The sequence below is a fragment of the Ambystoma mexicanum genome, chromosome 11 (genome assembly GCF_040938575.1).
Source record: "Ambystoma mexicanum isolate Mex_15411 chromosome 11, UKY_AmexF1_1, whole genome shotgun sequence".
NCBI classification, from domain to species: Eukaryota; Metazoa; Chordata; class Amphibia; order Caudata; family Ambystomatidae; genus Ambystoma; species Ambystoma mexicanum.
In genome coordinates, this window is record NC_090934.1 from 1,186,514,513 (window position 1) to 1,186,802,870 (window position 288,358).

Sequence of the window (288,358 nt, forward strand, 5' to 3'; positions counted from 1 at the left end):
GCAGAGACGCATGAACTGTGGGATAAAACTGTAGCATTATTTTATCACACATTATTTCAGGGACTGCCAGAAAAGTACAGAGGCAGTTAAAGAAACAGCCGGGAATGGAAGCAAAACCATGAGCAGAGATACAATTGGCAATCGTTCATTATTGCAGAATGCTAAAAGAAAAAGATAAGAAAAAAGCTGAAGGTAAAAAACAAGAAGAGGCGAAGTTGGTGCAGAAAAAATGATCAAAGTTCACCATAGAGGGAGCAGTGTTGACAAGCAATGAGGGTAGCTCGGTGCAAATAGTACAGTTCCCACAGCAAAGAAATTTAGTCAATGCCTAAGATTAGAATGGGAATAATTATGTGCAGAGAGGTAGAGGAACGGGCTTCGAGGAGGAGGACGAGATAGATTTCAAAACCCTCAAGGAAGTGGAGGATTTAATGGTGTACAATCATTAATATGTTGGAATTGTGGGAAATTAGGACACATGGCTAGAGTATGTAGAAGTAGAGCAGCCACGCCACAGCAGAATTGGCAATCTTCAAGAGGGGGGATGGGATATGCTCCACAATATATGAAAGATTCTCAAGGATATTATGCCCAAGATCACACGCAAAATCAGGCACTTGCACAGCAACCACAGCAGTTACAGCAAGCGCCAATGCAGACACACGTGTCACAACCACAGCAATTTCAACAAGCACCAATGCAAACACAATCATTACAGGGCCAGCAATATCAAGTACCCATGCAAATGCAACAGGCACCCACTCCACAGATACAATATATCTCAATGCAACAGACAGGTGTCTCACAATGGCAGATGGGCACAGGGGCTACACAGGTAGTCAAACCCAAACTAGGGAGTGTGACTGTGGTTGGAGGAAATCCTTTCACAGGCAAGAATTTATACCCACAATAGGACACACCACAGGACGCCCTGATGTTTTCCGTACTATCTGTAATACGAGACCCCCAAGAGGAATCAAGGGTTAGGATGACAATAGGAGGCAAGACGTACTCATTTCTTATGGACACTGGAGCAACTTTTTCATGTGTCAGTGAGGGAAAATGTTCAATGTCAGGCATTGCCATGAATGCTCAGGGATTTACTGGGGTGATGACTTTAGTTCCATTTACATTTACAGATGAATTGCATACTTCTATAGGGGAACATGGCATGTCTATGTCATGTTCTAAATGGTATATATCAAAATAGTCGACTGCAAACATGTTAAAAAAATTAATGTAGAAAAAAAAATTAAAATGTTTTTTTAAAAAAAAAATTATATAATGGGGGGCTCCCCCCATCATCCCCCCATTTATTTGTACTACCTAAACCCAAAAAAAATACAAATAAAAAAAAATTCAGATTTTTTTTCGACATTTTTGCATTCGACTTTTTTTTCTCGATATTAATACTGGATACGGTTCTTAGCAGACACCAGTGAATATAGTAGGATGTGGTTAATATGATATCTTTTACTGACAAAGGTATGGTGTGTTCAACCCCAGGGATACATTATATAAATGTGGGGGAATTTATATTAGTTTGTGCAGGTAGGAAAGCTTTACGGGGAGTCTCTCTAGACAAAGAAGTATTCTTATATGGAGTGCACATTTTACTATCATGGTAACTTAAATTGACAGGTAAAATAATAAGGCTGACGGATACATTTTTGTTCAGACCAGCAATTCCCATGGATGATGAGGAAGGGCAAGTTATTCCTTTGGAAATAGAAGTAGCAGTGGTAAGAGAAGAAAGGGTGATGCTTCATGAGACAGACGATGAGGGAAGTGGATGGAGAACAGTGATAGCACTCAGTGGGCCTCATTACGACCCAGGCAGTAAGGGGCTTACGGCGCCGTAAACAGCGCCGACCCTTACCGCCTGAGTACGAGGTCCCTTAGCGCCATGGCGAATTTAACACCTGCTTTTAGCAGGTGTTAAAATCCATGGCGCTAAGGGACCATGGAGTTAATTACGCCACCGTAATTTACGGTGGCGTAATTAACGCCTTCCCCACTCCCATTATGCCCTATGGGGCAAAAATGGGAATGGGGAAGGGTAAATGGGGATTGGGGACTTACCGCCCCGCCAAGGTCCGAATGGGGCGGTAAGTCCGCCAACCACCATGGCGTAAACGTAAAGTCACGGCCCAGGCGGTAACTTACCGCCTGGGTCGTGATGAGGCCCAATGAAGGATATAGACTAACAGACTTGGAACCATTCTGGGATGATTATTCAGATGACAAATTAGTATTCTTCATAAATCCCTCTTATTGGATTAAATTTGAGAGCATAGAGGTACCACAGAGAAGGGCGTTGGTAAAAATGAAACTGCGATTTTTTCAGGAAGACATGGAAAAAGTGGCAAGTATCTTATGGACCACAAGTCCATATGACATGGGCCTATTGGAGGGAGTAGGAGCACTGAAAATTAAGCTTAAACAAGGAGCTATTTTGCCACGCGCAAAACAGTACCCGATGTCCAGAGAAGCAGATGAAGGGATATTTGAAACCATATCTGCACTAATGAAACAAGGCATTCTGGTACCCTATTAAGAAATTGAAAGGGGCGGGAGATTTATCCAGGACCTGTGGCCTTTAAACCATATAGTCGAAGCAGAGTTTCCTTTAGTTCCAAACCCTGTGACAATATAAAGCAATATTCCGTCAACAGCCATGTATTTTACAGTTGATTTGAAAAATGTATTTTTCTCAATTCCCTTACGCGAAGACTCACAGGATTGGACTTCCTTTTCATATAAAACAATTCACCTGAAACATACTAGATTACCCCGGGGCACTGTGAGTCCCCTTCCATCTTTAAGAGTCCGTCAGATGGATTTAGGACATTTTGAGGTAGAAAGTCCCATTATTCAATACGTAGATGACATTTTAGTGTGTAGTGAGACAGAAGAGATGCAGAGAAGACTCTGTGAAACTTATGACGATACTTGCAGCAATTTTTAGGTCTATGGAATTCTTGCAGGGCTTGGGTCTTTGACTACAGTACATATATTCAACCACTTTTAAAAGCGCTTAAAGAAGCACAGTGACTGTAACTAAATTGGTGTGGACAGAAAACATGACTGAAGGATTTAATGAATTAAAAATACGATCGGCACAGCTCCTGTATTAGGAATTACAAATTATAGTGAAGAATTTTACTTATTTTCCCATTCAAATGGAGAGGTCATGACAGCAGTACATGTACAGAAGACAACATTAGGACATGGTCATAAACCGTTAGCTTATTACAGTGGGATCTCAGATCCAGTTATGAAAGGACACTATCCTTGTTAGCAATCTTTAGCAGCTGCTGCTTTTGCCATAGAAAAGGCTTCAAGTATAACTATGGGATATTCTGTAACTCTATTTGCAGAGCATGCGTTATTTGCAATTTTAGAGAAACCCAAAAGCACGTTGACCACCCAAAGAGCATCAAGGTAGGAAGTAACTATCTGAAATCCTGCAATTAAAATTGTAAGGTGTAGTATAGTGAATCCAGCAATGTCCATAGCTAAATCAGTGGGAGGAGATGATGATGTGCATGACTGTCACTTACACTGAGTGTTATAATGATATTCCCCATGTTAGACAGAATGCTCTAGGAAGAGGGGCAGGGGTTTTCATTGATTGTTCATCCAAAATTGACCAAGAAACTGGGGTGAGACATTCAGGATCCGCAGTAGTAAGGGTGACCCGAGAGCAAACCTTTAAAGTACAAATAAGCAGACGATTACTGTTGAACTAGCGCAGGCTGCAGAATTAGCCATGATTATTGATGCACTGCGAATGTTTGAGGAAGTGACAGTGTGCTCTGACTTTGCCTATGTGGCATCAACAGTACATGCAGGCCTAGCACTTTGGAAGAGGAGGGGCTCCCTTGGCGCAGACGGCACTCAATGCAACATGCAGGGCTATTAGACAAACTCATTCAAGCCTTAAGCTTCCCAGCAACCATAGCCATCGGGAAATGTGCAGTGCATTCAAATAGAACAGACTTAGGGCCTCATTACACGGATGGCGGTAAGGATTTACCGGTACCGGTAAAATACCGGTACCGGTAAATCCTTACCGCCTTACTACGAGGTCCCTTTGCGGGTTGGGGGATTTAACGCCTGCTTTTTGTAGGCGTTAAAATCCAACCCGCTAAGGGACCTCGGAGCTAATTACGGCACCGCAAAATTGCGGTGCCGTAATTAGCGCCTTCCCCATTCCCATAGAGCCCTATGGGGCAGAAATGGGAATGGGGAAGGGCAATGGTGGAAGGGGGATTTACCGCCCCTCCAACCTTGGAATGGGGCGGTAAATCCCCTTTCCGCCAAGGCGGTGCCGGTATTTTACCGTGTAATGAGGCCCTTAATCTCTTGTGGGAATGAAGCCGCAGGCATAGAGGCCAAACATTCTGCATATCATTGAACTATGTGTGAAGATGAGTTAAAAGATTTGAAGAAAGTGAAAGGGCGATGCATGTTAGTAAAAGGATTTAATATTTTGTCCATTGTGCAGTTAATTGAGATACAAGGACAAGCCTCACAGGAAGAAAAAGGGCTATGGAAAAAGCAGGGATGTTCTTTATCCCCCACTGAGGCAATTTGGAGTCAGGATAGCACATACAAGCCAGTTATGCCTCTAGCTTTATTGATAGTACCATTGGAGCAGCTCCATTATCCTGCGCATGTGACTCAAGAGAGTCTAGCTGCTACTATAGCAGAAGACTGGTTTGTACCGAACATGAGTGAGCATGTGGCACAGTTCATTGTAAACTGTATTGTATGCCAAAAATGTACAGCAAGGCACACCCTGCAAACAGTGAGAAGAGTAATTCCCAGACCTAATGGCCCCTTCCAACATTTGCACATAGACTATGTGGATATGTTGCATACATGTAATGGCTATCGATGCATGATAGTTGTAGTTTGTCCCTTTTCCAGATGGATTAAGTCAAGTCCATGCACTCATCCTGATGCTGCATGTGTTGCAAGGTTTTTGGTCCACAATATCTTTCCAGGATGGGGGGTGGGGAGGGGGGTGAAAAGTTTTGCAATCCGACAATGGACTGCATTTTGTGAATGAACTCTTTGAAAATATAGTCTCACTATTTGGCATCAAGCATAAGTTTGCTTCCACCTATCACCCACAAGCCACGGGATATGCGAGCAATTAAATTGACTTTTGAAGGAAAGAATAGCAAAGCTAAAGTGAACACTAAAGAAAGGATGGCTCCATTGTCTACCTCTTGCATTATATGCACTGAGGAATCAACCTGGTTCAGATCACCATTTAATACCCCATGAGTTGGTGACTGGACACCCAATAAGGACTACTCTCCCTCCCCCCTGACAGGGGCAATACAGACACCTACAGTGTATCAAGGACACTAGGTCACGAAATGCAGGATTATTTTAAAATGATGACTCAAAGTATTTCTTTAATTTCTCAACAGATCAAGAGGCCGATTCATGGAATAATTAGCGCGGCGCAAGTGGGCAAAAACGTGCGAATCGCAGTGGAATAGCGAAAATCGCAGTGCAATTGCGAAAATCGCACGAAAAGCAGCGCACGTCGATTCATGGAAGGCCGTGCGCGAGAAAACCAGCGGATGTGCGATAAAAAGTGCGCGGCGCACGTTGGCGCACAGGCCATCTAACAGCGTGCGCCAGGTCACTGCGAAAATCGCACAGGCCACAGCGAAAATCGCACATAGCGCGGCGCACGCAACAAAAGTAGGCGGAACATGGGCGTAACACTCGGAATGGGGAACAACTTGCCAAAACGTGGGCGTCACGGGGGAAGTACAGGGCACAAGTGCGCGGAACGCCCACACGCTCGCCTACAACACGTATTCATGGAATAGAATAGGGGAAAAAAGCGCACGCTCAAACCAGCGCACAGGCACAAACACGACCGCCACAAGAAAGCAGGCGGTAGCGCCTCTGCGGCTGTAAGAAATGTGCGCCAAAAGGTGCGCCAACAAATCGCACCTATATACTGCCATGATGAATGTCCCATACTGTGGCCCTCCAGGAAAAAAGACGTGCAAAGGGGTACCCACAAACACGGACACCCGCTGACAAAAAATACGTGTGCGTGTATACCGGGGTGCGGGAAGCCTAACACGCGATTTCAGCAGGGTACGTGCATCACAGGGTTTCGCGTGAAGTTTCACACGCGATCGGGTCTGGGGGAGCGGGCTACGTGTATATCAGGGGTTCGCGTGAAGTTCCACACGCGAACAGCCTAGGCGCGTGTATTTCAGGGGTGCGCGGGAAGTTCCACACGCGAATAGCCTGGGCGCGTGTATTCCAGGGGTGCGCGGGAAGTTCCACACGCGAATAGCCTGGGCGCGTGTATTTCAGGGGTGCGCGGGAAGTTCCACACGCGAATAGCCTGGGCGCGTGTATTTCAGGGGTGCGCGGGAAGTTCCACACGCGAACAGCCTGGGCGCGTGTATTTCAGGGGTGCGCGGGAAGTTCCACACGCGAACAGCCTGGTCGCGTGTATTTCAGGGGTGCGGGGGAAGTTCCACACGCGAACAGCCTGGGCGCGTGTATTTCAGGGGTGCGCGGGAAGTTCCACACGCGAACAGCCTGGGCGCGTGTATTCCAGGGGTGCGCGGGAAGTTCCACACGCGAACAGCCTGGGCGCGTGTATTTCAGGGGTGCGCGGGAAGTTCCACACGCGAACAGCCTGGGCGCGTGTATTCCAGGGGTGCGCGGGAAGTTCCACACGCGAACAGCCTGGGCGCGTGTATTTCAGGGGTGCGCGGGAAGTTCCACACGCGAACAGCCTGGGCGCGTGTATTTCAGGGGTGCGCGGGAAGTTCCACACGCGAACAGCCTGGGCGCGTGTATTTCAGGGGTGCGCGGGAAGTTCCACACGCGAATAGCCTGGGCGCGTGTATTTCAGGGGTGCGGGGGAAGTTCCACACGCGAACAGCCTGGGCGCGTGTATTTCAGGGGTGCGCGGGAAGTTCCACACGCGAACAGCCTGGGCGCGTGTATTTCAGGGGTGCGGGGGAAGTTCCACACGCGAACAGCCTGGGCGCGTGTATTTCAGGGGTGCGCGGGAAGTTCCACACGCGAACAGCCTGGGCGCGTGTATTTCAGGGGTGCGGGGGAAGTTCCACACGCGAACAGCCTGGGCGCGTGTATTTCAGGGGTGCGCGGGAAGTTCCACACGCGAACAGCCTGGGCGCGTGTATTTCAGGGGTGCGGGGGAAGTTCCACACGCGAACAGCCTGGGCGCGTGTATTTCAGGGGTGCGCGGGAAGTTTCACACGCGAACAGCCTGGGCGCCTGTATTCCAGGGGTGCGCGGGAAGTTCCACACGCGAACAGCCTGGGCGCGTGTATTTCAGGGGTGCGCGGAAAGTTCCACACGCGAATAGCCTGGGCGCGTGTATTTCAGGGGTGCGCGGGAAGTTCCACACGCGAATAGCCTGGGCGCGTGTATTTCAGGGGTGCGCGGAAAGTTCCACACGCGAACAGCCTGGGCGCGTGTATTTCAGGGGTGCGCGTGAAGTTCCACATGTGATTTGACAGTGTGGGTCCTCCCAGGTGTACCCTGTACACCCTCCACGGCCCCTGCAGGCAGCCCACACCACAGGGGACTACCCTGCATCCCTGGTCATGTCCCGCAGGCAGCCCACCCACCATGGGCATGCCCCCCAGCAAAGGCACATGTCTCCTTGAACTAATGAACACCAACTCATGTCCCCTTGCACCCCCACCCCCCAGCACTGTGGGGCACCTGCCAGCAGGCCCCCACCCATGTCCAACTCATGTCCCCCCCTCCCCCACCCCCCAGCACTGTGGGGCACCTGCCAGCAGGCCCCCACCCATGTCCAACTCATGTCTCCCACCCCCCCCCCACACCCCAGCACTGTGGGGCACCTGCCAGCAGGCCCCCACCCATGTCCAACTCATGTCTCCCACCACCCCCACCCCCCAGCCACCAGGGTCACCCTCCACCAGGCCCCCACTCATGTCTACCACCACCCCCACCCCCCAGCCACCAGGGTCACCCTCCACCAGGCCCCCACTCATGTCTCCCACCACCCCCACCCCCCAGCACTGTGGGGCACCTGCCAGCAGGCCCCCACCCATGTCCAACTCATGTCTCCCACCACCCCCACACCCCAGCACTGTGGGGCACCTGCCAGCAGGCCCCCACCCATGTCCAACTCATGTCTCCCACCCCCCCCCCCACACCCCAGCACTGTGGGGCACCTGCCAGCAGGCCCCCACCCATGTCCAACTCATGTCTCCCACCCCCCCCCACACCCCAGCACTGTGGGGCACCTGCCAGCAGGCCCCCACCCATGTCCAACTCATGTCTCCCACCACCCCCACACCCCAGCACTGTGGGGCACCTGCCAGCAGGCCCCCACCCATGTCCAACTCATGTCTCCCACCACCCCCACCCCCCAGCCACCAGGGTCACCCTCCACCAGGCCCCCACTCATGTCTACCACCACCCCCACCCCCCAGCCACCAGGGTCACCCTCCACCAGGCCCCCACTCATGTCTCCCACCACCCCCACCCCCCAGCACTGTGGGGCACCTGCCAGCAGGCCCCCACCCATGTCCAACTCATGTCTCCCACCACCCCCACACCCCAGCACAGTGGGGCACCTGCCAGCAGGCCCCCACCCATGTCCAACTCATGTCTCCCACCACCCCCACCCCCCAGCCACCAGGGTCACCCTCCACCAGGCCCCCACTCATGTCTCCCACCACCCCCACCCCCCAGCACTGTGTGGGACCTGCCAGCAGGCCCCCACCCATGTCCAATCCATGCCCCCCTGCACCTGGGTCCCAACATTCCCCAATCATGTCCGTAATGCCCATCCTCCCCTGCCAAAAGGCCCAACCAACTATCACACCCACCCACATATCAAAGGCAATTACATGTTACACCCCCAATGTAAATAATGCAATTTAACACATGTCTGTCACACACAATGGCTGCAAGTGAATGACAAAACACCCAACATGACATGCCTGAAAGCAATGAGATGATACGACACATTGAAGATTAAAAAAATAATATGTATTGAACAGCAAATAAGAAAAAACACAAAGCAAATCAAACAAAACAAGATGAATGTCCAAGAAAAAAATCTGAAAAATTAAAATAAGCCAATTAAGAAGATCATCCTGGGTCCATGAGCCCTACCAAATTAAACCTAACTGACTACTAACTAAAAAGTGAACTATATACAAAAAAGTGGTGCATTGTCCAATCGCAACCAAAAAAAAATCAAAAAAACAAAGGAAACCTAACCCTAACTATACAACTATATACAAAGGCAGCGGGCTATTCGGACGGCTCACTGGTTGTTGTCATGGGCCAGGGCATCATCGAACTCCTGGTCAATGGCTTGGAGGCGGGCATGTTCCCTGGCCCCGAGGTCCCGCAGGGATAACGCAGTGTCCAGCTCAAACTCCCTGCGAAGACCCTCGAGGCACTCAGCCCGCCTCAGCACCCTCCGCATGGAGTCCTCCGCCCTGACCATCGTGAGCCGTTCCTCCTCTGCCCGCTGCCGCTCCGCACCTATCCGCTGGCACAACCTCTCCCACACGGAAGCCACTCCCATTCCAGGGTTCTCCTGCCCTCCGGCCGATGCCTGCACCCCTGATGTTGATGGCCCCGAGCCATGATGCCTCCCACGTTGAGCCTGCTGCTGCCTCCGACGCAACTGCCTGTGCCAGCACGACGGCATCCAGGCTGATGGAAACCAGTTGCTCTGGTGTCCACCCCTGCTGGATCTCTGACTCCTGACTGTGGCAGGGATGGGATCCCCACCGAGCTGGCTGCATTGGTCGGGGCAGGTCCACAGGGGGCCCTGGTGGCATCTGGGCTGGAAGACGGCAAGGAGAACGACTGGTGGATAGCCTGCACAGAGGAGGAGAGGGCCGCCACATTGGCCAACACATGCAGGAAACCCCCGAACATGGCCGATCCCAATTGGGCCACGTCGGCACGGTGCACTTCGTGATGACGTGCGTGCTCCTCCCGGGAAGCACGCACGGCATCACGAATCACAGCCGTGCGCATCGCGACCCCAATCAGGACCTTCTCCGCACGGCCAGGGGTTCCCACGTCCGCAGGTGGAGGGGAGTCAGGTGACATGGACATCCCCTCTACCTGCGGACAGGCCTGGGACGGGGCATCCCTGCTCGTGCATGGTGGTGCACTCACAGGGTCAGGGACAGCGACATGCACAGGCCCCTCCACGGTGACCTGTGCTGCCTCCTGCCCCTGGCCCTGGACTGCACCACTTGCACCAGCAGGGATGCCCCCACCAGGCCCCATGTGTGCCCCAGTGGCGGCCTCCTCCTCCTCTGTGCAAACCACCAACCTGGATGGCTCCTCACCGTCTCCCACCGTAGCAGGCCCCTGTGGGGGCTCACCCACCCCTTCCGCTGCAGCCGTGGGGGCATCCCCGCCGCCTTGCTCCACAGCGCCGTCTCCGCCCTCTTCTTCACTAGCCGCTGCGTAGAGGGAGACAAAGAACACAAGCATCAGGGCACTGTACAATGGTCCCCTAGACAGGAAGCAATAGCAGATGAGCACCACTGTCAAAGTACACTTCCATCATGTCCCTCCACAACACATGGGTCAGTCCAGGCAAAACACACACAGTAACAGGCATGGTGCATGCCATGGACATTTCCATGCATGTCCAATGGACTCTTGAAACATTCAATGATATGTAACTCACATGCATCATGCCTCATGCCCATCACATGCACACACTTCACCTCAGTCACATCCATCTGGCCCCAAACACACCAAACACAGCGGTTACAAGGGTAATTTGGCTGCTTTACTGAATCTCTGCATTGTCACACACATGTGTCATGCATCCATGGCATGCACAAGTCACAGACACGCAGGTCAGGCACACAGACATGGCTACCATATATGTACCTGGCATCAGCACCCATCCCTCACCCCCACCCATGTCCAGGTACAGAGACTGGCATGCTCTCATGTTCAAAATCTGAATAGGGCTCCCCATGCGGCATTTCAACACATGCAACAACCATGTGCATCACACATCACTGGTCGCACATGCATTACCATGATGTCCCTGCACACATACATGCATACATGGCCTATGGCACACATACAGGCAAGTATCATAGAACCAGCACACCGCAACATGCCCTGTCTCACACAGTAATGCATGGACACTTACCGCTCAACTCCAGACGGGCCTCCCTCTCAAGGATCTGGGCGTGGAGCGCTGGGCGTACGCGTTCCAGGACCCTCATCTGGATGGAACTCATGCGGCCCCGGCCCCCCTCCACGAGGCGCCGGGCCTTCACAAGGGTCCTGGACCTCAAGTCCTCCCAGCGCTTCTTGATCTTCAGGACGTCGCGGGTTGCCACCCCCTCCGCGTTGATGGCAACCACACAGTCGGCCCAGATCCTCTGCCGTCCTTCCTTGCTGGCGCGGGACGATCCAAAGAGGGCATCATACTGCCCCAGGACATGCTCCACCAGGACACCAACTTCGGTGACAGTGAAGCTGGTGCCCCTCTGCCCCTCTGGCCTGGGGTTGCCACTGGTGCCAGATGTGGAAGTGCCTGACATGGCAACCCCAGAGGCAGGTGTGGGTGGGCAACTGGGTCTTGGGGCTGGGCTGTGGAGCGATGTAATACCAGTCGGGAGTCTTCAGTTCCAGCAGGGGTGGACACAGCAACTGGACCCCTGCAGATGGCTGATGTGCAGGCACCAAATGGCAGGGCACGGTGGCAGCAGGCAGGCAGGCAGCAGCAGATGGCACGTGGGAGGCTGCTCGGGGCACTGGGGGGCAGTAACTCGGCCTTCTGGGCAGGAGCGTGGGCTTCCGTGTGTTTTCGCGTGGCCAGCTTGATACGGAGTGATTTGGCACGTGAAAATCCTGCACGTCAGCGTGAAATCCGAGGAAAGGCCCTTAGCGCGTAAGCGCGTCAGCACGCATACGCGATTCTATTGGACCAGAGTCCCTCAGCGCGTAAGCGCGTCTGTGACGTGACCCGCACGGGTGTTCCCCACTCAGCACGTGATGACGGGGCACACGTGGAGATACTGCACGTCAGAGTGTCATCGCGTGTAATTGGACAAAAGTGCGCGTACACGCGATTGGCCTATGTACGTGTATTTAATGGGTGCGCGGCCACTTACACACGCAAGTACGTCAGCGAACCTGTATCACGTGGTGCGTGTGAATTTCCGCACGCTATTGGACTGGGAACTGGATTCCAGGGGTGCGCGGGTCACACGCTGTATCCCATGGTGCGTGTGAATTTCCACACGCTATTGGACTGGGAACTGGATTCCAGGGGTGCGCGGGTCACACGCTGTATCCCGTGGTGCGTGTGAATTTCCACACGCTATTGGACTGGGAACTGGATTCCAGGGGTGCGCGGGTCACACGCTGTATCCCGTGGTGCGTGTGAATTTCCACACGCTATTGGACTGGGAACTGGATTCCAGGGGTGCGCGGGTCACACGCTGTATCCCGTGGTGCGTGTGAATTTCCACACGCTATTGGACTGGGAACTGGATTCCAGGGGTGCGCGGGTCACACGCTGTATCCCGTGGTGCGTGTGAATTTCCACACGCTATTGGACTGGGAACTGGATTCCAGGGGTGCGCGGGTCACACGCTGTATCCCGTGGTGCGTGTGAATTTCCACACGCTATTGGACTGGGAACTGGATTCCAGGGGTGCGCGGGTCACACGCTCGCCTAGAACACGCGCTAAGCATAAATTGCGGACTTTAACAATAACAAGCTCAGACGCCAGGATGAACATACCGTTCCTAGCAGCAGTGGCAGTGGGCTACCAAAGGAGGAGGAGGAGGATAGTCAGGGCCAGAATATTCACACCCAGAACCAGCCTTTTCGGGATGCCTGATGACCAGGTGTATGGGAGGTACAGGTTTCCACCACACATCATACTGGACCTGGTGAGTGAGTGGGAGGATGACCTCACATCACCCACCCTGTGCTCCCAAGCACTCAGCCCCCTGGAGAAGGTCCTCAATGTACTGCACTTCTTAGCCACTGGATCATTTCAGTGGACAAGTGCCATAGTGGGTGGGGTGTCACAGGCCACCCAGTCACGCTGCCTACACCAGGTCTTGAACATCATGACTGCACGCCCATCAGTCCGCAGGCACATATACCTGCCCAGAACACCTGCAGAAAGGCATGCTGCCGCCCTGGATTTTTACGGTGTGGCACGATTCCCCAAAGTGCTAGGTGCCATCGACTGCACCCATGTGGCTCTACGTCCCCCCAGGGCATCTGAGCACATCTATAGGAACCGCAAGCACTGGCATTCCATCAACGTGCAGGTAGCATGTAATGCCAAGGGAATCATCACCTCAGTATATGCCAACTATCCCGGCTCCACCCACGACAGCTTCATTTACCGAATGTCCACCCTAAGCCGGGACCTAGAAGCTGGGCGGCATGGCGATACATGGCTGCTTGGTGAGTATGTATGCCACTGCACATGCATGCATGTTGGATACTGAGCAAGGTCACAACCTCACCAATGATACCAATCCCCACCTCCACAGGGGACAGTGCCTACCCTCTCAGCCCCCACATGATGACGCCAATTCGGAACCCCACCACGCCACCCCAGGTAAGATTTAACACAGCCCACATTACAACCAGGGGCATAGTGGAGCGCACATTCGGAGTGCTGAAGTCACGCTTTCGCTCCCTTGACCGTTCTGGCGGGCAGCTGTTATACGCTCCCCCAGTAGTGTGCAGGATCATAGTGGCAGCATGTGTCCTGCACAACGTTGCAACACGCCGGGGCCTGGCCGTGGACATGGTGGTGGCCCCACATCCCCAACCACATGCACAGCCGCTGCGCATGGGAGGGGAAAGGGCACGGGGGGAGGCAGCCCGTACACAGCTAGTGGCTAATTACTTCACATAGAAATCACACCCCTGTGGAGTGCACACTGCCCTGGCACATTCCATCTGACAATCAATGATGACTCAACCTGACACTGATCCTGAATGTGTGGAGAATGAACCGGGAATTCCATGTCAGCCTGAGATTGTTCACCTGGAAGTGTCACAATGTGTGCATCCCTACCCACACAGACACCACCAATGCAGTTTTGTGAAGTTACACATTGAAGCAGCTAAAATGAATACCCACTTGCAAAATGCAACAAGAGGACAGTGCCATGTCAGCCAACCCAACCCCAGCACTGCCACACGACACACCGTGCCATGTCATGCTAATTGCAGGTAAACAAAGTAATCCCCACAACATGACATCACTCTGACTATGTACAGTGGCACTATTAGAAACCTGCAACACCTGAAATGCTCACAGCAATGCCGGACCAACAACATACTTGAGCACGTAGTACCATTAACATGACATCAAAAATGTTACATATTAGTAGTCTCACCACCTGGAAATGCCTGCACTCCCACCACTACCAACTGTGCAGTGTTGGCGCCATGTAGAGTTGTAGGTGCACTGCTGCCAACATGGTCCCCATCGCCAGACTAGAGGTCCTTGTGTGGACTTGAGGAAGGGACCTGCAAATTGGGAGGTAGACACAGAAGAAGAGTTACACATCAATGCAACATGCAGTGTACAACACAACAGCAATATGCACTATGAATGTATACACAGTATTGACTACAGACTGGCCACACAGCTCATGGGAGTCCAACGTCACTGTGTAATTCACTGTCACTTGGGCACACCCTTTGCAAGCCCATGGAAACGGGAAGCAGGAGGGGTGTGTGTGACTCAAACCCAAGCATCTGAACCAAATACATTACAAGCCTGCATGTGCCCAGCCACAATGCAGCGTATGCCCACAGGAACCACGGAAGCCAACACATCGAAGCCAACACATCGGAGCCAACACATCGAAGCCAACAGATCGGAGCCAACAGATCGGAGCCAACAGATCGGAGCCAACAGATCGGAGCCAACAGATCGGAGCCAACAGATCGGAGCCAACAGATCGTCCCAAAAAAATTGGGAATAAAAGAAATCAAAATAAAAATAAAAATAAGAAACAATCAAAAATGGCCATTGATGGGCCCGGGGGGGTTGGGGAGGCCACCCAGGAGGTCCGAGGACAGGATGCACACCAGAACCCACCTGCGTGGATCCTGGGAAGATAAAACACCTCCATGGGCTCATGGCCCACACGGCTACCCTATTGTGGGAGTATCACTGCTGTCGCTATTATCACCCTGTGCAGCTGCATCCGGAGGTGGTTGCACTATGGGAGGCAGCCCACGCAAGGCCCTAGTCTGCTCCTCCATGGCTGCAAGCATGCGGGTGTGGTAGGTCTGGTTCTGGAGGATGAGTGTGCGGAGGTCCCCATGCAACAACTCACGGGATGCCCGGACCTCCGCCCTCGTTGCCTGCATCTCAGCTGAGAGCGTACGGGTGAGATGCTCCAGCTGCTGTTCTGTCCTTTGGTGTGTTGAAGCCTCAAGCTCAACAAGAGTCGTCCTGAGGTGAAGGAGCTCCTGCCTCAGGGCTTCCCTGTGGCCCTGGGACTCAATGGAGATGGCCTCCTGCAGAGTCGCCAGTGCCGCCCGCCTGTCCCTGTTGGACCCCAACATGTCCTCCCTGTGTGACTGGCAGATGGAGTCGGTTGCCTGCTCTAGTCGCTCCATCAGCCTTTCTGGGGGGACAATGGAAGTGGCCACCCTATCCATGGCCTGAGCCATCATCTCGGATGATGCAGCCTGTTGGGTAGCCATACCGTAAATGGATTGCTCCCATGCGGTATTGCCGGGTGGCGTACGGCCACCACGTCGGCGGGCACCACACCTGTCTGGGGCAAGGCGAACTGCGCCTTGCTGTGCCGGCACTGCCTGAGGCTGCAGGACTGCATTCCCCCTCTGATCTGCTGGCCCAGGAACAGGATCAGATGTCGCGGAGTGTGACCCTGCATCCGTAACCACCGAAGGCGTAGCTGCCAACACTGACATCCCCATGGAGGGTACTGACCCTGGTGCAGGTGGGTGAGACAGAACAGAATCCCTCCCTGGAACACTCACCTGCGACGGCACGTAGGTCTCATCCGAATCAACACCTGAGTACAGCTCGGGGGAGGTGCAGCCAGAGACACCCCTTGAGAGCACGACCTGCAGCACTTGTGGGTTCTCCCCCACCACCACACCACGTCCCTCACTGGTGGTTGGTCGGCCCTGGGACACCTCCTGGGTCTGCACCATCTCCACAACCCCAGCAGTATCAGGTGCGTCTTCCCCTGCAAAGACATGAAAACAAAGAAATGGAAACAGGCATTAGCACCATGGCACACATTGAGGGCTGAGAAGCAAGAGAACCAGTACTTGATTGACACATGTCCCACATGACTAAAACCCTCCCATGCATGCACCCTCACTGCGTATGAAGTGCAGGCAAATGGCACACACTGATGACACCAAGATGGAAGATGAACAAATTTTCTGCATGCTGCCTGGCAGTGGCATCACACATTGGCCTGTGATTGGCAGGTGAAACACACATGCCATCACACAGATGGCATGTACCATTGCTATTGAGTGAAGATGGAGAGGAGGGCAGCACCTATTCATTCAGTCCAGTTCCCGCATGTAATAGCTTTTCTGATTCTAACAGGTCAGATTTTTCACCTGGAGCTGCCAGTCTGAAATGGTCAAATTGCACAGGGACATGTGTGTACAAATGATATCCAGGTAACAAAGTCACTCCACTTTACCATACCCATGTCAGACATGTGACTAGTGGACAGCGACATGCCTAGTGAAAGTGGTGGAATGCAAACAAACTGACTGAATGAACAGTGAAAAATAAGCAAATATGTTGTGTCAAGGTGACACTTCAAGGGCAACTGGCGTGCAGTTGTGCTAGATGTCTACTGTTGGCAGAAGGGATACTGCTATGGCCAAATGCAGCTGCGCAGGAAGTATTGCATGAAGCACATGGCTGACACATACGACTGAGGCGCACACACTCTCACCTGGCACCCAAACAGAAGCCCTCACACACACACCATGCACATGGATGACACACACATGCATGTGCACTCACCGGACAATGCCTCGTAATCAGCCAGATCTCCCACGCCTTGGATCTGTTCCTCCGTGACGTAGGTCCCAGCGACTGACTCATGTGGAGTGAGTTCCATGTCTACTACTGGAGACCCACCTCCAGTCACTAGAGTTGCGGCATGACTTGAGGCCAGCTTACTCTTTGCCCTGCGCTTTAGGTCATTCCAGCGCTTATAGCAATCATTGGCTGTGCGCCTCACGATTCCAAGGGCACTTACGATGTCCGCAACGGTCTGCCAGTGTGCCTGGCGTTGTGCAGGTGTGGTCTTGGATCCTGCAACAATGACCATCTCGTTGTCATGTCCGGACACATACTCGACAAGTGCATTCAGTTCGTCATCCGTGAAGCTGGGCTTCCTGGACGGGCCGGACTGTGTAGCCGTGTCTGGGGCATCAGCCTGTGCCGGACGAGCACTCTTCCTCTTCCGCTTGGAAGGTGGTGGTGATCCTGAGTGTCCTGCGCCGCTCTGGACACTAGGGGCAGGAGCCCTGGTGGACTCTGTATCAGGAGTGTGGGATTGCACACTCAGCATGGGAGTTGGTGCAGGCATTGGCTCTAGTGTGATGGTGTCAGGGGGAATGTCAGCAGCATGGACTAGGACCGACACTGTCCTGGCTGGGTGTGTGAGGGCTGGGGTGGATGGAGCCGCAGCTGCCCCTGCAGCCACTCCGCCCTGCCTCCTTGGTGCAGCAGATGACCTTGCTGCCCCAGATCCACGTGGCATGATGGCATCAACGTGCACCAGCGCACGTGTCGTAGCCCTGCTGACCTGGAAGTCAGCCATGGAGTCAGCCAGGTCTGGTGCCACAATGGGCTGGTCCAACAAGGGCTGAGCATGGATGGTGTCAGCCACTTCAGCCTCAACGGGAGGGGGGAGGGGGGGAGGGGGGGGGATGATGGGTGCCCTTGACTGGTCCTCCACACATGGGGGGACAGGCTCACCCTGCAAGTTACGACCACGTCCCCTACCGGATCCACCACGGCCACCACTTGTGGCTCTTCCACCTTTGCCACCCTTACGGAATCCTCGCCTCCCAGCCATGGCACTGATATTAATGTGCGTATGGGAGTGGCTGTAGACAATTGTCCTGGGCAATTGGGGGTCAAAGGGGTTGGGTACCAGATGGTAATTGTACCCTAGTGCTCTAGCACGGCTGATTGTAACCCCTGGGGAAAGATGACGGGTCACGCAACGCACAGGAGGCCCAAAAAAGGGAGATGACGTGCACGCAACCCCTCCTAGACCACGTGTGCAGAAAGAAAAACCTGCACTACGCTGTGGCACCCAGTAACACAAGAATGAACGTATGCGTGTCACACGCAGCCTAGAATGACCTCTGAAGGGGTAGGCTACACACGGGGCAAGCACAGAAGTTGGATACGTGCGTGACTCACCGTCTGCCAGGTAAAAGAGCGTGAAGAATGAGCGCGTTTGGCTGGCTAAACCCCCGCCAAAAGAAGATGTGTACGCTGTCTGAGAAGACAGGACAACAGTAGAAGGGGACACTGTTTGAGGGAACAGGCCCAGGTAAACCAGTAAAAGAGAAAAAAGAGAAAAAGCTGTCAGAGGTAACAGGGAATACGAACTGGAAACGCCGTGAAGTAAATCGCGTGTGAAACGACAAGAAGTACAGAATTCACCCACTCGCTCTCCACGAAAAGCACGTACAAGGAAATGGTGTTCTACATGTACCTTATATACAGGCCCACACGTACAGCGTCACTTACGTGGCGTGTACGTTCACCAATCACACGCTTTGTCACTTCTGCGTGTAGATCCATTTTCACCAATCACACGCTTTGTCACTTCTGCGTGTACATCCATTTTCACCAATCACACGCTTTGACACTGGGACGTGTCACGCAACAATTTCCTGCACGTGCAGGTGACTATAGGCGCGCATATGCTGTTGACGGGTTTACGCGCTAAGGGCCTTTGCTGACGTGTGGGATTTCACTCCCTATCAGGCTGTCCACGCGTTCACACACGAGAGACCACGCTCCTGGCCAGGAGGCCAAATTACTGCCCCCAGAGCCCTGAGCACGCTCCCACCTGCCATCTGCTGCTGCCTGACTGCCTGCTGGCCACGTGCCCCACAGTGCTGGTGGGTGGGGGTGTTGGGAGACATGGGTGGGGGCCTGGTGGAGGGTGCCCCTGCACTGGTGGGGGTGGTGGGAGACATGGGTGGGGGCTTGGTGGAGAGTGCCCCTGGTGGCGGGGGGGTGGGGGTTGTGGGAGACATGGGTGGGGGCCTGGTGGAGGCTGCCCCTGGTGGCGGGAGGGTGGGGGTGGTGGGAGACATGAGTGGGGGCCTGGTGGAGGCTGCCCCTGCACTGCTGGGGGGTGGGGGTGCAGGGGGACATGAGCAGGTGTGCAGGGTAGTCCCCTGTTTTGTAGGCTGCCTGCAGGGGCCGTGGAGGGTGTACAGGGAACACCTGTGAGGACCCACCCAGCCTAATCGCGTGTGATGATTCCCACGCACCCCTGTAATACACGTACCCTGGCCAATCGCGTGTTAAACTTCCCGCGTACCCCTGTAATACACGTACCCTGGCTAATCGCGTGTTAAACTTCCTGCGTACCCCTGTAATACACTTACCCTGGCTAATCGCGTGTTAAACTTCCCGCGTACCCCTGTAATACACGTACCCTGGCCAATCGCGTGTTAATCTTCCCGAATACCCCTGTAATACACGTACCCTGGCCAATCGCGTGTTAATCTTCCCGAGTACCCCTGTAATACACGTACCCTGGCCAATCGCGTGTTAAACTTCCCGCGTACCCCTGTAATACACGTACCCTGGCTAATCGCGTGTTAAACTTCCCGCGTACCCCTGTAATACACGTACCCTGGCCAATCGCGTGTTAAACTTCCCGCGTACCCCTGTAATACACGTACCCTGCCTAATCGCGTGTTAAACTTCCCGCGTACCCCTGTAATACACGTACCCTGCCCAATCGCGTGTTAAACTTCCCGCGTAACCCTGTAATACACGTACCCTGGCTAATCGCGTGTATAACTTCACGCGTACCCCTGTAATACACGTACCCTGGCCAATCGCATGTTAAACTTCCCGCGTACCCCTGTAATACACGTACCCTGGCCAATCGCGTGTTAAACTTCCCGCGTACCCCTGTAATACACGTACCCTGGCTAATCGCGTGTTAAACTTCCCGCGTACCCCTGTAATACACTTACCCTGGCTAATCGCGTGTTAAACTTCCCGCGTACCCCTGTAATACACGTACCCTGGCCAATCGCGTGTTAAACTTCCCGAATACCCCTGTAATACACGTACCCTGGCCAATCGCGTGTTAAACTTCCCGCGTACCCCTGTAATACACGTACCCTGGCCAATCGCGTGTTAAACTTCCCGCATACCCCTGTAATACACGTACCCTGGCTAATCGCGTGTATAACTTCACGCGTACCCCTGATATGCACGTTACCCGCTTTGCGTTCCTTGTTTGGCAGCCCTGTAAACTGGTCCAGGGTTAGCGCAGCCCTTTGCGATGATTTAGCGATTTTGATGGCTTTTCCTTGCGCGAGGGCGTTCTTGGGGGCGTTACTGGCGCTGCTGCAGGGTCGCTGCGATACTCTGCGCCACGGCTGGTTTGGGAGCATGAAATCCATGAATACGCTGTGCGCGGAAATCGGTTTTAGCGCACGTGCCTGGCGCAGTCAATCGCACGCGGACACTCTGCGCCAGCCGCTTGCGACACTTTTCAGCGAAATTCTATGAATTACCCTGCAAGCGTCAACAGGAGGGGTCAAATGTAAACAAAGATGACATTTTGCCTAACAATTTGGGAAACACATTTAAGGTATTTCCAGTATATATATATATATATATATTACATGGCCACGGTAGTGGCCATGTAGTTATGGTTAAGTTGCTGTTTCCATAGGAAGGACACTTTTTGGGCGGCTTATAACTTCGCTCTCCCTGGACGGATCCTCACCAAACTTTGCAAAAAAAGTAGTTAGGTCACTCTGAATTTTATTGCAAAGTTTGGTGAGGATTCGTCTAGGGGGGGAAAAGTTATAGGGGGGTCCCAAAACTTTTTTTTTTCCCATAGACTGAATGGGAAAAAACTTTGCGCACGGCTACAGCCAGAACCGCTGGACAGATTTACACCAAATTTGCGGCAGGAGCGGCAGCCTGGTCCCAAAAGCGTGCTTTTGTAAATTTGGTGTAAATCTGTCCAGTAGTTTTTTTAAAAATGACCAAAATGTAAGGCAAAAAAATTAGTGATATCTGCGTTCGCTTCGCGGACGGACTTCCCTGTTCGCTCCGCGGACAGCACCCCGATTGGCCCATGGGCTTGCGTCATGTCCGCGGACATGCAATGTGTTCGCTGATTGGACGGCGAGGGGCGTGGAGCGCGTGAGATTTTCTGTGGCGCCCGCCATCTTGTATTCGCAGTCGACCGCGTACAGCGCAGTGAAACGTGGATAAAAAATTGTATTTAGTGCCGTGTGTTGGTGTGTAAGAGTGTTTGGGGAGGGTGGGGGAGTACGAGATAGGTTCAATGTTTTGTTTTTTTATGTTCTAGACCTTTTTGTTGCGTTCGATTTGTCCGCGGAGAACACGGCTGTTCTGACATTTTGTAAATAAACTAAATGGTGGGGTGTTTAGAGGACGGAGTATGTGTCATTTTTGTTCGCAAGGAAGGTAAAAATGAGCTATGAACACTCGCGGTGTACTTAATTGTTCGTAAATACACAAACTGGGGGTGTCCTCAGGACGCTGTCCGTATTGTAATCTGTCTAGTTGAATGTGTTCTAAGAACACTCGCAGTGTCCCGAAATGGTTGCAATTACACAAAATGGGGGTGTTCTGAGAACGTTGTTTGTATTGTTCGTTGTCAGGGTGAAAGTGTTTTAAGAGCACTCCTTTTGTTCGCTAATAGTACATTTTCCTAGGGGCGTCAACCGACTTTTTGTCCACTAAAGAAACGATAAATCCGGCTGGTGTGCGCCGACATTATGTGATAATCCTATGACTGGCGCTATTGACCTGGCTGACTTGCTTTTGCGACACTAAATCATATCTCCCGCCCCTAAGCCTGATATTATCAAAGCATTCATATTCCCCGCCTTTCTCCGTGACGTTACAGGGTGCGTAATGAAACGCGCCCAGTCGTCTCCAGTACTACGCGACTTTACACAGAACCCGGAAGACAACACACATTATGTCACAACACAGCGCGCCACAATTCGGAATATGAAACTGTGATTTAAAAGCAAAGAGCAAGATTGTAAATGTTGTAAAGTACATTTATTTGACATCAAATGTTTAGAGAATATTCAGCAATTTGCATTTGTCTTTGTTGTCGATCCGCAAAAGTTCATGTTGAGACACGCGTTGTTCCTTTGCGGTACAGAGAGTGTTACATCAGCTTACAACTCAGTGCGCCACAATTCGGAATATGAAACTGTGGTTTAAAAGTAAACAGCAGGATTGTACATTTGGTAAAGTACATTTATTTCACATGAAATGTTTAGTGAATATTCAGCGATTTGCTATTGTCTCTGCTGTCGATCAGCAAAAGTTTATTTGGAGCCACGCGTTGTTCCTTTGCGGTAGATAGGCTGTTGGTTTATGATAAAAGCAGTAAATGGTCGCTCTGATAATCGGAAGGTTGCTCCAACAACGAGCCATTAGACCACCCTATTGGTTGGTATGTTGTTTTAGCCGCTAGTACTGCGTAAGGGCATATTGGTCCTTGGCGATTGTCCCATAAAATGGTGAGGGTCATGAAGTTGCATATTTGGACCTGCACCTGGCAGTTGAAGACCCCATCCGCTGGAGTCTGTAAATCGGGACATAGACAAAATGGGGCCACGTACCTGTTTTAAAAAACATAAATTAGTCTCACCAGCCGATCTTCATTAAAAATCATCATTTTATTTATTAGGGCGTGAAACTATTTGCTATCGAAGATAGTGCAACAGAGTATGTTAATAATAAAATAATAATATTTTCCCATTCATATAGCGCTAAGAACCATGAGGTATGTAAGCGGTGCTTATTATTAACCACGGTGTGTGGTGCTCATTTATCGACCACGGAAGGATGAAAGGCTGAGTTTGGCCTTGCCGGGATTCAAACTTGCGTTAGCAAGCTGTGCACAGATGTCAAAGCGAGTGCTGTACTCGCTGTGCCACTTGACAGGCTACAGTGAAGTGGCACAGCGAGTAGAGTGCTTGACCGCCTATAGACAGGTTAAATTATTTCTATTAACCCACCCTGTGTCGTCTGCCTTTTTCAGAGCCCTCTAAACGCCAGGGGATCAATTCGGCGGTGATAGTGCGCGGTAGAAAACATTATGCCACTTTCAACGAACAAGTTCAACTTGAGCGGTCTTTAATGCTACGCTATTGTAATTATATTTGGTATAAAGTAATCTAAAGGGTTACTTACAGTACAATTGCAATTTCCATTGTCTACGAGTGGTGCAGTCCCAAAATACGACTCCGCGTGTGCCAACAATCTTTCGCATAGTGATATAATATATAAAAGTGGTTTCGTTTCAGAAATTTCATCTTTATCTTCTCTTACATTTTAGCAACACTCCTTCAAGAGAAGTCTTTCATCACAATCTCTGTCTGTCAAGCTCAAAACACAATACAACCTTATTGTCCGCTTCGTGAGCCTCTCCGGGGTCCGAGAAAAAAATGGAAGCAGCTGACCTTCCCTGTGAACGAGCATAAATTCTTACTTTGCAACATTCTGTGTAAAACCATCTGTAGAAGTTGTGGAAGCAGCTGACCTTCACTGTGAACGAGCATAAATTCTTACTTTGCAACATTCTGTGTAAAGCCATCTGTAGAAGTTGGTTTTTGCACGCCATGTTTGTATATTGTTTACGTGATATTAAAAAAACTTTTTTAAAGGGACGTTATGGTTCTAAGTACAGCCGAAAGACCCCTGAAAATCGCAAGTTATGGTAAGCTTTGAAAAATAACCACAGTGCACTGCTAAGACTAACACCCAGGACATCAAAGATGACATCGCAAATGTAATTGATGAAATCACTGATGACATCACATGTGTATGTACTTTTCATGGAATTTGTGTACTAGGGATTTTTATTATAATGTTGTGAAAAAAGTGTCAAGGATATTGCAATAAATATCATACCGTTATTAGTGCTTTGAACGATGCATTGATATAAATAGCATTGTATTATGGGATTCTATCTAGTATACTGAGCTACTAATGGAGAAACATAGCATTGTGTGCAGAGTACAAGATGAAAGTATAATATTTGTAATGTTAATATGTTGAATAATGAAATAATAATTGTCCTGAAATGTTCGAAAATTCACAAACTGGGGTTGTTCTGAAGACGTTATTCGTATTGTGTGATTGCTTAGCTGTATGCAATGAGGGAATGGCACAGAGAGTAAAGTGGACGCCGTCCGCGGACACCACGGCTGTTCGTGGACAGGGCGCGCTACATCCGGGTTTTTCCAGGAAATCCAACATGGAAAGAAGACTGTACGGATCAGCCAATCAGATGTCGAGGTTGTGGATTTGTGTTGAAAGAGACTGTGTGTGGTGAAGATGGCAGAAGTGGAGAAAGTCAGGGTGTTGGTGCTCGGAGATATGTTTGTGCATGGTTTACAGCAGTACGCTGAATGCAGGCATGTTGCAAAGAACTTTGATGTGAAAGGAGTGGAGGTGGTGTGGAGCAGTGTGCCTGATTGCAATGTACAGGCAATTGTACAAGTTTGTGAGGATATGGCCACGGTGAACAGTCCGCATGTGGTAGTTTTGCACTATGGTGCTTTCCATTTGGGCAACGTCAGTGCCCCTACTTTGTTGGCTGATTTGGAATGCTTGGTTCAAGCAGTAATGAAGATCCTTCCAAATGCAAAAGTAATTTTTTCTGGATTACTACCTAGGGCAATATGGGACAATAGTTCAGTTTTTTGTCCTCAGCAAAATATTGCTAGGTGTGTCATCAACCGAGGCATGTGTGCCTTCATGCTTAGGATTGGTATGTTCTTTTGTAACAATGAGAATATTGATGCCAGTAATGCTGTTAATTTTAAAGAAGATGGCATTTCTTTATCTTTTACGGGAAATGCCTTTCTATTTTGGAATGTAAGGGTTGCTTTGGAGAAGGTTATGTGAAGATTTTAGGAGTAAAGTAAGAAAAAAAAACAAGAAAAAAAATACAAAATAACAGGTGTCTGTCCGCATCTGTAAAAAAAAAAAAAAAAAAACGGCTCTTTTCAGAGCCAACTTCAAAGGGGAAATGGGGCACACTATTTAAATTTACATTCACCACGCTCAGATTTTCGATGTGTCCGCGGACATGGCGGTAGTCCGCGGACATGTAAATCACTACGAGGGGGTTAGTATGTTCTATGTTACCTGTATATGAAGTCAGGGATATTATGGTTAAGTTGTGCTACTAAAAACCTATGAAATTCAGTGAAAAAACTTTGTTAAAGGGACGTTATGGTTAAGTTGCGCTACTAAAAACCTATGAAATTCAGTAAAAAAAACTTTGTTAAAGGGACGTTATGGTTAAGTTGCGCTACTAAAAACCTATAAAATTCAGTGAAAAAACTTTGTTAAAGGGACGTTATGGTTCCAAGTAAAACCGAAAAACCCTTGAAATTCGCCAGTTATGGTAAGCTAAGCAACCATAACTCGCGCCACCACCGTGCACTGCTAAGACTAACATCCAGGACATCAAATATGACATCACAAATGTCATTGATGACATCACTGATGACATCACATGTGTATGTACTTCTCATGAAATATGTGTAGAAGGGATTCTTATTATGTTGCGAAAAACATGTCAAGAATCATTGCAAGAAATATACCCTAATAAGTGCATTGAACGATGCATTGATATAAATAGCATCCTATTATGGGGTTCTATCTAGTATACTAAGCTACTCATACAGAAACATAACATTGTTTGCAGCGTACAAGATGAAGGTATGATATTCGTAATGTTAATATGTTGAATAATGAAATGATAATTGTTTTCTTAATACATTTTTGTGTACTGTGAAATATGTAATAAGTAGCTAATAAAACCCATGTATTACATAATTGCATTACTATAGACAAAACACAAAGACACAAGAACACATACCAATATGGGTATATACAGGGAGGGTGAAGTTAGCAAAAAAGCACAAGTAGTAGTAGAAACAATTCATAACTTAACTGATTAGTAGTGTGAGTACAATGTATACAAATATGACCATATACAGGGAAAGTACAGCCATAAAAAAAACAACAGAACTATCAGAAAGTGCTCATAAGTCTAGTGATTATCTTTATGCACAAAAAGGATTGCTGTCTTTCAAGCTTGTGTTTTCCCATATGTATATGTTTCATATGATGTGACTGTACTCTAAGGGAATTACTGTAAGAACCTACTAGAAGGATATGTCTACAAATAAAATAAAATTCTTAGTTTCTGATTGTTACTGAAGAAAACCATGTGGCCTAGATATGTCAGCAAAAGAAAAAATAGTGAGCCAGACATGTGATGTCATCAGTGATATCATCAATGACATTTGTGATGTTATCTTTGATGTCCTGGGTGTTAGTCTTAGCAGTGCACGGTGGTGGCGCGAGTTATGGTTGCTTAGCTTACCATAACTGGCGAATTTCAAGGGTTTTTCGGTTTTATTTGGAACCATAACGTCCCTTTAACAAAGTTTTTTGACTGAATTTCATAGGTTTTTAGTAGTGCAACTTAACCATAACGTCCCTTTAACAAAGTTTTTTTTACTGAATATATATATATATATATATATATATATATATATATATATATATAGACCAAGTGTTATCACGCACATTTGAACGCACCTGGAGTAACCCTCGATTTGTAGTGCCATGTGAGGTGGAGGACATAAGCCCTACCGCTGTTAAATTGGTAGGAAGAAGGGCTTGGATCCACCTGCTTGAACATTGACCTCTCCTGCACCCATTTCAAGTGAAGCAAGCATTTCCAGCGAAGTAAGTGTTCACAATGAAGCAAACATTTCCAATGAAGCAAGTCCCCAGAGCGAAGCAAGAGAAGAACAGAAAAGCATGACCACAAGATTAATGATCAAATACTTGGATAAAGAAAACAAAACACTTTTAGATTAGAATTGATTTATGGATTAATTCAGCTGCAGTTATTGTGAAATATCTTCCCTGGACTGGAACAGGGAAAACTATGAAATAATTAAAGAGGGAAAATAAATAATATTTAACCTTTTATGTTGCCGATCGTTCATACATTTTTACTTGCTGTTTTCCCTTAGATACTTCAGTCTTTATGCAGCTTTAATAAGAAGGAATATGAACACAGTGACATTTTCGGGGATTCAAAAAAATGGCTTCATCGTTTTAAGAATTGTTTTGGCAATCACTTTGCAGTTTCTTTTATACATGTATGACTTATAGTTAAAATTATAAAAACTGACATATATTAGAAGTAAAGTGGTGGCAATGAAAATGTTCCAAGAGATGAGAGATGTACCTCTGAGAAAAAGATATACCAAACGAAGAATAATGTGTGGATTTTGTGTGGCATTCTGATTTTGACTGTTCTCCTTATAACATTGGCATTCACAAATATTATAAGCAGTGAGAAATTAAGAGACCAAGAACCCTGTTATGTTCTGATGTTAGAAAAACCCTTTTCCCGAATGAAGAGAGATGCTGGAGAACATAATGAAAGTATTAACTCATATTTAGACAAACCGGCACATTTGGCAAATCATTTATGGTATCAGCACATGAAAGAGGTGGGAGAGAGAACGGCAGAAAAAAGTTGCTGTGTCTGTTCCTTAATACAGTATGCCATGAATGCGGCAAGAACATTTATTGCAAGAGAAATGTCTTCAAATGATACAAAATGTCTGTCATTAAGCAGCCTGCACTGCGAGAGGGCAATTCGAAGGGAAGTGGGCAACTTTAAGATGGCGATCAAGACAGACATTTCGATACGAAGATACATATCTAAAGACAAAAAGGATGGAGAGTGGATTTGGGTGGACAAACAAAAAACGTATGCATCCATCCCAATTTGGAGAGAAGATACAAGTTGTTGAGATGAAGCGAATGAAATGCACTGATATGACTGAAAAATCAGGAGAACCAGGATGCTGTGAAAGAGCACAACTGTTGGTGTATGGGCGCGTAGCAACGAGCACTGAATGGGAAGATGGCCTAATATCATGCCTTGCACACTTATTGAAGAAGGAAGGAATCCGTGAGGTGCAGAAGGTGAATTATGAATGCCTAGAATCATGGGCCAAGCATGCAAGACTACTAACCTTGGTTGAGAATGAAGCAGGACCAGTGCATATATTGCAAGTGAGGAATGCAACAACCTGCTTCAAAAATGATGGCAAGGTCTATGTTGGAAAAAACAAAGGATGTGAAGAAATAATTGAAGTACCAGGAATGAATGGAGGATCTGTAGTTCTGATTGATCGATATTGGGCTTGTGGATCCAGAGCCTACATGCAGTTGCCTAAGGATTGGAGAGGAGTGTGTTTCATAGAGAATGTACATATTCCAGCACTAGTGATTCCCCAAAGTGACCACCATATTGAAGAGTTCCCGAAAATGAATGAATATAATAGAAGGAGGAGATCACTTCATCTTCGTCAATTAAAGAGAGAGAATTACTTCTCATCAAAGTCCATAGAGGCTTATGACGACATTCTGGATGAGTACAAACTATTCAGCAAGACCGCCATGATAATGACATCTATATTCATACCAGTACTTCAAGTGGCTTCAGATTACAAGATGGGAGCTGTTGCTGACGATCAATGCAACAATAAAAGGATTCAGTGCAATAAAGGAAGAATTCAGAGCCATCAGGCTGATGACTGATAACTGATAACCACAATGGAAGGAGGCGTGTGCGCCAAGGTCAGATCGTCTTGTTGTAGATTTATACCTGCTCATGATGGAGAAAATGGGACATTGACAGAGGCAATAATGATGCTGACAACCTTGCATACACAGATGGAAGAGGACACTGATAAAACAGCAGGAGGTGATGTTTTTTCATCATTGCTTGGATGGAGTCCATCTTGGTTGGCAAATGCTTTTAAACTACTTGGAGCAATATTACCATTAGTAATGTTGGGATTCTGTCTCATAAGGATCATCTTGGGACAATGCCAGAAGACAGCCAAAAAAGCTATTGGAATGAAAATAATGATTGGCATTAATAAATATGCTGGAGAACAGATGCAAACAGAAGAAGAAACCCGAGAAAATATATAGAAGAGTTCTCTTGCACCCCCATTAACAAAGTTCTATTATCCCCAGGATCGGAAAAAATATGTGGGACGATGGATATTTTGTGCACCGCCAGGAGAATGTCATTTGGTGAACTGGAGTGTGGATGAACACAAAGAATGCTGGCCACCTGAGGGGGGGGGGAGGGTGACAAAAATATGTATACAGAAGAAAAGAAAATATGATGAGGTGATTGTTAATGTTAATGTTAAAGGACATTTGTACCACGCACTATCACCACCGGAGTGGTCCCCTGGTGCTCTGGCAGCTCTGAAAGAGGAAGGGAGGTTGAGTTAGTGCAAGGAAGCAGGAAAAGTGCAAGAGAGCAGTGATGTGCTGTTGGCGGCCTCAGCCCGGTGGGTCCGTTGGCTGGGCCTGGGGTGTTTGCAGCCGGTAGTCGTTGTGTTCTGTTGCGCGAGTGTCTTTTTGTTTGTTGTTGCAATGTAGTGAAGTCTGTGCCCTTTTTTGTGCTGTAGGTTTTGGTTGTGTTTGGTTTGGAGTTTGAGAGATGTATGCAGAGGGGAAATTGTTAGTGGAGTTGGTATCTCTATCCTGAATTGAGGTGCTGGGCTTGCGTAGTCTCCCCTGATTTGGCTCTGTCCTGATCTGGGTCCATCTGACATTCCAAGGTTCCTTACTTCTCTGGCCCCCACCTCTATCTGGCTCTCTCACAGCCCCCCCTGTCCTCGCTTCATACTCCTGTGGCCAGTGCACCTGTCGATGTCCAGAAGTCAGATAGTGTGGTGAATTGCCAATATCTTGACAATTGCACAACACTGTGGTATCTGGTGGTAACTAAGGGGCGGGTGGAAATGTTGGGTGGGATTAGCTGGGGTAGTTGACTTGGTCTCCGTGCGTGTCGCCTGTGTTCAAGTCTATCCGGTGTCACCCATCCAGGTGCCGTAGGAGCTTCCTTGTAATTTCTGGGGCTGTCCGTGTCCTTTTCAGTTTAGTCATCCTTTTTCTCTTTTTATGTTTTCAGTTGGAGTCTGTGGTGTTGAAGAGCCAGGTGTTTAGTTATTTCCTGAATTTTAGTTGATCTTCAGTGTTTCTTATTTCTTTTGGGATGTTGTTCCAGGTTTTTGCGGCTAGGTGGTAGAAGGAGGTGCCTCCAAGTTTTTTCTTGAGGTATGGTTTATGTTCCAGGTGGACTTTGTTGCTTGATCGGAGGGGTCTCGTTGGTTTGTAGATTGTTATTTTCTTTTGTAGGAATTCTGCTCCTTGTCCGCCGATTGCCCTGTGTGCGTTATGCACATTGTTTTGAAGGTGATGAAATGTTTTACTAGGAGCCAGTGTAGTGTTTTTAGGGCAGGAGTGATGTGGTCTCTTCTGGATAGTTTGAGGAGTAGTCTTGCTGCTGCATTTTGGATCTGTCGCAGTTTCTTCAGGAGGTATTCTGGTATTTCGAGGTAGAGGCTATTTGCATAGTCGATTCTTGACAGGATTAGGGTGACGATAGGGAGTGTTTTGTGCGTGAAGGAGAGGAAAGGTAGAATTCTTCTTGCCGTGTGGAGGAGGAAAAAACATTTCTTCACTGTTGCATTTATTTGTGGTTCTAAGGTTAGGGTGCTGTCCATTAGGACTCCCAGATTTTTTACTACCTTCGACGGTGTTGGTGCATGTCTCATTTCCGTAGGCCATGGGATGGTGGTTTTGTTCTCTTGGTCTTTGGATACGATCATGATTTCTGTCTTTCCTGGGTTGATTTTCAGGTTGTTGCCATTCATCCAGTTGAAGACTTCTTTTAGACAATCGATTAGGGTTGAATGATCAGCATCGGTGTCTTTGATTTTGTAGATGATTTGAGTATCATCTGCATAGTTGTAGCATGTTGCATTTATTGAAGATTCTGAAGACCAGAGTCTGGTAGATGTTGAAATATAGTGGAGATAGTGAGGATCCTTGTGGCACTCCACAGTCGTTAACTCGTGGAGTGGATTTGAATGGTTTAATCCGTACGGTTTCTGTTCTGTCTGCTAGGAATGATTTGGTCCAGAGTAGTGCTGTGTCTGTTATGCCTATGTCTTCTAGCCTTTTGGTCAGGGTATCGTGGCTAACTGTGTCAAAGGCTGCAGGGGGGGGTCGAGCAGAATAAGGGCTGAGGTAGTGTTTGAGTCTGCGTTAGTTTTGAGGTCGTCCCAGATGGATAGTATTGCTGTTTCCATTCCTCTTGCTGGTCTGAAACCGACTTGCCCTTGGTCTAGCAGGTGGTGTTTTCTACGTGTTCTTGGGTTAGTTTATATACGTAGGTTTCTAGAGGTTTTGCCGGTTAGGGGATGTTAGAGATCGGCCTGTAGTTGGAGCGGTCTTCTACGTCGCCACTTGTGTTTTTCAAGAGTGGCTTGATGTATGGTGATTTGAAGATCCTCGGTACAGTCCCTGTTGCTAGTGATAGATTTAGAAGGTTTCTGTAGTGTTCTGCTGGCGTTCCTTGCGCGAGGATTGACTTGTAGATGTCTGGGGGACATGGGTCCATGTGTGATCCAGCTTTCTTGCTTCATTTTACCAGCATTGCGAATGCCTCTGCTGATATTTCAGGAAAGCTTTGGAGGCTGTGCTATGGTTACGTGTTAGGTTCATTAGGTTGTATTTTGTGGTTGGTTGGTCTCTTTTGTATGGTTTGTTGGATGTCATTGATTTTTTTTTTTTGTGGTCTGCCAGGTCGTTGCATAGTTTTTCTGAGGGGGTTGGGGTGTTATCGCAGCCAGGTGGGTTTCTCATTTCTTTAATGATGTTAACATTTCTTTTTGTGTGTTGGTGGCAATGGTGGTTCTGTCATCGTAATGTCTTCTCTTCGCCTTTTGAATGTACTTCTTGTATGCACAGATTTGTTTCTGGAACAGTGTTTTTTTTTCTGGGTTGTATTCTTTCCTCTATTCCAGTTCCATCTTTTTGTTTTCATTTTTCATGGCATTATAGTGGTGTGAACCATTTTGCCATTGCTCTTTTTTTTGATGGGGTGAACGTTTTTTTGGGGCGATCTTGTCTATTGTATCTGCAATCCATTTGTGTAGCATCTCCGCTTTCCCGTCTAGGTCAGCTAGCTCTAGTTTTGTAGTTGAGGGTTTGGTGAATTCCAGTTGTTCGAATAGGTTGCTTTCTTAGACGTTTTTCCAGTTTCTTTTTGTGGTGGTTGTGAGTTTCGGGGGTTGGATGCAGACTTGAGCAGGCAGAGTGATCACGAATGGGATGATGAGATGGTCGCTCCACAATATTTGTATTGGTGGTGGCGTGGTGATGAGTTTTTCATTGGCGAAAATTGCGTCGAGGGTGTGTCCTGCTGAGTGTGTTGCCCCTTTGACTAGTTGTCGTAGTTTCATCGTGGTGAGATGTTCAATCAGTGAGCCCATAAAATCAGATGCAAGATGCCAGTCACTGTTTGGACAGCCCCCAGGAAATCCAGTGACACCTAAATATGCGAACAGATATTCTCTCAGATAACCATTCAAACGCTATCCTGCTAACGTCATCATGGATACAGGTGCCCCAACATTGATCATGGATCCAGACGCCTCATTGGACATGATCGACTAATGACAAATATCCTGTAGTGCTGACGTCATTAGAGACACCACGACATAGTAACGTTAGCCATGGGGCACACACACATCCATGCGCGAAGTTACACAGACACACATGTGCACACACGAAGAACATGCTTCCACAGTTCTGTAGATAGAGGACAGATACATATACATACTGTCGAAAGCCTTTATTATTTTCTCTCATTAGCCAAATGCAGAAACGCAGTAACGCAAGGCAACAAGAGATGCAGAGCAAGCTTGCAGCAGCTTATTGCAACTAACCGTATGGCACTACAGGACCATATAAGGGACCTGGATGAGCCAAGATATTACAAACCAATAAGAAGAATCGTACAATATAGACATATGTAAATCATAGTATAACCTATAGAAGAGTTACATGAGGCCACAGAACCCAGAACGAAAGATGAAGCAAAGTAGAATTAGGCTGCACGAAGCACCAGGCCAGGGCTCACAGCCAAGGTCAGAGACGAGCAGAACATTCCTAAGCCTCAGAACAATGAACCACCTGCAAAACAGCAGAATAAATCCTCACTAATTGCAGACCAGAAAGCTCAATTTTGCGATCTTCACTCACAAGGTGCAGACGAGCTGAACAATGCTGATTTACTAGTGGTGAGAAGAGTAGCAGTTCCCAGTGAAACAGACACAAAGCAATGCATGTGTTGTTTTACAACGTTGCAACCCTGAAGGCACTCTCAAAGGCAAAGTGGTAATACTGATGGCAACAATGGGGACACATAGGGCCTGATTTATGGAAGTGCTTTATAATGGCGCAATCCCATAGGAAAACGTTCTGCGAATCAGGGTGATAGTCTGATGGCAACAATGGGGACACAGTCTTTCTCATCACCTTGAGAAGGAGCATGGAGTGCTGAGAACAGAGCTGGGTCCCAGGCCTGGGGAGATCTGCTTCAGCCAGTCATGGAATACATACCCAGGGGTGGGTGGCAGAGGGCATGGGCCAACGGTAATCCTGCAACCCTGCACTAATGTAATAGATCATTTCTGGGGAAGGTTCAGGCAAGCCAAATGACATGCATGGGCCAGTAAAATAACCTCTATATGTGCCAGCTATAGGTGGTACCACCCCCAATCACCCAACCAGGCAGGCTCTTAGGGTTTTTGGGGAAGAGCCCTGATTTCTGATGTCAGACTGTATCAAAAGCCCCTGACCTGGGCTCAAGAGCTGTGATTGCTGGAGAATTCTGTTGCTCCTGTATGATCCCTGTGTGTTATGGAAAATAAAGGACAGTCCTAACTTGCCCTTAGCTGAGTCCTCCATCTGTATGCCAGGGGAGGGTTTGTTAGGCCTTGGGTGCTCTAAACGATGAATGCGTGGTGTGAACCCCAGTCCTCTCTGGCATACCTAAACAAAGGGGTAGCAGAGGGATGGTTTACTACATCTGTGCGGCATAGAGCCGCCTCTTGCACTACAGTGCCCGGAGGACTGTGAGGCGCCTTGTGGAGCGCAAGTGCACATGGGAAGTGCACCCTATGTAGACGCCGTCAGGAGCCGTCTTAGAAATATCCTGCCCGCGGTCCATGAGGAGCCCAACAGACCAGAATGGTGGTGTCACAACCTTGGTGAGAGCCAGTGGCCGAGCAGTGTGATGAGTATTGTGGAGTATCAATGTTGTATTGTTGAGTATTAGGAAAGTATTGTCTAGTATTATGAAGTATAGTAGGGAAAGGAGCGGATGTAGATGTCTTTTGTTCAATTTTAGGGAACATTCGGTCTTGAGGTAAAAGGGTTGGGCAAATAGCCTAGACTATTGACTTAAGGGTACAGATGGCAGAAGTTATGTAAATATTGGATTTCCTGTAGTATTGGCATTTTAGCTCGGGTCATGGATAGTGGCATCCACGTATATAGAGCTTAGCAAATGGAGCTAGCTTAAATTGCAGAAAGGTGTTCTTCTGGTTAAGTCTTGCAGAGGCGTTTTATCTACAAGGTGACTCTGTGGGTACAGATTGAGCACGTTTAGTACAGAGGTGATGTCTCCAGGGAGGTCTGTGCATAGGACTAGGAGAGCACGAGGTGGTGCAGAATTCGGTTTTAACAATCAAAAATTTGACAGAGTAAGCTGTTCTGTGGCAGTGCGCGGAAGGCACACACACAAGATTGGTGGGTGTGCCTGAGGAGGCAGAGAGTTGTAGAAGGGTGGTGCATGGAGCATGCCTGGAAAGTTGGTTGAGTGCCAGAGATGCTTGTGATAGCACAAAAACAAGTGTTATTTCGGAATTTGACATTTTGCATGATAAGGTATATTTTGTTTAAAACTGCAGAGTTGTCAAAAACCTTGACTCGAGGTAAAGTAAGTATTGAAAGCAATGCATTGTGAAGGTGCAGGGGATACACCCCTACAGCACCTATGAAAGGCCCTTCCATGATACAAGGACAAGATAGCATGGAATGGACGAAAAGCACAGAAGGTAAATTTACTAAGCCATGGCCGAAGGGCAGGAGCGTATGCAGCAACCACCATACACACACCTACAAGAGGTTTATAAGGGGAAAAATTGAGCCATCATATGGCAATATTTGACCTCTGGAAGAGGTTTCAGGATGACGAGGGGGATGTGGCGAGGCGTCAATGGATGCTAAACCAACAGGAGACCCCAGGCGAAACACTCTCGGTCCCCACTTCCCCACCTCCTCCTGCCATGAGAGTGAAAGGGTTGCAGCAGGAACACAGGGACTGTAACCTATACAGGAGTTAAAAGCAGTGTAGGGGTACTCAAATCCAATATTCGACCTCCACCCTATACCAAGCAGGAGGGGCAGAAAGGAACCGGACAAGCAGGAGGTGGAAAAGGGGCGGACAGCGAAACTTAGACAAGAACAAGGGATGGGCTGGAGAATATAGCATCTAACAAGTGGATAGGAAGACAAATACTCCTGAAACTAGAAGGGAAGACAGCAGGAGAAGCATGAGGGGTGAGTAAGGAAGTAGCTGGCTATAAAGAAAGCAGGAAGCATGAGAGTGGGCAGAGATAAAGGAAGATGTGGAGAGAAAAGAAACAGAGGAACAGACGAATGGGAGAAAGTGCTAAGGGAGATGCTAAAGGAAGAAGAGAAAGAGTGGGAGTAGTGAGAGATGAGGAGAAAAAGAGAGCTTGAAAAAGAGAGGAAAAGGGTGGAAGACGAGAAGGAAAGGCAAGTTCTAGTAAAGAGGGGACGGAGGAAATAGCAAATAGAGCGGCTTACAAGAGAGCGCAAATGCAAGGGGGGAGAAGTGCACAGTGAGAGACATAAGACTAAGGTTGGGATCGACCACTTGACGACAACGAAGGAAGGGATAGGCACGCTGAGCAAGAGCACAGCAAGAAGTGTGATAGGGCAGGTACGCTGCCAGACAAAACCAACACAGGGTCCTCTGTGAGGGGGGCTGCAGGAATTTGATTGACCTAGAAGGGGAACCACAGGGAGCAAAGGTACTGAGGAGACTGAGCTTCCATGATGATTTCGGCAGTGACTTGGGAGGCATTGAGTAAGAAGATGACTTGGTAGGGAGTGAGGACGAGGGAGTAGGGCAACTTGATAGTCAATCGACAGGGAAACACACCGATCAGAGCTCCAAGTGGGGAGCAGACAAAGATACAGGGGGAGTGCGGGGGGATACGGACAAAAGACTACAACAGTCCAGGCTACGTTGCACAGACTGGATGAATTAACCTCATATGTGCAAAGGCTTAGAGACCTTCCAGCATGAAAGAGGGGAGAACTGGCAAGGGCATTCACATCCACTAAAGAAACAGGGAGACTGGATGGGGGCCAGGGTTGTCATAGTTTCCTTTACTGGAAAAGGGAGGGGGGATCCTCAATACATACCCTGGTAATATATCGACAAGGAAAATTTGAGGTGTAGGCTACCTTTGTTGACCATGGGTGCGGGGAAATGGATATATGAAATGGAAAGGATCACAGCAAATCAAAAATTAGCAGTATGAGATGTAAAAGGTGTACTAGTGACGTATGGAAAAGGGTGGGGTACCCAGGAGTAACACAGAACACGGTGTACAATGGTTTGCTGTTTGCCAACTGCTGAGCAGCTGAATGGCAAGCTCTATGGATGCAATACCTAGACACATCAGTGTGATCATGGTGCGTAGGATGGGGGGAAGACGAAGACCCCCTACAATATATTTAGGCTATTCAAGAGTTATGGCGCCTTGACACGCGAGAACCGTGGGACAAGACAGTGGCATTATTCTATCATATACTATGCCAAGGGTTACCACAACAGGTGCAGAGGCACCTAAATAAGTTGTTCAGGATGGGAGCAAAACCATGGTCAGAAGAACAACTTATAATAGTGCATTACTGCAGGCTAATGTAAGAAAATGCGAGGAAAAAGTCTGAGAAAAGAAAGCAGGAGGAGGTGAAGTTAGTGCAGAAGAAACCATCCAAATATGCTATGGGAGGAACGCGTGGCAGGACAAGAGGCACCACAAACACAGTATGCACAGCCGCCCACAGGAGGAGGGTTCATGGGGCGGGGGATGCGCAGCATGGGTTTCAAATTAGAGGGAGAGAGAACCACCCCAGAGCTGGGTGTGCGGACAGATAGGACATATCTCTAGGATATGTAGAAGCAGAGGGGGTATGCCACAGAATTGGGGGATGCCACAGAAAGGGGGGATGCAATACCAGCTTTCATATCCAGGGTAACAGAATTAGTTATATGCCCAAGACCAGACAAAACAACAAGGACAGGCACCAAAAAGGCATAACCGCAGACACACTACCCCATGACACAGACACCACAAATGCAGACGCCAGCACAACAATATTTACAGACACCACAAATGCCGCAGATGCAGAATAACATGCAGCCATCATACACGGCACAGCCAAATGACGGGACACTGGCACACACAGACTGCATGACAATGACTCCCATTAGAAAACTAGAGGTGTCACTGAGCTGGGGGGCAGCCCATTCATAGGAACCGGAATGTCATTATACCCTCAATAGGACAGTCCACAGACAGACCTGAAGTCTTCCATTTTATCGATTACACCCAACCCTGCAGAGGAAACTTGCTTAGGGATGAGATAGTTGACAAAACATTCTTGTGGACACAGGGTGACTAGATCCTGCATACGGGAAGGGAAGTACAGAATATCAGGCGATGCCATGAATGCTCAAGGATTCTCTGGGGTGATGGAATCAATTCCATTTACAGACGCTATTACACTTTCTATGGGAGAACACACCCTTACTGTATTCCCGACAGACACCAGTAAACATAATGGGGAGGGATATCATGAGCAAAATCAACATGACCATCTCATTCACTGACAAGGGGATAGTGTGTTCCATACCAGGGATACACCTTCTAAACGTGAGGGAGATTATTCAAGCTTATTGTGGACGCAGGGTACAGATGGGGTGCCAGCAGATGAGGAGCTATTTTGATATGGGACTGAAATAATAATAGCATGGCTCCCAGGGACTGAGGGAAAAATGTGGTGCATTCCAAATGAGTACTTCTTCAGGCCAGAAATACCATTAGACGAGAAGGAAGGGGCAATAGTGCCACTAGAATTAGAGACAGTAATAGTGGGGATGACTGGATAGCAGTAAATGGGACTGACAACACAGGGCGACCATGGCGATCTGTGATCGTCGTAGCAGAGGGGTACACAGATGGACTACTGTTCCAGACAAAGAACTGTTCAAAGACAACCGACCAGATCATGAGACAGTATTTGAAATTAGCATCACATTTTGGGTGAAAATATATTAAGAGTTACCACAGAGAATGGCGATGATGCTACAAGCAACGCTGACATTTCTCGAGGAATATTTGGCAAAGGTCCCCAGCATTTTATGGACCACAAGTCCCTATGATGTGGGTCTTCTGAAAGGGATTGGAGCAGTCAAAATAAAGCTGGAGCCAGGAGCCATTTTACCAAGAGCTAGGCAATATCCCCTGTCGAGGAAGGCAGACAAGGGTATTTATGAGACAATAGCAGCACTAGTGAAGCAGAGCATCCTGGTACCATCAGACTCACTGTGCAACACTGCAGTGTACCCTGTCAAAAAGGCAACATGGGGGTCATGGCATTTTATACAGGACTTGCCCCCTTTGAACCATATTATAGAAGCAGAATTTCCTTTAATTCTGAATCCAGTGACAATTTTGTGTAGCATTCCCACGGAAGCCATCTACTTCACGGACATAGATCTGAAGAATGCATTCTTCTCTATACTACTGCACCCAGACTCACAAGACTTAACTTAATTTCTATATAGAAATAAGAAGTGGAAACATACAAGACCTCCTCAAGGTTACTGCAAATCACATTCTATATTCAACAGAGTACTTCAAATGGACTTAGGAAATGTAAAATTAGAGAGCACGGTTATACAGTACATAGACGACATATTGATTTGCAGCAAGACAGAGACACAGTGTAGAGATGACTTTGTGCACATGTTGAGAGTGCTAGCAGACAAAGGATACAAGGTAGACAAGGCCAAATTACAATATTACCAGAATGAAGTGTTGTACAATGGACAAATGATATCCCAAGATGGATGGAAAAGTGACACCAGAAAGAGCAGAAGCAATACACAGGACAGCCAAACCCAAAACCATAGGACAAATGGAGAGTTTATAGGACTATGTAACCATTGCAGGGCATGGTTATTTGACTACAGTACTTACAGTAGGCCCTTATTGAGTGCACTGATGTAAGCACAAAGAGGAGAGGGTGCATTACAATGGACAACAGAGATGACGGAGGCATTTAACAAGCTGAAAGAAGCAATATGCACAGCTCCAGCGTTAGGGATCCCAGACTATCAAAGTGAATTTGTCTTACTCTCGCACTCAAATGGAGTGGTTATGACTGCAGTACTGACACAAAAGACAAGCATGGGGCACAAACCTCTAGCATATTACAGTGGACAATTAGACCCACTAATGAGAGGACACTATGCATGCGAACAGGCTTTGGCTGCCGCCGCATTCGCAGCAGACAAATCAGTGAGTATTACCATGGGATGCAGCACCACTCTTTATGTGTAGCATGCTCTCTTTGCAATACCGGAGAGAACGGAAAGTACATTGACAATGCAGAGTGTTTCAGGGTACGAGGTGTTACTGTCAAACCCACCTCTCAAGATAGTGAGATGCAGTCTTGTCAACCCGGCAACATTAATCACCAACCCCGTAAAGGAGGGCAACTATGTACACAACTGCACAGCCAACATAGAAGAATTCAATGAAACTAGCAAAGTACAGGAGAACGCACTTGAGGGGGGAGACATGCTTTACATTGACGGGTCGTCAACTATTGACCAAACAACTGGGGAAAGACATACTGGGACAGCAGTAGTGAGATTGAGAGAGGACACGATGAGAAAGGTGGTGACAAGCACACGTCTACCATCACATTTATCAGGCCAAGCAGCTGAATTAGTGGCTTTAATATTGGCATTGGAGCACAGCACAGGAAAGGAAGTGACAGTGTATTCTGATTCAGTTTACGTGACATCCACAGTGCATTCTGGGCTGTCACGCTGGCTGAGGAGGGGCTTCAGACGTGCTGATTGGTCACCGGTGCAGCATGCACTCCTATTGGGCAGACTGATGGAGGCACTCCAGTACGCACAGCGCCTCGCAGCAGCGAAGTGCCAAGCACACAGGAGAGGGGAGGATCCTGTCTCTAGGGGTAATGAGGCAGCTGACGCGGAAGCAAAACACGCTGCCTATTCTGGGAACATTTTAGAAATAGAGGCTTCATCCCCAGCATGCAATAATGCGTGAACAATGATACTAAAGGAAGGATAACACACATTACCAGTGACATAGATTATGGAATTGCAGTGAGTGAGCTGAACCCAGGGAAGAACAAGAGCTACGGATTAAGAGGGGATGTACAGTGTCTCCGACAGATGCCTTAGGGCTGCAAAATAACACAGGAAAAGTGGTAAAGCTATATTCATGATTGCACACTTCACTGACAGAGTTATACCATCTGACCCATATAGGGAAGGAGGTGCTTGCTGCTCATATTGGAGAGGACTGGTTCTGTCCTAACTTGGTGAAACACGTCGCTGAATTCATGACTAATTGTCTAGTGTGCAAACAATATACTGCAGGTCATACATTAAGGGTAGTGAGATGAGCCATACCTCGCCCAATGGGTCCATTTCAGCATCTGGACATTGACTATGTCTACATGAACCAAGTATACCAAGGGTACCGCTACATGATAGTGGTTGTATGCCCATTTTCCTGATGGATCAAAGCCAGTCCTTGTTCCCATCCTGATGCCCTTAGAGATGTGAAATTTCTGGTTCGGTAGATATTCCCATGATGGGGCGTGTGTGAGGTCCTGCAGTCTTACAATGGCCCTCACTGCGCCAATGAGATGTTCCAACACATCACCACCTTGTTAATAATACAACACAAATACTCTTTTGCAAGCAGACTGGGTGTGTGAGTGCCTCAACGGGCTGCTCAAAGACGGCATAGCCAAAATTAAAAAGACCTTCAATAAGTGTTGGCTTCACTGTCTTCCATTAGCATTATTCACATTGCGCAATAAACCAGGGTCCGACCACCATTTAACCCCAAGCTAGAAGGGAAATCACCTAAGGGACATCAAGCCCTACAAAGCGATGGCCTCTCTTAGCACCAGCAATGAAAGGACCGACGATTCACAAGCAGAAGCAGCAAACAATTGTCTTGAACAATCACAATCCAGCAGAGGACACCCTATGATTACTCGTTCTAGAGCAACAGAGATAGGGAAAGGATTTCCTACAAATCCAGATGGAGGGAACACTGTTTATTATTTTTCTTTTCACACACTGACAGCATTCATCGTGAAAGTGCGACTGTTATTATTGCATAGTTAGTATTGCATTGTTTCATGATTCCCCGTGATCGTCATCCCAAAACCGTCCATGGCCAATTTGTCCAAACATCCAATAGCACAAGAAGACACCATCCAAATGTATATTTCTGTGTCTTAATAGCTTATTTGTCCCAAGTATATCCACACCTGGAAATAGGAAATCCATCAGTACTCCATGACCCCAGATGTGGGAACATCTATTTCTTCTTGCTATGGCTGATTATTTCGTTTGCAGAGCTTGAATTTATCAAATACTAACACAGTAACGCTAGTTTTTTGCGCATTTGAGGCGGGCAACTGATATCTTTGAACTACACAAGGATCCAAGAGGTGTGAGTGATGGAGGGCACTATTAAAAGAATAATTGTGTTGTGTGCCTTATTCTCATGTATTTTCGCCCTCATCTTCTGGCAAGTTTCCTATATTGCTAGTAATACTGCTTCATCCTCTACTAACACACCCCCAACTCCAGCAGGTGGAACAATCATGTCAGGCAGACAGGCAAGCACTGTATGTACAATAAAGAGAGGTAGACTCGTGCAGATGCAGACATGGGGGGGGTGGAACTCTATTTTACTGATACTGCTCGAGTATCTAATACCATGTGGTAGAAGAGTATCTAATACCATGTGGTAGAAGCACATGACTAAAGTAGGTAAACAAACCACTGGGGAGAGCTGCTATGTCTGCTCACTAAACCCTATGCCATGAGTGCCTCCACAACGTTTGTAGCAACTGAAATACCAGCAGCAAGAGCACACTACCTTCTATACCTGTCCATGTTTACAACCTGAGGGAGATTCCAAGGGAGAACAGCAACATTGAGATGGACGTCCCAGGCAACATTTCCCTATGAAGATAGTTTAGTTTAGTTAGTTTATTTATAGAGCGCGACCGAACCCTCGGGTAACTGGGCGCATAATCATATGGACAACATAGTTACATATCGTTGCGCACAGCAGGAAAAGTACATACATTCAATGGTGCAGACAAATGGTGAAGTAAAAAATAAGCAAAGAATACAATGGAAAATAGCGGATCGGGTTACATGGTGATCCGTTTCACGGTATAGTTAAGACCTAGGGTGCGTGAGTAAGTAGCACCGTGTTTAAGCAGAGAGCCAAGATTTCACCATGGCTCTGAATGGCCAAAAGGAGGCTTCCGATCTGATTGCAAGAGGGAGGGTGTTCCAACATTGAGCTGCAAGAACCGGGAAACTGGAACCTCCTGCTGTTTTTAGGTTGAATTTAGGGACCCTGAGTTGGTGCAAGTAGGGAGTTCTGGTGGGTCTAGAAGTGCTGTGTCTAGCGAATTTGTCGGATAGGTATCGCGGGGCAGTCAGGGAGAGGCACTTGTGTGTAATGACAAGAGTTCGTAGCTTGATTCTGTCTCGTATTGGGAGCCAGTGGACATCTTTGCTAGCCGTGGAGATGTGTGCCTTGCGCGTGAGGTTAAGAGCACATCTTAAGGCATTGTTTTGGAGGATCTGGAGTTTGTCTAGATTTTTGGAGGTAGTACCTAGGAAGAGTGTGTTACAATAGTCTAATTTAGACAAAATCAATGCTCTGGATAGGGTGAGGCAGCTGGAGGATGATAGAGAAGGTCTACAGGCATTGATAAGTTTGTTGGTATATGTGGTAGATGAGATGGTGGCATTTATTTGTTTTTTCAACGATAGGGTGGAGTCAAGGTACACGCCTAGTGTTTTCACCTCTTTGGATACTTTTATGATGTTGCCATCAATGGTGAAGGATTTGCACCTAGAATCTAATTTGTTGAGGCGGGCCTGGGAGCCTACGATAAGCAGTTCCGTCTTATCGTCGTTAAGGCAGAGACTGTGTGTGGCCATCCAGGCTTGGATTTCTAGGTAGATTTCGTTAAGCTTTGCAACATCTTTTTCGTAGCAGCCATTGAGTGTGATGAGGACCTGGGTGTCGTCTGCATAGTTAGTGTAGCCGACACCCAGTTCGTCAAGACGGTCGAAGAGAAGCTTCGTGAAGATGTTGTAAAGTGTGGGGGAGATGCAGGAGCCTTGGGGAACTCCGCATTGGATTGGGATAGGATCAGCAGCCGCTGAAGGGGCGAAGACCCTAGTCGATCTGTCAGACAGAAATGACTGAATCCAATTGGTGGCATTCTGTGAGAATGCGGCAGCCGAGGAAAGGTGTTGTGTAAGGATCTGGTGGTCAACCAGGTCGAAGGCCGCAGAGAGATATAACAGGAGCAGAATGGCCAAGTTGCCCTAGTCTTTGGCTTCATCCATTTGGATTTCTAGATCCAGGAGGGCAGTTTCGGTCCCGTGCCTGGGTCTAAAGCCGGATTGTCGCAGGCCTAAGAGGTTATTGTCTTTCAAATGTTGTTGTATTTGGAGGTAGGCGACTCTGTCTAGTATTTTGAGGAGGAAAGGGACCGTGGTGATGGGTCTGTAATTCGTAGGGGTGTTAGGGTCTAGGTTGGGCTTTTTGAGGAGGGGGAGGACCCACGCTTCTTTGAGGTTTTTAGGGACTACTGAGTTCTTGAAGGAAGAGGTGATCAGTGAGGTGATGAGGGGAGCTAGATCTTTAGCTCCATCTTTGATGACAGAGGCGGGACATAAGTCACCTTTACAATTGGATGGTTTAAGGCTAGCGATTATCTTAACAACTACTTCTTCAGTGACTGAAGAGAAATGGAAAGGAGGGCAGTTGGGAGTGGTGTGGTCATTTTTGCTATTGAGGATATCTTTGGCGACCAAGTTGGCTTTTTTGGCTTCTATCTTTGCTTGAAGCAAGGCAATTTTGTTAGAGAGAGCAAGTTGGATATTATTGCACCATGCCTTGTCCTTAGTGCAATCCTCTGAGGGTGGCAGGGGCGATTCAAGTTCTCTTAGTATGGAGAATAATTCTTTCGTGCCAGATTTGGCGTTATAGTTATATAAAGACACTTGACATGATGAACAATTATTGCCAACTAAATCAGGCTATACAATAAATAACTGACGGCCCACCGAAAGGAGTGACAAGAACGATAACACTGAAAGAATTGCCATTTCCTAAGAAGGGAGCCAAGGAAATAGGAGGAGAACCAGGATGTTTGGACCAACCCCAAATGCTTGTGTATGGCCAGGTATACACAGCTGAAGGATGGAAGGAGGGAGTAGTAGGTGGCAAAGCATACACACTTTTACAAGCTCCAGTAAACACAATACAGAGAGAAAAAGATAAGTGCCTGAAAGAATGGGATGCAAGCACGAAGTTACTGACCTGGGTGGATAACTAAGATGGACCAATGCCCATAATACCACTGAAGAAACCAGCATTATGTTTCCAGAATGATGATGCAGTAAAAGTTGGAGAAAACAAAGAGTGCTAGTACACAGAAAAGCATCCAGCAATGAAGGTTGGCACAACAGTATAAATGGATCATTATTGGGCGTGCAAACCCAAGGTGTATGAGAAGTTGCCACCCAACTGGGGAGGAGTATGTCCATTGGTACACATCAATACACCAGCACTAGTAGTACCACAAAAGGACATCTAACCAGAAGACTTCCCTAAGATGGACAATACAAAGAGAAAGAAGGTGAGTATGAGTAAGTAGAGTAAAAAGGGAAAACTACTTCTCATCAGCATCACTGGACGATGTTCCACCTGAACATCGATTGTTCAGTAGGACAGAGATGTTCTTCGTCAGTAGTTCCAGCTGTACAGACATACACAAATGCAAAATGGCTCCAGATTACAAGATGGGAGCTGATGCAGACAAACTCAACTGTAAATGGCTTCACCACGATAAAAGAACAGCTCCTAACATTAAGGTTGTTGGCACTCCAGAACAGATATGTTCTAAACCTCCTCACAGCAATGGAAGGAGCAGTTTTCGCCAAGATCGGGAGTTCCTGTTGTACATTTGTGCCTGCAAATGATGAAGCAAATGGCACACTGATTGCAGCAGTGATAAGATTGTCGAAAAAAATGCCAAAATGGAGGAGGAAGCCAAGGGCACAGGAAAAGATGAAAGCAGTCTGTCATATATATTTTCATGGATGCCAACATTGATCGAAGACCGACTAAAGTTATTACTAGCAGCACTAATACTGGTACTATTAGCACTATGTCTGATAAAGATCTGCATCACACAATGCCGCAAGACGACAGAGAAAACAATAGGGTTTGACAAATACAAATGGTTCAGAAGATAAGATAATAGACGAAATAAATAAAATAAGGACACAGATAAAGGAGTGCCCATTGTTCCCAACCAAGATGATACCATTCGATTATCCTGTGGACAAGAAGAGGTAGTGGTTAAAGTGGGTATGTGTCAGAAGTCTAGCCGGTGAGCACAGAGTAAAGGCTATATCTCATAGTATGCACTGTAGATTAGGGGAGCTTCCTGAGGCAATGCTAGCATATAACAGAAACAGGGTATATACCAACCTGATATGGGTTGAAACAGGTATTCACAGGAACTTCTTGGGCAGAAGCTAGCTGTAAACAAAAAGACAGAGAGAAAGCAAAGGCAAGCAAATACACAGGGAAACACGGATTGATCAGAATAAAGGGTTTATTGGAATATGATAAGGTGTCTCCAGGGATCAAGGAAAGCCCTTGGGATCGGTACCAGCAGATTACTCTTAACAATGGTCATACAGCAGCGTCATGAGTTAGGCGTGCTGAAGAAACTGTTGCACGGGGAAAACTAGAGACCATATACTGAAACAAAAGTTGAGCAAACACTTCCTCTTTTTTTGTCATGGGGCTAGGGTGTTTGAGGAAGTAAACAAGTATAATCAAACAACACTTTCACCATCAGCTACCCACCTTCTCCACATAAAGGTTGTGAAGTGGCAACTTCCCTGGTGCTAAAAACTCTCACCAGACCATATGTTTTCACATAAGCAGGGTGTCAGAAAAAGGCATATTTTAATAGATATATCAGATAGCATATAATGAAATGAAGCAAAAATAAAAACACTTTTTTATTAACCAGCGTATTTTTTGGAAGAAAAACAAAAACTATTTACGTACGAGACAAACATATGTTGTGACAAGACAACCAATGACCTTTTCACAATCAAAATGATGTAACCGTATACTGAGGCAGGTAACACTTCAAGAGACTAGGCAAAGGCAACAGAAGTCTTTCCCTTATCTGATCTGAAGGGAGACCAACCCAGGGGTCACACTGTAAACGGATTCAAAGCGGAGGCACAACAGTGGACCAAGATGTAATACAGGTAGAAAGCAGCGTTGAAAGAAATAACCACGTACAGGACAGGATAGAGAAACAAAGTACAAAGCATAGACTGGAATATCAGTATACACAAGGCAAAGGACTAAGGCAAGATAGGTTGCTGCCACTGGAACTATGGACAGAAGTTGGGAAATATCGCAGGCAAAGAACAAACAGGAAAACTTCAAAAGGCTGGGTTTGCAGAAAGAAAGAGAAAAGCAAGGATGAAACAGGCCAAGTCTGTGAAGCAGAAATGCTTACAGGAAACTTGGTGTTTACAGAAAGCCAGAAAAGATATCAGTAAAGAACTGAATATCTTAAAAAGGTATCAGAAGTCAAAAGCTGGAAATCAAGGAAAGGTTGAATAACAGGCAGGCTGCAATGCACGGAGCCCAGAGGAGCAGGGAACAAGGAAGTAGCAGGGCTGCCAGGCAGGGAGCCCAGAGGAGCAGGGCAGAAGGCAGTGGCAGACTGGAGAGGGTGCTGCAAGCAGCAACAGGATTCAAAAGCCGAAATGAGGATTTTCAGCAAAGGTCAAAAACTGGCAACAGGAGCACAAACTCCCAGTGGAAGCATTTGACTCACAACTGCTTCTGTTCAAAGTGAGTTTATAAAAGCCCTCCCAGCCAGCAGGCCAAAAGGGTGGTGCTGACTGCAGACTCTGGCAGCTGTGTTCAATTAAGCCCAGCTCTTGCTTCTGTAGCCTGCAGCAGTGGTTTCTAATTATGGGCTCTCCAGCTCTTTGCAGCGTAGCTTGCAGTAGCTTGTAACAGGTGAATGCAATCAGGTCCTCTGCAGCTCTTAGTAGCTTGCTGCAAACAAATGTATTTAGTATGCCTCCTCCAGCCCTCTGCTTTTTGGACAACATACATGTATCAGAATGCATCTGCTGGTTTAACCCAAAAGTCGGAATGGAACATGTAATTAGGAAAAAAACTGCAGTGGTAAAACAAGTAAATAAATGCAGAGGCAGTTTGCAGGTTTTAACTTTGCAAGTATAACAAACAGTCTCTGAATGTGCGCATGTAGCGTTGCTGGGTGGCAGGCGAGTAGGAGTGAGACAGTATGGTGTAACCCAGAAGGAGTTTGCAGTTACATGACATGGAGTTTTGATGCCCATGCAAATTACTGTGCAAATCTTGGAGGAATAACGAAGATATGGCTACCAAAGTCGATGGTGACTAGGTTTGGTCAAAGTCGACCAGAGTGGGTACTGGAGAGAGGGTCCCTGTAATGCCCCTCTTGACCCCTAAAACATGACAGCCCGAAGAGTCAGAGATGCAAGATGCCAGTCGGTGTTGGGACAGCCCCCAGGAGTGCCAGTGACAACTACATATGTGTGAACAGATATTCTCTCAGACAACCATTTAAACCCTATCCTGCTAATGTCAACATGGATACAGGTTCCCCAACACTGATCATGGATCCAGATGCCTAAATGAACATGATCGACTAATGACAAATCTAGTGCAGTGCTGGCATCATTAGACACACAACATAGTAGCATTAGCAAAAAAGCACACTCTCATCCATGCACAAAGTTACACGGACGCACACGTTCACACATGAAGAACCTGCTTACACAGTTCTGTAGATAGAGGACAGATACATAAATATACTGTGAAAAGCCTTTATTTTCTCTCATTAGCCAAACACAGAAATGCAATAACGCAAGGCAACAAGAGATGCAGAGCAAGCTTGCAGAAGCTTATTGCAACTAACCATATGGAACTACAGGATCGTATAAGGGACCTGGAAGATCCAAGATATTACAAACCTATAAGAAGAATAACACGATATTGACACATAGAAAATCATAGTATAAACTATAGTAGAGTTACATGAGGCCACAGGCTTCAGAACAAAACACAAAGCAAAGCAGAATTAGGTTGCACGAAGCACCAGGCCAGGGCTCACAGCCAAGGTGAGAGACGAGCAGAATGTTCCTAAGCCTCAAAGACAAGGAGCCACCTGCAAAATAGCAGAATAAATCCTCACTAATTGCAGACTAGAAAGCTCAATTTTGCAGTCTTCACCCACTTGGTGCAGCTGAACCAAACAATGGTCATTTACTAGTGGTGAGAAGAGGAGCAGTTCACAGCAAAACAGACACGAAGTGATACATGTATTGTTTTATTTTATTTTTTAATTATATTTATTGCCATTTTGCAAAGTTAACAAACGATACTCCACTCCCAACCCCTCCTAAGCCCTCCTCCTCCTGCTCCCCAAATCCCCGAGCTGTGACACTGTAGCATGCAAGATAGAACATAGAAGTCCGGGATTGTTATCAGTTATTGATAGCCTCAGGCAGTGTCCAAAATCCAAATGTTTGAAGGCCATAGTTGAATCTGATAGTTATCCTGCAGATAGTCCAGCAAAATATCCCACTCCATCCTGAATATTTGGCTATCCCCCTGCAAGTTATAGGTGACCCATTGCATGGGTATTCTATGCCACATTTTACTCAACCATTCAAGGTGTGTAGGCGAAGACGCCTTTCTCCAGTTCCAGGCAATCACAAGTAAAGTTGCCAATATCAAAACCATGCATGCCTTAAAATGTGCCCTTCACTGTGGTGCCGTATCCTTTGTTCAAAGACCTAGAAGACATTTCCCTTTCCCCACAGGTGATTAGCTCTACCACCACTTGCAATGTCGAGCCCACTTGGTCCCAGAATAGTTTCAGGGCCAGACAAGACCACCAAATGTGGAGCCAATCCCCCAACCCTGTACATCTTCGCCAACAAGTCAAGTAACCAAGGTCCACAACAAACTACCTGCTAATGTCGTATTTGGCTGGAGATTCTGTAGCCCAGAAAGGCAGGCAAAGCCAGCTATCATCTTACAAACAAATATAAAGATGATAAGGTCGGGTTTTGCAGAAAAATATAAATCAAATTTATTTAATTAACACAAAATAAAAGACTGGACATAAATAATGATGCCCATTCAGTAAAACCCTTGACAACAAATAACATCAAAATCACAACAGAAACATAAAAGCTGGTATTTTTTACCACACAAAAAGCTTGTCCTAGACCCAGAAAGTGGTGTTAGTAATTAATGAGTGACTTAGTAGACATTTCTTTATCCAAAAACAAAAGTCCCTATTCAAGATGTGTCGACAGTAACAAATCTGTCTCCAGCCATAATAGAGTTGCCTCTAACAGAACCAAATATCGGGGTCAATGACAGTTGTATAATTTTCCTATTACGGCTTTCATCAGGACACTTGCAATCAAAATTAAGCAATTGTTTGGATGTTGCTTTGATGGTCTTTAAGCACTTATAACCAGCATATCTACAAAAAACCAAGAATTGCACATTTTTACCGACCAGAGTATAAAAAAGAAGGTCATTTTTGCCATATCATACAGAAGGGGCATCAAACAGCCAAACAATCAAATATTTTTATACGCATCAGCATGCTTATTTATGTATAGACAAGCTCAAAAAACAGGGCCGTCAATTTTGCCCATGTATCATCATTGTTTCATCATCTTAATTTGTTTCATGTGTAAACAGTACATAATAATTGTAAAACATATTTTTGAAAAAATACCCATGCAGGGGAGGGGGAAAGGGAAAAACAAGGGAAGGAAGGGAAGGGAAGGAGGAAAGGGAAAAATGGGGATTTTGTGACTTAGACTTTTCCACACGTCTCTTTTGTTAAGAAGACAAAAACGGTTAGTATGTACCTCTAGGTACTTTCCATGGTCATTAGTCATGATTCTTCTATTTTAGGGACCACGTACAATGCTCAACGAGCAATATGTCTTCTATACATTCAACTGGGGAAATGGGAAAAGAAACCCACTTTTAATCAATTTACCCAGGTTTATTTAGCTTTAGTTCGCTTTGTTTATTTAGTAATTTGGGGAAGCCTACCTTAGCAGCAGCTAGGCGGAAGGAGGGCTGCATGCTGCTTTAGTGGCATAGCATTGCGGGCTTTAGATCCTTATAAATTGGAGGCGGGAGTACTCTGTTTCCCCCTTCACCGGTATTCACACCGCATCAACTTCAAGAAGACATACGGTCTTATAAGTGACCTGTGCGCACAAAACATAGTTGAATTAGTGACGGCCGCATTATAAGGCACGGAGGTCACTGACTTTGCGTGTGTCCACCCACGCGAGCGGAAGAGCTTATTTGAAGTATCGAGGACAGCGGACACAGCGGATCGTAGTCTGTTGTCGGCGTCTCCGATGCAAGAAAACACAGCGTTTCATCTCTGCGCTCACGTGATCTGGTATATAACATCCAGGTCACGTAACTACGTGCTGAATGACTGGAACGTAACAGGTCATTCGGATACTACTTAACTGCAGCTGGTAACTGGCATCTTAAATGAGGAGGCTGCAGTAAGGGTGCAGGAATACAAAGAGCGGGCTAGATACCCTACATGGAAACCAAGAGAAAACGGCCCAAGTATGAAAAAACAGCCCAAGTGTGAGAAAACACATAGGGCGCCGCCTGGTCAAATAAATGTAGTGGCTGGGGTGAAACCTGTATGTGGTTGGAAAAGGCCCCCTGCAGAAATATATATATATATATGGCAGGGGGTGTCACCATGAGTGGAACAATGGATTCCCACAAGGGAGTATATGTGTGTGTAATGAGTGGAACATTCATGCATAGCACGGAGGAAACAGGCATTTATTTTCGCAGGTATAGATTCCATTCGATATAGAGATTGAGACCCTGATTAACAGAGTCAAGATTATAAATCCATTTCTGTTCCAGTCTGCGGAGTTTCAAATCTCTGTCACCCCTGCAGGGGTGTGAACCTAAAGTTTGCAGAACGCACCAGAATAAATCGTCATGGGTAGGTTTCTTTTTTTATAATGTTCCACTAGAGGTTTATCTGCTGTGCCATTTTTAATACAGGATCAATGTTCTCCTATTCTAGTGTGAATCACTCTTGTGGTTTTCCCAATATACCAAAGGCCACATGGGCAGATGATGCAATAAATCACCCATTTGGTGGCACAATTTGTAAAGGATTTTAGCTGCCATGTCTTGTCTTTTAGATCAATTGATTTCAGTTTTTTTGTAAATTTACACAAGACACTTGCCACATTTATAGTGGCCTGTGACCGGTGGAAGATTCCATAATGTAGGTTGTGTAACCATAACATCCCGTTGGTGTGGGTATGTATGGACTAGTTTGTCTCCAAGGTTTTTTAATCTTTAAAAAGCAAAACGGGGTGGGAGAATGTTGAAAGATTCGGTATTAATCATCTTTCAATTTTTTAATATGGATTTTCTCAAATCATTACAGATTGGAGTAAAGGACGAAACACATGTGATTTTGTCTAATACAGTTTTGGTATGTTTTTCAAGACATTCTCTTCTCTGCACATTCTTTGCCTTTTTGTAGGATCTTCTTAAGATACATGATGGATAGCCTCTGTCCTTCAGATTCTGTTTTAGAGACTCACTATGTAGTTTGTAGTCTCAACATCAGTGCAGTTGCGTCTAATGCGCAAAAACTGCCCAAAAGGCAAGTTTTCTCTTAATGCTTGGGGGTGCCAGCTATTAAATTGTAAGAGGGTGTTTTTTTGCATTGGTTTATTGAAAAGACTTGTGCCGATAGATTTGTTCGGCATACAATAAATGAGAAGATCCAAAAAGGCAATTCGTTCTTTATGTGATTCACAAGTGAAGTTAATGGTTGACTCTTGATTGTTGAACCATATATTGAAAGATTTTAAATCTTCACTTGTGCCTCGCCAGATCATAAAAATGTCGTCAATATAACGATACCAAGCTCGGATGTTTGCCAAGAATGGATTGTTTGCAGCATATACATGGTTTTCCTCAAAAGACTCCACGTATAGGTTGGCTAGGTCTGGGGCGAAAGTCGTCCCCATACTTGTCCCATATAGTTGTTGGAAGTAGGTGTTGTTGTATATGAAAAAGTTTTTTGTGAGAGCTAGCTGAATGCCAACAATCCAGGGATACCTCCGGATACATAAATCCGAGCCTCTACAGGGTATAGTGCCATTGGGTGAGGACTTTATATCACATTTCACATAGTTGAATGGATTGGGTAAGCTTTGGAATATTGTCCCAGAAAGCATCCCAATCCTCCACCGATATTTGTTGGTCCAAAGTAGGCTCCCATTTTCACATATAAAACCACCTCTCTCGGGAACCCCCTTCAGATATTAATGTATAAACTGCAGAAATAAGATGTGCATCCCCTGAGTGAGACAATATATTTTTCAAATGAGGTGGATTGTTTACCCGCTATCAGTTTATTAGAGGGATGTACTGTCCAATGTCGCAGCTGGTAGTAGCAGAGCCTATCCCCTTCCGTAAGATTGTTTACATTGCTCAAAAAGTTTTAACTTCATGATCATGCATCAAATCTTTGAGCCTTAAACATCCCACCTCTTTCCACTTAACAAAAGCCCTCACATCCATCCCTGGTGTAAACTAGGGATTCCCAAATAGTGGTGTGAGTGGACCTGGAATTATCAAAATATGCAGTGGTTTTACCACTTCATCCCATACCTCACCCACGAGTGCAGTGATCCGCAGTGCCTTGATACTAGGAGTGTGGTCCTCCTTAGCCAACCATAAAACAGCATCTAATGGACCACACACCACTGCACTGTCCATAGAAACACAAAGTTTGTTATCCTCCCTGACAGCCATTGTTTCAGCACCCTCAATTGGTTCACCCAGTAATACAATCTAAAATCGGGAACAGACATTCCTCCCCTCGCCTCAGGGCCATTAGAGTGCACAGACACCCTCAGTCCTTTCTTATGGTAATAGCCATTGTATCCCAATGTTCTGGAGTCTGCTCGTCCCGTGCTGATGATTATGTAGATTGGGCCACACTAGAAGTTCATTGTACCTCTGTCTGCCAACACCTAGTGATCATAACCTCGGCCCCGAGCGTTCAACGTAGGCTGTGCGGGGTACCCTTGTTCCAAACTCGTCCTTTAGTTTTTGACATGTGCCTCGCTAATCATTTCCTACTTAGCGATCCCCCTTGCACCTTCCACTAAGGTCTGTGTACCTGGATGTACAATTCCTGCCTTCCAAAAAGCAAAACAGCAAAACCAAAGTGGAGCTGTCTATACCACCATGAACATATGGACTTGCGGCACCTAGCAGGTCCCAATTCGCCTCATGTCAGCATTAGTGATGCCTGTATCCGTATGCGGCCGTAGTGTCCACTGTCGGCACCAACACAGTCTGGAATGGGTTAGACCTAAATTCAGGCACTGTTTTAGTGCCTGCACAATACACCCAGTGTGGCTGAACACTCCTTCTAAATGCAATGCCCCTTTGAGTTGTCTCGGCAAGCTCCTCTGCGTCACCAAATGTCTAGTAAGTTTCAACCACAGTACCAACACCTCTGGAAGACTCAATGAGGGCCACCTCCTTCACCGTTGTAATAGAAGTCCCAATACAGTACTGGACTACCCCATAGATGTCAGTCTCACATCTTTCCTCTGTATCTGGGGCAGGCTCCCCCTCCACCACACCATAACTGTTAAGAGTGTCTTGATTGCACCAAAGAGTCCTGATTGCCAGGGGCCTCTGCACTCCTCTTCTTCTACATTAGGTCCCAATCTGTGGCACTGTTGTATCCCTTAATTGGTACCGGCCTCAACTACTCCTCCCCTGTGCTTCACTCCACAGTGAATATGGGTTTATTATGCTTCAACCATCCCCAATTGTCCTCCACAGTGTTGCTGGTCGTGTTCTGTGCTTGTGAGAAGATTGGCACCGCCCACTCCCCATGCTGCAGGCAATAATGCCAGCAAGAAGCACGTTGCCACCAGATTCTCTGGGAGGCCGCAACACCCTACCAAGCACCGGCAGGTATTCTGTAACTAATTCCATCCAGCCGCTCAGCAGCTGACTTGGTTCCTCAGCCACCCCTGTCTGCCTGCGTCTCGAGCAGAGACTCCTCCTCAATCAACCCGTCTCTCTCTCTACGGTACTGTGAAGCACGTGGCCCTCTCCTCAGGAATTTCAGAAATATCGAACGCCCGGTGCTCAGGTTCTTGCTCAAAATGTCAAGGGAAGGTGGGAGGCTGGCCTAAACAGGTCGGTGGATGATTCTCAGTGGCTCCGCAGGTGTCGCTTAACCAAGGGGGTATCGCTTAATGCTAGACACAGGCTGATACAATTCAAGATACTTAATAGGCTGCATTATACCCCCGGAAAAATAGATAGGTTTGCTCCCGCGGCTGATGGCGGTTGTGTCAAATGTGCCACTGAGGTGGACTATTCTTATCATATGTACTGGAGCTGGCCGCAGGTGGCCAAGTTCTGACAGCTGGTTGCAAATTGTTTGTATGAGATTACAGATGTCCCTCTGTCAAGAATCAAGCCCCCTCTTTCCATCGCACCCGGCACATGTACCTTCCACATCCTCCTTCCACACCACCTTCATGTCGGGGATTGACAAACAGACGCCTTCTTTCGGTAATCACCGGAGTAAAGGTACCGTGATCATATGAAGGAGACATTGCCAGCAGATGCGGCCGCGTCTGCATTGGCGGTTGCCATGGTGTCTGGGAGAGAGACGGGGAACATTCACGGCTGGTCATGTGCCATGCCAGAAGTCACGTGGTCGGTAACCATGACAACGAGCTTAAATGAACGCTTGCCGCAGAGTTCACTGCTTCTCAGCTGTGTTCCCGCTGGCGTTAAGCGTTTCTCGTTGCTGCAATTTCTACGTTGTTTTGATTATTGGGTTCCTGACCTTGGCTACGTTTTTGGATGGATCTTTGGATTTTCCCTGACTCTGCTTAGGTTGTTTTTGCCCATTTGGATTACTCGTGCATCTGACCTTGGATCTGGTTTTTGGACTCCCTTGGACTTCCTTCACTGTACCTTGCTATGGACTGCTTGTGGTTTTACTGGAACGCTTTGGACACATCACATCAGGTGCTGGACCCTACTTAAATACAACTCTCCACCACAGTAGTAGGAGATTTGCCTCCTGTTTTCGTCCCACGCCCTCTCCTGCTACAGAACCTGTCTCCAGCTTCTATTTGGTAGGCGAAGTCCCTATTAGTTGTTTACCTGTATCTGACCATTGAATTGCCCTTAACCTGTATTGTTTTCCTTTGCAGCTACCTGAGGACCCGGTGCTGTTGTTCCAGCCACCTGTGGCCTCAATAATCCATCAGCGAGTGTTATACTTACCTCCCTGACTGATGCTTGGGGACGTAGGTATTCTTAATCCACGTGGTAACTCGCGTCTTGACAGACAGAGAAGTCTTTTTTTAACTGCTTCGACTATGCAGACAGCCACAGGGGATCCGGTAGCTGCTCTAGTACAGGCTATCACAGTGTTACGGGCGGACATGTCTGCCGCCACCACTGCCATACACCAACACTTAGATGCCATCCAGAGTAAGTGCCATGCCCTACCTCCAGATCCTGATTTTGGGGATCTGCCTGGCCAACCTGCTCCACCAGTCAACGTTCCACCCCCAAAGACCCGTTTATGTCCCGATCCCTTTTCCCTTGGCCGCACAACAGAAATTCCATGGCGACCCCCTTAAATTCCTTAATCAGTGCAAATTTCACTTGTGCCGGCCGCAGGCATTCCCCAATTCCACCACTAAAGCTGCCTTCACCCTTTCACATTTAAGTGGAAAAGCACAAACCTCAGACCTTGAATTACTAGATCTGGTCCAAGGCAAGACCAGTCTGATTGAGTACATCACAAGGTTTAATCAATTGTCGGTTGAGACTGCCTGGCTGGAGCATAAAAAAGCAGTGTTTTTTCACAGAGGCCTCAGTGACACCGTGAATGATGCCTTACCCGTTCAATATCCCGAATTGGTGGATTTAGCCCTCCAAGTGGACGCCCGTACAGCAGAACGGAAGTCCGAAGCCGGTAAACCACCTTGCCTTTCTTTTTCAGTAGGTTCTCCCTCCAGTGATTCCTCAGGCAAGCCCATGCATATGGGAGGCGTGCGTAACCCTATTTCTCCTACCAAACTGGAACGGCGCTGCCTATCCAATGTCTGTTTCTACTGTGGGCAGACTGGTCATTTTGTAAAGGAATGTCCTAAGAGGCCCACAGGTTTTCAGAAGGCTCATCCCTAGAAAAGGGGGCACCAATGAGTCCTGTCTTGATGCCCTCAGCTCATGTGCGTACCACTGGTTCTACAGCTCCTATGGTATTCCAGGCCCTCCTCTTGTCCTCTAATGATACCAAGCACACAGTCCAATTAGGGATTGATTCCGGTGCCATAGGCAATTATATTGATATTGCCCTTGCCACTTCACTGAACCTACCCCTGCAAAACCAACCGTGTGCCTCATCCCTCACAGGTAGTGTGTGTATTGCTAAACACACCTGTGCACCTCGCCGCCGACATCAGAGAGCCCATCTACGTTCTACATCATCTCTGGTAAGCCCTCATCGAGGCTTTACCCACTACGGCCCTGCAGTGGTGCTGCCTGCACCTAAAATGGCCACCCGTTCTCCGTGAACGAATCGTTTCGTTGCCAAGCAACTTGGGAGATAAAGAACCCACACATCTGCCGGCACAGGTGGAAGCCGACCCACTGTCGAGAAGGCCTGCTCTGAAAAGGCACTGTTTTCCCCTGTTCGCTGCGGAGCGAAGGGGACTGCCAACCTCTCCGGGTAAGCCTCATCTCTTGACCTACGTGCACTAACTATACATGTGCGGGTGTTTTATACTCTTCTATAAGCTATATGTTATCTATGATCTTCATCAATCCATGCCCGGCAGATAGCCGCCTGACTCCCATAGACGTTATGAACTCCTTCGCTACCGAATACCAATATAACTCCATACACCTATGACAATTCACTGCCTCATCATTATGCTTCACACTGGGCAGGCAGAATGTCGCGACATTACATATATATAAGCATCGTACATGTCATTACTCTCCATTGTTGTAGGATTTAAAGGAGACTTAATCATTGTTTAGTGTGTACTGTTCCAAACTTTAAACTTAGTGCTCTCCATGCATATTTGCTCTGACCTAGACTGAACCAGCCCATAGCATGCGTTCCGAGCATGATCTATTGCACTGTGCTTGGATTTCCTTAGTGTATGCGCATTGTACTGCATTTGTCCACATTCACTCGCGTATCCACTGTATATGATGTACACCTACATGGGCTAACCCAATTCCTTGATACAGGCGACGTATGCAAGTTCATATGAACAAGTTGTGATCGTATGCATGTACTGAATGACCGGTATATACCGGAACGCAATTGTTTTAGCCCATTGAAACACTTGTGTATAGGCGCGTTTTAAATGCCATATAATGTCATAGCATTGCACTCTTTGCTCGTACACGGTATCTTTCTGACAAAGCCTAGTCCGATTTCCTGGATCAGCCATCCCTACTCCGGCATATACACCAAGCTTACCGGAACTAGCCTACCCCTTGTATGTGCTAGCCTATTGTAACCAGCCTACTGTCTTGCATGTAAACCAGCCTATTACATTCAAACCACTGTCCTAGTTGTACCTAGCCTATGAGTTCTAGCCCACTCCTTTCTGTTAATATCACAAATTCATGTGACTAAGCATATCTCGACCCAGCCCATTTGAAATAGCCTACTGTGCTGCCTCTACTCTAGCCTACTGTACCTAAGTGACTTTCCTATATGTGCATAAGCTCACTTCGACTCAGCCTACCACAACTAGCTTACTGTATTGCATTCATTCTAGCCTACTGTATTGTACTCATACTAGCCTACTATATTACATTCATTTTAGCCTAAGGTATTGCATTCATCATAGCCTACTGTATTAAGTGCATTATGTTTACCACTGCTCTCCAGTCAGTCCTACTCTGGGCTACCTGTCTCCAGCTTCTATTTGGTAGGTGAAGTCCCTATTAGTTATTTACCTGTACCTGGCCATTGAATTGCTCTTAACTTGTATTGTTTTCCTTTGCAGTTACCTGGGGAGCCGGTGCCGTTGTTCCAGCCACCTGTGGCCTCAATAATCGGTCAGCGAGTGCTATACTTACCTCCCTGACTGGTGCTTGGGGACGGAGGTATTCTTAGTCCACGCGGTAACTCACGTCTTGACACGCTCTCATGCTTATAACCCCCAAATACTTGTATGGAGACATAGGAAAGGTATCTGTTAAAATACATCGCCTTTTCAATCTTGGTTGTTTGATCGCAAAAAAATGTATACTGTGTCACTGGAAATCGAAGATTGCCCCAGATATCAAAATGTGGATTAAAGAAACGACCGACGCCAATGAGAGGGAGGAAGGGCTATGTTTACCTGTTGACACCAAGTTGCAGGCCTAAGGACCTTTGGGAGCCTTTCCGGGAATACTTTCGGAAGCAGCAATCAACCCAGTAAATGTGTCATGACTTGATGTTAAAAACAATATATGTTAAGCCTAATAATTTCTGATTATATTATAGGTCTACAACCATGCTCAAAGTTGATGGTAACATACTGTAGTGTGAATGTGTTTGAGGATGAATGTCTTGCACTGAACTAAATAAAGTATATTTAAAAAAAATAGCGAATACCCCTCGTCTCTCACTGATGGGGGTCTGCCGGCATAGCTGTTCACGGGCCGCCACGCCCTGCTAAATCTCCAGTCTCCCGGCTGCCACCTTCCACATCAGATCACACCTTCAATTCCAAATTCACAGACTTCACCGTCAGTCTGGTGCGGGTCGCCAAATTAACCCTTTCTCAAGGGTGGGTGAAAAACAATTTCTGCTTATAAAACACATTTCACGGGGGGACGGAGGGACGAGCTACAATCGGCATGTCCTCCCCCAATGAGCGGCCAATTTGGAATTCATGTTTTGATTTACAACTTTGCAACCCTGCAGGCACTTTCAAAGGCAAAGTGGTAATACTGATGGCAACAATGGGGACAGTCTTTCTCATCACCTTGAGAAGGTGAATGGAGCGCTGAGAACAGAGCTTGGTCCCAGGCCCAGGGATTCAGCTCCAGTCAATCAGGGAACACAAATCCAGTGGTGGGTAGCAGAGGGCATGGGCCAATGGTAATACTGCGACCCCGCAACAATGTAATAGATGGTTTCTGGGAAAGGTTCAGGCAAGCCACCTGACATGCAAGGGCCAGTAAAATAACCTCTATATTTGCCAGCTATAGGTAATACCACCCCAATCACCCAATCTGGCGGGCTCTTAGGTTTTTAGGTCTGATGTCAGACTAACAAAAGCCCCTGACACGGGGGGCATGGCTAGAAGAGCCATGGAGTAGGTTGCAGGACCCTTGAGCTCCTGTGATCCGACGGCGATCCTGGCATGAAACTGATGCAAAATAACTTTTCCCTGGAGCTGCGGGCGAGGGAAGGTGTACGGCGTGGAAGGAGCAGCGCATGAACAAACACGGGCACTCAGGCGAAAGTAAATCGAGTTCGGTGTCGGACAATCGACACGTCCGCGCACCGCAAATGGCGCTGCTGCAGCGATGGAGGCAACAATAGACGGTGATCGGCCCGTCGGCTGAGACAGCAACACGGGATTCCACACGCCTGAGAGCGTATGCCTGGGGCCATTCATACTGAAGCAGATTGCAACAGTGAGCCACTGCGAAAAGAAAGAAAAGGCATTAACAAGTGGCTACTGTAGCGGGCGGCCCGCGGATGGTAGCGGAGGAGCGTGTGAGCGGGAGCCCAAGCCTTAACACGAGCAGGGGCTCATGAGGCATAAAATATACCCGATGCAGCCACGAAGGAACAGATAGGCTGCTACGGCACCGTGTGGGGGGCAGAAGACGGCCGATAGAAGACGCACATCGGATGCAAGATGGCGCCAGTGACGTGCTGAGAACAAAGGATCCAGCACTATATCGTGTCACGCTGCAGAGTGGAACCTGGCAGGCACAAGAGCAGAGCCGGTTGTACAAGGACTGCAGTAAACTACTGAACAGATCAGTGCAGAGCAGATACATTGCACCGGCGTGTGTATCCAAAGTATTGAACAACGCTGCATGAGGAGGAGGGGTGCGGGGGCGCACACAAAGATCTGCGTAAATAAGCATAGGCATAGCATGCAAGGTTGGACCTGGCTGAAGATGACACGGAAGTGATTGCTGTGGGCATAAGAAGTGGAGGGAGGAACGCTAGGTGCACAAAAGCCGAGTGATTGTGACAAGGGACAAAGAGGTCTCTAGGGTGCAGCAAGATGTTTTGGGACGTGGGAGGATATAACCCACTCGGAGAAATGGCCCAATGATCATAAACTTTGCAAAGGTTCCTCGAAGATGATAGCCCTAGGCTTCGAGTAATACTCTGGTGCCACAGCAAGACAGAGGAACAGGACTCACACTAGAGACCAAGCAGTCGAGGCCGGTACAGTTTGTCTTGCCGTAATAAAGGCCCTGTGAATGGTCCCCCCTTTTTGCTGCAGATCTCCTGGCAGATCCAGACCACGGGTCAGTGAAGAGGCACTGCTGCTGAGAATCAGAGCTACGAGGAACACGGCGTAAAATGAATACATGAGAAGAGCTGCTGACCAGCTACTCACAAACGATTGCAGCATAGTGAGCTCCGGAGGAGGTTGGGACCTGCGCAAAAGACAAAGACTCCAAGGTGTAATGTTATCAGGAAGAAGGAATAAGTAGACCGTGAGCGCGGGCCTTGGTAGCACGCCACTAAAAACATTACTTCTGGGAGAGACGTGGGAGGACACAGCCCAGTTCAAGAACGACCTTGCGTGCCGCCTGGCGGAGTAGCCCACGGAGGTCATCCAAACACAGACCTGAAGGGGGGAAACTACAGTGACACTGGAGAGCTGATACAAGACATAGTGAGATTGTAGGATGTCGGTGAAAGGGCTGAAGGCCAGGGGAAAGCAGCCCACCATAGACACCTTTGCGAAGGCGCAGCGGACCCCCTCAACCCCAGCACAAAAGACCCGGGAGGCATCGGGAGTTGACCCCCCAGAAGGAGAGAACCAACAAGTCCTAGCGGCCATAACAGATTTAAGTGCTAAGTGGGGCACGGAGATGGCGGAACTACGGACAGGCCTAGAAAATAAAATAGATGCCGTGGGAATTGAAGTTACCTTGCTGCGGCAGGACGTCAGAGCGTTAGCGGAAAGAACTAGCGGATTGGAAAGCGCAGTAATGACTAACACGGACGTAAGCACGAATAATGCGAAGGAGGTCCATGTGCTCAAACAGCAGGTTGCCAACCTTGAAAACAGACTGGAGGAAGCAGAAGGACGGGCGTGACGGAACATCCGGTTTGTCAGCCTGCCAGAAGGAGAAGAAGGCCAAGACCCCACAGATTACGTGGAGAACATGATCCTGCAAGAAGTGGGAGCGGACAAACTTTCGCAGGGGTTCACGGTGGAGCGAGCACATCGAGCCCTTATGAGAAAACCAAGGCCTGAAGCTCCACCGCAGCCGATAATTGCGAAAATTTTGAATTACAAAGACAGGGAAAAGATTTGAGTATTTTCATAAGGGCGGAACGATAGAAAGAGCCTCCTCCAGGGCCACGGCATACCCAGACTATACTGTGTTGGTGCAAAGGCAGCGATATAGTTCTGTTGCGGTTAAGAGAAGATTGCGTGCAACGGATATCAGTTACATGTTGTTGTACCCAGCAAAGTTGAAAGTGCTGCACAAAGGCAGAGCGTTGTTCTTTGACACTCCAGAGGATGCAGCATCATGGTTGGATCTACAGGGCTGCCTGGCGCAGAACAAAGAACAAGATTCCCAGGAGCATGATAAGTGAAGACACTATGTCATGTACCCCGCGGGGATGGGAGAGAGGGGAGCCCTGGTATAGCGCCTTGAATTACTTGACATATTCGGGGTAGCCCTTGAACCCTATGACTCTGTGGGACTGGAATATAGTGTGTTAAAATGAAAACGAGGTATTGGCAAAGCAACTTTAAACAAATGGGAGCGACAGGACCGCATTTACTCACCCCCGAGATTTAGTAGAAAGGAAGCCAAAAGGGCTACCTCACCCTGCTGAGCCACGAGTACGGGTTTTACCAGAAAGGGCTAGATGTGGGGGTGCCCGAGATCCAGGGATGGAGCTGGGTGACAGTTGGGGAGGGTGAAGTTGGGGAAGGGAAGGGAGGAGGGTGGGAGAGGGTGTTTGGGGTGTTTGTAGTTAAGGGATGTAGGGATGTTTGAATTTGGAAACAAGCCTATAATAGACTAAGATGGAAGTGGGAACTGGACTGCACCGGTGGGAGGGGGAAGGGGATTCTAATGGGTCATGGGGACCTTCAAATAATTACGTGGAATGTCAGGGGACTTAATAGCTATCTAAAAAGGAACAAGGTTATGTTGTATTTGCGCAGACAAAAGATAGATTTGCGCTGTTGCAGGAGACACACCCGACACGGGAAAACATGGAGACGGTGGTGAAGAAATGGAAAGGGGTTGTGGTGGGCTCGACATACTCCGCTTATGCTAGAGGAGTACTCATCTGGGTGGCGCCGCATGGCCCGTTCCAACTGTTACAGGAAGTGGCAGAAGCGGATGGGAGGATGGTCATATTGAGGGGACTAGTGGAGAATAGAGATAAGCATTGTGAACACATACGCCCCCAATCGAAATACGGCAGCATATTTCAGGACTCTGTGCCATAACCTCAGCATATGCATGGGTGAGGCGGTGATCTGGGGCGGGGGGATTTCAACTGTGTGTTAGACCCCAGGGTGGACAGATCGGATGGGAAGCTTGATAGACCTGCCCCGGCGGCTAGAGCGCTGCAGACTCTGCTGGACGACTTCGGTCTAGCGGATGTGTGGAGAACAAGACACCCCCAAGATAGGCAATACTCGCACTATTCTCCCCCGCAGCACTTACGAGGCTAGACTATGTGCTACGTCGGACGTGGTGATGGAATGCACTCAAGCAGAATATAAGGTGAGGGTCCTCTCGCACCTTGCTATTGGGTGGCAATTCTGCCCCCCCTCCCCGAGGGCCCGAGGACAAGGATTCCGACATGGCGCCTTCGGGCAGAGGCACTTAAAGATCCCGTTTTCAGGGAAGATAAAGGGGAGGAGATTATAAACTACTTTGCGACAAATACGGGTAGCGTCGATTTAGCGAGCACATTATGGGAAGCCTTCAAGGTGGTGATGAGAGGGGTAGCTATAGCAAAATCAAAAGGTCTACAGGGTGGGATTTTGGCTGATATACACGAAACAGAAAAGGAACTGCAAAAGGCATTGAAGGAGGGAGGTGCAGATATGGAACGGATACTGAAATTACAGCAAAAATGTGCGGAGCAATGGGAAAGATTATGTAACCTCAATTATAAAAAATACATAGAGAGACAGCATGCGGGAGGGGATAAAACAGGAAGGCTTCTGGCATGGTTATACAAGAGTGAAACTCCCAGACCCACGATTAGAACGATTATGAGAGAAGATGGTAGTGTAGCTGACACCCAGGAAGGAGTTAATCAGGAGTTTGCAGAATATTATAGGTTACTATATGGAGATGAGGGGGATAGTAGTCTTGGGGAGATTGCAGAAACACTGGAGGATATAGGACTGCCGAGGAGAAGTGTGGAAGAAAGAGGAGCTGGATGCACAGATTACCTTGGAGGAGTTAGAGAAAGTGTTGAGGCAACTGCCTACAAGTAAGACCCCAGGGTCGGACGGGTTCCCGAGTGAATTTTACAAAGTATACAAGGAGGAAGTGCTCCCCCCAATGCTAGAAATGTTAAATGAGGCGTTTGAGGTGGGACGGCTGCCGGAGTCACTCAGAGAGGCGATCATAATACCGCTTCCCAAACCCAACAAGCCTGGGCATAGTTGTGGCTCTTATAGACCTTTGTCAATGTTGAACCAGGACAGCAAGATATAGACAGCTGTCCTGGTGAACAGACTGCGCAGAGTCATTGGTAAACTAATACACCCCGACCAGACGGGCTATGTCCCGAATAGAAATATAACTCATAATCCTAGACGACTCTTTCGGGTGGTTGAGTGGGGGAGCAGGAACAAGGGCGAAATGGCAATTGTGTCCTTAGACGCAGTTAATGCATTTGATTCAGTCAAATGGCCATGGCTGCTTGCCGCCTTAGCAAGATACGGAATGGGGCCTGGATACATAAGGTGGGCAAAGATGCTATACAGTGAGCCATTGGCTAGGGTCAGAACAGGATCGATGATGTCCGAAAGATGGCAATTAAGGAGGGGCACCAGACAAGGGTGCCCATGGTCCCCAATGCTCTATATACTAGCCTTAGAGCCCTTAGCAATATACCTTAGGCAACAATATGACACTATAGGCATCGAGGTGGGTGGAGAACGGCATCTGATGTCCTTGTATGCCAATGACTTGCTGTACTTGAGGTATCCGGAGGAAAATCTCCAGTACATATTAGAAGTGATGGATAAATGTGCGGAGCTGTCTGGCATAGCAGTGAATCCTCAAAATCTAGTATCTTCCCGCTGGGTAGTTATAAGGGAATCCCTGTGGGAAGATTGCCGGTGCTACAAACACCATGGGCGGTTGGCACATTTAGGTATCTTGGGATAGACGTGTACCACATGGTTGAAGGAGCATAGACACAATACCGAGATAGCCATCAAGAGGATCGAGAAATGTACGACATTCTGGGAGAAGTTGCCCCTAGCAATGATGGGACGAGGGGCAATGCTGAAGATGGTGGTCCTAGCCAGGCTCCTGCACTATTTTGGAAATATTCCATATCTGATAGCCAGGACATTTTTTTACCAAACTGAATAGCATGTGTAGGGATTTCCTTTGGCATGGTACCCGGAAAAGAGTGGCATTATGGAAGCTGCAGAACTTTTATGAAAAAGGGGGAATAAAACTGCCCAATTATGAGGTTTATTATGTAGCGAGCCAATAGCAATATGTAGCAAAATGGCTCTCAGATGAACTGACCCCTGAATCCAGGTTGTTTGGACATGATTGTGCCCCATTTTATCTGAAACAATTGATCTGGCTGCCCAAGACAGAAATGGAAGGGCGCCCCAAGATGATGAAGCTCGGGTGGGAGATGTGGCGCCGAGCGTGCCAGATGATGGGGAACCCATTCCCATGCTCCCCGCAGGTACCACTAGTCGCGCTGGCGGGTGGGGATGAGCAGCTGAGGATGACACTTAGGAATCAGTGGGAGGCAGTTGGGGGTGGGGACTATAGGGGATATTTGGCGGGAGGGGACCATCACAGACTTTGAAGTGCTGTGGGAGGAGACAGGGTTACACACGGGCCAGTATATTACATATCACAGGATGGTCCAGAGAATTAGGAGAACATGGCCCGAAACGGTACTGGAGGAAGAACCAGATGCTACAGTAGATATGATATATGATATGACAGAGGGGAGGGAGGGGGCATGAGATCTCCAGACTGTATGAGATGATGATGTCCAAGGTCGGGAAGGAGTTAACACAATTGAGACTAGACTGGGAAGCGGAAGTGGGAGCCCCGCTAGAGGATGGGATGTGGGAACGTGCTTTGGGATACCACAAGAGGGTGTCAAGGAATGCGAGACTGAAACAGATACAGCTGTATATTACGCATAGAGCATACATGACACCAGAAAGGATATCCAGGTTCAAGAATGCTGGGAGACAAGCATGTTACAAATGCGATGAAGAAAAGGCTGGCATGGTGCACATGTTCTGGGCATGCCCAGTAATTGAGCGCTTCTGGGGTGAAGTAGCACAAAAACTAGAGGAAAAGGGGGTCACGATGGTGGTAAATACAGCTTGGGCTTGCTTGCTGGGGGGGTGGGGTTCCCCAGATCGCAGAAACTTAAGCATGTTAGTAAATTGAAAGATTTAGCGTATGTGCTCGCAAAAAGAAGGATTGCCATGGGATGGAAGACCTGTCATAAGCCACGGGTGGAGGTGTGATGGAAGGATTTGCAGAAGTGGGCGGAGGCAGAAACCACGGTATGGCAAGAGGCGAGTAATGTAGGGGGAGAGGAGGAGGCGGGAAGCTTGATGGCATGGAGATCATTAATAGCGGAGTTGTTTGGAACGGTACAAGATCTAACAGGGTCCACAGGGTGTGAGAACCCACCTCGCGAGGCAGATACAGAGTGAGTGGAACAAATAGGCTCGTAAGGGGGGGTCAGAGGGGGGAAAGCAGTGACCAGAACAAATCGATGAACATCTGCATTGTTGACGCACGTACTGCATGTGTGGTTTGTATTGTTTTTTTGTTTGAATAAATCAATAAAATCTTTTTTTTAAAAAGGAAAAAAGCCCCTGACACGGCTCAGGAGCTGCGATTGCCGAAAAATTAGGTTCCTCCTGTAGAAAGGACAGTCCTAACTTGCCCTTGGTGGAGTCCTGCGTTTGTATGCTGGGGGAGGGTTTGATGGGCCCTGGGTGCTCTGAACAATGAATGCGTGGTGTGAACCCCGGTCTTCTCTGGCATACCTAAACAAGGACGTAAAGAGTCTGGTCGAGAATGCGTCCAGAGGGGAGAATGTAAGTGGACGTATTCTCCCTAGTTAATGCCCTCTCACCCCCACCCTATTGGAGTGGCAGATAAGGAGCTACAATTGGGAACCCATGCACAAGTTTATGCGACATGTGATACCAAGTTGACTGTATATAAAATGAAATGCACTCAGGCAGCCATCCAGGAGATATCCTCACAGTGAAACAGTGCTGGAAACCTACCAAGAAGGATGTCCCTTGCCGACTTGTCGAAGAGCAGCCATGATTAAAATGGTGTGCGACATGGATGTACGTTAAACAAATTCTTATAACAGCAAAAAAAAGTCCAAAAGAAGATATATGAGCCTATGCTGAAACGGTATGAAAATACTTAAAGGGATGGTCTAGTAAAAAATTTAAAAAAAAAAAGCAAAAGCCAGCACAGGAGGGCCTCCATTTCACAAAATGGCGGCGCCCCTGTGCTTGCTTTTTCGAATTTTGAGCTTGAATAGCTCAAAATTTTACATAGGAAGTTTTAAAACGGAGGATGCTAGTATATTTTTTTTTATGTGGCCTATCTATTTTTTAAATAACATTTTTTACTAGACCATCCCTTTAAGAATGACGATATAACTGAAGCAGTATTTACGAATACATAGAAGAATGAAGTGACCCCCTCATCAATAACGAAATACGCTGAAACGGAAGGTAGAAAGAATGCATAGAAGCTTGCTTATGAGAGGTATATATTCAGCGTTTAGGACTACCATCAGAACAAGATGTACGACGGTTTATGTCAATCAACCCAGTTACCTCAAAAATATGAGCCTAGGATCCTAAACGTGGAGAGACGATGCATAAGCGGTTTTCCTTGCGAAATAGGGGAGTAAATTGGGTTTGAACCAAGGATTTAGAGAGATGAAGAAAAAGCACAAAGGTCTACGAGCAGACCATGCACAAGGACATATTTTCCAAAGATTAGGAGGAACACAAATATGTACTGATGCCAAATTTTGGATGATTAAAAGGCATAAAGTCAATATGGGATAGAGTGAGCAAGTCTCTAAAGGCCAAAAGGCAAACTGCACCCAGCAAAAGCTGAATCAAAGAAGGTTAAAATCACTGTCGAAATGGACAAATTCATGGTCTTACAACACATTATGAAGAGCTAACAAACAAGAGCTATTCATTAGGCCTGGAGCTAAAATAGTGATGTACCTACACTGCCTCGAAACTGTGCAGACTGGCAAGGTCAACCGTCAAACAGAAGACACTGGCATGAGGCCTACCGATTAGAGAGGGTGGCATAATTGGGAATCAAAGGAAGAGCCCGGACGCATCTCCAACAACCAGGGTTTCATTTCTATGTACCTGCTTCTAACAAGCTGAATGTCCAAGGTTGGATTTGGGTTGCCAAGCAATTGGAATAGCCTGCCATGCACTTTTTCATACAATGTCTCAAAATATTTGTTTGCTGCCAAATTTTCTGCTGTGACGATTACCTTATGTCATGTGATTAGAAGTAGCCGCGGGTGTGTCTCACAGAAAAGAGACCACCAATGACGGATTAACATGCACATTTTCTATATGTAGAGATGATCCCCTAATTCAGCTACCAGTAAGTCTTCAGCTGAATTCTGGCTGAAAATAAGATATTCAGCTTCAGCTACTTTTCGGTACACTCTTATTCAAAGGAGACACCGATGACAATTCTAATAAAATATACACATTATTTACCCACAGTTACAAGTTAGGAAATGGGTGAAGCTATACTTGAACTGATGACCCCTTGCATGGTGCCTTTACTTATGTACTTACTGTCCCTACCCCCCAAACCATAAATACTTGGGGATTGTACTCTTAAATTAATAATATTTCTTATGCATGTGCAAGGAAACCAATCTGTTGAAAACAAATGATATGCATACCAACTGTTCTATAGCATATTGACCACGTTTCGTTTGATTCACAGATGCCATTTTATTGATAAGTATGTTATGATATTTATAAAGCGCTTGTACACAAGTAAAACATGTAAGCTAATATAGGCAGCAATTGAAGACTCCCGAGTGTGTGCTATGATGCAGGGTTAAGGGAGCGGGTGATGATCAAAATGTAAAAACTCAGGCAAGTGTGGAAGGTGTATGGTGCAGTCCGGCAGCCCGGCCAATCTCGCTTAAACCAACCAGTAATCGTGAACTGCAAGTATCATCCTCTCTACTGTCTGTAATTACACTTGGAGAATATACTGTTAAGATGAGTGTGGCGTCTGCCATTGTAAACACAATTTCAGGCAAGGTTGGATCCAAAAACAATGTTTACAGTTTATTATTTATTTATTAAAATTTCTTATATCATGGCGCCACACGCCCATGGGCCTCAGAGCGCGCACACATAAGACACAAGACAGACAACTAAAACAAATAGCATTAAAATGGTAGGAGGAGAGATACCAGGAGCAAAAACTGAGTCAGACAATAAAACTCTGGGAGGAACAGGCAGTAGTACCTAGTCAGGCGGAAGATTGAACAGGAGCGTCTTTAACTCCCTTTTAAATTTGATTTTTGTATCTGCAGCTCTAAGATCCGACGGTAGAAGATTCCACAAATCGGGACCTTGCGCACTAAAACTACATCCGCCTGCCTTTAAGAGTTTAAATCTGGGTTTGGCCAATCTCATACGGTATTGAGGCCCGAGTAGGCGGGGTGATACCTGAAGTTGTAGGCGGGCTCTCAGATACTGAGGTACCATGTTCATCGCACATTTGAGTGCGAGTCAAAACTTTGTGCCTTATTTTGAGTTTTACCGGCAGACAATGTAGGCCTTGCCTCGATGTGGTAACATGCGCTCGCCTGGCAAGACCTGAAACTACCCTTACTGCCCCATTCTGTGAGACCTGCAGGGCTGCTATGGAGGAATGTGCACAGCCACTAAGCAGGCTATTGCAATAGTCCAAGCATGTATTGATAAGGACAGAAACCAGAGTGGCTAGATTCTCGTGTGAGAGAAAGGGACGGATGTTCCAGAGAGGTTTCGTAATCAATCCACAAGACCAAATCTGTGCGACATGTAACATGGATAATTCAGCACCAAAACCACGCTGAGGGTTTTTACCCTTTCTGCCACTGGTATCAACGTACCCAGGAGTAAAAAATTATCATACTCAGCTGGCAAGAACCTCAGCCTTAAAGTAGTCGCTACAATTAGAAGTTCAGTTTTTTTGGCATTTAAAGTCAGAGAGTTTGCTGCCATCAGAGGTGGATGGCTTTGTAGATGTTCAATTTAGCTGCATCCTCATACGAGCCAGACAATTTGACGGTCACCGGTGTCTCATCAGCATAATTGGCCACATAAACACCGAGACTAATCAACAAAAGCAGGAAGGGGATCAGATAAACATTAAACAATGTGGGCTAGGTGCAGGATCCCTATGGCACTCCACACGTGATGTGGGAGGGGCCCAAACAGACTTCACCTATGTTCACCCGAGAATTTCTGGGGCCCAAAAAGGATGAAATCCATCCAGATGCCTTTGAGAAGCACCCGGCCAAGGACTGTAGTATTCCTTTGTGAAGGTCATGATCCACAAGATAGACCTATCGTCATCATTCAAACGACATAAGGATCGATAGTTGTCAGAGTTTAAGACACAAACCGCCCTATAGTAAAAATAGGGTGACTTAATGAAATTACAAAACCAGTGGTGGTGATCGAAGCAACAGACAACACGGTCAGACCATTTACTAGCTCACCAGCACAAACTGACAGTCAAGATGAACTGAAAGCCTGTGGGAAAATAACCTCCTTTTTCATTCCGGGAGGAGTGAACACCACGAGGGCGGTGGCAACCAATGAAGGACATCCTACTGATGAAAACACCAGAAACGAGAAAAAAAATTACCAACGCGGAGCTGGACAACATCTCCTTTAGCAGAATTGATAATTTGCTACTGGACTTACGTTATACCTTACAAAATAAAATGGACAATGGAAAAACTCCCACATTTCATACAGAGTTCTAATATCTCTCTGTCCACTTGGCCTTCTTTATCAGCACACGCTGCCTGCAGCTTACTTTCACACCATACTTTTCACACACCCCTGCAGATACTCCATGAAGTGATTTACAGCCTCTCCATGCAGTCTGCTTCCACACAGGAGGCTCTAAACATGGTAATCAGACTCACACACTGGAACGCCCACTCCCCATTACTGCCTAGGAGCAAACCCAATGCAAAGTGTCGTTTTTTTTAGAACTGAAGCTACCAGCAGAACAGCAAAATCACTCTTGTGCTCTCCTTCTCCTCTCACTAACTAACCCACCCCTCCCCCTCTTTCTTTTCAGATCCATAGCTCATAACTCACAGGCTTTTGGTGGGTATCACCCGCCTTGTAAAGGGCTGGCTCACCCGCCAAGCCTCCTGCACGCCCATTCATTCAAATGGACATCTCACGAGCCAAAAACAAAATCAGGTGATTTCACCTGCCTTTGCAACACAAATGGTTGAGAGCTATGCAGATCTGCCAGAGCACTTACAGACCATGAAAATGGCAGCAGGTGCGTGGTAAAAACCACATTGACATAACATAATGTACTGTGTAAAATTTGCCACCCTGTACACACCTAAGGCTGCGTAACTCCAAACAATATATCACCACCACCCTACCCACCACTGCAATGCTATGATGAATCTCTGCTGCCATCCTCAGCCACGCCCACTTTGATGCTCTGTGTTCCCAGAAAGTGTTTTCCCTCCAGCAGGGATGCATCATTTGCTCTTTACTGTCTGCCATGTTGATGTCTCTGCCTGGATTTTTAACCCCAGTGCTGCCCCTGCTTAATCTATTGCCTTCTGCTTGCTGTTCGCGCAACCCCCAACTGTCAAGAGGCCTCTAGTACGGAGTTGCCTGCTTTGTTAACACAGTCGCCTTCCTTGCTTGCCTGATCTTTCGCTGGGCGACTGTATATCCGATGCATGCTCTCACACGTTTGCCTGCTCGTCCAAGAGCAGATTCCTTGTTGCTGGTGCTAATGTGAGGCCTACTTACACTGTCGGGTAGTCTCCCGAGTCACCCGCTTTGCCTTCACAATACTTCAGTGCTGTCCAGACGTTTCCCATCAAGTTCAGAAACTAGTGCACGCTGGTTCAGTCTCTGTAGCCCGTGCTGCCAGACCCAATGTGAGTAATTGCATGCTCCTGGGACGTATCCACTTCAGCAGCTCTGCAAGCTAGCCTGTGCACTCTCCTTACATTGCACAGGGAAAACACGTGTACCCAAGGAAACCCCTTAGTTTGCTGCTTAGATGCCAATGCCGGGGGACGTCTGCAAGTACGTCCCATGTTCCCGCTGCATTTCCAACGTGATCACAACACTTTACTTCACCTATTGCCCCTCTTGTCAAGCCGCTTTACTCATCAGCACAGCCCATCTATCAAGCCCACCACACTACACCACTGATGTCCGTCTTTTGTGCTGTCCACTTCACCATCTTCCCACCACTCCCCCCCCCCCCCCCAAGCTTTTCCATTCATGGCCAGCACACAATGCTGCTATGGCTAAGGTAGAGGGCACCCCCTGTCTAACACTCCTGAAGGTTTTGAACTGTCTCAAAGGTCGAAGAAAGGGCAGACAACGCTGGTTTCGTCCTGTCTTGTCTCTCGAAAAACAAAATGTGTGTATAGATTGGAGACCGGGTACTGAGTAATACAGATCTAGAAAGCTGTTTAGAATAGAAGGCAAAGAGGATAGGGAAGCAGGGGAGTTGCTAGGTCTGGAAAAGACCCGGGGCTAAGCTGATGTTGGAACTGTTGGGACTGGGGGCTAGCTAGTCTTTTGGCTGTAGCTCCTGAGATTCTTTCAGGGGCTACAACCAAAAGATCAGGGGCTATAGCCCCCTTAGCCCCCCCCCCTAGCAACGCCCCTGTAGGGAAGGTTCTAGCTTTCCCTGCCTCACTCACTAAGAACCTATCCCTAATCGGGCTGTTAAACCGCCCATCTAAAAATGGACAGATTAAGGAAAAGGAAATATATTCTAATTTCGGTTCTCTCATTGTTGTACCAATTCCTACTTTAACTTCAGTACCAGTTTTTTCATGCGCAATAGTTTCCAAGACAGGAGTGCCAGCTTGGGGCCTTACTCGTATAGAATGTTAAAAATGCATAGGATGGTTATCAAACAGTATTGTGGCAATGGTTACTTTAAAATGCACAGAACTCATTCTAGCGCCTAAAGCTGTAATTTCACAGTTGACACAGAGACTAGACAATGCATTTTGGCCCACTGTCGAAAGGAAGCCAGAGGTGCATATAGAATCCTTGAACGAGTAGCCCAAATTAGTGCCCAGGAGGTTTGAAGAAAGAGATGGTTGAGTTAGAGATTGGAAAGACAACTGACCTTCAGAAAAGCCTACAGGTAATAGTGGCGGTGTATAATGAGCAGAACCATTCTTTTGAGATAGCTCATTGTGCTGCCACTTTGTGTACACTAGGGAACGTTATTTGTGCAGTTCACCAGGAAATATCTAATCAACCTTACATCACCACCACCGTGGTGTGTAAAACTATCGTTATTTTCATTTTGGCAGGCATACTCTCTGGTGCCTGCAAATGCTGCTGTGGGAATGGGCCAGTAATGATCATAACAGAACCCCGCCAGCCCAGCTCAATCAGTGACATGTATTCTTTGTTTGCTCGCCTGGAAGTTCATAGAGAGACTTGAGCACCAATTGAACAATTTCATAAACGCTGAAGGAGTCAATGTTCCTGAATGCCAGTCCTTGCAATGTTTGAAGAAAATAAACACAAGGCGACTCCCTGTACAACAAAATAAAAAAGGCGAATCAGGAGAAGTAGTCAGTAGAACTCCCTGTGCAAAAGAAAAAATGTATAATTACATCAAATTACTAGGGTTTACAAGTAATGTTAGTTGCACAGGAAGCACAAAAGGGTGGGTCTGTTAGCGTTGGCCCCCTCCTTTCTTGGTTCTGTGTACTGATCTGACATCATTGATAACTAATAGTTTAGCGAGTAGGACAGAAGAATACAGTAGGAGGGATTTTGAGTTGATCTACAACACTTCCTCTTTTAGATGCCTTTACCATGCAGATAAGCCCAAATGTTTATTATTTCCCTTTAAATCCTAGCAGAGGGTTGTCCTGTGGACTACTGGCACTTGATAATACTTGCATAAAACCCTTATCAGAGACTGCGACGTAAGGGGCGAAGGTCACACAGCCGTAATGTGTGGACTGCAGCCGTTTTATTCAGCCCCAACAATGGGACTTTCTTTTGAGGAGGACATGCGTAGGTTGCAGTGCACCCACACCCCTCGCCTTAGGGGAATGGGATCGGCAGATGAGGCAAAGGCTGATCTGAACTGGAAGTACCACACTGGGCGATGCCCAAAGAATGACAAACTAATGACGGACTTCATAACACAACTATGGTTTTAGGTTGGTGATAATTGATGGACCAGAAGGCCTGTAGAGATGAGGGTGTGGAGGGGGTCGAGCATCTGGGGTGGTATAAGAGCAGCTGACTGGAAGGCGTGGGGTGAGTAGGATGAGATGCTTTCCATTTTTTCAAGACAATGGATTAATAACACTTTACCCGTTCATCTCCTGAACTCTAACCTGGTTGGTTTTCTGTCACTCTGATAATAGCCAACATGGTATATGAAAATGGAGAAGTCCTGTGGAGAAAGGGCTATGACATTGTCAAACTAGTACAGCAAAAAGGGGCGGAAATCAGATATACATGCAAGAAAAAAAGCAGTATGGCCAACACTATGAAACATGTCTCTGTAAATGTTGTTCAACACGTCTTACATTGTAACTGGGAAAACAACCGAAGAAGGAAAGTTTAATTATGTTGTAACCCAGATACATAATACAGGAGTAAAGACAACTGGAATTTGTCATCATCAACACTGGTGGTAAACCAACATCAGTTTCCCTAGCTCACCTCTTGATAGTATAAAAATAGCTTCCTGGAACAGTAGCAGATTTAAGCATTTTTATTAAGAACAAGCATTAAGAATTGGGAATGAAAAAGTTGTGATAGTTTACTCTTGCAAGAAACCTGGCTAGAGGTAAATTCAATGCTAAAAGGCTACACTAATATAACTACAGCAGTAAAAAGAGGTTCCCAGGGGCATCTCCACTGTGGTTTACTAATCGGAGCAAAAAAGGAGTACACTATTAAATTGCTTACAACTGACTTGCTTTGTAATGGTTTTTTAGCAGTAGATGTGCAGCACATTCGTTCATCGGAAGAACTTGTCCTGATAACTATCTACATCTCACCTTCTGATGGGATCAACCACGAAATGGAAAAATATTTGTAAAGACAGTTAAAGGACTGCAAGAGTTAACATACGGAAAAGAAAAATGACAATGCCGCGTGGTGATCTGAACACCAAATGCCAACTGGACACAGTTTAAGAAATTGAATCTGGCCCTGGAGTAAACTTGCTGGAAGTTACTGAGATTAAAGGGTGTAACTGGGCAAAATGTTTGGAAGACCAGAACTTGGTAATGATAAAAATAAAGAAATGAAGTAATGATGAATGGGAAAGTGGAGGACGATGTTTCAGGTGACTACACTTGGGTTGCAAAGCACCAAAAATCCACTATAGACCATTTCTTCAAAAAGAGCAGATTCTCCGAAAGGATCCGGAAGTTACAAGTCATTCTTAACAATAACAGGGACCATGCGCCTCTGTCTCTTGAGATAAATGCTGTCAATTGGAGTAGACCCCTGGCCGAATATATAGGCGACTTAACATAAATCCAGCAGTAAACAGACCTGGATGGATTGCTAAAAATATAACCACATTAAACAATATATTACATGATAACATGCAAGCAGATGGTGCTCAACCTTTGCATATAAATCCAACAGCCTTTCCAAACTGGATTGCAAAATATGCAAGAAATGTACAAAAGCAAGTTATGGAATGCTTGGTAAAGGGGGACAATGAGTCCTATGATTATAATGTGTTAAAGAAAAGAGCTCTAAGTAGAGAGATAAGATGACTGTGTAAAGTACAGAGGAAAGACAATTCGGTTTGGCTAAAGAAGACCCTCACCCAGAAATACAAAAATTGGCAACAGTATAGATGAACAAAAACGACTAATAAAAAAACAATTACTTACCTCTCTGTAATGTTCTTTCTGATGGATGTTCCTCCCACGGATTCCTCATCTATGATATCACTATCCTAGCAAAGCTGTTCTCTGGAAACCTTTCTGCCACCAGTGGATGTAAATGACTCAGTCCAACACCTCTACGTACCAGATAGTAACGTTGGCAGGGTCATACTGGCCAGTCAGCCCATTGGCCCGTGGCCGAGCCGATCCGAGCCCTGGGGGCTGGTCTACTGTAAGTGGGCTGGTGTGCTCAGGGCTGGCTTGCCTGCCGGCTGCAACCCTCTCAGTAGCCAGCTGGCGCCTCACGACGCACAGCGGATACATTCATTAAAAAATGGTAACAAAAAAGTGTTACCTTTCTTTGATGAATGCATCACGTGGGCGTGCTGGCCTGGCAGTGCTCAGCCCCTGAGCCAACTGCCGGACACCAATGGCATGGCGGCTCCAGCAGTGTTTATTTAATTTTACAAAAGACTGGGAGCGGCCAGGCTGGGCAGGGTAGATGCCTCAGCCCAGCCTGCTCCCAGTGAATTCAAGTGGCCGCGGAGGTGCGCATTTGTGCAAATTGCTTCACTTCCTTTGGCGCCAGGAGGAGGGAGAGTGGGGGGCAGGGCGGGGGAATTTCCCGAGCACGCCACACAAGTTGCACAACCCCTGCGGGGAGGATCCGGCCGTGTGGCAGCCCGAGTTCACCAACACAACACCAGGCTCCGCGCAGACTGTGCGCAGGAGACAGATGCTGCGGGGTGAGAGGAGCTGCCTGGTACTGAAGGAGGCGACAGACGTCAGGGACCATGCCTGCCGCACAGCAGCAACATCAGGTATGCTTGCCCCTTAGCAACGCCGGTTGCACAAATTATGCATTTTAAAGAATATTTATTCGGTAACATGGTCAAAACTACTAGCTGTATGAAGTAATTAATCAAACTGATCAACAAAAAAAAAACAAGCCCACGCTCATATCCCTCTCTAAAAGGTAAAGCAAGCACGCCCCCCCCACTGGTAACAGCTCCACTCGCATGCCTGCCCACTGCCTGGCTTTCACTCGTTCCAGCGTTTTTAAAAAGACGTGTCTTATTTCATTTTGATCTACCTACTTTAACTGGCTCGTGCACTTCACGCACGATTACCTCCTTGCCTTTGTTGAGAGTCTTGTTTTGTGTTTTATGGCAAAATGTGAGTAATACAACAGAGCAGATGTGACAGAAACATATATTTAAAATGGAATTCCACAAAGCAGGAAAGGACCACCTTTCTATCCTGTCTGTATTGAGACAGTGTTACCGCACAGCAGTATTTTAGATTCCAACATATTGTTAAGGCTGGGATTTTGGAACAGATTTGACAGCCTTACTTTGTCCAAATATGTTAGAGACAGATTTAAAACAAAACCTTTTTCCGATTCTAGTCTAGAGAACTGCATCGGTGTGACAGCTTTCCGAGGTGGTGGGCATTCAGCAGGCCGCCCGTGCTGAGTACTATCGGTATATCTGCATCCTGCAGGCATGATTCAGAGCTACACATAGGTGGTTTCTGAAATAACCTTGCAAGGGAACGAACATCCAAAACATCATTTTATCAAAACAAAACATAATGGAAACTTTCACGAATTTAGATTGAAAACTATGGGCACAGCTTAAACCTTGTATGTAGCCTTGAACGCACACTAAATAATGACTCCGACTAAAGATATGATTCATGCGGAATCTCTCCAATCTCTGCAAATTAAGCTGATTGAGTGGGGAAATAATGCACTTTTCTTGTCATCTGTCGAACAATGGGTATTTCTCAAGCCATTAGGTTGTGGCCCACGGGGTGTTGCTTCTTTGAATTTTTAACGTTGTTTTATGCCATTGACAATCGCATTCATAAGGGTTTCAGTCAGTAAAGCAATAAGTCTTGGATTTGAGTGAAATTTTCAAAGGCCTTTTGAAGGATGGGAGTAGTCCAGGACCGCATTCTGCATGCAAGTGCAAGACATTGGCAATGCCAACCATTTGGCCTTTTGTGTAGGCATGGCCAAGGCACTTGCCAGGTGCGTTCATAGTGGTATTAACTGCCCATTCATGGTAGCAGGTGCAAAATGGTACGGGCGAATACCTGGGCATATAATAGCAGTGCCTGAGAAATGCCACTTGTGCAAAGGTCATGGCTGTTGGCTTTGCCAGTGTTTGTTTTTGACAGGACTTCAGAGCAGGTAACACAGAATGCCTGTGGGTCGAGTGGCTCTGGGATGACATGGTTAAAAGACATTTTTTATTGCAGCAGTACGTTTGCAACTCCAATTGAGCCATTGGCTCTCAGAGGACAGCTTTGAGGAACGCGCTGGCGGGGGCACTTCGGGTGCAAGGCTTGTTGATGGGGCCTGGTTGGGGTAAGTTTAGGGAGTTTCCATGAGTGGGGGCATTGCTGGGGGGCTGGGGAGGCTGTAGCCCCAGGTCTTCTTTTCATTATGGCCCTGGATGGAGGCTCAGCGAGCTGTGGGCCCTATCACAGAACTGTATGCAAAGTTATGTTATTTCATGAGTTGTGTTGTAATTTAACAGAACTTTCTGGGGAGCTCCCATTTGTGAGAGTCCGAAGTCAGTCTGCTCAAGGCATCAGCTGTGACATTCTCTCGTCCAGGCAGATGAGCTCAGAACCACAGTATAATTGCTTCTCTGCACAGAGGCAAGGACCACACCACCTTGTTTGTTGAGGTAGTGCATGGTCACTGTGTTGTCCGTCAGAATCAGTCTTCACAGAGGGGAGGAAAGCGACCAGGGCAGCCTGATCACCCTCAACTCCAGCAAGTTGATGTGTTGCCGAGACTCACCGGGAGACCAAAGTTTGCTCACGGTCAGGTCTGACAGGTGGGCGCCCCAGCCAGTCAGATCCATCCATGACCAAAATCTCCTGGGGCCAAGGTTGATGAAACACACCTCAGCAAGCTGTCTCACAGTGCCCACCACACGCGATTCTAGGCAACCTTGTTCCACACCTGTAGAAGGTCCAACATGTGGCCCTGGAACTGCAACCATTGGCAATGGAGAAGCCACTGAAGCGATCTCATGCGCAGCCTCGCCTCTGGCACCACAAGTATACAGGAGGTCATGGGGCCCAGAAAATGAAGGAAAGCCACAGCCCTCTGGGCCTTCAACCTAGGGTTCCAAGACACAAAGGACACTAAGGCTTTATCCCTTGCCAGCTCAATGACCGAACTAGGCTTCACACACCGTATCTCAGAACCCACTCACAATAAATGCAGGACTCTAGACTGGCTAGCTGACCTTAATTGCAGCATTACCATCTCATCCAACACACCCTGTGGCTAGACAGACCACCATCTGATATCATTCATGATAAAGGCTGAAGGCAATCAGAGTAATGCCCACAACCTTGCCCCCTCCACCCAAACCAGGAAAACACTAAACATAACTATGGAAAAGACGTTACCACTACTCCAACCAATCATCAATGCCGCCAACACCAAACATTCAGACCCTACCGTCCTAGTAGACCTATTTAACCAAACCATACTCAACGCCATGAACACCATTACCCCACTCAAACTGCACAAGGCCAAATCCTGCACGCATCTAAACTAGTGGTTTACTCCACACCTTAGATCACTGCGCCAATCTAAAAGAAACACAGAAACACTTTGGAAACGTCATCCAACAGCCTCCAACAAACGGAACTTCCCAACAACCTCCCTTAATTACAAAGAAGCAATCCTTCAATCAAAAAAAAAAGAAACCTACAATACTCATTCACTCAAGTTAAATCCAATACGAAAGAATTCTTTAATTTACTCAGAGCTGGAATCCCCAGCACCTCCACCAGTCACCTGTATTAAAGACACCCCATGGCGCTCGAACATACAGTCAGCACTACTGAGCAAAATAACCATACTACAACATAAGAGACTTCAAAAATTAATCTTGGACACCGCCTCCAAACCTAAAACTTCTATGCCCCTCACCAAAACCCTGAAACTCTTCAACTTCTCCCCTCTCACTAACAAAAAGGTAGAGGACATTATCTCCAATCTAAAATCGGCAAGATGTCAGGGAGACATCTGCCCTGCACCTATCATCAAGGAGGCAGCTAAAGAACTGGCACCTTTCATCACCACCCTAATCAACACCTCATTAAAAACAGTCATTGTACCTAACAACCTTAAAGACGCATGGGTTCTCCCGCTACTCAAGAAGCCAACTCTCGATCCTAATTTCCAACTATAGACCTATCACCACGGTGCCATTTCCCCTGAAAATCATTGATAGAGCAGCTTATGTGCAGATTCAAGAGCACCAAGAAAAGGAAAATCTCCAGGGCCTCAGACAATCAGGCTTTAGGCCAAGGCACAGTACCGAAACAGTTCTAATTGACTTAAAGACTCAAATTGAGGAGTTAAACGACAAAGGCAAACTTGCACTCCACCTACTACTAGATCTGTCGGCGGCGTTCGACTTAGTAGACCATAAAGTCCTCTGCTTGCACAACTTCCGCAGCACTCTTCTCCGACAAAGCCACCACATGGATACAGTCATTTTTAGACAATAGATCAATGAGTTTTTTTCTCCATCAGCCGACCCCGCACCAGTCACATACTGTGTTCCCCAAGGCTCGTGTGTGTCTCCCACCCGTTACAATGTATTTACAAAGTCTCTGTTTGATGACTTGGACAATCTGGGTGTCACCTACACCAATTATGCAGAGGACACCCAGATACTCATCCCTGTCACCGGAGAGACTCCAAAGTTCTTAACATATACATCATCATTCAAGTCTGGATGGCTAAACATGGACTCTGCCTCAATGACGAGAAGAGAGCTTCTCCCTCTTAGGCTCCAAGCTTAAACTTAAAGAATTTGAAACATTTAATATTGATGGCAACTCCATCAAGGTCTCCAAAGACGTGAAAACCCTTGGCATCTATATAGACTCATCCCTAAACCTATCAAGACAGGTTAATGCCTCTGTCTCCTCTACAGCATACACATGCAAATTAATTATGGCCTACAGACCATTTCGCTCTACACCCAACTGCATTTCCATAGCTAGAGCTCTAGTACTCTCCAAGCTAGACTACTGTAACGCTCTCTACCTTGGAACCAGTCAACAGAACTTGAGAAAGATGCAAGTTCTGCAAAATAATGCCATCATGGCAGCACTGAACATTCCCAGATCTCAACATATTTCCGAGGTAAGACGCAACCTGAACTGACTATCAGTTAAGCAAAGGATCGCTTTTAAAACCCTCTCACTCACAAGTGTCTCGCTAACCGAGCACCCAGCTATCTGACCAAGAGCTTCACACGCAACACGTCAAAACACCCTTTGAGATCGGTGCAAGCACACTGCCTTAAAGTACCTGGCTTCAAGCTACAAAAAGGCAGGAGGAAGTAGCTTCCCTGTCCTTGCAGCCAAATTATGGAACACACTACTGTTACCACTAAGAACTGAACAGGCCTACCACCCTTTCAGAAGGAACACCAAAACCTGGCTCCTAGCTCAAGAAACTTGGATATCCTTGTGCGATACGATTTGCCTGCAATTATCTAAATGTCTAAAGCCCAGTCAAATGTTTTTTTTTCAACTTGTAAGTAATGTACCCTGTAATTATGTAAATTCTGTATATTCTCGCTCTTCTCTTAATGTAAAATGTACTCTGTTAATTGTGTCACTTTATTTGCCATTGTACCTTATGTAAGAAATAATCCCAGATGCACACTTGCTGGGAGCGCTATACAAATAAAACAGACATCGTTAATCCTTGGGCAGGAGAGCCCTGCCCTGCCCCAATGAATTAGAGAGACTGGGATGGCAGAACCTGAGACCTTTTGAAGTTTAGGGAAAAGCCCACACCGTGCAGTAGACTGCATACGTGGAGTAGAGGCTTGGACGAGCCAATTGTCCAGACAGGGAAAGACATGCATGCCTTACCTCCTGAGGCGAGCCGCTACCAAGGCCAGCAGCTTGGTGAAAACCCTGGGCACCGATTAAAGACTGAACAGCAGCTGTGGGCCCACTACAGACCTAAGGTACATCCTATGCTTTAGATGAATCTGCACATGGAAGTAGGCATCTTGAAGGTCCAGGAAAACCAAACAATCCTGCAGATCGAGGGATTGCAGGATCTGGGATAGAGTAACCATCTGCAACTTGGCCGGGTGCAAAAAGAAGTTCAGCAGCCGCAGATCCAGAACGGGTTGCAAGCAACCGCCCTTCAACGCCAGAAAATCGGTGAAGTACAACCCCTTTCCTCGTTCTGAGCATGGACCTAGTTCGATCGTAATCTTTGTCAGAAGCTGACTTACCTCCTGGAGGTTGGGGTGCAGAGACGGGTAGCCAAGGCACTGTGGTCTATGGGTCGCTGAAGACACGGAAGGCAATAACCCCCCCACCCCCATCAAATGACCTGCAAGGCATTGGAGGTGGTCTCGGACCATTCGGTGCTTAACAAGAAAAGGCCCATCCCCCACCAGAGACATGTAAACAGGTCACTGAGGGTTGGTGCCTTGCGGCGCAGCATGGGCACAGGCCACACCATCCCTCTGGGAACCTCTTCCCCTACTTCATGGGAATGGTCTGCCTCTTTTTGGGGGCAGATATACTACACCTTCTCTGGGCAAAGGCTGTGAAGTGGCAAAACCCCCAGCTCAGACAGTTGTGCGGAGGGCTGTTGCAACATACGTGATGGGCCCTTGCTGCGCCCTAGAAAAGCCAATGGCGCCTTTGCCTGTGCCACAGGCACCGAGACTGGAGCAGTCTGCGTCTGAGCGAAGAGGTCTAGCATCTTCAGGCGGTAGTTCTCCCATTACTCCGGAGTGGAAGATTGGGTTTGAAAAAGGTACCTTTTTTGGCTGCTCAGGCGAACCACTGGAGAAGTGGCTCTTCTCCGAAGACTATTACCAGCACAAGGAATCACTCGGAGCAGGACCTCTTCCGACCCTTCATCCTCTTTTCCTTGCGCAGAGCGCCCGTTTTTGGAGTGCAGATATGTGCCATGCAACCTCGACTGAGATCGCAGAGCCTCACCCTTCGCCTTGTGGATGAAGGTGAAAATCTTCAGTCCCTTCCGGAGGACCTTCGGGTGCATGGACTGGCATGACCTGCAGTCCTGGGTGGCATGGTCCTTGCCCAAGTATTCAAGACAGATCCAGTGTAGATCCGAGACCAACATCAGTCAGCTGCAATCCACACACGGCTTAAAACCCAAGGCCTTAGACCGAATAGGCATGGCGTTGTTGGAAAACAATTCTCCAAGCTAGACGAGCGCATTTCCAATTAGAGAACAGTGCACATAAGACACAGAACTGAGGTCATGGGGCACGGTGCCGCTATATATACTGGCCCAAACATCTGACGTGGCGTGTAGAGACGTCAGAGCAGAGGCAAAGCTGCACTCCCTTGCAGCGGCGGAAATGTTTCTGGAGAAGAGCTCTGCTGGGATACGGATATCAGATGTGGAATCCATGGAAGGAAACAATTAGAATGGCAAGATATGTTAAGGATTATGAACATATAAATTGAGGGGTTCTGGAGGCTAATCGGTGAGCAAACTGTGCAGCTAACCGCAAATCCAAATAATCCAATTGTTGAAAATACCTGGGCCAAATTCCTAAGCTTAACAACATAAAAAGGTCTTACTCTAGTCAGTAACTACAAAGTAAAGTAATGGTTAGATACATACAGTATGAATAGGATAGAGGATATAATAATGAGAATGAAGTGATCAAGAGCATCAGTGCCTGAAGGTCTGGTGAGGTTAACATTAAAGAAAGTGAGTTGGTCACAGATTGTGTAGTCTATTCCATAGAATAGTTAGATATGTGTCCCTTTCAACATCTTTGAGAGAATCCCTTGCGATACCCATTCACAAATAGGAGACAATCTAGAACTATAGTTTGATTGGACTACTGGATGGCAGCAGTACATTCTTTACATCAATTGTGTTGTCTGAATTAAACCAGTGAGCGACAAAAATGAAATCCTGCCGATGGAGCAGACAGGCTTTTGTAAAGGCCAGTCTACATATTCATCTCAATACTAATATTTCTAATGCAGAAGGCCACCAAAACAAGAGAAAGCCACTATATGTGGCCTTTATAGACTACAAAGCGGCCTCTGATATATTGAACAGAGATAGATTGTGGGCTAAGAAAAATAGGCATCGATAAAGATCTATTACATCTTAAAAAGAACTACATAATAATAAAAGGATAAGATGGGCAAAGTTTAGCTGGAATATGTAATGATCCCATAGAGAATCATGTGGGTGCAAAACAAGGTTACGTAATAGCTTCTGTACGTTTAATACACATCTTGGAGACCTTGGCAGAAGCTGGAGAGGTTCACAGATGTCTTACTTGGTTAGGTTACGCAGACAACCTGGTACTTATGGACCATACTCGTAGGTATTCAATGTCTGCTGAACCAAGTAGAAACCCTTATTCGGGAGAACTTGGAAATTAATATTATAAAACAGAAATAATGGAATTTAGTTAAAAAAAGAAAAACATATCGAACGTTTAAATGGGAAAGGAGATTGAGGTTGTAAATATTTTTAATATCTAGGCGTATACCTCTACACCAACACAACTTATTTATAAAGAGTCATGCATTAAATAAGATTAAACAGCAGCAATAAAAGGCGTTAATCTAAAATACGGTGGATAAAAATAGTGCCACTAGTAAGCTGCTCTTTAGCTGTGGAAGTTAACATTCCAATTTTGGAATGAAAAACAATGAATCTACATAACTTAAATCAGTTCTAAATTTGCCAGATAAGGGTCCATTGCCTACAATGTATCAAGTTAACCAATGAAAGTGGGAACTATAATGCTGTATATTCAAAGGCATGTATTTTAGATTTAACTTTATGCACACAAGAGAATAGTCCTAAGAAGAAAAAAGGGTGTGAGACGCTACAAATGTAGATTATACAAGAAGTACATCTAGTACATTTGTAACAACTAAACACTGGGTTGTAGAGCATTGGTGGAGAAAAGAGAATTAACCAAATATGTATAGTTCGGAATTCATCTCTATGGAGGTGTTTTAGGAATGATGTTGAGAGGTAATCGAATGTCACTGGTGTTGGCATTATACACCTTTTAGATTGCATTTTGAATGAATTAGGGAGCAAAGAAACAAGGATACGATTGTGTTTTCAATATATGTTAGTTAATGGATTTCAATTTGTACTGCTGTAAACCTAAGCTTATATTGTATGTAATGAAGTGTGGTTCACTTTTCTATATTTTTACTGGAGGTTAATTATTCATCAAATAGCAATAAATATCAGGTCTCAGAGTGTACAGTTTTGCAGTGTATGTTCAAGGAGGGGGATTGTCCATAATTTGCATTCCCACAATTTTTTTAAATTTTTTTATTTATTTACTTGTATATGATCATTTTAGATTTTTACAAGGACGTTTTCAGCAGTAAAGAGAGAGAAAAAGATCATAAAGTATAGCAGCTTCATCTGTTCAACACTAAAAAGAGGAAAGGAAAGCACTAGAAGTAAAAGTAAAGGGTCTTCTATTCGACTATGTTTTCAGGTGGGAGTTGTAGGGAGGTCAGAAGGTAGTTTGGTCTTCTCCATGGCGACGTTCAGGAGTTTTGCCGTCGCTATTGACCATCTAGTTTGGGCTCCTGTGATGAGACGGTTCCACCAAGTGTCTTCATCGTTGACAAAAGAGTTTAAGAGCAGAGGGCTGGAAAAAGCTTTCCTTTCTTGATTCAGTGCATGGCAGGTCATTAGAAGGTGCCTGATCGATTCTGTAAATTGTGGGTCTTTACAGAGTCTACACGCTTTCTCTTTACTAGCTGTCCTGATTGCTAAAATTTCCTGAGTGGGTAGGCGATTAAGACGTGCTTTCAGTAAGGTTTTCATTAAGGATATACTCGGGTATTTTGTACAGTACGTCATGGGTTCCTTCGATTTGTTGAAGGTCGATGGCAGATGACTTAGCAGTTTGTTTGCGACTACTTTCTCGTTTGTGTTTATCCAGTCAAAACATTCAATGTTTGCTTTGATTCCTAATGGGTTTTGCAGCAGTTCTTCTGAGCAGGCAATCTCCCATGTGTTTTTGTGCCTTAGCCCAGTCGTTTAAGACCTTGTTGCTTCCTGTGGCAATTTCTTCTGCGATCATTCAGTAGATTTGGAGGCTCTCTGGGTGTTGGACTTTTCTAAATAGTTGCATGGTGCTTTGGTCCACGACTGCGTTTAGTGAGAGTAGACCTAGTTCTCGTCTTATCGCAGCGGGAGATGTAGAATTAGGAAGCCCTAGTACTGATCTCCAGATGAAACCTTCCAGCTTTAGCAGCAGCGAAGGTGGGATTGTCGCTGTTGCGTCCATCCCGTAGGTCAGTGACAGGATCACTTTTGCCTTGTAAAACTGGATGGCAGGTAGTAGGGAATAATTTGCTGTATTTTCTGTCAACTGCTCATAATTGGGCAGTTAGGTTCTTGGCCTTTGCCCAGAGTGTTTGCTGCATGCTCAGTGCTTTCTTGGTGCTGTCGATTTGGACTCCCAAATACTTGAATGTTGAGACAATTTCTATTTTGGTCTGGTGTAGGTACCACTGTAGGTTCTCTTTCTTTTTGTTCCCCGGTTTTTGAAAAATCAAGATTTTAGTTTTTGTTTCATTGATCTTAAGGTTGTTCTCTTTAGTGTATTGCGCGAGGTTGTCGAGTTGGCGCTTGAGACCAATCCGAGTATGGTCCAGTAATATTAGGTCACCAGCGTATAGAAGTCTGGGGACCCTCACCTTTCCTACTTTAGGTGGAAAAGACCTGATCTTAACTTGACTGTCTTTGAAGTCGTCGCGGAAAGATATAAAAATAGCAGGTACTAGGGGGCAACCTTGCTTCACTCCGCGGTGAGAGGGTATTGGGTCAGAAAGTAGGCCTTGATTTAAACGAACGGTAACGTTGGTGTTCGAGTGGAGGGTGATTATGGGGTCCAGGATTGCTTAAGGACAGTTCCACGCCCTTATTTTCACCCATAGTTTTTGCCTGTCGACTCTTATCAAAGGCTTAAGATAGGTCGACAAACGCTAGAAAAACTTGCGGTGCTCCTGACAGAACTTTTTCTTTAATTATGTTCAAGAGCATTATCTTTGCTGGATTCTCTTCTGGAACCCCATTTGGAGTGGATCAGCGCTCGGGGATGCGTGTACCCATTTGTGGAAGTGGCTCAGAAGAATTGTTGCAAAGACCTTACCGTCGTCTGGATGCTGTTTTAAGTCTGAGTTTGCGAGTCCGTCAGGTCCCGGTACTCTCAACAGCTTCAGCATTAGGATAACTTTGTTTATCTCTTCTTTATCAAAGAGGTCTACCCAATTTGCGGCTACTGGTCGGTTGGATTGATGACCTTTGTGGGGGACTCGAAGAGTTGAGAAGTGCTTAATCCAGTTTGCTTCTTAGATGGAGTTGATCATTTGGCTATTGGGGTGTTTGTTTGATTTGTTGATGAGTGACCAGAATTCACGAGATTTTGTGTTGGTTAGTGCCTTGAGCAGGTCTTCTGCTATAGTGGTCTGGTATAGGGCAAATCTAGTGTTTGAGCCATTATTTGTATTTTCTAGTCTCTGATTGGAGAGTTTCCCACAGTGTTGTTGTGTTCAGGGTAAACACTTCTCTCTTTAGTTTCCTCAGAAGTCTTCGTTTGGTTACCAAGTTCGTGTTGTACGTAGGATTGTGGTTGGAAATAGGATTGTGGGGGTTTCTCCTAGGCTTTTTGAAGGGGAGGAGCAGGGGAATGTAACTAGCTCAAGATGCAACTTTCAGGGCTTCAGTATCAGACGTTAAGCTTTTGTATTTGTCCAAAAGCTTTCAGATGTCTGTGGTGGATATGCGCAGACGGGTTTGTTGGGAGTTGGCCTCAATGGATGCTTTGTAGATTTGGTGGAATCGGGCGCTAGTAGTGCAGGTAAGGTTCAGCAGATTATGATCACTGTCCCTGGTTCTGATTACTTCAAAGGAGTTTATGCGAAGATGCACGGATTCAGATACAAAAATGTAATCAAGCGTGGCTGATGATTTATCACGCTCCCACATAGGTATCAAGGTGTGGTCACTACTTACAGTTGCTGCGTTACAGTGGTTCATAGATTTCATTAGGTTTGGCCATGCCAGTCCCCTTACTTCCGTCAGGGTAAGGGGGAGTAGATTTGTCTTTGGCAGGTTGTAGTCTGTTCATTTCGCATTAAGGTCTCCACAGATGAGAATGTTTTAGGTCTGCTGTTTGATTGCGATTTCGTTGATGTTGGCTACTGTGTCCCAGATGTTCGCTGGTGATGATGCTGGTGATATTTTTTGGGGGTTCCAGTAAATGTTGATGATAGCTGAAGAGTCAGAAGTAGATGTTCTTTCAGTTGGGGTTTCATGAGTCCACGTAGTGAGGACAGCCGAGAGATCGTAGCATTCCGCTATTTTCTTTGTGACGGTTATACCTGATCCTAGGCGGGTAGCTATCAGTAGACCCGATGACAGCCGGCCCAGCGGCCCTTTAGATGCCAGTGAAATTTCGATAGTGTAGCCATCGAGCGCCGGTTCTTCCAGCAATCAGGCTTCCTGGAGGCATAAAACGTCGTAGGCTCCCAAGTTGTGACTGTCAGGTTTAGTTAAGTGGACGTGGCCTCTGATGTTCTATGAGGCTATACTCAGAGTGGTTTTTGGGTGGTCGTCGTGATTGGGTCGGGGTAGCTGTGATGAGACAACACCCCTTGGTGGTTGCTATCTTTTGAGGCCTGGTGTCAGGGAGTTGCGGATCCATGACCATCTGCCCTTCTTTAGTGCTTCTTCGGGGCGGGTAGTAGGGAGCTCTGGTTTTTTTTCCGGTCTCTTGCGTGTTGTGGTGAGGTTCTGTGGTCTTGGTACCGAACGCGTGGCGAGTTTAAGTTGGCTTGATGTCTACTAAAGTCGTAGTTTCTGACTTCTCTTCTTGATTGGTCAGTCGTGTTTGCCCATTCCAAAGTTGATCTGTTATATCTGTGGTCGATTTTTCTTGGTGGTAGTGGGCTTCTTCCCCTTCTGTTGGGTCTATATAGGTCCTCCGTTCGTGATTTGTATCTGTAGTTTGTGGTAGGAGTTTTTCTGTGGTTGTCTGCCTGCTTGTCGGTCGTGATTGCGGTTGGGATCTCGTGGAGGGTAAAGCCCAGGTGGGCTAATTCGGCATAGACGTCTTGGGGGATCTCACGAAGTGCCAGGTTTTTGATGTGAAGGTAAGCCTTTGCTTGTTTGTTCCTGTGATAAGGCTCGATCAGGGTGAAATCGTCTGATTTTAAGGTCTTTAGCATGTCCACTTGATTTAGTATTTTAAGAACTGTTTTTTTGTTTAGGATCATGTAGTGATTGACTGTTGCTTTTTGTTCCATTTTAAAGAGGCGAGTAAGTCTTGTTGTTGGGTCCTTTGGTCTTCGTTGGTCCTCTGTAAAGTGGACTAGCGAGGTTTTCCATTGTTTGGCTTGGTCGATAGCAGCTGGGATGGTCGGTGGGTTCGCCGTCCTTTTTTGGGAGATTTGGTCGCTTACCAAGTGGTCCGGTGTTGCTGTAATGTCTTCATGATCTGCTTGAGAGGTTGAGGATGTTGGATTAGTTTCGTGCGTTGAGTGGCAGCGCGACGGGCTTGGATCCTGAATCTTGGATTTGTTTAAGGTTTCGTTTTGGAGTTCCGGGCTGTCTGTTATGTCCCAGTGCTAAGTTAGGTCAATCAAAGAGCTTCAAGCCAGGAATTCCTACGCAGTCTTGGGGTGGTACGATGTGCATCTACATCGTTAATACTTCAATTTTGATGTGGAGTATTGCGTTTCTCACGCTTTTTTTTGGGAGTTTTTTTTGTGGACAGCAAAGGGTCAAAGGCGGTCACTATTTCCGAGTGAATGGAGTCTGGTTGGCCGCTTCTTGCAAGTTTCAGCAGTGGTTGCTTTTTGGTAGTAGAAGCAGCTTTTTGTTGGCTGTCACTTGGTGTCGTAGGTTTGGTGGCTGTGGTTGACGGTCAAAGGTGTTTATTGTTTGTTCTTGTAAACAGAGGAGCCAGTTCTACGGATGGAGGCTGTGGCGTTGTCGGAGTTTCTTTGTCAAGGGACCTGGCTTTGGCGGGACTGGTGGAATTGAGAAGCTTTAGTTTTTCTTCTAGAAGAGTCAGCTTTGGTTCCCAAGAGTCTCTGTGTTGCTTATTTCTTTGGTCTAGTGCTGTAATATAGCCTTCCACAAAGATCAGCTTTGTGTGCATCATCGCAGTTACTGCGACACTGTCTTTCAGAGCGTCATTGATGGCTTTGTACAGCTTCCGAAGCGAGCTAAGGCTATATTATGGTTGTAAGGTCTGTTTTTTTGCTGGCGATTCCTTGTTGTTTGGTGTGGCTATTTCGCTTAATCTCCTGTTTTTTGGGGGAGATCGACCTTGCGGTCTAGTCAGTATCGGTGGCGATATGGCAGAGGAGCTCTCGTCTGTTTGAGTAGGTCTGTCATAGTTTTTAGGTTGAGGTGAGGAGTGGTCAGGTTCAGGTTGGCTCTTCGGCATGGGATCTTGAGTATAGGGCTATCTGAGAGGCGCTAGAAATGCTGGTTTTTGTTGTGCGAGTGAGTTTTCTTTTGGTTTGTTTGTTCACATTGTCAAATAGTAGGAGGCTCCCCCTCGCCTTTAATTCGTTTTGTGGGGTTTGTCCACGTGCGTTTTCTTTTCGAAGCACTCCTCTTCTTGGGTCACCTTATCAGAGGAGTTGTTAGCGTTAGGTGCACAAGGTAGGTCTGTAGTAATCACGTCTTGTTCACCCACTGCTAGCAGAGAAGATGTTGTTGCAATGTTTTTTTTCCAGGTGTAGGTTTTTCAAGTGTTGATCGAGGAGTTGTCTTTTCTAAGGTTATAGTCGTGACTTTTCTTGCTTTGCTCGCTGGAGGTAAATCTTGGATAGCCTCCAAGATTTCGGCACCAGAAAGTTCTTGGTCCTGATCCAACTTCCTTTTGCATTGCTTCTTAAAGTAGTCCTTAAGAGCACTGGATAGAAGCGGGTAGGGAAGGGTTTTTTTCCCTGCATTTTATTTTTGTGTTGCATCAGTTGGGTTTTGCGAGGGTTTCTTAACTCCTTTGGTGATTTTTGTAGGGGTCTTTTAGATCCTTTTTCTGAATGTGTCAGCCTTTTAGTCTTTGATTTTTTTTGGTTTGACTATAGAGTTCATTCATTCGTTCTGAGGTAGGGGGTTCTGTAGCTGTAACTTCAGAAAAGTCTGATCCAGTGTGCCTTTGTTTTGGCAGCAGAGCATGTGCATTGTTTTAGGGGACTTGAAGGGGCTCTTTGAGGGTTGGGCGAGTTGCAGTGTCTGTTAGTGCGGTTTTCCATAATGTCTCCATTGTTTTTTTGAAGCAGTGACAAGAGGGAACCAGTATTGCACGGCAATTGAGGTTCCATTGCAGCGTGGATTTGAGCAAAGACCTGCGTGGGCGCTGGTCGAGTCGATCGCTGTACCCCCTTCGGAGCAACCCAACTCAGCCGCTGCCGAGTCTGTGTGCGGCTGATGGGAGGGGTTTGGGTCATGAGTGATGTGAGGGGGACATGCCACCTCAAGAGGCGGGTCCAGCCAGCGCCGATCCTCACCCATCTCCTGGTCTCCAGCGCCTGCCCGCTCAACTCTGTGAAGGTCTCCGTACCCCCTCCCAGCACTGCTAGCATAGGGGCCAAGGTCAGCCATCCTCCAACAGCCGAGGCCTGGGCACACCTCGCCAGTGCAAGAATCTGGCGGGGAGGCTGGGCGCATCGAGGGCCGCGCGGGGAGGAGGAGAGAATCGCCGATGTCGAAGCTACCCCCGGCGAGGACAGCACAGGGGGCGTAAGGTGCGGCTCCAGGTCGTTAACCCGCAGCACAGGTGCGACAGGCAGGGCGGGCAGCGAAACGGTCTGGGGTGTGGCGAGACTGTTTGTTAGGGTCATGGAGGGTGAATTATTTTGATGGAGCAGACATGTTGGAATCTGTGAAGTCGTATTGAAGATTGTCACTTCTGGTATCCGTAAATGGGTTCATTAGAGAACTGGAGGGTGACCGTTGATTAATATCAAAGGGGTTTTCAAAATCTAACAGTACGTTGATTGTTCTGGTAGCAGAGGTGTTGATGTTTAGTCTTACCTCCTTCGCTCTTTTGGGCGGCGGTATCTGTGGTTTCAGGTCGGATACTTTGCCGTTGCTCCTTAGTCTCCAGGCCTCTGTGGCTGGTTCAGGTGGAGTTTTGGAGAGGTGGGGTGGAACGGTTACGGCAGGCTCCATCCGGGTCCTGCCACAGACTGCTGTAGACAGCTCAACCTCTGCTCAAAGCTCCCACAATTTTGGACCCTTTTCCCATGGAATTCAAATGGTAGGTCAGGTTGGAGTTTTTGCAGGGTCTACCAGCGGAGTCTTTTGAAACAATAGGGAAACAGAAACGTATCAAGTAAGGGCCCTTTCACAAGCTGGGCTGTTGGCTTGAGGAAAAATAGAAGTTACACCATTGAGTTTGAAGCAGAGCTTTAATTTATTGCATTAACATTTTATGTTTCTAACTCCTTCCTAATAAACTGGTCTGCCATTAGTTTCTCTTAGGGGTCAGAAGAGTCTGGCCTGCATGCACAATGCCTCTTTCAATCATCGAAGAACGGGAGAAAGTTTGTGCCATCGCAGTAAAGATATAGTAGCAATGTTTTTGACTGGCAGGTGCGTGAAAGCAAGTGGCTGAACATTGTGACGGTGCAGTGGAGTGGCAAAGGCACAGGGATAAAGTTATCCATACAATAGCTGATGCACAGCAACAATTGGCCAAAAAGAGTTGGGTTTGAAAGAATTATACTGTAATTGTTAATGGTTGGCCAAGTGCTCAATAATTGATCAAAGGGACATACTGGCTACGGGTACATCATGGATTCTGCGATACCCAACAAAGGCTCAGTACAGGAGATGTGAACTGAGAACCAGAAATCTTTCTTGGGAGTACACAATTGTTACAGAAAAGCTAAAGAGTAAAAAAGAGAGGGTCCTGGGATGTGCAGCAGGCCCCTTTTTCTAAGGCCCCCATAAAAAAAATGTCATCTCCCTTTGGAGTTGTATCTAAAAAGGGGACTAACAAATACGGTTTGATTCACTTATCTGTTACACCTCAAACAGAACACAGCGAATTATGCATCTTTTAATGAGGCAGCGAGCCTTGTTGGTAGGGCCACGTAGAGGACACTTTTGGCTAGAGGATCTATTGAAGCAGCTTTCAGACTTTTTCCCATGCATTCATTCCGTTACTACTTACTGTATTTCCATCATATGAATTCTACTAAGTAGGCTACGTTTTTTATAGCGAGTGTGATTAATGCTGGTAGGGCATTTGCCAGCCTACCATCCTGTGCAACGACAGGGCTGTCGTGGCATTTAATCAGTTTATTGGTTTAAAGGAAGATTTGAGACTGTGATTAGGCATTCTGAAGGCGAACACAGTGTGTGGGGCAAACTTAGGTTTTGGGGCAATTTTAGGATGTACCTGATGCAGAGGGAAATGGCCCGATAGGAAAAAAAAGGATAGTGTAAAAACAGACATTTTAGTGATGTTCCCTGTTCTGGTCCCTCCCTGCACACTTGGCCAGAGGACTAGTCAAATGAGACCATATGATTTGCTAAAACAACTTGGTGGTGGTTCAGGCCATCTATAAATAGCCTTCACACTGCTCGAGAACTATACTACTAGCAAGGACAATAGTCATGAGACAAGTCAAATTTAACACTTAACTGGGGGCTAAATATATCCCCGGCATACACGATACTGCAGCGGACGCTCTTTCTTGTTCACAGATATTAAAGGTCCAGGCAGTCACGGGAATTGGGGTATAGACAAACAATTAGCACCACAAACATTGTGAATACAAGGGAAAACTACGGGGAAGGAATCTTTGGAAGGATGGATTAAAGGATTTGCACAATGGGCTGACGCAGCAAATTCTAAAGGCCTCATTACAAATTTGCCAGTCCAGAAACAAGGGTGCCAGACCAGCAAAATACGTGTTTGCCTGCCGTGCCCGCTTCACCAGACAGGTCTGACCCTGCCAGGCGCAGCAGCCACAGTAGGCAGACCCTTCACAGAAGCACTGGCACCGTTAACAGTGCCAGCACTTCAAGTCTCCACTCCCATAGAGTCCTATGGAACTCTATGGGAATGGGGACTTACACTTACCGGCACCTGACTTCCCGGGCCACTGGACTATTACAAGTCCAGCTGCAACCTGCCAGTAGCACTGGCAGGGTTACCACCAGACTCAATGAGGCCCTACATCTGGAGTTGAACATTTAGCAGCTATGGCATTTTACTTACAATTAGCCAGACAGGCCAACTCCAAAGGTTCCAGAGTAAGGGCAGCATTGTGGAATAGGGAAAAGTCCCCAGCCAAAGAAGACAGATTACCCACACAATTCTGGATACAAAGATTGTTAAAAAAGAAACTAGGCTTGGTATACACCTCCATGTATTAAAACATGCCTTTTAGGTTATGCCACATGCTACCCTTTTTTGCAGCAATGAGAATAAGTTAATTAGTACAAAGATCTAGACTGGAGAGCAGTGGCATGGTACGCATCAGGGATTACATCACAATGCAAGACCATCTCATATAATTTAGGATGTGGAGGACAAAGACTTCTGAAGGGGAGTGGGAAAATCGGGTAGGGTCTTAGGTTTTAGGCAATTCTGGTGATGAGGTTTATTGCCCAGTTTTGAAGACAGTGGCAGGTCATAGGTCCAATGTTACCCCTTATTGAACATTAACGTGTCTCCTTTGACTCCGTTCAGAACAGTCTTCAGGGGAAGAGCAACGGACCCAGAAGTGTTCAGCAAGTACAGGATGTTACAGCAGATCAAATGGAGGGATGGAAGGGGATCTTAAAAAAAAATAAATAAATAAATAAAAGAGGCAGAAAAAGTCCCTGTGAATATGTAGCTTTTAAATGGTATGGCTAGGAGATGTATAAGACAACCATTGATTACTCTTAGGACCCAACCGCCAAGTTATTTTGTAGCAGATAGAATTCATTTGGCCTATGTAGGACTTGCAATGATGCGGATGAGCCTCATAGATGCATTAGAAAATTACGATTGAAGGCTGGTTGGCAACACGAGGTGGGGTAAGCTGCCAGGCTAGAACATTCAAAAATACTATTTTCAAACACAGGACATGCTCCATCCAGATGGTAGAGGACTGGGGTAAGAGGACAGGCAAGGTTTATTCGGTGTGGGTTGGGGTGTGATGAGGAAGTAGGATTAATGCTCATACTTGAATTTTGTATTTAACTTTTGTCCATTTGTTTTAATAATTGCTTAATTTAAGTAGTAGGAAGTTGTGAAGTATGGGCAGAGGAGCCAGTGGTCAAGTGTGAGCTAGTGAACAAGATTTCCCCTATAGTTGATCACTCAAAGGAAATGTGGGAGAACTCTCTTGTGGTGTTTGCCACCAGAGTGCTGGAGGAGTCAATATGGTGCACCGATTGAAAAAAGTGATGTCAGGAACCACAAGGGTACTATTCAGAAACAAGTTTAGGACAACGGCACTCAGTGGTACAAAACATTGGAATAAAAGAGGAGGATCACCACTAAGTTCACTCCGGCCAAAAGAAAAGCAGCTGCAGCCTTCTTCCACACAAAGTAGTCAGAGGCTGTTATTGGGGCTGGGTGCGAATGTATATTTGAGTAGGTGGCTTTGGAAGTAGCTATAGTGTATGATGTTAAAGCAGACTCCAAAACTGGTACCCAAAGAGCTACATTAAGGTTGTAGCTGATATGACATTGAATCAAAATCCAAAACTGTATACAGGTGCAAGCTGAGCTTGGTAATGGCCACACATCCCTGAAGCTCTGACAAAGGCCATCTTATAGAGGCTACACCAGGCGATGGACGACTGAAGCACAGCAGAAACAGGTTGGCAATGATAAATGTATGGTGCAGTACCCTAACGGATGATAAGGTAGACTTCAGGGAATGCTCACTGCCGAATGGAGGCTATACTGTCCACAGGAGGCTCAACTCCACCCGATCTTGAAAGAAATAAGACAATGATCCTGTGTGCAGTGATCGGGGCAACAGTGAATGGAGGTGGAGAGCTGCAAGATAATGCAGTCGAGGGATGAGAAGCTGTGGCACAGAGCTGTATTGGGAAGCAAAGAAGTCACATTTTCGTACAGATTAATAAACACTAGATAGATTTGTGAAGATTAGCCATGAATCACATTTAGATGGGTTAAGATTAGCCATGCGTCACATTAGCATTTTAATCTTGCAGCACCCAGAAGCACACTTCGTGTCTGGTATTTCTTGCTGGGCAGAGGGGCTAGTAGGATTAACCAATGCTTTTGCATTTAGAGAAACTTGTGGGAGTGACTAGTAAGTTTAGCTTGGAGGGGTGGTGGGGGCGGCCAGTGTATTGCACTTGACAATTGGAGGGGGAACAAGACGTTGCAGCTAGAGGAGCTCTGTGGACACTCAGAAGAACTTTGGGTACTTTCAATGTACTAACCACCCTGCTCCTGCGCCCCTCAAACATACCTCCCAAGCACTATACACACCCTTTGGGCCAGCACAACTATACACAAACACACCAACATTTGCATACAACAATACCAAGCACTGGACCTTCAGTCTACGGATAAAAGCAAGTACACACAACCATAAATACCACCCAAACTACACATGAAACACATTCAACATAACAAACACCAACATACAACAACCCAGGTATTGAGCCTCACCCTTACAGATAAAACAAGCCAGTGCACGCAATCAATCCATCTGCAAGCCAAAACACACAGATGCCAGTTTCTCCTAGTTCTGGACCAATCTTATAATTCTACCCTCACTAACCCACCCCCGCCTTCCTCCTTGCAGAGCCACGTGAGCACCTGGAGACCACCCCAATGGTGGTAACGGTGCACAGTTTAAGTCAACATAACATAAGTAATTGCAGACTGCAGTGCTTCAGAGACTGGGACACAGTGGCGTCACCTGTCAGATATCCAATATCGGTAATCCTGGTGGGTTCTTAGGCGTTAGACCGGTGAGTACAAGCCTTCAATACAGATGCCTCCAAAGCCACAAAGATTGTAAACAGCACCCAGATGGAGAGGGTATGACGTACTGCTACTCAGTACGTCATTCGCAAAGTTATCTGGTGGCAAGCCACATTCTGGGCACCCTACCGTACATATCAAGAGAAAAGGTGATCTCTGTCCTTATCAAAGATATGCAGGAAAACAGGAATCAAAAACTCGATTACATAGGCGGAAGTCTTGCAATATCAAATCAGACATCCATCAAATATGGCAGGTGACAATAACCGCTCTGGAATCCTCTGACAGAAGTGGAGAAGTCTCAAAAGGTGTACTATGGCTTCAAACAACGTGTAGCAGCAAAATATTATCCTAATGCAAGAGAAATTTGAGATGCTGTGGAAAAACGTCGAAAGCGGCATATGTACATATTTCCATGGCAGACGTTCAAAATAACTTGTCCATGGGCACAAAAGGTTTGAACCAAAATGGATAAAACCATGTTCTCAAACTTTTTAGGCATTAGTGCACTTTCAGCATTAAGAATTTCGGTTTGGAGGGAAGAGTTGAGGGCGTGAATTCCTCTAGGTTTATCAGCGCTGCAGAGGGTTGCTGTGTGTCCCTCGCCCACTTTATTCTGAAACAGCTGGTGATACTTTGAAAGAGCTGCTGCTGAAGACAAGAGGATGACGTGCTGGGAAGAGTTACTGTAGGATCTCTTGGAAGGTCCGAGGTCCTTCAGCAGCAGTTCCGTAGATTTTAAGAGATTCCATGCAGGTCACCACTTGGTAAACATATGCAACCAAAAAAACATCTGAAGAGGGAAGGCTGTTCTTCTCCGAGACACCTTTTTAAATCAGTTAGCCTTTACTATGCTGAACCACTCCTAGCAGTTGGCAGCCACTGCGGTACCCTTTCTGGGACAAAGGGATTAAAAAACATAGTCTGTGTCAGAGTCAAAGTTGGAATTTTGCCTTTTTTTGGTTGGCCTTTTCTGAACTTCAGCTAACATCAGAAGGTAATCAGTCGGGAAGATAAATGTTATGTTAAATGATATTTATACTGTGCACTATCATCACCTCAATGGACCCCAGGCGTGCTGACAGATGTGAAAAGCAAGAGGGTATGGTAAATTAGTAGGGCCGAGTAGGAAAAAGCACAAGAGCTGTGATGTGCATTTAGCAGCTTCAGTTCGGTTTACACCATTCGCTGAGCATAAGTGCAATTTTTCATCTGTTGCTGTCATGTTGTGCAAGGCTATATGTGGCTTGTTTCGTTGTTGCAGATAAGGGTGTGCTGTGTGTTGTGCTGTATAGGTATGGTTAGGCTTTGTTTAGAGTTTGAGAGGTGTAGGCAGAGGCAGGAGTTTGTTAGTGGTGGTGCTCCATCGTACCCACTACGCTTTAGCCACCTGTGACACGTGTCCTTGCCAGTGTCATGCCTTGTGGTGTGCTAGGTATTCTGTGCCAAGTTGTGGGTCATCAGCAGGTGGGGTGTTTAGTGGCGATGATGCCACCTCCACCCCCGTGTTCAGACTAATGGGTGTCTACACCACTTTGTCCCCTGGCATATCCTGGTGTGCAGCCACCATTGCCTCCCTGGGCTCCTTGAGGGAGAGGGGACCTCTTCCCTGCACTCGAGCTCCCCGTGCCCCTTGGTTTATCGGTTTGATCGCCATGCTTTCCCCTTAAACTATAGTGGCCTCTGTGGTTCAACCTAGAACACTCCCATCTCTCCCTAGCCTCTGGTAGGGACCTCCATGGGAATGGGTGCACATGGGTCTCCCTCCCACTCAGAAGTCTCTCCACCTCCCTGCACTTTGTCACGGTTCTGTCCAGTCCTCCGTCTCGCCATTTGTGTGTTCAATCTGAGGGTTGTGGGTGTTGCTCATTCGTTTTCATCCAGTTCAGAGTTCAAGAGGTAGGTTTTTAGGAGATGGCCCTCGTTTCATATTTCTGTCAGGAGGGAGTTCCACATTGTCGAGGATAGGCAAGAGACTGCCGATTGAATTGTTTTCTTGTGCATCCTTTAGATGTTGCTAGATCCGAATGTTCTGGTCAGCTGGTAAATGGAGATTTTCTTTTGTAAGAATTCTGCTCCTTGGCCGTGGATTGCTCTGCATTATGCACATAGCCAATGTAGCATCTTTAGCGCTAGAGTGATGTGGAGTTTGAGAAGTCTGGCTGCTGCATTCTGTATGCTTTGTAGTTTCTTCAGTAGATAATCCAGCATTCCAAGGTATAGGCTGTTGGCGTAGTCTATCCTAGACATGACGAGGGAGCTGGCCAGTGTTTTGTGCATGAAAGAGAGGAATGGTGGAATCCTTTTGTTTGTGTTCAGGTAGAAGAAGCATGTCTTGATTATTGCATTTACTTGTGGTTCTAGGGTAAGCTTGTTGTCCATTAGGATTCCAAGTTTATTTTTATTATTTTGGATGGCATGGGTGCTGTTCTTAGTTCTGTGGGCCATGGAATGTGTTGGTTGCTTCCCTGGTTTTTGGATGTAATCATGATTTTGAGGCGGTTTGTGTTCATTCATGGAGTTCTTTGGTTTCGTTGTGGTGGACTGTGTTGAACGCTGTAGAGAGGTCAAGTGGTATCAGTGCAGAGTTGGAATCTGCATTGGTCTTTAGGTCATCCCAGATGGAGAGAAATGCCGTCTCCATCCTCATGGATCTGAAGCAGACTTGTGCATTGGGCCAAAGGCTGGGCGGTTTGTTACATGTTTCAGTGTTTGTTCATAGACATAGTTCTCTAGCAGTTTTGCCGGATAGCAGATATATTAATCTGTAATTAGAGAGGCCTTACACATCGCCCATAGTATCCTTGAAGAGTGGTTTGATGTTTGCAGATTAGAAAGCCCAGGATACACTCCCCATCGAGAGCGGTTGAAGAGGTTTCTGTGGCATTTCCAATGGCGTGCCCTGTATAAGGATTGATTTATAGATGTCTGGTGGGGAGCGTTCCATTGGGGAGCCTGTTTTTCAGCTTGCTCAGATTCCAGGGAAGGTAGGGCATGGTCTGGTTGATTGGTCCGCTTTGTACGATCGGACGTATGTTGGCGATTTTATTTTTAAAAGTGGTCTGCAAGGTAGTCACATTTTTTGTGAAGGTACCAGTATGTTGCTGCATGCAGGTATTTTTCTCATCACATTTACGATGTTGAATAGTCCCGAGTGTTGGTGGCTTTTGTGCTTTGGTTTAATGTCTTTTGGCTTTGAGTGTATGCTCAGATTTGTTTGATAGTTTATTCTTTTTGCCTGGTTGCAGTTTTTCCTCCATTCTAATTCAAGTTTCCAGTTTGTTTTTTTCCATTGTATTGCAGAGGGGTGTAAACCATCTTGCCACTTTTTGTGATGGGGTGAAGGTTTTTCCAGTGAGATGCTGTCAATTGGGTCAGCGATCCATTTCTGGGTTAGGTCTGCTTTTTCATATAGGACTTTTCCATCGAGGTTTGCGGTTGAGGATTCCAGTTCTTTTAAAGGATAGTTCCGGGACTTTTTTTTTATTGTCCCTACGGTTCGGCCATGTGTTTTTAAGCATAAATCGGTAGATCGTAGAAAACTTTCCTATGGACCATACCTGACTTTTCGTCCATTAACGCACTCGAAATCAGCCGCCATTTTCTGATAATCCTCTCACTTGCCGCATCGCCCTGGCTCACCTGCTTTTGCGGCACTAAATCAAATCCCCCGCCCCTGAGCCTGACATCAGCAGACGCGTACCGCCCATTTCCCAACGCCAAAGCACGTTTCGTGTCAACAATCGCTGCGCCTCAGCTAATGACGTGTCGCCATGGAAATGGCAGGACGCCTCTTTCCTCAATAAGTATAAACACACCGTTTCACAACACACAGCAGCAGATTTTCGATTCCATCATTCTCTCTGTGTTACTTTGAGTATTCTGTGACTCGTTTCTGTGCTCTGGTCAGCTACCTTCGCCACTTCTAGGCCTTGTGAACACCTGTACCATCTCTGTAAATTATTTTACTTTCTTTACCACACAATGGCTACAATAATGCTGTATATGTACGAGCCCGAGTACACCGAGGAAGAACTACTGGAAAGGCAAGCACGCGAAAACGATGGGGATTCGGACGGCAGTTGGGAGGACCAGTCAACGGATGAAGAGCCTGGACCATGTCGCATGGACGGCGTCTCCACCTGGTGCACGTGCAATCGGTGCGAGCTAATGCCAACTGAGGAGAACTGCTGCTGCCGTGAAAATTCCGGGTGCTTGGCCTACATTTCGGAAGGCGAGCCAAGTCCGCAATGCATCACCGAGCTGCCAGAGTTCAGGGAAGCCTGCCTCTCACGGACCGTGTTGAGGATGGTGCTTATGCACGAACTTCACGGCACTGTTCGTCCGCGTAATCCGAGTAACGAGTAAGTATACTCTGGTTTTGATGTCAGTGATGCCACTACTATGTCATGGTCGTCTCCCACATATAAAATTACATCTACATATCATTCGAATGCATGTAAATTGGGTCCATATTGTGCATTTTCTAGATAGAATTTTTTTCAAAGCAGAATGATAAGAAAGTTTTGTCATTTTAATACAGTTTGCATCTTTCATTTTCACAGGTGGTACAGGCTGGTGGCCTATCGTTGCTTCACTTGGTGGCTTCACGGGAGGCTCGGACACCGCGTTCGGAGAGTAATACCTGCCTGTGCGGTACTTGCCATTAGACAACATTTCCCAAGCGACAGTGGACAATACCGCAGATTTTCCCTGGATGTGCTGCAACCGGAACTTTACAATGTGTAATGTTTATTATTTATGTTCAATTGAAATTAAGATCTAAAATAAAACCCAACATATATTTTAACAATGGTTGTTTTCATTTTTTAAATGAATCTAGTGTGTCTCCATTGAATAGTCTTCCTGTGCCTTGTCTTGTCACACCACATGTCTCCGGCCAGCATCCTCCCTCACGCTGGCCGCCCACCTTCAATCCACATAACCTTTGCACCCATATATTCTCCTGGGAGGGTGAGGTATTTATAAAGTCACCACCCTGCCTTCCATGTACTAGATCCTGCAGCCTGCCTCTTACATGCAGTTAGATGGCCTCTCCTTGGTGAGGCCCTGCGGCAAACGAGTCTTGTCTGCACGACCACCGCCCCAATCCACCCCCCCGCCCTATCAAAGGCAGTTCGCACCGGGGTACTTGTGCTGCCAAGTGGAGCTGTCAGGGAGCGATAAAGGCCAAGAGGTGCCAAAGACCATGTACACTTCAAAGTGGTCTATAGAGCATGGGTTGTTGTTCCCATGTCTACCTCCAGACCCCGTGTCTCCTGCCAAGCATCCCCCCTCACGCTGGACGGCCCCCTGCAATCCACATAAGTGTGTCTCCATTCACGAGTCTTCCTGTGTCTTGTCTGCACGACCACCGCCCCAATCCACCCCCGCCCTATCAAAGGCAGTTCGCACCGGGGTACTTGTGCTGGCAAGTGGAGCTGTCAGGTAGCGATAAAGGCCAAGAGGTGCCAAAGACCATGTACACTTCAAAGTGGTCTATAGAGCATGGGTTGTTGTTCCCATGTCTACCTCCAGACCCCGTGTCTCCTGCCAAGCATCCCCCCTCACGCTGGACGGCCCCCTGCAATCCACACAAGTGTGTCTCCATACACGAGTCTTCCTGTGTCTTGTCTGCACGACCACCGCCCCAATCCACCCCCCGCCCTATCAAAGGCAGTTCGCACCGGGGTACTTGTGCTGGCAAGTGGAGCTGTCAGGGAGCGATAAAGGCCAAGAGGTGCCAAAGACCATGTACACTTCAAAGTGGTCTATAGAGCATGGGTTGTTGTTCCCATGTCTACCTCCAGACCCCGTGTCTCCTGCCAAGCATCCCCCTTCACGCTGGACGGCCCCCTGCAATCCGCATAATGCCACGACATATAGACGTCATTCATTCACAAACACACCCCTGTTTCGAATTCTTTATAACCCACTTCATATTTCTAATGAGCACTTCTTTGCGCTTTGCTAGTCAACCCGTGAAGGTGCTGGTTATCTGCTCTTCGTCTCTGTGAACTGCCGTGACCACTTCGAGGAAACTCGTCAGTTTGCAACCTGTGAACTGCTCCCTGTTCTACGACAAGAAACTACTCTGATCCCTGCATCTAACTGTTTGTTCGTCAAGGTAAGGCCATGTACCATAATCATTTTGCGTCCAATTTCTTTTCGTTCAAGACAGTACATGCAAGGAACTAGTCACATGTTCTGAGTTTACATTGGTATTCATAGAGAATTGTTGATCTTTACTTTTCAGAACTTTCCACAATGCCTGCCTGTTCCATTGGCGGTTGCCCTTCAAAGACCCATAATAAATCTGAAGGTACTATAATGCATGTTTTCCCTAAGACAATAGATCAGATAAGAGAATGGGTCCGATATTGCGGATATCCACCGTCTGAGCTTGAAAGTAGAGTCCTAGAAGTCTTTGCGGACAAGAGGGGTGATCGATACCGCATCTGCAGCAGGCACTTTAGCTCAGACATGTACTCCACATCATTGCTAATAAAGAAGAACACACCGCGAGCGAGGCGAAAATTGCTCTCAAACGCTATTCCCACTCTATTCGTCCACATCCCTCCACTGGTGAGTCAAGTTTACGTATTTATCTCTCGGCCTTGCGGTAGTGTGTAGCATTAGCTAACAATAATTTCCCCATTTATGTATCCACTCAATATGAAGGCGGAAGATTCTCCATCCGTGTCATTATTGCAGTCATCAGCCACTTCAAGCGCCTATCGGGTAATCTTACTTGGCTATTCTGCCACTTTTTTTAGGCATGTAAATCAATAGTTTTAATTTATCGTGTAATTATTTTACCTAATGGTACACCCTTGTACTCGTCCTCTAGTCTTTGTTTTCAGTTATAATTATTGTTATCCAAAATAATGCAAGTACTGTCTTTCAGGGAGATGCTGAGGAGTCCAACGTATTGACGACAACCGTTGATGTCACTCAGATGCTCGAGGTACGTTTCCGGACAGTTCCATCGATGGAGATCATCAGATCTTGCATTCTTGTAGCGTGATTGTTACACACAATGTTTCTTTCGTTTTTAGCCATTGATATGTCCTTCTGTCGTCGCCCTCCTATGTGTCTTCTTTTTTTAATATTGTGTTCATTACTAATGAAAGTCCTACGTTTCAGGGAGTCGATGGAGCATTAGTCCAAGAAGAAGGGGGAGCATGCAGTTACGGGTCGGCGCAACAGCTTGCAGAAGTGTGCACCGCAGTTACATCGTCCCTTGATGTTCTTATGCATTTCGAGGTATGGATACTGACAGTTCGATCAAGCGAAATCATATGACGTGATTACATCCGCTATACTTCCATCTTTATTAACGCAAGTACTATGTTTCAGGGAGATGACGGAGCTTCTTCTACAAGGACATCACCCCTAGTAGTTGATGCAGATCTCTGGGTGGTGACACTTCCAACGATCGAGCAAATCGAATCATATTTACATATCCATTATTTATTTTAGACAACTGATCATTTGTGCAGGTCTATTTAGATGAGCCGTTGACGCCTGCACAAAGTTTGTTCTTTTTAACAAAATAGAAAACCATACTAATGCAACTACTGTGTTTCAGGGAGTTACTGAAGCATCATCTTCAATAATATCATCAATGGAAGTCTATGAGGAGCCCGAGGTATGGATCTTGACAGTTCCATCTAACTAGATCAACAATGCGTGAATAATTGTCGTTTGAATGTTCTACACAAAGCGTTCATTCGTGTTTTGCTATTGAGATGTACGTGGGTATTGGTACCCAAGTACATTTTGTGTTTTCAATATTATTATACATACTAATGAAAGTTCTATGTTTCAGGGAGTCGATGGAGCGTCAGTGCGTGATGGATGTGCTTATCGTGAAAATAAAGTCGTTGCAGCGCAAGAGGAAGTGGAGACATGCACACACGAGTCGGAGCAACAGCGTCCTGATGTTGAAGTTCGAGGCAAGAAAGTTTCAAAGAAAAGAAAGCAAAAGAAGGTTAGTGTCCTGGTCACTATATTATGTTGTTTTTCACTGTTAATAGTTCAATACTGTAAGTTGTGTTTAAACTGAACATCCCTTTTCCAATCTGTCCTCTAGTTGCGAGTGGGTGTACGAACTAGATCTACACAGACAGTGAAGCGAACGAGAGATGTTGCTTGTCAAACCTTTTGGCAGGGACTTGAGACTGGAGATGCATCGTGCCAATGGGAAGAATATGAAGTGATTGACAACGGAGCTATACCACATCCAGCCATTGATAGTGAATGTCCTCCTGGTAGTTCGGATGCAGTCGGAGATCAGTTCACAGAATCCACACCCGCAAAAACTAAGACCGCGAGAAAGTTGAAGAAATTGTCTTATTCACCCATCGCCGGAGAAGGAACAGATGTTGCAATGGAAGAGAATGAAGTGGACGACAATGAAACACCATCAATATCACTGAACATAGAGGAAGACGATATCATAGATTCTACCTTTCATGTGAGTGACATGTCCTCAACGTTACAGGCCGAACCAGCTGGGATGCAGAGTGACAGTATAAGGAAAGAGGCCAAATTCATTGTATTCGATAGTTGTTTGATTGATATTATTATTCGGATGAAATGTGGGCATTCGGTTGGTGGGGAAGTATGTGGGGAGCCATTGATCAATGTGACTCGTGCAATTCGAGGCACTAACCTTAAAATACATGCCACCTGTACAAAATATCATCCTTTCTCATGGTCTGCACAACCCATGCTGGGGCAACTGCCAGCAGGCAATCTACTTTGTGCAGCGGCTGCACTTTTTAGTGGTTCAAGTTTTAAAAAGTTAGAGTCTTTCTTTCAGTTTGTGGGAATCCATTTCATTGCGAAAACTCAGTTCTACAAATACCAAACCGATTATCTATTTCCAGCCATTATCGAAGCTTGGAGAATGGAAAAAATGTCTATTGAAAGTACATTCGCGGGCAAACGGTTCAGGCTAGCCGGTGATGGACAGTGCGACAGCCCAGGATTTTCAGCCAAGTACTGCACCTACCACTTTCAGGACATGGAAAGTAAGAAAATTGTGAGTTCGGTGGTCGTGCAGGTGTCACAAAGTACATCCTCAGTGGCCATGGAGAAAGTTGGCTTTGTAGCATCATTGCAAGAACTACAATCGCGGGGAATGGTGATCGACCTGATAGCCACGGACAGACACGTTTCAATTGGCAAGACAATGAGAGAAGAGTACAAAAATATAAATCACCAATTTGACGTTTGGCATCTTGCAAAAACAATCAATAAAAAAATGTCTGCTGCAGGTAAAAAAAAAAGAAACGCAAGGTATTTCACAGTGGTCCAAGTCAATCAGCAACCATCTTTGGTGGAGCTCAAAAACATGTGGAGGGTCGTTGGAAATTCTACTGGAAAAATGGCGGTCAGTAATGCTACACTGCACAAACGTTCACCGTTGGAACACAAACCAACATTTCCACAATTGTTAACATGGCCATTTGTCCACAGAGGAGGCACGGAAGAAGTGGTTGATTCCTTCATCACCCACTCACAAAGCCATTGAAAAGATTGTATTTGATAAAACTATAACAAGAGATTTGAGGGGACTCACGGAATTCTGCCACACAGGAGATTTGGAGGTGTTCCACAATATGTGCCTAAAGTACAGGCCAAAACGATTGCATTTTGGCATGGAGGGCATGATAAATCGGACTCTTCGAGCGGTCTTGGCACATAACCATAATGTTGGACGTCAACAAAGTAGGACGACCGGAACTTTAGGGACGCTTCGCTACAATAAGGCCTTCACTAAAAGAAGTAAACAATGGGTGATCAAACCAGTGTTTGAGGATATGCAATATGAGTTTATTGAGAGACTTATTGTTGACGTCCTAGATAGGCACATAAATGGAGTTGTGAACGAACCTGTGCAGGGGACAACTGCATTGCCACCCAACATTGCCTCTGTTCCATGTCCACCTAAAGAAGAGCTCATTGAGAAATACACATCACGGTTTAAATGATTGTAATTCGATTGTCTGTTCTCTCGAGTCTCCTCATGTCGCAGGCCCATTGAATATGTGTACCTATGTAATGTGTAAATTAAAGTGATTGCTCAGTGTACATGCAATGTGTCTATCCAACCTTGTTCATCTGCGCATTAAATTAAACCAAACAGTATTATAAATCATTTTTCAAAAAATATAGAATGTCTCCGTATTTATGGTTCTCTGGGGCTGCAAAGCACGCAGACAAAATGCAAAAATGGAGTGTAAATTTCAAGTCCTGTGAGATGGCCTTACACTGAATGTTGCTAAATAAGAATGTGCGCTCGTTCGAAGTGAAGGTCAGCTGCTTTGATTTTTTGCTCGGGTGCCGGAATGGCCCACGACTCAGTATAAGGTTGTATTGTTATTTGACCTTGACAGGCCGGGACCATCCCGAAAGACTTCTTTTTGGGGGTGTGGGGCAATAACGTAAGAAACGATAATGAAGCCATTTCATGTTCGTTCATTAGAAGAAATAACGTCGGCATAGAAGGAGTGGTATTTCGGGGCTGCCCTACGCACAGACACAATGGAAAATGCAAATATAATGTAAGTAACTCTTTAGATGAGTTTATACCGCAATTTAATTACTATACAGTAGCTTTAAAGACGGGTTAAGTTGTACTTGTTCGTTCTATGTGGCATATTGTTTTGTACCGCCACTATCTTGAGGAGAACCATCTCCTTTTACGGAAGCACCTCAAAACCTTCCTCTTTGCTTCTGCTTTCTCTCTCCCTCTCCCCTGCTACAACTGGTCCACTGTCTGCGACCTCGGTCCTGGGCCCTTCCACTCTCCACCTGCACTGCCTCCCTGTCAACCCCTGCACTGGGGGACTGTCTCAGTATCCTACAGCCACCCCTTGATGTATAATACCCAATTGCACTGTCCTAGCTATGAAATAATTTCCCGACCTAATATATAAAATGAATAATTTTAATAAAGATCTGATGGTGAGACTAATTTCATTTTTTATGTTTTTCAAACAGGTACATCATGCATTACTGCATGTGTCACGAGTACCAGACACCGGCGGATGGGTTTTTTAACCGCCAGTTGCTTCTCCGCGTGAACAACGTTACCACCCTGACCATTTTATGGGACGATCGCCAAGTACAAGTATGCCCTTACGCGGTACTAACGGCTAGATGCAACATACAGACCGTTGTGGTGGCCTAGTGCCTCGTTGTTGGAACAGCCATGCGATTATCAGTGCGACCGAAGAGCTTATTTTATCGTAAACCAACACCCTGTGTACTGCACACGAACATCGCTTGCCTCAAGACGAACTATTTTGGATCGAGAGCAAAGAAAAATGCAAATCCCAGAATATTCTCTAAACATTTGATGTCGAATAAATGTACTTTGCCAAATGTACAATCTTGCCGTTTGCTTTTAAACCACAGTTTCATATTCCGAATTGTGGCGCTGTATTGTGAGATGATCTAAGACCCTGTGTACAGCAAAGGAACATCGCGTGCCTCAAAACGAACTTTTTGGAACGTGAGCAAATAAAAATGAAAATCGCTGAATATTCTCAAAACATTTGATGTCAAATAAATGTACTTTACCAAATTTACAATCTTGAAGTTTAATTTAAAAGTACAGTTTCATATTCCCGATTGTGGCGCGCTGTGTTGTGTGAGCTCATCTGTGTTGATTTCCGGGTTCTGTGTGGAGTCGCGTAGAAGACGCCTGGGCGCGTTTGCCTACGCAGCTCAGTCACGTCACGGATAGAGGCGGGGAATATGAATGTTTTGATAAACAGGGGCGGGGGATTTGATTTAGTGCCGCAAAAGCAGGTGAGCCAGGGCAATGCGGCAAGTGAGAGGATTATCAGAAAATGGCGGCTGATTTCGAGTGCGTTAATGGACGAAAAGTCGGGTATGGTCCATAGGAAAGTTTTCTACGATCTACCGATTTATGCTTAAAAACACATGGCCGAACCGTAGGGACAATAAAAAAAAAGTCCCGGAACTATCCTTTAAGTTACTACTTTAGATGGTACCCCAGTTTCTTTTGGTACGAGGAAGTGGTCGTTCCATAGATTTTGTATTGGTAGCACAGTTGAGATCAGTTTGTTGGCAAAGATTGCGTTGAGTGGGTCCTGCTGTGTGCATCACTCCTTTAACCATCTGGCACAGTTTCATCATCTCGAGTTGCTTTGTTAATGATTTTTGTGAGTTTGAATTCTCTTCTTCAAACAATATGGTGAAGTCCCCAAGGATTATCAGGTGATGTTTGATGCCCAGGTTTGTGATGGCTTTTATTAAGGTGTTTACAAAGGTTGCGTCGCAGGTCGGTAGTCTGCAGACTAGTATGAATGTGATGTTTGTTTTGTAATTCGCCTTCAGGTGAAGGACAAGGGATTCTCAGTTTGGGTCACGTTTTTATTTTCAGGTGTTCCTTGTAGGCTTTTGCAAGCCTTGCTCCTCTTTGTCCTTTTCGGTTTACCTGTGTGCATTTGTAGTCGTAAGGTGGACAGCAGTGTAGCGTGACTTTCTAGTGGTCATCAATAAGAGGTCTAGTCTACCATTTTAGATCAGATCTCTGTAGCATGTTGATTAGATTACAGTGAATTTTATAGTGTTTTGTGCTTGGTTTCATCTTTTGGTTGTTGGCTTTCCTGGTTGCTCTCAGAATGAGAGTTGTGTTCAGTAGGGTCTTTATCCTTCATGGATTAGATCTAGGTTTCATATTGGGCTCCTGACATGTTCTGGTTCCTCTTCTGTATCTCGTTGCAGTTGGTGCCCTAGAGTTTGTAATATATATGGAATGAGGGCATCGATTTCCATCTTGTTCCTTCCAGATGTTTATGGCCTTTTCCTGTGCAGTCCAGATATCTTGCAGAAGCGTCTAGCATTCTTGTTGGTTGTGAATTGTTCTGGTGGGTGTTCAGTTGTGAGGCAAGGTATGTCCATTCTCTTGAGTTTGTCCTATTTTCTTTAATGCTTATGGGTGTGTTCCATTGTCATGTCAGTTGGTGACATGATGTGGTTCCATTTGATTTGTTCTTTCTCCTAGTTCTCTCGTATCATCCCGTTCTGCATCATGGAATACTGTGGTCCTTTTGAGTTTACTAGTTTAATGCGTTTGCGTTCAGTCCAAGGGGCCCTTGCCCACCGGCAACACTTTTCTGAGTTTTGTTTGGGGGGTAGTGGTCCATTGTCTTCTTTGTGGTTTTTGGTGTCCTCTGGTTGTGGACAAGGGGGCGTGGTCAGGAGCAGTCTAATGGTTCAATAGCTAGCGGTTTGGGAATGGCAGGGGTTTGAGGTGGATGGTGCTTCATGTGTCTCCTTATTTGAGCCAACGAATGCTATATTCTGAGTATTGTGGGGTTGGTGGCGCACCCAAGGTTGAAGTCCCTTACTATGCTGACTTAGTTGTGCAGTTTCACTCAGAGCACAGCTGTAACACTAGAGTGCAGCTTGGGCTGGACCCAGAAGAGGCAGTGGATCACAGTGCTGGATTGAGGAGAGGATGCCATCTTTCGGGATAGAGGGAAGAACACCTCAACTTCCAATACAACAGCAAATGCAAAACACCCAGATGCAAGTTTCCTGGATAGAAGGAAAAAAGCCAAGTTTCAGACAAGAGCAAGAGCAAAAGCAAAAGAAAACACCTAGATTCAGGATTTTTGGACTAAAAGACAGATATGGCCAGCTAACATTTTGCCCTAATGCCAGATGTGGCCAACATACAACTGTGGGTGACTTGCACCAGACTACAAGCTTTTTGTTAATAGAAGTAATGCTTTACCTTGTCAGTCATTAGTGATGGACTGCTGCGCTGCAGGCTCCACAGGCAAACAGTGTGGAGCTGCTTCATCAGGAGCTGACCATTGGTTTGGGGACCTTCGCTGAGGGCTGCCTAGAGTATGTGTCTTATGAGGGCCTATTGGCCAATGGAAGCACAGGAGGGGGAAGGGCACAACCAGTAAGAGAAGACTGGAGAAGGGGAGCAGCACCAAAATGCCAATTTAAAGTGAAGCATGACTCAGGGACACAATGGCTCACATACCCCAGACACCAGAGTCCCACGATAGGGTGTGCAGGCCTTTTTTTACAGGGTGTTACACCGCACTTTATACAATTTGGGTCTGCGAGCCAAGGGGACCAGTGAATAGGAGGGGCACAGCCAGGAAGCAGGGACAGGAGAATGTAATTGGGTTTACAACGTACTACAGTGCAAAAAGGACAATTTCAAAAAAATGGATAGATAGGATCAGAAAATGAGTCTAAACCACCAGATGAGGTGTCAGTATCCAAGGGGTTGGAGCCTCTCCTAGTAGTCCTGCCATATTCATGGTCTTCCAGTGGGAGGTATTTTGTCAGACATTATGACGGTGTGCAAACGGACATTTTATATCATCCCAGTTATCAAGTGGGCAAAAAAGGCAAGTGCAGGCGCAATCAATCAGTGTGCTAAACAGATAGCTCAGCTGACTGATAATTACTCAGCATGGCTTTTGACAAATGGAATAATGGTGTGCTAGTAGGCACACTATCTATTGTGGTGTCCAAGACAACATTCTTGGAGCGATAAGGCTCACACCTTAAAGAGCATGGACCCATCAATGGACAAAACTGAACAAACCTTGTTCTTTTCAGCTGTGCCCTTAACCAGATTGCTTAGCTGTCTTTGACACCATAATATCCAAGAGTGCCCCATTCATCTACAAATATCCTGAGAGACTCAGGCAACCAATGTGAAATGAGCAGGTCCTCTTTTTGTGCATTTCTTACAAGCACCAAGTGCCACCCTCAGATGCAAACAGTGTCTTTGGCCAACAAAAGTTTATAAGAACCTTTCATCCACTTAAGACATAACAGCGGGATGATCTACATGAGGAACCAAAACAAATCAAATGAGGCAGAGAAAGAATACTTACAAGAAAAAGCTTTTTTGCAACCACCTCAATATTGGGCGAGAACTAGCTACAAATGTTTGTGCAATGCATGAAGGGAGACCGTTCCAGCTGCCAAAGTGATGTTTGTTATAGGTACTGCCTATGTCCTCATTTGACAATATAAAGAAAGCAAATACAAGCAACATATAGTATTAGACAAAGGGCACCGAATTCGCCACTCACATCACAGAATGGAAAAGCTAAAACTGCCATTGCAATGCATCACCACCCCTGAACGCATGCAGTAAAATAAAAACTAATCCCAATTCCATCAATGTTCTTTTCTCACCAACCTCCTTTCTCCCAGCCATTGCTTAAAATTCCAGGTACACATCGAAGCAGCATGGGGTGCAATGAGGGGGGAAAAAACATACTCATGTTGGCCAGGGTGGGATGGTGTCGGGGTAATCTCCCCACTTCTTTCTCTGGGGATATTAGGGTGGGTAAGCAGTTTGCATATAGCAGGTACAACTTTCACATGGTCCTAGCAGACTGAACACAAGTGAAAGTCGCCAAAAGAACAGTCTTGGCACCCTTCAAGGTTTTTAGAATGAAATATTTACCCCCCCAAGTGTTCAAACACACAGTGCACTGGCACCACACAGAAGCACCCCATCACCAACTCCACATCGAAAACCACTGCAATGACTTACACATGGTTCTTTAAGTCCCCCAGCCCAAGGTGGAACACAAAAAGCAAAAAGGTACATTTTCTTTTTTACGAAGAAGGTTGGGCGAATGGATAGGGAGGTATTACAGCGGGATATTTGCAGTCGCAGCGGTTCCTATGTGGGGCAAGTGGGCTGTTGCAAACAAGAGAATTTTTTTACTTTGTCAACTGGCATCTAGGCAGCTCCAGGACAGCCAACGGAAGGTGAAAGGTACAGGCCACCGGGCCCTTCCAATATCAAGAGCCAGTTGGCAGCAAGGCCAGCCAGTAGAGGAACCTGCTGCAACCAAAAATCAGACACCCTTAAATTATTAATCATGGCGAATATTTTGTCTGCACCAATAGCTTCAGCATTCGCCCATTTTCTGGTGCCATCTTTGCATGAAACATGCCATTCATTCAATCCTTTAATCATCTCAAAGACCCCCTGTACAGTCAATTCCAAAAACAGCATAAGGCCAGAGTATCTTTAGGCTCTATGGCATTCTATCAAACGCTGCAGTTCTCAAAAGCAGATCCAAGAACTACAAACTTTACAATAAATATAAACTTTAAAAACATGTGATCACCATGATGGGTTTATACTTTGGATTTGAATCTGTAAATGTATTCAAACTTATTTAATTTTTATATGAGGCGCAGGAATTGGGAAGATTCTTTTTCCAAAACATTTGTGACTGCCATTTTCTTTGTTTTTTTTACTTTTGTTTATTGGCAGAAGGTTACGACAGGTGAAGCAAAGAAATAGAGACAAACATCATAGTGGCATACGGAGACATTACATCATGACTATTTGAGACATTCCGGGGTGAGGGGTATTACCAGCATGGTAAAGCACAAATGTCACGTTCCTCATGGTGAGTCGGGCTGGGCGAGCTCCACTCGACCTCGTCTCTAAGTGCAGAACTCTGACGACACATTTTTGGGGCGCGATGGTAAGGGCAGGGATCCGATGTACTCTTCGCACCTTTGTACCTAGGTGAGGGCTTTCAGCCAAATATTTGAGGGTGAGGGGTGGCGGGGGGGCGGGGGCAGGGGAGTAGCAGCGCTTCCAGCATTTTAATATGCATCTTTTGGCAACAATAGTACTTACATTTAGAAATTGACATTTTCCTTTCATTTTCCCCAACCCAAATTCCGAACAATAGGGCTAATGGGTCCAGGTCTACTAGTGACCCAATTATTTGTGAGAGCGCTTTGGCCACTTCCTCCCAAAATGAATTGAGCACAGAGCAAGACCAAAACATGCGCATATGATCTGCCTCACCTGATCTACATTTCGGGCATGTGAGAGTCGGGGTGCGTGTGAATTTCGCAACTCTATGCAGTGTATAATAGAGCCTGTTGAAGAGTTTGTATTGTATACAGCGGAATCTGGCACTAATGGAAACTTTGCGTGTGTGCACGCACATTTTGCTCCACAGATCGTCAGCGATTTCCATTTCCAGCTCCCTGGCCCACGCTTCCTGTGGTTTGAGGGATACATTTACTACTTTTTCCAGCTGCATTTTATACAGAGTCTGGGTAAGAAGGCCACATTGCCCGTATCGCTTTGAGCCTGTAATACTGCAGCATCTTGAGCACAGAGTTGGAGTGTTCGGGCCGCCAAGTTTGAGGGGTGATAAAAGTACTGTCAGGGAATAGATTGGTCAGGGCTTGATAGCCCAGGTTTTCCCAGTATCGCGAGAGGTGGCGGTCATGGGGGTGGGGGGGGGGGCGGGCAATTGCCATATGGGGAGCCACTTATAGTATGGGTATTGTTCTTGCTTAGAGTGCAGAACACTCTTCCACGCTCTATCGTGGTGGCCACCAGGTCTGATGGAGCATCTGTCTGGAGTGTGCGGTGAAGTAGCAGGGTCATGAGGTTGGTCCCCTCCCCATTTCTCTAATTTTACGTGTGGTGACGGGTTTAGGTGCGTGTACCAGTGGGTAGCATGCTGGGCCTGCGACACGTTCCAGTACAATAATAAATCAGGGGCCGTGAAACCACCTTTTTCATATGGTAAGGTCATCTGTTGCCACTTCTTGCGGACCGCACCGGAGTGCCACAGAAATTGGGCGAAGTCAGAGTGGAGCAACCTGAAGTATTGCCTCCCCGGCCACACAGGCATGTTAACAAAGATGTAGAGGAGCTTGGGGACCACTATCATTTTTATTAGAGAGAGTCTGCCCGCAAGGGATAGTGGGAGATTGCGCCATTTGAGCATCTTAGACTCAATGAGCTGTGCTGTTGTCTCGTAGTTGTCCGCCAGCAAGGAAGCTTTGGTTAGCGACACATGCACCCCGAGGTATTGTGACTGCTATTTTCAATTACATTTACCCATTCTGTTTTGAAGGAGAGGATGGTGGCCACATTTGAATCGTTCCAAGATACAATAAATTTACAGGCAAGCAAGATCTTCACCGGCATCTGGTCTTTCCGACATTCACATGCTTGGAGTTGATTCCACAGCAGTAGATCAAACAGGAAGGTGGGCAAGCTAGTACTACTAAAAGGTCACTTATTGAAGGAGATGCTGCAGCACTGCTCGACCAAATGCCAATCCTGCTCTTGTACCCACGGCCAATTAATGTATGGTGAAGGTATGCATCATTTGCCACAGAGCTACTGGGAAAATGCTTCCGATCTGCCATCAACCCAATATCCAAAGTCACAAAAGGAATATCGCTGTGTATGTGCACATCCAATAAACTGAAGATCTCATCCACCATGGCCTGCTTGCAGCCCCACACCAATTAAGCCTTTGCTGGCTTGCACTAGATTCCCGAAATTGAAATTAATTTAAAAATGGCCACCACAGCCTCCTCGTTGCCTGGGGGACCTTTACTTTCGATATCCCACCCCTACAATCAGCAGATTGGCAAGGGACACCTACATCCTCCAGGGGTAACCAGCAGGCAAAGCCTGTCAGCTCATGGGGCCATCTTTAAGGTCATGGTCCTTTATTGTCTGGGCGCATTATCCCCATCTGCCTTAACATTTTAACTACAACTGTACTTCTCTACAACTTGCCGTCCAGTCATTCTTCAGCTGATGCTGCGCTCATCTCCACGCTACCCCCAATAACGGAAGGCAATATGACCAAAACATACATCCGACCTGACCGCATTACACATGGTCAGTATTCATCTATGCCTCTACCACCCCCTTTGCTGGCTTTCTATTTACACGTATAAGTCCCAGCCCTTCCTTGAAATTAGCCTTTGCCTCTTGATATACGGCAGATCTGAAAATGTTGCTTTTAACAGCCCCGCTAGCTGCAAAACGAGTCTGGCACTGCTGTCAATACGACCGATTGCTGCCTAATTATCACTTCCCATCTGCCGCCTCCAGTGGCCAGAACCCAGTGTACTACATACATGCCTCATTGGTCCACAAAACCCTTTTACCAACAGACACGGAACTACTGTTTAAACTGTCCATCGATAACCTAGTGTTTAACACAGGTCTGCCCTTAGGTTCTCATGTCAACTCAACTGCAACGAACATTGCTCCAGGAGGATTTCACCCCACGGACCCTTGCTCCCAACAGGTGCAACTGATGTAACCCCCTGCTTCAAAGGGCAAGGCTCCCCCAGTTCGCACTGAGCGATCTACTGCTATACTGTTCCCCCTCTGGCTTGTCCAATTTGGACCCTACAAGGGGGTGGCGATGTCACCAACCCATTACCTGCAGACAACCTAAAACTGTTTAATGCTCCGTATTACCTACCCGTTACCATCAGAACAGTAACTTCACATGTAACTGCCTTGTAAATAGCTCACAGTGCACGTTGTGTTTGCATTTAGCCTACCTGTAACCACTGGGATTGACATTTCTCCACCCTGTGCTCGCATGTAACCCACATGCAACTCATGCATCTGTATACCTGATGTAGCACCCCCTACACCATACGGTGTGGGGCTTTGCCAGTTTGTGCATTTACCCCGGTCTTGCGAATCTACATCGGATGTAGCCCCCACATCATGAGGCGTGGCTTTGCCAAATTACACTAAGAACCACCTGTAGGTTATCTTGCACTTTCAAAGAATACTTCTCCACACTTATGTACTCTAGCTCACAGATGCCTGAATTTCGTGCACTATATATGCAAAACTCTCCTTGAGTAAAGCTGTTTCCCTTACAGGAAAGGTATCCGCCTGGCTACATCCAACTGGTTTCCAAAGATAATCTGAGCTATCAAAATGCATGGTTCGCACATGGACTGGACCTTTGGCTTAAGCAATCAGCTTTAATCTAAAACTGCTGTTGGGCATGTACAGAACCTTGTTCCTACTATATCCAGGGCACAATCTGTTGCATGTTTTGAGGTGGTCTTTCCACCTACATGTTTTCAAGCAAGAAATTAGCCATTTCTCATTTTAGAACCAAATTTCGCAGGCATACTAGGCCGCTTCCTTACCCATTGTCTCCAGCTAGCAACATTCTCAGTCAGATGTTATGCTAGTGGAATTTATACTGCACATTGTACCTGGAGAACACACAAATGGCAGCAAACACATTTCAAAGAGTGGGCTGAATTAGGTTATTGAGAAGCTTAGAAACACATCAAGTAAAGCAGAGTTTCATACACCATCCTGTTGCCAGGTTGGCCTTGCTAAAAGTTGCTCTGCAAGAAAAGGGGATACGGACAGTAGACCAGTTTAAGAGGCAGATGTGAAACCAATCATGATTATGTGTACAGGTAATATGTACATGGGCCCTGTGTGCAGGTATGTTTCCATGTGTTTGGCAGAGATATTTGCCACTAGATTATCCAGATGGGAGGACACGACATAAGGTTTAAAGTGCATTGGGGTAAGTGGAGCGAGATCAAACTAGGATGGCTTATATCAATTGATTAGTGTTTAGGTATTGTTGGATAGGGATTAGTGCAAGGTGGTAGATTTTAGACGAGAGCAAGTTAGTCGAGGAGGTGATAACAGAATGGAAGGCAACTGCTTGTAGAGAAGAGATATCATCCAGCAGCGTGAGGTATCTTGATACATTTGCAGTAGTAAGTCGAGGTCTGGCATGTCTTGTTATTGGCAGTTTGCATTGTGTCCCTGGAAGCATCTAGGATCCCTTCCATAGAGACATGTATGTGTATAGTTAGAATCGTTAGGTGGGTGTTGGGATTAGATGAATGGCCAGTGTTTTAGCCTTTTCCTTAATGTTAGCTGATCTTCTGTACATGTTTGGGTAGAGCTACATCATTTGGTTGCTAGGAAAGATGCTCCTGCAGGTAGACACGGTTTAAAACGTTGTACGATTATTAATGAGCGGTTGCTGGATCACAGTTCAAGGATGTTCAATAAGAATTTTGGCGATAAATGGTTTTACTGTTTGCAGACTGGACATACCGAGAGCCCAGTGTGCAGGTAGCTCTTTAGATGCTTGTCAAGAGCATGGAGACGTTTGGAGCCCCTTAGCCCTGGTGCGTTTGAAGTCCATTGGAGGTGCATCATATAGTCATCGATCAGTGCCTTATTTGGTCTGTGTGGTGTGTTCAGAAGCTGAATTGTGTTAGTGGGTAAGGTTACCACAAATGATGCTCCAGGGAGCAACTTGGTAGCATAGCACATATTGGGGCTGCCATAGTGCAAATCTTAAAATACAGAACATCTGAGGTGATAGTCCTATGGGTTAAACGAAGCAACTGACATTCCCATTTGTTTTGTCACACGCCCACTTTTCGAGCACATATGGGTTCAGGTCCAAGTTGGTCTATAGGGTAGAATGCAGTAGGTCCGATTGCTAATGGTTGGAAGCTTAAGTGTTAAAAGACAGGTCTTGAAAGTTTTCCTCGACATAAAATGATCCTGGATTGTAAAGATCCTTGGAAGGCAGTTAGAGTTTGGCAGAAATGTGAACGTCAATCCTCCAGAGATTGCTGGCATCGTGTGGGTACAGAGTTCTTGATGGGTTCTGCAATGTCAGCACTTCATTTGGTTCAAAATTGTGGCAACCACAAATACCTTAAACTGTATCAGAGGTCATGCATTTTATATCATGGAGACATGCATGACAGATCCAACAGGGTTTTAAAGAGGTGATCTGCTTCTCAGTAGTCAACAAACCTTAGTATGGTGGGCACCACCTTGGTCATTGTGAACTGAAATGAAAAAGGACAGCTGATTGGCCCTGCAAGAGTGTGGATTCCCTGTAAATCCAGTAAACGGTTGATAAATGGTCCGAGGGTGAATCCAATCAGGGAGAACGTGTTATCGTTTGGTTCTGATGTACTCCTGCCATTGAGCCTCCCACAAACCCAAGCAGTAGCTGGTCTGGTTTTTGCCATGGGGGGGGGGGGGGGGGGGGGGTAGGTCAATCTCCGAGTAAGAGTACTCGCCCTAGTCATAGCACTGTTACAAATCAAATACCAATTCCTCAATACTGAGAGCAGGTCTTGCCTAGTTGGCGTTGTGATGCAAGATGCAAAGAGGGTTCGGCAATATGTTGCTGGTGAGGCTTGGTTTGTGGTGGCAAATGATATAGATCATTACATACACACGCAGTCCTAGATTCCGTTGGGAGTTTAGATGGGGCAGAGAAAAAAAAAGCATCATTAGCCCCACCAGTACCACAACCTTAAGTGAATGAACTGTAGTCTTCCTCATAGTTTGGTCTCCACGATCTCTGGATTAAAATTCAGAGTGTGCCTCTGCTCCAAGAGGGCTAGGAACTGCTTTGTAGACAGCATAACACAATGGTACATAAAGCATTCAAGTAGTCCTGATTGGGAAAGCGGGAGGGGGCATGAGGGGTTACCCATTCTTAACTGATGTGATTGCCATACCTATAGGACAACACAAGTGCAGCTTATGACCAACTAAGAAGCCAATGGCTGATCTGTCAGAAGCAACTTCCAGAACTGTTGCTTTGATTATGACTGGACTAATTGTTGGTCCTGTAAGATCGACTGGGGTTTGTGCTCCCATTGCCTTCTGCTTAGTTCGACCACCAGAGTTTACAAGGATATGGGCTTTGGGGAGAGCCGACGCGGGGGAAGGAGTGCAACTTTAACCATTTTTGCTGAGCATTCAGATGTGGCCATCTACTTGTGTGGTGCAGCTATACATGCACGGTCCCACTAAAGGGCTCTTGGGCAGTCACCATGGATTAACCCCATTATGAAGCCTTGACTAATTCGGTGAGGATGCCTTCTCCTGGCTTGTGTGCAGGGACAGCAATGATGGGGCAGGCATTACATGCAAGGTGTGAGAGTTGAACATTTTCTGAGCCACTTTTAAACAGTTATAAATCTTGGCAGAATCCACACCACGCTTATTCCCTAGACACCCAGCAATGGGCAGACTTAAATCTACAGAGAAAGGGCAAACGGACTGCTCAATAAAGGTCGCTGCAGAGCTTTCAATGTACAATGTGAAATATGAAACCCAAAAGATAAAACCATCGCAGTAAGAATCTGAAGGCAAGCTCACAGAAGAGTCCAGCTCTACTAACCTCATTGTTAAGGGAGTAATGACTCAAAACGAATTAGCCAAGGATCCAATGCAATGAGACCGGCAAACAAATACATCCCAAATAAACAAAGTTCCTTTCATAGTAAGCTCTGCAAAAAGGCTTCAAAGTCCAACCACCAGACTTAATGGCGCACACTAACAATTATATATTTTTTTTAAAATTACTGGCTAATTAGTGTTAAGTTGTAATCAAACAACAAAAGTCACCTACTGCCAGCCTAACTGTGTCAAGTAACCTATGGGACCCCATACCAACAGTGGGACAGCCATGGTGACTAAGTCACACTAACATTTAAAGTATCCCAGAAGATGGGAAAGCCCAGTCACTGGATGCGAGGACAAATTAACTGCACATGCACCTTTCCACACCATCCTAATACCATGTCATGGAAAGCTGCAAACCCCAACCCCCCTAAAGGAACAAATATACCAAAGCCTCCTCAAAAATCCACATTCAGTACCTTAACTGGGGAATACATTCCTTTGGGGTGGGGGTGGCGTCTACCTTGGGGGCCATCTTTATATCGCTTGCTCAGAGTCGCCCACAACAGGCGGCAATGCAAATGGCAAGTCTCACTTTACCAAAGTCATTGGACAAGTCAACCCTTTATTGCAAATAGTCAGCATTCAGCCCAGGGCCAATTGATGTGAAGATTATGAAATTCAAACTGCCACAAGCAAAGGTTCAAGCCCAGCACATGACATTCACAATACAACTGCTTTAGTGCAAAGCAATGTTTCTTCGAACCTACACAAGTCCTCCTCCATGAGAGCCAGCTGCTTATTCAAATGTCAGGACTTGAAAATAACTATTTTTCCAAATACACGCCACTGCCTTCAGAATGCTTTACTTTCCGGTAGGCTGGTTATGCTGCCCAAAACATAAGCAACTGGGAAAAGCAGGGCATTGGCAACGTGCTCCGTGGACTTGTGCCCCATGAATACAATTATTTGGTCACAAAACGCTTGCTGCTCAACTGAAGGCTAGAGTTGGATCTTTTAGCATTTTAGTTGCTATGGTAAGACAAAAATGACTTCGGTGCACTGTCAAAGGCTTGTGCGCAGGACCTGGATTTGGCATTCAGTCATGCAATTGACAGCAAAATTCAGTTAAGCCAAGTTAAGAAGTGAAACTGCTGCATTAAATGGACTACAGCAATCTGTTCCAACAACATCAAAAGCAGAAGTTCCCTACAGATAATGAAACGGTAGCCCTGACAATGTAATTCATGTGTGGCAAAAATGTCCTCCAAGGTAACCCAAACACAATCTTAAATCCAACGAGGCACAAAGATGGGCAAGTGGACGTTTTAAAATGCCACTGTGTAGGGGATAGACACGGTAAGGCAGAAAGCCCACCATCACATGCAGTAGCCCCAGTACGATTTGTTGAAATTTGCCGAGTGGTTTTCAAGCCAGACTTAATCTCACACCAAGCGTTACTGTCTGCTCTGCCTTTAAGTTACAAACCCCAATAGTAAGGGTAAGCCCATTGTCCCCCAAGCCAAAGTACCCTCCGTTATACGTGGCTAATTGGTGGCATTTGTCAAACAGTGGCACTGGATAAACTATTTTACATTACTTTTCAAAAAGGAAAGGCGTGTGAAGGAATGAATAAAAAAAAGTGGCTACACCAATATTGAAGTGGTTGTGGCAATTCAGTGGACGGAATTCATGGTATTGTTTTGAATTTACTGTCAAGCAGCAATGGATTAGGGATAGAATACCTGAAATTAGGCAGTCTGGTACTACCAGAAATACATTTACAAGATCATTGAACATAACTAAGCGCTGTTTTCCATGGAGCCACAGACGCCAGCTAAGACTTTCAAAGAAAAAAAAAAAATACATGATCAAGGTTTGCTTCACAAATAATTGCTACAAAATGACATTTCTTGGCACCAATTTATATTGGTGACTTATTTCAACTACACAATGCTCAAGGTGGTCTATAAACATGGCTGCTGCAGTGTTTCAACTCACAGGATTCTACTAAATTAAGAATACAGTCCAGTCGTATGCACTAGTACGCACATAATTGGGAAAGTCAAATTAATAATTTTATTTGAGTATTAACCGTTTTCTCCTACTGCAACAATTACTGTTTATGTGCAACCATAGTCCTCTACGAAAACCATAAATATTTAAGCAAAACCTTTGGAGATGAGCGATAGCATGGAGCACACCATATTTAAAATGAAGGATTTCCCTGCGCAGTCACTGTAGCTGCTTCACTCATGGCACATAACGGCAAGAGCTTCCACAGTCAGCAATCTTCAACGGAAAATAGAGGTACAACAATCGTCCCTTTATTAGGTCCAGTTTAATATTACATTGGTTCATCAGGACTCAATAAAAGAAACTTGTATTTCAAATAAAGTAATATCTTAACATATTTGCATCTTGAGGTGGCTGTGTACAATCAAGTAGCATCAACAATAAAATTCACAGGAGGCTCCATCTAGAAAAGAACAGATAATGGCGTTAGCTCTCAGAAGTCTGCCAAAAAACAAAAGTCAACATGGTCCAGGTTATAAAGACGAAAGAAGCAAATCTTGGGCACTGGGTTTGCAATCATACAATTCTTTAGACCGATTTATTTTACTCACAACAATGATCGGACAATATTTAACGTCAGTGCTCAAAGGACATTTTCTTTTCAAATGCTTCTTCAGCAATTAAGTAGATAAGACAGGTGACAGCAACAAATATTGAATGTTTTGTTTCTAAAAACGAATACAAACTGTTTTAATGTATTACCCTATACATTTTGTACATCAATGACAAGGAGCCAATCCTTACAATGCTCATGCTTTATCCAGGCCCAGCTCCTCCGGAGTGGAGACTCCTAGCTCATCTAAAGTTGGTCTAAGCTCTTGGATGACATATGGGTAAATTTCCTTGTGCGGTCCAGCTTTATCCTAGACAGAAATCAAACAGTCAATTCACCTTTTACTGGCAAACAGACAAATCTAATGCGTTGTGGCAAGAAGACTTCAGTTACCTTGCCAAATACATCCATTGCGCATCTAAAGGCATCACACCTTCATAGGTAAAGTGAGCGATTGTCTTGCCCTTCCGAGAGGCATGGCTTACAGGAAATTATCTTCATGCCCATGAAAGGACTTTCAAAACTAATAAATTACTAAATACAAACCATTTCACGCATGCATTTCAGCAGGAACATTGAAACCAGTACAGAGTTTACAAAATGAGACCGTGTAGAAGGAACAAGTTACTTACCTGTAACTGTTCTACAGCATGGGTCTGGCATGGATTCACATGCTCATGAATATTCTGTCAGGCTGGGAATCCTCTAAAGAAAAATCAGTTTCACTTCTGAACTGTCTTTTGCCTAACAACCAATCACTGGTCTCTGGGTCATACTGCGCCCAGCCAATGACTGGGCTCTACCTAAGCCCCTCCTCTGGCAGCCATCTTCACATTTGATAGCATCTACAGTGGCAGTAGAATGAAGATGCGAACCGCAGAGGGGTTAGGCAGGAGGGTTTGCATGCAAATCCATGCCAGACCCATGCTCGAGAACAGTTACAGGTAAGTAACTTGTTCCTTCTCCAGCATGGGGTCTGGCATGGATTCACATGCTCATAATACAGAATACATACCAGTACACAGGCAAAACTACAGGAGGTGGGAAAGCTCAACATTAAGCATCTCTTCTCACCAGGCTCACCTTCAAGCGAACAGGTGGCGCGTTAAATACCATATCATATCACTGCTTGGCCGACTCTGGACTCCTCGATGGAATTACTGTCGATGCAGTAGACTTTGTGCAGGATTGTCAACCTCTATGTAGCAGCCCTGCAGATGCCAAGCAGGGGCACACCAGACAGGAATGCCATAGTTGCAGCAATCGCTCTGGTCGAGTGGGCTCTCGGACTGCCAGGCAACGTCGGTTTGCCAACCGGTGACAATGGGTGATGCAGTCATAAAGCCACCTGGAAATTGAAGCCTTGGAGGGCCTTCCCATGGTTCACAGGGCAAAAGTTGTGACGTCTTCCAGAAACTCCTTTGTGCGGTCCACATAGAATTTCAGCGCTCTTGCCACATCCAGCGAGTACAAAGTCCTCTCAGCGGTGACAAAGGCATCAGGAAGAATACAGGTAACACCAAGGGCTCGTTTAGATGAGTCAGACGGCACGTTGGGCATGAAGGAGGGGTGCATCCGCAGCACAACCCTCATCTCGTGGAATGTCAAATAAGGAGATCTCTCCCACTCTGTGCGGAGGTGATGGCCACAAGAAAAGCTGTTTTCCACGACAAATGTCAGTGGCGCTGAATGCAGAGGCTCGAACGGGGAACCCATGAGCCTAGTAAGCACATTAAGCTCCCACGCCGGGGCCGGAGCCTTCACTGGCAGGAATGAGCAAAATAGTCCTTCAACGAACTCCTTGACCAAACGATGAGACCATTAGGATTGTCCAGGAGATCTGGGCGTAGTGGGAAATAGCCGCCAGATGCACTTTGATGGAAGCATGGGCCAGTCCTGCCTTGGCCAACTACAACAAACACGGAATCACCTGCTGAGCAGTGACTCAGTTGATCTTCTGGGTACAGCACCAAACGGTGAACCTCTTCCACTTGTGTCCGTAGCATTTGAGTAGATAAAGCTCTGCCTTGGCTAGCACCTCCTTACAATTCGCTGGGAGATCGTAGCCACCACACTAAAGCCGCAGGAGCCAGGCCTTCAGCGATCCTGGTTCGTGCTGCAGAATTGCACCTCCTTCCCCGCCGAGATAATCTGCGACCGCCAGAAGCTTGACTGAGGGGACGCCAACATGTCCAGACCAGAAGGTCCGGGTACCATATCTGTCAGCCACGCCGGTGCGACGAGGATCATCCTGCACTGGGACCGTCTGAGTTGATCGAAGAAGCAACAGAGAACACGTACAGAAACAGGCCGACCAAGAGGAAAGAATGTGTCCCCCGCCATGCTCCCCGGCTGGGGAAACCTGCTGGTGAACCTCCGGCACTGTCGCAGACAGATTGATCTGGGATTGCCCCGCAGGACAGGTGATCAACTTGGTCCTGCCCAAGTTCCCACTCGTGGCAAGAGCGTAGCTCTCTGCTGAGAGAGTTAGCAATGGTGTTCTTCACTCCTGCTAGATAAAAAGGGCTGAGGAACATCCCCATGGCTACCGTCCAGTGCCAAAAGGTCCTGCGTCTCTGGAGAGTGCCAGGAATCTCGTTACCCACCCCTGCTTCCAGATGTAGATCATCATGGTGGTGTTGTCCGTGAAGACCCGTACCACCTTGCCCTTGAGGGATGGAAGGAAAGACTTGAGGGCCCAGAACACTGCCCGCAGCGCCAACACATTGATGTTGGCGACACGACTTCCAGAGTGCCCTCCCCATCCTTCCAGGGAGGAGTGTCATGACAGTCTCCTGAGGTGGGCCTGGAAATCCGCACCTGCGGACAAGTGTGCGCGTGCACTCTCCACCACCGTATTGCTCAAACTCGTCGAGCGTGATCTTGTCCTCGAAGCTGCCTGCCACTTGTATCCAACAGGCGCCGAGGAACTTGCAGTGGATGCATCCGCAGCCTGCACAGACGAATGAGGTATATGCATGACATGCCGAGAAGGGACCACACCCTCGCAACCTTCAGGGCCAATAGCTGTTGTACTTTGCCAGGATGGCCACGATCCTTTCCTCTGATGGACGTCAGGCATGACACTATTGAGTCGGGCTCCCAGAAACAGTGCGTCCTGCGATGGAATCAAGAGAAAACCGCAGGCCCGTCAGGAGTTGGTGGTCTGGCCGACGGCGATGTTCTGAGCCAGTCGTCCAGGTATGGGTAAATGTGGATCCCTCGTAGATGCAGCTGCGCCGTTACTGGGGCCAGGCCCTTGGTGAATACTCATGGCGCTGACTTCAACCCAAAAGGAAGGGCCTTGAACTGGTAAGGCTGTCCTTGGGCATCTTCCAAGTCCAGCAACAATAGAAAATCCCCCTCTTCCAGCTGTCCTAGCACGTGCTGAAGAGTCACCATCCAAAACTTTTGGGACTTGATGTACTGAAACTGCGCAGGTCCAGAATGGGCCTCCAACTGCCGGTCTTCTTTCCGACAAGGAAATAGCAAGAGTACACTCGGGAGCCTCATGGGATGAGCTCGATCGCCCCTTTTAACGTGGCCCATATCTCCAGCAGCAGCTGAGGGACGTGGTTTTCCCGACGGGCCACTGGTGGTATCCATGGACACTTCTGTTGGAAGTCTAGGGTGTCCCTGTGGGCAGGAGCGTCCAGCATCCAAATGTCGGTGGAGATGGTTTTCCACACGCTGACGAAGTTCGGCAGCTGGCCTCCCACCAGGGTGCACGAGTGAGGGCCCGACTCCACGGCCGGTTCAATCTTGTTTCGCCAAAGCACCGACTTATGGGCCTTGGCGATATCCACCTCCAGACTTGGTGCGGCCCCTGTAGGTCTCCTGGCCAAGGAGCGGGAGAGCCGACGGTAGGACGAGGCAACTCCTCCGAATCCGTTAGAAGAATTTTGGGATTTCCCCTCCAGAAGTCCAAAAGGACGGCAGTCATTGAAGCATGCCAAAGGCACGAGCCGTCTGATTTGATGGCTTGGAGAGACTAGTCCACAGTGTTTCCAAACAAATTGTCCCCGAATGGCATGTCCAACACCTCCGACTGTACATCCTGGCGGAAATTAGTGGCCCTCAACCAGCCTCGCCTACGCAAACGATGTTGCCCATTTGACGGAATCGTGTCAGCAATGTCAGGGACCACTGTAATGGCATGGTCCGAAGCCACCTCGCCTTCCTGTAGAATCTCCAATTCCTCAGCCCTCTTGTCAGAAGTACAGGGAGGGCCCCCCCCCCATCTTGAACCAAAGTTCCCTGTCTTGATGCACCGCGAGGTAGTTAGCGACCTTGATGGTAGTCGCTGCCGACGTGATCACTCTTCGTCCCATGGCATCCAGCTTCTTCCCCTCACCGTCCGGGGCGGGCTTTGGAGGGGGCAGGCCACTGACGAGGATGAACACGAAGACTTCTTCGCCACTGCCGAAACCAGAGTCTGAGACGGCTGGTACCGTAAGCACCATTTCTTCTTGTAGCGATCCTTCTTTGCTGGAGCCGATGAAGGGTTCTTCATGAGGGACAATCCCTCATCCCAAATGAGATCCAATAATGGGACTGAAAGCACCCTCTTACTCCTCGCCTCCCGGCGCTGGTAAAGGAAACCCTCTTTCTTCTCCGGGATGAGCTGGAACAGTTGAGGCCCTGGAAATCATGGCATGGAACGAGCCAATCTCGACGGGCAGCGACGGTCTGGCCGGCAGAGACAGGAGATCTCCCCCCCCCCCCCCCCAAGGCTGCTGTTGTCTGTGTCCGGCTTCGTGTCATCCCTTTGGGGGGGGGGGCAAAGGATGACAGAGGCAGAAGGGGGGGGGTGAACTCTCCTCTTGGATGGTGGTTCCTCCGATGGGCCCGGCGCCGCAGGCAGGGCCGCCGGCGCAAGAGGCATCCTTGTCCAGATTTCCGAGCAGAGAGTATACAGAGCTGCAAGAATGTCCACCGAGATATCCCCAGAAGGCTGCTGGCGTGGGGGCGAAGGTGGCTGGGGCGTTTGCGGCTTAGGCTGGTAAGCTCTGTCGTCACCTTCGTTGTAGCGATCTCCCCCGTAGGGCCTGCTCTCTATACATCGCCCCTCCTGGAGGACCGAGGCTGGTGAGCTGTTCCTGAGGAAATGTCTGGAGGGCTACCGTGCCCTACCCCTTCTATGCGACTAAGGGAGACTGTTTTGGTGAAATTATGGGCATCAACTTCTCCGGATTCTTTAATTGGGGTTGAAAGAGGACTCCCTCCTGCCAGGCAGGGATACTCTTGCCTTCGGGGCCGTGCCCTGTCAATCAGCCTCGGGGGGCCTTTGCGAGGAACGCCGCTACTACCTCGATGGAAGAGGGGCCTTCGCGATCTTGGCAGAGTCAGCAGCCTTCACGAAGAAACTAGACAAAAATCTGCCCTTGAGGGGCACTGAAGAATCCGAAAAAGGTTCAAGGTTGATCGATGGAGCCTCGATTGACCGAAAAAAAGAAAAAACAATTGCAAAACGCAGTAAAAGCTTTAGCTATAGCACAGACTCCCAACACTTGGCAAAAAGCTGAAGATGGCTGCCAGAAGAGGGGCTTCGGTAGAGAGCAGTCATTGGCTGGGGGCAGTATGACAGACAGTGATTGGTTGTTAGGAGAAAGACAGTTCAGAAGTGAAACTGATTTTTTAATTAAGTATTCCCAGCTTGACGGGGAATATTCATGAGCATGTGAATCCATGCCAGACCCCATGCTGGAGAACACCTTATTAACTCACAAAACTAAAATAAAAATATTGAGCATCCCTAGAGTTTTCGTTAATACATGAGCCAACACGAGTCTACTGCACGAATATTCTATTAGTTGTTGAAGAAATGCCATTCAATAGGTGCTTTATTAGATGCTCCATTTGTGAATTCTCACTATGTAGCTTTGGACTGACAACTAGCAACAAATAACTTATGTTGGTCACATCAGTGTGGGTTTATAAGATATAGTTTGATCCCCCTCCCCCATGTTTACAAGCAACTCATTTCGCTGAAAACTCAAGGCCTGGTTCTACACTTCCCAGTGTGTAGCCCTCGATGCTGCAGTGCCTACAGTATATTTACTATACAATCTGCCTATGTAAATACTTCCACTACTTCATCAGTACACCACTTATGTGAATAAGATGGCACAAGTAAATATCATGGATTATTATACTTACGGATCCTGTGCATCTGTTAATTATCCCAAGTCTGTAAATATGCTACTTATGATGCACATGCAAATATCACTTATCATACTCATGGATCCTATTCATATGTTGATTATCCCAGGTCTGTAAATATCCTATCCCAGGTCTGTAAATATGCTCAATATAATAAATACGCCAAACTTATGTTTTCCATTGTTCACTGTACTGCATTACCCGTTTTCCAGCCCCCATATACCCACAGATTTGGTGTGCAAATCAAAAGGCAGAGGCACTTATCTAAAGTATTACAAATATTAAACATGCGGCAAAAAACAACCTATGTTTTAACACCAAATTTCTTCACATCCAGACATGGCTGGCATATTTAAAAAGCTGTGGTTTTCATCACTACAGCAACTATTTTGAGATGCTGAATGCTCACTATATAAAAACTCCTTACGACAAACTAGTATCCAACATCCTGGAAAAAAAAAAAAACAACCTTAGGCCAGACTATTCTCCAGTGGGCTCATTTACACCGTTTAGTCCTGCAGTTAAGACCGAATATTTTTCTTGGTTAGGATTCACTACAACTTCTCTGCAGAGGGAAGTTGTAGATTACACAAGAATATCCACTCTAAATCTGAAAATGCATATATCCCCTCTTAGTTCATCTCTATTTCTGGTGGGTACACAAAATACAAACACATTACATTATTAAAAAGGAGACACCAAAAGTTCGGAGAAAAATGTCTTTATAAAATCGGGCATTTCGGAGAAAAAGGTCTTTATAAAATCGGGCAGAAGTTTTGTACCAGGCAATATTCTTTCTCAAGCCATTATCTTAGAAGCAAACACTGGTAGGTTGCCCAATCTTTCCCCTTAAATATTCAATGCTGCACAGAAGCATGTGCCAGTTATAGCAACTAGCCTGGCTCTAACAACTATAACCTTAATTGGAAAAATAAACCCCTGTGAAAAACATGATAAATACCAATATTGCAGGGCACGCCTATTCACCTTTCATAACTATGCTTGGCCTTGTTGGGTGGTGGGGCAGGGGAATCATTGCAAAGGTCATTCTTCATGCATATTTAAGGCATTACCCCTTAGCAAAGATAAGGTCAGCAAAGATAAGGTGAGGCAAATGCCGACCTCTGCAAAGCACCAAAGGACAACAAAAAAAAAGCTTTGCTTCACTTGTCACTGCTGACATGAGATGTACTGGCCTGAAAAAGAATAAGCCTTTCAATCTGTGCTCGAGCAGTCCTACCATACATGGTAACTGGCTGGTTTAGCCCTTCAGATTTACCAATATTAAGTTCCGCTTGTCCTGTGCTCAGAAATGCACCCAATAGTCCAAGTAAATCTTCCAGATTCCAAAAACGCATTAACATCAGCTTTTTCCATCTTAGTCTTGAACATTGCTGAAGCATCATAAATGGCAACTGCCTTGACATTCTTCTGACTTTCAAATCTCCAACAAACCCACCCTCTCCAGAGCTTGAGGAATCAATGTTAAAGCCTACTATGGTTGCCATTTGCTTTCTTTTGAAGACCCAGGCTTTTGTTAAAGTAGTGTGTTAAGTATTTGAATGTCCTTTAAGCAAAATGCAATTGATACCATGTCGAAACTCACCTTAACAGCTTCTAAAATGCGGATTGCACTAGCCAAGTCGTTTAACCGTCGGCATGCCCTCAGTGCTGCATCAATGATTTTTGGTTCAGGAACAAGGTCATAACCTATCAAAGTGTTCATACCTGTAGAGCAAGAAAATGTATTAAGGGGTGCAGTGATGAAGAAAAGATGAAAGTTCAAGTCCTCTACTCCCAACAGTCATACAATACCATGCTTGGTGGTACCAGTTATACACTTGCTAAAACAGCAGCAAATTAAGCTAGTCAAAGTCTTAAAGAATGAATGTCAACACAAATTGTACACCATTTTGTTTTCAGTTGATGTAGCAGTCACCAAAGCAATACGAAGTATTGGCATGGTTTTCTGTAGCAGGCCTACTTATGAAGCAAAGGGGCGGGGTGCACAACAGCTGTGGAAGATCTAGAATGGGTTGCACACACGGGCAGAGAGCGTTTCAGTGATGGACATTAGTATATCCAGATAAGATCTGGTTCCAAATTCCAACATGGTATAAACAAAACGTACCAAAGTATAGAATATAGACATGGCTTCAGGCCGTACAGCGCGTTTGTACAATCATAGTCTCCATGCACTTTACCAGTCTACAAATCACAGGATATTTTGGTTCTTGCACCAATCACCATGCGCGAGGGAGAAGACTGAATCTAAGTTAAATCAAATGTACGTCTAGGGGAGAGGTACAGTTATGTATTTGAGGATTGTGTCTGGGTTATTTACTTAATGGACGCACTTCAAGGTTAGGGAAAGTAGCGTGAACGCTCCGCCAGGTTTTCAGAGGTCCCCCTAGTCACTCCTCCCATGCCATGGGTGGGATGACAATCTAGTAAGGGCAGCCCTGCAGTCAATTACAGACCGTTTTTAGGATGGATTTTGAGCATCCGGGAGCCCACACACTTTCACCAGACAACTGTTTTGATGAAACGGCTCCCAGATTGGCATCCTGTACTCGACAGTCGGAGGGAGCCCCGGAAAATTACCTTTGCATTCAGCCTTCAAGGAAAAGTCCCCAAGTACTGGAATTTGGTTTCCAAAGTTATTTTCTTACACATGGGATTTAAAGAGCCTTCAAACAGAAGAGTAACCCAGAGTACCTTTAAAGCTGGCCCCCTGTCACCATGCAGGAAGAACACATTTTTTAGTGATGGTCTTCAGTTCCTTCCTGTCATGCAAGAGGGAGGCCGTCTCAAGTGTGTGGAGTAAGATCTCCAAATGGTGCATAGCAAAATAATGCCTTCTCTTCTTGCACGATTTGTTGGTGTATTTATGCAATGGCTTCCCGCATTTCAGAAACCTCCAGAAAGGGAGAGGGGCACAGTCCTCCCCAGCTTGAGGGGCGACTGGGACACCACATTTCATAGAACTTATAAGGGCATCAACCCCAGATTTGTGTTTGGTAAAGGAGGGGGTTACTAAAATACTTAATACAGTTCTTCATCCTGGCATTAATGAACTCTAGCATGAAATATCTACCCATGTGCAGGATCCTGGAACACGTGTCAAATAAAAAGATAAAACCACTCGAACGTCCTTGCCAATTCTTTTTATGCCCATCTGGCATGAACACTTGTTTTACTAATGTCCCCCATAAGAGCCTACACTGCCCTCCTGCAACCCTTTCCATAGAGAAAGCGAGAGAGGACTGTTAGCCAGCCTTAACATGGAGCTGTAAACAGCCATTGCCTTTCAGGTGACAGAGCACAACTCCCACCAGTTTGGGGGTGGGGGCAGTTTTGAGGGCATCGTGGAGTTATCTAGGTCCTGTAAGCATAACTTGCGTGCCTTGGAGCAATCTATGCACCTACTGAATGACAGGCTAGGGGAGGGGGGGCAGCATGTGGTTTATTAATTCCTTAAAGTTAATACCCAGGAGGTTTCATCCCCGAAATTGGCCACAGAACTCCAAGAGGGCGACTCCGGACATTCCAATAAAAAGAAATGTAAAACAGATTCACAAGTTGCTTCCTTACAGATTTCTAAATTCAGAAGATTTATCATGAAGGCTGCAGTAGCACCCTTTCCTCTAGTGGAGTAAGCTTTGTTTTTCAGGCACTTTTAATGGCTTTTTGATGGTGCAGAAGGTATACTATTCACCTGAGATGCATTTAGATTCTCGAAGACCATCGCCTCACGATTGATCAAGTCATTTAGATTTGTTTTCCCAGCTCTTTTCACATCCAGGTGAAGTAGGGATCCTTCTGTTGGAGTGGAAGGGTTAACATGGCAAAAGGAGGGTCAGTCGATCATATGATACACAGAAAATTAGATACAACTTATGAAATGGGTACGGGCTTGTTAAAAAAGCCTGTATCTCACAAACCCTGTGTACAGAAGTAATTTCGATAAGAAAATCAACTTTCCAGGAGAGCAGTCAAGAGTTCAGCCTTGCACTTGGGCCATAAAGGACCACCCCATCAGCTTAGACAGAACTGATCTGCAAAGAAGAGTCAACTGCAGAGCAACTGACTGACAGATCTTGTATGATTACTACCACTAGAGGGAGCAAACTGGTGCCCTCAATCACACTGGCCCTGGCCTGCGTTAGTATAAAAATCACCTTTGGATGCAGAGGACCTGGAGAGAATGCATAAGGAAAACACCTGTCCAGTCAAAAAGGTAGTGCTCTTGGATACGGGACCTTGAAACTTAGTCTGGACATTTTGTGTTTAGGTGTACAGTCAAATGGCCTAACTGCGTCTATCTCCCCTGACCTTTGACGACAGTTTAGTACCGATTTGAGGTTGGATAAAATCTTAACAATTTGGACCCCTGAAAGGTAACCTGCTCTGAACGTTAATTTCTTTCTAGCAGCCAGTGCCAGATCCTTTAGTTTGCCTTGTTCCTGTTGGTTAAGATACCACATGTCATGATGGCGTCTGTTTGGATCAGTACTGCAAGAGACTTTTATAAGAGGAAAGCATGCTTGCTATGGTTCAGACCAGAGTTCTAGCATATTAATATGCTAGAGCTATTTTCTGATCATGACCTTGTATTGCAAGTGAGCCCATGTGGGCTTCCCATCCTTCCACAGTGGTGGAAGTGACTATTGTTTTGTAGTGGAACCCCTAGATTCCTTGCACCGACCAGGTTATTCGCACCATTGGTCCCCAAATAATTCCTGCAGTGATCTCATGAGACTAGAAGGGAGGGGCGGGGGGGGGGGGGGCTGGAATAAATAAAAAAGCAAAAAGCAATATTTGAACTGCTGCCAAAACCTAGTATTTGTTTTATGGAAGAAACACCCCAGCAGTGAGTAGCATAGTGCAGCGAGCAGGACTTCTGAACCACTCTTGGCATGAATTGTTTTGTATATGGACATTGAGAACCATTACAGCCAGCTCCTGATTGGTCATGTGTGCTGCAACGCATGCCATGCATTGAGAATATCTGGGAACAGGCTTCAAGCCAAAGGGCAGACAATGTACTGATAACATTTGGTCCCCTCCAGGAATCTTAGGAAGATCTGGAGGTTTTTGCACTAGGCGAATGTTGAATTATTTACATCATGAAAGTCTATGGGGCAAAACGCTACCCTTTCATTAGATAAGGACATTTGAGCATCCTTTACACATTGGTTTGCACAACTTTGTTCCAAGATGAATCTGATCTGTGGGAACTTTCTATGCAACTCATTCCTTCTCCTGCTAGAGGAAAAAAAGGAAATGTGGTAGAGCTCGACACCGGAGTATTTTTTTCCACTATACCTAGCACCAAAACGTTTCTCATTAGCCAAGATGTGAAGTTAGTCAGTATGCTACCACATCTAGTATATGGGTACTTAGAAGAGGGGTATGTCCCCAAATCTTTGTTATTTTGCTTGGGTTGAGGGTTTGCCTGCGCCCACACATCACAATCACCAGTTTCCTGCTCTCCTTAAAAAGGATTGAAGAGGCTTCATTCAATGTTGAGAAGCTTGCCAGCACGTGCACCAATACAGCTCTTAGTCGTACAACTTTACATCTGGATTATTACATCCTCCAGCTTCCTCATGTATCAGGTAATTCTTCTCATATCTACTACTGCAGTCTTATACTTCTCAATGCTATGGGCTGCCAGGTAACCTATTCCTGGCCAGGCCATTGATTATCTTTACCTGGCCAATATTGACTGAACGAAGAAGATAAGTGTTTTGGGTCATCAAGACAAACTTCAGCAACCGTGCCAAGTTAGACCGCTGTTGACGCCTTATTTAGAGGCTCTCAGCAGTCCAGATGTATATATTTAGTTACCAACACTTCAGGAAATAGGACTCCAATTTGTTAAAACATTAAGTCAATTGCCAGTTGAAGTTGTGCGATAATTTAACTGAGGAAGAGAGCCTACTCTATCCTCTGTGGATGAATTTTCAAAGCTGTTGGCGAGGGGGAGAGCAGCTTCACTTACGCAAGAGTTTAGGACACAATGTATTTTCTTTGTGACTAGAGTGGGTGCACAATCAGGTAATCACAAGAAGCGTTGGTTACAAAGAGAAATAAACATGGTGCATAAGTTCGAATTATGCGAAAGGGAGCTTTAAAAACAGAAACATGTCGCAAAGTTAAATCAAGGCCAACCAAGACCTTCTCACAGACCTCATTAAGAAGGATGCGAGAAAGATATGGACATTGAGTAAGATAAAATTCAAGCTACATGTGAATCCACCTGCGTCTGAGGTGGATTGGGTTAGTTATTTCACTGCCAAATTTAGTGGTAAAAAATAAATAAAAGCGCATTCTGCCTCAAGACAGAGGCGAAGTGGTCCCATAAATTTAAGACTGATGAAATAAAGGACCTAGTAAGTTTTTTTTTTTAAAACTTTTATTTTTATCGGCAGAGGTTCACAAGGTACAAACATCAAGGCAACAAGCATATGAAACATATAGAACATGGAGGTGCTCACAGGCTACCTTGTCAACATTACAGCAGTGACTACAATGTTTTACGAATAAAGAAGAAGACCTGAGGAGATCATGATGCAGGAGTGGTGGCCGGGGACAGACAGGACTCCGACCCGCCCTCGGACTGATTATTGAGATATGTGTTAAATTCATTCCAAATGTTCTTGGGGCGAGACTGGGCCGGCAGCATAGACAGATAGTCCTCTTCGCAATTCCGTGACCATGTAAGCAGGCCCAACCATCTCTGCGGGGTCGGGGGAGAGGGACACCTCCAGCTCTGGAGTATACACTTCTTGGCGATCATACAACTTACATTTAAAAACTTTTTCAGGCGTTTAGTTTCCTCAGTGCTCCAAACCCCAAATAGGACTGCGAGGGGATCGGGATCGATAGTGGTTTCAATTACTGCACTAAGTGTCTTAAGAACCCCGTCCCAGAAATTGAACAAGTTCTGACAGGTCCAGAACATATGTAGATGATCAGCGTCCTCGGCCCCACAGCGTGGGCGCAGGCGCACCTCAGAACGAGCAAACCCTGAAGTCCTCCGCGGTGTATAGTATAGCCTATTAAGGAGCTTATATTGCATGGCTCGGAAGCGGAAGTTAAGAGAGACTTTTTGGGTGTGGAGACACATGCTCTCCCATAGCTCATCAGTTATCTCCAGGCCCAGTTCGTCTGCCCATTTGTTGCGAGCACCGAGGAGCGGCGTAGAAGGGGTGTCTTGCAGGATATGATATAATGATGAGATGACGCCCCGTGCACCGCCCGAGTTAGCAATGTACGCTATAGCCGGGTCGTCAGGGGGCTCATCAGGGAAAGAGGGCCACCTGGTGCGGAACGCCGCGCGGAGCCTGTAGTGCTGGAGAGTTTCCAAGGGGGATCCAGTGTGACCCGGCTTCCAAGTCTGGGGGGTTTATGAATTTGCCCTCTGGATAGAAGTCCGATAATGCCCTATACCCCAGAGCCCCCCAATGGCGGGCCAAGGCAGCATCTAGCGTGGGCTCCAACCCGGGGCAGGCCCACGCGGGCAGCCACTTGTAGTACGGGGAGGTCCCATCTGATGAGCCTAGTATGCGTGTCCAGGCAAACATGGTCGCAGCGATGGGGTCAACTGGGGAGTCCGGGGCGTAGTGTCGCTGTAACACTAGGGACATTAGATTAGTGCCAGCAGTTGCCAGCCGTTCCAGCTTAACATGAGGGCGCACCGGGGCGCCAGGGTACCAATGAGTGGCATATTGGGCTTGGGCCGCCAACCAGTATGTAGCAAAGTTCGGAGCAGCAATACCCCCTCGTCTGTATGAGAGTGCCATGTCAGTCCACTTCTTGCGGACCGCACCTGAATGCCAGAGGAATTGTGCGCAGAGCGTGTGCAATTTAGTGAAGTATGCCCTCCCAGGCCAAACGGGAATGTTACTAAAGGTGTAAAGGAGCTTGGGAAGCAGAATCATTTTAATCAGTGACAGCCGACCTGCAACGGATAACGGAAGAGTACGCCACCGTGAGATTTTAGCCTCAACTATCTGCGCTACCGCAGAGTAATTATCGGTGAGTAGGGTGGATTTAATAAGGGATACATGTACACCCAGGTATTTAATGCCTTCAGGGGCCCAGCGCAGGGGATATTCGGAGACGGGCTGTGTGGTGGATTGAGTGAGCGGGAAGATCTCCGACTTGGAATAGTTAATTGTGAAACCGGAATGGGTGCCAATGCGGGTGACATCTCTCAGTATGGGATTGAGGTGAGTTGTGGGATCTCTAATATAAAGTAGGACGTCGTCTGCGTAAAGGGATATAATTTCAGGCTCCTCTATCAATCTTATTCCCTTATGAGAGTGTCTAGAGCGGATATAGTCCGCCATTGGTTCTATCACTAGTGCGAAGAGAATTGGAGAGAAGGGGCAGCCCTGGCGGGTGCCTCTAGAGAACGTGAAGATCTCGGATGTTAGTGAGTTAACTCGAACCCGCGCAACGGGGGAGGTGTACAATAGTCTAATAAACCCTCTCATGTTTGGGCCAACCCCCATTGTCTCGAGGACCAGCCACATGTATTTCCAGGAAACCATGTCAAAGGCTTTCTGGGCGTCCAACGTGACCGCTACCGCCTGGGCGTTCTGATCTATGCGGGACATGACATTGAACAATCTCCTGATGTTGTGGGAGGTGGATCTGCCCGGGACGAAGCCCGCTTGGTCCTCATGCACCAGGTGCTTCATGATCGGCAAAAAGCGATTGGCAATGATCTTAGCAAAGATCTTTGTGTCAAGATTCATGAGGGAGAGAGGTCTGTATGACCCGCACTCATCTTCAGGCTTACCTGGTTTGAGCAGCACAGTGATGACCGCTTCACGCATGGAGGGGGGGGAGGATGGAGGCCTGGAGAGCCTCATTCCATACCTCAAGCAACCGAGGGGCCAGAATAGCTATGTGCTCGCGGTAAAAATCTGGGGTTAGCCCATCCGGGCCGGGCGCTTTGCCTTTGGGCAAGTCGGAGATGGACGACACTACCTCGTCTAGCGTAATCGGGGAGTCTAGCTGGTCCCTGGTCTGTTGGGAGATTTCTGTAGTGGGTATCTGCTCAAGGAGTTCGCGCATGCGTTGCTCAGTGTGTTCTACGGGCCTGGAGTAAAGGGAACTATAGAATGTAGTAAATATGTCTAGTATTTCCCGGTCCGCCCACCGAGCCTGACCAGTTCGATCTTTAATAGAAGAGATCTGTGTTCGGCCCACCTCCCCCTTTACAAGTGTCGCAAGCGTTTTCCCAGGCCTGTCGCCCTCACCATACCTCCTGGCGGCCTGAGGCCGGCTGAAGTAACGGACTTCGGAGGTGGCCAGTGTGTTATATACCTTAAGTTCATCAGAGATTCGGGCAAGAATGGTGGGGTCAGAGCCGGTAGTGTTGAGCTGCTCAAGTTGTTTCAGTTTGGTCTCAGAGCGCCCCAGAGCAGCCCTAATGGCCCTCAAGACCCCGGCCTCCCGGGAGATGGACATGCCCCTTATATATACCTTGAAGGCCTCCCATCTGATCGCGGCAGTCGTGTCTCGAAGTGAGTTAAGTTCAAAGAACGATCCGATGTCAGCTAGTATTTCGGACTTAAACACGATGTCTTTTAGGGCTTCGGACTTGAAGCGCCAGGTGCTGGCAGTTGGAGCAGGAGTGCCCAGTCTTAGGGACAGTGTGATTGGAGCGTGATCAGAAAGCGTGCGGGCCAGAATGCCCGCACCCTCCACCCCGCCCATTACCTCGCTGGAGGCCAAGAACAGATCTATCCTGGACGAGCTGTCGTGCACCGATGAATAGTAGGTATATTCCCGCTCCTGGGGATGGAGAGTTCTCCAGGCGTCACAAATATTGAGCGACTGCATATGGCTCCGTAGTCTGAGCGAGACATTGCTCTGGGACCCGTGGCCGTTCTGTCCAGAACAGTGTCCAATATAAGGTTCAGATCCCCTCCCCATATGATATGCACCCCCACAAAGCCCAGAAGTATGGTGGCTATTGTGTCAAAGAATTCCGGAGAGTCCACGTTGGGACAGCAGGTGTTAACGAGCAGATATTCCCTCGCAGCTAGTGTGCAGTGCAGTATAACGTAGCGGCCTTCGGGGTCGATGTAGCTTTTATGGAGCCCAAACTTAATTGATTTGTGAATAATCGTGAGAACACCCCTTGATTGCGTGGAATAGGAAGTGTAAAATCTGGCGGGACCCCATGACGGGGCAACTGCCCTTGGTATAAGTCCATTGGAGTGTGTCTCCTGTAAAAGCAGGATTTTACAGTTATGCCTGTTGGCATACGCCATAATCTTGCGGGCCTTGGTGTGGTTGCTCAACCCCCGGACGTTCCAGGACATTATGACAGTAGACACTTCAGTGGTAGCCATCCCCATCCACAAACTTCATCCTTAATGAACATCCCAACACAGCTGGCCATGTGAGCTCCCCAAGTAAAAACAGCGTGTGCGCTTGTGCCACCTCAGAATGCACCTCGCGAAACCTCGTATGCCTTTTTGAGAAACAACCCCATTTCCACCCCCCACCCGCACCACCAACCATGAATCAGCAGTGTAAACATCACCCTCCCCTAAAAGCGCGCAGATGGGCCCAAACCAACCTGGCCCACACTTCCCCAAGGCCCAAAGGGGGCCAACACATACCAACAAAACAGCAGAGAACAGTGCAATCGCAATGGGGTGCGCCGTTGCCACGCACTAGCACGTTTAGAGCCAAATGGCTCTGTTGCAAAACGAACAGTGGCAATGGACTCATAACGCAAGTCCCGACCCGCAAGGCGGGAAGCCGGGGGATCGCGCACGAGCCTCTGCGGTTCCTGCAGCTACTACAACAGTGTCGATAGTTACCCAGCACTCACCCCCTGTGTCCCAGAGTGGGGCATTGGGCCAGTCTCAAAAAGGCAAAAGGGCAAAAGGGCAAAAAATCTGCCATTGTGAAATTAGAAATAACAATAGGGCAGCAAAGTATTGACACATTGGTTTCGCATAAAGCATCAAAGGTCCCCAGAAGGATGGGTGCCTGAACACTATGGCAAGGGCAATCAGCAGACACATAGACCATCCCAGGGGGGGAGCTGGCCCCAGATTAAACATCTGGCTCACACGCAAGCGCTACGCCTACAGCAGGTGGCAGGATAAAGTGTCTCATCGTGGCGAGCCACCCGGGCGTAGCATGAAACATGCACTGAGCGGGGCCCAGCTCTACGACATACAAAGTGTTCGGATAATAACAGGGCCAGTCGCCGCCCCCCAGGACATCCAGCCACTGAGGGAGGCCGGCGTAAAGGACAGTTCCCGGCAGTATGAGAGATGGGTGGCCAGTACCAACAGTTCGTGGCCGAGTCCCGCCACAGGCGAGCGCCGCAAGGAGCCAGGGCGGCTCGATGAGCCGAGCAGTGTAAGCAGTAATAACATGTAATTACAGAATCAATAAATGCAGACAGTATCCCCACTCCATGACACCCAATTATCTTTCATCAGCGATGGCATCTCCAGGGCCCTGAAGCGGTATCTGCATCTCAATAAATTTTACCGCCTCTTCGGGGATGGTGAAGAAATAGAGTTTGCCCATATGGGTGATTTTGAGTCTAGCAGGAAATAGAATGGCATATGGGACTTTGCGCTCCCTGAGCATCTTCTTGACGCCAAGGAACTGACGCCTCTCCTGTTGCACAGCCATTGAGAAATCCTGGAAAATTCGAATAGTATTGGCCTCCAATCGCAACTCCCCCTTCTCCCGCGCTAGGCGGAGGATAAGATCTGTCACGATAATTGAGAATCCTGGCTATGATGGGCCTGGGACTATCTCCAGGCCTGGGACGCGGAGACAGGGCCCGGTGAGCCCGCTCGACAGTGAAGTAGGGGGAGAGGTCCGGGTCACCAAGCAGGTCCTTGAGAAGACGTTCGACCGCATCCTCCATACGACCCTTCAGGGCAGTCTCTGGGACCCCAACAATACGCAGGTTGTTTCTGCGTGAGCGGGATTCTAAGTCGTCGCATTTTGCCTTTACATTTTTCATGTCGCGCGACAAGGCAGCCACAGTGTCCTGTAGTGTATGTATCTCGTCCTCGTTGGTGGATATCCGGTTTTCGGCCTCCGTGATTCTGGAGCCAGCCTGATCGACGCGTGTTTTGAGTGAGGCCACGCTAGCATTGATGTCGTCAAGCTTTTCATGAAAAGAGGCGAAGTTTTTGGCCATCGATTCCATCATGGCAGTAAGATCAGGAGCCGCAGCCACGGGACTCGGGTCGGCCTCGGGTTCCTCAGGCGTAGTTGACGCGTGGCCCACCTCGGATCGGGGGACCGCCTTTGTAAATTTATCCATGGCCCCCCCCCCTGGCGCCACTCTTGGAACGATTCGACATGACCCGGATCAGAGAGACAGAGAGGGAGATGCTGAGATAAGATTAGCCAGGTATGGGCGCGAAGGAGGTAGCCGAAAAAGGTCCGGATCAGTCCAGCACACGAGCCAGGAGGGCCCAGTTATATACTTGGTGTAGGGCTTACCAGAGGGAGCCCCAGTGCAGCTCCCGATGGTGTCTCCGCACAAGGAAACAGCTTATAGTCCAGTAGAGATTGGGAAGACAAGGAGGTGTAGTCTGGAGGAAGGGGTCACCCGTATGTGAAGATGGGGTGCTGCGACGGCAGTGAGTATGGTCCGGTCAGTGAAACTATGCCGCTCAAGGTGAGATTGCCCAGTTACGCAGACTGAGTGTGGCAGAGGCGTAAGAGGTCCGATGGGTGCGGTGCAGGTCACCCTCTCAGCAGGATGAGGCGTAGTGTGGAGGGCGACAATTCCAGGAGGGAGTTAAGGCTCCAGGCAGCGCGGTGGAGGAGGGCCCCCACAGGGAGGGCAGCACGCCACTAGGCAGGCGAGTGGGCAATGCGCGGGGAGTCTGCGTCTCAGCAGGCCCCCCCGAATGCAGGCGAAAGCCCCCGAATCTCACCTTCCACTCGCCGCGTCCTGCGGCCGCCCCGACTCCAGGCCAGGTCGCCGCGGCAATCACCGAGGAAGGGGCTCCTCCAGGAGCGGCGATGGCGGCGGGGGCAGGGCTCCGCCGCGGCAGCACTCCCCGCGGGCCGGCACCGCGCCCGGCTCGCAGCGTCAATCCTCAGCGGGAAGGGTGGGCAGGCGAGGATGAAGGGGCACCAGGCAGCCGCGGCGATCGCCGAGGAAGGGCTCCTCCAGGAGCGGCGATGGCGGCGGGCGCAGGGCTCCGCCGCGGCAGCACTCCCCGCGGGCCGGCACCACGCCCGGCCCGCAGCGTCAATCCCCAGCGGGAAGGGTAGGCAGGCGAAGATGAAGGGGCACCAGGCAGCGATGAAGAGGTGCCGCGTTCGGGACCCAGGCACGGGCCAGAGGCGCCTGAGACGGCGGCCGGCACCCCTCCGGGCCGCGGCGCAAGCAGGAAATGCCGAGGGGCCCAGGGCCGCGCCGTCGCAAGTACGGCACGAAGGCGGATCAGGGTCACCCGATGTCCGTTTTCTTCCGGGATTCGGTGTGCGAGAAGGGCACGGCAGCAGGAGTGTGTGTAGCGAAGCAGGGGTGCCGGATCCACTACAGAACCGCAGATGTGAGCGGATAAGCGGCGGCCAGGCGCGGAGCTCAAGTACTAGGCAGCCATCTTGCAGGCTGCTCAACAGCGCCCCCCCAGGACCTAGTAAGTTGATATGTAAAAATAAAAAATCCAGGTCGTGTGGACCCAAATTGATTACCAACAGCTTACTGAAAAATAATTCAGACTTGTGGCCAGAAATATTAGTAAGTCTGTTAAGTAGTCAGTTCTGGTGTGGTCCCTGCTTCTAGGAATCACAGTCCCTCCCCTCCATCTTTAAAAAAAAGCACAAAACAAACCCTCCAGTTAACAGCTCATTTCCCCAATGTTTCCTCCTAAGTTCTAGCTACCATAGTATTGAAGGACCAAATTACTTGGGCGGAAAGCATCAAATGCTTCAGCTGCCTTAGACTGGGTACAGAAGGGGAGTGGGTAAGAGGGTGGTTTTGCACTCACTTCCTGTAGGTACTTAGCGGGGGAGAGTACGGGGAGAACAGTTTATGGCAGTTTTACATCTGTCCTTGTTCCACAATGAATCTTTCCTGCTTATGGAATAAGCTATTGGAATGGGATAGATCCTGGATTGCTTTGCATTTTACAGCTTGAGGGTCCGAACAGAGGGTAGCCCTATCTAACCCCATCTCCTTGTGTCAAAAGGTACATCAAGGGTGTGTGATCGTACCAACACTTTTGTATTTAGCCGTCTGCTGGAGAAAGCAAGCTTTGATGGTGCTTTGGGGTGGGGGGAGATGGGGGGGTGTCTCCACCAAGATGTGGAGATCAGGTATGCCGATTTAATCATGGATTTTACTCCCATTGGTTTGCAACGTTCTCTGGATGGTGTCACAGCTTATTTGAAACTTGTTCATGATAAAACCTGTTAAATCATGAATAGCGACCTAGCGCTCAGAGAAATCGGAAAAGGTTTAAAAGAGTGGAGTGTTGGAAGCGGAATCCTCGTTTTCTTGGTTTATCTTTTTTTTAAATGCTCTGGTAAACAGACAAAACTAGGAGAAATTAACTCATGTCATTGAATGCACTGATGTCACCAAGTTAAGGATTGAATTCATGGTCCATACGTACACTTCTTCAGCAGTGCAGTCTAAGTTCATGGAACAGACTAATTATGGGCTACCATAGCTAAAACAGGTGCTAGTGAAGATACTTTTGAATGTCTTCAGCACGTAGACCAAGAGGACGCACGTGCCTGCAATAACAGGCAACCTTAAAGGCCTATAAAGTAGCATGGATTAACATTGTGCCAGTGTTTTACCTATACTCCCCTGATGGGTTCATCAACCTGCCCTTTTAGCCAAACCTTGCCTATCAATTTCAGAAAAAGGTGCATTGCCCTCAAAAAAAGCACCCCTTTGCCCAGGAAGATAATGGTCAGATCCATCCAGAATGCGCTTCTTAGAACCCAAGGATGATCAATGGGTACTCGGAGGGAGGGGATGCAAATTGGTTAGATAAAATAACAAGACCTTGTAACTTTAGTGAAGGGCTAATAGGGCCTGGTTTTAATATAGTACACAGCCAGCCCCTATACACCACGTGCAATGAGAACATGCAGCCTTCTTACAACATCAGATTGCCCCACTCAATTAAAAAGATCCCTCACACCCACATGTAATTTACTACAATGACAGTTAGAATGCAAGACCAGCTACGCCTACAGTTCGGTGATGAAGTGGCATATTTTAGGGCTGAAATACTCGAGCATCATGTACAGACTACAGAGTCACTAAAAAGCAAGGATGCCCATGCCCAGAAACGTAAAGCCACTCCACTTTCAATAAGCTCTTCTCCCGTATAAGCCAGTGTTAGGGAGAATTCTCATTTCTGTGCTAATTCCCTTCAACCTTAGAGACCCCCAGCTCTTTTGCTGGGCTTCAGGACTTTTCAATTTGAACCCTGGAGTGAGATCTTTGCCCCACTCATGTGTTTTGCCCCAATTTGGATGTGTTTGCACGGTTTTTTGGAGTCCAAATAGGCATCTACTTTTTGTATGGCAACAGCACCTTCAGTGCAGTGACATATTCTCCCAACTACCTTTTGTGTTAACTACAGGGCCCTAAAATGAATTTTACTTATTTTTATTGTTGCATTCACTGTTTACAGAACTATAAAAAAAAATTACAAAACACTAAAACATCTCTCATAACACTTAAAAAATTCAGATCTCAGGTGCATATCACAACGAGACAATTTTTAGGTTCTTGTCCAATTCTGTTGTGAAACTTTAGGAAGACATTTAGAAAGAAAAAATAAATAAAAATCAGGAACGTTAGAGCCCCACATACATCTAACGTGTCCTTAAAACACGAACTGGTTTTTAATCAAAGTAGGAACACAGTAATCAAATGCCCCAAAGTTTCAGTTGAGTCCTTGGCCCCACAAAATCAAGTTACAATTAGTAGAACCACTGATAGACAGCAGCGAGTCCTTCCAGTGCTTAATCCTCTCGTAGGTGGAAAATTTATTAAGCCTAAAGCGCATATACGTAATGCGAATGGTTGCACAAGGAAAGCGTTATGGTATAGCGGTATGAATTTTCTCGCATGGGAAAAACAGGAATACTCCACATAGGTACAGTCCACTGTTTCAACCCAATGAGCCCTGAATAAGCTCGATCACTGGACGCTGCACAATATCTTCCTCTGTAACCCCAATACACTTCATCCTTATTCTGAACTCTTGAATGGAGGTGACAGATTCCGTAAAAAGTTAAATGGAGAATCTCAGACATTTTCGGGGGGGGGGGGGGGGGGGTGTTTGGGGGAGGGATGGTGTCAATTTCCAGAAGGTTGAAAGCTGTTGCCAGATATATATTTGGCCTTCAGAAAAACAAGGCAGAACTTGTGTCTTATAACTATAGTCAGGATAAGCATGGAGAGGAGCAGCACCTCCTTCAATAGCTTCCCTTGTATAGTATTAGGCGTAGGGCCCATATCGTGGGTAGACGGGTCAAAATGGTAGGTTCAAATTTAGCCAGATAGTAGCGCCTTAGGAGGGAGCAAGGAGAATTTACATAATTGAGCTTCAAAAATTTAAGTTGAACCACTAATTAATTTGCTTGGTCAAAGACCGCTTCTCCAAAATTCAATGCTAACCCTATTAGTGAGGTTATTGCCTAGATAGGCAACGGCCTTGACCTGGTCCACGCTTTCCAGCCCCATCGCCCAAACAAGTCTGAACCGTGAATCCCCTCAGGAAGACCAACACCTTCAATTTACTTACCTTTTCTCTTTGTAGGTCCAGCAAATGTCTTATGTGGAGTGATTGGGGGTGTTACCTAGTAGCTCCTTATCCTACATTCTCATGTAACATTTTTACTATTTTAAATGGCTGGTGGCAGTGGTTCAATTTACCTACCATTGTGCGTTCCTACCACAGGCTAAACCCTCAGCTGCAGTACAGCACCCATGGTTGACCATTTTCGTCAAACAGCCAGTCTTTTTTCACCATTTTCTGTTTGTGAGGTCTTTCTTGGGTTTTACTCTGTGCGTTGAGCCAGGTTTGAGCCCTTTGTTCATTTTCCCTTTGGCAGGCTTCAGCCCTGAAGCCCGCCTCTGGCTCCAGTGTCTGGAAAGGTAGGATGTGAGGGAGGTTCCTGCAACTCCCCTGTACTTTGTCTCTAGGAGCGCCTGAATGCAACCAGTCCCGACTGGCTAGCTGTCCTTTTAGGACAGCCACCCTTCTGTGCGATTGACTGCCTAGGCTGGGCATGAATGGGGGAAGCCTGCTTAAAAGGTGAGGGTTTTGGGACTAGAGGCAGAGTTGACCACTGGGAGAAATACCAGACGAAGAAACCGTGAACAAAGCTTACTGCATCCTCCTAGACCTTTGAATTGCCCGGTGAAGCCCTGCTGCTGCGCGGAAACTCAATTCAACAGAAGCTCCGGAAGGGACGACTTCTTCCCTTGGATTAGTGGGCCCAACTAACCCTTCCTGACTGGCTGTACTTCTTCACTGCTGCAAGAGCCAAGTGCCAGGGGGTGGAATTATCTGTAGTTGAGTGCAACATCTGAAATCTGGCCAGAAGTCCAAGGACCCTGCAGAAGCAGGATAACCAGAGCTCAGGTCCCTGCACCAGAGTGCAGGACCCAAGGCGTGAAGAAAGTCCAACCGGTATCCGAGATCCACAACGGTGTTGTTTACTAAGCGATGAAACTACAAAGTGCTGCTGAAACGAAAACAGTCTGTAGCTGCCGACCTCCTAACTACCGCTGCATGAGCCCTCCAGACGTCGTCCTCTTGTTCCCATGACAGGCTCAGGAATACTGGGTCTAAACCGCTGTAAAAAGGAAAGAATCCAGCTGGACCACTCTTCAAACCAGAAGTATGATTTAGACGTGGGGTACTCACCTTATTGTCTGTTAGCTGTGCTTTCCTCAGTTGGGAATTGCAGTGGCTTACTTTTAGAGTTGATTTCAACTCACAGGCTTAAAAGCTTGCAACCCTACAAGTGATTTTTAACAAACTCTCCAACTTTGTGCAAGACTTTGATTCTAAGAAGTGCCTAGCTCCATAGATGTTTCAAATTGATTTTGGCTATCCTAGCTCCCTGCAGACTCTTCTAGCCCATTGACTTTGATATTGTTTGTCCCTCATAGGTGGTAACTGGTTTTAGACTTATTGCTGTGAAAGGCTTATCTAGATTTCATTGGAAGATTGAAGGGTCCCCACATATACCGAGAAGCCGTTTAGCCTTTTTCCTTCCCTAAACCTTTCCTTTCTGCAACCTCAGAATCTGCAAAATATAACTAGTGTGATATACAAATTCATTGTGATTGAAGTCACCTCAGGCTGTAGGAATTGTGCAAGAAGCATATCCAAAGATTATACACATTTGTTTTGAGTCTGAAAAGTATATTTACATTGTTACATGAATTGCCTTTGTAAAGAATGCTCATTTAAAACAAATTATATAAATGAACCCTTAAGTGCAAGTGTTACTGGGCTACTTATATTTACAGATTCCATTTGTACAGCTCAACAGCTGACATTTACTGCTCTTGAGATGGGCCTGGCTGGCTCAGTCACACTACCCAACCTGCGTAGTACAGACCTATACTAAAAGGTGGGGTACCCAATATCCAATACCAGTTTTGTGGTCTCACATTGTGATTACATCAATTCATCCCCAACAGACAGTATCTCGGTTATACGAATACTTTTAGAGAGCAACATTCGGTGCAGAGAGACCAGGTAATCAAAACAGATACAAAACAATTAAGTAGAAAAGAAAGGTTTTCAACAGTCTATGAAATTTGAAATTATCGAGTTTCATGAAGAGAAATCCATAGGCAAGCAGCACAGACAGACAAGGAACGGCCTTCTCCACGGGATAGACGAACCCGGGAACAAGAATACACATCTTGGAAGCCAACCCAAGTAAACAAAGGGGAATTTATCCTGCAGATATTCCGGGCCCTGCTTGGTACGGTGTACAATGCACAAGGCTTTGAAATTATCCGATTAACAATCAGCAGCCAGTACAAAGACTCGGATGGCAGAGGTTGAGGAAAAGCGAGGAGCCCCCATGGCCAGGATTTGGAGTTGATTAACCAGATAAGGGAGTTAATAATCAAACAAGCCTGAGATAAGGGAACAAATGACGACAGGACGAAGTGAAAACTGAAGAAAATTACTTTCCGCAGGCCCTGCAGTTTAAAGTAACTGGATTGACAGACCTCGCTCACTTGAGGAAGCAAGAAAACATGCAGATAGCCCAACCAAGGTTTTTGACAAAATGGAGAGGGGGATGGAAGAGGGCCAGGCCCCGGAGGCCAAAATCAGCTGACCAAAGCGCTGAGTAGGGGCGGGACCAGGGGCATCTCCGTCTTGTCACCATTAAGACAAAGCCAGTTTTGACCCATCCAAGGGTGCATGGCAGAAAGGCAGGAGCGACACCAAGAGGCTGTGTCGGCAAAGACAAGATACAACCGCATCAAGATTAGGGTGTCATCTGCATACAAATAACAGCGAAATCCAAAAGTATGAGTGATGAGGGTGAATATAAACATTGAAAAGTGAAAGGGCAGAGCCTTGGAGTACTACACAAGGGAGGGGAAGGGCATGCAAGGTGAAAGGGGATACAAGGGATTTGGGGCCAAAGAAACCAATCAGTTCAGAACCCGACCGACGAGCCTTAGGATGACGTGATCTAGGGTGTTGAACGCAACAGAGCGATCTATTAGGATAAGAGCACCAACACCCCCTGGATCTAAAATCTGCACAAGATAGCCAACCACTGACAATTCAGACTCGGTGCCCCACCAGGCACTAAAAAAACAGATTGAAAAGGGTCTAGATAGCCTGACTCGAGAAAGGAATGGTGACGTGGGACTCAGAGTTTCATAGCAAAAGGGAGAAGTGAGAGAATGGAAATTAGCGGGAAGAGAGTCAAGGCTGGGTTTGAGAAGAGGGGATCACCAGAGTGCTTAAGAGAAGAGGGAATAACACCACTACCAAACATTTTTTTTTTACTGCAGATTACATCACTGATGCAATCTGGGGGATAACCTTTCAGTCAGTCCAAAGGAATAGGGTCAGAAGGGGAAATAGATTTGAGGTTGACAGTGGCAATGTCAGCCTCAAGACAGAAAATTGACCAACGAGGTGGTTCAGCCTGGGTACTAGAAGCAGTGATGAAAGTGCCAACACGGGTCATAGAACAAGCAATCTCCCAATGAGATTAATATTCTGAAAGAAGGTAGACAAGGATAGGCATAACGCCCGAGAGTGAGTGACCTGATTAGACGACGTAAGAGAACAACAAGTTACTTACCAACTGTAACGTTCTTTCGATTGGATGTTCCTCCCACATTACTCATCTTAGATATATCCTTACCTTTAGGTTTCGCCTCGGAAATTTTGGCGCTCCACTCGAGGCAGCGACATCGATGTCCCTCAGCGGCCTCCGCCGAGAGACTACTTCATCCGCAGTATAATAATCGAGCGCACCCGTTGGCTTCAGTTCTGTTTTTTCGTGCATCAGAGCCCATGTATTATAAACAAAGGTGTGCCTCTCATTGACCCAAGCCCTGAGAATTTAGAGTGTAAACTGTACTGTGGGGTAGGATGGAGGGTCAAGGAATACGTGGGAGGAACATCCAATCGAAAGAACGTTAGTTGGTAAGCAACTTGTTCTTCGAATGGATTGTGTCCTCCCACGTATTCCTCATTTTAGACAGACTCCCAAGGCAGTGTTCTATTGGAGGCGGGAGTACAGGTGTCTTTATTCATGTACCGAATGTAGTACAGATTTGGCAAATGGACCTCCCCGAGAGGTAGCCGAGTCCAAAGCATAATGTTTGATGAAAGTATGCATGGATGACCATGTGGCTGCTGCACAAATGTCTTGTACAGGGACACCCCTCTTAAGTGCTGTTGAAGTTGCTATGCCCCTAGTTGAATGAGCTCTTAAACCCTCAGGGGTATCTTTTCCAACACTGTTATGGCTAAGATTATCCATCTTGATAATGTTTGTTTGGTTACAGCTAGTCCTAATTTACGACCAGTGTATCCCACAAATAGTTGTTCACACCGACGTTTTGACAATCTTGAGATGTAGAAGCTAAGAGCCCTTTTGGGATCTAGCCTATGCAGTCTTTCCTCTTCCTTACTTGTGTGAGGAGGAGGGTGTGAGGAGGAGGGTAGAACACAGATAGAATTATTTTCTGTGACAGATGAAAGTCTGAAACTATTTTTGGTAGAAAAGAGGGTTTGACTCGAAGGACAACTTTGTCTTTATGAAAGATGGTGTGAGGAGGCCCACTCGAAAGTGCCTGCATCTCACTCTGCGGGCTGATGTCAATGCAATTATAAGTATAGTTTTTAACGTAAGAAGCCTCAACGGACAAGAATGTAAAGGCTGAAATGGTGCATGTGTCAGAAATTTAAGTACCAAATTGAAATCCCACACAGGAACTTGAAAGGGTATTGGTGGAAAAACATTGTTTAAAACTTTAATTGTATTATTAAAAAGGCATCTTAAAATAAGATTTTTCTTCTTAAGAGCGCTTGAAGATAGCGCTGCTACATATCCTTTTATTGTCTTAACCTGGAACCCCAGATTAGCTAAATGTAACAGGAAAGATGATACCATTGGAATATCACATTCAAAGGGATCCACATTCTTATCCCTACACCAGTTACTCCAACGACACTGGTACAAGGATTTTGTTGCTGGCCTTCTGGCCGAAAGCAAAATCTCCACATCATCCGGAAGCTCCCAATCCTTGTATCTCAACCTCTGAGAAGCCATGCGTGAAGGTTGCGTGTGTTGACCTCTGGATGGAGACCGTGACCGCCCTCTTGTGAGAGAAGATCCTCTCTTTTTGGAAGACGTATTGGAGGGCAGATGGACAAGTTGAGAAGGTCCGGGTACCACGTTCTCCTGGCCCAATCCAGGGCAATTAGGAGCATGGTTTTCCTGAACTGTCTCAACCTCCTGATCACCTGAGGGATCACAGGGACTGGAGGGAATGCATACAGAAGAGGAAACTCCCATTCCACTACAAATGGGTCTCCTAGAGTTCCTCTCGGGGGAAATTCCCATGAGCAGTACAGTTTGCACTTCCTGTTGACAATGGTCGCGAAAAGATCCACTTGCGGGGTTCCCCGAAGATCTCTTGAAGGACTTCCTGAGCCAGTTCCCACTCGTGGGAGACTGAGCTCTGCCTGCTCAGAGCGTCTGCCGCTTGTGATGCTGGAAATGCATCGGAAGGACAGGGCCTCCGTATCCTTGTTCTTTGCTGCTTTTTATCGTGTGTTCTGTCGTGTTTTCCGCGCAGGAGTTCATGTGGGACTCCTGGCGGTGCCGCTCTTTTGGTTTGGTGAACGAACCCGTGGGATACCCTTATGGCACCCATGGGTGGGGGGTACATCCCTGTGCCCCTAGTGTATGTTTTTGGGCACCTGTGGGTGGCCCGCAGAGCAAGGTATGGGCTGGTGGCAGCTCCATGCTGAATTTGACAGGCGCGGAGTATCCTCCATTTTGGGGATACCCCGGCCCTGCCATTGGGATCAGTTGATTCCCGATGGAAAACAAGATGGCCCCTGTGGCCTCTTGTTTTCTATTACCTATTACCTTGTTTTCCCAAAGTCATGGGAAGCCCTGGCTCTGTCCCCCCCCCCCCCCCCCCGGGCTGTTGGGTGGAAATGCCATATATGGTGTTGTGAAGGCCCGGCTAGACTAGCTGGAGCCTTCCCAGTGATGTATGTTGTGGGTATCTCCTGTGGGTGGGACCCGGGTGAATAGAGTGACAAATATGCATTCTGTGGTGGAGGTCTAGTATCTGGTGGTTGACAATGACTGAGACAGCCCTGCCCGAAACCGGTATGAATGCAGTTTGGAGTGTTGAATGGCTCGGTACTTGTCCCAATACACAACTTGTTGTGAGTGTCTGGAGAGAAGTGAATGGCCTGAATACCTTGTGTGCCCTATTGGCTGCCTGCCTGCATGAATGCCCTTAGTCGTGATTGGATGCTTGAGTGTGACCCAGCGGAATGAATGGGAGATCAACAGTATATCTGGGGACCTCTCACTGCTAGGAATGGTGTTCAGAAGCTGAAGTCCACTACGACGAGTAACTGAAGCTTGACCTTGAAGCCCCGCTGGACGAGAAGTGCTGTTGCTCTCCTTCACAATCTGAAAGCTGCTGTGTCTCCAAGGACTGACCCAGAGAGGACCTGGTAAGGTGCCTTCTTCCCGAGCTACGAAGGACCATCGTGAACAGCTGATCTTTGCCAAAGCTCCCTGGTAGACTTTCGACAGGCTGCCAACCCGAGACGGGGACTGCTGCGGAATCTCAAAGAGAAGCACCTGGACTGTTGTCCGCCACCGTCGACGACCGCCATCGCTGACCGGAGCCGCCATGCTCCCGTTTGCCTAAGAAGTTCATATGATCATCAGACGCTCTCGTCTGCATCGTCGCCCGCTTTATCCTGCTGGAGAAGGCCCGACCGTCGACGCGCCGAGGAGCATCCGCCGGTGGGTTTCCTGCCACCTAAGGACCACAGAGACGCCGACGACTCAACGCCCTTGCTGGGCCACAGTTCATCTCTTTGCGGTCCAGAACTATAGTCACTGAGGTGCCCTGCACGCCTCTTCCTTGCAGGACGCCAACGCTCTGTCGTCGACGAGCACCGCTAGGATTGAAGCTGCCACTTCACGGCCGTAGTTCAACCTGTTCGCCGTCGGACGTTCGACAACCTGTGACTCCTACCTTAAAGGGAGGGCGCTCAAGAAGGGCCGTTGATTCCCCGACATTGAATGCCGAGTTCGACGCCTCTCGACGATTCGTGGCTCCTGCTTTAAAGGGAGTCACTCAAGAAGGATCGGTCGACGCATCTTCAGAGACCTCTACTCCACCAGGTACATGGGGGGTGGGGGGGGTAAAACCGTAATAGGAGGAAATAAGACTACTGTTTCAACCATCTTACGTTCCTGCCCATCTTTTGCTGATTTCCTCATTATTGATCTGTGTGACATTTTAACTGTACAGTTGATGCACTTTAATGAGATTCGATAACACTGGTGGTACCACTTTAGAATTGTATATATTTATCATTGTTGACTTCCGAGTACAAAGTGCGTTATTGTGATCATGCACATGCCTTTGAGTATTAATTATATAAAGACTGTTTTAATACAGTGTGTGGACATTCCTTTGTGGGGGTTCGGGGACTACACTGACTTAAGAACCAGCCCGCATCACCTCCCGATAAGCTAGGCCTTGATTGCTCGTCCATTGCTACCAAATAGAGAATCTTGGCTGGGGTCCTCTGTGCCTCACCTCTACCATATAGAGAGCGGAAATACAGACACCCCCTACCAGTCTTTACACTGGTGGCAGCGGTGGGATGCTTATGGTTTTAAGAATCAGTGTATAACCGTGCCACTTACAAAATAGCTGCACTTTATTAAATTAAGGTTTGGTTGTGTACAAAATAACTGCATTACAAGCAATGGAGTCTATTGCAAATGGTAAATTGACTCGGATGAACTTAGAGGCTCGAGTGCTTGTGAAGCCAGGGAGTTAGACTTTGTGGATAAGTCTAGGGCTGAGCTGATAGCTGCCCCGGTGGACTACCAGACCGATGGTGAAAACTCTTGATGAGGGGGGGAATGCAACCAATGAGGACTCTGCCCCTGGGGTTTCTACTGAATCTGTTTCTGGGAATGCCACCATTCCTGCTGCCTCTATTCCAAACCCCAGCAATTCCTTGGAGCTTGAGTTATTAAGGATGTTGCAAGTTGAAAATAGATGCTGAGTTTAAGGAGGAGCTGGCTCAACAAGTTGAACTCAAGAATAGGGATCATGAACTCAAAGACAAGGACATTGAATGTCAGAGAATCCAGCTAGAGAAAGCTAGAGTGGAGACTTCAGCAAAATCCAGTGAGTGTCAGGTCCCCAGCAACTAAATTCATGAAATATTAGGTTGGTGTGTTTGTGGAGGGTTCAGATATCTTCCAATGGATTGAAGCGTTTGAAATGGCTTGTGCAATTCATGATGTTGATAAAAGAGATTGTGCTAAGCGTTTGTTGGGCTAAGCGTTTGTTAAGCAGAGTGCCTCAAACTGGATATGACTATTCTGAAGCTGAGTGTGGAAGAAAGGGGTCAGTATGGGTGCATGAAGTCTGCTTTGATGGCCAAGTTTGGCAAGACACCTACCCAATACCTTAAAAGGTTCAGGGATTTTAAGAAAAGAGAATGTGTCTTGGGTTGACTGGGTGAGTGCTGCGCACATGAACATGATGGGGCGGATTGATGGTTACAAGGTTAAAACTTGTTGAATTGTCTCACCTTGTTTTTTGAGCATTTTTCTGAAGCCTGTTCACCAGACCTGCGTCAGTATGTTGCTGACCAGAACATTTTGGATCCCTTTAAGCTGGCTAGGTTGGCTGACAAGTGGGTCTCCCACCGGGTGTCCCCCAAGGACTCCAGTGGGAAGGACAAAGAAAAGGGGGCCTCTCAGAAAGCTGAGGAGCGCCAAAAGCAGTCAGTCGGGTAAACCTAAACCCTCCTCTCCGAAGACCCAAAAATCTAGTGGGGATAAGTCATCTGTGGGTGGGAATAAGAGTAGTGCTCCACCTGCTGCAAAGCAGGCTCCCAGTGGTTCCAATACCGTACCCCGCACTCCCAGCACGTGTTGGGATTGTGGGGCTCTGGATCACAAAAGGGGTGACTCCAAGTGTAAAGGTAAGGCACTCTGAGTACAGGCTGTCAGCCTGACCTACCCATACCCCATGTCTGAGGTGGAGGCCACTGTCCTCCCCTCCTCTGCAGGAAACACATTTGGTGCTCCTGTAGAGATTTCCTTAGTGTCCCTTGGGGCCTGGGACCAGTACGCAGAAGTACTGGCGACTATCCCACAGAACACCCATAGGTTTTTGAGAAGTGTCCTCCTGAATGGCCAGCCTTGTACTCGTTTGAGAGACACTGGGGCAAGCATGACAGTGGTGGACAGGACCCTGCTCAAGCCAGAGGACTATGTAGGTGCTCCTCTGGGAGGCCCACCAGCTAACCTGGTGGTTCTCAAATTATCGCCTGTAGCCTTAGTCACACTCGTAATTGGAGACAAGACAGCAAAGCTTCCTGTCCTGGTTCAGGACAATGACCCTGCTAACATTCTGTTAGGTAATGATCTAGTAGAGTTGGGAGTGATCTCGGATGGTCTTCCCATGACTACTGCTGCGGTCACTAGGTCACAGGTGACCCGGGTCTGGCTGTGAGTCAGGTACCCGAGCCAAAGGCGCGGCCTAAGGCAAGACGAAGGAAGAGCAAGGCGGCCACCTCTGTGGAGGGAGCTCCTTCTCTTCCTGCTGTTCCTACAGCACCCATAGGGATCCATGCTCCAGACGGGCTAGGTCCAGTGGTAAACCCCGTCTCAACTCCTGTGGGAGAAGAGCCAGAAGACTCCTGTGGGAGAGGTTCTCAACCCGGAGGATCATCCCGATCTTCATTGCTTGTTAGCTGAAGGGGGACCCTCCAGGGCAGACTTCTGTAAAGGACAGAGAGAGTGCCACTCTCGAGGGTCTGAGGAAACAGGCCCTGTCCCAGGCACAAGGAGAAGTGCCTAGGACATTCCGGATTTATTGGGAGGGTGAGCTCCTGGTTAGTGAGCCCACTAAGCCTGAACCTGGTGCCCTCAAGAGGTTGGTGGTACCCTAGGTTTACAGGCCCTTCCTACTGCAGTTGACACATGAGGTGCCCTTAGCTGGTCATCTTGGTACCAAGAAGATGGAGCATAGGCTCTCTGCCCATTTCTACTGGCCCCGGATGGGAGTAGAAGTGGAGTCCCACTGCAGGACCTGCCCAACTTGTCAGTTGTCTGGCAAGACTGGAGGCAGTGTCATTGCCCCACTGCAGCCATTGCCAGTGGTGAGCACACCATTTGAGAGGGTGGGCATCGACATTGTCGGTCCCCTGGACCCTCCCACATCAGGTGGACATCGGTTCATCTGGTTTTGGTAGATCATGCCACCAGGTACCCTGAGGCTATACCCCTTCGGACTGTTACTGCCAAGGTGGTTGCCAGGGCTCTTCTGGGCATTTTCACCTATGTTGGATTCCCCAAGGAGGTGGTCTCTGACAGAGGAGACAACTTCATGTCTAGTTACATGAAAACCATGTGGAAAGAGTGCGGGGTAACCTACAAGTTCTCCACCTCTTAACACCCCCAGACCAATGGTCTGGTTGAGAGATTTAATAAAACTCAAGGGCATGCTAGGTGCTTTGGAAGAGCCTCTAAGAAGGAAATGGGATGATCTCCTGCCATGCCCGCTGTTTGCTTACAGAGAGGTACCTCAAGAGGGTGTTGGTTTCAGCCCCTTTGAGTTACTCTTTGGACATCCCGTCAGGGGGCCTCTTGCCTTGATCAGAGAAGGTTTGGAAGCCACCCCTCGTTGTCCCGCCAAGCAAGTGGGGGACTATGTGTTAGCCCTCAAATGGAGGATGACACAGATGATGGGTCAGGCAACCGCGAATCTCAAGGCCAGCCAGGAATTGAACAAATACTGGCATGACCTTAAAGCATCGCAAGTGGATTGGACTCCGTGACAGGAGATCCTCGTGATGGAGCCTACCAAGCCTCGGGCATTGGCAGATAAATGGACTGGACCCTTCAGGATAATCTCCAAGATGGGCGAGGTCAATTATCTGGTTGACATGGGAATCCCAGGGGTAGCCCCTCAGGTATTCCAGGTTAATGGGCTCAAGCCTTTCCACAGGCGAGCCGAAGTCTGTCTCTTGCTGGCTTCAGAGCAAGAAGAGGATGAGAGTGAGCCCCTTCCCGATTTGCTGCATAGCAACCCTCAGGATGGCTCAGCGGACGGAGTGCATCTCTCTCCAGATTTGACAACCGAGCAGCAGAGGGCCTGCAGGACTTTGCTCCAGCAGAATGCCTGTTCTCGCTGACGCCAGGACTTACACCGTGGTGTAAGCACGAGATTGACACTGGTGACAGCGTGCCTGTCAAGAGCAGGAGCTACCGAATGTCAGCTGTTAAGAACCACATCCAGGCTGAGGTCGCCAGGATGTTGGATCTGGGTGTTATTGAACCCTCAACCAGTCCCTGGTCCAGTCCCGTGGTCCTTGTCCGCAAGGCAAGTTCCCAGGCAGGTACCAAGGATTGGATGTTCTGTGTGGACTACCAAGGAGTCAGTGCTGTCACCAAAACTGACGCGCACCCATTGCCCCGGGCTGATGAGCTTATGACACCATAGGTGCTGCCAAATTTGTGAGCACCTTTGACCTCACCTCAGGCTATTGGCAAATAGCTCTGACGGACCATGTCAAGGAAAAGACGGCGTTCTCAACACCGGAGGGACTCTACCAGTTTAGGGTCATGCCTTCTGGGTTGAAGAATGCCCCTGCCACCTTCCAGAGGTTGGTCAATCATGCTCTCAGTGGGCTGGAAGCCTTTTGTGTGGATTTAGACGACATTGCTGTCTACAGTTCCACTTGGAAAGAGCATTCGACACATCTGGGTAAGGTGTTGCAGGCCTTGAAATGGGCTAACCTCACTATCAAGGCCACCAAGTGCCAGATAGCTCAGGAGAAAGTCACATCTTAGTCATGAGGTAGGAGGGAGTCAAATCCAACTTCTCCCCAGTAAGGTACAGGACTGGGAGACTCCCACTACTCAAACTCAGGTGAGAGTACCCAACGAGGCCCAAATACCCAGTGAGGCCCAAAAAGGCTATCGCAATTTCATGGCAGACTATGGAATCATAGCTGCACCCCTGACAGCTCTGACTTCACCCAAACAGCCTAGGAAGGTTAATTGGACTGAAGACTGTCAGAGGGCCTTTGATGGCTTGAAAGAAAGTCTGTGTAGGGCACCCGTGTTGTGTGCGCCTGACTACAGTCGACCCTTCATCGTCCAGACGGATGCCTGCGACACCGGAATTGGAGCAGTCTTGTCCTAGTTAGATGACAAAGGGAAAGAACATCCTATCATATTCATCAGTAGACAACTCAAGGGTAGAGAACTTAGGTGGGCTACTGTTGAAAAGGAATGTTTTAGTATAGTTTGGAGCCTTAGGTGTTTTAGGCCCTACCTTACGGGGGCCTACCTTCAAGGTCCAAACAGATCATAAGCCCCTGAAGTGGCTTATGCAGATGAAGGGTGAGAATCCGAAACTGCTCAGGTGGTCCATTAGCATGCAAGGGCTAGACTTCACCATAGAGCACAGACCAGGGAAGAGTCACGATAATGCAGATGGCCTTTCCAGAAGGTATGTTGACCGTCTAGATGAGGGTGCCTATCCCGTGGGAGATTAGGCACCCTCCACCTGTCGGGGGGAGGGGGAGGCGACTGATGCTGGAAATGCATCGGAGGGACAGAGCCTCCGTATCCTCGTCCTTTACTGCTTTTATCGTGTGTTCTGTCGTGTTTTCTGCGCAGGAGTTCATGTGGGACTCCTGACGGTGCAGCTCTTTTGGTTTGGTGAACGAACCCGTGGGATACCCTTATGGCACCCATGGGTGGGGGTATATCCCTGTGACCCTAGTGTATGTTTTTGGGCACCTGTGGGTGGCCCGCAGAGCAGGGTATGGGCTGGTGGCAGCTCCATGCTGAATTTGACAGGTGCGCGGAGTATCCTCCATTTTGGGGATACCCCGGCCCTACCATTGGGAATCAGTTCAAGATGGCCCCTGTGGCCTCTTGCTTTCTATTACCCATTACCTTGTTTTCCCAAAGTCCTGGGAAGCTCTGGCCCTGTCCCTTCCCCCTGACTGGCTGTTGGGTGGAAATGCCATATATGGTGGTGTTGTGAAGGCCCGGCCATACTAGCTGGAGCCTTCCCAGTGATGTATGTTGTGGGTACCTCCTGTGGGTGGGACCTGGGTGAATAGAGAGTGTGACGAATATGCATTCTGTGTTGTGGATGTCTAGTATCTGGTGGTTGACACAATGACTGAGACAGCCCTGCCCGAAACCGGTAGGAATGCAGTTTGGAGTGTTGAATGGCTCGGTACTTGTCCCAATACACAACTTGTTGCGAGTGTCTGGAGAGAAGTGAATGGCCCGAATACCTCGTGTGCCTGATTGGCTGCCTGCATGAATGCCCTTAGTCGGGATTGGATGCTTGAGTGTGACCCAGTGGAATGAATGACAGTATATCTGGGGACCTCTCACTGCTAGGAATGGTGTTCAGAAGCTGAAGTCCACTACGAGTAACTGAAGCTTGACCTTGAAGCCCCGCTGGACGAGAAAAGCTGTTGCTCTCCTTCACAATCTGAAAGCTGCTGCGTCTTCAAGGACTGACCCAGAGAGGACCTGGTAAGGCGCCCTCTTCCCCGAGCTACGAGGGAAGATCGTGCACAGCTGATCTTTGCCAAAGCTCCCTGGTAGACAGACCTTCGACAGGCTGCCGACCCGAGATGGGGAATGCCGCGGAATAAGAGAAGCACCCAGACTGTTGTCTGCCACTGTCGACGACAGCCGTCGCCGAGCTCCCGTTTGCCTAAGAACTTAATTTGATCGGACGCTCTCGTCTGCATCGTCGCCCGCTTTATCCCGCTGGAGAAGGCCTGACCGTCGACGCTCCGAGGAGCATCCGCCGGTGGGTTTCCTGCCACCCAAGGACCACAGACGCCGACGACTCGATGCCCTTGCTGGGCCACAGTTCTTCATCTCTTTGCGGTCCAGCACTATCGTCACTGAGGTGCCCCGCACGCCTCTTCCTTGCAGGGCGCCAACGCTCCGTCGTCGACGAGCACCGCTAGGAACGAAGCTGCCACTTCACGGCTGTAGTACTTCACGGCTGTAGTTCAACCTGTTTGCTGTCGGACGTTTGACGACCCGTGACTCCTGCCTTAAAGGGAGGGCACTCAAGAAGGGCCGTCGATTCCCCGACACCGAACGCCGAGTTCCTCGATGCCTCTCGACGATCCGTGGCTCCTGCTTTAAAGGGAGGCACTCAAGAAGGATCGGTCGACGCATCTTCGGAGAACTCTACTCCACCAGGTACATTGGGGGGGGGGTGTAAAACCTTAATAGGAGGAAATATAAGACTACTGTTTCAACCATCTTACGTTCCTGCCTATCTCTATTGCTGGTTTCCTCATTATTGATCTGTGTGACATTTTAACCGTACAGTTGATGCACTTTAATGAGATTCGTTAACACTGGTGGTACCACTTTTTGTATATATTTATCATTGTTGACTTCTGAGTACAAAGTGCGTTATTGTGATCGTGTACATACCTTTCAATTTTAATTATATAAAGACTGTTTTCAGTAATACAGTGTGTGGACATTCCTTTGTGGATGTTCGGGGACTACACTGTACTTAAGAACCAGCCCGCATCACCTCCCGAGAAGCTAGTCCTGGATTGCTCGTCCATTGCTACCAAATAGAGAATCTTGGCTGTGGTCTTCTGTGCCTCTCTACCATATAGATAGTGGAAGTACAGACACCCCCTACTAGTCTTTACACCGCTGCGTTTTGCTCTCCTGCTAGGTGAATGGCAGATAGAGATCCCTTCTTCTATTGCCCAGAACCAGAGCAGCATTGTCTCTCTGCACAGTGGCAGTGACCCTCCTCCTCTTGTTAAGGTAGTACATGGCCACTGTGTGGTCCGTCATTATCAGGACATTCTTTCCCCGTACAGAGGGCAGGAAGGCCTTGACAGCTAGTCTGATCCCCTCAGCTCTAATAGGTGGATGTGTAGTCTGGACTCCGATGGAGACCAACGACCGCTGGAGCTCCCCACCCCGTGAGTGAGGCGTCCGTTATTACCGTTATCTCCGGCCATGGCTGCCAAAAAGATTCTCCCTTGAGGATATGTTTCTTGCAAGCCCACCATTGTAGATCCTGTGCTACCCTGGTTGGAACTTGTAAAAGATCTGTCATTTCCCCTGAAAATTGGGACCATTGAGTCCTGAGGGCCCATTGAAGGGATCTCATACTCAATCTGGCTTCTGGCACCAGAAAAATGCAGGATGCCATGAGGCCGAGCAACCTGAGGAAAAATCGAAGGACGGTAGATACTGGCCATTCTGGAATTTTGTCACCATCTGCAGAATGTGGTGAGCTCTCTTCGGGAGGCGAGGCTTTGCCCGAACAAGTATCCAAGACTGCTCCTATAAACTGGAGCTTCTGTGATGGTATCATGTTTGACTTTTTTAAATGCAGAGAAAACCCTAGTTAGTGAAGGAAGTCGCAAGTCTTGGATAGATGATCCTGGGCTTGTTCTGGAGAACGTGCCCTGATCACCCAATCGTCCAAATAGGGGTAGACGTGAATCCCCCCCTGAGACTCGCTGCCACCACCGTCATCAACTTGGTGAAAACTCTTGGGGCGGAGGACAACCTGAATGGCAGAACTCGAAACTGATCGGGATAGTTGCCAATCGCGAACCTCCGGTACTTTGTGCTCGAGATGGATTGGCACATGAAAGTAAGCATCCTGAAGGTCCAAGGATACCAAACAGTCTTGAAGTGGAGAGCCTGAAGGATCTGAGAAAGAGTGACCATCTTGAATTTGTCCTTCCTGAGGAACTTTTCAAGGTCCTCAATTCCAAGATGGGTCTCAGCCCCCAGTCGTCCTTTGGAATGAGGAAGTATGGAGAATACCAACCCTTGTTCCTTTCCACTACAGGTACATGTTCTATTGCACCTTTCGGTAGCAGCGTCAAAACTTCCTGCAACAGGAACGGATCTGGGTTTTTGGTAGGGTTGTATTTCGGTGAGCGATTGAGGTTTCTTTAGAAAGGGAAGGCAGTAACCTTGGGATACTGTTTCCAGTGCCCAAGCATCTGAAGTAATGCCTCACCATGTGAGATCCTGCCCCCCACTGGGGTCTTGTGAGTCAAAACCTCAGAGTGGTTTTGCGGCATATCCAGCAGCGGCTGAAGGGACAGATGCCGCTGCCAGGGCGGATCTAGCACCTCTTCCTCACCCCCGAGGAAATTTCCTTTGCCCTCTTAGACTGGCCTGTCCTTCCTTTTCCAATTGAGGAATAATAACGAAAAGGACAACCCCTACAGGAAGATGAGCCTGTGTAGGGGCGTTGCTGAGGTAGCTGCACTGAGTGACTTTGCCGCTGCCTTGGAGGTCTGCAGCTTCTCCAAACTTCATCCACCTAGCTGCCAAACAACCTCGAGCCATCAAATGGCATATTAAGAAGTCTAGATTGAACATCTGGTGCAAAACCCGACTTCCTTAGCCACGCAATTCTGCGTAGCACTGTGCTAGATGCCATGGACCTGCTGATACTGTCAGCAGTGTCCAAACCTGCTTGAAGGCATTCTCCCGAAGCCTCCTTAATTATGGATAGGAAACCATCATGCTTCCGGGATGTGTTGAGCTGCCGCTGACATGCAGTCCCACAGAGTATAATTGAATCTAGCCAGCGTACAATATACATTGGTGGACTGTAGAGCCATGCTCCCTGATGTAAAGACCATGTATCTTCTTGTCTTCCCTATCGGGGGAATTGTAGGGTATGCAGCATTTTTTGTTGATGTGGCTGCCTGCACTACCAGACTCTCAGGAGAAGGATGCTTACTCAAATACTCTGGATCAAAGTTACAAGGTCTGTATTTTGCCACATTTTTTTATTCATTGCTGGAATAGATTCCGGTCTTTCCCAAGCAGCATTTACTCTCCTTTGCAGGGCAATATGAAAGGGAAGTATGGGATCTGGTTGAGGACCTCCTGACAAAATATCTCATATCATCCCGATACAAGTGAATTCCTACCCACATCCCATAAACTTCTGTAACCCAAATCAGCATGTTCTGCTGAATTTGGTCTTTCAAATTCGTATTCAGGGGACTTATCTAGTCCACTTGCAGACTGTAAACATTCATACAAATCCTTTATTTTTGATTGAGGATTGATTAATTCCTCAGGAACTTACTCTTGTAGCATATTTTACTCCTGCTGATGAAACTTCAGGTTCATCTTCATCCTCATTTTCTGAGGACATTTCTCCATATAGAGCTGACAGTTTGGAAAAAATCATGGCTGCTTTCTGGGTGAAATACTTTCTCAGGAATAGGTTTCAACCCTGTAATTGGTGTCGACAGAAGCGTCAAAGTCTTACCAGGTTACCCACCGTAGTGACCACCTTACTCTTAGTCCATAGTCCCCTTTTCTCCATACTTGTGGGACATCTCTCCGTCCTGTGGGACGGGACCGGAGCAATTTGTAAAAAGCATCCAAATTTTCCAGAAATGTGTCCCTCCTCTTTCCTGCGCGGGGCCCGGCACGCGGCCGTAACCCAGCCCACCTTGGCTCCGCCCCATGCATCACCCATCAGTCTTTTTCTATCGCCGGGTCAAAGACCCATTAGCAATAACAGAGGAACCTTATTAGAGGGGACGGCGGGCGTATGGAGGAAAGGGGATTAGGAGTAAGGTGGTCACTATGGTGAGTAACCTGGTAATGCTCCTACGTCCCATCCCCTTTCCTCCATACTTGTGGGAGATTCCCAAGCACTCCTTACAGGAACTACGGGTGGATGGAAATAGCCCTTACGGAAACAGGTTCTTCAGCACAGCCCCACCAAACTGAGCGTCAGCTCTAGAGCTCATGTCGAGACAGTAATGCTTACAGAAAGCAGATGGGTAGGCCCAAGTAGCTGCCCTAGCGATGGACTCCGAGGGAACATATTTCTGAAAAGCAACCCAGCTGCCTTGCCCCGCACCAGGTGTGCATGGATACCTTTAGGAGGCTTCAGCCTTTGGGCGGTGAAAGACTCCGTGATGCAGGCGGCAATCCACCTGGAAATAGTTGCCTTAGATGCCGGCTTGCCCTGAGGGTTACCGAAGGTCACAAAAAGTAAGAGCTCCTAAACTCGGAAGTCCTGTCCAGGTAGAACTTAAGAGCTCTTCGGACATCAAGACAGTGTAGAACTTTCAGCCTCTGAGGCAGGGTTCGGAAAAAAGACCGGAAGGGAGATCGACCGATTCAGATGGAATTCGGTCACTACCTTCTGTAGGAAAGCCGGGTTTGTCCGAAGGACTACCTTGTCCTTGTGAAAGACCAAGAAAGGATGCTCCACCGACAATGCCTGGAGCTCACTCACTCTCCTTGCTGACGTAACGGGTCTACCGTAGCCATTGGTTCAAAGGGTTTATGGCACAGCGTCATCAGGACTACATTTAGGTCCCATGGCGGGTGCGGATTACTGTTGGCAGAAACCTGTGCAGTTCCCTTAGGGACCACTGCAAAGGGCTTAGGACTACAGGTGTTGGCAGTAAACCCAATTGGTAGCAGTCTGTACCACCCAGATTTACCTGGTGAGCAGCCAGACTTCTCTCAAGAAGAGAGAGACAATATATAGAGTATACAAGATAGGTACCAAAATACAGTAGCACAAGCAAACACTGACCAGAGCTTTAGTATCAAAGTATATAATTATTTATTTAAAGACACACTTATAGAAACACTCCAGCACTATTACGTAAGCAAGTTCAAAACAGTCACTATTAATATATACATCCCTTATTAGACAAGTCTTAGTTAACACCACTTATTTTCAGACAGAGGTGAGCGCTTAACTTATTAGTGTGCCATCTTTAGTTATCAAAAAAGGAAGGGAAAAGGCAAAAATTAGAAAAGCACACAACACTAATACTTTGACTTTCCTGCCTTGCTGGGTGCTTCTAAAGTCTACTTGTGAGCAAAAAGTTCAGAGGCCAGGCTCCCTCTTAGAGAGAGTAGAACACCAATGCGCCCAAGATCACACAGTTCAAGAGGCTTGAAAAGTCTTGCAAAGAGTTCAAAAAGGAATTTGTTCAGCTCAGAAAATTTCAGTTAGCCAGCCTAGGGCCAACCCAAGTGGTAAGTTGAGGATTTAAGAGACACCGCACACAGACCGTTGCGAGGGAGGCCAGGCGGACACAGTACCTTGAAAGTGGAGAGGATCCTCCAGCGGGGCAGTTCCTGGCAGCGGGTGCAAGTCGCGGCGTCGTCCAGAGGAAGAGAAGACTCGACATGGAGGAAAGCTGAAAGTCGTTGCACTGCCAGGGAAGAAACCAGCCGCGGAGTTCTCCGGTTAAAAGCTACTACCCTTTTATTCGCGGTAGTGGTAAAACGTGGTATCCCGGTTGCTGGGATGCTTGGCACAGGCAAGGCGGATACGAGATGATCCGGGAGGCGAAAAGGCGGGCAAACTGGTTATCCCCACCAGTCAAAGGAAGAAGACTCTTCGGGATGAAGATCTCCTGTCGTTGGAAGAAGTGGTGAGGCGGTTCAGCAGGGCTCCACCGGGGGTGTCATTGCAGGTCGGCTCAGATTCTCCCTCTTTGGATTCTTTGGTCCTGTGGCGACTTCTGAAGTTCCAGTCCCCAAAGCCCTGCTTTTATGCAGAAAACCCCCATTCATCAGCCCTAGCTGTCACTCAAACATGCTAAGTGGTGAGCCGGGCGGCTCACCACTGGGCCAATCACACAAGAGTGCGACTTGAGTTGCCGAGGCAACTCCGTCCAGGGTGCCTCAACCCCCCCCCTCCCACACATCCTGTAGATCCAGAGAGAGTGGCACCACTTTTGGAGGCTTCTGTGGAGAAGTCCACCAAAAAGTGGAACAAAAGGCTCGACTTGGGTTGGAGTTACAGAGGCGAACACAAACGCCATTTTAAAACCGAGTCCTGGCAAAAAGACCCAACCGGGGAATAAATATTAAATAAATAATCCGGCGGTATCTTTAACATTGCCCCAAAAAGTGAAAATCCCATAGGAAATATTCCGGTGGAATATTTCGCGTGGTAACCGCTGCCAGCAGCCAGAAACTCGACAAGAGGGGGAGGGGGGTCACTATGACACCCCTGTGTTACTGCACTGAGGGTGCTGTGTAACACTTACCAAAAACCACATGAAACCCTATGGAGTAAAAGACCCCATAGCCCATAAAACACCTTACAAAGTTAAAGGATATCTCAAATCATGTCTGAGAGTGGGAGAAAAAGTCTCACTCTTAGCAGGAGAAAACAAACCCCGAAAATCCAGCAAAGCTGCTGGGGGACTCACTAGGTTTGGGAAGTTAGCCTTAACAGAGAATTCTTCCCAACACTTACGAACCGGAGGGTAGAGGCGTGTCAAGCCAGCAAAATGCCTCTTCACCACTGGGTTAGTTAGAGAAGAACACAGGTATGTAGAAAGGTAAGCGGAAACCGCTGAGATGTAAGTCCTGCATGACAGAACATGAACCCCTGACTGCTAGGGAGGACACGAAGGACAGGACCGTGCCAATCGTGGCCACCCTCGGATCCAACTTCTTCTCCAAACACCAATGACAGAACCTGAGCCATTTACTCCTGTATTGAGATCTGGTCTAGGGTTTCCTGGCTGCCTGGATAATGTGCATGTTATCCGCAGACAAACTCAGATGCTCTAAAGACTTGAACTCAGGCACCATGCCGCCAAGCTGAGCGATTGTGGGGAGGGGTGCCACATCTGTTCCCCTTGGTGGAAAAGATCGGAAGTTACTGGTAACCTGATCGGCGGATACACTGACAGGTGTTGAAGTTCTGAGAACCAAAACCTGGCCGGCCACCACGGGGCTATCAGTCGAAGGGAACAGTTCACAGTTCTTCAACTTCCAAATTGCTCGATGAACTAGAGGCCGGAAGGCGTAAGCTTTCATGTTTTGCCATGGAGTCTCGAGAGCATCCCCCCAGAGAGGAGGCTCCCAGCCCCCCTCTGGAGGCATACTGAGGAAGCTTCTTGTTTACCGCCGTAGCGAAGAGGTCCACCTCCGGTGTGCCCCAACGTGAGAAAATCCATGAGAAGACCTCCGCCTTCAGCCCCCAATCGTAGCTGACCAGTGTCCGCCGGCTGAGGGCATCCGCTGTGACATTCAGCTGGCCCGGGATGTGCACTGCAAGCAGCCAGACACCATGAAGCACGGCCCACTCCCAAATCTGTATGGACAGGTCCACGAGGGGGAGGGGGTTTTAGTGGGTTCGGGGGGGTGGGAGGGAAGACTTCGTTCCCCCTTGCTTGTTTATGTAATACATTGATACCACATTGTCCGTTCTTATGCGGACCACCTTGTTGACAATGAGCGGTCTGAACCCCCTGAGCGCTAGGAAGATCGCCAGAAGCTCCAAATGATTTATGTGCAGGAGCTTGTCCTGAGGCGACTAGAGGTCCGAGACCAAAAGATCTAACGTCGCACCCCACCCGAGGAGTCAGTCATGAGTCACCGTGGGGACCGGGTCCTGAAACCCCGTGCCCCCAGACAGATTGCTGAGAGATGACCACCAATCCAGGTCCACTCTCATGGAATCCAGAATCATTATCCGCATGGAATCCGGATCCACTGCCTGACGCCATGAATTCCGAAGAGCCACCTGGGTCTCTCATTTTGAGACGAGCAAGAGAAGAGCCAGTACACACGAGGGGATGAGGCCCAGAAGCCCCTGGAACCACCAGGCCAACATGCTCTCCGACTGCGCAAACATCTGACACGTGGCCAACAGATCCGCCATTCTGTCCCCGGTCAGATACTCTGCAGCCGATCATGTTTCAACGAAAACCCAGGAAGATCAGGTCCTGTGAGACCGTCATGGAGGATTTCCGCCAGTTCAGCGACAGCCCAAGTTGGAACAGGAGCTGAAGGAGAGACTGGAGGTTGCCCGCTGCTGTCAACGGGAAAGGGCTGTGTAAGAGCCAGTCGTCCAAATAAGGATACACATGGATACCCTGGAGAAGATAGGCCGCAACCACAGGCCGCAACCACCGACATCTTCGTGAAGACACGCGGCGCCGAGCTGAGGCCAAAAGGAAGCACCCGAAACTGGAAGTGCTCATCTCCCAAAGAGAAGTGGAGTTATCTCCTGTGTGGATTCCAAATCAGGATATGCATGTACGCGGGAGCCCTGGCTGTGCGTGATCTTGAATTTCTCTGGGGGTAGGAAAAGATTGAATTGGGAAAGGTCTAGGATGGTGCGCAGGCCAGCCTGGTTGGGTTTGGGCACCGTAAACAGCCGGGAGTAGAAGCCCTCCCCTCGCTCCCCAAGGGGAACGGGTTCCACAGCTCCGAGGTCCAGAAGTTTCTGAACCTCTGCCTTGAGGGAGGGTGAGCCCGACAGCTGAAAAGGAGGGTTGAGTGGGGGGTAGGGGGTAAAGGTAAGCGGAAGCCCGCTCGAGCGACTGACAAGACCCATCTGTCTGCTGTGATGGTCTGCCACGCCTCCCAATGAGACGCAATGCGTCCTCCCACCGGGGTCTCGTGCGAGCGTGGAAAACCCTCATTTGGCAGGCTTATCGGTGGCGGTGCCACCTGAACCTGGCGAGGCTGAGGAGTGGGAGAAAAACCGTGTGCGCTGTTGTCTACGGCGGCTATTCCCCGCAGGAGTATCCACTGCGAGATTTGCGGTCGAGGAAGCCCCAAAAACCAGAGTAAGTGCGACTTTGCGAAACGGTCTCTGGGATTTGAAAGGAGCTTCAACCAGAACAGACAATGATTTAGCCATCTGAGTGCTATCCTTGGTTTTGGTGAGCTCTACATCAATAGAATGAAAAAGCACCTTACCATCGAATGGAAGATCCAACACCTGGTCTTGCACTTCCTTAGAAAATTTAGTGGCATGCAGCCACTCCTGCTGTGAGGTATCAACCCCAAGCATCAGGCCCCGAGCCGAGGTGTCTACGTGATGAGCCGCAGCCTCCAGGAGATCCAGGGCCAAGACCCTGGCATCGGAAAGGCCTCCTTTTAAGTCTTCCAACTTGACGACAAGGATGTGCTCCTCAAACTCAGACAGACCTCCACATCCGCATGTTAGCTCCCGCCAATAGCGTTGGCCTGCCTGAGCTGCAAGCCTGAGTTGGCGAAGATTTTCCGCCCAAGGGAGTCGAGGAGCTTGTCCTCCTTTCCCAGAACCTGAGTAGCCGCCGTGGAATAGGATGCTGCAGGCCTGGACTGCAAAGTGGCCGCAGCCACCACTGTGGAGGAGGGAGGCGGACAATACGACAGGGCCACCTCTTCCGAAGAATGCAGCCTGTACCTCGCATCAATCTTTTTATTGGCAAAAAGTCCCGAGTGTGGCTTTTCGGACCTCGGCCAGAACGTCCTTCTGCAGGAACAGGCCGGTACGCTCCAAGAGGCAGGGTGAACGGCCCAGAAAGCACGCTCTCCTGCGGAGCGGGTGCCTCAGGCACCGGAACATCTAAGAAACTCATCATGTCCAGTACCCGGTCATGAAAGGCTCTGATCGAGCGGGGGAAGGTCCTCGCTGTCCTGATCGCCTTGAGGGTCATCTGACAGGTCAGGATCCTGCAGAGCCGTGTCAGGCACTGACGTGTCCACTGGTGACAATTGAGGCAAAGGCGGAAGAGGGGGGCGTGGGGGGCACCCCGGGCAAGGGAGGCGCCAGCAGAAACATCAGAGGAACGGGTGGAGCCGGAGGCGCAGGTGGACATATCTCCTTGAAAAGCCCTTTGAAATATTCCCTCATGGGGTCGGTGCGCATAAACGCTTGACATTTACTGAAAAAGGCATCCTCAAGAGATTGTTTTGGGACCTGAGGAGGCCTCTCATGAGGTGGACAAATCCAGGGACGTAACGGGGGAAAGGGTGCCACACCGGCCCCTCCACCGTATCCACATAAATCAAAGAAGCCGCCCCGCAGGCAACGAAACATTGTGCGGAAGAGGCATCCGGGCATTCCAATCATAAACCGGCCGGTAAGGATGCGCACAAGGGACCCTAGGTTCACCCAAGAGACCAAGCCCTACACCAGAAGCCGATGGCGTAGTTGTAGGGGTAGCACCTAAAATGGCCAATGTGGTCGTGGCGGGAACGGGTGCCATTTTGTCCTCATCTGAGGGGAAATGCGGCACGTGAGGCAGGGGTCCCCGTCGATGGATCAGGGGTCTTAATCTTAGCCTTAACATAAGTAACCTCGGCCAAGCCGGTACTATGAGGCCTGGAATGTTTTTGACATACCAACCGCCAACTGAGCCTTTGAAGGAAGGACCTCGGCACTGCCCGTAAAAGAAGAACTTTGCTTCTTTGCCCCCTCAACAGATCTGGTGTCACCACAAGAGCGGGAACGGTGAGCAACCGCTTTCACTGACAAAGCCTTGTCTGGCCTCTCAGAACTGTTGGCAGCTTTAGCCACTGTACGAGGGACCTCGGACCCAGGCCCGGTAACAGCCTTATCTGCGCGGGCCTCGAACATCCGTTCGGTAACTACAAGCCCAGCTAAGGCCTCGGGGAGCACCCCGGTTTGAGGGAAGCCGACAGGCCTCAGAGCGAACTCCAGTACCCCACGACTCAGTAGAACTGGGTCTACAAACAGCCCCCATAGGAGGGGCCTCGGAGCATACTCCTGTGTCCACAGGCCCCTTACGGAGACCCTCGGAGAAAACTCTGGTAGAATTATTAGGTCCAAAGGGCACCTCAGGGCGAACCCCGGTAGCTGAGCGTTCAACGCCCCTCCCGGACCGAGAGGAACCCGGGAAGGTATCCCCCGGCCGGGGTGCTCTGAAAAGTAAAGAACTTACCGGGCGTTTTTTCTTCTCATAAATGAACGCCTGAAAATGCGAAGGAGTTCGTCGGAACACCTCCTCCCACCACTCCAAACGACGTTGAAGTGCCCGGACCGAAAGGGAGTCACAGTAAAAACAGGAGTCCCAACGGTGTTCCGGACCCAAACACTCTAAACAAAGAGGATGGGGATCCGCCCTCGTGAAGAGACGGTGACATGAACAATCTGGAAAGTCTAATTTGAAAGACAGACAGACTAGTAAAAGAACGCTAGCGAGAGCCAGAGGAAAAAAGGGAAGAAAATCTTCGAGGATGCAAGTGCGTCCGGCCCCGATCGAGTGGAGAAAAGGACTGATGGGCAATGCAGAGCCAAGGTGGGCGGGGTTACGGCCACGTGCCGGGCCCTGCGCAGGAAAGAGGGACACATTTTTTGGAAAAAAATGTGGATGTTTTTTACAAAGTGCTCCGGTCCCGTCCCACAGGACGGAGAGATGTCCAACAAGTATGGAGGAAAGGGGACGGGACGTAGGAGTAGTGGCCGTTACCTTCGATGTTAGAGGTATTCGTCGATGTTTTACTACAAATGCTGTTGAAGGAATCTTCGAGGCAGTCGACGTTGTCGAAGGAGCCTTCGAAACACTACGCTGAAGAAGTCTTCGAGGTCGTTGATAAAAGCACTCGACATGACGTTTCTGCTGGGTCGTCGACCCTTTATACTCGACAGCCTTAAAAGGCTTCGAAGAGGTTTTCGTCAAGGTCTTTAAAGACCCATCAACATCGAGTCTTTTTCTTAAGGTCTGTCTTTTTAGGTGTCTGGGAAGAGTCCCTAGAAGACACCCTCGACAATTTGTCGGATTTTCTAGTTTTAGACCTTCCCCCGTCACTTCTTTTGTGACTAGACGCATGACCTTCAGACATTTGAGGGGGTCTGGGCCACGTTGTCAAAACATTTTTATCATTGACTCTCTAAATGCGTCCCACGTTCTAGGGGAGTCATGTTTAGTTGGACAAGAACCAACTTCCTCCGAAGTCAAGGAAGAAGGAGATTGGACGAAGAATAAGGACTTCCTTTATCTACTCCTCGATCTGGATTTTTTTAAATGGCTTTTTAACGAAGACTCAGCCGATTCTTTCTTCCCTCTCGAAGATAACTGCGAGGATTCCTCCCCCACCGCCAGTTTACCTAGTCTTTCTTTCAAGGCCTTATGGTTCATAGATTGGCACGAACCGCAGTCGTTGATCCAATATTTGGACCCAAGGCACCAAAAAAACTTTAGTCGGTCAGTGACATTTTTCTTCCGCACCTCAAGACATTTCTTAAACCCCGTTTTCGGAGTAGACGGGTTCGAAGACGACAACATAATTCGCCGTGACTGAAGCGCCGTTTTATTTCGTTCCGAAGTGAAGCTAACGGAAAAACTGAACTGAAGCCAACGGGCGCGGTCGAGGCAATTATACTACGGATGACGTCACTCGACGGAGGTCGCCAAGGGACATCGACGTTGCCGCCTCGAGTGGAGCGCCCTCTGCTGGGCAGGAAAAATTTTCAGAGGCCAAAGGTAAGGATATATCCAAGATGAGGAATACGTGGGAGGACACAATCCATTCGAAGAGAGTACCATTTTAAATAGTGCCTTAGAAGCGTTAGCAGATGATTGAACACAGGCCATCATGAGCACATTTAGCTTTGTTGATAGCCAGCTGATAGGCAGCTGTAATGCTCCAGAATTTCACAAGCAGAAAGTCAATAGTCAAGCCACCATTTACAGTCGGCTTGCCCTTTATGCAACCGTAAATCAGCAAGTTCAGTGGAGAAACAAGGTTGAGAGAAGCGACCCCTGGAGTAGTCTGCAGTGGCAAGAAAAGACCTTCTGTAGGAATATCCGTTTGCTCAACACCATAATGCCCTTTGCGACCATGGCCCAAGAGTTTGTTCCAGCGGCTAGATGGAGGGCAGGGAGAAGCGCTACAGTATGGACAGGAGCAACTTAAACAGAAAAAGGAATAAAGGGATCCAGGTCACCGGTAAGTTGGTATATACTGTAACCAACTCGGGTGAGGCCAATATAAGATACCATGATACCTGAAGAATGGGACGAGCCACTAAGCAGTTGGGCCAAATCAAGATCTGCGTGGGCAGTCACAAAATGAGTGGCTGATCACAACAAAGATTAAAATCCCCTAAAAACGCCAAGAATAAGAATCAAGTTCGAATTTCCAAACAGGCCTGCAAAGTACAAAATGAAGGGTACCATTTTGATGCAAAGGAGAAAGGATTCCATCTTCAATGCATGCAAGGAAAGACTGAGCATTCTATCCAGTCTCAAAATACCAAAGTTAAGAAAAAGTGCCTGACAAAGTTGTGGGTCGAATGAATCCCTATACCAAGTTTCAGTAATTAGGAAAAATCTGAGGTGTGATCCCGCAAAAGGTCAAAACAGTCAAGGGCATGCGCGGCAAGAAATAGAGCATTGAACAAAATCTCACCCGAGGAAAGGGTCACATGGTCTACCTTTTTCACTCAGTATGGGTCAATTCATGCACCATCAAATGTCACTATATCGGACAGTCACAGGACACAAGCAGCATCAGGTGCCAGGATCAGTTATTTTTCATTGAGACGCAACTAACAAGGTTGTAAACTAGGACAGACTATTTGACAACGTCTTTCACAGATGGGAAATCTCCATTTGCACATCAGTCTTTGTTCCACCAACATGGGCAGTCTAGTCACCCTAGGTTTCCCCAGGGTCATCCAGACGTAGCCCCCATGCTCACTGTGCTCAGAGATGCACAGCTCCACCTCACTGGTCCCCAACAAGGAAGAAACAAAATGTATGGGGTTGCTGTTGGTATTCTTGTTCAGAAGGGAATGGACAGCATGTCGGTGCTGGACTGCCCATGTGGGCGGGACAAAAATGTTTATTTACCCATCTGTGAACGGTACAGTGAGCTAAAGTGTGGTTGCAGACTCGAGTGGGTACCTTCCCAAAGAAGAGGTCAATGGGCTGTGTTCGTTCTCGCAGAGGGGTGCCTATGACCATTTTGATTACTTACAATTCTCATTTCCTACTAGGGTGAAAAATTAGCCATGCGTCAAGTTTGAAAAATACCTTAAGTGCCATTACTGTATAACAGTGGTCTCTGACCATCTACAGTAATTACGACCCTTTCCATTCTAGCCCTGCATACCCATATCTAACTTTCTCCGGTGCTTTCCACCTCTTGACCAAGCAAATTGGTTGTTTGCACATAAAAACAAAAGTAGTAGCCAATTGCTCTTTGGGTGGAATTGTGCATGCAACTGTACCAGGCGCTCAAGTCTTTTCCAAGCAGGCCTAAAAATGTGCACTAGCCAACAGGCGCATGCTGAGAAATAAATAATACGCTCTGTGTAAAATTGAGTGTGCAAGTATAGTTAGGCCTGGCCAGCAGTTGCAACTAGACATTTTTACCACTTTGTTAGTGTTAAGCTGGTTCATTTTATATGGTAGCTGCACCATATATTGGAGGGTGTGCTTCTAAATCCGATATTAACTGTACCAGCATAACTAAATCCAGCTGCTACAGATCTCTCTCCCTGGCTTTTCAACCAATACCTGGCAACTCTCGCCCATCACATTGCCTCTGTGCTCCAATTTTCAGTGCTATGCCGACACTCCTTGGACACCTTTTTCCATCTCCAACTGCCTGTCTGCTATTCAGGAGTGGTGTGCCGCCAACGATATCTGCCTTAATTCCAGTCGGACGGAGATCCCAGTCGGCACACCTTCACCCTCCTTTCCCGTCACTCTGGCCCGACTCCCTTGGGCCTCCTAACCCCACTTGCAAGGCTAAGAACCTCAGGGTCATCTTCGACTCCACGCTTTCCTTTCCTGCCCGCATCTCTGATGTCTCTAAAAAGTCAAACTTGCAAATGCACCTCCTCAGAGGTATTCTGCCTTTCCTCTCCTCCTCCCGGAAGCTCACTATCTCGAGCCCTTGTTTTCTCCAGGATAACTGCAACAGCCACTTCCTATATCTACCTGCTTCTACTCTGCGCCCATTGCAACCCATCCAGAACAGGACTGCAATGCTTGTCCTGGGCCTCAAACTCTGGGATGGTATCTCTGAAGCCCTGAAATCTCTTAATTGGCTCCCAGACGCTGCAAGGATTAAATTCAAGACCCTTTGCCTTGTACACAAGGCTTTCTGGGGCCTTGGTGCAAAACACCCTGTGCAAATAACTTCCTCTCAAGCTCTTCGCTCCTTCGCCTCCAACTCCCTTAGGGTCAGACTGTTCTCAAAGAAACGTGCTGGGGGTAGATCTGTCTTCGGCTGGGGCTTCCCTCCGTAACTGCCTCCATGCCACTCTGAAACTTAAGCACCTCAAGACAGTCTTCTGCTTCTGCCTCCTCTCCCCTGTTGATCTGTTCTGCTAAGGCATCATGCACCTTCGTTATCCAGATTTCAGGCTCAGGTGCTTCCCAACCCTCCAATGCACCCGCACTGCCTCCAGGCAACCCTTGCACTTAGGGTATGCATCTGTAACCCCCACAGCCACCCCCTTTCCTGCACTTAACACCCCCAGTCTGTACCTTAAACCTAGCACTTGCTGGCTGCACTACAAAGTTTTCATTCCTATGCACAGCACTTTCCGCTCCCACCTACCCCCCCTCTGTACTCTCCATCCCGCCCCCCTTCCTTCTCCCCTGCACTCTTAATGTCACCGGGCCTGGTAAGATAGTCCTCCTTTGTTCCCCTCCCTTGCCTCGTCGCGTGTATGAGCGCGATACAAATAAAATATTATAACAGATCTTAGCCTAGATGCTAGTAGCAGTCATTCATGGGCAGGGTCACAGACCAAGCAATCTCACCTACAAGTGGCAATCCAACGTTCCAATTAAAAGTTCTAAACTATGGCCTGCTGTTAAAATGGACCCATGGTGGCTAGCTGGTCAGATTTGTACAAACCCATGGCGGTGCCTGACCTAATCCACATGCGCCCCCTCGCCCAACAGTCTCAAGAGTAAAGTACTAAAGGTTAGTAGCTTAATGCTCAATTCCTTTAGGCAGGTACAAGGAGGGGCTAACTAAATACTATACAAGGCTTCTGTAATACTTCTGTCACACTGCTAATAGCAACTCCCAAAAGCCCCACAAAGGACCCAAAATAAAATGCTCCAACGGGCCCATTAGGAATTTCAGATGCGGATGGAATATATATTACGCAGATCCTGCATGTGGAGGTGGTCAGAGTGCAAAGAGTGAAGAGAGCACAGGGCTAAAAGCAGAGAACAGAGCTGCTGCTTCAGCGCCGGGTCCCAGATTATGAGCTGGAACCCCTTGAGCAGTTAAATGGAGCCCATCAACAGTGCAATAATCACTAAGGAAAGCAGACAGATTTACTGGGGACGAGGGCCTGCAGCATGCAGAGCAAAACAGCGGCAGCTCAAGGAGTGGCTTAAGTCAGAGAAGGAAATGGCTCCCGAGTGTTCTGTAGCTTTCAAAGGGGCAAAACGAGAGGCGGAAACTCAGCCAAAGTTAGGGCACCAGAATAAAAAAGGCAAAGGACGCAAACCAACACAGCATACACTGAGTGGAGTGGTGGATGCTGGGCATATGAAAAAAATCACAGAACTTTACGTAAAGCCAGCAGGCCAAGGAGTTCCAATGGAGCCATCAGCACAGGGCAGTGGGAGATTAGCATAAATCTGATCAAAGCTTGGGCCTGAAGCCCAGACACGGTGGGAAAAAAAGGCGATTCAGGTCAGCCACCTGAGGTGACAGACCCAGCAGCTGCAGCAAAGACAGGTGGAATCCCCAGGTGATTAATTTCGTAGATAACTGACTGTCAGGGTGAGAAACAAAAAATAAGGGGGTCCTGGAATCTCTCTGCCGGACATAAGTCCCGGTTACAAGAGACTTACCCAGATTCCTTAGATCACCTTCTTTCAGAGGAGAACTATCCCAAACATCAGTTTTTGCCCTTTGTCCTCAGTCTTTGACCGAAATGCTAGGCAATTCACCTCTGAACAAGAGTACCAACGGCAACCTCAGACACGTGCTTCGGTCTGGTTGGACCTCATTAGTAGGGTGGAGCTGTGTCTAAGAATAGTGAGCTAAGGGTCCACGTCTGGAATCCCCATGCAATTTAGGGTGAGACCCCAAAGTTACTTAAATATGCAAAAGACAAGGGGTGGGGGGTGCTGGGACCCAAACACCAACACCCTTCAGCTCATCTCCTTTGAATAAGTGTTGGCAAGGTACAATTCATGACATCCATTCAGCGGCTTGCAAGGCACACTTACACTTGGTGTGTATGGCGGTTATTACAGGAGTGTGCCGCAGTGTTTCTAAAGACAATACCCTTCAGACAAAAGATTGCAGAGCGAGCTGACACTTAAGAGTGAATCCTAACCAACCAGTTTAGGCACCATTAAGTGTAGGTCCGTTTCTTGATCAGCATAATCCCTAAAAGGTAACCAAGTCGGCTAGTCAGTGCCCCCACTCCCCTCAAGCAGGTTTCTCCGTTTGGCTCCTTATTAAACTAGGTTGTGCTGGTGGTGGCAGCTCTTAATTTTGAAGAGTTGCACGCCGCTGCTGACTCCCTTTTCTATCAGGGAACAAAATCATGTTCCCTACAGTTCCCAGTTAAAACTGGGACTTCCCGCCACCCTCCACATGGCAGGTGGTACTAGCATTTCTGCATATTATCCAGTACCTTCACCCTGCCTGAGAGGTCCCCAACTGCTCTGCTAACCACTGGCGAGTACTGCATACACGAGAAGCTCTGCAACCTAGCAGTGTATTCATCTTCCCTAAACACAGGATCTTGGAAACGCCCAACACTAACATAGGAGGGGAAATTCAGTGCTGACCACCACCATAATTTACCAGTGTCTCAACTTGAGAGCATGCAAGCTCGGAAAATGAAAGCAGGTCCTTTTTACATGTTGAAGGTTGCTTTCACAAGCCGCCAACAGCAGAGTTGTGAATTTCAGCCACAGTCCTTAGATTTATGAAACGTGCAAGTGCCCTACCCCAATAAACACTAACAGTCTGTCCTAACCACAAACTCTAAAATCCATAAAAATGGTTGTCTATTGCAGGGCCAACTATCTTGCTATAGACCAGCTGTGACCACATCCAATCTGGATTCTGGTTCAAGTATTCCAGAGTGCCCTCACTTCACATCTGCATCTTCCTACCACTGTCCACCAATAACCTTTTCCATTGTTATTCAACTTACCCTTTCCAAAGTCCTCACACTGTTAATCAACACTCTCCCTTGCAAACTTCAGCCCTGGTCTGAGAAACTTTGATTGTCTTCTCGTATCACTCCTTATCAAGCTCATGGAACCAACACCTCATCCCCAACACCCAAAAATGGGTACAATGTCAACTCTTCACCCTAAACATCTCCTTGGGTATAGCAATATCTCCATCACCTCTTTGCTAACAAGAACTAGATCTGCCCTCCATTAACTTTTCTATCGCTGAACGCGTTACCACTTGCTTTCCGCCACTGCATGCTCTACCGTCTCATGCTTAACTCCTAAAATGGAAGTCTTTCTTCCAGGCTTCAAGGCTAACCCCACTGTCAATCTTACTCGGTACTCCTCACTCCTGAGATTCCATTTGATAATCACTGAAAACTCAGTTCATTTTAGTCAGACAACCTAGGTTGAATCCTCCTAAAAATTAGAACACTACCAAGCACCTCGCAAACACTAAATCTCAGCTTTACACAAGTGCTCAGCAAGTTTTACTGTGCAAGCCTACATCTTGACCTTCCCTTCTACCATTTCCTGCCTCAAAACAAGAACTGCTGACTTTTCAACCTACCCAGATCCTCCGCTACCCACCTTCACCCCACTAGATGGCTGCCCATGAAAGAAACACATTTAAAAACCACTCAGACGTTCCTTCCACTCCAAACTATCTATTCAACATGTCCCCTCCGCACCTTCTCCACTTGCCACACTAGACTGGATTGGTATTCCCAGTGACAAAGCTTATCCATGAGGGACTCTACAAAAAAGACTGACTTCACCTGCAAGCATCTGAAAGACTCCCCTTTTAACCCTCCACTTTCACACTCCAGTGGCTCACCCAATACTTCCCATGCTTTCGTCTGTCACGAATATCAGAATGGAAGTTGGTACAATTGTCTGTCCCTAGGCTCTTATGTTGGAATTTTATGTTTCATATTCAAGTCCATTTTCTCACACCAACTTCAATTCTTAGTGTAACTCAGTCCAATAAAGCGTACTGCAACCCCCCCCCAGCCCCCTCCCCCAGCCAGGGACTACTTCTACTGTCCATTACAGTCTACTCTCTGGTCACATCCTGCACCTTCAATTGTATTAACTAGAATTACCTTTTCGAAGCTCCCAGGCATCAATATCTGGTTTGTTGAAGTAGGTCACCCATCGGGCATCAAACTCTTCATCAGATTCATGTTTTGCATGAGAATAGCAACGAATTGTTACTGCAGCTGCACACAAAAAAAAACAAAAAAAAAAGAATTTATGCAAGATAAAGCCCAGCAATCTTTTGGTATATACCACAATTTTGGTTGGCAAAATGTTACCCCCTCTTGCATCATAGATCGCTTTGTTGCATCAAAAGTACAATGCCGTGCTTTATACATGTTAAAAATAATTCAGTATGCTACTATACGAATTTTACATAAATACATATCACTGATAGAAGCCCCTTCCATCACAATTGGATCCTGAACCCACCAGCAACGTTTCTAGCACACAACACTTTTCAAAATAAATGTCCGATGTCAATTATTAACCTTTGTGGCCCAATTCAAACAGGAGGACTGATTATTATAGAAAGTAAAACCATTTTAAGTACTGACAAAGCCAACAGTTTCAATGAAGTTAAGTGCATTAAACTTTCTCATTGGTGTAATACAGTTTTTGGAAAAAGATATTCAATTACAGCAAAATATTGTTACAAATCAAGTAAATGGGCAAGTAATAACCAGGACAAGGAGCTTTGAGGGGTTGGTATCAGCGCGAGTGCATGGGCAGAGGTTATCGGGGCACAACTCCGAACAGCAACAAGGTTAAACTAGGGAATTGACAAAACAAGTGCAGAAAATGGGAAGTAGTGCAGGGCTCGTGTGCCCTATGCAATAGTCACAGCTTTCACAGTTGTACCTGTGCATTCTCTAAGCACTGCTACAAGTCCAGCTTTGAGTGGTTGAAACAAGGGTGACCTCATGCTCTAGTCTCACACCTCACCCCTACATCGCCAATTGCCCACGCTGGCGAGTATTGGGACAAACCTAGCAGATGTAATGGCCATTAAAAAGGCAATTTTCAATGTTAAAAGTTCACATTTTTTTGCTGGTTTGTGCATTAGAGCCGAAAGGACTATTCATGCTTCTATGTGATAATCTTTTGGCCAATTTGGTGCAGCCTTTACCCCCTTCAACCTTTGTCCCCAACCTCCTATACACACTCACATGCTGACACCCCTGTGCCCCTGGAGACACCCCTTTGTCCCAGCCCCCTTAGCAGACACCCCTTCTACCCTGCTCCCTCCCCACTACAAACAATTTCTCCCCCCCCAAACCCCTTCATCATACACACAAACCCTCAACATTTACCTCAAACCAGTCTTCCCCTGACGTGGTGGCTCTCCAAAAGGGTGAATGCAAACTAAGGCTGTCAGTGTTTCCGAACAGATATTCAAGAGGACATTTTTTTTTATCTTACAATAAGCCCCAATAGACAAATAATGCTTCCAAGTATTGACTAAGTCCTGTAGACACTAAATAGTGTCCGACACAAGTTATCAATAGGGTGGAGCCACAGTCTAGAGCAAAACGGTAGAAAGGCAACCATTTAATGCGATATTGCCTTCTTGCTGACGCTTTCCTGACAGCGGTTATAATCTTGATTTTCTGTTGTGATATAGATTGGAAAACTCTTCAAGTTGAGCAATTTAGGGGAGGGGTGAAGCTCCTGCCCCTTCGGAGGCATCAATAGATCCCGATATCTATAGATGCAACTTGGATGCCCCTGCAACTTCCAGGACATCTGGAAAACAACCCTGGCATGGCCAGAACGGGGTTAAGAATCAGTGTCAGATTCCGAGACAATCCGTCTTGAAGGGAAGTGGATGGAACGTACATATTTTGCTTGACCAGTACAGCTAGGAATGAAGACACATGCAATCCCCAGAAACTAACAGGACGAAGACCGCTGGATGCCCACTTCTGGAATATCATGACAACTGATTACAGTTCCCACTCGTGAGGAGCAAATGGTAGCTTGCTGAGCCAGTCTGCGAAGACATTGGTTTCCCTCCAGATGAGATGCCAAAAAATGGTTCTGAATGGCCCAATACCATCATTTCTCTGCACAGAGATAGCAAGAGAACGCATTCCAGTGTTAACATTGCGGTGGTATTGTCTGCTAATATTTTGTCCACTTTACCCCGAAGGGAGGGAAGAAAGGATTTTAGAGCAAAAAATAAAGATGCTCTGTTTCAAGACATTTATGCAATTTCTTTTCTTGGGCTGACCACAGCCCATGAACCGTCAGATCTCACCAGTGGGCTCCCCACCCGTAATGACCTAATGAAGGAGCTCAAAAGAGAAATCCAATGAACAGGTTCTCCGAAGCGCTCCACCAAATAAGTGAATCCTGAATGTGACTAACTAGAATTTTAAATCCTGGGTAATCAGACAGTTGGTGCCAGTTTGCTTCTCATACGAAGTCTTGCATAGGGGACTAGATAGATGCAAGAAGCCATCAGCCCCAAAAGTCTCAGGAACCACCATGCTGAAAGAAGTGGATCAGTTTTGAACACAAATGACGTGTTAATTGCCAACACCCTTTCTGGTGGTTTAACAGTCTTTTGATTAGTATCAAGTACTGCTCCAGAAACTGAATCCTTTGACAAAATGAGTTGACTTTTCCACATTTACTGAAAACCCTAGATTGTACAATGTTGCATGCAAGTGGCATCTTCTGTAGCAATTCCTGCAGAATTAGCGCCTGTAGAAGCCAACCCCGCAGGCATGGATATGGATGCACCATCCTCAACTGTAGGTGGGCTGCAACAGCCCCCAGGACCTGGTGAAGACTCTGGGGGTTGAAGTGAGTTCGAAACAGACAAGTGTACTGGTAGAGCGAATTCCTCATACTGGCAGTGTTCCTTGAAAAATGGAAATCTGAAAATAAGCATCTTAATATCAATGATGCCATCCAGTCACTGGGCTACAGAGCCACAAAAATCTGAGGCACAGTGACCATGTGAAAGGTCTCCTTCACCTGTAGAAACTAGAAAGATTGATTAATTCGACCCGCCTTCTTTCGAATTATAAAATACCACTGACCCAGTTCTTCTTGAACCAATTCTATTGCTTCCAAAAGTTTTTGACTCTCCAAAAGGTCCAAGGAGTAGCAATGGCAAATGAAATCAAAACCCATTACTCCTCTGTGACGTTTTCCCCATTGATGATGAAAACTGGAAGAGACAGTACAAGCGAGAGGATTAGGACTTAGTATTAGCAGAATAACAAGTTACTTACCAACTAGTAACGTTCTTTCAACTGGATGTTCCGCCAACGTATTCCTCATCTTTGACATGTAATGTCCAGCTTCGGGAAACTTCGGCAGAGGGGGCTCTGCGTCGAGTCGATGTCCCTCAAAGGCCTCCATCGAGGGTTACGAGGTTTTAAGTAGCAATCACGGCGCCAGTTGGCCTCAGTTCTGTTTTTCCCCCTCCTCGTGTTAGCAAAGTACAGGCAGGCAGTAGTCAGCCTTATTGGAACAAACTGTAATAGCATGGGAAATTCTACAGAGGGGGTAGGATGGGAGGGTGATGAGGAATACGTTGTTACTTACCAACTGGCAACCTTCTTTCGACTGGATGTTACATGTTCTTCAAATGAAGTGTGTCCTCCAACGTATTCCTCATCTTTGACAGACTCCCACAGCAGTATCCAAGACTGGAGAATTTAGAGTTGCCACTTGTCTCAGGGCAGAATAAAGCACTGCCTTACCAAAAGCGACGTCTTGAGCATGGGAGGTATCCAAGCAATAATGCTTGGTGAACATGTGCAACAATGACCATGTTGCAGCATCACAGATGTTTCGAATGTGGACTTCCCCTTTGCAGGGCTGTGGAAGAGGCATGGCCATGGCCCTGATGGTGTGCCCTCAAACCCTCTGGTGGGTCATTGCCCGCTAGCCTAACATTCTCAAATCATAAGGATGATCTACGTAGACCAGGTCTGCTTTGAAACAGCTTGCCCTAATTTACGTCCAGTGTATCTAATAAAGAGCTTGTCGTCCACTCTCAACTGGACGTCCTAGACACAAAAGCTTAAAGCTCTTCTAGGGTCCAATCTATGGAGCCCTTCTTCCTATTTACTGGGATGCGGAGGATAAAATGCTGGCAGAACAATTTTCTGATTTAGATGAGTGATACTATTTTAGTTAGGAAGGAGGGTTTACCCCTCAACACAACTCTGTCCTTGTGGAATACACAGTAAAGGGTGGCTTTGAAGAGTTCCTGTAGCTGTTAGAACCACCAACAGTATAGTTTTGAAGGTTAACCTCAATGTACATGTGTGCAAAGGTTGAAATGGTGCACACTAAAAATTTTAGAACCAGGTTAAGGTCCCAAACTGGAACCTGAAAAGCAGAAAGTGGGAACACATTTGTGAGCCCCTTCAGAAATTGAGACACCAATGGAATTTTGAAGTAAGTACACTCCTCCGATGAACGCTTTAATATGGAGAGCGCTGCTAGATAACCCTCATTGGTCCCCATGTGAAGACCTTTGTGCGCTAATGAAGCAGAAAGGATAGTACATCGAGTCGACCATACAAAAGGATCAAAATTCTTTTACCTGCACCAGTTGCAAAATGTATTCCAATAGCAACAGTACAGAGATTTTGTTACTGGCCTTTTTCCCCGAAAGCAACCCTTCCATCATGTAATCCGGGAGGTCCCAATAATTGTATCTCAACCTTCAGAAACTACACATGAAGGTCGAGTGTTGAGCTCTGGCTGGAGAACCTGACCCTCCCTTTGCGAAAGATACTGTCTCTGTGGAAGACGTATCGGTGGACAGATGGATGTCCAGAAGGTCCGGGTACCATGTCCTCCTGGCCAATCCAGAGCAATTAGGATCACGTGGCACCCGAACCGTCTAAACTTCCTGATTACTTGAGGAATGACGGGGGAATTGGCAGAAACACTGATACAAGTGGAAAATCCCAATCCACCACGAACGCGTCTCCTAGAGCTCCTCTGAGGAAATTCCCTTGAGCAGTACCTTTCGCATTTCCAGTTGATCCCGGTTGCAAAAAGATCTACTTGAGGGGTTCCCTAAAGGGCAAAGATCTCTTGGACTTCCTGAGCAAGTTCCCACTTGTGGAAGACTGCTCTGCTGGCTCAGAGCGTCCGCCGCTGTGTTCTCCTCCCCAGCCAAGTGAACTCCCCAATATCAGAGCTGCATTGCCTCTGCACAGTGGTAGTGGGCCTACACCTCCTCACTTGGTGAAGTAATGCATGGCCACTGTGTTGTCCCATCATAATCAGGACATTCTCTCCCCCCCCCCACCCCCCAAGGCCTTCAAGTGCTAGTCCAATTGCCCTCAGCTCCAAAAGATTGATATGTAGTTTGGACTTGGAGACCAATGACCGCTGGCTGTCAGATTGTTGGTGTGGGCTCCCCACCCTGTGAGTGAGGCGTCCGTCACTAGTCATCTCCAGCCCTGGTTTCCAAAGAGGTTCCCCCTTCAAAATATTTTCCTCGCAGGCCCACCATAAAAGATGCTGGGCAAGTTTGATCAGGACCTGCAGTAGAGAACTGGGACCATTGTGTTCAAAGAGCCCACTGTAGGGATCTCATTCATAACCGGGCCTCTGGCACCAGGTAAAAGCAGATGTCATGAGGCTGAGCAACCTTAAGAATTCAAAGGCCGGGAGACATTGGGCATTCTGAAACTTTGTTACCATCTGAAGAATGTCTTGAGCCCTCACCTTGGGTGCGATCACTTTCCCCAAGGACTTGTCTAAAACAGCCCAGGTATACTGGAGCTGTTGGGAAAGTGGCATGTGCGACATCTTGAAATTGAGGGAGAAGCCCAGTCTGTAGGGAGTTGCAGGTAAGGCTGAGGTGATCCAAGGCTTTTTCGGGAGAATGCATCCTGATCAGCCAATTGTCCAGGTAGGGGTAGACTTGAAACCCCCCTCCCGAGATGCGCTGCTGCCGCCACCACCATTCGTTGGGTGAAGACCCACAGGGCAGAGGTCAATCCGAAAGGCAGTTCTCGAAACTGATAGTGCGAGCCACCAGCGAACCTCAAGTATTTCCTGTGCTTGAGATGGATTGGCACATTAAAAGTAATCATCCTGAAGGTCCAACCACATCAACCAATCCTATAATTGGAGGGCCTGAAGGATCAGAGAAAGTGTGACCATCTTGAATTTTTCCTTCCCGAGTAACTATTTCCAAGTATCTAGCCCAAGATGGCTCAGTCCTCAGTCTTTCTTGGGGATAAATAAAATATGGGGAATACCAACCCTTGTTCCTCTATGCTGCAGGCACTGGTTCTATAGCACCTCTCTAGCAGGGTTAACATTTCCTGCACAAGGAGTGGATCTGAAATCCTCAAAGAGTCGTTTCCCCGGTAGATTGGTGAGAGGCTACGTTTAAATGGGAGGCAGTAACTGGGCTATTTTGTCTCCAAAGCCCATGCATCCGAGGTAATGGCTCGCAATTCCTGGAGATGCTGAAGAGTCTGCCACCCACCGGTTACACGTGACGCAAGCGCTCTGGTTTTGAAGCGATTGCTGCAGCTTCTGACGGCAAGGTAAATACAGCTGAGCTGGCTTGGCACCTCTACCTCGTCCACCACGAGGGAACTTTCTCTGGCCATTCCCCTCGCCTTTCCAAATGAGGAATAGTAGCGAAAATAGGCTGCAACGCTGGACAAAAAGGCTGCGGTTGCCTAACAGCAGCCCCTACAAATTTGGCAGCCGCATTCGAGGTCTGCAACTCTCAAGACTCTCGTCAGCCTTGCTACTAAAAAAGAGACCCGTCAAATGGCATGAGAAGATGAGCCTGCACATCAGTGCAAAACCCGACTCCTGCAACCACGCAAATCTGCACATCACTGTGCTCCTGGCCATGGACCTGCTAATGCCATCTGCAGTGTCCAATCCAGACTGAAGGTACTTGTACATGGCTTCCTTGCCGTCCTTAATAGCCAAGAAGCCGTTCCTTTCATCCCCATCTGGAATATGCTCTGCACCATGGATATGCACTCCAAAAAAAAAAAAGTGTACGAAAATGTTGCTAAGGCACATATGGAGTTAGCCAACTTCAGGGCCATACTCCAGTTGAAAATACCTTCCGTGCCCATCCAGCCACGTGCTTGTTGTCCCCATCGGGAGGTATGGTAGGGTATGCTGCCTTGTTAGAGGTAGCCATGGCTGCCTGGACCAGCAGGCTCTCCGGAGTGGGATGTTGGGACAGGTAGCTGGGGTTGCTACTGAAGGACGATATTTTCTTATAAGGGACTTTGTCCATCACCGAATTGGTGTCCGGGTCTCCCAATTTCTGGCCACCCTTTTCTTGCACAGCCACATGGAAGGGTAAAATGGAGTCAGTAGTTGTACCTAAAACTTTCAGTCAGATCCTACTCCGTTCCGATATCAGGCATCTGGCATAATCCCAAAAGGAGCATCCTCCTAATCAGACCTTTCTTACTCAAAAATGGAGAGAGGGGGGGAAGAGATCAGGAGGGGGGGGGGATTAAAAAAAATACAAAAAAAATAACTTTCTTGGGTAGAGGGGTAAAGGTCTTTTCTGGGGTAGAGCTCACTGGCTTCAGGCACACGGGGCACCTGACCCAGCTTCTGTTTCGGCATCGACAGTGGCGTCGATAGCCTACTTGAGGTTGGTGGCAGGTGCTCCTTCGACGTTTTTGGTGCCAAGGATTTTGCAGGCTTTAAGGGTGTAGACGACCTTGAGCGATCGCCATCTCGAGTAATCCTTCCAATCAAGGCCTCGAAGGTTATACATGTGGATCATGCCATCCACTCTGGCTCGATGGTGCAGTTTCCGGTCGAGACCGCTCCTTGCCAGCTTCTATCAAAGGCGCGGACGGAGCTTTGCCCTGCTTTTCGAATATCTTTAGCATCTCCATCTGGAATGCTTCCCACTCCATGGGTGTCTACTTTTTAGAAGGGCATCTCACCCTCTCGGGGGTGCCGCCTGACGAGAAGGTGACAAGATGACCAGTGGTGTCTCCTTTTCAATGCTTCGCCAAGGATGGAGAATGTCAGGAGCCACTGTGGGACCTTGAAAGCTTATCCTTCTTACACCGGGGAGACGCCTCTTGTCTCGGAGGATGGAGCATGAGCAGGTCGGGACTTATGGGGTTTGGATATCTTGCCTACCTGCAGCTTCCCCTTTCATTCCTGCCAGGCCTTTCCCGTCATCGTTTGACACACAGATTCCTGTTCTATGTTGTGGCCTTCGCCCAGGCACCAGAGAAATAGACAATGTGGAATCCATGATAGACATCTTGAAGCCGCACTCTTGCATTTTTTTTTAACCAGACCGAGGGGGTGTGTGGAGAAGATGACATTGAGGAAAGAAAAAAAAAACAAAAAAAAAAAGGAACTACGCAGTTAGAATTGAATGTGGCGCGCCGAGTTTCTCAGTAAACAAGTCTGCGGAAAAATTGAACTGAGGCAAACGGGCGCCGTGCGTGCTACTTATAACATCCTCCTCGACGGAGGCCTTCGAGGTACATCAACTGGACACCATCGACGCAGGGTGCCCTACGCCAAAGAAGTTTTCTGAAGCTGTACATTACATGTCAAAGATGAGGAATACATTGAAGGACAATCCATTTGAACTAATTTTTTTGCGCATCTGCTTTGAAGGACTTGCTTCACAAATATAGACCCGAGTGACTTCGCTGCAGTAACGCTAGCTTTGCATTTTGAAGAACCTCATCCATAAAAGGTCTAAAACCTTGTCCTAGATGTCTTGATGCATGGAAGTGGCTGCCAAATAAGAAGTGTGTGTATGCATACAGCACCATTGCCCTTCCCGTGGTGTTTTAAATCTTTAACATGAAGTTCAATGGTCGCCTCTCTTCCTTCGAGACCCAGAAGGAAAATTCAACCAGACTCCAAGGAAGTAGTTCGGTGAAGCGATCCAAGTTTCCGCAAGTTAAAAAAACCTGTCAAGACCGTGGCTGTGTTCACTTGTCTAAGCTGGAGAGAAGTATTATGATCTTTCTTTGTGCTTCTCAGGCTTTGAAATTTGTATCCAAGACGGTAGAAGGGAAAGGTGCAGGACCTTTGCCCATAGTACCTAGAGCAGCTGAAACTACAGCAGATTGCGCAGGAAGATGCCCCATGAGCACAAAGGGTTCTTAGGCACTTTGTATTTATTGTTAAAGGATTTTTAAATTAGGGGGGTCAGAGTGGGGTTTACCCCAATGAGCAAAAGCTTGTTCCATAACCGTTCCATATGAAGAGGGGACTTTGAGTTTGTTAGTTTACCAAAGACCTCTGCAGTCTCAGGTTTGTCCTTGGGTGTAATTTTAGGCCTGCATGGCCATTACCACGATAACATGGAATATCTTTGAAGGAGAACGGTCAAGAATTTTCGAGTCTGCATCTGTGTCCTTTGACACCTTTTGTTTCTTGTTGAGCAGAGCTGTGCAGTCTCCCTCAACTGAAATGGGTGCAGGTAAAGGACCTAGTTCCTTGGGGTCCGCATCACTGAGAAGGCACTCAAGGAGCCATTTTATCTGAGGTGTGCCAAGACTTCAAGAAAGGGCTCAGATAACCGTCTCGAGACGGTGTTGGTAATCTCATTAGCTATATCTGAAGGTTTGCTTGTGTTTCTTCCCGTCTAACGGGAGATATTTAAAGTGTGTGCCTCTTTGGGGAGGCTGGTGCCGAGCTAGGCTTAGATCGATAATGTTCATGCCTTTTATCTGAGCTTCTGTCGTTTCAGTACTGAGGAATTGAAAGAACTGCAGTCGCCAAAACAAACTCAGATTTTCTTTCGGTACCGAGTTACTAGGAGACTTTGCTGCATTAGCCACCTTGGGCACCGATACATACACAAGGGAATCGGTCTGTACCAAATTGATCCTGGAGGATTTTGCTGCCCGTTTGGATAGCCTATAGCTGAGGCAGATGAGCTCTTAACTGGCACCGTAGTGATTTTGTGGGGGTGAACAAATCTTCTGGTACCAGGTGGATCTTTTCAGAAGTTTTCCCACTCAGAGGTACTAGCAGGTGTAAGCACCCAAGGGTTTCCCTTAAATGGTCCCGAGAAGACCCCAGAACTGGGGAGGCGGTCTTCACAGGGATAACGGGTACTGTCTCTCTCATATCGGTCAGCCTCCTTCCTAGGTCTTTAGTAATGGTGCGTGCTGCGACACAAAACACAAAACAAAACACAAACTACGTAGAGACGGAGTGAATTCCACTGCAAAAAAAAAGTGGCTGTCCAGGCATCTAATGCAGGCATGAGGATTGGCCACTGAGAGCTTCTTCCAACAATGGTTGATTGCTTGAATCCCGTAGTGAACAGCATACGTCAGAGGGAAGCACAAAGTTGTTTTAAAAATGCACAATAAATGGGAGGGATAGCTAAGAGTTAACACCGAAGAAATGGGGGGGGGGGAGGAAGCGGACAGCAGCAAATTCCAACCCACCCAGTAGGCAGAAACACAGGAACTGGGTGTGGGCAGCTGGTGAAGTGTGGGACTGGCAAGGAGGGACACATGCGTGACGTAGTCTGACCAACTTCAGCTTTCTTACAGGGGCAGCTATTTTTTTAGCCAGCTTTTTCATGCCCGCCTCCGGTGGACCCAACCAGTTGTGAAGGAGTGGGAGCCAGAGCCAGGACCCAAGAGAAAGTAAAATTAAACAGACCACCTCTACAATCATGGAAAGAAACCACTCACATTCTTAATGTATCAGAATTCTTTACCAGCAACTAAATGTGTCCAGGAGGGCAACTAATCTAAACGGGTCCCAAGATGCTGAAACCACTCTTGGCTGCAACTAGTCTCATCCTGCATCAAAAAATGTCCAGTAATTACAACCCTGGTGTGAACACTATTGTCCTGGCAGTGGTACCCAGATAACTGGTTGGAATTTGATCCTTTTGGGAAGGTGACAAGCTTCCCCAGAGAACAAAAAAAAAAAACCATTCTCCAGCTGAACCAAACATTTTGTTTCGAGTGACTCGGTCCCAGGCAGCTGATTTGAACGAGTCACTAGAAAGCAGTCGGACAAAGAAATGGCAAAAAGAAAAATTGCCCAATGGAATTGTATATTCCCATAAACCACCATATCAAAGCAGAAAATAATTAGATTTATCTGGGGTCACACAATTACATACAATTTTGACCAGGGTTAAAGGTAGTCAATGGCTTTTGGAACTTGGGTTCCAGCAGGCTGTTTGCAGGAATGCATGTTACTGTGCAAGTGTCATGCTACCAAACTAAAAAGCATACAGTCCAGCAGACACATATTGCACTATACTTTTCACCAGAGCATGATTAAAGTGATGTCTGGTTAGCAGATCTTACCATTTCATAGGAAATCAAAAAAGGCTAAAGCAAGTCCACCCTTGCATGGCATTCTGTACATCACCACACTGAAGGATTGGTCAAGACAGTCCTCATTCTCACAGGAAAGGGAAAGTGTACTGTGAGACCATTAAAGGGACAGGTACAAAGATGACTGGATTCAAAGATAAAAATAATCTGAACACCCTATTTATCATGAGGTCCTGAAGGTAAGTTGCAGGCGATTAGAAATTATTTTCCATGGGGAGGAATACATTACAATTGCAGGAAAATACGAAAGCATCACTTCAGTGCAGTCAAATGTATTAACCAGTCTTGAAGACCTGGAATTGTTGTAAGGTTTTGCAGGAAGAGGGCTGGATCTGAATCATTTTGTTTAGGGGCCGATATGATTAAGTGAACGTGATGCAAGTGGTGTTTAGGGCAGAGGGAGTGTTGGGCTGAAGGGGCTGGGGCTTTGCGGGTACACCCAAGATCAAAGAGTAACCCAAGCTTGATGGCAGTCAAAGAATAGTTACAGAAAAGAGGTTAAAGAAGTTTGTAAAACTAAATCTAGCTTGGATGTATGGAAAGTAAGCAGTGGACATTCAATGTAGGTGGGATTGGAAGGCAAGGGGGCATGGCGTGGAAGAGTTTCACGATTACCATGGGATGGGCCAAAGGAATGGTGCGCATATATACACAATGATAGACATGCATTTCTGTACTGAAAAGCGAAGGGTGACATGGTAGGCACATTGATGAACACCCCGAATATTCTGAGAGATCCCGTTTAAGGGGTTTTTGATTGTGCAGAGGGAGGTGGTTACAGGTAGGGCGTGGGTAAGGTGCAAATTGAACTTTTCTTTGAGACCAACGAAAGAGGTCCTAGGTCAGAAGACCTCCATTGTTTCCGAATGGTATTGTGGTCACTGAGCAGTCTTTCTAAATCGAACAGTCAGGCCCCTGCCCACATGAGTGCACACAGGGGTTGACAGGCTGTGTGCGCCCCAGTGGACTCGTTGCGGGAGTGAGGCAAGTTTGAAACTGTATGTGAGGGGATAATGCCTCTGACAAGAGAATGAGCGGGAGAGGGTGGTTCTATGTAATACCACATTTTAAAGCGGTACAAAGTATCGGGCTTTAAAATGCAGGATGACAGAACCGATACAGAAGGCGTCTTATGGTGTTTGATGCGGCTGAAACTACTTTTCTGGGGCTATCGAATAGGGAAGGTTCCAGGAAGAAGAGGAATTTCTGGCCAACCTAGGCTTCATCACTGACTGGATAGGAAGACTGAGCTTAAAGCCTACGTAATGGAAAGTTTGGTTCTCAATAAGGAGGCCGCCATTTCTTGCTGGGTGGTTTTAAAGCAAATCATGGAGACGAAGGGCCTTCCTGCATGCAGAGATTCAGTAGTTCACAAGTAAAGTCTAAAGGCTGATTGCGCTTCTCAATATAGATTAGAAATTAGTAACAAGGCTGTCTTCCTAAGGCAAGTTCCTACCTAAATTGATATAGAAATCACAGGTCTGTCATCAGGGTGAAAGGAAAACAAAAACCCAAAATTAATTGTTTCGTTGAGAAAGCACTCATCTGACCCAGAGCGATTATAACTGAATGTGGAGGCCTTCAACCAGGTCAGCAGGAGATTCCTGAAGCATGTGGTTATTAGGGACAGAGCTTTGAATTGGACTGGTGCTCTTTAATACTTTGGCCTGTTAGTAAAGAGGGAAAAGCCCTACTTCAAATCCATGCTGATGCCCTTGGAAGAAGTTGGGTGGTGCAGATTAATTTAATTAGCATCAAGTATTCCGGGATACACTTGACAAAATCTCTGCCTACATCATAGGTGGATTTCCTCCTACTATGGAGTAAAACAAAGATAGACCAATGGCACATTATCTTGGATGCAAATGCAAAACGGCAACAAAAAACAAGACTGTTTTTTTCCAGTTGCGGTCAATGTGTATGCAAAATGCTCTTCATAGAGGGAACAGGAAATTATTGCACTGCGTATGAGAGAAGCCAAGAGTATACTGCAAAAATAGAAAAAAAGGATGGGGTAAAGAGGGTGTCATCTGAGAAATGCTTTGGTAGAGGAATCTGCCCAAAAAATGGTCACACTTTGTTGCCGTCGGCAAGCCCCTAGTTAAAGAGGGGAGACCTGGTGGAACTATGCAAGCATTTTAAAATCTGCAAGTGATCTGCAAAATGTGTGCCTATAAGAAATTAGTTTCTGTAGAAATGTTGCACTACAGATTTCTACGAACTACAAGGTGGCACAATATGTCATTGCTGATAATTTCAGCAATTGTTTTGGAAAAACAGTGGGTCTTCAGGAAATCAGGTTCTTGCACCATTGACCTTCAGAGTGGCTACAAGTCCCCATAACTGATTACTGGGAAGTAAGGTGCCACCCAGTTCTGATGCAGTTGTAGGGCACTCAGGCAGAATATTTAGATTTAAACATGGGAGTCGCATCTTAATTGTATCTGGGCCTCTTCCTCTGATATATTATGGCCCCCTCAGAGTCTAGATAGGGTTTGACACTACACTGGAGAATGGGATCACTGGAGAAAAGGGGGACTGATCGTATGTTGCACCCAGTGGAGGAACTTTATTTTCTTTTGAACCAATCAGGAAGATTTGGTATCTAACCTAACGGCAACAAATAATAAATAGCATGAAAGGGACTGGTGTAATACATGTGCTCAAATGCAACAAATCTAGGTTTTACACCACCATAGTTTTAAAGAAAGAAATAAGGCTGCGCTCCCAAATATTTCCCCGGATACCTGTTATAAGAATGTAGTCCTGAGATTCAGAATAATAATCATTCCAATGAGAGAAATGTGCCCAAGATAATTATATTGTGCAATTTTTAAAATCTGTAGATATTGTGAAAACACAGTCATTGTATCACATTATGATAAAGTGTCCATTGCGGCAAAATGTGAGGATGATGAAGTCTGACATTTGTACATGATTTTGAATTGTTACCTTTAGATTCTTTCTGGGAAAGATTTTTACTAGTAACTTCATTCACCATAGCTGTGGCAAGGTTTTTATATAGGCTACATTTAGTTAACTCATGACTCAGATAATTAAATATGGCAATTTTACTACTTTGCCTGACAATTGTATTTTAGCATGTACCGACAAATATTACAGAATTGAGATTACAAAAAAAATGTGTCATTTTGATGTGTAACCGTTTGACTAAAGCAAAGTATTTTCTACAATTAAAACGGATTTTTAAAAAGAAAATGGTTGGAGACTAGACCCACTTCTTTAGAAAGGTTTTTAGATACACAGGATCTAGCGTCCTGATCACACAGCTTTATCAGACCTTATTATGGGATTGCTCAGGGGCACCTTAGGACCAGTGTTAAAAGTAAACCCAGGCAAAGTTTATGGATTACCTTTGGTAGCATCTGTAAGATGGCCTTTAAACATCCTTCGCCTCAAAATATAAGATGTACAGAATTAAGTTGCTTCAAAGATGGCAGTATGCTCACTGGACACCGAAGACATTCCATAGTCCGATGTGTTGGAGAGCCTGTAGTAAGGTTGTTGGTCGTGAATTAGGGACCAAGATTGATGTTCTATGCTGTTAAGGAATCCCTCAAACCCAAACCCCCTCCCCCAGTGAGTATCTACCACTCAAAACATATTGGTGGCTAGAGAACACCTGGTGCCGGTTTGAAATGCCAGACCCCGTGTAGGGGGGCGGTTCGTAAAGTCCTACTCGTAGGAGGACTTTAGTAAGCTATCCCAGTGGTTTGTAGATCTCAAACTCTCACCATCAGTTGGTACTAACTCAGGACCTTGGTAGAGTGGCAGAGCAGCCAGGCTTATCTTAAGAGGAAGACGTGAGCTGTAGCCAAGTACACTGAACCTTAGACATGCACACAGTTACTTCCAAGCATAATTTATATAAAATTATATACACACCAGAATAACTTAATACTTGACGTTTACTCTAGAACACTTTAAAGGACATTTGTAGCCATGTTAGAATGGGAAAGACAATGCTACTTATTATCGGTTATTGCACACACCTGCGGTTTCCACGATAATACATTTACTCTGCAAACATAGTAAAGTTACTTTAAGGGAGGAAAACTGTAGAACATTTGGTTCAAGGTTCTAGAGGGTTTCTTCGCATAGCCAGTCTTTCGTCCAAAAAGCGAAACCCTAGCTAAAGGCATTTTGTAGAGGGCTCAAAGTCTTGACAAGCAGCAGAATACGAAGAGTTCGAGGATTTCTTCAGTCTTGTTTTACAGATGCAGCAAATTAACAACAAGGGAGAGCTGCAAAAGGACTTTAAGGGACACAAACAGAGGCTTGAGTCAAAGGTAAAGGGTGTGACCCTGGACACCTCTGGGGGCACTCAATGCTCGGAGGGACTTCTTGGAATCGGGTAAGAAATACCCTTTTGAAAAAAGAAGTTCCCTAGTTGGGGAACTTGCGCCCCCTGCACACATTGGCTCAATTAATAAGCCCAACTTTCTAGGAGTTTAGTTCTAGTCAAAGATTTCAAGTGATGCAGCTATATTCACCATAAACATATTATTCAAATTAATGGGTTTCCCAAGTTGCTTTTCTTCAAATGAAGGTTGTTTAATGCCCAACGCATCTCGAGACAGTAACTTCTTCAGGGGCTATTCCTTCTATAAACAATATATTCAAAAACATAAGTAATTGTAAAACTACAATTTCATAATTTGTACGCAGTCCTCAATTAGATTGCATTAATAAGGATTCTCAAACTCAAAAAACTCATATCTGCCCATGTATTGTGCTGCTGTAAAGAAGTATAACGAAAAGTATGCCTCTTGACATAGTTCCCTCAACCATAGTAACCTTAAGTTTGAAACTAAACTCAAAAACAGTTTCAATTATGTTAATTTGCGTTTCTTTACTTTTATAAAAAGTGTGGGAGTGAGTTTTATATCTCAAAGATGTGCTGACCTGTATTTTCTTCCACTATTAATCGTGAGGAGTCCGGACCTTTACTATCCTCCCGGGCTGTTTTCAAACATGTATCATAGTTGTCTCCCTTTCTGCATCATTTTACATATGCCTTAGATGGATTTTGTAAAATAAGTTCCACGACAATAAATATCAATTTAGTAAGTTGTTAAGCATCAATTACTCTTTTCTTGTTTAGCCTCCTTACATGTGCAGTTTTCCCAATTTTAATCTTGATAGTAGTGGTCGTTGATGGATCCTAATTCCCTTATGTAGTTATCCTTTGTGTATGTAATCCAAATATACCCTTTGAATCTGTCAAAAGTACAGTATTTCTGGTTCCGTTACAAAAAATGTGGTAAATATATTACCGCATCATGGAGCCATCCTTTTAGTTACATTAATCAATTGGCTCTCTATGCAAGAGGGATGTGGTGAAGTCTCCGTAGGGGACACATACCCAAGGCACATTGAGGAATTCCTGTGGTGTTCTGTACTTAACACTATTTTAGCCAATTCATTCAGAATCAAAGTATCTGAACTCGATTCAGGTCTCAGATCAAACTATCCTGTGGATGTAAAGGATAATATATACCTGAACTGCTTGTCAGCGTTTCCACACGATTTCAGGTTCTCTCAGTAACGACACAAAATGGCCACCTTATATAGTAGAGTCACTGCATTGCTGTGATGTCATCACATTACGTATGACGCAAATGACTTCACCAATGTAAACATTCTCTGCAAAGTGTTGCTATTTTCAACTAGAGTTCCTAATAGGATTCTTATTATAGTGGTCAATCATGCAAGTCCTTAAGAGATTCCTGCATGTTGTATTCTTTACAAATATACACCTCGGACTGCTCCATATATCCAATTATTGATGAAAAATGTCTAGGTCAATGTAGACAAAATATCACTTAACTTTAATGCATCGCGGTCATTGATAAAATGTCACTAATGGTGACCAGCAGTTAACCAAAAATTAGGGGGGTATTTATGACGTAATGCATTAAGTCGGTTTCCATTTACGACTAAGCCGGAAGAGTAGTTCTATTATTTTGAAAATCCATAAAAAAAGTCATAGGTGTAGTTACTCTCAGGGCGTCATTAGATTTTTATATGGTAATAGAGACGTGAGCCTCCCTGTCCATAAATGTGATAACTAAACTTGGTAAAGGTTAGACTGGTTAGAACAGTTGGTTGGGAAGCATCTCCTTTATGATCCATTATTCATATGAACTAAACCACAAGGTACAATGACCTAATCAAAATTACGGTACCCATTTTATCTCCTGTGTTATCATAGTTGAAAAACATCTCACTATACATATTATCTGTCTCAAACAGCTCTTAAATTGTCTAAATTATCGTTACCAAGTAGTGCCTGTGTACAATATTGTATACAATCATTTATTATTAAAATTGAGTTATCTACATGAGCCCTTGTTACTCCTGGCTAGTTTTATACATGTAATACCAATTGTGTTCTTATATACTCAAAAGGTCTTCCTCATTAACTCGTGTGCGTTCTCTATTCAATTTGACAAATTGGATGTTGGCATCATAAATTATATTTTATCTATTTCCGCTAGTCTCTCATGAGTTCACAATCTATCCACATTTGTTAGATTATTCAAAGGCATCACCTTACGTTTGTTAAATTCAATCATCCATGTATGATGTACATTGTTATCATAGCTCGTCTCATACAACAATTCTCAATAGTTATCTGTAGATTAAAGGATGTTTCTCAAGTTCTATCATACATGTTAATTATTTTGACTTAGCTAGGGACATAATGGGTACTTCGTCCAATGCTGTTCTTTCTCATGAGCTTGTAGCCTATCCAACTTTGTTCACCTAATTAGAGGTGTGATCCTCTTTGTTGTTTCTCATTAAATCTCAGTGGGGAACTACTTGTTATTCATGGTTAGTTTTGTGCCTCAATTCTAGATTGTTAACTTCAGACCGAAGAAAGTAGTCTTGTAATTTTGCAGAAAGGAAATTCACTTTTTAATTTAGCAGGTTACAAATCAACGTCAGCTTATTCATTATCCATGCCTTTGCTGCCTCACATGAGTTCAGTCTATCCATATTAGATGGTTATCTAGAGATATGGCCCAAAGTAGTATTCTGCATTAAGTCCTAGTGGGGACAGAGTCTAATTTGTGGACTCAATATAATTCTCTTTGGGGGTCATATTTTGGAGACGTACCTTAGGATTGAAGAAAATGTTTGTGCTGGATGCCCCGCAAATTGCAGCTCTGAACAAGACCTCCGGATTCCTTGGTCCGATGACTGAAGGTAGGCCAGGATCTCAGCAACAGTCGAGGGAGGAACTGTCACGACTTTCAGCAACTTCTTGGTTCACTCTGCAGTTTTGGTGCAGATTCTGCAACACCAATGAAGGACAGATCGGCCGGTCAATCTTTGCTTTATGCAGTCCTGCACTCTGGTGAGGGGTCTGGGTGAGTTGGATCAGACCTCTGGGGTGTCTTTATGGGCTCAGAGAGATTCGGCCTTTCCACGAGGAAGCACTCTAAATGGGTAGCAGGTTTCCGGTTATTGGGGGTTTCACGGCTCTGGAACCTCCTAGGACCTCGGGAGATGGCTCAAGTCAAAGTTAGTTCTGGGACTGGTTGTTCCCACCAGCCAAAGGGAAGGCTTCATCCTCCATCTCCTTGGTCGCTTAGAAAAGGGGTCAGTACAGCAAGTGGTCTCTTTGCGGTGTTGCAAAGGGTATGCAGGCATCTCCAGTAGTCTTCGGTTACTTCACCTGCTAGTGGTCGACTTGCTTTTCACACTAGAAGCCTCATCTTTTATACAGTTCAGCACACTCCTCTGCAAATCTCCCTCAGCATTTTACAGAAGTGCGTTTGGCTGTCCAATCAGGACAGCCAGACCCCCTGTGGGAGCTGACCATATTCAGGCATGGCAGACAAAGGACAGGGGGTGGGGTGGCGTGGCAGACTTCTCCCCTGCCTGCCCAGACACTGGAGCCTAGGCAGGGATACCCAAAGGACAAGGGGGGGGGGGGGGGGGGGGGGACACACACACACACACACACACACACACACACACACACACACCCCCCCCCCCTCCCAGAATGGTAGAAGTGCCAACAAACAACAACAACAACACCACCAGTAATGGCAAAAAAAGAAGGGAGGCCCACGTTGGTAACATGGGTGCCCCTATGGTGCATTACAGAAGCTATGGACATAGCCTGTGATTTACAAATTAAACGTTGTTAGAACACATCCACCAGCCATAACTAGGAGAGATTGTCTATGTGAGTAAAAAGTCAAAGTAGAGAGAAGGGGGATACTAGGTATCCCTTTGACACACAGTGGAGTGCCAATCTCTCAAACTATATAGTTTGAGAGAGATTTTAATTATTTCTCCATCCTCCTTTAAGATCTGTAGTTACTTGAGGATATAGAAAAAAGATTCTTAAAGGAGGAACCTAAGTGTCCGAAGCAACACCGCCCATAAGGAGCTGCATGCTGCAGTACTAAAAACAGAGGGCTTTAAGAGAAATGGAGCAGACAGACTCCATAGTACAGGTAGAATACAAAGAATAGAGTTCCAAAAGACAGCCCACAAGAATGAGTGAGTGGAAAAAAGGCTTCACCCATTTAAGGTTGAAAGAAAAATGCCCAGAAGTCCAGCAAAAGTGCTGGGGTCTCACTGGGAGAGGAGATGAAGCAAAATAATGATAATCTCCCCAACAACCTGCAACCTCAAAACAAATTTTTAAAAAGTTCTCACTTTAGTCAAGAGTGACAACTTTTCCCCATTTATTTCAAAATATCAACGGTCTAGGTCGCAGCCACTAGTAAGGACATTGGAGGGATTGAAGCCACCAGATAGGAAGCTACTACAAACCAATGGCAATCAATGGTTGCACTGTATTACTACTCAAATCTCAAATGAGGATTAAACATGTCTGGGAGGCTTGGGGTCTCGTGCGGAAGGGATGTGACCTAGCAGTTCAGGCTTGACTGCCCCCTTCAGAGTGTTAACAAGCCTGATTTGCATGCAGTCTCTACCCCCCCGCACCCTCCTTCTGTAATGGCTTGGCAGGCTAAAGAACGGTTGAGGGTTGCCCAGAGGATAAGAAATGTAAACATTCCAGCCATCATCTTTAGTTTTGCACTGTATTACTATTACATCATGGATGTGACTTATGTGGGAGGGTGGGGCAGTTGAAGAGGGACGAGAGGTATTACTCCATATGTTCAAAACAAGGTTAGCCTCAAGATGAAAGTTGAGCATTCTCTAAGAGTTGTATGACATTAGCCAGATTTAAGACATTACTGTATTAATGTTTCAATTATTGAATGAGAGGCCCTACAAAGGAGCAAACAGACACTTGTTCCATCTAATGCAAATGAGAATTGGAAAAAGAATCAGATTGAAATTAACAGCTAAAAAAAGTGCGTTTTAAACTACAATAACCGACACCTTAGAGGTTGTTGCGTTTCACATATATGACACTTCAGAAATGGTTTATTCAAAGACGGCAACATCTGAAAAGTGATTTTGTAAAATAAATGTCGAGATTCATACACTGAAGGAACTTTTTTTATTAAAATCGAATGTTTTGTTTTTTCCATTACCAGACTGGTAACAGAGTAATTGATCTGTCTGGGACTTTGAGTCAGTTTTGGTAAGGTACAGGTGGGTCCAAGCTCTTACTGCAAGAGGTATAGTTAATGGGTGATGCGCGTTTCCCGGTTCCTGTATTGATATAGGATTTGGAGTTGAACCTGTGAATAAAAAAATAAAGTGCAATTGCTATATGCAGGTTATGTCAGAATGTTGCTTGTGGGTGACTCGGTGGACAGAGGGAGACTTCGGCAAATTATAATTTTGGACAAAGGGAGATTTTATTTTGGGGTACATAGAGATCATTTGGGTTAGAGGGGGGTGTGGTATCGGATGTTATAACCGTGCGTTTAGATTGTTTTACAGGCAAACATTCTTTCTTTCCTGTTCTGCTTGAAAAAATAATTTCTTCAGGCGATTCCTCACCGACTATGGAGTACGTCCATCAGTGATGTTTCGTAATGGCAGCACTATTTAGCTCTACCTTTCAAGCCAGACTTGAGATTCCCAGGTCAGCTTTTCTCGCTCCATGTTGCTCGGGTAACCTTTGTTACTTACCAGTCCTCGGAGAGGAAGCAGATTTCTGAACAGATGAGAAATGTGCAATTCAGGCTAGAGCTTGTACAACTTAATTTTAAAGCAAAAGATAGATCCTATGCACTTGAGGACTATTGCTGACTAATTGCCTGGGCCCTTTAGGCTGCACTTGTATCAAATGCAATGCTGTGCCTTTCATAGAATGGCTTTACAAGGATAAGGAGTCTTGTAGGACCACAGTATCTTGCCTTTTAAAGCTGCACTTGGTATATGATGGCAGTGCTTGCTCTCAGTGGCTGCAAGGATTAAGTTCAAGACTCTCTGCATTGTCCACAAGGCCTTCTGGGGCCTGGGTCCTCAATACCTCCAACTCCCTTTGCTCCTCCAACTCACTCAAGAGTCAGTCGCTTCTCCAAGCAACGAATTGGTGGTAGATCTTCGGCTGGGGCCTCCCTCTGGAACAGCCTCTCTGCCTAGGATACTTTCTCTGGTTCCAGAAGAACCTCAAGACCTTTTGCTTCCACCTTCACTCTTCCTCACCCCTGCTAGTTCTGTCCGATACAGCACTGGTCACCTGGATATCCCCGATTTCAGGCCCAGGTCCCTGCCCGCCCAGTTGCACACCCGCACCGCCTCCTGGCAACCCTTGCACTTGTGTCTGTAAACCTCAGTCCCCCATCTGCACTTTTGGATACCTGCTGTCTGCACTTACTCTTGCCCCTGCCACCTACTTGCCGCACTTGTTATGGGTTGGATCCTATTTACAGCACTGCTCCCCCGTCCCCTTTTCCCTGGCACTTTTCCCCTCTCCCCTGCCCTGCAGATGCGCAATCTCAGGTTTATAGTCAAAAATCGAATAGCAAAAAATTCGCAAAAAAATGTCTAATTCAAAAATGTTGAAATTACATACATATAATAGAAAGTCATTAATTCGAAAATAAAATGTTGAAAAAAATATCGAAAAACCAATGTTAAAATAATGTAAAATGTCACAAACAGTAACGTTTTTTATGCCCCCCCCCCTCCCCAACTCCCCTATCCCACCCCCCCCCCCCCTCCCATCCCCCACGGATATACCTTTGATTATTTTTTTTTAAATTAATTAAATATTTATTGCACTACCTTTTAATCAAATGTTTATAGTAGATAAAAAAATGTTATTTAAAAAAAAAAAAAATTCTATGTAACTATATACCAGTTCTACTCTTTGATACCATATTGATTACACTTTCCTTATATTAACATTAATTCGAAAAAAAAAAGATTTTTGTTTGACATTTTCAAATAAATATTTGACATTGACTCGAAAATCTTGCATTCGAAAATATGACTGGACACCGCAATCTCAATGTCCCTTGGCCTAGTAAGATCATTGTTTGTCCTTCCTCTGGTCTCCCTTCCTTGCCTCGTCACACGTCACAAATAGTTTGTTATATAGTTATGTTTCTCCTTTGCTCCACACTCTCCACTTCTCCCCCTTCCATGCTCTTTTCCCCTCCCCCATGCACTTGCGCGTTGTCAATGTCACTGGGCCTAGTAAGATCTTGGTTTTGTTCTCCCCTGTTCCCCTCCCTTGCAACGCTCTGAAACACTTGTGTGCAAGCGCAATAGAAATAAAATATAAGTTGAGTAACAGGAAGTACGTGGAAAGGCAGCATGCTAAAAAAGGGCACACCAGGATGCCCACTAGCCTGGCTATATAAAAAGAAAAAACTGAGCGAAGCATGATTCGAGCTATCGCTGCAAGGAACAGGGAGATTTGTGACATGCAACAGACTATGATTTGTATAAGAGGTTATAAGAAAATGTTAGAAATCCCAGAGCTGGCGATAGATGAAGCCTTAGCACTTAATAGATCTTGCAAAGCTAGATGCAGAAGCAGTCGACAGTCTTGAAGCCCCCATAACCAGAGAGGAGTTGGAACACAAGATTAGGTGGTTGCAGTCTGGAAAGGTCCCGTGGGTGGGCAGGTTACCTAGCGAGTTCTATAGAATTCATGGTAGAGATTGCACCCTCGTTGGCGATGCATCGCTTGATAAATGTTGTCAAGTGTCATTACGGGACCAAATAATTGTTCCCATTACAGAAGCCCAACAATCCTGACACTGACTGTGGATCTTACAGACCCTCTCGCTGCTCAACCAAGATGGGTAGATCCTAACAGCTTTGTTGCAAAATAGGCTGAAGCCAGTAATTCTAAAACTCATTCACCCGGATCCGTAGGGTTATGTCCCAAACAGTTGCATCATGTTATGGACCATACCCGAGACAGCACCCGGCTCACGGCGGTAACCTTGCTGCAACAACCCAGTAGCAAGAGTCAAGACAGGTTCCACTATATTGGAACAATGGGGATTAGGCAAAGGTACTAGGCAGGGCTGTCCATTGTCTAGGTTATTTATATTGACCCTAGCGCCACTAGCAGTACATTTACGGAAATAATATCATGAGGCAGTGGTACGAAGAATACTCAGAAATGTGCTAATTCCGTCCACCTTAGAGACCCCCAGCAACTGCAGGATTTTGAGGACTTGAGATTTTTTTGACTTGTAGAGAGTGACCCTTTTCCCCACTTTTGTGTATTTTATTGTGATTTTGAATACTTTGTTGTGGAGTCTGAAAACTCCATAGGCATATTTTACATTGTGTCACGCACCTTCAGTGCAGTGGTACAGGGAAGTCCTTCGGATTTCCCAAAGGTTTAAATACCTTCCCTTGGATAAACTACTGTTTCCAAGAGCAGTAAAGTGAAATTGACTTTACTTACCATTGTAACTTTCTAGCCCCTGCACACCCTATCTTACAATAGAGTGCAATAGAGTGCTGAGGGGTTACCTAGTATCCCCTTAGTCTAGTTTCTCCTGTAACCTTTTTTTATGTTACCCTTTTTGCACTGAATGGCTGATGGCAGTGGTTTCGTTTGAACTACCATAGTGTACCTTTACCCTGGGCTGCGTTCGCAGCTACAGTAAAGCGCACACGGGAGCCATCTTTGTCAAAATGGCACCTAGTCTTTTTTTGCCATTTTTGTGGAAAGGTCCTTCTTGAGATTTGCTTTGCACGCCAAACCAGGTTTGTGTTCATTTCGCCTTTTGGGGGGGCGGGGTGTTCTGGGGTAGGCAAGAAGTGAGGTAGGTGCCCGAAACTCTGTGCCTAGTCTCCTAGGAGATCAAAATGCACCCTGGTGATTGGCCTACTGACTGTCCAGCAAGGACAGCCACCCTGCTGGGTTGCTGACAGCTAGGCTGGAATGAATGGGAGAACACTGAATAAAGGCGAGTCTTTTGGCTTGGAAGGCAGAGTTGACCACTGGACGAAGGAACCGAAGAATAACTTGAGGACGCCTGCTGCAACTCCTGGACTGTTGGTTTGCCCAGTGAAGCCCTGCTGCAGTACCGAAATGCCAAGTTTGCATCAACAGAAGTCCCTGCAAGGATGACTTCTTCCCTTGAGTTGGTGGGACCAATCAACTCCAAGTAAGCCACCTGGACATCCATCTCAGAGCTAGTTGAATTTCCACAGAGTTGCTGCTGGAAACCGTATAGCCAGGGAGAGGAACACCAGATTGTGTGCGTTGCTTTTAAGCTGGGCTAGAGCTTTTGGAAGATCCACCGGACTCCGAGGAAGCAGGACTAACTGATCCTGAGCCCCCTCAACAGAGTGCAGGACCACAGAAGCAAGGAAAGTCCATCTCGACAGCCAGAACTGTGGTGTTACCATTTGCAGCAGACGCGAGTAGCTGAAACCATGAACAGTCACTGAAAGTGAAGTTTGCCATTTGCGAGTTTTGACCGTCCTAGTGCATTACAGGAGTCCACCGATGTCCTCCCGCTTGTCCCCACGACTGAGGCTCAGAACAGCGAGATCTGCAGAGCTGCACAGGAACAGAAGCCATCAGCTGCATATTTTTCTTCATTTCTAAGGTACTGTAAAAAGTCTGGGAGAATTTACCTCTTACTGTAGAGTGCAAACCACTTCTGCAACTCACAAATCTAATCAGCTTGTGGCCTACATTTAATTCTTCTTTTCATTAAAGACTCCCAAGCACTTGTGCAAAGACTTTCCGTTTATTTACCAGAAGTGCTTCATCCTATACTAGACTTTTGCCCATTGACTTTGGCTTAGCCTATTGAACTGAATGACTGTTCTAGGAAAATCTAAAAGTACTTGCCTGCTTAAGAATGTGGTTTCTTGTTCTAATAACCTTTGCCTTTTACCAATCTAAGAGTATTCTTAATGCCAACAGTAAGCTAAATGTTCCCAGCACCCTAGTTATTGAAGGCACCTGTGTGTAGGTTGCCTTTGTGGACCATCCTTTAGGGGTCAATCAGTATACAGTATTGGAAGTGTATGTGTGTGTTACTATTCTATTGCTCCCTTCTGAAGGCGGCTTTATAAATTAATAATTGTTCATGCAAGAAACCTTGAGTAAGAGTTTATTGGAATACCTGTAACTGAATCTTTGTTTAACTCTACTACAGCTCATTTTCCCCTCTTGAGATATGCCTGGCTGCTCAACACGCTACCTAAACTGTGTAGTACAAGCTTATACCAAAGGTTGGGTTGCCTATACCTGCAGTCAGTTGTGTGTAGTGGTCCCAGAGGGTACTGCATACAAATTTTGCCTAACAGGCAGGCAGGCATCAAAATACAGGGATGTACACAATTGATCTCCCTGTATGCGGACGATATGCTTCTTTACCTACAACACCCAGAGACCAAGCTAAAATATATACTGGATGTGTTAGAGTGCTATACGGACCTTTCAAGGATTACAATAAATACACAGTCGTCATGTCTTTTCACTCTTGCAGAGTACATTGGGAGACCTCAGGGGCGAGTTACCTGAACTGCCGATTAAAGAAACTGAAACATTTAGAGACCTAAGAGTAGATATTTTCCACGACCCTAAAGCAGAAAACGCAAAACACAAGAACATGTTAAAGGAAGTGAATAAAATAGAGAATTACATGAAATTCTGCTTAAGCTGCCGCTTTCAGTAATGGGAAAGGGTGCACTGTTGAAAATAGTAGTGCTTCAGAGGCTGCTCCACTATTTAACGAGAGTTCCATAGACAAAGCCTTCTTCAGGACATTAAACACTACTTGCCAGAGCTCTGTGGCACAATTCAAGATGCAGAATGTCGGAAATTAAAGGGACCATATGAGCAGGGAGGGATAAAAGTGCCAAATTGAGGGATATTTTGTTGCCTGCCAACTAGTTTGTCATGTACTGGCTATCAGACACAGGACACCGAGCTACTACAACCAGCATGCACCCCATTCTTTTTGAAAGATGGTGTGGATGTAGTCGTTACAGTATCCCAAACCCTCACTGTTGCGGACGTTAGGCAGAACCATGTGGCAAAGAGACTGCCACTTCCTGGGCAAAGATGCACCCTATTCACCCCAAATCCCACTGGTGACGCTTAAGAGCGAAGATACACAGCTCAGGTTGAAAGTTAGGAAATACTGGGAGCCTAGAGGGGTGGTGACATTGGGCAATATATTAAACAAGGGGGCGACTAATTACTTTGTGCGGTCACTTCGGATTTGGGAGTGGCAACACATGCCACGCTGCTCTTTTTTTTTTTTAAAAGGACTAGGAACAGGGAGAAGATGAAATGATAGAAACATTCTACATCTCTGAAGGGGCACATGCAAAATACAGACTATATGAGGTATTAATGGCAAGGGCAGATAGCAATTTTTGGATGCAACTTGGGGTATCACAAAGAAGCGTCCAAAAATGCAAAGTTACAGCTGATCCAACTATACATCACTCAGAGAATACTTAACTACAAAGAAAATTGCTAAATTTAGTAAAGCAACAGAGCAGGTTTGTCTGAAATGTGGCCAGACCAATGCAGACCTGGTGCATATGTTCTGGGCCTGCGTGGAGACTCGCCAATATTGGGAGGGAATGGCCGGGATACTGTCAGTTGGCCCGTCACTGAACGCAGCTCTCCCCCACCGAAGGCGTGCTTACTAGGAATCTCGCCAAGAGCAAAGCATGCAAGACATGTGAGCAAATTGAGGGACCTAGCATATATTTTGGCGAAGTGTAGGATAGCAATGGGGTGGAAAGCACACAACGACCAGTGATGGGCATGTGGCTGAGGGAACTCTAGAAATGGTCACTGGCAGAAACCGCTGTATGGCACGAAGCATCCTGGCAGGGGGCAAGAGGAACACAATTTAGATGTAGCATATGTTATGCTACAGGAACTGATAGCCCCTGTACAGGAGGACGACACCCTGACACAGGTGCAAGCACCAACAGTCTGTAGCGTAGAGATATGAGGATAAGTTCAAATCAGACCAACGTACAATATATGTAGACATGGTCAGCTGAATAGGCTGGGGTGGGAAGGGCAGGGCAGAGGTTTGAACAAACAAAAATACGATCTACCATTGGAGATTTACAATGTCTACAAGTTATGTTGTGAAAAACTAACCCATTTTTTCTTTTGTTTTTAAACAAACTTTACCAAACCAAACCAAACACTAAATAAAGCTCTTCCTTTAGTTGGGGAGGGGGGGGGAACAAAAAAAATGTGTATTTGCTTATATTAACTAGTGCCATGTCATTGCATTACTGTATATGTATTGATAGGTTGTATTTTATGTCTCTGAAGAGTGTGTAAGGTTTTAACCACAGGATAATATTCATTTTTCCCCAAACAAAACCCCTTACATTACATCCAACCTGTCCGACTACTCCACAATAAACGCTCTCCAATTGCCCCGTCTCTGCCGCGTCCTTACCCACTTGCTTAGAATCAACCTAGAGTCCACCAACATTTGCTGCCTATGTGAAACACACGCGAAAAGCATTAGTCCTCTTGGTAACAAAAGAGGAAATACTGTTGTGAAGTGACTATTAGTGAGAACAGACTAGTGATTGTCTCGCCAGAATGTTTCTTCGTTTGTTCGTAGTGGGATGTTGTGGTATTGATTTTCTCAACAGTATGATAAGGTACTGGCAAAGGGATGAGAATATTGTGGTTATAGAGCAAGTATTTAAAATGACCATTAAAGTAGCAAACCTTTGGTAAGAACAGCTCTACTGATTCTGCAAGAAACCGTGACTACCAAATCAATTACAGGTTTGTCAATATGTTTTCTTTACTTGCACTATATTAGATGAGCCTGGCACACAAGAGTTATGTCGGGGTTGACAAAGAAAACAATAGTTGGTGAGCACGGTTATTTCGCACTTTCCACTTTGGACAGTCCATTTTTAGAGCATATTTCTATCGATGTTCTCAACACCAAGTGCTTACCCATTATAAACTGGTAACAAGGGTGAAACCTTGCCAGAAATTAGTTACTTCAGTGCTTATCCTGTGCTGCACCCTTTTAGTGCTAGAATATCAGATGTTCCTTTTAATCAATTTCCTTTTACGTTTTACCCTCAGGAAGATAGAGTTAGCCTCGAAGAAATTCAAGCATGTCATGTGCAGGTGTACAAGCGGCAAAAAATATATTTTTTTTTTTTTTTTTTTTTTTTTAAAAAGACACCCGCTTCAAAATACTTGGGATGCCCAGAACTTGAAACAATAGCCCAAACAAGCTGAGGGGGACCAGGCAGCATTTGGTACTGTACAGCATGGACAAAAAAAAAATAATCACCAAGATGGTCGGTTTAAAAAGGTTTGAAAACCCTTTAATCTGAAAAGTGTCAATTTGACCCAAGTCACATTCCACAACGCCACCTAGTAGCCATCGCTGGTGATGCTCAATAAGGGTGAAACCAGGCACGTGCAGTTGTCCCGGCAGCCTTGCAAATGTCCATCTTGGGTTGATTAAGCTATGTATAAAGTAGCACAGCTCTCAGACAAAATTTCCTGGAGAAAAAAATCTAAATTGCATACCCACAATACCTTGCTGTTGTGGCTCAGAACTGGAGGCAAACTTCCAGCGATGGCTACTAGGTGGCATTGTGGAATGTGACCTGGCTCAAATGGATATTACACACCCAGACCAGATTTCCTCCACAAACGTATTACAATCTTACTGCATTGAAATGGCCCAGCAGTGTTTTCTTCTTGAAGAAACATCTTCGTTTACCATTCTGCAGTGCATTAGGCAACTTGCTCGCCAACAAGTAATGCCTTTTGGCAGGAACAAAATGACAGTAAACAGGTATAATACATGACAGTCTGCAATGTAGGCTTCTTTCCATACTCAGCTGATGCAATTCAGTTAGGGTGCCCTTTGCTGTCCAAATGGAAAGGTGCACCTGTGTGCCCTTGCACTTCAACAGCTATCATTTTTTTAACCAACAGAATGAGCACGGTTCTACACAGTCACCTTCACCTCCCACTAGCAAAAACACTGAATGATTTCAAGTTACTTCTTTTCACCCCCACTAATCTTCACACAGGGCACAGCAGTTCCTGTGTCAGTGAACAGTTATCAGCTCCAAAGATCGAAACGCTGTAGGATGAAATCACTCACAAGCTAAAACTGAAAGTATGTGCTGTAATTATGCTACTACGCAATCTTATGCCATTGCAGGGACTCTGCAATGGAACATGGTTGATCATTACAAGTGTACAAAGACAGGCCTGTGAAATTGGTGGAACTACGATACTGTTCTTATACTGCGCATAGCTCTAATTCCATCTGATACAAATATCCATTTCAAATTCAAAAGAAGACCGTTAAATATTTGTTTATATGTTTTAATGACCATTAAAATGCCACCGGACCCAAGAACCCTTCCTGGAAGCGATCAGTGGTAATCCAGATATTTAAAAAGGGTGACAGAAGTGACCCTTTGAATTACTGCCATTGACCTTTTAGATCTGCTAGAAAGGATACGCAGAGAACAGCTAGTATACTTATAAAAGCATGGATATTTTTGCGGACTAGTTGTGACATCACAACTGCTCTGCATTTATGCCCCAGTTGTGCCGTTATAATGCCCATTGCTTGAGTCAGCACATAACTGAACTCCAGCTGTCACTTCTGCACTAAATGATGCGCTTGTTTTCTGTGACAAACAGTAATTGACAATGTTAGGGAGAATTCTCTGTTAAGGCTAATTTCCCAAACCTAGTGAGTCCCCCAGCAGCTTTTTACTGGATTTTTGGGGTTTATTTTTTCTCTCCTGCTAAGAGTGAGACTCCCCACTCTTAGACATGATTTGACTTTGTAGTGTTTAATGGGCTGGGGGGGGGGAGGGGGGGGTCTTTTACTCCATAGGGTTTCATGTATAAGTGTTGCACAACACCCTCAGTGCAGTAACACAGGGGTGTCATAGTGACCCCCAAACAGACTCCATACCCTGGGACTGACTACTGTCTCCCAGGGCATGTAAAGTCACCATTGACTTTACTAGTCTTAAATTGGGAACAGAACCAGTACACACCATCATATTGTGGAAGTACTGGTAGGGGAAATTAGATTGCCCCTGGGTCTGTTTTGAGGGGGCACTGTGCAGTCCCCCCCCCCCCCTCGTACAGTTTCTGGCTGGTGGCAGTGGTTACCACACGAAATATTTCACCGGAATATTTCCTATGGGATTTTCCCATTCATTTTAAACGCACCACTTTTTGGTGCAATGTTAAAGATACCGCCGGGTTATTTATTTAATATTTATTCCCCAGTTGGGTCTTTTTGCGGGACTCTGTTTTAAACATGGCGTTTGTGCTCACCTTTGTAACTCCAATCCAAGTCGAGCCCTTTGTTCCACTTTTTGGCGGGCTTCTCCACAGAAGCCTCCAAAAGTGGTGCCACTCTGTCTGGGTCTACAGGATGTGTGGGATGGGGTTTAGGCACCCTGGACTGAGTTGCCTCGGCAACTCAAGTCGCACTTGAGTGACAGCTAGGACTGATGAAGGGGGGTTTTCTGCATAAAACCAGGGCTTTGGGGAATGGAACTTCAGAAGTCCCCACAGGACCGAAGAATCCGAAGAGTGAGAAGCTGAGCTGACCTGCAACGACGACACCACCGGTGGAGCCCTGCTGAAGCGTCTCACCACTTCCCAACGACAGAAGATCTTCATCCCGGAGAGTCTTCTTCCTCTGAGCTGGTGGGGATAACCAGTTCGCCCTCTTTTTCGCCTTCCTGACTAGTCTCGTGGTCCAATCGCCCGTGCCAAGCACCCCGGCGGCCGGATAGCCACACTTCACCACTACCGCGAATAAAAGAGTAGTACCTTTTTACCGGGAAACTCAGCGGCTGGCTTCTTTCCCTGGCAGTGCAACGACCTTCAGCTTTCCTCCACGTCAAGATCTCCCCTTCCCCTGGACGAAGCGCTGACTTGCACCCACTGCCAGGAACAACTGCCCCCGCTGGAGCTTTCTCACCATTTCAGGTACTGAGTCCCGCCTGGTCTCCCTTGCAACAGACTGTTCAAGGTGTCCCGTAAATCCTTGACTCTCCTGGGGTGAATTGGGACCTACGAACTAACTTTTCCTGACTTGAGCCAACCCTTTTTGACCTCTTTGCAACAACCCTTTAAAAGTACTATTCAACTGTGTGATCTTGGACACATTCCGCCTTGCTCTCTTCAAGAGTGGGCCTGGCCTATGACTTTCTTGCTCCTCAGTAGATTCTGCCTGGCTCTGGTTCTCCTAAAGTGTTGGTATTGTGTATTTTCCTAATTCTGCCTTTTCCCCCCCTCCCTTTTTAATTAACTTATTGGAGTGTCATCTTAGGTTAAGCGCTCACCTCTGTCTGAAAATAAGTGGTGTTTTAACTAAGACTTGTTCAATAAGTAATCAGGGATGTATATATATTAATAGTGACTGTGTTAGAACTTGCTTGCCATATTAGTGCTAGTGTATTTTACAAAGTGTGTTTTTAAATAAATAATATACTTTTTATACCCAAGCTCTGGACAGCGTTTGCTTGTGCTACTGTATTTTGGTACCTATCTTGTATACTCTATATACTGTCTAACTCTTCTTGAGAGAAGTCTGGCTGCTCAGCCACAGCTACCAGGTAAATCTGGGTGGTACATACTGCTACCAATTGGGTTTACTGCCAACACCTGTAGTCTTAAGCCTTTTGCAGTGGTCCCCAAGGGAACTGCGCAGGTTTCTGCCTAACAGACAAGGAACCGTTTTGTTAGATTTAATGTGTGCACTTTCGGAGTTAAACGCATGCGAGCCAGATCAGCATATGTTACCTGCTCAAACTATTTTTCTGCCGCACATAAGCTGCGCTTTCATTTTCCCTATTTTGCCGCTAGTGGAAATAAAGAAAATGCAACTTAATATTTTTCTCTACCTTTAATAGAATCAAGTCTCTTTAGTCCGTACAAATCAATGAAGCTTAGATGGAGGGAGACAAGGGGACAAATACACGTTTCCTCTAGTCCCTTATTGTTGGTCGGTTTGTGCATTGGCGCAGGAGTAAAACAAGTGCAATCATTCATGACGAACCTGCTGGCAAAATAGAGATTTGGCATCCATAACAGCAGCGACTGAACAATTAAAAAAGGAGCGGATCCTGAAGCAGAAAGAAAAACGTCCAACATGTTTTTAAATTTTATTGCACGAATACAGTTTCTAAAACCTAGTCTAGAGATTCAATGTATGAAATGTCTTAAAAGGGACAGTAATTCAAACACCTCGTGTGTTTCTGGCTGAGCAGCATAAACAATTGCGATTATTTTGTAGGCTCAAAGCCAGCTATGGGACGCGTCAACTAGGAAATTAAACGGGTTCTGGCGATCTTCATCTCAGAGAGCAGATTGATGTTTACCAGCACACCACATTAAACCCAAATCAGAAACTGGAAGAATGCATCAGTTCCAGGAGATATTGGTAACTACTAGCCAGCAAAACATCGAATCAACGCGCAAACCGATATGGATGGTATGTTCAAAGTACGAGCAAATGATGCTGCTTGTTTTGGACTTCGTCATTGTGTTAACAGAATAGGCCGAAGCTGTATGACGTCACACTGCAGCAATTTTTTAGATAGGTTTCCCCAGTGAAAGAGGGCAAAGACAGGTATGATTTCGTTACATTGTAATGAAAAAGAAACTTGGGTGGGCTAAGGTGACTACCACAAAGACCCATGTTCTTTTGCTAACATCGTTGCATTGTGAGTCTATGGTCCACACCACTTCAAACAGCCTATGCCTGGTAAAAAATAAAAACGCAACATAAATTGAGTGCCAGGGGCAAGAGGTTGAGGCCTAGGGCGAGGCCTAGTGGGCCCAGCAACAAGTAACTGCAGTGGCATACATTGCTGTTGAGTATTTGCTCAGCTCAATGTCACCTTCCTTCCGGGTTGGTGCGGCCATATCTTACTCTAATGCTCCACAGGGAAATGGTTCCAATACTCGACGCAAACGTTGTGGCATCAGAGGGCTTACACACCACCACGCCCCTCATACCCCCTCCAGGGCCCTCTAAACAGTCCGCAATTGCCACATTATCTATAACTTCGATTTACATAAATTGCCATCTAGATACCCTCTGTGAGAATAAAGTTACCAGAGTCTGCCCCTCCTATGGCCCAAATACAGCGGACAATTGATGTGAGGAATTGGCATCTGGCAAAGGCGTAGAAGCCCTAGGTTTGTTTGGTATGAATTAAAAACAATGCACGTAATTCCAGGTTGGCCTGCTAATTAGACCTGCCTTTCATAAGCATAAGCTTCATGCCAAAATCATAGCCTACACCTGCAGCACTTCATCAGATCTGCAGCACCAGCGGCACAGAGCAAGTGCAGAAAGACTGCCAAGTCAGTATCTACCCCTCTGTCCCAAAACATAATGCGTTACTTAACTATGCTGGTGCCAGTAAACTTCAAACATACACCATATTTGATTTTAGGGTACGGTAGCTACTAGTTAATTACGAGAGCCTCATGATCTGGTAGCATACGTGACACATTTGTCACTGAGCCAAGGACAGCTGTGTGTAGGCTATGTGCACTCACCCTCAACTGAACCATTTAGAGCCATGTTTCAAGCACCATTCGACACATTTGAGCCTACATGACCATTTGGTGCTGCTTTTAACACAATCTTGATCTTCGAACTACTTGCACAGCACAAAGAAGCTTACTTTCCCTTTTGAAGAACCAGTAAGAAGGTATTATGGGCTGCCCAACTGCCCCACTGTTGGCATATAGAGACTCTTGACACATTAAATACTAATTACGAGGCCAATCTAATCTAATGGGCACTTAAAGGTTCTAATTAACCCAAACAGCCCTAAAACGGAGGAACAAAAACATATCAAATTTAGTAACAGGCTCATTTGTACCAATCCCCAGAACTATGGAGTACCTTTTTAAAACCACTTTGTAAGTTCCAAATGTCAAACAGACTCACAGGGCGTTCAAATATCTGTGTCCAGTACCCCAGATAAGACTATGAAGAGCAAGTACCTTAAATGTTGCGGGAGAAAAATAAAAAGTCCCATTCCCAATGATGGCAGTTTATAAGCGAGGTTTATAAGGAAGGGAAAGGGGGGATCCTCTTTGTATTTTATAGAGGGGCCTGAGTCTGGAGGACGAATTTACACTGCAAAGAGAGGGGGTTGGACTCTGGCTGCCTCTTCCTCTGAGACACTAACAGGTGTCGCGCTAGCATACATGAGACCAAGTCTACGCTAGTAAGACTTGTGATTTTTTGTAATAGAACCCAACAACAATTTTTCACGGGTGCTTAAGAATTTTTATTTGGGACACACCCCAAAAGATTTTTTTTAAAAAACATAGACAAACTAAAAGTCCATTGTCACAAATTGTATTTTCATTATATTGTGCATGAACAATAATATTGCATTTGATAACCTTGTTGTATTAATGACTAAGTGTTGTTGACATTATATGCCGATACAATATAATGAAAATACAATTTGTGACAATGGACTTTTAGTTTGTCTATGTTTTTTAAAAAAAATCTTTTGGGGTGTGTCCCAAATAAAAATTCTTAAGCACCCGTGAAAAATTGTTGTTGGGTTCTATTACAAAAATCACAAGTCTTACTAGCGTAGACTTGGTCTCATGTATGCTAGCGCGACACCTGTTAGTGTCTCAGAGGAAGAGGCAGCCAGAGTCCAACCCCCTCTCTTTGCAGTTTATAAGCGAGTACAAATGTTTTAGCAGTAAAACAGAAGTGTTTCTGTAATAAATATTTTTGCACATATATTTTTTACCTCTTCACGCAATAGTAGCATTTCTTGTGGCTTCAGGTGTACTGTTCCAAACCTATCCATGGAGGGGTGGGGCGGGTGCATGCTCCAGTGTCGACTTCCTATTTTCGGGGAGTATTTGCCTATTTTTAGTTTGTAAAGATAGCTGATACACACCTTATCTGTAGGGCCGAGGGTGTCAATACACGTTTATAAACGAGAACAAAAAAAAAAAGAATCATGTTGAGCTTCTGAAAATTACCCACACCACTCCTCCCCTCTCCATCTGTGCTTGCTGACCCTCCTTTAGCCACCCCCCACCCCACCATCCTTCTCGTCCTTTCCTCTTTTCTCCCCTGACTAGGTCGCCAGATAAGTCAGATCTATGAAAGCCTCATCAAATCAGGTTCATCCCAGTTCCTCTAAAACCATCAAGGACCACATTGACACCCTCGCTCCGGCACTTGCTGATTTTTGTAGCCACTCCTTTGCCTCGGGATCCTTCCCCTCCCCTCTGAAGCACTCCTTCGTGCACCCCCTTCTCAAGAAACCCACAGCTGATCCTTCTGTCCAGCTAACTATCGCCCTATTTCCATTAGTCCCTTTCTGGGCAAACTCTTGGAAAAGTTGGCCATTTCAGCTTAACTTTCATTCCAATTTGGTTGGCTGTCTTCATGACCACCAGTCTAGCTTCAGAGCTGCCAGAAGCACAGAAACGGTTCTCCTGAACATCCCCTGAAGACCTGCTCTCCAACCTTGACTAACATTCCCTCGGTCCTCATCCTCCTCGATCTCTCTTCTGCCTTCAACACAGTCAACCATACCATCCTGCTCAACTGTCTCAGTGAAAACCTGGGTATCACTGATCAGGCTCTGGCCTCGCTGATCCCTTTCCTCTCAGATCGACCCTCCCAGGTCCAACTTGGGTCCTTCCTTTCATCTATCTTTCTCTCTACCTGTGGTGTTCCCCAGGGGTATAACCTCTCGTCCTGGCTTTTCAACCAATACCTGGCAACTCTCACCCACTGCATTGCCACTTTCTGCTCAAATTTCAAGTGCTACGCTGACAATTTTCAGGCTGCCCTCTGCCACCTCCTCTCCCCCTCTCATCTGATTGCCTAACTACCATTCAAGATTGGTGTACCGCCAATGATCTTTGTCTGAATGCCAGAAAGACGGAGATCCTCCCCATCAGCACACCTTCACCATCCTTTCCCTTCACTCTCTGGCAGGCCTCCCCTGGCCCTCCTCCTACCCCCACCTGCGAGGGTAAGAACCTCAGGGTTATCTTTGACTCCACCCGTTCCTTCTCCACCCACATCTCTGAGGTCTCTAAAAAGTCAAGGTACTTTGCGTTTCCTCTCCTTCCCCCAGAAGCTCATGGTATCCCAGACTCTGGTTCTCTCTAGCTTGGACTATTGTAACAACCTCTTTCTAAATCTACCTGCCTCTACTCTCCACCCTCTGCAACTAATCCAGAACAGGACTGAGACTTGTCCTTGGCCTCAAGCCCTGGGATCATATCTCTCCAGCTCTGAAATCTCCATTGGCTCCCAGTGGATGCAAGGATTAAATTCAAAACCCTCTGCATTGTCCACAAGGCTTTCTGGGGCCTGGGTCCAAAATACCTTCAGCTATCCCTCCGCAAATACCTCCCCTCTCAAGCTCTTCGCTCCTTTACTTCCAACTCCCTCTGGGTCAGTCGTTTTTCAAAGAAACGAGCTGGGGGTAGCTCTGTCTTCGGCTGGGGCCTGCCTCTGGACCAGCCTCCTTGCCACTCTAAAACTTCAGGAGAACCATCTCCAGTTCCAGAAGCACCTCAAGACCATCCTCTACTTCTGCCTTCGCTCCCCCTCTCCTATGCTGATCTGTTTTCTTGGCACCATGCACCTGACAACCCTGACCCCCAGGCCCAAGTACCCACTCACCCTGCCACCCTCCCACACTGCCTCCAGGCCACCCCTTGCCCTGGGGTCTGTATCTGTACCCAAACAGCCCCCCCCCTTTTCTTCCTGCACTATCAGACCAACCCTGTCTGCTACCTTAAACCTAGCACTTGCAAATTGCTGGCTGCACTACCACTGTTGCCTTTATTATTTATTGTGATTTATCCGTTTCTCCTCTGCGTCGCACTTTTCACTTCTCCCCCTTCCATACACCCCCCCCCATGCACTTGCACATTCTCAATGTCACTGGGCCTAGTAAGATCGCTGTCTTCGTCCCTGTTCCCCTCCCATGCCATGTCACTCTGAAACACTTGTGTAGGAGCACAATAGAAATAAAATATATCAATACATAGAACAGTAGTTAATTTCAGAAGAATACAGTTGGGCACAGAAACACTCGCTCCGAGTAAACCATAGACTCGGAATAGAATTCTGTATCAATTTACACCCTGAAGCAGCATATAATATTTATAATTCTGCCAATAAGGTAAATTGAGCAGAAATCTTCCTTTTCGTCACAGGAGGCAATGACGTTCCTCCAGCCACTGGAACATGCACCCCACCCAGCCATGCGAGAATGATAAAAATAGGGATTCTAAAATGTCAGTGTTCTCGTTAACATATAGACACACAGAATGCGGGACCAACTAGAGTATTACGCTTAGCCTGGTTCTATTAATGTATGATGGTTAAAGACCCGGCAGACAGTCCCAACCAGCGTTTACAAACTATCCACAACAAACGAGTAAACAGAAACTCTGGACCGCAGTGACCGTCTCTCTGGCACGTTTCACAGGCTACTGGTAGGCATCTGGATGCCTGCAGTGAAGTAGCACCGGAGCCTGTCTTTCACACACCGCCTTCCTGCTACAGAGCCACATTCTCCACTTACCGCAATAGAACGGAGCCTCATTGAAGCCCCGTTGTAATCTCATTCCGCAGTACTCCCCGTGAAACTGCTGACCCCTGGCAGTCAAACTGCACACCAACCCACCTGCTTACCGGTTACGTGCCAACCCTCTACCTCAGCAGTAATCGGTAAAGGGGGTGTTTCCATTAGCCGTTAAACGGGAAGTCTTTGCAACTCATTCATCCTATGCTGCAGAACCCCTTCCGCCACTCGCATCACACTTTCTAGAGGTAGGCCGCAACATGCCCCCCACTACCTGTCGTTTCCAAGGACACATTGGTAGTGCAGTCTTACCTTGGGCTAAGGCAGGGTGCGGCAAAAGGCGACCCCGAACAAGGGCCCGCACTGTCCCGGCGGAGATGCAGCGACGGACCAGGGCAGCTGCGAGCATGGCTGTAGGAGGAACGGAGTCGGAGGGCAAGAAGCTACTAGAGTACAGAAGACAGGCACCTCCTCACACGCACGCTTGCGCTGAGCGGCAGCACCACACGCCAGCCGGAAATACACGCGCTCGCGCCGGCAGCACTGACAAGAGGCAAAGAAAGGGCACACGTACTGCTAGAGGGCGAACAGACGGCTGCGTCAAAAATACGTAATTGCGCTGCTACAGACGTTCCAAGGGTGAACTGGCGAAGCACATTGAAACAGAAGAAGGACTACAAAAAGTCATTGAAGGACACCACACAGTAGAACACCGAGTTAGCACTAGAGAAAGGACTAGTATAACAATGTCATTGTCTGTCCTTCACCATTAACATACCTCTTCCTCTTACATTCTATTAAACTTCTGTCCTTGAGACAAGGAGCCCATGCGCGCTTCTGTTGCTATAGCTTTAAGAAGAGATGTGATCAGCAGTGCATTTATGTTTATCAAACAACTCAAAAAATCCACATACAAATTCTAGTATTTAATGTTAAAGGATATTTATACTTCGCACTATTGTAATGCATACCTCTCAACTCACCCTTTTTTGGTGGGTGTCACTCGCCTTGAAAGCAGATGAATCACCTGCCAAGTCCCTCATACGCCCATTCACTTCTATGGGCCTCTCACCCGCCAAAAAGAAAATCGGGTGTTTTCACCCAACTTGCTGACAAAAAGGTTGAGAGCTATGGTAATGGCCGGGGTTAAGGCCTTACCGGCGCCCTGCTGCACAGTAAATAACACACGGACACGGAGCATTCATGAATGCGTCTTCCCTTTATTTCAACCAACGTCATTCTAACCAAACTCTGCCCTGCCGTGTCACTTCCCCTTCCAACCTCCCGGGATTCGTCTCAACAGTCACTCAACCTAAGCAACAGGCTCTGGTCCGAACTTCACTTTCTATGTCATCTCTTCAATTAGGCGGCAAGGCTTGTTTCGGGTTCGCTGCGGGCGCAAGCTGAACCGTTCAGGAGTTCCGCAAATGCCCACAACCCCGAACTGTGTCCTCCTGATCACCTTGATAGGGGTCAGCAGATGTGTAGTCGACAGGGATGTCCACACTCCCACTTAGCCGTCGGGAGCCTGATAGTTTTCTTGAAGTGAGATGAGTTGCGAGTGGTGGACCCACCAGTCCGTTGGGCAATGACCATGGACCCCTTCAAGCAGGGGTACCACACGAAAGAAGGAGGTGTGTTTGTGTCTCACAGAAAACACATTTCTCACTTCCAGCTGGGGCTCTTGTGCCCTCCTGCACTCATCTGCATAGACCTTCATGTGCTCTTTCGCTGCTCCGTCGCGCTCTTTTACTTCTCCGTCCACACTTGGTCGATCACCTGACATCTTGGCTTTGGGCAACCTCGTCCTGACGTCCCTTCCAAACATTATTTGGGCCGGGGTCTTTCTGGTTGTACTATGTGGAGTACTCCGGTAGTCCCGTAGTAGTTGATGCAGTACCTGCTTGTAGTGTTATCCAGTGAGCTTTGTGACCTGCAATGCTCTCTCGAGGTTTGCCATAAATCTCTCGATCATGCCATTCACTTGGGGCCACAAGGGAGTGATCTTTTGATGGAGAAATCCCATGTACTCTGCAAACTTTGTAAAGTTGTGCCCACTGAACGGGGGTCGATTGTCCGTCTTTAGGACCTATGGGACACCATAGGCGGCACCGTAGGCGGCGAAGATGCCGTCCAATACTGGTATCACGTGATGGGCCATTGATGATACAAGCTGAGCCTCAGGGTACCTGGAGTACTCGTCCATGATGGCTAGCACATATTTCCCCCCTTCAATAGGTCTGAAGAAGTTGGCAGTCACTGCCTCCCACATCCCTTCGGGGAGTTCAGACATTTTCAACGGTTCCAGGTGTCTTTTGGGCGTGATGAGGCAGCAGGTGGGGCATGATTTTAGCAGATCTTCTACCATAGAGTCTAGATGTGTAAACCAGACTTTCTGGCACAGCATGCGCTTAGTGGACACCACCCCCCGATGGCCCTCGTGCGCAAGTTTGACAATTCTTCTCCACATGGATGTTGGAATTACCACTTGCAGTGTTTCAACAGCAGGTGGTCGTCCAAGAGCGCCAGCTCCTCTTTCACCTGTAGCACCCGCTCTACCTCAACTCGCACATCATCACTTGCTGCCCGCCCTCTTTCCTTGGCTCTCCTCCAGAGACCCGAGCAAAGTCCTTTGCAGATGATTTGACAGGCCACATCAGTTTCCACCTACCGGGCCAGCTGAGCCGTCTCGATTCCCTCCAGCACTGCTCGCTGGATGGGGTACCAGAGATACCAGTCCACCACAGATGGTTCAGGGACGCAGCCCATCCTAGGGCGTCTGGAGAGAAAGTCGGCGGGATTCTCGCATTACCCGGCCTGTGCACAATCTCAAATGAGTAGTCCTGTAGCCTCAATCCAGTGGCGCAACACAAAATATGGGGGCCCCCCTGCGAGCCTTGCTGAGGCCCCCCCCCCCAACTCGGCAAAAAATCATGAGTCGTGCCACACCTGCCGGCCTAGATAATCACGCTTGCACAATAGACACAAACATGCTGCTGAAGGGGTAAGACGCACACTGTACTAAGAGAAAGATATAAATAAGTGTTTTAATGCAATACACAGCACACTTTCTGAGAGCCAGAGTGTTTGCAATTGTTTTGTAGGGTAACACCAATCCAATACATGAAAGTCACCAACACTGTACAGGAAATTTAATGGTTTGCTTTTAAAAATGCCATGCCACATTGAAAACATGTCCCACTGGCAGCACAATGTAGACCAGTGTAGACACGTAATAACATTACAGTAAAGCATGCCAGGTCACATTTAGACATACCTAGTCTGGTTGCACCAAAATGCCAGTCGAAACAATAACACTCATCAAGAAGAGAGCACACATTCAAGCCTGGATCTCTGCGGCCTCTAACAAAACGGCTAAACTCTAAAATCTGCAAGGAACTGGTCAATCCTGTTGCAGTCTCTACCTCTCCTGTGCCCTCCCAGGCCACTCACTTCTCTGCTAAAACTTAGGACATCCTGTCCTCTATCTCCTCTTCCTCTTCCTCTCCCTCTCCCTCTTTCTCTTTTGGCCCCCCTTTGGCCATCTCTACCTCTCCTCCTCCTTTCTCCTCTTTCTCTCTGACAACACCCGACAAGGTTTCTAGACAAGTCCGATCTATGAAAGTGTCGTCCAGACAGGGGCTTCCCTGCTCCTCCAGAAATCATCAAGGACCATATTGACACCCTCGCTTCAGCCTTGGCCAATTTCTGTAATCACTCTTTCACCATTGGAATGTTTTCTCTCCCCTTAAGCACGCCCTTGTGCATCCACTCTACAAGAAGCCGTTTGCCGATCCTACCTGCCCGGCAAACTTTAATGGGCAAACTATTGGAAAAGCTGGCCATCTCCCAGCTTAATCTCCACACTGAATCGGTTGTCTACATTACCATCAGTCTGGCTCCAGAGCTGCCAGAGGCATGGAAACTGCTCTACTGAACACCCGTGAAGATCTGCTCTCTAACCCTGATTCCTACATTCTTTCTGTCCTAATCCTCCTTGATCTTTCCTCTACTTTTGACACAGTCAACCACACCATCCTGATCAGTCGACTACGTGAGAACCTGAGCATCATGGATCAGGCTGTGGAGTGGCTGACCTCCTTCCTCTTGGACTGCCCCTGCCAGGTCCAACTTGGTCCCTTTCTCTCCACCACCTATCTCTCCAACTGTGGCGTTCCACAGGACTCTATCCTCTCACCCTGGTTTTTCAACCTCTACTTGGCCCCTTTGGTCCACCTGATCTCTACCTTCTCCTCTTTCAGTGTTATGCGGATGACACTCAGCTTTCCTTCAGGCTCCTCTCTCGCTCATTACTGACTGTCTATCCACAATTCAGGATTGGTGCGCCTCCAATGATCTCTGCCTTAATGCCAGTAAGACGAAGATCCTTCTCATTGGGACACCTGCCCCTGCTTTCCCTCTCACTCTGGCTGCCCACCATGGGCCCTCTTCCTTCGTCTTCCTGCAAGGCAAAAAACCTTGGAGTCATCTTTGACTCCACTCTCTCTTTCTCTCCTCACATATCGGATGTTGCCAAGAAGTCCCACTACCAGCTGCTCCTCCTCAAAGGGACTCTTCCGTTTCTCACTTTCCCCCAGAAGCTCACTGTCTCCAGAGCCCTGTTTCTTTCTAGGCTGGACTACTGCAACAGCCTCTTTCTTAATCTGCCTTCCTCTACTCTCCACCCTCTGCAAATAATCCAGAACAGGACTTCAAGACTTATGCTTGGCCTCAAGCCCAGGGATCGTATCTCTCTAGCCCTGAAATCTCTCCACTGGCTCCCGGTGGCTGCAAGGATCAAGTTCAAGACCCTTTGCATTGTCCACAAGGCTTACTGGGGTCGGGGCCCACACTACATCCAACGCTTTCTTCCAAAATACCTTCCTTCTCAATGCCTTGTCACAGCTACCTCCAACTCTCTAAGGGTTAGACACCTCCCCAGGCATAGAGTGGCTGGGGTAGAACTCTCTCCTCTGCAGGTGCCTCCCTCTGGAATGGCTTCCCTGCCCTTCTCAAACTTGAGCGGACCACCTGAAGTTTCAGAAGCAGCTCAAAACGTTCCTCTTCTCCTCTTCTTTCTCTCTCTCCCTCCCCTGCTGACCTAGCTGACCTACCTGTCTGCTGTACTGACTGGTTGCTTGGCTACCTTCAGAGTCTCCCTGAGTCCAGGCTCTTTCTTGATCAGTTACCCTTGCACTGCCTCCGGGCCGACCATGCACTTAGGGGCTGTAAATGTAACCCTACAGTCCCTTGTTCTCCTTGCATTACCCAGAGCCGTGCTGCCCTGCCTGCACTTACTCAGAGCATTACTGCCCTGTTTTTCCCTCCCCTCTTCCATGCACTTCCCCCTCGCTTTCCCCTTGCATTTCTCATTCTCGCACGTACACAATCTGAATGACACAAGGCGTGGTAAGATCATTTGTCTTGTCCTCCCTCTATCTGCCCTCCCTTGTTTTGTCGCGCCCAGAAAAACTTGTGTCCAGGCATTTTATAAATGAATTATATCATATCATATCATTTTATCACAGATGCCCAGAAAAATATACAATGCAGCAGCAAGAAACGGCTAGACTGGCAGCACTCAAATGCCAGTCCACCCAGGTAATTACACTTGGCAGGACTGCTTTATCAGAAATGCGCAGTTAAAAAAAGTCATACTAAACTGAGGAATGACTAGACTGGCTGCACCAAAATGCCTCTCTACCCACTAATACCACATATCATGCCTGCTTAGCCTGGACATGGACAACCATTATGGTTTATCGCACAATCCTGCCCCCCACAGATCCCCTCTCCCTCCTACCACCTACCCCAAACTCCAAAATCAGTTCTTTGGCCCAAAATTACCTTCACGTCCCTCTTCCTTGTCCCAGAGTTTATGTATGATATGATATGATAGGTTATTTATAATACTCTTAATACCCAGAGGTTTCTAAGCACGGACCCGGGGATCAAACCTGTGTTGCTCTGTGTCATCTTGCTTCCAAGGCAAGCACGTTGTCCCCTGAGCTATCCTCCCGAGACTCCTACATGGCTAAATTACAAGAAGTATGCAACCCCTTAGTTTACAGTACCTTTGGCTAGAAGAAAGTGGTTCCAGCTGGCTTCTGTTCCGGTGTAGGTCTGCAGAACCTGGTGTTCCTGGGTCCAGTCGTGCAGACAAGAGGGGGGACGTCTGGGGGCCCCTGCACTATGAATGGAAGGTCATCAGCAGCAATGGGCACACTTCAGATCGGTGGCACTTTGCGGTTTCAGCTCCTGGCTTCTTTTGCAAATAGCACCACCGCGGTTCTCGCATTCCACTCTGGACTTTCCTCACATCTGGGTTCCAACACTCTGTTTAGGTGGCTCATGCTTGGTCAGTCCTGCTTCCTGGGAGTCTGGAGGATCTTCCTGGAGCTTGTGTTAAACTTTAAGACACTCACTCGATTCCGGTGTTCCTCTCCCTGGCACTCCGTTCCTGCAGCAGCAACGGAAGTTTAGCCAGCTCTGAGAGGATATCCAGATGAGATTGTCTTGGGGTCGATTGGTCCCACCAACCCAAGGGGAGGAGTCATCCTTTGCAGGTCTTCTCTAGTCAAGGTGAATTTGGAGCATCAGCACAGCAGCAGGGCTTCACCGGGCAAACCAACGGTCCAGGAGGCTCCTGGCCTCATAGGTAAGTACTGGGATGAGGAAGAGTGGGACTAGGAGTAATGAAGATTACATGTAGCTAAGTCAGGCATTACCTCCATGTACCTCTACCTCATCCCAGTACTTGTGTATGAGGCAGAGTGCCTCATACACAAGTACTGCCTCATACACAAGTACAGGGAAGAGGAGGAATAGGGCTAGGAGTAATGCCGCTTACCATTAAGTAATCAAGGCATTAAACACAAGTAGTGGCATAACACCATTGAGGTGACTGGGCTTCAGCACTCCCCAACCCCCCCCTGAAATTTTGGGCTATGATGACTCAACCTGGCTGACCTTCAGGGCAGCTGCCAAACGGCACCTGGGTTTCGCGGTTAACAAGGGCCCAGCTATTACTAACTTAAATCATTTCACTGTTAGTACCTGCATTCAAATGCCACATTTTTTAGGCAATTTAAATTGTGATGTGGGTTTAGTACTTGCATGGCAGGGGAGTGATTGGAAGGGTAGAGAGGGAACAGGAGACCGCTCATCTCACAGCAGTCCATAAGTGGGTGCTTTCAGACTTAAAGGAGAGAGTTAACTGCTTGTAACATTGAAGCTGCACTAGAATAGTCTCATTACAATGCATAAAGAAGTTAGATGCCTCCACACAAATCAATTTGCCCCGCCCCCACCACCCATGAAGTTAGCGCCTCTCCCAACATTTGAAGGATTAGCCACCTGAAATGTAGGTTTTGTTGCGCCCCTGATCACAAGCACACACACATTTCACCATATACACACATGCACACCCATACATTTACGTGTGCACTCTTTCACCATTCAGGCATACCCATGCAGCCATCCATATATTTAGGTGTGCACCCTTTTTTTACATACAGGCTCACCCAAGCAGCCACCCGTTCATTTAAGTGTGCTCCCTTTCACCATAAAGGCACACACACCCAGGCACCCACCCATACATTTAAGAGTGCACCCTTTCACCGTACACGCACACACGCACACCCAGCCACCAATACATTTGTGTGCACCCTTTCACCATACACTCACACAGGCAGCCACCTACACATTTAAGTGTACACCCTTTCACAATACACTCACACATGCACACATCAAGAGGTTGAGGGGAGCCCTATTACTTGAAAAAGAAATTGGGCCTCATTCCGAGTCCGGCGGTAACCCTGCCAGTGCTACCGATGGGTTGCCGCCTGACTCTGAATGATTTACCGGTGCCTGACATCCCGGTGCCCTGGCGTCCCAGAAAGTCAGGCGCTGGTAAATTGTAGTTCCCCATTCCCATAGAATTCCATAGGACTCTATGGGAATGGGGAACACGGAAGCACTGGCACCATTGTTAATGGTGCCGGTGCTTCTATGATGGTCTGCCTACCGTGGCCGCTGTGCCCGGCAGGGTCCGACCTGTCGGGCACAGCGGCTCCGGCAGGCAGACCTGTAGTATGCCGGTCCGGAAACAACAGTACCTGTAAGCTTACCGGCACTGTTGTTTCCAGACTGCCATACTTATAATGAAGTCCATTGTTTCTTTTTGAAGTCACTCTGACTTCATTAAGAAACAATTTCCGTTAAGGACCGAACCATAACGGAAATAATTTCTTTATATAGGCACAATGACTTCAAAAATAAACTATTTATTTTTTAAGTCATAGGGCTCCCCCGCCCCATGACATGGAGTCCTCCAGCCTGGGGTCTTCCATGTCATGGGGTGAGGGGACCCCTTGGACTTCAAAAAGAAAGTTTCTTTTTGAATTCACTCTGCCTTCACTGCCTTCATAAAGACATTACGTGTTTATGAAGGAAGAGTGAATTCAAAAAGAAAATGTAAAAAAAAATTACATTTTCTTTTCCATTTATTTGACAAAGTGGGGCCCCCTCAAAGACATGTGCTAGCGGGGCCCTACGCACCGCGGGGGCTGTGGGGGCCCTTGTTACGCCAGTGCCTCAATCCCCACCTTGCGATGCAGGGTGGTATTTTTTTCAGCCTGGGAATATGCTTGCTTGGTGGTGGAAAGGCTCCTCCTGGCGTAGGCAGTAATACGAACCTGAGAAGGATTTTCGGGTCCACTTGAGCCAGGACGGCTCCAAGACCCACAGGACTCGCGTCCACCGTTAGCTCTGTCTTCTGACCAGAATCATAATAGGACATGTTTTCAGCCTGGGCAACTCTCTCCCGGATGATTTCAAAGGCTTTATGGCATTTGTCCGACCAGTCGAACACAGCATCTTGCTTGGTCAACGCTCTCAGAGGTTCGCTTACAGTGGCAAAGTCCTTGATCTAACGGGTTCAATAACTGGCGAGGCCTAGGAAGGACCTCAACTCCGATACATTTGTGGAAGGTGCTGTTTCGTTCAGCACCGTGACCTTTTCCAGATCCAGCATCATGCCATTTTCCAAAAAGATGTGGCTAAAGAACCGCAGTGTGCTTTTTCAGAACTAACACTTGTCTCGATTAAGGGTGAGATTTACAGCTTCCAGCGTCTTGCATACCTTTGTTAGGGTTTCATCGTGCTTGTTGACATCTGTACCAAAGACTAGGATGTCGTCACTATAGTTTATGCAATTTGGGATGTTTTATAACATTATGTACCGCAGCCTGAAAGATTTCCGCCGCTGAAGATACCCCAAAACTCAACCTCTTATAATGAAATAACCCCAGGTGGGTGACGAACGTGGTGATATTTCTGCTTTCCGGGTTTAGCACCAGCTGATGGTACCCTTTTTTAAAGTCCAATTTGGAGAAGACCCTGGCTCCGTTCAAAAGGTGAATCATGTCGGTGATGCGCAGAGCCATGTGTCGCTCCCTTCATATGGCTTGATTGGGTCGCCTCATGTCAACACACAGCCGGATGGCTTCAGGCCCTGTTAGGGAGAATTCTCTGGTAAGGCTAATTTCCCAAACCTAGTGAGTCCCCCAGCAGCTTTGCTGGATGTTTGGGGTTTAATTTTTTCTCCTGCTAAGAGTGATACTCTTTTTCTCCCACTCTTAGGCATGATTTGAGAATGTCCTTTGACTATGTAATGTGTTTTATGGGCTATGTGGTATTTTACTCCATAGGGCTTCATGTGTTTTTGGTATATGTGTTACACAGCACCCTCAGTGCAGTAACACAGGGCTGTCATAGTGACCCCCAAACATAGACTCCATACCCTGAGACTGACTACTGTCTCCCAGGGCATGTAAAGTCACCATTGACTACTAGTCTTAAATTGTAAACAGAACCAGTACAAACCATCATATTGTGGAAGTACTGGTAGGGGTAATTCGATTGCCCCTGGGTCTGTTTTTCAAGGGAGCACTGTCCAGTCCCCCCTTGTCGAGTTTCTGGCTGGTGGCAGTGGTTACCACGCGAAATATTCCACCGGAATATTTCCTATGGGATTTTCCCATTCATTTTAAACGCACCACTTTTTTGGTGCAATGTTAAAGATACAGCCAGGTTATTTATTGAATATTTACTCCCCGGTTGGGTCTTTTTGCCAGGACTCGGTTTTAAAATGGCGTGTGTGTTCGCCTCTGTAACTCCAACCCAAGTCGAGCCCTTTGTTCCACTTTTGGCGGGCTTCTGCACAGAAGCCTCCAAAAGTGGTGCCACTCTGTCTGGGTCTACAGGATGTGTGGGAGGGGGGAATAGGCACCCTGGACTGAGTTGCCTTCGCAACTCAAGTCGCACTCTTGTGTGATTGGCCCAGTGGTGAGCCGCCCGGCTCACCACTTAGCATGTTTGATTGACAGCTAGGCTGTTGAATGGGGGTTTTGCTGCATAAAAGCAGGGCTTTGGGGACTGGAACTTCAGAAGTCGCCACAGGACCTAAAGAATCCAAAGAGGGGAGAAGCTGAGTCATCTACAACGACGACACCACCGGTGGAGCCCTGCTGTACGAAACTCACCACTTTCCCGACGACAGAGAAGATCTTCTTCCAGGAGAGTCTTCTTCCCTTTGAACTGGTGGGACCAAACAGTTCGCCTTTTTCGCCTTCCTGGATCGTCCCGTGGTCGAATTGCCCATGCTAAGCACCCCGGCGGCCGGATAGCCACGCTTCACCACTACCGCGAATAAAAGGGTAGTACCTTTTAACCGGGAAACTCTGCGGCTGGTTTCTTCCCTGGCAGTGAAATGACCTCCAGCTTTCCTCCACGTCGAGATCTTCTCTTCCCCTGGACGAAGCACCAACTTGCACCTTCTGCCAGGAACAACTGCCCCCGCTGGAGCTTTCTCACCATTTCAGGTACTGTGTCCCGCTTGGTCTCCCTTGCAATAGACTGTCCAAGGTGTCCCGTAAATCCTTGACTCTCTATCCTGGGGTGACCTCGTACCTGTTAACATTACCTTTCTAACTTGATCCAACCTCTTTTTGACTTCCCTGCAAAGACTTTTAGTGCATTTCCACTGTGTGATCTTGGGCACATTCCGCCTTGCTCTCTCCAAGATTGGGCCTGGCCTATGAACTTTTTGCTCTACAGTAGACCCTGCCTTTCTTGACTTGCTGTGATTCTTTAAAAGTGTTGGTATTGTGTGTTTTTCCTATTTCTGCCTTTTCTCTCCCTTTTTAAATAATTATTGGAGTGCCATCTATGGTTACACGCTCACCTCTGTTTTTCTAAATAATTGGTGTATTAACCTACACTTGTCAAATAATTAATTAGTGAGGTGTATATATTTCTAGTGACTGTGTTTGAACTTGCTTAACATATTAGTGCCAGTGTATTTTTACAAGTGTGTTTTTAAATAAATAATCATATACTTTAATACCAAAGCTCTGGTCAGTGTTTGCTTGTACTACTGTATTTTTGGCCCTATTGTGTATACTCTATATACTGCCTAACTCTTCTTGAGAGAAGTCTGACTGCTCAGCCACAGGTACCAGGTAAATCTGGGTGGTACAGACTGCTACCAATTGGGTTTACTGCCAACACCTGTAGTCTTAAACTTTTTGCAGTGGTCCCTAAGGGAACTGCACAGGTTTCTGCCTAACATGCCCTTTCTTAGGGACAGGCACGATAGGCGACACCCACGTGGTGGGGCCCGTGGCTGGCTCTATTATGTCCTGCTCCAGCAGCTTGTGCAGTTCATCTTCCACCTTTTTCTGAATGTTGGCCGGGATGCCTCTGTAGTGTTGCGCTATTGGGCATAACGAGTTGTCTATGTGGAGTTTCACCTGCCTGTTTCTGAGTTTACCAATACCCTTGAATAGACTGGTGTAGAGGTCTGTGATCATCTCAACGGGGTCAATGTACTTGTGGACCATGATGTTATATAGGATATGTATGAGTCCCATGTCGAAGGCTGCCTTAAAGATGAGCACACAGCCACTTTCAGTTTCTGTTGCCAGGACGTGTATGGGCACCTTTTTTTCTTGTCCTTTGTAGCAGGACAAGCCCTCAAATTGTCCTATGCATTTGAGCGGTGTCTTGGCTCCATACGCGTAAATGTCCAAGGTGGCTGGAGTGAGTTTTGGGCTCTGAGGCAGTTCTTTGAAGATCTGTTTACTGACACGTTCACCGTGGCCCCTATATCAATGAGGAATTCTGTCGGTCATTCATTTAGCTTGATGATCAGTGTTGGGCTGTGTTCCGTAGCTACGGGATTGCCCAGCGCATACACGTATGCTTTCTTCCTTTGATCGCTCCCTGATGAGCTAACCTCTGACTCTGACGGGGACTGTTCTACTAAGTAGCGCATGTGGCGCCTGGACCTGCGTTCGGGTCTCACGCAGGTGACATACCTCCTCCGTTCTCTTCTGTCTCGCCTCTGACTGTCCTCCCTGGAATCTCACTCTGTGGGTTCAGGATCCGTGTGCTTCTGCGGGCACCGCTACGTTACGCCAGGGGATAGTGGAGCTGGCGGCGCGGCCCTTGACTTGAACCTCAGGGGTGTTTCTCTGGTTCTCTCCTTGCCTTTCTCCCTGTAGAACTTGCACACCGACATGAAGTGGCCCTCCTCTCCGCATGTGACCCATCTCTGGCCAACGGCGGGGCATGTGCCTACAAAAACCCACATTTGTAGCAGAACGGTTCCTCTAGTCTTCACTCCTTTGGAGCCGATGCACCGCCTCGGCCAGCATGGGGTTATTGAAGCTCTCCACCTGCAAGTCGACGGCTCTTTCAGCTCAAGCCAGCATTAGTATCTCATCTAGAGTGCAGGATTTCTGGAGTAGTTTCCACCTAAAAGCCTGCGATTTACACCCTGCGATGATTTGTGATCTCAGGGCCTCTGTGTTGGAATAGTTGGCAAAATCACAATGCTTCATTTTTATTCTCAGTCTCATGATGTATGCGTCCATTGTCTCACCTTTGGCCGGTTTGGTACTGTGGAACAAGTGACGCTCATAGTCTACAGTCGTGTGTGGGGTGAAACACGCTGACAAAGCGTCCTTCAGGTCTTGTATGGATTCAATGCTATCGGCAGGCATCTCATCAATGATGTCACGCGTGGCTGGCCCGACAGCTAGCTTGAAAAGACATTTCTGTTTATCGTCTTCGATGGGCCCCGTTGCCCCGATGTATAGTTCAAAATCCCTTATTCACTGGGCCCACCTGGGACTCATGTTGCTTGTGTCGGCCACATCAAAAGCACCTGGCATCTGAGCTGTCAGGGTATCAGGCAGTCTATATGGAGCCTGGTCTTGCGCCGGTGGCCCTTGTGCTTGCGGCCCCTGAATTTGGGCCTGTGCGCCCTGACCCACGTCCTGGGCAGACATCTTCCTTGGTAATGTGGCCTTAGTTTGTGACTTCTAAGCCCCAGTGGACCCACGGCCGCCTGTACGGCACGAGCACCGTGTTGGGGTAGGTGTATGATCTCACACCCCTTTGTGGGCTGCAGTGACGGCCGCTTCCCCAGGCACAAGCACCATCACTGCCTGTTGAGCTCCATCTCACCTCTGTGGGCGTGTCCTTATTTCCTAGGCCAGGGGCGCTCGGATATCAGCGTATGATCACCACCGCTGCCCGGGATCATAAATACCTCTAGGAACGTTCAGTGAACGTTCTCAATCACCGCTGCAGCCTGGAGAGAACAGCTGCTCCCACGACCGATTGTTGAGGGGCTCTGGCCCGGCGTGCCTGCTCTGTGTCACACGGCCTCGCCGTGTCTTCCTTCTGTGTGCGAGGTGAACCCCATCATGGGATGGAGCAGTGATAACACTGCCTCGTCGCCAGTGTAATGGCTGGGGTTAAGGCCTTAACCGCGCCCTGCTGCGCAGTAAGTAACACACAGGACACGGAGCGTTCATGCATGCGTCTTCCATTTATTTGAACCGACGTCATTCTAACCCGCACTCCTGCATCACTTCCCCTCCCACCTCCCACCTCCCGAATCCCGGTACAAGTGTCAACGTGACAACTATCACCACCGGACTGGTGCCCTGGCGCTCTGGTGGATCTGAAAAAAAGGGTGTCGGTTGGTGTACGTTAGTAGGACAAAGTTTGGAGAAAGAGCAAGAGAGCTGGGGTGTGCTAGACAGATTTAACGTAATAACCTCAAGGAATGTCATGATTCTATTAAACAAAGGAAGGCAAAGTATCATGCTCTCACTCGCTTTCTTTACCATACTGGCATAGCAAATCACTTACATTAGCCATTGCATTCAGGACTTTGCACTCTGGGATTTGTAGTCCCAGATTTATAATAGGGAAATTCGGATTTTCCACACATAAATTACAGAAAGCAATAATTCTATTAAGGAGGCAAAGGATTATGCTTATCTCTCAAATTTACTTCTCGAGTAGCATCATTAAACAATAACAGTAAACATCACAAATGCGAAAAACGACAATCTCCATATGTTGTGAGTCTTTGTGCTCCTTAAGGTTATTGGTCCTTCCAAACGTGACCTTATTTAACCAATAGTCTCTGCCCATCCGTATTAATCCTATCCACCAACTCCTCTTTCTTTCGTTGGTCCATTCAAACTGTAGCGCCCTAACCGGCAAACGCTGATGAACTGTTCTTCTCTCAGATAATCATTAACCAGTCAACTTGTTATCCATCATGGAACCTGCAACACAAACCATATTTCAGACATCCCAAATGCATAATCACTTTGCATCATGACATTACATTAAATCATCACATTATATATTCAGGAATTCGATTACTCGGGTGGGATAATCCTTCGCCTCCGTGTCTTTAATAGAATTATGACTTTCTGTAACGTATGTGTGGACAATCTGAATTCTATGTCAAGACCCGGAGGATCGGATTATGCTTGTTCAAAGCTTACTTACCACCAGAGCGCACACTACGAGCTAGGCGAGCACCGCAGACAATCCAACGAGATGGCTAATCAGGTACAGCAATTCAAACGAAAGAGAAAGGCGGCAGGAATTGAGAGGGTGGCGAGGAGAGAAGTGACCTTTCCCTTTTCGTCCCAGACCCACAGAGCCTTCGAGGAAGAAAGCCTAAAACTGCAAACAATAGCACAAGTGTCTTGCATCAGATTTCAACGGTACACAGGGCAAGCCTACACCGATAAGCAGGAGCGAGGGAAGCTCCTGCAATCGTGCTACCGGCCTTGACTGCAATGAAGAAGAAAGCCAAGTGATTCATCACAGGGGTTGAGTCGAGGGCAGGGCCAATAAGAACCAGCCTCTGTTAATTGATAATCGCAAAGTGGCACGTTTGAACCAAGTTCGAGGAACTGTGAAAGAACTGTAAAGTGTTAAGGGGAGACCACCTGCAGACAGAGAGAAATCGGCACCGCGTGGGTGCTAACTCAAGAGACTCTGGTCGATCCCCATCTGAGAGAAACTACAGATACCAGCAGGCCATGGGAGAGCAAGCGTAATAGGTCAAAGTGGTCATTCTGAGGGTCAAGCAAAATCCCTGTACAATCGAACGACTTTGATCTACAAACTGTGTGAAAGAAAGGGAAACAAATCCCACCAACACTGAATTGTGAATGTGAAGTTTAGAAAGGGAAGTAAATCCCGCTAAAGAGAAGAGAGGGGTCTGAGCCCGACTGATGGAGATCCAGAGGTGAAACTTCACCCAAGTTTTGACAGTCAAGAGGGGTCCGAGTCGGACCGTGGGAGATACAGGGGTGAAGTCATCACCCAAGTAATGGCAGTCAAGAGGGGTCCGAGCCCGACCGAGGGAGGTCCAGGGCCAAAGCTATCACCCAAAATTTTACTGAGAAAATGAGAAAATAACGGTTATATAATTTGTGGAATACGATACATGAAGGGTCAGTGCCAGGAAGAGGGGTACCCAGGGGTGAAACCATCGTCCCACGTAAACTATGATAAACAGTTGAGAAGGGTCAGCACCCAGAAGAGGGGGGACCCAGAGGTGAACCCATCACCCAGTGAACATTGGAAACTGAACTTCATTTGTTTGTTAAAGGAACCTTTGCTCCCTGGTACTTTAGCGGCTCCCGCTAAGGGATCTTGTAATGCAGTGGTAAGGGGTTAACGGCACCGGCATCCTTACCGGCACAGTTAACCCCTTACCGCCGCACTCGTCATGAGGCCCTATGACTGCCTTATTTGTCATTTGATGGTTGATACTGCTGCCATCTTAGATTTAGGTTTAGATTAGGCATTTTCCCAACCTGCATACCTCATTCATTGTTCAATAAACACCCTTGAACTGTGATCACTTGTGCCTGTTTTACTTGTTGCCACCATGAGTTCCTTACATCACATGGGAAAGGTCCAAAACCAGCAAAAGGGTAGTTATGACACAAAAGTAAATTTAAAATCTTTTTCTATTGGACAGAAAGTACTAGTCCTCTTACCCACCTCAGAAAAGAAACTTGTCTCCAAGTGGCACAGACCTTATGAGATAATAGAAAGAACGGGAACGTGCATGTATAAAATAGCCCAGCCAGACCAAAAACAGAAAGTAAACTTATATCACATTAACCTCTTAAAAGTTCGCCAAAGTTCTAGCCTACCGGGTTGCTTGAGACATAGGTAACTTTGACTTAATTCCACACGAGTAATCTATCTAACAAGGAGAAGATCTAAAGGACGTAATAGTCTCATTCCCTGATGTATTCTCAGAAGAACCAGGAATAGTAAAAGGTACATATCATTATATTCGAACACCTGAAGGCAAAGTAGTTCACCTAAAACGTTATTGTCTACCAGAGGCACATAAACAGGTAGTGATCGAGGAAGTCAACAAAATGTTGAAGGCTAATATCATCAAAACCTCCTCAAGTCCATGGTCCTCTCCTATTGCGTTGGTCACTAAACCCAACTGGTCCTCGAGATTCTGCATCGATTTCCATCAAGTTAATGCCATATCGGACTTCGGTGCCTATCCCATGCCACGCATCGATTATCTAATTGATAAACTAGGAACAGCTACCTATCTACCCTAGATTTAACAAAGTGGTCTTAGTTAGTGCCCATATGTGGGCTAGATAAGGAAAAAACTGTGTTTTCAACACCCCTAGGGTTATTCTAGTTTAAAATCCTCCCTTCCGGCCTACACGGTACGCCAGCTACATTCCAACGTCTTATGGATAACATCCTACAACCCTATTCAGACTTTTGTGGAGCATATTTTGACAATATCGTCATTAATAGTAAGACCTGGGAAGACCATCTCTTCCATCTTTATACCATCATGAAAGTCCTTAGGAATGCTGGTCTAACTGTAAATCCAGCTAAATGCAGATTAGCCCAATCCACATTGAAATATCTTCGTAGAGAATGGAACTGTACAGCCCCAACATGAAAAAGTAAAAGCTGTCTTGGATACTCCAACTCCCAAGACCAAAAGAGACCTTAGAGCGTTCCTTGGGTTAATAGGATATCACCGTAGGTTTATCCTCAACATTTTGGATAAAACAGCATGGTTGACAGATAAACATAAAAATGCTGAATGCCAGAAACTTCAGTGGAGCGAGGACAACAAGGTATGCTATAACATCCTAAAGCAAACACTATGCCAGAACCCAATCCTAAACGTAATATATACGTAATTAGACTCCTTTAAGAGACTACTCTGCCAGGCGACACTTTTGGTAATTTTAGGTTTGTTTGTTTTAAGAGTTTCTGGTATTGCTGGTCTGTCGCATACAGTCTGAGTTAGGTGGTAGGAAGTCTATAAAACCACCTGGAAAGTGAGACAATGTTTATACACACTCAGAGATCAAGGAAAGCGCCATATTTTTTAGTGCCATATATTTTTTAATTTCGCGCCCCTAGTGATGACACGTGTTTCAGCTACTGAAAGCCTTTTTCAAATCAGGGCTATTCATAATAATAATAATCCATTTAAATATACATGATATGGTTTACACAGAAAAAATATAAATGAACATAAAAATAAAAAATTCACCGAGATTGGGGGTTGGACTAGGGGAGGATTGTTGGGTAATTGAACAAAAATAACAATGGAGAGATGAACAAAAACACATAGTCAAATTTGCAGGAATGTTTCAACAGAAAACACAGTAGTACAGCTGTACCATATTGTTCTCATATGTTTATTTTTCTTAAAATCTTGTTTAGTTTCACATTACCTTCACAGCACAATATCATTTAAAGTCCTTGTTGGTTAGTTTGAGTTCCTTTTTTAACCCTTTAAGTGCCATGGGTATTTCTCCCCAGTGCCAGGGCCTTTTTTGGTGATTTTGGTATGTGGCCATTCAATGGCTTGTAACTTTTTTGTTACATGAGATATCTCGGCCAAATTTGGCTCCTTTTTTTCACACATGTAGGCGGTCGTAACGCCACCCAGGAATCCCAGGTTGCTGTAGGGGGGTGAGAGAAAATAAGGAAAAAGTGTGAAAATTTTGGGTTTTTTCAAAAAATGCCAATAAAATGATGTACAAAGAAGCCTGTGGTTTTTTCCTTGTAAGAGCTAGGAACAAATGGTTTGCTGTGCTGAGTTCCCCAATGTCGTGGCTTTCAGGAACAGATTGAGTGGAAATGGAAAAAAATATTTTGATGTGGTTATCAACCATTTTGTGAGTGGTAGGCGATTTTTGCCATTTTTGCCAATTGGACATGCATGGACGGAATGGAAGAAAAGGGCAGGAAAGCCAAATTGGAGGACAGAAAGGCATATATTTCTGAAAAGTAGACAAAATTCCAAGTTTAGGAAGGGGTGATTTGCATAGGTCAGGCAACAACTAGGTAGGGGAAACTGCCATCGAATGGGGGAAAAGCGGGAAAATGACTGAAAAAAAGGTATGTGTTGGACATGGTTGGCTTGGTACGGCAATGGCTTCTATGAATTTTGAGAAAAGCAATGCTCTGCTACATTCCCCCGTCTCTTGCAGTTAGGAGAGCATACCATTTTTGTAGTGTTTTTACAAAACAAGCAATACCACAAGCCAAACACTGAGCCATGGTACACAGGAGTTTTACGCTCACGGCCTGACCAGACGCACTTAGCATGTGTAAATTGGGAAAACCAATGTGGTGAGGAACGGCAGCCATACATTTTTTGAAAGAGCACAGGCAGACCTTTTCAAGGGTAGGTGACTTGTGCAGGTTACAAAAGTGTATGGTGGATAAAGCAGCGACTAAATGTAGGAATACGCAGAGGTATGATTTGCGCACATCGCCCCAGAATTTACTACCCAGACACCCCTGCAAAGTCCGAAATGTCGGGAAAAAAACGCTTTTTACGCACATTTCGCTCGACGCACCCATCGAAACACGCCCCAACAACACATGGCCTACCGTCCCGCGTTCCCACAGGTGTCCCGATGAAAACGGTACCCCACATGTGTGGGTGCACCTACCTGGCCGCCAAGGGGAAAGCCTAAAACACAAGTAACCCCAAGTCTGTTTGCAGAGGGGAATCTCAGCCATTCTGCCGACCGGCACAACATATAGATATGGCCTCGGGTGTCCAAGCCACCGAGGAAAACAGGGAGCCCCATGCATTTCCGAAAAGAGGACACCCGTGGGAATCCGCAGAGGTATGATTTGCGCACATCGCCCCAGAATTTATTACCCAGACACCCCCGCAAAGTCCGAAATGTGGGGAAAAAAACGCATTTTCCGCACATTTAGCTCGGCGCACCCATCGAAACACGCCCCCAACAACACATCGCTTACCGTCACACGTTCCCACAGGTGTCCCGATGAAAACGGTACCTCACATGTGTGGGTGCACCTACCTGGCCGCCAAGGGGAAAGCCTAAAACACAAGTAACCCCAAGTCTGTTTTCAGAGCGAAATCTCAGACATTCTGCCGACCGGCACAACGTACAGATATGGGCCTCGGGTGTCCAAGCCACAGAGGAAAACAGGGAATCCCATGCATTTCCGAAAAGAGGACACCCATGGGAATCCGCAGAGGTATGATTTGCGCACATCGCCCCAGATTTTATTACCCAGACATCCCCGCAAAGTCCGAAATGTGGGGGGGGAAAAAAAAGTTTTTCCGCACATTTCGCTCGACGCACCCATCGAAACACGCCCCCAACAACACATGGCTTACCGTCACACGTTCCCACAGGTGTCCCGATGAAAACGGTACCTCACATGTGTGGGTGCACCTACCTGGCCGCCAAGGGGAAAGCCTAAAACACAAGTAACCCCAAGTCTGTTTTCAGAGCGAAATCTCAGACATTCTGCCGACCGGCGCAACGTACAGATATGGGCCTAGGGTTTCCAAGCCACCGAGGAAAACAGGGAACCCCATGCATTTCCGAAAAGAGGACACCCGTGGGAATCCGCAAAGGTATGATTTGCGCACATCGCCCCAGATTTTATTACCCAGACAGCCCCGCAAAGTCCGAAATGTGCGTAAAAAAACGCTTTTTCCGCACATTTCGCTCGACGCACCCATCTAAACACGCCCCCAACAACACATGGCCTACCGTCACACATTCCCACAGGTGTCCCGATGCAAATGGTACCTCACATGTGTGGGTGCACCTACCTGTCCGCCAAGGGGAAAGCCTAAAACACAAGTAACCCCAAGTCTGTTTTCAGAGCGAAATCTCAGACATTCTGCCGACCGGCACAAGGTACAGATATGGGCCTCAGGTGTCCAAGCCACCGAGGAAAACAGGGAACCCCATGCATTTCCGAAAAGAGGACACCCGTGGGAATCCGCAGAGGTATGATTTGCGCACATCGCCCCAGATTTTATTACCCAGACAGCCCCGCAAAGTCCGAAATGTGTGGAAAAAAATGCTTTTTCCGCACATTTCGCTCGACGCACCCATCGAAACACGCCCCCAACAACACATGGCCTACCGTCACACGTTCCCACAGGTGTCCCGATGAAAACGGTACCTCACATGTGTGGGTGCACCTACCTGGCCGCCAAGTAACCCCAAGTCTGTTTTCAGAGCGAAATCTCAAACATTCTGCCGACCGGCACAATGTACAGATATGGGCCTCGGGTGTCCAAGCCACCGAGGAAAACAGGGAACTCCATGCATTTCCGAAAAGAGGACACCCGTGGGAATCCGCAGAGGTATGATTTGCGCACATCGCCCCAGAATTTTTTACCCAGACAGCCCCGCAAAGTCCGAAATGTCAGGAAAAAAACACTTTTTCTGCACATTTCGCTCGACGCACCCATCAAATCACGCCCCCAACAACACATGGCCTACCGTCACGCGTTCCCACAGGTGTCCCAATGAAAACGGTAACTCACATGTGTGGATGCACCTACCTGGCCGCCAAGGGGAAAGCCTAAAACACAAGTAACCCCAAGTCTGTTTTCATGGCGAAATCTCAGACATTCTGCCGACCGGCACAACGTACAGACATGGGCCTCGGGAGTCCAAGCCACCGAGGAAAACAGGGAACCCCATGCATTTCCGAAAAGAGGACACCCGTGGGAATCCGCAGAGGTATGATTTGCGCACATCGCCCCAGAATTTATTACCCAGACAGCCCCGCAAAGTCCGAAATGTGAGGAAAAAAACGCTTTTTCCGCACATTTCGCTCGACGCACCCATCGAAACACGCCCCCAACACATGGCCCACCGTCACGCGTTCCCACAGGTGTCCCGATGAAAATGGTACCTCACATGTGTGGGTGCACCTACCTGGCCGCCAAGGGGAAAGCCTAAAACACAAGTAACCCCAAGTCTGTTTTCAGAGCTAAATCTCAGACATTCTGCCGACCGGCACAACGTACAGATATGGCCCTCGGGTGTCCAAGCCACCGAGGAAAACAGGGAACCCCATGCATTTCCGAAAAGAGGACACCCGTGGGAATCCGCAGAGGTATGATTTGCGCACATCGCCCCAGATTTTATTACCCAGACAGCCCCGCAAAGTCCCAAATGTGGGAAAAAAAACGCTTTTTCCGCACATTTCGCTCGACGCACCCATCGAAACACGCCCCCAACAACACATGGCCTACCGTCATGCGTTTCCACAGGTGTCCCGATGAAAACGGTACCTCACATGTGTGGGTGCACCTACCTGGCCGCCAAGGGGAAAGCCTAAAACACAAGTAACCCCAGGTCTGTTTTCAGAGCGAAATCTCAGACATTCTGCCGACCGGCACAACGTACAGATATGGGCCTCGGGTGTCCAAGCCACCGAGGAAAACAGGGAACCCCATGCATTTCCGAAAAGAGGACACCCATGGGAATCCGCAGAGGTATGATTTGCGCACATCGCCCCAGATTTTATTACCCAGACAGCCCCGCAAAGTCCGAAATGTGGGGAAAAAAATGTTTTTCCGCACATTTCGCTCGACGCACCCATCGAAACACGCCCCCAACAACACATGGCCTACCGTCACACATTCCCACAGGTGTCCCGATGAAAACGGTACCTCACATGTGTGGGTGCACCTACCTGGCCGCCAAGGGGAAAGCCTAAAACACAAGTAACCCCAAGTCTGTTTTCAGAGCGAAATCTCAGACATTCTGCCGACCGGCACAACGTACAGATATGGGCCTAGGGTTTCCAAACCACCGAGGAAAACAGGGAACCCCATGCATTTGCGAAAAGAGGACACCCGTGGGAATCCGCAGAGGTATGATTTGCGCACATCGCCCCAGATTTTATTACCCAGACAGCCCCGCAAAGTCCGAAATGTGGGTAAAAAAACGCTTTTTCCGCACATTTCGCTCGACGCACCCATCGAAACACGCCCCCAACAACACATGGCCTACCGTCACACGTTCCCACAGGTGTCCCGATGCAAATGGTACCTCACATGTGTGGGTGCACCTACCTGGCCGCCAAGGGGAAAGCCTAAAACACAAGTAACGCCAAGTCTGTTTTCAGAGCAAAATCTCAGACATTCTGCCGACCGGCACAAGGTACAGATATGGGCCTCGGGTGTCCAAGCCACAGAGGAAAACAGGGAACCCCATGCATTTCTGAAAAGAGGACACCCGTGGGAATCCGCAGAGGTATGATTTGCGCACATCGCCCCAGATTTTATTACCCAGACAGCCCCGCAAAGTCCGAAATGTGTGGAAAAAAACGCTTTTTCCGCACATTTCGCTCGACGCACCCATCGAAACACACCCCCAACAACACATGGCCTACCGTCACACGTTCCCACAGGTGTCCCGATGAAAACGGTACCTCACATGTGTGGGTGCACCTACCTGGCCGCCAAGGGGAAAGCCTAAAACACAAGAACCCCAAGTCTGTTTTCAGAGCGAAATCTCAGACATTCTGCCGACCGGCACAACGTACAGATATGGGCCTCGGGTGGCCAAGCCACCGAGGAAAACAGGGAACCCCATGCATTTCTGAAAAGAGGACACCCGTGGGAATCCACAGAGGTATGATTTGCGCACATTGCCCCAGAATTTTTTACCCAGACAGCCCCGCAAAGTCCGAAATGTCAGGAAAAAAACACTTTTTCTGCACATTTGCTCGACGCACCCATCAAATCACGCCCCCAACAACACATGGCCTACCGTCACGCGTTCCCACAGGTGTCCCGATGAAAACGGTACCTCACATGTGTGGGTGCACCTACCTGGCCGCCAAGGGGAAAGCCTAAAACACAAGTAACCCCAAGTCTGTTTTCATGGCGAAATCTCAGACATTCTGCCGACCGGCACAACGTACAGACATGGGCCTCGGGTGTCCAAGCCACCGAGGAAAACAGGGAACCCCATGCATTTTCGAAAAGAGGACACCCGTGGGAATCCGCAGAGGTATGATTTGCGCACATCGCCCCAGATTTTATTACCCAGACAGCCCCGCAAAGTGCGAAAAGTCGGGAAAAAAACGCTTTTTCCGCACATTTCGCTCGACGCACCCATCGAAACACGCCCCCAACACCACATGGCCTACCGTCACGCGTTCCCACAGGTGTCCCGATGAAAACGATACCTCACATGTGTGGGTGCACCTACCTGGCCGCCAAGGGGAAAGCCTAAAACACAAGTAACCCCAAGTCTGTTTTCAGAGGGAAATCTCAGACATTCTGCCGACCGGCACAACGTACAGATATGGCCCTCGGGTGTCCAAGCCACCGAGGAAAACAGGGAACCCCATGCATTTCCGAAAAGAGGACACTCGTGGGAATCCGCAGAGGTATGATTTGCGCACATCGGCGCAGAATTTTTTACCCAGACAGCCCCGCAAAGTCCGAAATGTCGGGAAAAAAACACCTTTTCCGCACATTTCGCTCGACGCACCCATCGAAACACGCCCCAACAACACATGGCCTACCGTGCCGCGTTCCCACAGGTGTCCCGATGAAAACGGTACCCCACATGTGTGGTTGCACCTATCTGGCCGCCAAGGGGAAAGCCTAAAACACAAGTTACCCCAAGTCTGTTTTCAGAGCGAAATCTCAGACATTCTGCCGACCGGCACAACGTACAGATATGGGCCTCGGGTGCCCAAGCCACCAAGGAAAACAGGGAACCCCATGCATTTCCGAAAAGAGGACACCCGTGGGAATCCGCAGAGGTATGATTTGCGCACATCGCCCCAGATTTTATTACCCAGGCAGCCCCGCAAAGTCCGAAATGTCGGGAAAAAAACACCTTTTCCGCACATTTCGCTCGACGCACCCATCGAAACACGCCCCCAACAACACATGGCTTACCGTCACGCGTTCCCACAGGTGTCCCGATGAAAACGGTACCCCACATGTGTGGGTGCACCTATCTGGCCGCCAAGGGGAAAGCCTAAAACACAAGTAACCCCAAGTCTGTTTTCAGAGCTAAATCTCAGACATTCTGCCGACCGGCACAACGTACAGATATGGCCCTCGGGTGTCCAAGCCACCGAGGAAAACAGGGAACCCCATGCATTTCCGAAAAGAGGACACCCGTGGGAATCCGCAGAGGTATGATTTGCGCACATCGCCCCAGATTTTATTACCCAGACAGCCCAGCAAAGTCCAAATGTGGGGAAAAAAACGCTTTTTCTGCACATTTCGCTCGACGCACCCATCGAAACACGCCCCCAACAACACATGGCCTACCGTCACGCGTTTCCACAGGTGTCCCGATGAAAACGGTACCTCACATGTGTGGGTGCACCTACCTGGCGGCCAAGGGGAAAGCCTAAAACACAAGTAACCCCAAGTTTGTTTTCATGGCGAAATCTCAGACAATCTGCCGACCGGCACAACGTACAGATATGGGCCTCGGGTGTCCAAGCCACCGAGGAAAACAGGGAAACCCATGCATTTCCGAAAAGAGGACACCCGTGGGAATCCGCAGAGGTATGATTTGTGCACATCGCCCCAGAATTTTTTACCCAGACAGCCCCGCAAAGTCCGAAATGTCGGGAAAAAACACTTTTTCTGCACATTTTGCTCGACGCACCCATCGAAACATGCCCCCAACAACACATGGCCTACCGTCACGCGTTCCCACAGGTGTCCCGATGAAAACGGGACCTCACATGTGTGGGTGCACCTACCTGGCCACCAAGGGGAAAGCCTAAAACACAAGTAACCCCAAATCTGTTTTCAGAGCGAAATCTCAGACATTCTGCCGATCGGCACAACGTACAGATATGGGCCTCGGGTATCCAAGCCACCGAGGAAAACAGGGAACCCCATGCATTTCCGAAAAGAGGACACCCGTGGGAATCCGCAGAGGTATGATTTGCGCACATCGCCCCAGATTTTATTACCCAGACAGCCCCGCAAAGTGCGAAAAGTCGGGAAAAAAATGCTTTTTCCGCACATTTCGCTCGACGCACCCATCGAAACACGATCCCAACAACACATGGCCTACCGTCACACGTTCCCACAGGTGTCCCGATGAAAACGGCACCTCACATGTGTGGGTGCACCTACCTGGCCGCCAAGGGGATAGCCTAAAACACAAGTAACCCCAAGTCTGTTTTCAGAGGGAAATCTCAGACATTATGCCGACCGGCACAACGTACAGATATGGGCCTCGGGTGTCCAAGACACCGAGGAAAACAGGAAACCCCATGCATTTCCGAAAAGAGGACACCCGTGGGAATCCGCAGAGGTATGATTTGTGCACATCGCCCCAGAATCTTTTACCCAGACAGCCCCGCAAAGTCCGAAATGTCGGGAAAAAAACACCTTTTCCGAACATTTCGCTCGACGCACCCATCGAAACACGCCCCAACAACACATGGCCTACCGTGCCGCGTTCCCACAGGTGTCCCGATGAAAACGGTACCCCACATGTGTGGGTGCACCTACCTGGCCGCCAAGGGGAAAGCCTAAAACACAAGTTACCCCAAGTCTGTTTTCAGAGCGAAATCTCAGACATTCTGCCGACCGGCACAACGTACAGATATGGGCCTCGGGTGCCCAAGCCACCGAGGAAAACAGGGAACCCCATGCATTTCCGAAAAGAGGACACCCGTGGGAATCCGCAGAGGTATGATTTGCGCACATCGCCCCAGATTTTATTACCCAGGCAGCCCCGCAAAGTCCGAAATGTCGGGAAAAAAACACCTTTTCCGCACATTTTGCTCGACGCACCCATCGAAACACGCCCCCAACAACACATGGCTTACCGTCACGCGTTCCCACAGGTGTCCCGATGAAAACGGTACCTCACATGTGTGGGTGCACCTACCTGGCCGCCAAGGGGAAAGCCTAAAACACAAGTAACCCCAAGTCTGTTTTCAGAGCTAAATCTCAGACATTCTGCCGACCGGCACAACGTACAGATATGGCCCTCGGGTGTCCAAGCCACCGAGGAAAACAGGGAACCCCATGCATTTGCGAAAAGAGGACACCCGTGGGAATCCGCAGAGGTATGATTTGCGCACATCGCCCCAGATTTTATTACCCAGACAGCCCCGCAAAGTCCGAAATGTGGGTAAAAAAACGCTTTTTCCGCACATTTCGCTCGACGCACCCATCGAAACACGCCCCCAACAACACATGGCCTACCGTCACACGTTCCCACAGGTGTCCCGATGCAAATGGTACCTCACATGTGTGGGTGCACCTACCTGGCCGCCAAGGGGAAAGCCTAAAACACAAGTAACCCCAAGTCTGTTTTCAGAGCAAAATCTCAGACATTCTGCCGACCGGCACAAGGTACAGATATGGGCCTCGGGTGTCCAAGCCACCGAGGAAAACAGGGAACCCCATGCATTTCTGAAAAGAGGACACCCGTGGGAATCCGCAGAGGTATGATTTGCGCACATCGCCCCAGATTTTATTACCCAGACAGCCCCGCAAAGTCCGAAATGTGTGGAAAAAAACGCTTTTTCCGCACATTTCGCTCGACGCACCCATCGAAACACACCACCAACAACACATGGCCTACCGTCACACGTTCCCACAGGTGTCCCGATGAAAACGGTACCTCACATGTGTGGGTGCACCTACCTGGCCGCCAAGGGGAAAGCCTAAAACACAAGAACCCCAAGTCTGTTTTCAGAGCGAAATCTCAGACATTCTGCCGACCGGCACAACGTACAGATATGGGCCTCGGGTGTCCAAGCCACCGAGGAAAACAGGGAACCCCATGCATTTCTGAAAAGAGGACACCCGTGGGAATCCACAGAGGTATGATTTGCGCACATCGCCCCAGAATTTTTTACCCAGACAGCCCCGCAAAGTCCGAAATGTCAGGAAAAAAACACTTTTTCTGCACATTTGCTCGACGCACCCATCAAATCACGCCCCCAACAACACATGGCCTACCGTCACGCGTTCCCACAGGTGTCCCGATGAAAACGGTACCTCACATGTGTGGGTGCACCTACCTGGCCGCCAAGGGGAAAGCCTAAAACACAAGTAACCCCAAGTCTGTTTTCAGAGGGAAATCTCAGACATTCTGCCGACCGGCACAACGTACAGATATGGCCCTCGGGTGTCCAAGCCACCGAGGAAAACAGGGAACCCCATGCATTTCCGAAAAGAGGACACTCGTGGGAATCCGCAGAGGTATGATTTGCGCACATCGCCCCAGATTTTATTACCCAGACAGCCCCGCAAAGTGCGAAAAGTCGGGAAAAAAATGCTTCTTCCGCACATTTCGCTCGACGCACCCATCGAAACACGCCCCCAACAACACATGGCCTACCGTCACACGTTCCCACAGGTGTCCCGATGAAAACGGCACCTCACATGTGTGGGTGCACCTACCTGGCCGCCAAGGGGATAGCCTAAAACACAAGTAACCCCAAGTCTGTTTTCAGAGGAAAATCTCAGACATTATGCCGACCGGCACAACGTACAGATATGGGCCTCGGGTGTCCAAGACACCGAGGAAAACAGGAAACCCCATGCATTTCCGAAAAGAGGACACCCGTGGGAATCCGCAGAGGTATGATTTGTGCACATCGCCCCAGAATCTTTTACCCAGACAGCCCCGCAAAGTCCGAAATGTCGGGAAAAAAACACCTTTTCCGAACATTTTGCTCGACGCACCCATCGAAACACGCCCCAACAACACATGGCCTACCGTGCCGCGTTCCCACAGGTGTCCCGATGAAAACGGTACCCCACATGTGTGGGTGCACCTACCTGGCCGCCAAGGGGAAAGCCTAAAACACAAGTTACCCCAAGTCTGTTTTCAGAGCGAAATCTCAGACATTCTGCCGACCGGCACAACGTACAGATATGGGCCTCGGGTGCCCAAGCCACCGAGGAAAACAGGGAACCCCATGCATTTCCGAAAAGAGGACACCCGTGGGAATCCGCAGAGGTATGATTTGCGCACATCGCCCCAGATTTTATTACCCAGGCAGCCCCGCAAAGTCCGAAATGTCGGGAAAAAAACACCTTTTCCGCACATTTTGCTCGACGCACCCATCGAAACACGCCCCCAACAACACATGGCCTACCGTCACGCGCTCCCACAGGTGTCCCGATGAAAACGGTACCTCACATGTGTGGGTGCACCTATCTGGCCGCCAAGGGGAAAGCCTAAAACACAAGTAACCCCAAGTCTGTTTTCAGAGGGAAATCTCAGACATTCTGCCGACCGGCACAACGTACAGATATGGGCCTCGGGTGTCCAAGCCACCGAGGAAAACAGGGAACCCCATGCATTTCCGAAAAGAGGACACCCGTGGGAATCCGCAGAGGTATGATTTGCGCACATCGCCCCAGATTTTATTACCCAGACAGCCCCGCAAAGTGCGAAAAGTCGGGAAAAAAACGCTTTTTCCGCACATTTCGCTCGACGCACCCATCGAAACACCCCCCCAACACCACATGGCCTACCGTCACGCGTTCCCACAGGTGTCCCGATGAAAACGATACCTCACATGTGTGGGTGCACCTACCTGGCCGCCAAGGGGAAAGCCTAAAACACAAGTAACCCCAAGTCTGTTTTCAGAGGGAAATCTCAGACATTCTGCCGACCGGCACAACGTACAGATATGGCCCTCGGGTGTCCAAGCCACCGAGGAAAACAGGGAACCCCATGCATTTCCGAAAAGAGGACACTCGTGGGAATCCGCAGAGGTATGATTTGCGCACATCGGCGCAGAATTTTTTACCCAGACAGCCCCGCAAAGTCCGAAATGTCGGGAAAAAAACACCTTTTCCGCACATTTCGCTCGACGCACCCATCGAAACACGCCCCCAACAACACATGGCCTACCGTCACACGCTCCCACAGGTGTCCCGATGAAAACGGTACCTCACATGTGTGGGTGCACCTACCTGGCCGCCAAGGGGAAAGCCTAAAACACAAGTTACCCCAAGTCTGTTTTCAGAGCGAAATCTCAGACATTCTGCCGACCGGCACAACGTACAGATATGGGCCTCGGGTGCCCAAGCCACCGAGGAAAACAGGGAACCCCATGCATTTCCGAAAAGAGGACACCCGTGGGAATCCGCAGAGGTATGATTTGCGCACATCGCCCCAGATTTTATTACCCAGGCAGCCCCGCAAAGTCCGAAATGTCGGGAAAAAAACACCTTTTCCGCACATTTTGCTCGACGCACCCATCGAAACACGCCCCCAACAACACATGGCCTACCGTCACGCGCTCCCACAGGTGTCCCGATGAAAACGGTACCTCACATGTGTGGGTGCACCTATCTGGCCGCCAAGGGGAAAGCCTAAAACACAAGTAACCCCAAGTCTGTTTTCAGAGGGAAATCTCAGACATTCTGCCGACCGGCACAACGTACAGATATGGGCCTCGGGTGTCCAAGCCACCGAGGAAAACAGGGAACCCCATGCATTTCCGAAAAGAGGACACCCGTGGGAATCCGCAGAGGTATGATTTGCGCACATCGCCCCAGATTTTATTACCCAGACAGCCCCGCAAAGTGCGAAAAGTCGGGAAAAAAACGCTTTTTCCGCACATTTCGCTCGACGCACCCATCGAAACACCCCCCCAACACCACATGGCCTACCGTCACGCGTTCCCACAGGTGTCCCGATGAAAACGATACCTCACATGTGTGGGTGCACCTACCTGGCCGCCAAGGGGAAAGCCTAAAACACAAGTAACCCCAAGTCTGTTTTCAGAGGGAAATCTCAGACATTCTGCCGACCGGCACAACGTACAGATATGGCCCTCGGGTGTCCAAGCCACCGAGGAAAACAGGGAACCCCATGCATTTCCGAAAAGAGGACACTCGTGGGAATCCGCAGAGGTATGATTTGCGCACATCGGCGCAGAATTTTTTACCCAGACAGCCCCGCAAAGTCCGAAATGTCGGGAAAAAAACACCTTTTCCGCACATTTCGCTCGACGCACCCATCGAAACACGCCCCAACAACACATGGCCTACCGTGCCGCGTTCCCACAGGTGTCCCGATGAAAACGGTACCCCACATGTGTGGGTGCACCTACCTGGCCGCCAAGGGGAAAGCCTAAAACACAAGTTACCCCAAGTCTGTTTTCAGAGCGAAATCTCAGACATTCTGCCGACCGGCACAACGTACAGATATGGGCCTCGGGTGCCCAAGCCACCGAGGAAAACAGGGAACCCCATGCATTTCCGAAAAGAGGACACCCGTGGGAATCCGCAGAGGTATGATTTGCACACATCGCCCCAGATTTTATTACCCAGGCAGCCCCGCAAAGTCCGAAATGTCGGGAAAAAAACACCTTTTCCGCACATTTCGCTCGACGCACCCATCGAAACACGCCCCCAACAACACATGGCTTACCGTCACGCGTTCCCACAGGTGTCCCGATGAAAACGGTACCCCACATGTGTGGGTGCACCTACCTGGCCGCCAAGGGGAAAGCCTAAAACACAAGTAACCCCAAGTCTGTTTTCAGAGCTAAATCTCAGACATTCTGCCGACCGGCACAACGTACAGATGTGGCCCTCGGGTGTCCAAGCCACCGAGGAAAACAGGGAACCCCATGCATTTCCGAAAAGAGGACACCCGTGGGAATCCGCAGAGGTATGATTTGCGCACATCGCCCCAGATTTCATTACCCAGACAGCCCTGCAAAGTCCCAAATGTGGGGAAAAAAACGCTTTTTCCGCACATTTCGCTCGACGCACCCATCGAAACACGCCCCCAACAACACATGGCCTACCGTCACACGCTCCCACAGGTGTCCCGATGAAAACGGTACCTCACATGTGTGGGTGCACCTATCTGGCCGCCAAGGGGAAAGCCTAAAACACAAGTAACCCCAAGTCTGTTTTCAGAGCTAAATCTCAGACATTCTGCCGACCGGCACAACGTACAGATATGGCCCTCGGGTGTCCAAGCCACCGAGGAAAACAGGGAACCCCATGCATTTCCGAAAAGAGGACACCCGTGGGAATCCGCAGAGGTATGATTTGCGCACATCGCCCCAGATTTTATTACCCAGACAGCCCAGCAAAGTCCCAAATGTGGGGAAAAAAACGCTTTTTCTGCACATTTCGCTCGACGCACCCATCGAAACACGCCCCCAACAACACATGGCCTACCGTCACGCGCTCCCACAGGTGTCCCGATGAAAACGGTACCTCACATGTGTGGGTGCACCTATCTGGCCGCCAAGGGGAAAGCCTAAAACACAAGTAACCCCAAGTCTGTTTTCAGAGCTAAATCTCAGACATTCTGCCGACCGGCACAACGTACAGATATGGCCCTCGGGTGTCCAAGCCACCGAGGAAAACAGGGAACCCCATGCATTTCCGAAAAGAGGACACCCGTGGGAATCCGCAGAGGTATGATTTGCGCACATCGCCCCAGATTTTATTACCCAGACAGCCCAGCAAAGTACCAAATGTTGGGAAAAAAACGCTTTTTCTGCACATTTTGCTCGACGCACCCATCGAAACATGCCCCCAACAACACATGGCCTACCGTCACGCGTTTCCACAGGTGTCCCGATGAAAACGGTACCTCACATGTGTGGGTGCACCTACCTGGCGGCCAAGGGGAAAGCCTAAAACACAAGTAACCCCAAGTTTGTTTTCATGGCGAAATCTCAGACAATCTGCCGACCGGCACAACGTACAGATATGGGCCTCGGGTGTCCAAGCCACCGAGGAAAACAGGGAAACCCATGCATTTCCGAAAAGAGGACACCCGTGGGAATCCGCAGAGGTATGATTTGTGCACATCGCCCCAGAATTTTTTACCCAGACAGCCCCGCAAAGTCCGAAATGTCGGGAAAAAAACACTTTTTCCGCACATTTCGCTCGACGCACCCATCGAAACATGCCCCCAACAACACCTGGCCTACCGTCACGCGTTCCCACAGGTGTCCCGATGAAAACGGGACCTCACATGTGTGGGTGCACCTACCTGGCCACCAAGGGGAAAGCCTAAAACACAAGTAACCCCAAGTCTGTTTTCAGAGCGAAATCTCAGACATTCTGCTGATCGGCACAACGTACAGATATGGGCCTCGGGTATCCAAGCCACCGAGGAAAACAGGGAACCCCATGCATTTCCGAAAAGAGGACACCCGTGGGAATCCGCAGAGGTATGATTTGCGCACATCGCCCCAGATTTTATTACCCAGACAGCCCCGCAAAGTCCGAAATGTGGGTAAAAAAATGCTTTTTCCGCACATTTCGCTCGACGCACCCATCGAAACACGCCCCCAACAACACATGGCCTACCGTCACACGCTCCCACAGGTGTCCCGATGAAAACGGTACCTCACATGTGTGGGTGCACCTATCTGGCCGCCAAGGGGAAAGCCTAAAACACAAGTAACCCCAAGTCTGTTTTCAGAGCTAAATCTCAGACATTCTGCCGACCGGCACAACGTACAGATATGGCCCTCGGGTGTCCAAGCCACCGAGGAAAACAGGGAACCCCATGCATTTCCGAAAAGAGGACACCCGTGGGAATCCGCAGAGGTATGATTTGCGCACATCGCCCCAGATTTTATTACCCAGACAGCCCAGCAAAGTCCCAAATGTGGGGAAAAAAACGCTTTTTCCGCACATTTCGCTCGACGCACCCATCGAAACACGCCCCCAACAACACATGGCCTACCGTCACGCGCTCCCACAGGTGTCCCGATGAAAACGGTACCTCACATGTGTGGGTGCACCTATCTGGCCGCCAAGGGGAAAGCCTAAAACACAAGTAACCCCAAGTCTGTTTTCAGAGCTAAATCTCAGACATTCTGCCGACCGGCACAACGTACAGATATGGCCCTCGGGTGTCCAAGCCACCGAGGAAAACAGGGAACCCCATGCATTTCCGAAAAGAGGACACCCGTGGGAATCCGCAGAGGTATGATTTGCGCACATCGCCCCAGATTTTATTACCCAGACAGCCCAGCAAAGTACCAAATGTTGGGAAAAAAACGCTTTTTCTGCACATTTTGCTCGACGCACCCATCGAAACATGCCCCCAACAACACATGGCCTACCGTCACGCGTTTCCACAGGTGTCCCGATGAAAACGGTACCTCACATGTGTGGGTGCACCTACCTGGCGGCCAAGGGGAAAGCCTAAAACACAAGTAACCCCAAGTTTGTTTTCATGGCGAAATCTCAGACAATCTGCCGACCGGCACAACGTACAGATATGGGCCTCGGGTGTCCAAGCCACCGAGGAAAACAGGGAAACCCATGCATTTCCGAAAAGAGGACACCCGTGGGAATCCGCAGAGGTATGATTTGTGCACATCGCCCCAGAATTTTTTACCCAGACAGCCCCGCAAAGTCCGAAATGTCGGGAAAAAAACACTTTTTCCGCACATTTCGCTCGACGCACCCATCGAAACATGCCCCCAACAACACCTGGCCTACCGTCACGCGTTCCCACAGGTGTCCCGATGAAAACGGGACCTCACATGTGTGGGTGCACCTACCTGGCCACCAAGGGGAAAGCCTAAAACACAAGTAACCCCAAGTCTGTTTTCAGAGCGAAATCTCAGACATTCTGCTGATCGGCACAACGTACAGATATGGGCCTCGGGTATCCAAGCCACCGAGGAAAACAGGGAACCCCATGCATTTCCGAAAAGAGGACACCCGTGGGAATCCGCAGAGGTATGATTTGCGCACATCGCCCCAGATTTTATTACCCAGACAGCCCCGCAAAGTCCGAAATGTGGGTAAAAAAATGCTTTTTCCGCACATTTCGCTCGACGCACCCATCGAAACACGCCCCCAACAACACATGGCCTACCGTCACACGTTCCCACAGGTGTCCCGATGAAAACGGCACCTCACATGTGTGGGTGCACCTACCTGGCCGCCAAGGGGATAGCCTAAAACACAAGTAACCCCAAGTCTGTTTTCAGAGGGAAATCTCAGACATTATGCCGACCGGCACAACGTACAGATATGGGCCTCGGGTGTCCAAGACACCGAGGAAAACAGGAAACCCCATGCATTTCCGAAAAGAGGACACCCATGGGAATCCGCAGAGGTATGATTTGTGCACATCGCCCCAGAATTTTTACCCAGACAGCCCCGCAAAGTCCAAAATGTCGGGAAAAAAACACCTTTTCCGAACATTTCGCTCGACGCACCCATCGAAACACGCCCCAACAACACATGGCCTACCGTGCCGCGTTCCCAGAGGTGTCCCGATGAAAACGGTACCCCACATGTGTGGGTGCACCTACCTGGCCGCCAAGGGGAAAGCCTAAAACACAAGTTACCCCAAGTCTGTTTTCAGAGCGAAATCTCAGACATTCTGCCGACCGGCACAACGTACAGATATGGGCCTCGGGTGCCCAAGCCACCGAGGAAAACAGGGAACCCCATGCATTTCCGAAAAGAGGACACCCGTGGGAATCCGCAGAGGTATGATTTGCGCACATCGCCCCAGATTTTATTACCCAGACAGCCCCGCAAAGTCCGAAATGTGGGTAAAAAAACACTTTTTCCGCACATTTCGCTCGACGCACCCATCGAAACACGCCCCCAACAACACATGGCCTACCGTCACACGTTCCCACAGGTGTCCCGATGCAAATGGTACCTCACATGTGTGGGTGCACCTACCTGGCCGCCAAGGGGAAAGCCTAAAACACAAGTAACCCCAAGTCTGTTTTCAGAGCAAAATCTCAGAAATTCTGCCGACCGGCACAAGGTACAGATATGGGCCTCGGGTGTCCAAGCCACTGAGGAAAACAGGGAACCCCATGCATTTCTGAAAAGAGGACACCCGTGGGAATCCGCAGAGGTATGATTTGCGCACATCGCCCCAGATTTTATTACCCAGACAGCCCCGCAAAGTCCGAAATGTGTGGAAAAAAACACTTTTTCCGCACATTTCGCTCGACGCACCCATCGAAACACACCCCCAACAACACATGGCCTACCGTCACACGTTCCCACAGGTGTCCCGATGAAAACGGTACCTCACATGTGTGGGTGCACCTACCTGGCCGCCAAGGGGAAAGCCTAAAACACAAGAACCCCAAGTCTGTTTTCAGAGCGAAATCTCAGACATTCTGCCGACCGGCACAACGTACAGATATGGGCCTCGGGTGTCCAAGCCACAGAGGAAAACAGGGAACCCCATGCATTTCTGAAAAGAGGACACCCGTGGGAATCCACAGAGGTATGATTTGCGCACATCGCCCCAGAATTTTTTACCCAGACAGCCCCGCAAAGTCCGAAATGTCAGGAAAAAAACACTTTTTCGGCACATTTGCTCGACGCACCCATCAAATAACGCCCCCAACAACACATGGCCTACCGTCACGCATTCCCACAGGTGTCCCGATGAAAACGGTACCTCACATGTGTGGGTGCACCTACCTGGCCGCCAAGGGGAAAGCCTAAAACACAAGTAACCCCAAGTCTGTTTTCATGGCGAAATCTCAGACATTCTGCCGACCGGCACAACGTACAGACATGGGCCTCGGGTGTCCAAGCCACCGAGGAAAACAGGGAATCCCATGCTATTCCGAAAAGAGGACACCCGTGGGAATCGGCAGAGGTATGATTTGCACACATAGCCCCAGATTTTATTACCCAGACAGCCCTGCAAAGTCCCAAATGTGGGGAAAAAACGCTTTTTCCGCACATTTTGCTCGACGCACCCATCGAAACACGCCCCCAACAACACATGGCCTACCGTCACACGTTCCCACAGGTGTCCCGATGAAAACGGTACCTCACATGTGTGGGTGCACCTACCTGGCCGCCAAGGGGAAAGCCTAAAACACAAGTAACCCCAAGTCTGTTTTCAGAGCGAAATCTCAGACATTCTGCCGACCGGCACAACGTACAGATATGGGCCTAGGGTTTCCAAGCCACCGAGGAAAACAGGGAACCCCATGCATTTCCGAAAAGAGGACACCCGTGGGAAGCCGCAGAGGTATGATTTGCACACATAGCCCCAGATTTTATTACCCAGACAGCCCTGCAAAGTCCCAAATGTGGGGAAAAAACGCTTTTTCCGCACATTTTGCTCGACGCACCCATCGAAACACGCCCCCAACAACACATGGCCTACCGTCACACGTTCCCACAGGTGTCCCGATGAAAACGGTACCTCACATGTGTGGGTGCACCTACCTGGCCGCCAAGGGGAAAGCCTAAAACACAAGTAACCCCAAGTCTGTTTTCAGAGCGAAATCTCAGACATTCTGCCGACCGGCACAACGTACAGATATGGGCCTAGGGTTTCCAAGCCACCGAGGAAAACAGGGAACCCCATGCATTTCCGAAAAGAGGACACCCGTGGGAAGCCGCAGAGGTATGATTTGCGCACATCGCCCCAGATTTTATTACCCAGACAGCCCTGCAAAGTCCCAAATGTGGGGAAAAAAACGCTTTTTCCGCACATTTCGCTCGACGCACCCATCGAAACATGCCCCCAACAACACATGGCCTACCGTCACACGTTCCCACAGGTGTCCCGATGAAAACAGCACCTCACATGTGTGGGTGCACCTACCTGGCCGCCAAGGGGATAGCCTAAAACACAAGTAACCCCAAGTCTGTTTGCAGAGGAGAATCTCAGCCGTTCTGCCGACCGGCACAACATACAGATATGGGCCTCGGGTGTCCAAGCCACCGAGGAAAACAGGGAGCCCCATGCATTTCCGAAAAGAGGACACCCGTGGGAATCCGCAGAGGTATGATTTGCGCACATCGCCCCAGAATGTATTACCCAGACACCCCTGCAAAGTCCGAAATGCGGGGAAAAAACTGCATTTTCCGCACATTTAGCTCGGCGCACCCATCGAAACACGCCCCCAACAACACATGGCTTACCGTCACACGTTCCCACACGTGTCCCGATGAAAATGGTACCTCACATGTGTGGGTGCACCTACCTGGCCGCCAAGGGGAAAGCCTAAAACACAAGTAACCCCAAGTCTGTTTTCAGAGCGAAATCTCAGACATTCTGCCGACCGGCACAACGTACAGATATGGGCCTCGGGTGTCCAAGCCACTGAGGAAAACAGGGAACCCCATGCATTTCCGAAAAGAGGACACCCGTGGGAATCCGCAGAGGTATGATTTGCGCACATCGCCCCAGATTTTATTACCCAGGCAGCCCCGCAAAGTCCGAAATGTCGGGAAAAAAAAGCTTTTTCCGCACATTTCGCTTGACGCACGCATCGAAACACGCCCCCAACAACACATGGCCTACCGTCACGCGTTCCCACAGGTGTCCCGATGAAAACGGTACCTCACATGTGTGGGTGCACCTACCTGGCCACCAAGGGGAAAGCCTAAAACACAAGTAACCCCAAGTCTGTTTTCAGAGCGAAATCTCAGACATTCTGCCGATCGGCACAACGTACAGAAATGGGCCTCGGGTATCCAAGCCACCGAGGAAAACAGGGAACCCCATGCATTTCCGAAAAGAGGACACCCGTGGGAATCCGCAGAGGTATGATTTGCGCACATCACCCCAGATTTTATTACCCAGACAGCCCTGCAAAGTCCCAAATGTGGGGAAAAAAACGCTTTTTCCGCACATTTCGCTCGACGCACCCATTGAAACACGCCCCCAACAACACATGGCCTACCGTCACGCGTTCCCACAGGTGTCCCGATGAAAACAGGACCTCACATGTGTGGGTGCACCTACCTGGCCACCAAGGGGAAAGCCTAAAACACAAGTAACCCCAAGTCTGTTTTCAGAGCGAAATCTCAGACATTCTGCCGATCGGCACAACGTACAGAAATGGGCCTCGGGTATCCAAGCCACCGAGGAAAACAGGGAACCCCATGCATTTCCGAAAAGAGGACACCCGTGGGAATCCGCAGAGGTATGATTTGCGCACATCACCCCAGATTTTATTACCCAGACAGCCCCGCAAAGTGCGAAAAGTCGGGAAAAAAACGCTTTTTCCGCACATTTCGCTCGACGCACCCATCGAAACACGCCCCCAACAACACATGGCCTACTGTCACACGTTCCCACAGGTGTCCCGATGAAAACAGCACCTCACATGTGTGGGTGCACCTACCTGGCCGCCAAGGGGAAAGCCTAAAACACAAGTAACCCCAAGTCTGTTTTCAGAGCGAAATCTCAGACATTCTGCCGACCGGCACAACGTACAGATATGGGCCTAGGGTTTCCAAGCCACCGAGGAAAACAGGGAACCCCATGCATTTCCGAAAAGAGGACACCCGTGGGAAGCCGCAGAGGTATGATTTGCGCACATCGCCCCAGATTTTATTACCCAGACAGCCCTGCAAAGTCCCAAATGTCGGGAAAAAAACGCTTTTTCCGCACATTTCGCTCGACGCACCCATCGAAACACGCCCCCAACAACACATGGCCTACCGTCACGCGTTCCCACAGGTGTCCCGATGAAAACGGGACCTCACATGTGCGGGTGCACCTACCTGGCCACCAAGGGGAAAGCCTAAAACACAAGTAACCCCAAGTCTGTTTTCAGAGCGAAATCTCAGACATTCTGCCGATCGGCACAACGTACAGATATGGGCCTCGGGTATCCAAGCCACCAAGGAAAACAGGGAACCCCATGCATTTCCAAAAAGAGGACACCTGTGGGAATCCGCAGAGGTATGATTTGCGCACATCACCCCAGATTTTATTACCCAGACAGCCCCGCAAAGTGCGAAAAGTCGGGAAAAAAACGCTTTTTCCGCACATTTCGCTCGACGCACCCATCGAAACACGCCCCCAACAACACATGGCCTACCGTCACACGTTCCCACAGGTGTCCCGATGAAAACAGCACCTCACATGTGTGGGTGCACCTACCTGGCCGCCAAGGGGATAGCCTAAAACACAAGTAACCCCAAGTCTGTTTTCAGAGCAAAATCTCAGATATTCTGCCGACAGGCACAACGTACAGATATGGGCCTCGGGTGTCCAAGCCACCGAGGAAAACAGGGAACCCCATGCATTTCCGAAAAGAGGACACCCGTGGGAAGCCGCAGAGGTATGATTTGCGCACATCGCCCCAGATTTTATTACCCAGACAGCCCTGCAAAGTCCCAAATGTGGGGAAAAAAACGCTTTTTCCGCACATTTCGCTCGACGCACCCATCAAAACACGCCCCCAACAACACATGGCCTACAGTCACGCGTTCCCACAGGTGTCCCGATGAAAACGGGACCTCACATGTGTGGGTGCACCTACCTGGCCACCAAGGGGAAAGCCTAAAACACAAGTAACCCCAAGTCTGTTTTCAGAGCGAAATCTCAGACATTCTGCCGATCGGCACAACGTACAGATATGGGCCTCGGGTATCCAAGCCACCGAGGAAAACAGGGAAACCCATGCATTTCCGAAAAGAGGACACCCGTGGGAATCCGCAGAGGTATGATTTGCGCACATCACCCCAGATTTTATTACCCAGACAGCCCCGCAAAGTGCGAAAAGTCGGGAAAAAAACGCTTTTTCCGCACATTTCGCTCGACGCACCCATCGAAACACGCCCCCAACAACACATGGCCTACCGTCACACGTTCCCACAGGTGTCCCGATGAAAACAGCACCTCACATGTGTGGGTGCACCTACCTGGCCGCCAAGGGGATAGCCTAAAACACAAGTAACCCCAAGTCTGTTTTCAGAGCGAAATCTCAGATATTCTGCCGACAGGCACAACGTACAGATATGGGCCTCGGGTGTCCAAGCCACCGAGGAAAACAGGGAACCCCATGCATTTCCGAAAAGAGGACACCCATGGGAATACGCAGAGGTATGATTTGCGCACATCGCCCCAGAATTTACTACCCAGGCAGCCCTGCAAAGTCCGAAATGTCGGGAAAAAAACTCTTTTTACGCACATTTCGCTCGACGCACCCATCAAATCACGCCCCCAACAACACATGGCCTACCGTCCCGCGTTCCCACAGGTGTCCCGATGAAAACAGTACCCCACATGTGTGGGTGCACCTACCTGGCCGCCAAGGGGAAAGCCTAAAACACAAGTAACCCCAAGTCTGTTTGCAGAGGAGAATCTCAGCCATTCTGCCGACCGGCACAACATACAGATATGGGCCTCGGGTGTCCAAGCCACCGAGGAAAACAGGGAGCCCCATGCATTTCCGAAAAGAGGACACCCGTGGGAATCCGCAGAGGTATGATTTGCGCACATCGCCCCAGAATTTATTACCCAGACACCCCTGCAAAGTCCGAAATGCGGTGAAAAAAACGCATTTTCCGCACATTTAGCTCGGCGCACCCATCGAAACACGCCCCCAACAACACATGGCTTACCGTCACACGTTCCCACACGTGTCCCGATGAAAATGGTACCTCACATGTGTGGGTGCACCTACCTGGCCGCCAAGGGGAAAGCCTAAAACACAAGTAACCCCAAGTCTGTTTTCAGAGCGAAATCTCAGACATTCTGCCGACCAGCACAACGTACAGATATGGGCCTCGGGTGTCCAAGCCACCGAGGAAAACAGGGAACCCCATGCATTTCCGAAAAGAGGACACCCATGGGAATCCGCAGAGGTATGATTTCCGCACATCGCCCCAGATTTTATTACCCAGACAGCCCCGCAAAGTCCGAAATGTGGGGAAAAAAAAGTTTTTCCGCACATTTCGCTCGACGCACCCATCGAAACACACCCCCAACAACACATGGCCTACCGTCACACGTTCCCACAGGTGTCCCGATGAAAACGGTACCTCACATGTGTGGGTGCACCTACCTGGCCGCCAAGGGGAAAGCCTAAAACACAAGTAACCCCAAGTCTGTTTTCAGAGCGAAATCTCAGACATTCTGCCGACCGGCACAACGTACAGATATGGGCCTAAGGTTTCCAAGCCACCGAGGAAAACAGGGAACCCCATGCATTTCCGAAAAGAGGACACCCGTGGGAATCCGCAGAGGTATGATTTGCGCACATCGCCCCAGATTTTATTACCCAGACAGCCCCGCAAAGTCCGAAATGTGTGGGAAAAAACCCTTTTTCCGCACATTTTGCTCGACGCACCCATCGAAACACGCCCCCAACAACATATGGCCTACCGTCACACGTTCCCACAGGTGTCCCGATGAAAACGGTACCTCACATGTGTGGGTGCACCTACCTGGCCGCCAAGGGGAAAGCCTAAAACACAAGTAACCCCAAGTCTGTTTTCAGAGCGAAATCTCAGACATTCTGCCGACCGGCACAACGTACAGATATGGGCCTCGGGTGTCCAAGCCACCGAGGAAAACAGGGAACCCCATGCATTTCCAAAAAGAGGACACCCGTGGGAAAACGCAGAGGTATGATTTGCGCACATCGCCCCAGAATTTATTACCCAGACAGCCCCGCAAAGTCCGAAATGTGGGGAAAAAAACGCTTTTTCCGCACATTTCGCTCGACGCACCCATCGAAACACGCCCCCAACACCACATGGCCTACCGTCACGCGTTCCCACAGGTGTCCCGATGAAAACGATACCTCACATGTGTGGGTGCACCTACCTGGCCGCCAAGGGGAAAGCCTAAAACACAAGTAACCCCAAGTCTGTTTTCAGAGGGAAATCTCAGACATTCTGCCGATCGGCACAACGTACAGATATGGCCCTCGGGTGTCCAAGCCACCGAGGAAAACAGGGAACCCCATGCATTTCCGAAAAGAGGACACCCGTGGGAATCTGCAGAGGTATGATTTGCGCACATCGCCCCAGATTTTATTACCCAGACAGCCCTGCAAAGTCCCAAATGTGGGGAAAAAAACGCTTTTTCCGCACATTTCGCTCAACGCACCCATCAAAACAAGCCCCCAACAACACATGGCCTACCGTCACGCGCTCCCAGAGGTGTCCCGATGAAAACGGTACCTCACATGTGTGGGTACACCTACCTGGTCGCCAAGGGGAAAGCCTAAAACACAAGTAACCCCAAGTTTGTTTTCAGAGGGAAATCTCAGACATTCTGCCGACCGGCACAACGTACAGATATGGGCCTCGGGTGTCCAAGCCACCGAGGAAAACAGGGAACCCCATGCATTTCCGAAAAGAGGACACCCGTGGGAATACGCAGAGGTATGATTTGCGCACATCGCCCCAGATTTTATTACCCAGTCAGCCCCGCAAAGTCCGAAATGTGGGTAAAAAAACGCTTTTTCCGCACATTTCGCTCGACGCACCCATCGAAACACGCCCCCAACAACACATGGCCTACCATCACACGTTCCCACAGGTGTCCCGATGAAAATGGTACCTCACATGTGTGGGTGCACCTACCTAGCCGCCAAGGGGAAAGCCTAAAACACAAGTAATCCCAAGTCTGTTTTCAGAGCGAAATCTCAGACATTCTGCCGACCGGCACAAGGTACAGATATGGGCCTCGGGTGTCCAAGCCACCGAGGAAAACAGGGAACCCCATGCATTTCCGAAAAGAGGACACCCGTGGGAATCCGCAGAGGTATGATTTGAGCAAATCGCCCCAGATTTTATTACCCAGACAGCCCCGCAAAGTCCGAAATGTGTGGAAAAAAACACTTTTTCCGCACATTTCGCTCGACGCACCCATCGAAACACGCCCCCAACAACACATGGCCTACCGTCACACGTTCCCACAGGTGTCCCGATGAAAACGGTACCTCACATGTGTGGGTGCACCTACCTGGCCGCCAAGGGGAAAGCCTAAAACACAAGTAACCCCAAGTCTGTTTTCAGAGCGAAATCTCAGACATTCTGCCGACCGGCACAACGTACAGATATGGGCCTCGGGTGTCCAAGCCACCGAGGAAAACAGGGTACCCCATGCATTTCCGAAAAGAGGACACCCGTGGGAATCCACAGAGGTATGATTTGCGCACATCGCCCCAGAATTTTTTACCCAGACAGCCCCGCAAAGTCCGAAATGTCAGGAAAAAAACACCTTTTCTGCACATTTCGCTCGACGCACCCATCAAATCACGCCCCCAACAACACATGGCCTAGCGTCACGCGTTCCCACAGGTGTCCCGATGAAAACGGTACCTCACATGTGTGGGTGCACCTACCTGGCCGCCAAGGGGAAAGCCTAAAACACAAGTAACCCCAAGTCTGTTTTCATGGCGAAATCTCAGACATTCTGCCGACCGGCACAACGTACAGACATGGGCCTAGGGTTTCCAAGCCACCGAGGAAAACAGAGAACCCCATGCATTTCCGAAAAGAGGACACCCGTGGGAATCCGCAGAGGTATGATTTGCGCACATCGCCCCAGAATTTATTACCCAGACAGCCCCGCAAAGTCCGAAATGTGGGGAAAAAAATGCTTTTTCCGCACATTTCGCTCGACGCACCCATCGAAACACGCCCCCAACACCACATGGCCTACCGTCACGCGTTCCCAGAGGTGTCCCGATGAAAACGATACCTCACATGTGTGGGTGCACCTACCTGGCCGCCAAGGGGAAAGCCTAAAACACAAGTAACCCCAAGTCTGTTTTCAGAGGGAAATCTCAGACATTCTGCCGACCGGCACAATGTACAGATATGGGCCTCGGGTGTCCAAGCCACCGAGGAAAACAGGGAACCCCATGCATTTCCGAAAAGAGGACACCCGTGGGAATCCCCAGAGGTATGATTTGCGCACATCGCCCCAGATTTTATTACCCAGGCAGCCCCGCAAAGTCCGAAATGTCGGGAAAAAAACGCTTTTTCCGCACATTTCGCTCGACGCACCCATCGAAACACGCCCCCAACAACACATGGCCTACCGTCACGCGTTCCCACAGGTGTCCCGATGAAAACGGTACCTCACATGTGTGGGTGCACCTACCTGGCCGCCAAGGGGAAAGCCGAAAACACAAGTAACCCCAAGTCTGTTTTCAGAGCGAAATCTCAGACATTCTGCCGACCGGCACAACATACAGATATGGGCCTCGGGTGTCCAAGCCACCGAGGAAAACAGGGAGCCCCATGCATTTCCGAAAAGAGGACACCCATGGGAATCCGCAGAGGTATGATTTGCGCACATCGCCCCAGATTTTATTACCCAGACAGCCCCGCAAAGTCCGAAATGTGGGGGAAAAAAAAGTTTTTCCGCACATTTTGCTCGACGCACCCATCGAAACACGCCCCCAACAACACATGGCCTACCGTCACACGTTCCCACAGGTGTCCCGATGAAAACGGTACCTCACATGTGTGGGTGCACCTACCTGGCCGCCAAGGGGAAAGCCTAAAACACAAGTAACCCCAAGTCTGTTTTCAGAGCGAAATCTCAGACATTCTGCCGACCGGCACAACGTACAGATATGGGCCTAGGGTTTCCAAGCCACCTAGGAAAACAGGGAACCCCATGCATTTCCGAAAAGAGGACACCCGTGGGAATCCGCAGAGGTATGATTTGCGCACATCGCCCCAGATTTTATTACCCAGACAGCCCCGCAAAGTCCGAAATGTGGGTAAAAAAACGCTTTTTCCGCACATTTCGCTCAACGCACCCATCGAAACACGCCCCCAACAACACATGGCCTACCGTCACACGTTCCCACAGGTGTCCCGATGAAAACAGCACCTCACATGTGTGGGTGCACCTACCTGGCCGCCAAGGGGAAAGCCTAAAACACAAGTAACCCCAAGTCTGTTTTCAGAGCGAAATCTCAGACATTCTGCCGACCGGCACAAGGTACAGATATGGGCCTCGGGTGTCCAAGCCACCAAGGAAAATAGGGAACCCCATGCATTTCCGAAAAGAGGACACCCGTGGGAATCCGCAGAGGTATGATTTGCGCACATCGCCCCAGATTTTATTACCCAGACAGCCCCGCAAAGTCCGAAATGTGTGGAAAAAAACACTTTTTCTGCACATTTCGCTTGACGCACCCATCGAAACACGCCCCCAACAACACATGGCCTACCGTCACACGTTCCCACAGGTGTCCCGATGAAAATGGTACCTCACATGTGTGGGTGCACCTACCTGGCCGACAAGGGGAAAGCCTAAAACACAAGTAACCCCAAGTCTGTTTTCAGAGCGAAATCTCAGACATTCTGCCGACCGGCACAACGTACAGATATGGGCCTCGGGTATCCAAGCCACTGAGTAAAACAGGGAACCCCATGCATTTCCGAAAAGAGGACACCCGTGGGAATCCACAGAGGTATGATTTGCGCACATCGCCCCAGAATTTTTTACCCAGACAGCCCTGCAAAGTCCGAAATGTCAGGAAAAAAACACCTTTTCTGCACATTTCGCTCGACGCTCCCATCAAATCACGCCCCCAACAACACATGGCCTACCGTCACGCGTTCCCACAGGTGTCCCGATGAAAACGGTACCTCATATGTTTGGGTGCAACTACCTGGCCGCCAAGGGGAAAGCCTAAAACACAGGTAACCCCTAGTCTGTTTTCAGAGCGAAATCTCAGACATTCTGCCGACCGGCACAACGTACAGATATGGCCCTCGGGTGTCCAAGCCACCGAGGAAAACAGGGAACCCCATGCATTTCCGAAAAGAGGACACCCGTGGGAATCCGCAGAGGTGTGATTTGCGCACATCGCCCCAGATTTTATTACCCAGGCAGCCCCGCAAAGTCCGAAATGTCGGGAAAAAAACGCTTTTCCGCACATTTTGCTCGACGCACCCATCGAAACACGCCCCCAACAACACATGGCCTACCGTCACGCGTTTCCACAGGTGTCCCGATGAAAACGGTACCTCACATGTGTGGGTGCACCTACCTGGCCGCCAAGGGGAAATCCTAAAACACAAGTAACCCTAAGTTTGTTTTCATGGCGAAATCTCAGACAATCTGCCGACCGGCACAACGTACAGATATGGGCCTCGGGTGTCCAAGCCACCGAGGAAAACAGGAAACCCCATGCATTTCCGAAAAGAGGACACCCGTGGGAATCCGCAGAGGTATGATTTGTGCACATCGCCCCAGAATTTTTTTACCCAGAAAGCCCCGCAAAGTGCGAAAAGTCGGGAAAAAAACGCTTTTTCCGCACATTTCGCTCGACGCACCCATCGAAACACGCCCCCAACAACACATGGCCTACCGTCACACGTTCCCACAGGTGTCCCGATGAAAACGGCACCTCACATGTGTGGGTGCACCTACCTGGCCGCCAAGGGGATAGCCTAAAACACAAGTAACCCCAAGTCTGTTTTCAGAGGGAAATCTCAGACATTATGCCGACCGGCACAACGTACAGATATGGGCCTCGGGTGTCCAAGCCACCGAGGAAAACAGGAAACCCCATGCATTTCTGAAAAGAGGACACCCGTGGGAATCTTCAGAGGTATGATTTGTGCACATCGCCCCAGAATCTTTTACCCAGACAGCCCCGCAAAGTCCGAAATGTCGGGAAAAAAACACCTTTTCCGCACATTTTGGTCGACGCACCCATCGAAACATGCCCCCAACAACACATGGCCTACCGTCACACGTTCCCACAGGTGTCCCGATGAAAACGGTACCTCACATGTGTGGGTGCACCTACCTGGCCGCCAAGGGGAAAGCCTAAAACACAAGTAACCCCAAGTCTGTTTTCATGGCGAAATCTCAGACATTCTGCCGACCGGCACAACGTACAGACATGGGCCTCGGGTGTCCAAGCCACCGAGGAAAACAGGGAACCCCATGCATTTCCGAAAAGAGGACACCCGTGGGAATCCGGAGAGGTATGATTTGCGCACATCGCCCCAGAATTTATTACCCAGACAGCCCCGCAAATTCCGAAATGTGGGGAAAAAACGGTTTTTCCGCACATTTCGCTCGACGCACCCATCGAAACACGCCCCCAACACCACATGGCCTACCGTCACGCGTTCCCACAGGTGTCCCGATGAAAACGATACCTCACATGTGTGGGTGCACCTACCTGGCCGCCAAGGGGAAAGCCTAAAACACAAGTAACCCCAAGTCTGTTTTCAGAGCGAAATCTCAGACATTCTGCCGACCGGCACAACATACAGATATGGGCCTCGGGTGTCCAAGCCACAGAGGAAAACAGGGAACCCCATGCATTTCCGAAAAGAGGACACCCGTGGGAATCCACAGAGGTATGATTTGCGCACATCGCCCCAGAATTTTTTACCCAGACAGCCCCGCAAATTCCGAAATGTCAGGAAAAAAACACCTTTTCTGCACATTTCGCTCGACGCACCCATCAAATCACGCCCCCAACAACACATGGCCTAGCGTCACGCGTTCCCACAGGTGTCCCGATGAAAACGGTACCTCACATGTGTGGGTGCACCTACCTGGCCGCCAAGGGGAAAGCCTAAAACACAAGTAACCCCAAGTCTGTTTTCATGGCGAAATCTCAGACATTCTGCCGACCGGCACAACGTACAGACATGGGCCTAGGGTTTCCAAGCCACCGAGGAAAACAGGGAACCCCATGCATTTCCGAAAAGAGGACACCCGTGGGAATCCGCAGAGGTATGATTTGCGCACATCGCCCCAGAATTTATTACCCAGACAGCCCCGCAAAGTCCGAAATGTGGGGAAAAAAACGCTTTTTCCGCACATTTCGCTCGACGCACCCATCGAAACACGCCCCCAACACCACATGGCCTACCGTCACGCGTTCCCAGAGGTGTCCCGATGAAAACGATACCTCACATGTGTGGGTGCACCTACCTGGCCGCCAAGGGGAAAGCCTAAAACACAAGTAACCCCAAGTCTGTTTTCAGAGCGAAATCTCAGACATTCTGCCGACCGGCACAACATACAGATATGGGCCTCGGGTGTCCAAGCCACCGAGGAAAACAGGGAGCCCCATGCATTTCCGAAAAGAGGACACCCATGGGAATCCGCAGAGGTATGATTTGCGCACATCGCCCCAGATTTTATTACCCAGACAGCCCCGCAAAGTCCGAAATGTGGGGAAAAAAAAAGTTTTTCCGCACATTTTGCTCGACGCACCCATCAAAACACGCCCCCAACAACACATGGCCTACCGTCACACGTTCCCACAGGTGTCCCGATGAAAACGGTACCTCACATGTGTGGGTGCACCTACATGGCCACCAAGGGGAAAGCCTAAAACACAAGTAACCCCAAGTCTGTTTTCAGAGCGAAATCTCAGACATTCTGCCGACCGGCACAACGTACAGATATGGGCCTAGGGTTTCCAAGCCACCGAGGAAAACAGGGAACCCCATGCATTTCCGAAAAGAGGACACCCGTGGGAATCCGCAGAGGTATGATTTGCGCACATCGCCCCAGATTTTATTACCCAGACAGCCCCGCAAAGTCCGAAATGTGGGTAAAAAAACGCTTTTTCCGCACATTTCGCTCAACGCACCCATTGAAACACGCCCCCAACAACACATGGCCTACCGTCACACGTTCCCACAGGTGTCCCGATGAAAATGGTACCTCACATGTGTGGGTGCACCTACCTGGCCGCCAAGGGGAAAGCCTAAAACACAAGTAACCCCAAGTCTGTTTTCAGAGCGAAATCTCAGACATTCTGCCGACCGGCACAAGGTACAGATATGGGCCTCGGGTGTCCAAGCCACCGAGGAAAACAGGGAACCCCATGCATTTCCGAAAAGAGGACACCCGTGGGAATCCGCAGAGGTATGATTTGCGCACATCGCCCCAGATTTTATTACCCAGGCAGCCCCGCAAAGTCCGAAATGTGTGGAAAAAAACACTTTTTCTGCACATTTCGCTCGACGCACCCATCGAAACACGCCCCCAACAACACATGGCCTACCGTCACACGTTCCCACAGGTGTCCCGATGAAAACGGTACCTCACATGTGTGGGTGCACCTACCTGGCCGCCAAGGGGAAAGCCTAAAACACAAGTAACCCCAAGTCTGTTTTCAGAGCGAAATCTCAGACATTCTGCCGACCGGCACAACGTACAGATATGGGCCTCGGGTATCCAAGCCACCGAGGAAAACAGGGAACCCCATGCATTTCCGAAAAGAGGACACCCGTGGGAATCCACAGAGGTATGATTTGCGCACATCGCCCCAGAATTTTTTACCCAGACAGCCCCGCAAAGTCCGAAATGTCAGGAAAAAAACACCTTTTCTGCACATTTCGCTCGACGCTCCCATCAAATCACGCCCCCAACAACACATGGCCTACCGTCACGCGTTCCGACAGGTGTCCCGATGAAAACGGTACCTCATATGTGTGGGTGCAACTACCTGGCCGCCAAGGGGAAAGCCTAAAACACAGGTAACCCCTAGTCTGTTTTCAGAGCGAAATCTCAGACATTCTGCCGACCGGCACAACGTACAGATATGGCCCTCGGGTGTCCAAGCCACCGAGGAAAACAGGGAACCCCATGCATTTCCGAAAAGAGGACACCCGTGGGAATCCGCAGAGGTATGATTTGCGCACATCGCCCCAGATTTTATTACCCAGGCAGCCCCGCAAAGTCCGAAATGTCGGGAAAAAAACGCTTTTCCGCACATTTTGCTCGACGCACCCATCGAAACACGCCCCCAACAACACATGGCCTACCGTCACGCGTTTCCACAGGTGTCCCGATGAAAACGGTACCTCACATGTGTGGGTGCACCTACCTGGCCGCCAAGGGGAAAGCCTAAAACACAAGTAACCCTAAGTTTGTTTTCATGGCGAAATCTCAGACAATCTGCCGACCGGCACAACGTACAGATATGGGCCTCGGGTGTCCAAGCCACCGAGGAAAACAGGGAAACCCATGCATTTCCGAAAAGAGGACACCCGCGGGAATCCACAGAGGTATGATTTGTGCACATCGCCCCAGAATTTTTTACCCAGACAGCCCCGCAAAGTCTGAAATGTCGGGAAAAAAACACTTTTTCCGCACATTTCGCTCGACGCACCCATCGAAACATGCCCCCAACAACACATGGCCTACCGTCACGCGTTCCCACCGGTGTCCCGATGAAAACGGGACCTCACATGTGTGGGTGCACCTACCTGGCCACCAAGGGGAAAGCCTAAAACACAAGTAACCCCAAGTCTGTTTTCAGAGCGAAATCTCAGACATTCTGCCGATCGGCACAACGTACAGATATGGGCCTCGGGTATCCAAGCCACCGAGGAAAACAGGGAACCCCATGCATTTCCGAAAAGAGGACACCCGTGGGAATCCGCAGAGGTATGATTTGCGCACATCGCCCCAGATTTTATTACCCAGACAGCCCCGCAAAGTGCGAAAAGTCGGAAAAAAATTGCTTTTTCCGCACATTTCGCTCGACGCACCCATCGAAACACGCCCCCAACAACACATGGCCTACCGTCACACGTTCCCACAGGTGTCCCGATGAAAACGGCACCTCACATGTGTGGGTGCACCTACCTGGCCGCCAAGGAGATAGCCTAAAACACAAGTAACCCCAAGTCTGTTTTCAGAGGGAAATCTCAGACATTATGCCGACCGGCACAACGTACAGATATGGGCCTCGGGTGTCCAAGCCACTGAGGAAAACAGGAAACCCCATGCATTTCCGAAAAGAGGACACCCGTGGGAATCCGCAGAGGTATGATTTGTGCACATCGCCCCAGAATTTTTTACCCAGACAGCCCCGCAAAGTCCGAAATGTCGGGAAAAAAACACTTTTTCCGCACATTTCGCTCGACGCACCCATCGAAACATGCCCCCAACAACACATGGCCTACCGTCACGCGTTCCCACAGGTGTCCCGATGAAAACCGGACCTCACATGTGTGGGTGCACCTACCTGGCCACCAAGGGGAAAGCCTAAAACACAAGTAACCCCAAGTCTGTTTTCAGAGGGAAATCTCAGACATTATGCCGACCGGCACAACGTACAGATATGGGCCTCGGGTGTCCAAGCCACTGAGGAAAACAGGAAACCCCATGCATTTCCGAAAAGAGGACACCCGTGGGAATCCGCAGAGGTATGATTTGTGCACATCGCCCCAGAATCTTTTACCCAGACAGCCCCGCAAAGTCCGAAATGTCGGGAAAAAAACACCTTTTCCGCACATTTTGGTCGACGCACCCATCGAAACATGCCCCCAACAACACATGGCCTACCGTCACGCGTTCCCACAGGTGTCCCGATGAAAACGGTACCTCATTGTGTGGGTGCACCTACCTGGCCGCCAAGGGGATAGCCTAAAACACAAGTAACCCCAAGTCTGTTTTCAGAGGGAAATCTCAGACATTATGCCGACCAGCACAACGTACAGATATGGGCCTCGGGTGTCCAAGCCACCGAGGAAAACAGGAAACCCCATGCATTTCCGAAAAGAGGACACCCGTGGGAATCCGCAGAGGTATGATTTGTGCACATCGCCCCAGAATCTTTTACCCAGACAGCCCCGCAAAGTCCGAAATGTCGGGAAAAAAACACCTTTTCCGCACATTTTGGTCGACGCACCCATCGAAACATGCCCCCAACAACACATGGCCTACCGTCACGCGTTCCCACAGGTGTCCCGATGAAAACGGTACCTCACATGTGTGGGTGCACCTACCTGGCCGCCAAGGGGAAAGCCTAAAACACAAGTAACCCCAAGTCTGTTTTCATGGCGAAATCTCAGACATTCTGCCGACCGGCACAACGTACAGACATGGGCCTCGGGTGTCCAAGCCACCGAGGAAAACAGGGAACCCCATGCATTTCCGAAAAGAGGACACCCGTGGGAATCCGGAGAGGTATGATTTGCGCACATCGCCCCAGAATTTAGTACCCAGACAGCCCCGCAAATTCCGAAATGTGGGGAAAAAACGGTTTTTCCGCACATTTCGCTCGACGCACCCATCGAAACACGCCCCCAACACCACATGGCCTACCGTCACGCGTTCCCACAGGTGTCCCGATGAAAACGATACCTCACATGTGTGGGTGCACCTACCTGGCCGCCAAGGGGAAAGCCTAAAACACAAGTAACCCCAAGTCTGTTTTCAGAGGGAAATCTCAGACATTCTGCCGACCGGCACAACGTACAGATATGGCCCTCGGGTGTCCAAGCCACCGAGGAAAACAGGGAACCCCATGCATTTCCGAAAAGAGGACACCCGTGGGAATCCACAGAGGTATGATTTGCGCACATCGCCCAGATTTTATTACCCAGGCAGCCCCGCAAAGTCCGAAATGTCGGGAAAAAATTGCTTTTTCCGCACATTTCGCTCGACGCACCCATCGAAACACGCCCCCAACAACACATGGCCTACCGTCACACGTTCCCACAGGTGTCCCGATGAAAACGGTACCTCACATGTGTGGGTGCACCTACCTGGCCGCCAAGGGGAAAGCCTAAAACACAAGTAACCCCAAGTCTGTTTTCAGAGCGAAATCTCAGACATTCTGCCGACCGGCACAACGTACAGATATGGCCCTCGGGTGTCCAAGCCACCGAGGAAAACAGGGAACCCCATGCATTTCCGAAAAGAGGACACCCGTGGGAATCCGCAGAGGTATGATTTGCGCACATCGCCCCAGATTTTATTACCCAGACAGCCCTGCAAAATCCCAAATGTGGGGAAAAAAACGCTTTTTCCGCACATTTCGCTCGACGCACCCATCGAAACACGCCCCCAACAACACATGGCCTACCGTCACGCGTTTCCACAGGTGTCCCGATGAAAACGGTACCTCACATGTGTGGGTGCACCTACCTGGCCGCCAAGGGGAAAGCCTAAAACACAAGTAACCCCAAGTTTGTTTTCATGGCGAAATCTCAGACAATCTGCCGACCGGCACAACGTACAGATATGGGCCTCGGGTGTCCAAGCCACCGAGGAAAACAGGGAAACCCATGCATTTCCGAAAAGAGGACACCCGTGGGAATCCGCAGAGGTATGATTTGCGCACATCGCCCCAGATTTTATTACCCAGACAGCCCCGCAAAGTCCGAAAAGTCGGGAAAAAAACGCTTTTTCCGCACATTTCGCTCGACGCACCCATCGAAACACGCCCCCAACAACACATGGCCTACCGTCACACGTTTCCACAGGTGTCCCGATGAAAACGGCACCTCACATATGTGGGTGCACCTACCTGGCCGCCAAGGGGATAGCCTAAAACACAAGTAACCCCAAGTCTGTTTTCAGAGGGAAATCTCAGACATTATGCCGACCGGCACAACGTACAGATATGGGCCTCGGGTGTCCAAGCGACCGAGGAAAACAGGAAACCCCATGCATTTCCGAAAAGAGGACACCCGTGGGAATCCGCAGAGGTATGATTTTTGCACATCGCCCCAGAATTTTTTACCCAGACAGCCCCGCAAAGTCCGAAATGTCGGGAAAAAAACACCTTTTCCGCACATTTCGCTCGACGCACCCATCGAAACATGCCCCCAACAACACATGGCCTACCGTCACGCGTTTCCACAGCTGTCCCGATGAAAATGGTAACCTCACATGTGTGGGTGCATCTACCTGGCGGCCAAGGGGAAAGCCTAAAACACAAGTAACCCCAAGTCTGTTTTCATGGCGAAATCTCAGACAATCTGCCGACCGGCACAACGTACAGATATGGGCCTCGGGTGTCCAAGCCACCGAGGAAAACAGGGAAACCCACGCATTTCCGAAAAGAGGACACCCGTGGGAATCCGCAGAGGTATGATTTGTGCACATCGCCCTAGAATTTTTTACCCAGACAGCCCCGCAAAGTCCGAAAAGTCAGGAAAAAAAACGCTTTTTCCGCACATTTCGCTCAACGCACCCATCGAAACACGCCCCCAACAACACATGGCCTACCGTCACACGTTCCCACAGGTGTCCCGATGAAAACGGTACCTCACATGTGTGGGTGCACCTACCTGGCTGCCAAGGGGATAGCCTAAAAAACAAGTAACCCCAAGTCTGTTTTCAGAGGGAAATCTCAGACATTATGCCGACCGGCACAACGTACAGATATGGGCCTCGGGTGTCCAAGCCACCGAGGAAAACAGGAAACCCCATGCATTTCCGAAAAGAGGACACCCGTGGGAATCCGCAGAGGTATGATTTGCGCACATCGCCCCAGAATTTTTTACCCAGACAGCCCCGCAAAGTCCGAAATGTGGGGAAAAAAACGCTTTTTCCGCACATTTCGCTCGACGCACCCATCGAAACACGCCCCCAACAACACATGGCCTACCGTCCCGCGTTCCCACAGGTGTCCCGATGAAAACGGTGCCTCACATGAATGGGTGCACCTACCTGGCCGCCAAGGGGAAAGCCTAAAACACAAGTAACCCCAAGTCTGTTTTCAGAGCGAAATCTCAGACATTCTGCCGACCGGCACAACGTACAGATATGGGCCTCGGGTGTCCAAGCCACCGAGGAAAACAGGGAACCCCATGCATTTCCGAAAAGAGGACACCCGTGGTAATCCGCAGAGGTATGATTTGCGCACATCGCCCCAGATTTTATTACCCAGACAGCCCCGCAAAGTCCGAAATGTCGGGAAAAAAACACTTTTTCCGCACATTTCGCTCGGCGCACCCATCGAAACACGCCCCCAACAACACATGGCCTACCGTCACGCGTTCCCACAGGTGTCCCGATGAAAACGGTACCTCACATGCGTGGGTGCACCTACCTGGCTGGCAAGGGGCAAGCCGAAAACGCAAGCAACCCCCAGTCTGTTTGCAGAGGGGAATCGCAGCCATTCTGCCGACCGGCACAACATACAGATATGGGCCTCGGGTGTCCAAGCCACCAAGGAAAACAGGGAGCCCCATGCATTTCCGAAAAGAGGACACCTGTGGGAATCCGCAGAGGTATGATTTGCGCACATCGCCCCAGAATTTATTACCCAGACACCCTCGCAAAGTCCGAAATGTGGGGAAAAAAACGCATTTTCCGCACATTTCGCTCGGCGCACCCATCGAAACACGCCCCCAACAACACATGGCCTACCGTCCCGCGTTCCCACAGGTGTCCCGATGAAAACGGTACCTCACATGCGTGGGTGCACCTACCTGGCTGGCAAGGGGCAAGCCGAAAACGCAAGCAACCCCCAGTCTGTTTGCAGAGGGGAATCTCAGCCATTCTGCCGACCGGCACAACATACAGATATGGGCCTCGGGTGTCCAAGCCACCAAGGAAAACAGGGAGCCCCATGCATTTCCGAAAATAGGACACCCGTGGGAATCCGCAGAGGTATGATTTGCGCACATCACCCCAGAATTTATTACCCAGATACCCCGGCAAAGTCCGAAATGTGGGGAAAAAAACGCATTTTCCGCACATTTCGCTCAACGCACCCATCGAAACACGCCCCCAACAACACATGGCCTACCGTCCCGCGTTCCCACAGGTGTCCCGATGAAAACGGTACCTCACATGCCAAACGCAAGCAACCTCCAGTCTGTTTGCAGAGGGGAATCTCAGCCATTCTGCCGACTGGCACAACATACAGATATGGGCCTCGGGTGTCCAAGCCACCAAGGAAAACAGGGAGCCCCATGCATTTCCGAAAAGAGGACACCCGTGGGAATCCGCAGAGGTATGATTTGCGCACATCGCCCCAGAATTTATTACCCAGACACCCCCGCAAAGTCCGAAATGTGGGGGAAAAAACGCATTTTCCGCACATATCGCTCGACGCACCCATCGAAACACGCCCCCAACAACCCATGGCCTACCGTCACGCATTCCCACAGGTGTCCCGATGAAAACGGTACCTCAGATGTGTGGGTGCACCTACCTGGCCGCCAAGGGGAAAGCCTAAAACACTGCTATCCCCCCCAAAGGGTTTGGGGAGGCAACCGACAGATTTAGACCTGGGGTGATTCAGCCACCAAGAAAAACAGGGAAACCCATGCATTTCCGAAAAGAGGACACCCGTGGGAATCCGCAGAGGTATGATTTGTGCACATCGCCCTAGAATTTTTTACCCAGACAGCCCCGCAAAGTCCGAAAAGTCGGGAAAAAAACGCTTTTTCCGCACATTTCGCTCAACGCACCCATCGAAACACGCCCCCAACAACACATGGCCTACTGTCACACGTTCCCACAGGTGTCCCGATGAAAACGGTACCTCACATGTGTGGGTGCACCTACCTGGCTGCCAAGGGGATAGCCTAAAACACAAGTAACCCCAAGTCTGTTTTCAGAGGGAAATCTCAGACATTATGCCGACCGGCACAACGTACAGATATGGGCCTCGGGTGTCCAAGCCACCGAGGAAAACAGGAAACCCCATGCATTTCCGAAAAGAGGACACCCGTGGGAATCCGCAGAGGTATGATTTGCGCACATCGCCCCAGAATTTTTTACCCAGACAGCCCCGCAAAGTCCGAAATGTCGGGAAAAAAACACTTTTTCCGCACATTTCGCTCGACGCACCCATCGAAACACGCCCCCAACAACACATGGCCTACCGTCACTCGTTTCCACAGGTGTCCCGATGAAAATGGTACCTCACATGCGTGGGTGCATCTACCTGGCTGGCAAGGGGCAAGCCGAAAACGCAAGCAACCCCCAGTCTGTTTGCAGAGGGGAATCTCAGCCATTCTGCCGACCGGCACAACATACAGATATGGGCCTCTGGTGTCCAAGCCACCAAGGAAAACAGGGAGCCCCATGCATTTCCGAAAAGAGGACACCCGTGGGAATCCGCAGAGGTATGATTTGCGCACATCGCCCCAGAATTTATTACCCAGACACCCCCGCAAAGTCCGAAATGTGGGGAAAAAAACGCATTTTCCGCACATTTAGCTCGGCGCACCCATCGAAACACGCCCCCAACAACACATGGCCTACTGTACCGCGTTCCCACAGGTGTCCTGATGAAAACGGTGCCTCACATGAATGGGTGCACCTACCTGGCTGGCAAGGGGCAAGCCGAAAACGCAAGCAACCCCCAGTCTGTTTGCAGAGGGGAATCTCAGCCATTCTGCCGACCGGCACAACATACAGATATGGGCCTCGGGTGTCCAAGCCACCAAGGAAAATAGGGAGCCCCATGTATTTCCGAAAATAGGACACCCGTGGGAATCCGCAGAGGTATGATTTGCGCACATCGCCCCAGAATTTTTTACCCAGACAGCCCCGCAAAGTCCGAAATGTGGGGAAAAAAACGCTTTTTCCGCACATTTCGCTCGACGCACCCATCGAAACACGCCCCCAACAACACATGGCCTACCGTCCCGCGTTCCCACAGGTGTCCCGATGAAAACGGTGCCTCACATGAATGGGTGCACCTACCTGGCCGCCAAGGGGAAAGCCTAAAACACAAGTAACCCCAAGTCTGTTTTCAGAGCGAAATCTCAGACATTCTGCCGACCGGCACAACGTACAGATATGGGCCTCGGGTGTCCAAGCCACTGAGGAAAACAGGGAACCCCATGCATTTCCGAAAAGAGGACACCCGTGGTAATCCGCAGAGGTATGATTTGCGCACATCGCCCCAGATTTTATTACCCAGACAGCCCCGCAAAGTCCGAAATGTCGGGAAAAAAACACTTTTTCCGCACATTTCGCTCGGCGCACCCATCGAAACACGCCCCCAACAACACATGGCCTACCGTCACGCGTTTCCACAGGTGTCCCGATGAAAATGGTACCTCACATGCGTGGGTGCACCTACCTGGCTGGCAAGGGGCAAGCCGAAAACGCAAGCAACCCCCAGTCTGTTTGCAGAGGGGAATCTCAGCCATTCAGCCGACCGGCACAACATACAGATATGGGCCTCGGGTGTCCAAGCCACCAAGGAAAACAGGGAGCCCCATGCATTTCCGAAAATAGGACACCCGTGGGAATCCGCAGAGGTATGATTTGCGCACATCGCCCCAGATTTTATTACCCAGACAGCCCCGCAAAGTCCGAAATGTGGGGAAAAAAAAAGTTTTTCCGCACATTTTGCTCGACGCACCCATCGAAACACGCCCCCAACAACACATGGCCTACCGTCACACGTTCCCACAGGTGTCCCGATGAAAACGGTACCTCACATGTGTGGGTGCACCTACATGGCCGCCAAGGGGAAAGCCTAAAACACAAGTAACCCCAAGTCTGTTTTCAGAGCGAAATCTCAGACATTCTGCCGACCGGCACAACGTACAGATATGGGCCTAGGGTTTCCAAGCCACCGAGGAAAACAGGGAACCCCATGCATTTCCGAAAAGAGGACACCCGTGGGAATCCGCAGAGGTATGATTTGCGCACATCGCCCCAGATTTTATTACCCAGACAGCCCCGCAAAGTCCGAAATGTGGGTAAAAAAACGCTTTTTCCGCACATTTCGCTCAACGCACCCATTGAAACACGCCCCCAACAACACATGGCCTACCGTCACACGTTCCCACAGGTGTCCCGATGAAAATGGTACCTCACATGTGTGGGTGCACCTACCTGGCCGCCAAGGGGAAAGCCTAAAACACAAGTAACCCCAAGTCTGTTTTCAGAGCGACTCTCAGACATTCTGCCGACCGGCACAAGGTACAGATATGGGCCTCGGGTGTCCAAGCCACCGAGGAAAACAGGGAACCCCATGCATTTCCGAAAAGAGGACACCCGTGGGAATCCGCAGAGGTATGATTTGCGCACATCGCCCCAGATTTTATTACCCAGGCAGCCCCGCAAAGTCCGAAATGTGTGGAAAAAAACACTTTTTCTGCACATTTCGCTCGACGCACCCATCGAAACACGCCCCCAACAACACATGGCCTACCGTCACACGTTCCCACAGGTGTCCCGATGAAAACGGTACCTCACATGTGTGGGTGCACCTACCTGGCCGCCAAGGGGAAAGCCTAAAACACAAGTAACCCCAAGTCTGTTTTCAGAGCGAAATCTCAGACATTCTGCCGACCGGCACAACGTACAGATATGGGCCTCGGGTATCCAAGCCACCGAGGAAAACAGGGAACCCCATGCATTTCCGAAAAGAGGACACCCGTGGGAATCCACAGAGGTATGATTTGCGCACATCGCCCCAGAATTTTTTACCCAGACAGCCCCGCAAAGTCCGAAATGTCAGGAAAAAAACACCTTTTCTGCACATTTCGCTCGACGCTCCCATCAAATCACGCCCCCAACAACACATGGCCTACCGTCACGCGTTCCGACAGGTGTCCCGATGAAAACGGTACCTCATATGTGTGGGTGCAACTACCTGGCCGCCAAGGGGAAAGCCTAAAACACAGGTAACCCCTAGTCTGTTTTCAGAGCGAAATCTCAGACATTCTGCCGACCGGCACAACGTACAGATATGGCCCTCGGGTGTCCAAGCCACCGAGGAAAACAGGGAACCCCATGCATTTCCGAAAAGAGGACACCCGTGGGAATCCGCAGAGGTATGATTTGCGCACATCGCCCCAGATTTTATTACCCAGGCAGCCCCGCAAAGTCCGAAATGTCGGGAAAAAAACGCTTTTCCGCACATTTTGCTCGACGCACCCATCGAAACACGCCCCCAACAACACATGGCCTACCGTCACGCGTTTCCACAGGTGTCCCGATGAAAACGGTACCTCACATGTGTGGGTGCACCTACCTGGCCGCCAAGGGGAAAGCCTAAAACACAAGTAACCCTAAGTTTGTTTTCATGGCGAAATCTCAGACAATCTGCCGACCGGCACAACGTACAGATATGGGCCTCGGGTGTCCAAGCCACCGAGGAAAACAGGGAAACCCATGCATTTCCGAAAAGAGGACACCCGCGGGAATCCACAGAGGTATGATTTGTGCACATCGCCCCAGAATTTTTTACCCAGACAGCCCCGCAAAGTCTGAAATGTCGGGAAAAAAACACTTTTTCCGCACATTTCGCTCGACGCACCCATCGAAACATGCCCCCAACAACACATGGCCTACTGTCACGCGTTCCCACCGGTGTCCCGATGAAAACGGGACCTCACATGTGTGGGTGCACCTACCTGGCCACCAAGGGGAAAGCCTAAAACACAAGTAACCCCAAGTCTGTTTTCAGAGCGAAATCTCAGACATTCTGCCGATCGGCACAACGTACAGATATGGGCCTCGGGTATCCAAGCCACCGAGGAAAACAGGGAACCCCATGCATTTCCGAAAAGAGGACACCCGTGGGAATCCGCAGAGGTATGATTTGCGCACATCGCCCCAGATTTTATTACCCAGACAGCCCCGCAAAGTGCGAAAAGTCGGGAAAAAATTGCTTTTTCCGCACATTTCGCTCAACGCACCCATCGAAACACGCCCCCAACAACACATGGCCTACCGTCACACGTTCCCACAGGTGTCCCGATGAAAACGGCACCTCACATGTGTGGGTGCACCTACCTGGCCGCCAAGGGGATAGCCTAAAACACAAGTAACCCCAAGTCTGTTTTCAGAGGGAAATCTCAGACATTATGCCGACCGGCACAACGTACAGATATGGGCCTCGGGTGTCCAAGCCACTGAGGAAAACAGGAAACCCCATGCATTTCCGAAAAGAGGACACCCGTGGGAATCCGCAGAGGTATGATTTGTGCACATCGCCCCAGAATTTTTTACCCAGACAGCCCCGCAAAGTCCGAAATGTCTGGAAAAAGACACTTTTTCCGCACATTTCGCTCGACGCACCCATCGAAACATGCCCCCAACAACACATGGCCTACCGTCACGCGTTCCCACAGGTGTCCCGATGAAAACCGGACCTCACATGTGTGGGTGCACCTACCTGGCCACCAAGGGGAAAGCCTAAAACACAAGTAACCCCAAGTCTGTTTTCAGAGGGAAATCTCAGACATTATGCCGACCGGCACAACGTACAGATATGGGCCTCGGGTGTCCAAGCCACTGAGGAAAACAGGAAACCCCATGCATTTCCGAAAAGAGGACACCCGTGGGAATCCGCAGAGGTATGATTTGTGCACATCGCCCCAGAATCTTTTACCCAGACAGCCCCGCAAAGTCCGAAATGTCGGGAAAAAAACACCTTTTCCGCACATTTTGGTCGACGCACCCATCGAAACATGCCCCCAACAACACATGGCCTACCGTCACGCGTTCCCACAGGTGTCCCGATGAAAACGGTACCTCATTGTGTGGGTGCACCTACCTGGCCGCCAAGGGGATAGCCTAAAACACAAGTAACCCCAAGTCTGTTTTCAGAGGGAAATCTCAGACATTATGCCGACCGGCACAACGTACAGATATGGGCCTCGGGTGTCCAAGCCACCGAGGAAAACAGGAAACCCCATGCATTTCCGAAAAGAGGACACCCGTGGGAATCCGCAGAGGTATGATTTGTGCACATCGCCCCAGAATCTTTTACCCAGACAGCCCCGCAAAGTCCGAAATGTCGGGAAAAAAACACCTTTTCCGCACATTTTGGTCGACGCACCCATCGAAACATGCCCCCAACAACACATGGCCTACCGTCACGCGTTCCCACAGGTGTCCCGATGAAAACGGTACCTCACATGTGTGGGTGCACCTACCTGGCCGCCAAGGGGAAAGCCTAAAACACAAGTAACCCCAAGTCTGTTTTCATGGCGAAATCTCAGACATTCTGCCGACCGGCACAACGTACAGACATGGGCCTCGGGTGTCCAAGCCACCGAGGAAAACAGGGAACCCCATGCATTTCCGAAAAGAGGACACCCGTGGGAATCCGGAGAGGTATGATTTGCGCACATCGCCCCAGAATTTAGTACCCAGACAGCCCCGCAAATTCCGAAATGTGGGGAAAAAACGGTTTTTCCGCACATTTCGCTCGACGCACCCATCGAAACACGCCCCCAACACCACATGGCCTACCGTCACGCGTTCCCACAGGTGTCCCGATGAAAACGATACCTCACATGTGTGGGTGCACCTACCTGGCCGCCAAGGGGAAAGCCTAAAACACAAGTAACCCCAAGTCTGTTTTCAGAGGGAAATCTCAGACATTCTGCCGACCGGCACAACGTACAGATATGGCCCTCGGGTGTCCAAGCCACCGAGGAAAACAGGGAACCCCATGCATTTCCGAAAAGAGGACACCCGTGGGAATCCACAGAGGTATGATTTGCGCACATCGCCCAGATTTTATTACCCAGGCAGCCCCGCAAAGTCCGAAATGTCGGGAAAAAATTGCTTTTTCCGCACATTTCGCTCGACGCACCCATCGAAACACGCCCCCAACAACACATGGCCTACCGTCACACGTTTCCACAGGTGTCCCGATGAAAACGGTACCTCACATGTGTGGGTGCACCTACCTGGCCGCCAAGGGGAAAGCCTAAAACACAAGTAACCCCAAGTCTGTTTTCAGAGGGAAATCTCAGACATTATGCCGACCGGCACAACGTACAGATATGGGCCTCGGGTGTCCAAGCGACCGAGGAAAACAGGAAACCCCATGCATTTCCGAAAAGAGGACACCCGTGGGAATCCGCAGAGGTATGATTTTTGCACATCGCCCCAGAATTTTTTACCCAGACAGCCCCGCAAAGTCCGAAATGTCGGGAAAAAAACACCTTTTCCGCACATTTCGCTCGACGCACCCATCGAAACATGCCCCCAACAACACATGGCCTACCGTCACGCGTTTCCACAGCTGTCCCGATGAAAACGGTACCTCACATGTGTGGGTGCATCTACCTGGCGGCCAAGGGGAAAGCCTAAAACACAAGTAACCCCAAGTCTGTTTTCATGGCGAAATCTCAGACAATCTGCCGACCGGCACAACGTACAGATATGGGCCTCGGGTGTCCAAGCCACCGAGGAAAACAGGGAAACCCACGCATTTCCGAAAAGAGGACACCCGTGGGAATCCGCAGAGGTATGATTTGTGCACATCGCCCTAGAATTTTTTACCCAGACAGCCCCGCAAAGTCCGAAAAGTCAGGAAAAAAAACGCTTTTTCCGCACATTTCGCTCAACGCACCCATCGAAACACGCCCCCAACAACACATGGCCTACCGTCACACGTTCCCACAGGTGTCCCGATGAAAACGGTACCTCACATGTGTGGGTGCACCTACCTGGCTGCCAAGGGGATAGCCTAAAAAACAAGTAACCCCAAGTCTGTTTTCAGAGGGAAATCTCAGACATTATGCCGACCGGCACAACGTACAGATATGGGCCTCGGGTGTCCAAGCCACCGAGGAAAACAGGAAACCCCATGCATTTCCGAAAAGAGGACACCCGTGGGAATCCGCAGAGGTATGATTTGCGCACATCGCCCCAGAATTTATTACCCAGACACCCCCGCAAAGTCCGAAATGTGGGGAAAAAAACGCATTTTCTTCACATTTAGCTCGGCGCACCCATCGAAACACGCCCCCAACAACACATGGCCTACCGTCCCGCGTTCCCACAGGTGTCCCGATGAAAACGGTGCCTCACATGAATGGGTGCACCTACCTGGCTGGCAAGGGGCAAGCAGAAAACGCAAGCAACCCCCAGTCTGTTTGCAGAGGGGAATCTCAGCCATTCTGCCGACCGGCACAACATACAGATATGGGCCTCGGGTGTCCAAGCCACCAAGGAAAATAGGGAGCCCCATGTATTTCCGAAAATAGGACACCCGTGGGAATCCGCAGAGGTATGATTTGCGCACATCGCCCCAGAATTTTTTACCCAGACAGCCCCGCAAAGTCCGAAATGTGGGGAAAAAAACGCTTTTTCCGCACATTTCGCTCGACGCACCCATCGAAACACGCCCCCAACAACACATGGCCTACCGTCCCGCGTTCCCACAGGTGTCCCGATGAAAACGGTGCCTCACATGAATGGGTGCACCTACCTGGCCGCCAAGGGAAAAGCCTAAAACACAAGTAACCCCAAGTCTGTTTTCAGAGCGAAATCTCAGACATTCTGCCGACCGGCACAACGTACAGATATGGGCCTCGGGTGTCCAAGCCACCGAGGAAAACAGGGAACCCCATGCATTTCCGAAAAGAGGACACCCGTGGTAATCCGCAGAGGTATGATTTGCGCACATCGCCCCAGATTTTATTACCCAGACAGCCCCGCAAAGTCCGAAATGTCGGGAAAAAAACACTTTTTCCGCACATTTCGCTCGGCGCACCCATCGAAACACGCCCCCAACAACACATGGCCTACCGTCACGCGTTCCCACAGGTGTCCCGATGAAAACGGTACCTCACATGCGTGGGTGCACCTACCTGGCTGGCAAGGGGCAAGCCGAAAACGCAAGCAACCCCCAGTCTGTTTGCAGAGGGGAATCGCAGCCATTCTGCCGACCGGCACAACATACAGATATGGGCCTCGGGTGTCCAAGCCACCAAGGAAAACAGGGAGCCCCATGCATTTCCGAAAAGAGGACACCTGTGGGAATCCGCAGAGGTATGATTTGCGCACATCGCCCCAGAATTTATTACCCAGACACCCTCGCAAAGTCCGAAATGTGGGGAAAAAAACGCATTTTCCGCACATTTCGCTCGGCGCACCCATCGAAACACGCCCCCAACAACACATGGCCTACCGTCCCGCGTTCCCACAGGTGTCCCGATGAAAACGGTACCTCACATGCGTGGGTGCACCTACCTGGCTGGCAAGGGGCAAGCCGAAAACGCAAGCAACCCCCAGTCTGTTTGCAGAGGGGAATCGCAGCCATTCTGCCGACCGGCACAACATACAGATATGGGCCTCGGGTGTCCAAGCCACCAAGGAAAACAGGGAACCCCATGCATTTCCGAAAAGAGGACACCCGTGGGAATCCGCAGAGGTATGATTTGCGCACATCGCCCCAGAATTTATTACCCAGACACCCCCGCAAAGTCCGAAATGTGGGGAAAAAAACGCATTTTCCGACATTTAGCTCGGCGCACCCATCGAAACACGCCCCCAGCAACACATGGCCTACTGTCCCGCGTTCCCACAGGTGTCCCGATGAAAACGGTGCCTCACATGCGTGGGTGCACCTAACTGGCTGGCAAGGGGCAAGCCGAAAACGCAAGCAACCCCCAGTCTGTTTGCAGAGGGGAATCTCAGCCATTCTGCCGACCGGCACAACATACAGATATGGGCCTCGGGTGTCCAAGCCACCAAGGAAAACAGGGAGCCCCATGCATTTCCGAAAATAGGACACCCGTGGGAATCCGCAGAGGTATGATTTGCGCACATCACCCCAGAATTTATTACCCAGATACCCCGGCAAAGTCCGAAATGTGGGGAAAAAAACACATTTTCCGCACATTTCGCTCAACGCACCCATCGAAACACGCCCCCAACAACACATGGCCTACCGTCCCGCGTTCCCACAGGTGTCCCGATGAAAACGGTACCTCACATGCCAAACGCAAGCAACCTCCAGTCTGTTTGCAGAGGGGAATCTCAGCCATTCTGCCGACTGGCACAACATACAGATATGGGCCTCGGGTGTCCAAGCCACCAAGGAAAACAGGGAGCCCCATGCATTTCCGAAAAGAGGACACCCGTGGGAATCCGCAGAGGTATGATTTGCGCACATCGCCCCAGAATTTATTACCCAGACACCCCCGCAAAGTCCGAAATGTGGGGGAAAAAACGCATTTTCCGCACATATCGCTCGACGCACCCATCGAAACACGCCCCCAACAACCCATGGCCTACCGTCACGCATTCCCACAGGTGTCCCGATGAAAACGGTACCTCAGATGTGTGGGTGCACCTACCTGGCCGCCAAGGGGAAAGCCTAAAACACTGCTATCCCCCCCAAAGGGTTTGGCGAGGCAACCGACAGATTTAGACCTGGGGTGATTCAGCCACCAAGAAAAACAGGGAAACCCATGCATTTCCGAAAAGAGGACACCCGTGGGAATCCGCAGAGGTATGATTTGTGCACATCGCCCTAGAATTTTTTACCCAGACAGCCCCGCAAAGTCCGAAAAGTCGGGAAAAAAACGCTTTTTCCGCACATTTCGCTCAACGCACCCATCGAAACACGCCCCCAACAACACATGGCCTACTGTCACACGTTCCCACAGGTGTCCCGATGAAAACGGTACCTCACATGTGTGGGTGCACCTACCTGGCTGCCAAGGGGATAGCCTAAAACACAAGTAACCCCAAGTCTGTTTTCAGAGGGAAATCTCAGACATTATGCCGACCGGCACAACGTACAGATATGGGCCTCGGGTGTCCAAGCCACCGAGGAAAACAGGAAACCCCATGCATTTCCGAAAAGAGGACACCCGTGGGAATCCGCAGAGGTATGATTTGCGCACATCGCCCCAGAATTTTTTACCCAGACAGCCCCGCAAAGTCCGAAATGTCGGGAAAAAAACACTTTTTCCGCACATTTCGCTCGACGCACCCATCGAAACACGCCCCCAACAACACATGGCCTACCGTCACTCGTTTCCACAGGTGTCCCGATGAAAATGGTACCTCACATGCGTGGGTGCATCTACCTGGCTGGCAAGGGGCAAGCCAAAAACGCAAGCAACCCCCAGTCTGTTTGCAGAGGGGAATCTCAGCCATTCTGCCGACCGGCACAACATACAGATATGGGCCTCTGGTGTCCAAGCCACCAAGGAAAACAGGGAGCCCCATGCATTTCCGAAAAGAGGACACCCGTGGGAATCCGCAGAGGTATGATTTGCGCACATCGCCCCAGAATTTATTACCCAGACACCCCCGCAAAGTCCGAAATGTGGGGAAAAAAACGCATTTTCCGCACATTTAGCTCGGCGCACCCATCGAAACACGCCCCCAACAACACATGGCCTACTGTACCGCGTTCCCACAGGTGTCCTGATGAAAACGGTGCCTCACATGAATGGGTGCACCTACCTGGCTGGCAAGGGGCAAGCCGAAAACGCAAGCAACCCCCAGTCTGTTTGCAGAGGGGAATCTCAGCCATTCTGCCGACCGGCACAACATACAGATATGGGCCTCGGGTGTCCAAGCCACCAAGGAAAATAGGGAGCCCCATGTATTTCCGAAAATAGGACACCCGTGGGAATCCGCAGAGGTATGATTTGCGCACATCGCCCCAGAATTTTTTACCCAGACAGCCCCGCAAAGTCCGAAATGTGGGGAAAAAAACGCTTTTTCCGCACATTTCGCTCGACGCACCCATCGAAACACGCCCCCAACAACACATGGCCTACCGTCCCGCGTTCCCACAGGTGTCCCGATGAAAACGGTGCCTCACATGAATGGGTGCACCTACCTGGCCGCCAAGGGGAAAGCCTAAAACACAAGTAACCCCAAGTCTGTTTTCAGAGCGAAATCTCAGACATTCTGCCGACCGGCACAACGTACAGATATGGGCCTCGGGTGTCCAAGCCACTGAGGAAAACAGGGAACCCCATGCATTTCCGAAAAGAGGACACCCGTGGTAATCCGCAGAGATATGATTTGCGCACATCGCCCCAGATTTTATTACCCAGACAGCCCCGCAAAGTCCGAAATGTCGGGAAAAAAACACTTTTTCCGCACATTTCGCTCGGCGCACCCATCGAAACACGCCCCCAACAACACATGGCCTACCGTCACGCGTTTCCACAGGTGTCCCGATGAAAATGGTACCTCACATGCGTGGGTGCACCTACCTGGCTGGCAAGGGGCAAGCCGAAAACGCAAGCAACCCCCAGTCTGTTTGCAGAGGGGAATCTCAGCCATTCAGCCGACCGGCACAACATACAGATATGGGCCTCGGGTGTCCAAGCCACCAAGGAAAACAGGGAGCCCCATGCATTTCCGAAAATAGGACACCCGTGGGAATCCGCAGAGGTATGATTTGCGCACATCACCCCAGAATTTATTACCCAGATACCCCGGCAAAGTCCGAAATGTGGGGAAAAAAACGCATTTTCCGCACATTTCGCTCAACGCACCCATCGAAACACGCCCCCAACAACACATGGCCTACCGTCCCGCGTTCCCACAGGTGTCCCGATGAAAACGGTACCTCACATGCCAAACGCAAGCAACCCCCAGTCTGTTTGCAGAGGGGAATCTCAGCCATTCTGCCGACCGGCACAACATACAGATATGGGCCTCTGGTGTCCAAGCCACCAAGGAAAACAGGGAGCCCCATGCATTTTCGAAAAGAGGACACCCGTGGGAATCCGCAGAGGTATGATTTGCGCACATCGCCCCAGAATTTATTACCCAGACACCCCCGCAAAGTCCGAAATGTGGGGAAAAAAATGCATTTTCCGCACATTTAGCTCGGCGCACCCATCGAAACACGCCCCCAACAACACATGGCCTACCGTCCCGCGTTCCCACAGGTGTCCCGATGAAAACGGTGCCTCACATGAATGGGTGCTCCTACCTGGCTGGCAAGGGGCAAGCCGAAAACGCAAGCAACCCCCAGTCTGTTTGCAGAGGGGAATCTCAGCCATTCTGCCGACCGGCACAACATACAGATATGGGCCTCGGGTGTCCAAGCCACCAAGGAAAATAGGGAGCCCCATGTATTTCCGAAAATAGGACACCCGTGGGAATCCGCAGAGGTATGATTTGCGCACATCGCCCCAGAATTTTTTACCCAGACAGCCCCGCAAAGTCCGAAATGTGGGGAAAAAAACGCTTTTTCCGCACATTTCGCTCGACGCACCCATCGAAACACGCCCCCAACAACACATGGCCTACCGTCCCGCGTTCCCACAGGTGTCCCGATGAAAAAGGTGCCTCACATGAATAGGTGCACCTACCTGGCCGCCAAGGGGAAAGCCTAAAACACAAGTAACCCCAAGTCTGTTTTCAGAGCGAAATCTCAGCCATTCTGCCGACCGGCACAACATACAGATATGGGCCTCGGGTGTCCAAGCCACCAAGGAAAATAGGGAGCCCCATGTATTTCCGAAAATAGGACACCCGTGGGAATCCGCAGAGGTATGATTTGCGCACATCGCCCCAGAATTTTTTACCCAGACAGCCCCGCAAAGTCCGAAATGTGGGGAAAAAAACGCTTTTTCCGCACATTTCGCTCGACGCACCCATCGAAACACGCCCCCAACAACCCATGGCCTACCGTCACGCATTCCCACAGGTGTCCCGATGAAAACGGTACCTCAGATGTGTGGGTGCACCTACCTGGCCGCCAAGGGGAAAGCCTAAAACACTGCTATCCCCCCCAAAGGGTTTGGGGAGGCAACCGACAGATTTAGACCTGGGGTGATTCAGCCACCAAGAAAAACAGGAACCCCCATGCATTTCCGAAAAGAGGACACCCGTGGGAATCCGCAGAGGTATGATTTGCGCACATTGGCCCAGAATTTATTACCCAGACAGCCCTGCAAAGTCCGAAATGGGGAAAAAACGCTTTTTCCGCACATTTCGCTCGACGCACCCATGGGAACACGCCCCCAACAACACATGGTCTACCGTCCCGCGTTCCCACAGGTGTCCCGATGAAAACGGTACCTCACATGTGTGGGTGCACCTACCTGGCCGCCAAGGGGAAAGCCTAAAACACAAGTAACCCCAAGTCTGTTTGCAGAGGGGAATCTCAGCCATTCTGCCGACCGGCACGACATACAGATATGGGCCTCGGGTGTCCAAGCCACCGAGGAAAACAGGGAGCCCCATGCATTTCTGAAAAGAGGACACCCGTGGGAATCCGCAGAGGTATGATTTGCGCACATCGCCCCAGAATTTATTACCCAGACACCCCCGCAAAGTCCGAAATGTGGGGAAAAAAACGCATTTTCCGCACATTTAGCTCGGCGCACCCATCGAAACACGCCCCCAACAACACATGGCCTACCGTCCCGCGTTCCCACAGGTGTCCCAATGAAAACGGTACCTCACATGCATGGGTGCACCTACCTGGCTGGCAAGGGGCAAGCCGAAAACGCAAGCAACCCCTAGTCTGTTTGCAGAGGGGAATCTCAGCCATTCTGCCGACCGGCACAACATACTGATATGGGCCTCGGGTGTCCAAGCCACCAAGGAAAACAGGGAGCCCCATGCATATCCGAAAAGAGGACACCCGTGGTAATCCGCAGACGTATGATTTGCGCACATCGCCCCAGAATATATTAACCAGACACCCCCGCAAAGTCCGAAATGTGGGGAAAAAAACGCATTTTCGGCACATTTCGCTCGGCGCACCCATCGAAACACTCCCCCAACAACACATGGCCTACTGTCCTGCGTTCCCACAGGTGTCCCGATGAAAACGGTACCTCACATG

General features: G+C 48.0%; 1 protein-coding gene and 1 long non-coding RNA gene across 2 annotated transcripts; both read right to left on the reverse strand.

Annotated features, from left to right (window-relative positions):
- Positions 1-48,661: 48,661 nt before the first annotated feature.
- Positions 48,662-51,457, reverse strand: LOC138504207 (uncharacterized). The gene is made up of 2 exons (XR_011279800.1): positions 50,936-51,457; positions 48,662-50,348 (listed from the first exon to the last, which is right to left on the reverse strand). It is a non-coding gene; the product is annotated as an uncharacterized lncRNA (long non-coding RNA).
- A 71,546-nt stretch (positions 51,458-123,003) lies between these two features.
- On the reverse strand, positions 123,004-218,294 carry COX5A (cytochrome c oxidase subunit 5A). The gene is made up of 5 exons (XM_069624517.1): positions 217,991-218,294; positions 179,384-179,500; positions 131,096-131,217; positions 123,519-123,637; positions 123,004-123,177 (listed from the first exon to the last, which is right to left on the reverse strand). Exons 1-4 carry the CDS (start codon positions 218,085-218,087, stop codon positions 123,524-123,526), a joined length of 450 nt encoding a protein of 149 aa, XP_069480618.1. The 5' UTR covers positions 218,088-218,294; the 3' UTR covers positions 123,004-123,177; positions 123,519-123,523.
- Positions 218,295-288,358: the final 70,064 nt, after the last annotated feature.

Excerpts from the sequence above, each read along its gene's own strand:
- COX5A (XM_069624517.1), bottom strand. The coding sequence starts at position 218,087 with ATGCTCGCAGCTGCCCTGGTCCGTCGCTGCATCTCCGCCGGGACAGTG. Across the intron at positions 179,501-217,990 it reads GCACCCTGCCTTAGCCCAAG|CTGCAGTAACAATTCGTTGC; the intron begins GTAAGACTGCAC and ends TTTTGTGTGCAG. Across the intron at positions 131,218-179,383 it reads TGCCTGGGAGCTTCGAAAAG|GTATGAACACTTTGATAGGT; the intron begins GTAATTCTAGTT and ends CTTGCTCTACAG.